This window comes from Schistocerca nitens, chromosome 4, assembly GCF_023898315.1.
Source record: "Schistocerca nitens isolate TAMUIC-IGC-003100 chromosome 4, iqSchNite1.1, whole genome shotgun sequence".
NCBI classification, from domain to species: Eukaryota; Metazoa; Arthropoda; class Insecta; order Orthoptera; family Acrididae; genus Schistocerca; species Schistocerca nitens.
Genome location: NC_064617.1, coordinates 707,270,744 through 707,559,101, shown reverse-complemented (window position 1 = coordinate 707,559,101; position 288,358 = coordinate 707,270,744). Strand labels below are relative to the sequence as shown.

The 288,358-nt window shown below is 40.7% G+C and overlaps 1 protein-coding gene across 1 annotated transcript; it reads left to right on the top strand.

The window, feature by feature from the left end:
- The first annotated feature begins 78,587 nt into the window (after positions 1 to 78,587).
- On the top strand, positions 78,588 to 258,845 carry LOC126252527 (uncharacterized). The gene is made up of 12 exons (XM_049953423.1): positions 78,588 to 78,885; positions 111,594 to 111,793; positions 113,177 to 113,356; positions 127,929 to 128,246; positions 130,499 to 130,675; positions 185,384 to 185,563; positions 192,020 to 192,337; positions 193,484 to 193,799; positions 208,329 to 208,456; positions 236,400 to 236,614; positions 254,847 to 254,937; positions 258,699 to 258,845. Exons 1-12 carry the CDS (start codon positions 78,588 to 78,590, stop codon positions 258,843 to 258,845), a joined length of 2,568 nt encoding a protein of 855 aa, XP_049809380.1.
- The last annotated feature ends 29,513 nt before the right edge of the window (positions 258,846 to 288,358 follow it).

Below are 288,358 nucleotides of genomic sequence, written 5' to 3'. Positions count from 1 at the left end.
CAGCAGAGATAAATGTCGCTTCCGTTCTTTGTGATGGTGAAGTACCTCTCCTTTCTTCGCCTTCTCTTTTAATGAAGCTAACAGACTGATAAATTTTCGCATTTGGCATAGATTTTAATTATTTCTAGATGAACTCTACTGCTAGTAATAATGTTAACTAACTTTATCTGAAACTTAATAAACAACTTCATCAGCACACATACGATTATCATCATTCCTCTACAGCGGTGAAAACTTTCGTAACATCTCAAGGCTTCCCCCACCATGAATTTCACACTTGTTAAAAAGGTCCTTCCATTCTTCTGTTTCATGTGGTGTTGTCACTCCTGCTACTACAAGGCAAATTGCAGAATGGAAATGGGTCAGTCAGCTTTCTCTCGTAAATTTAGCAAGTCTGTAACAAAATCAATTTCTTCGATATGACGTGAGCACATGCCATCGTGTACAACGCTAACATCTCCTTTTCTGCTGCATTTAGGATGCCAAATCCTTTGCGAACTTGCATCTGGAGTGAAAGTCTACTTCAGTCCATTTTGTATTACGACCTTTAGTGTTACACCCAACAACATAATGACATTACTTATACACCTTAAATAAAAACCGTTTTACTTGTTTAAGTACTCACTGACAAGATGTTTGTAAACGAAAAGGATAACACTTACGAAGTCACCGAGCCTCCAACACACGTGAGCGCCAAGAGTTTCTCAGTGACATCCTGCGCATTTCAGCAAAACCGCGTTTGCTTCAGCGCGCTGCTGACTGCTCCCTCCTAGGTACACACAGAAATAGCCGCTTCACTGTACCGTAGTGCCTCCAGCGAAGCCAAATAAAAATGGTGCCGTCCATCTCCGCTTTATCGATGCGCTACGCCATTTTGTTTTGCCACCTCTGACGGCGTACTATGGTACTGGAGCGCGGGGATTTAGATGTGCACCATGACCGCAGATATTTACCTGCAAACAAACAAAAAATTCATTGAGTCACTTTATCTTTTCGGAGTGACACATAGGCTCTCATGACTACTGCTCATACTAGACTAAGTCGTCATTATGCCCACTTCCTACTCGGTGTTTTATGGCCTACGCACGCGCTTTCGCCCAGCCTTGTACGTGACTGTTCTGGGGTATAATTAGATTGTGTAAAAGTAGCTAGATATGTAACCCTACTTTAACACAAGCTGATGATGCCCCAAAGAGGTGAAAAGTCTTACTGATATTAAAAAACTTTGCAAACCAAGACGGTTTTTATTATGAAATAATTAAATAATTAAAAGCCCGTTGCTGTAACACCCTGACACAATGGAATGGAACACTTTTTATCACATGTTCCATGCTAAAAGACCTCCTTCTGTTTCAAGATTCATGGAGCACGAACGACTAAGTATGGTACAACCTCTCACATATTATACAGTGTGCTCCCTGCCGCCGTTGGATAACCAGCTGCAGCAGCAAGTCGTATACTCCTAGCTCACTCATTTGTTACATAGTTTAATTCGTAATTTCTTTGCGTGTTTTTGGTACTTGCATTGTTTAATTCGTAAATTTCGGGCGTATTATAGTATTTGAGAGTTGTAGCATCGCGTTTTAGTACCTGAATAGCGTAAAATCGCGTAGTCTCCTTCCACCGACGAGCAGTGTGTCAGCAGTGCGCAAGTAGCAGCATTACTGCATTTACTAGGAAATCTTGTATTTTAATAACCGTTTAAATTTTGTCGATTTGTTTGCGCTCTCTGTAGATTAGTTCAGACATTCTTTGCACAACAGCTTTTGCATGGATAGGGACTGCAACTGCTGTGTTCGGATGCAGGCTGAGTTGGCATCCCTTCGCTCCCAGCTTCAGGCAGTGTTGGCTTCAGTCACACAGCTTGAGGCTGTTGCCAATGGGCATCACTGTGGGGGTCCGGATGGGGGTTTGTCGGGGACGGCCAGCTCGTCCCACGCATACCCCGATCGGACTACGACTGTGGTTGCCCGGGATACTGCCCACATTGAGGCTGATCCCTCACCTGTGGTAGAGTGGGAGGTCGTCTCAAAGTGTGGCAGGGGGCGAAAGACATTCCGGAGGGCTGAACGGAAGGCCTCTCCAGTTTGTCTGACGAACCGGTTTCAGGCTCTGTCTCAGGCTGATACTGGTCTTTGGCCTGACATGGCTGCTTGTCCTGTTCCAGAGGTTGCCCCTCAGTCTGCAAGATCCGGGCGGTCGCAGAGGGTGGGCTTACTGGTAGTTGGGAGCTCCAACGTCAGGCGCGTAATGGGGCCCCTTAGGGAAATGGCAGCAAGAGAGGGGAAGAAAACCAATGTGCACTCCGTGTGCATACCGGAGGGAGTCATTCCAGATGTGGAAAGGGTCCTTCCGGATGCCATGAAGGGTACAGGGTGCATCCATCTGCAGGTGGTCGCTCATGTCGGCACCAATGATGTGTGTCGCTATGGATCGGAGGAAATCCTCTCTGGCTTCCGGCGGCTATCTGATTTGGTGAAGACTGCCAGTCTCGCTAGCAGTATGAAAGCAGAGCTCACCATCTGCAGCATCGTCGACAGGACTGACTGCGGACCTTCGGTACAGACCCGAGTGGAGGGTCTGAATCAGAGGCTGAGACGGTTCTGCGACCATGTGGGCTGCAGATTCCTCGACTTGCGCCATAGGGTGGTGGGGTTTCGGGTTCCGCTGGATAGGTCAGGAGTCCACTACACGCAACAAGCGGCTACACGGGTAGCAGGGGTTGTGTGGCATGGGCTGGGCGGTTTTTTAGGTTAGATGGCCTTGGGCAAGTACAGAAAGGGCAACAGCCTCAACAGGTGCGGGGCAAATTCAGGACATGCGGGGACCAAACAGCAATCGGTATTGTAATTGCCAACTGTCGAAGCTGCTTTGGTAAAGTACCGGAACTTCAAGCGCTGATAGAAAGCACCGAAGCTGAAATCGTTATAGGTACAGAAAGCTGGCTGAAGCCAAAGATAAATTCTGCCGAAATTTTTACAAAGGTAAAGACGGTGTTTAGAAAGGATAGATTGCATGCAACCGGTGGTGGAGTGTTCGTCGCTGTTAGTAGTAGTTTATCCTGTAGTGAAGTAGAAGTGGATAGTTCCTGTGAATTATGATGGGTGGAGGTTACACTCAACAACCGAGCTAGGTTAATAATTGGCTCCTTTTACCGACCTCCCGACTCAGCAGCATTAGTGGCAGAACAACTGAGAGAAAATCTGGAATACATTTCACATAAATTTTCTCAGCATGTTATAGTCTTAGGTGGAGATTTCAATTTACCAGATATAGACTGGGACGCTCAGATGTTTAGGACGGGTGGTAGGGACAGAGCATCGAGTGACATTATACTGAGTGCACTATCCGAAAATTACCTCGAGTAATTAAACAGAGAACCGACTCGTGGAGATAACATCTTGGACCTACTGATAACAAACAGACCCGAACTTTTCGACTCTGTATGTGCAGAACAGGGAATCAGTGATCATAAGGCCGTTGCAGCATCCCTGAATATGGAAGTTAATAGGAATATAAAAAAAGGGAGGAAGGTTTACTTGTTTAGCAAGAGTAATAGAAGGCAGATTTCAGACTAACTAACAAATCAAAACGAAAATTTCTGTTCCGACACTGACAATGTTGACTGTTTATGGAAAAAGTTCAAGGCAATCGTAAAATGCGTTTTAGACAGGTACGTGCCGAGTAAAACTGTGAGGGACGGGAAAAACCCACCGTGGTACAACAACAAAGTTAGGAAACTACTGCGAAAGCAAAGAGAGCTTCACTCCAAGTTTAAACGCAGCCAAAACCTCTCAGACAAACAGAAGCTAAACGATGTCAAAGTTAGCGTAAGGAGGGCTATGCGTGAAGCGTTCAGTGAATTCGAAAGTAAAATTCTATGTACCGACTTGACAGAAAATCCTAGGAAGTTCTGGTCTTACGTTAAATCAGTAAGTGGCTCGAAACAGCATATCCAGACACTCCGGGATGATGATGGCATTGAAACAGAGGATGACACGCGTAAAGCTGAAATACTAAACACCTTTTTCCAAAGCTGTTTCACAGAGGAAGACCGCACTGCAGTTCCTTCTCTAAATCCTCACACAAACGAAAAAATGGCTGACATCAAAGTAAGTGTCCAAGGAATAGAAAAGCAACTGGAATCACTCAACAGAGGAAAGTCCACTGGACCTGACGGGATACGAATTCGATTCTACACAGAGTACGCGAAAGAACTTGCCCCCCTTCTAACAGCCGTGTACCGCAAGTCTCTAGAGGAACGGAGGGTTCCAAATGATTGGAAAAGAGCACAGGTAGTCCCAGTTTTCAAGAAGGGTCGTCGAGCAGATGCGCAAAATTATAGACCTATATCTCTGACGTCGATCTGTTGTATAATTTTAGAACATGTTTTTTACTCGAGTATCATGTCGTTTTTGGAAACCCGGAATCTACTATGTAGGAATCAACATGGATTCCGGAAACAGCGATCGTGTGAGACCCAACTCGCTTTATTTGTTCATGACACCCAGAAAATATTAGATACAGGCTCCCAGGTAGATGCTATTTTTCTTGACTTCCGGAAGGCGTTCGATACAGTTCCGCACTGTCGCCTGATAAACAAAGTAAGAGCTGTGTGGCTGGATTGAAGAGTTTTTAGCAAACAGAACACAGCATGTTGTTATCAATGGAGAGACGTCTACAGACGTTAAAGTAACCTCTGGCGTGCCACAGGGGAGTGTTATGGGACCATTGCTTTTCACAATATATATAAATGACCTAGTAGATAGTGTCGGAAGTTCCATGCGGCTTTTCGCGGATGATGCTGTAGTAGACAGAGAAGTTGCAGCATTAGAAAATTGTAGCGAAATGCAGGAAGATCTGCAGCGGATAGGCACTTGGTGCAGGGAGTGGCAACTGTCCCTTAACATAGACAAATGTAATGTATTGCGAATACATAGAAAGAATGATCCTTTATTGTATGATTATATGATAGCGGAACAAACACTGGTAGCAGTTACTTCTGTAAAATATCTGGGAGTATGCGTGCGGAACGATTTGAAGTGGAATGATCATATAAAATTAATTGTTGGTAAGGCGGGTGCCAGGTTGAGATTCATTGGGAGAGTGCTTAGAAAATGTAGTCCATCAACAAAGGAGGTGGCTTACAAAACACTCGTTCGACCTATACTTGAGTATTGCTCATCGGTGTGGGATCCGTACCAGATCGGGTTGACGGAGGAGATAAAGAAGATCCAAAGAAGAGCGGCGCGTTTCGTCACAGGGTTATTTGGTAACCGTGATAGCGTTACGGAGATGTTTAATAAACTCAAGTGGCAGACTCTGCAAGAGAGGCGCTCTGCATCGCGGTGTAGCTTGCTCGCCAGGTTTCGAGAGGGTGCGTTTCTGGATGAGGTATCGAATATATTGCTTCCCCCTACTTATACCTCCCGAGGAGATCACGAATGTAAAATTAGAGAGATTAGAGCGCGCACGGAGGCTTTCAGACAGTCGTTCTTCCCGCGAACCATACGCGACTGGAACCGGAAATGGAGGTAATGACAGTGGCACGTAAAGTGACCTCCGCCACACACCGTTGGGTGGCTTGCGGAGTATAAATGTAGATGTAGATGTAGATGTAGATGTAAAAGTTCAAAAAATATACAGCATTTTACTCACCAGAAAATTATGTACCTGAAGACTTAGAAATATATTCCAATAGCTTTAATATATTATACAGCAGTTAATTGTGTAGAACGCGAAATATTTACAAATGCTATGCAAGGTACATCATGATGTTGAACAACAAGATAATAATAACTGTAGAAAATGGCGGAAACTCCTTACGGCGGTCTCTATACGCATTCCTTCATGTGACTAGACTAGAGTAGGCACTGTGTCTTCCTAGGCTGGCTATCCTCTAGGTGCAACAAACACTCTTCTCTATTAATGTTTGCTGAACATAGAACTGGTGTCGTCAACGTATTCAAAAGAGGAAAGACCATGGATGATGTATCCCATACCGTACTTCTTCGGAAAGAATAGACATGTTTATCAATTGCAAGCAGAAAGACCTGTTGACGATGTTAGCATTTCTTCCACAACTGCACGGGGTGCTCTATAACAAACTTAGCAATGTATGATCCCAAGAATGGAGTTACGTTAGAAACAGCAGTCAATACTGAGAAATTATTTTCCTTGAATTTATGCTTTCTATTCTCTTGTAAACAAATTTAATATATATGAGAAATGGTACTGACTACATCTCTACTAGTTAAAACATTAAAGTCGTATATATGTACTTATAGTGTCACAAAGCGTAGTGCATCAGTATTAACAGCACTTGAAACAAACGTTCTTATTGTCACTTAAAAACAGGTAGTACTTTCTTAAAATTATTGTGTTCTTATTTACCTTAGCATTCTTCGCAGTGAGGTGAGCAGCACAATTCCGTGGTTTCAAAATAACTTCTCAACGTTTTGATCACGAATAACTAATGTACAAACCAGGTACATCACTTTTCCTTGTTCTATGAAATTTGAAATTTGTCACTTAGATCATTTGACATTTCAGCTATCTATATGTAACATATGTCACTCGTGATGTAGCATTATTGAAATGTCTGTATTTTCTTTCACAAGCACCGACTAAATTAGCACAACAGAAAATCAAAGTGCAATAACAACATCATTTGTACAAATAAACCCCAGCCAAGAGCAACTTCTTATTGTATTACATTTAAGTAATAACATTAGGCCAACCTTTATGTGACCTACATCTTTTTCTAGCAATATTCTGTAAACTGTTCAGTGGAACATTTAATTTACAATTAATTAGACACAGAACCAATACGGGAAACGAGTAAGGAAATTGGTTCTTTTGTCCTTGTACAGGGAGTGAGTGGTATAATTCCAGATATTTCTGTTGGTAACGGGGGACGATGTATTGAACAACGTAACATCAAAATCTACTGCATTTGCAGCCAAATGATTGTAGTTACTAGGAACAGTACGTTATTAGGTTGGTCAGTACCTCTAAGTACATGTGGCAAGAACAAGTCATTAACGTTTATTTTCCCCTGCACAGCAGGTCAGGTGTTGAAGTGTGGATACGTGAACGCAAAACGGTTACTCTATGCTGATAGACATAGCCCACTTAGTGGTGCAGTTACGACCATTCAGAAAACATCAGGTCGCAACGTTTGTGATGTGTTTATGGGAAGACTGTTCAATGCAGAGAAAAATCAACCAACACACTGATGTGTAGATATTAAGATTTCACAAATTCAGGCACCACTTACACCTGTTACACCCTGTATATGGCCCTTGCCTATTTTCTTTAGTATTTGTTGTTACAATATTCTCTTCTGGCTCTCAGACTGGCTGTATGTTTCGTCGTCTTTTTTCTTGAGGACCACCCCCTACCCATCACAGTGCTCCGCTACCATAGCATTGTTTGCAACAGCTTATATAGATGCACGACTACCTGTGGGAATTGCCACTTGCTGCCTCTCAGCTACAGTCCTGCTTATTTACTGTGCCCCTCATGAACCCATAAAACGCATCCAGGTTTAATATTATTTGGAATGAAATAATGAAAATGCATATAATGTCTGACTTGTTGTGATGGAAACCGTCAAATACCGAAAGAAAAATAAATCTTCAGCCGTTATATTCCACAAGGAAACGCTGCTTCATCTCGTGATTATGCTATCCTACTGGGTAAAATATTGCTGAATTGAATTTGCACCATCAGATGTGCTTCAGGTTTCCACTGGCTACTTTAGCGTGCATTTCATAGCAAATAAAATATGGTTAGAGTTAGTGAATTGCAGAAAAGGTACGAAATTAACAAAAGTGAATGTCGATAATTTGATGAAACCAGAAATAGTTAAGAGCTTCAAAGGAAGCATTAAGCAACGTCTAACTGAAACATGGAAAAGGAATACCATATGAGATTAATAGGTCGCCTTGAGAGATAGAAAACTAGACAGACAGATGAGACCTTGCATAGATCCTTAGATACGGCGGCTAAAATGCCAACCCATCCACCCATACTCAGGTTTCCCTGATATCTCTAAAACACTTAAGACAAATGTCGGTATGGTTCCTCTGAGAAGACGCGGTGGATATGCTTCCTCAGACAATGTTTCTGTTTCGTCTCTATGTGTTAATCTCAAGAAACCTTGTACTTACATTCAAGTTTCGCCATTTCCAAGCGCTAAATACTGTGCACACAAGTGTTACCTGGTAACTGTTGTGCATTTGACATGATTTTATCGATCCACTATACGAGGCATCAACAGCAAATTATGAAATACATCCACATGCGTCTTGGAAAGCTGTGGCTAAGGGGATCGTGAGCAAAATTATATTAATCAGAGGACTTCTGTAGGATACAGGAATAATGTGCTCGTACCGAGGTCACCAGAGACATCAAATTCGCTTGGATAACGTTCACAGTTCCTTAATGTTTTCAGTCTGGTCTCAATGTTATGTCTCTTTTTGGAAGTAGTAAAGACATTATCTAGTCAAAAACAGTTTATTAAATTCCAAACAGGATTCGAACAGGGAATACAGTGTCGACATTTGGTGCGGCAACACATATTTACAGTCTACAGGTATTTCCTTGTGGAAGGCTGTTATTTGTTGCTAAGTTGTAAGCAGACTTAACATCAATAACTCACACCAGAATGATGTGCTGCAAAATACTTGTTTCATAGAGAGGTCGCTTCTGGTTCGTAACAAATCGAATGGCATGATATTAGGCCTACTAGTTGTCATAGTCCTATCTCAACAACTTCAGTTCCATTTCAGTACCGAAGCTGCAGCACCACGCAGACGGCACTTAGCAAACATCATATGAGCATGAAGTGTGATACTGGTATATGCTTCATAACGCAACTGACTGGAAATTCACAGCAACTGCACAAAGTAGGCACGAGTAATGCCACCTGCGCTCTGTATACAAGGTTTTTCATTCAGAAATTGCGTTTGAATTTGGTTTGTAATTGAAAAAAAATCGAGTAATGTCTTCCGCAGAAGTAGATACATCTACCTGCACATATCGAGAATCGGCACCTTAAGGATTGTTGCGTATCGAGATTGCGATTTGCCATTTTGCGATATTACTGTCCGCTTTGGACAGAACTAAATTACTGTCATGTGAGCGATGGGTTCAGGAGGGCCACAGTCAACGCCATGTAAAGTTTTACAGGCTCCGCACCCGAGAAGGCATATTGCTCCCGCGACGCTCCCGTATCGTGCAGCCATGTCACATACCTTGAGTGAAGAGATGGGCTTGTTTGCGGCGAGGCAAGAATTCAAGACGCCGCAGAATAGAAAGTGTACAGAACAGTAACTCAGCTGAAATTCAGGTGGCAAAATTGGTGTGCGAAACCTGCCATACTGGAAACGAGTAAACAGCCGTGTTTGCAGCCAAAGGCGAACGGATAACATTCGTTAATTTTAGTTATTGTGCACTTTAGCTCCCCTTCTTACGTTTAAATAAACGGATGCTTGATGTAATGTTGAAGTTAGAATTATAACATATCGAGCGGTCCCCACAAAGCGGCTTATAGCAGTATATAAGAAAAATGAGTTTTGCGATTTGTTGCTGTAAACAATAAAAGCTAATTAAACTGTAAAAATACTGTATGGAAATGAAACAAAAGCTATACCTACTCCATAAGTTTGTTTTTCGATAGAGGTTCTCCTTTACCTTTAAGAATTTGAGAACCCTTGTTTCGCATTCGCTCGTCAATTTCAGTGCTGTATGTTTTATCACTCAGTCGACTGTGAACAAAGTAATTGGCTTATGAAAAAGGTTTGTTTTTTATCTTTTAGTTTCGTATCACACCTTGATGATGAAGTGTCATTTTTCAATATGGGCCATAGCTGCTGTGATTTGCAGTGATACTTTACGTTTGGTTCATTTTAGGTGACACGTTACTGTATACCAAATATAGCTAACGTATGTTAGTTGTTGTAAAGTTGGGAGGGAAGCCACATCTCATTACAGTATAGAGAAAATAGATATGACAGTACCGTATTTTATTTGAGTGCGCTGGCGCCGAAGGCGCTGCTTTAGCACGCCACGCGCAGACAATCTGCAGCTCACAACGGGACCCCACCTACCCGTCCAAATTTATAGCATATGAAGGGCTTGGTCACAAATGAAAAGTGACAGAAGGGTAAGATCAGGTGGTCAGGCGTTTAAAAGAAAAAAAATTCTTGGCGTGGCTCGGGAGAGACATGAGCCGTTTACAAGCATTGGCTGGTACAATGGAAAGACTGCAGAACAGGAAGCCGAGGGTCGCGGTTTGGAGTCCGTCGCTGTAAGCTATTTCATTTTTATGTTTTCAGTTTGTACAACACTCACTGAAAAATAAACAGAAATAGTGTTTAATACCTTAATACTTTCATAAACGACGTGAAAGGGAAATGCAAACAAAAATTTGGGATTGGACACAATTTTCGAGGAAGCAATTGTAAGCCGCACACGAGAACTGAGTATATAAAATGTGATCTTTTCATTATTTTCCTGTTGGTAATATACACTTGCTGGGTTGATATTTATCTAAAAACAGGAAAAGCAGTAATTTTCTCGGTACCTAAGCTTTATTTACAGGTTGAAAGCATGAATGAAAATTCCAGCATCGACGCAAACACTGAAACTGCTGCAGAGTGTTCAGTAACAGCTGTTTCTCTTGGACGTGAATTTATCAGTTCACAGTCCCAGAAAAGAGAAATTAAGGTATAAAATAAAACTGCAGTAAGGAAGAAACCGATATTTAAAAAACAAAGTAGCTTCATTGTCGTTTTCCTTAGCGTTTTCTTTCGTGAAAGTTTTCATTTAGTTCTGTTTGCTATGAATGTTCATTTCTAGCCGTAATAGTAAGCAGCTATCCTTTCGCGTTTAGTCGTTTGCAGTATGTCGTCGAGCGCAGCGCTTGGCTGCTTACAAATCAAATGAGCGGCCCTCTGTTTTCCTTTCTGTATGTTCTTTATTCCGTGACTGCGCCCTCTACGCTTCGCTTTGTCAGCTCAGCAGTTACTGTTGCGGTTTCCCTTTCCGGGCAGCAACAAGGGACGCAGAAGTGGCGCTACGTTGCTTTATCAGACGAATCACGATTTTTGAGTGTAGTATCACTATGGAAGATTCTAAAATTGGAAGCTCCGAGGAGGAATGACGTTGACAAGCAGCTCCTGACGTAATGTTATGGGATGCCATGGGTTACACAACGCTATCACGTAGCCGGTAATTTGGACGACGTTTATGGCATAGCAAGGCCAGCGGCTGTGCTGCATCATCGAGACCTGCTTGATGACGTTATGTGAAACAGGATAACACACGACCACATATTGCTATTTCTGTTCTGATCTACCTCCATGCGGAAGATATTCTAAGTTGAATGTTGCCTTGGATAGCACGTTTTGAAGGTCTTTCACCCACTGAAGTATCTGGTTATCAGACACAGACTTAAAGCAGCGTGGAATGAAATACCTGTATCCCTAATCCAAGCTCAGTGAATTGACGCCCATCTGGGTTAGAGATATTGTCGCTGGTGTTTGTATTAAAGTTCTCACTCTACAGATTCCCAAACTACTTACAGATTTAATGAAGTATTGTTCCATCTTTATTGTATACTGTAACATCACGTATCTGCCAATACGCAGTTTACGAACTAGAGTACGACACTCCGGTGTTGTTCTCCAACTGATTAGACTTCTTTTGAGCATGTGTCCAAAGGTGATTTAATGTATTGTTGGAAGTGAGCTGTCGTGTAAAATCTGGAATTCTAAAAGTTTGCTGATTTGATAAAATCGTTATAAATTAGATACGAATGATAATTGCGACTGCATCTGAGGAATATCTGAGACTATCTAGCTGTTTAACGTGAAAGGGTAACTACCACATTTTTTTTATTTCACGTACCGTGATGCGCATCGGAACATAACTGTGGTAGCAGTCCTGGGCCTAAGCACTGTTAGTACTTTTCTTAGAGACTTTTTATTAACCGTGAAAGAGTTTTGTCCATTTTGAGGTTTCCCTAAGACGGATAATGCTTACCATATTCTAATGTAGAATCGTATCTTTGCTAGGACAACTTCCGATGTGTCTATTATGAGCAGTCGATTTTCATTCTGAGTTGCAGCTTACGACGAACTGTAAAAGTGAGACGTCGGGCAGTACAATATTAAATTCGCCGAGCTGCTGTAATCCAATACCAGAATGGTGAGAAAATCAGTAAGAACACTGCTACATATAACAAACACTACATAGTTAAAACATTGATACTGCAATTAAATTCTTGATAACAGATAACCTCATACAGATTAAAATATTTTTTGTGATATATACAAAGTGGCGCTCATTACGTAAAATTTGTTTTATTCCTATACTTATTGCTGTTATAATTATAACTGCCAGTTTTATGAAATTTTTTATTTCTCGTAATACTACTTTCGCGTCTGTGGAAATGTACCAATATGACTATACAATTGTATAAACAAAAGCGGTAAGTTCCTGCTACTTAGGTAATCTATGACACTCCGATAAACTGAAACCTGTTCGTCGAAAGCTACTTTTTCAGTTCTGCTGTCACGAACAAGATATTGCTCTCTTCTCTGCTAAATATGACTTGCCTAGGAACTCGTATGACTCGTTGTACCTCCACAGCGGCAGCAGTACATTGTGTTGATATGAGCTGTCAGGTGCGAGGGACAGTAATCAGTTACTTACCACTCAACCAGTAAAAGAAAGGAAATTGGCATTATTTAAGACAGAACTTGTTGTTGTTGTTGTTGTGGTCTTCAGTCCTGAGACTGGTTTGATGCAGCTCTCCATGCTACTCTATCCTGTGCAAGCTTCTTCATCTCCCAGTACCTACTGCAACCTACATCCTTCTGAATCTGCTTAGTGTATTCATCTCTTGGTCTCCCTCTACGATTTTTACCCTCCACGCTGCCCTCCAATGCTAAATTTGTGATCCCTTGATGCCTCAAAACATGTCCTACCAACCGATCCCTTCTTCTAGTCAAGTTGTGCCACAAACTTCTCTTCTCCCCAATCCTATTCAATACCTCCTCATTAGTTACGTGATCTACCCACCTTATCTTCAGCATTCTTCTGTAGCACCACATTTCGAAAGCTTCTATTCTCTTCTTGTCCAAACTGGTTATCGTCCATGTTTCACTTCCATATATGGCTACACTCCATACAAATACTTTCAGGAACGACTTCCTGACACTTAAATCTATACTCGATGTTAACAAATTTCTCTTCTTCAGAAACGATTTCCTTGCCATTGCCAGTCTACATTTTATATCCTCTCTACTTCGACCATCATCAGTTATTTTACTCCCTAAATAGCAAAACTCCTTTACTACTTTAAGTGTCTCATTTCCTAATCTAATTCCCTCAGTATCATCCAATTTAATTCGACTACATTCCATTATCCTCGTTTTGCTTTTGTTGATGTTCATCTTATATCCTCCTTTCAAGACACTGTCCATTCCGTTCAACTGCTCTTCCAAGTCATTTGCTGTCTCTGACAGAATTACAATGTCATCGGCGAACCTCAAAGTTTTTACTTCTTCTCCATGAATTTTAATACCTACTCCGAATTTTTCTTTTGTTTCCTTTACTGCTTGCTCAATATACAGATTGAATAACATCGGAGAGAGGCTACAACCCTGTCTCACTCCTTTCCCAACCACTGCTTCCCTTTCATGCCCCTCGACTCTTATAACTGCCATCTGGTTTCTGTACAAATTGTAAATAGCCTTTCGCTCCCTGTATTTTACCCCTGCCACATTCAGAATTTGAAAGAGAGTATTCCAGTTAACGTTGTCAAAAGCTTTCTCTAAGTCAACAAATGCTAGAAACGTAGGTTTGCCTTTTCTTAATCTTTCTTCTAAGATAAGTCGTAAGGTTAGTATTGCCTCACGTGTTCCAACATTTCTACGGAATCCAAACTGATCTTCCCCGAGGTCCGCTTCTACCAGTTTTTCCATTCGTCTGTAAAGAATTCGCGTTAGTATTTTGCAGCTGTGACTTATTAAACTGATAGTTCGGTAATTTTCACATCTGTCAACACCTGCTTTCTTTGGTATTGGAATTATTATATTCTTCTTGAAGTCTGAGGGTATTTCGCCTGTCTCATACACCTTGCTCACCAGATGGTAGAGTTTTGTCAGGACTGGCTCTCCCAAGGCCGTCAGTAGTTCTGATGGAATGTTGTCTCTTCCCGGGGCCTTGTTTCGACTCAGGTCTTTCAGTGCTCTGTCAAACTCTTCACACAATATCTTATCTCCCATTTCGTCTTCATCTACACCCTCTTCCATTTCCATAATACTGTCCTCAAGTACATCGCCCTTGTATAAACCCTCTATATACTCATTCCACCTTTCTGTCTTCCCTTCTTTGCTTAGAACTGGGTTGCCATCTGAGCTCTTGATATTCATACAAGTGGTTCTCTTCTCTCCAAAGGTCTCTTTAATTTTCCTGTAGGCAGTATCTATCTTACCCCTAGTGAGACAAGCCTCTACATCCTTACATTTGTCCTCTAGCCATCCCTGCTTAGCCATTTTGCACTTTCTGTCGATCGAATTTTTCAGACGTTTGTATTCCCTTTTGCCTGCTTCATTTACTGCATTTTTATATTTTCTCTTTTCATCAATTAAATTCAATGTTTCTTCTGTTACCCAAGGATTTCTATTAGCCCTCGTCTTTTTACCTACTTGATCCTCTGCTGCCTTCACTACTTCATCCCTCAGAGCTACCCATTCTTCTTCTACTGTATTTCTTTCCCCCATTCCTGTCAATTGTTCCCTTATGCTCTCCCTGAAACTCTCTACAACCTCTGGTTCTTTCAGTTTATCCAGGTCCCATCTCCTTAAATTCCCACCTTTTTGCAGTTTCTTCAGTTTCAATCTGCAGTTCATAACTTATTGTACCTAAAAATATATAATCATTACGATAAGGAAAGGATTTCACAGAAAAGTGTTTTTCTCTCTTGCTGAAAGGCTTGGTATTACATTAAATATTTTCACTGAGCTTCGGACAATACATGTTAGCCTGTCTTGGACGTTCTAAATACTGCATTTTAAGTAATTTTGTAAATATCGAAATATATTGTAGAAACTAAGCTGTAATTACCACTATTATGGGCAAAAGACCTAACGAACTGTTGTACGAAATTTTATTCCATTTGGTGTATGGGAAAGGCGCCACTTAACTTCTAATGTTGTAGTTAATATTCCATCGCCTCTAAGGTGGTGACACCTGTCGGCTCGAGATGCAGGTTGACTCACACAAAAGAATATCTCTCATGGTTAACGCATGTCTCATAGCATGTATGCAGATACATTCTTGTGCTGTATGGGTGATGTATCGCGCTACTCCACTGTTCTCCTTGTTGAAAGACTCCATCAAAGCCACGTTTTGATGCTGCGTAGTTTGTTAATGACTTTCATCGCGTTGTGATCAGTGACTCACCTTCGTGTCATTGTCATCACCGCCGGATACATGTAATGATTTAAAACTCACCATTATATGGTTGCGGATTTCAGACTGCATACATTGCGTGTCACCAATTCGGAGTATCAGTCTGTCCTTAGCTGCTCTGCACTTCGAAATATTGTGCCAGAGTTTGTGTTTGCCTAGCTCTTAATTCGAAGCCAAACGTAAATGTTCAAGATTCATGGTCGGAAAAATCAATTTGGAAAACAGAATCTAAGGATAGGTCGCTTGTGGTTCAACTCGCTGTTGCCGCTCTTCGCTCTTCGCCACAAACTAACTGCGTGGGCGGCTCACATGACTTGCAGCTGCCGCAAGACACCTGTTACAGAAGCAGTGGGCAGCGTCATCAGACCTCGAGCAGATACAGCACGTGAATAGCTCTAGTAGCAAACTTTTCCTGCCCCTATGGTAGGACTTAGGATTCTGAGAGGCGGCCAATTTTACTGCCTCCGACGAATTACTCGGACTTTATCCCTGTAACGGCCAGACACTGGTAGTGCTTTATGTCAAAACCGCATTTTATCTTAAGATCCATCAAGCAAACAATAGTCTGTCTTCTGAGGTGTAGTCGCTTTGGATCTCGGAGTTATTGCGTAGTGTTGAGTGCGGTCGTGCTAATCCATCGCATGACACTCGTGGGACTGAAGCCAACTTGAGGAGCTGTATCTTGGAAAGATAAACTGCAGTCTCTATATGCGACGATCCGGTCGCTGTCGAATTCCGACACATGAAGGCAGACATTTCTCCTTCTCAGCCGGCCGCTGTGGCCAAGAGGTTCTAGTCGAGGAACCGCGCTGGTGCTGCGGTCGCAGGTTTGAATCTTGCCTGGGGCATAGATGTGTGTGATGTCCTTAGGTTAGTTAGGTTTAAGTAGTTCTGATGACCTCAGATGTTAAGTCACACAGTGCTTAGAGCCATCTGAACCATTTCTCCTTCTTATACAAGGCATTTCATGGTCTTCCCACTAACGCTTCATATTCAAGTGCGGCTTCGGAATAAGAAATACAGTTGCACTGTGTTTCCTTATATAGAGAATGAACATGGCGTTCCTCCAACCTTCTTGTGAGGTTGTGCTGCTATCCAAGCGTGTAGTACCACTGGTGGCTGATGTGTAAGAGCACACGAGCTCGCGAACACCATAACTTTTGACACCTTGCGAATTTGTTGGTTATTTTTCTTTGAATGCTGTGAAACGTAGTGTGTTGCGCTAATCTGAAATGCACAGCACTAAAACTACCTCACTATGCTACATCGCTACTTCTCCAGACTTCGTGAAACTTGGTATGCAGGTCGCAGGTACACCTTCAGATGTGCACGTTTTAAGAAGCTCTCGCACATGTGCAACTGGTGTGACGCGATTGACTTATGGGTCAATTAGAAACGGATCTGAGAAACAATGTGCGCGGTGCACGGCGTGCACAGCTACAAGCCCTTAGGCCCTACCGCACTGGGACGACGCGGTAGGTCTGCTTTCCGCTGTGCTGGCGGCGCTCAGGTCTGGCGGTACAAGACGCCAGCAGAGACGCCAGAGGAATGCCTTCAGTCTCCGCTCAGTAGAAGAGCAGCAAGCTTTGTGTCCAAGTTCGAAATAAAAAGGGAATGTAGAAAAAGAAGTACTGTGAGCATCTATTCATTGCTGATCGTGACTTCAATGGGTTATTTAACACATTTTACAATGATTTAAGAAATTACAGTGCTTAATTTTTCAGTATCCTGGGAATGTCATTCTGTTCATTCGACGAGATGATGGGGATCTCCCGAGATTAACTGTCGAAAAGTTACACCATTTTAAGGAAAGTAATCTCTTCATGGGAAAATATTTTCGTGACCTGTGTATTGGGCAGTTAATTATTTGCTGTCTGCATTAATATACACAGTTTTAGCTGTATCTGTAAAGGATACATAGAAGTGCTTATTTGAAAAGTACGTTATTATAAACTGAAATTAAATTTACAAATGTCTTACAAAAGAAATCGGAAACCTCTCTCCTTTCTTTACGTATGTTTTTTCTTAAGATAATTCTAGCGTGTCTCATGTATCCGACCCATTCTCATCACTTGCTGCAGCAGGAGATGTAGCTGTGCTATTTTGGTCTGGAGATAGGTTTTGAGGAAAACTTACATAGGTCGGAGTGTAAACGTGCTTTGCCTGTGATTCAAGGTTCTTGAGGTTGGAGTGGAGCATTAGGAACAGGCTATGAGAAAATTGATAATCGATAATTTCCACGCTCTCCAGCTAGGCAGAAAACAGAAAAATGCGTTATTATGAGTAATTTCACCGTGATTGTAATGTGGAAAGCCTTATTCTTCGAATAGAACATCATTTATGACTTTTTCTTCCATTTCACGTTTTGAATAGTTTTGAGATGGAGTGTCCCAAGTTGCATCTCGCAGAGGCGCCAGGCCTCATGTCAGGATCTCGTCGTGACCGCTGTGCCAACTACAAGTTTACGTCAGTTACGCCAGGTGGCAGGATACTGCAGCAGACTTTCATCTATTCACTCAGTATTAGAATGCGCATTAGTATATGTTATTGTTATACTGACAGAAAAATTTGTTTTGTGGAGTTCTGAATGCGACATGGTTTGTTATGTTTAATCCATTTGAGCCGCTAAAAATCACAAAGAACATCATAGTCGATTCTGGGACGGTAACATTTGTTAATGCTTCTGAATCCTGTTGATCTTATGGTGGGTCAGGATTACCTGTGATGTAGAGCCCACACTGTAGCTACGAACATTCACGAAAAGCTGTCTGCTGCTTTCTGTGATATTCGCTTATATGTGGGATCGAAGACAGTGTGCTTTTGGCCCTAATGGTTCCCAGTGCCCAATTTTAACTGTAGTTAAATGACAAATTTAATTACTTCCATAAACGGCAATTTGTGTTTGGAGTTTGCTGTTTACTGTGCAGGAATCGACTTTTGTGCGCAGTATTAACATGAACTCTGTTGAAGCTGTTGTAAGTGCTAAGAGGAAAGAAAATCATCAATAAAAGTTAGCCATAAAGGAACTGGGCTCACCCAGACCATCTCGGTTGACTGAAAAAGTGTCGAAATCAAATAAACGTGATTACAAGGCAACACTTAAAAGGGAGTATCTAATAAGCATTAGTTGTTGTGCGGGTGCAACGTAACAATGTTTGATTTTCCATCACGAAGTTAATTGGTTAATAATACTTCTCTTAGGGATACTGGTCTGGAGCCGGCATCTCGTGGTCGTGCGGTAGCGTTCTCGCTTCCCACGCCCGGGTTCCCGGGTTCGATTCCCGGCGGGGTCAGGGATTTTCTCTGCCTCGTGATGGCTGGGTGTTGTGTGCTGTCCTTAGGTTAGTTAGGTTTAAGTAGTTCTAAGTTCTAGGGGACTTATGACCACAGCAGTTGAGTCCCATAGTGCTCAGAGCCATTTGAACCATTTGATACTGGTCGTTGGTCCGAAAAACAAAGGACGAAAACTCGCATTTGCGCAAAAATGCGAAACGGAAAGTAGCCAAGGCTTTAATATTATTTCGTTGTTTCCATGAACTGTACTTAATTATGTACAAAACAGCAAAATTCCACATAAAAAATTCATTCTTTTTTCAGAGAATACATATCATTATTATTACAGGTAGTGGCTGTAGTTGTATAAATATGTTGTATGTTAGTAAGCGTAACTGTTGTAAGTAGATGCTATTAATTTCACACTCTCATATTTATCTGAATCCAAAAATTTGTGACCACCCACAATATATGCTAACTAGCCACCATTCTGTAGTACACAAAATGCCAGTTTGACGTCTGTCACGTGCCACTTTCAAAGACGTAATTTTAACAGGCAGCAGCCTAAATGCTGAACTTCCTGCTACGTAGGTTAACTACGATATTGTGATAAATAGAAGCAGGTTCGGTGACTAATATTTTCCATTCTGCTGTCACAAGACCACTTATTAGTTCCTTCTCTGTTTCTTATCTTTAACTAGGAACGAGTGTAACTTGTAGCACCTGCACAAAACGAAGCGCAACATTCATCTCCTTGCCATGATAAGATATCAGGCACTAGTGGCAGCCAAGGAATTACACTCTGTCTTTCCTTCCCCCCCCCCCCCCCCATACCCAACCCATGGCCAAGGCCAAAACGCTGGTACAGTGTCTTGCAGCATGGCAAGTATTGTGTACGTCACACTTTCACGGCCGACACAAGCATTTACAGCTCTTTTTGTTTCAAACCTAAATGAAATGAAATGAAAATCGAAAAAAAAAAAAACACTGTGGCGTAGCATCTGTATGACATTGATACAAATTGCTGCACTTGCTGAAAGCTGCGGAAATTTGACAGGTGTTTCCTAGACGTCGTCCCGAACAGAAACAGCAAAATGTAGTGACATTTCTTTGGAAAAGCTTAGCGTCGCAGCTTCTACCAAGGACACCAGTACCTCTTGCAGAAATACCAGATACCGGAAACAAATTTGGCGGGGAAGAAAGATTTAAATCCGCGCAAAACCATCAACGACACGTATACGATCTGTGGTGTCACCGCCAGACACCACACTTGCTAGGTGGTAGCTTAAATCGGCCGCGGTCCATTAGTACATGTCGGACCCGCGTGTCGCCACTGTGTGATCGCAGACCGAGCGCCACCACACGGCAGGTCTCGAGAGACGTACGAGAACTCGCCCCAGTTGTACGACGACGTTGCTAGCGACTACACGGACGAAGCCATTTCTCTCATTTGCCGACAGACAGTTAAAATAGCCTTTAGCTAAGTTAATGGCTACGACTTAGCAAGGCGCCATTAGCCTTAGATAGCTTGTATATAAAGAGTCACTTGTATCGCCACAATCTCCAGATGTCTCATCAAGAACGATGTATACAAGGACGGATTAAAAGTTAAGTAGTCCAGAAGCTACGTACTTTTCTTTATCACATTCATAACTTATCCTGTTTCAGACCTCACTCCATCCTTCGTGAGTTAGCGCGTGCATCTTGGCCGCCTCTTTCAATTAGTGTACGTAGTGTTGGCAAGTCTGCCGACACTACACGATCAACAATGACTCCTTAGATGCGCTAAAAACGACAGGAGCGTGAGGTAAGATGGTTCTTTCTATTGTTTTGAATGAACACAAAGATAAAAGGCCGTGGGTGAAAGTAAGTCGGACTGGATGCTGGTGAACGTCTGCACAATGTGTTGTAACCGACAGCGGAAGCTTAAATGTGGTGCAAAATCTGCCCAGTTGATAGCATACTGCTTTCAAGATAATATGGTAGTTTCCATGTATCACCTTTCCTGTACGCCCGTATTGAACCATTCTTCTGGTAGACGTAGGAGCCAACGTGTTCCTGTATCAATAACCCCCCATCATCCACATACTGCATCCCACAGAGTGCATTCTACACGGGGCCAAACACATGGAAGACAGAAGGGGGAGATCCAAGCTGTGGACTGGATGAGGAAGAGCGGTCCAAAGAAGTTCTGTGAGCTCGTCTCGGTTGCGCAGACTTAGGTGAGTTTTTGTGTTGTCGTGAAGAAGGAGAAGGTCGTTTGCATTTTTGAGGCGACCAGCACCCTGAAGGAGTCACAGCTCTGTGTGGCTAGCCGGCATGCAGGATGTCGGACAGGTTAACGCAACAACTCAACCTGCTTTTGTTCACCGTCAGGTCTCTGTAGACATTCTGCAAGCACCCATGAATATTTACGGTGCTTCTGTTTTCTAGTAAAAGAAACTCAATGCCACCTCTCTTCTTGGAACGCACATCCGTTGCAGTTGCCAGTCTGAAGGCTACATCTCACCGCCACCTTCAGAATCTTGTGAAACTATAGTCGCTGAAGCGGGAATATTCCATGATGTATCGTAACAAATTTCGCATTTTCCCTACCGAAATTGCCGTTACTGGCCGAGAAATAAAATGAATTGCATTCCTTATTGAACGACTCTCATAGATCATGCTAAGCAGTGTTGGTAGCTCCTTTTATGTCAAATACGGTGGCTGGAGAAAACATCGTCAGATTTCCTGCAATTCACTGAATTGGGCTTACCCGACAAACTATTAGTTATTCCTTTCAAACAGTATAAAGTCGCACTGGTGTGCAGTAGATTATGTAGAACCATGCTCAGGCGGTCACGTGATTCTAAACTTTGGCTGTAGGTCATGAGAGTTAGGAGGTGTGTGTGTGTGTATGTGTGTATGTGTGTGTGTGTGTGTGTGTGTGGTAGTCGGTTGTATAGCAATAGCACTCGACGTGGATGCATGGCAGAATGGCAGAATGGTATATGTATTTTTAGACTTGAACTTTACCATACTGCGAATGAAACGGTCTGATATTTTGGTACATCGACGCCGACAATCCAACAAATCTGCAAGAAGTGGTGTATCATTTGCAATCTCGAAAATGGTGTAAGTATAATGTATTATAATCCAAGGTCCTATGTAACTTTTTTTAGATTACAGAAAATTACGGTACCTCCTTATTTTCAGACTTGCTTATGTTTGTTTGCAGATAAGCAGAATATGATTCATATTTCTGGATATTTATACAAGGCTTTGCAGTGTGGCGAAGATATTCCGCACATAGAGCGAGTGAGTTTATATATCGGTATTTAAATACGTCACCGGACTATGTTACAAAAATTAGACTTCCTACAAATACCATAAAAACCTAAAATGTAATTTAGTTTTCAATTCAATTTATAAAGTTTAAATATTCTCACTAATGATAATTTTATTATATTACTCTTACTTATGAAAACTTGTTCCTTAATTTTTGGTTAACGTACCAACATATAATGCGATGATTTTTTTTTTTACAACCACTAACTTACAGTTCCGTAAATATCTTTTACTTCTACAATATTTTAAGAATATTTTGATGTATGAAACAAATTAATTAACATGGATGTGTATAACTTCTATTTTGAATCCAGAATGTTGTAGAAGCTCCAGGAAAATTATCTGTTTCATATATGCTGTAAACTGGCGCCGAAGCCGCCAACAGTTGCTCACTATAGTCGACTCGACGTAAGTTGATCCCTAACAGCTATTAGTGCTGCTGCCAACTTGGGAACTGCTGGTGCCGGAAACAAAAGAGTTCCGGCAAAACAGACGCGAAGCCATATAGGTGTTCACAAAATCACGCTACGTGATTGTTTGACGTGAAATAGCCGCCCCTAGTCCACTGCCACTGTCAGGGTGCTTATTACGCCGACGTTTTTGCACCTGTGATGCACACTCAACATTTTCTGATTCGAGTGTCGTATAACAAAGTGTTATTATGCACAAAGTTTTTATTACGAAAACGTAACTTCATTTCACGCCGAAAGCATAAGTGATGTGTTTATTGGATTTGACGTTATGGAAATCAAAAGTGGATAAGTCAAAATTAAAGAGTTGCACTTCAGTCTCGTTGGAAAACAACCAGGGACCATTATTCATTTCCATTAAGGTTATCTTCGAATCAAGAGCCTCCGACACAGACGACAACTGCCAGATGTGTGAAAGATCTATTTTCATTACAAAGTGTTCCTCTTAACTACTTACTAAAACTACAGCTGTGGCAGCAGCAGACGCTGAAAGCAATTTGGACTAATACACTTCGTCACAGTGTTAAAGGGTACATTATAAGTGGTTGTTATAATATCTTAACCGTCATAAACGCAGTGTAACGCATTGTCCAAGATAGTCGGTTTAAAACCTCACTGTAATTGTTGCTGTCAATTAATGCAAGCCATCTTGATGATTCCGAGCGAACATCGCAATGGGAACTGCACGCAGTAGGCATTTGGAGTCTTGTTTCTCGCAAAAGGCTGAAGTATGTTTTCACTAAATCAGACAACTCAGAAAGTGGACGGTAGGTGACTGGACACACGAATTGTGACCGGACGTTGATGCAAGGTGTCGAGCGCACCGACTGCCCAATGAAGATTGAAACCCGCTGGGCCATAAGTGTAAAGTTCCGGCCATTTCTAGATGTGCTGTTCACAAGGGATGGCGAAAACCTGGGACACAGCGTGTATCGAAAACTGAAACACACGGACCGATACCTGCACAAACTATCAAACTACCACCCGAGCCAGAAAAGAGGTATGATTAACACGCTCGTATCGCGAGCAGGACGAATATGTGAGCCGCAGCTCCTCAGACGCAAAATGCAACACCTGGAAAGTGTTCTGAGGAGCAAGGGATACCCCACAAATTATATTAGAAGTGTAACAGAGCGAAACACTTGGCGAAGTAAGGAATCAAAAAAAGAAATGTCGCGTACGGCCTTTCTGCCATACATTCCCAGAGAGACGGACAAACTCGGCCGTATATTTCGCAAACAAGGCGTAAAGACTATTTTCAAACCGACAAGGAAGATCAAAGAGTGTCTTAGATCGGCAAAGGAGAAAAGAGACCCACTTGCAATGTCGGGAATATACCGTATACCATGCACATGCGGAAAAGTTTATGTCGGAATGACTGGACGATCAATCAAGACCAGGATAAAATAACATAAGCGACATTGCAGGTTGGGGCAGGTGGAGAAATCGGCCGTGGCAGAGCATGAACTGAGTGAGACCGACCACGTAATAAAATTCGCCGACACGGAAGTTCTGGCTGTAGAGAAGCACTATCACATGCGCTTGTTCAGAGAAGCTGTAGAAATACAAAAACACATGAACAGTTTCAACGAGACAGAGGAAAGCCTTAAGGTAAACGGATCCTGGATTCCCGTACTGCAGCGAACGACCGTCGCAGGTAGAAAGTGGAGGACGGCACCAGAAATTACCGCGGAGAAGCCCTCGGACGTTGGCTACAGTTCACCACTGGCAATGGAGGGTGAAGCTTTGACAATGCCAGCCACTCGTGCTGGCGAAACGTCAGAAAAATCACTAGATTAACATCGGCCAAAGGACCCGTGACAGAAGCCACTAGGCAGTTTGTCAACAAGTGGCCACGAAAGCCTTAACAATTTTGTACTAAGAAAATAATCTGGTATACTGTGCGATTCCACAGCTAAATGTGTTTTTCTTCAATATTTTAAACGCATTAAGCTTTATTTTCTTTTGTAGGAATTTCCAACTATTTGAGGAGCTTCATTATTGTTACTATCTTCCTCAGAGTTCTCACCAATATGGATAAGTGTTTTAAGAAGAGCTTTTTCGTTTAGCCAAGTGCTAGCGCCAGTGAAGGTTTCGAATGGCGAATATGATTCTGGGACAGAGGAGGAGAAAAGAGGACCTATAAAAAAAGAGTTTAGTTGGCAATTTCAAATTCAATTGTTCGGTATTGAATTCCCATTAGGTCCTATGCTTTATTATTCTTTCAGCTGTGGAAAACATTTGGGGAAAATTATTACCTATAAATATAATGGATCGGAAAGCACGTTAAACTGTGTCTCTTCAGTAGTCGGCCGAATGAGTCATTTCAGACGTCAGGTACAGGTAAGATGTTTTACCATCAATACCTTGTCTAGTACAGCACAATGGTGTGCAGTCCACTTGAACTGTTGTAGATACCTTTATTACTGTTTCTTTTTGTAATCAAGTTGATGTGCCGTGGTACATGGCTCCTTCATTAACACAATACACTGGTTATACAAAACACAAAACTCGAAACAGTTAACAAGCTTGAGACATGAAAATGATCATTCTAGTCAGCAGGAGGCAAATCGTATAAAGAATATCGCGTGGTAGGTCTACATCTTTTATACTTTACGTCTGGTTGCATAATACCGTAGAACGAAGAAGTAAATAAAATGTCATGTGACTTGGGCCTCCCGTCTTGTTGACCGTTCGCCGGGTGCAAGTGTTTCTATTTTATGCCAATTTGGCGACTTGCGCGTCGAGGGGGATGAAATGATAATGATTTCGACAACGCAACACCTAGTCACTGAGCGGAGAAAATATCTGGCCCAGCCGAAAATAGAACCCGGACCCGTAGGATTAACAATCTGTCGCGCTAACCACTCAGCTACAGGCGGCGGACGATGAAGAAGTGTAACAATTTGGAAGCTTACGTATCGATCGCAAATTTCATTTTTCATCTTAAACTTTAGTTACTCTGTCAATTTTTGTATGTATGAATTCTTAGAATTTGTCTAAGACGATAAGAAGTTAATCATAATGAGACTGAAACGTTGGTTCTGGTACAAGTTGGGACCGGAGGGGTCCATCTGGGAAAACGATTTTAGGCAGAAGAAATGGCAACTGAACTCTGCGCATGACAAATCTTAATCTCAGCTAACTTTTTCGGAAAGCCTTTGAATAGAAGGTATACATGGAAGTTGCTAGAGGGTTAGAAGAAATATGGGATTGACTATTTTTTGGTGAAGAATAGAGGACAGTAAGAGCTATCCATGTACTGACATTGACCGTAAACTAGTAGCAATGAAATCCCAGTGGCCATTCAAAACCTCAAAGGCATAATCTGCAACTTTAGAAACGAGATAAGCTCGAGAAACCAAAATCTCAGACTACCTTAGAATACGTGACGAAAGGTATAATAACGATGTAAGTAGTTACTAGTGAAGAGGACCGTAGAAATTGTTTTCAAAAGATATAATAAATGTAGCAAATATAGAATCAAGAAACTGCCAGCCATTGATAAAAGACGAATGAAGAATAAAACCTAAAATTTGTAACACCTACAGTAACAACTTCCTCGGAAATGGATTTACTCGAAAAAGTATGAAATCTAAGAAAGAACGGATGTAGATAAGATGTTAAGAGAGAGATTATTAACTGAAAACGGGTAACGTAGATGCTGCATACCAACTTTAAAACAATCTCTTTAAGGAGAAATGCGCAAGAGTTTAGGGACGGAAAAATTAATCAACAAATGAAATAAACGATAATACGAACGGACAGAAACGATGCCCAAGAAAACTTTATATGGGGTGTCTCACGAAAGACGCCAGGGAGCGGTCCGCAAGTCGCGCGGCGCGTTTGCCTGCTGTTGCCGTTGTGTCTGTCGGTAGTCGCTTTGCAAAGTTTTCGGACACCAATACTTCGCGCATCCCCCCTACGCTATGCGACTGAGTGAACTGGTGTTTCCTTTTGAGTTTTTTCGGCTTTCGCTGCCCGTATGTCGCTGGGCCCTTTCCTCGGACAGAAACACCTCGTGCATTTCTTCTACACTGTCCAATTGAGTGTTCGTATGTTTTGTTTTGAGTTTCCTGTAGAGTTTATATTCGCTACGGTATACACGAAGGATGAACGAATGTTTCTTGGGTTGTACTGAGCAAAAGCAGAATCATATATTGAATGTCGGCTTGAATTCATCCGAAAATTTCCCAGTGTGCATGTTCCCTATGATTCAACGATTCGCAGATTAGTGAAGAAATTTCAAGATACTGGACCTGTGTTTCACAAACAAGACTTTGAGAACTTAGTATTATAACCGAAAATAAATTAGACGAGATAGGGGAGACGTGGAAAGAACTCCGAGAAAATCTCTGCGCCGTTTGGCATTTGTAACAGCTGTGTCAAGAGCATCTGTGCACAGAGCTGTGCACAAACTGAAACTGGACCCATACGAAATAACGGCAGTGCGTCAAATGCGGTACACAGATGCCGTTGCTCGACATCGTTATTGCAACTGGTTGTTACAATCTCTGCACAAAAGGGGAGTTGATCCTGAGATACTTCATTTTCCTGATGAAGCATGGCTGCATTTTTCAGAGTACGTAAATTCCCAAAAATCGACGCTGGAGTTCTTAAAATGCTCATTAATACATCAACAACCTCCGCTTGATGTCAAAACAGGTGTGTGATGTGCAATTACTGCTAGACGAATTATTGAACAGATCATTTGCACGAATCAGATCTAAATACGTGTGATTTTTATCTTTGCAGAATGTTAAAAGACAAGGTGTATGCAACCGGTCCCCTCATGCTCGAAGAGTTGGAAGACAGGGTTCGGCTAGTCATTTTCCAGATTTCGGCAATCGAAATTTGTCGAGTGTTTGCTAATGTGTTCAGAAGATGTCAGGCCGCTCTTACCACAGGCAGACATCATTTTGAGCACCTACTGTAAATAAAGGTAAGCTTCAGTTAATAATATAGAAACGTTGTTTATGTTTAACTCAGAGGAAAAGTGCGTGCAGCCGATTACCGGCAGAAAATTACTACCCTAGGAATATACTACAAGCCCCTACGTATTGTTGACGTAGAGATTTCGAGGATAAGATTGGAATAATTACTTCACCCACAGAGGCATTCAAACAATTATTCTTCCCGCGCTATGTAGGTCACTGTAAAGGGAAGAAACCCTAACAACTGGTACAATGGGATGTACCCCTGCATGCACCTCTCGGTGGTTTGTAGAGTGTAGATGTAGATTCAGTTTTCGAGAATCGCGCGGTGGCGGTCGGCGGATGCGATGGTGGCGGCCGGTAGCCGTGCCGTGCGACGTACGGACTCCTCCGAAGCGTCTTTCGTGAGTCACCCTGTAGTTGACCAGCAGCAATTTGACCACTTAAAAATGGCGACACTCTTCAAGATGATGATAGGGGATATTCAGTCCTGATACCACCTTTTAAAAAAGCCTTGGACAAACGTCGTGTATATGCCCAGGTATTGGTGAGACACAGTGGAACGCTTCGTCCACCAGAGGAATATTCATGCAACTGGGGAATTTTCATCAGATCTTGAAGTGAATGTAATCGTTACACATCCGATAAAAGCAAGATCAGATACATTTAAATTTGCCGCACATTTTATCTTGTATGGCGAGCATAAGAAAACAATAGCAAATTTCGAACAAATGGAAGGTAGAACTGAAAGTATATTAAAAGAGGACGAGCTTAGGTTTAAGAGACGCAAGATGGTAAAGGAGGGCTATTTTAGAAAATAAGTAAGAAAATATATATTGCGATAGTAGGTTTCATGAAAGATTTTGATAATATCGAACGGAAAGAAATTTTTGTTGGGTTCTCAGCAGATGGGACTTCTAAATCGTCCTGTCTGTGGGAATAAACTTAAGCTGTTACGGCAAACGTAATATAAGAAGTCAAAATCAGGAATCTGATATGACAGGGTAAGTAATTATAACCACTCATATTTAGTTTGTGTATCGCAATGGCAGTTACGTAAATGAGGAATTATTTCTCTGTGTGATTGGTTTGCCATGGTGAGAAAATCGGAATGATACGATTCACTGACGACGGAGCTGTATTAGACGAAGGAAAATAGAGTCTCACGGCAGCTAATGACTGTAACATGCCTGCAAACAATACGGAAACGAAGGTAACGATTGGCTAAGGTGATGGACTTCATGGATCGGTAAAATTTAATCTTTGTCGAAAGACCTTTTGGAAAGGGGGACAAATTTTACCAGCTTGGAAATAGAGTAGACAAGGAAAGAACATGCCTGAAAGATACAGTAAATAGGAGTGCATATGGGGAAAGTGATTTCCACCTAAATAGACTGCTGCTAACGTAGAGTCCAGAGGAAGGTTTAAGGTATATTTATTCGAGGACTCTGTATGGGTGAGAAAAGTGAACAGTGAGAAAGAAGTGAAATAACTGGAAGCCTTTGAAGTACTGTCAAAGTGATGGATTTACTGAGTTAGGAGAGAATAGACTCTGCAACAGATCAACGAAAAAAATTCTTTAGTAAAAAAATAATATTGTGAAGTTCTCTGTGAGGCGGACGAATAGTGTGTTGTGAGAGAAGAAGAAATGAATATTGATTTGCGAGAAACAAGAGATCCAGAGTAGCGAAAATCAAATGGTTCAATTGGCTCTGAGTACTATCGGACATACCATCTGAGGTCATTGGACCCCTAGACTTAAATCTACTTAAACCTAACTAACCTAAGGACATCACACACATCCATGCCACACAGGATTCTAACCTGCGACCGTAGCAGCAGTGCGGTTCTGGACTGAAGCCCCTAGAACCGCTCGGTCACAGCGGCTGGCCCAGAGTAGAGAAAGAGCTTTCGCAGACTTCTGACCTTTTGGAACCACTGTGGGAACGCGCGAAAAAGAAAAAAAAACTTCTATTTAAGTTTCTGTGTAGAATGTATCTGACCGCAGACATACTTATGACTTTGAAACAAGTACAGCCACACAATCTTGGAGTTAGCAAATGTGACAGTTATTTCACAGTCACTTTGGCAGCTCACGCATCCAAGTTGTGGACAAGAATAACAAACAGGAATTCGGAAAAGAGACTAAATGATTTGTTAAGTGACCATCAGTTCGGTTTTTGACAAGGTAAAGGCAGTAAGGAGACAGTTGTGTAGTTGCATTCGATGATGGAGACAAGATTTCACGAAAACGCTCGACATCTTAGGATTTGCCCTTCTAGAAAAGTCGTTTGACAATGGGAAATGTTGTAAGATCTATCAAATTTTTGGAAAAACTGATACAATCTATCGCGAAAGACGGGTAATGTACAACAAGTGCAAGAACCAAGAGGAAACAGAGACAGTCTACGATTATACAGCACGCAAGGCAGTGATACAGCCTTTCTCTTCTCTTCGCAACTACAACATCGAGACAGAGATGAAAATAAAAGGATGGAGTGGAACTAAAGTTCAGTGAAATAACAATAACGTTCGCTGATTGTATCGCTACACTCAGTGAAAGCCAGAAAAACTGCACGACCTGTTGAACGCTATAAAAATTCCAATGAGCACAGATTATCGATTGAGAATAAATCGAAGAAAGTTTAAAATAATAAAGAATATCAGAAAACCATTACGCATTGTCGGTGTTACCTATAAAAAATATTAATTTACTGAAATGTGACCGTGAAGACGTCTGACTACGACACCAATTTATAATAAAATTTAATTTAGCAGCGTAAAACTATTCGACTTCTGTTATCGCGTTCTAATAAATGGTAATAGAATGAAACAAAACCGCTGTGACGAAAGGTAGGTTGAAATGGAGATGCTATCGATGTGTAACACTGCATCATCGGACAATATAATAATCTAATGATGTAGTGACTAAAATAATAATTCCTACTATGGTGCATACACGTTGAAATACTGTTCAAGGATTAATGAAAATAACTGCTCATACAAATAAAATGTATTACTGAATTAAACGATTTACTGCAATGATTTTGGCCGGCCGCGGTGGTCTAGCGGTTCTGGCGCTGCAGTCCGGAACCGCGGGACTGCTACGGTCGCAGGTTCGAATCCTGCTTCGGGCATGGGTGTGTGTGATGTCCTTAGGTTAGTTAGGTTTAAGTAGTTCTAAGTTCTAGGGGACTTATGACCTAAGATGTTGAGTCCCATAGTGCTCAGAGCCATTTTTTTTGCAATGATTTTAACAGCACACTTAATAAAACTTTATACTGCAGTCCAAAATAATTACTAATGAAAGGTTCTGAAAGTAAGAGGTAAAAGAAATAATTAGCTTATGCCGGTCTTGTTTCGAAAGTCTCAGAATGTGAACGCAAAATGTTACTCAGAAACTGCACTTTACAAATAACTACCACTTACCTGGACAACTGCTGTGGCATTGCTGTTCAGCAGCACACAAATAATTTCCATATCCGCCTTTGTTCCTTTTACAGCAATGGTATGTTAATTATTATCACATAGTGGCACATTTCCTCTTTAAGTACCTCCAAATAAAGGCAAGTTATAAATACTGATTATCACAGGATGTTCACAGTTTCACACTGAGCACGCGATATTGCCACAACGAACAGGCTGCCAATGACTACTATTCTCATCGTTGTTACGATGAAGAAGATCTCTACCTAACGAATGAAACTCTTCTACAAGTATAATAAATACTTTACATGCCTTTTAATGTCTGTTGCATTTTTTAGTATATTTTAACTTTTGAAATAACTATTTACACAAACTATATTATCCATCAGATTTGTCATGCTACTAATACTTCTTACGCTTGCTTAACAATGGCGCATACTTTGAAATATCCCGTATCGGATTATGAATTAAAATTGATAAATTTGCAAATAAAAACAATTCTTTGCGTTTATGTTTCACAAGTGAGTGACTTTAGCTGTATGTTACATTCTTCACATAAGTGTATCGTTTCAAAATGAGGTTAGCAATACACTGAACAAAAAAACTGGTGACTACGTAGTGGACGAAGTGAAGGAATTCTGCTACCTTGGAAGCAAATTAATGAGAGACGGGCAAAACAAGAAGGAAAAACACAGTAGAAATGAACAAGCAAAGATGGCTTTTCTCGCTTTAAGAAGTTTACTAGCATCAGTTATACATATTTATATACGATGAAGATATTTCTGATAATGTACATCTGAAGCAAAGTAAATCTTAAACTGTAAGAGAATCGAAATAGAACAGAATCAAAGTGTACAGTGTTACAGAAGGATGCTAAAAATATTGTGGTGAGAAATATTACGAGAACCATTCGAAGAAAGAATTATGTTGAGAGACCTAACGAGAAGAAGGGACTGGATTATAAAACGCTTGTTAACACATTACGGAACAACTACATTGATACTAAAGGAATACGTTGAGGGCAAACACTCAAGGGGAAGAATGATATTGTAGCTTATCGAATAGAGTCTTTAGACATGTGGTGTAAGTTCTGCTCTGACACGACGCGGTTGATACAAGAGAGAATGCTGGTGCGTGTCATATCAAAGCACTCAGAAGACTCATGGTAGAAAGTAGCCACTGAATACTTCTTAAGACTCCAGCAGATCATTCCTTTGGTGGCACTCGTGCATTTAGTGGATAGATTTGTACTGTTAACGGACTGTTGTCATGTTCTCTTATTGATCTATCAAACAGCCGAAATAGTTTGCCGTGTCTACCAATAAGGCTGCAAAGTTCTCTGAAGGTGTTAACTATGAACTTGAACAGAGTCGTCCGTCCGCCTCTCATTGCAGTGTACTGCACCAGAAGAGAGACTGGCATCGTAAGTGACCTGTAGAGCGTGGATTGGCTGTTCTGTGGCGTGGAGCATCATTTGGATGTATAACAGACACATACATGGTGTTTCAAAAATGACCGGTATATTTGAAACGGCAATAAAAACTAAACGAGCAGCGATAGAAATACACCGTTTGTTGCAATATGCTTGGGACAACAGTACATTTTCAGGCGGACAAACTTTCGAAATTACAGTAGTTACAATTTTCAACAACAAATGGCGCTGCAAGTGATGTGAAAGATATAGAAGACAACGCAGTCTGTGGGTGCGCCATTCTGTACGTCGTCTTTCTGCTGTAAGCGTGTGCTGTTCACAACGTGCAAGTGTGCTGTAGACAACATGGTTTATTCCTTAGAACAGAGGATTTTTCTGGTGTTGGGATTCCACCGCCTAGAACACAGTGTTGTTGCAACAAGACGAAGTTTCCAACGGAGGTTTAATGTAACCAAAGGACCGAAAAGCGATACAATAAAGGATCTGTTTGAAAAATTTCAACGGACTGGGAACGTGACGGATGAACGTGCTGGAAAGGTAGGGCGACCGCGTACGGCAACCACAGAGGGCAACGCGCAGCTAGTGCAGCAGGTGATCCGACAGCGGCCTCGGGTTTCCGTTCGCCGTGTTGCAGCTGCGGTCCAAATGACGCCAACGTCCACGTATCGTCTCATGCGCCAGAGTTTACACCTCTATCCATACAAAATTCAAACGCGACAACCCCTCAGCGCCGCTACCATTGCTGCACGAGAGACATTCGCTAACGATATAGTGCACAGGCTTGATGACGGCGATATGCATGTGGGCAGCATTTGGTTTACTGACGAAGCTTATTTTTACCTGGAAGGCTTCGTCAATAAACAGAACTGGCGCATATGGGGAACCGAAAAGCCCCATGTTGCAGTCCCATCGTCCCTGCATCCTCAAAAAGTACTGGTCTGGGCCGCCATGTCTTCCAAAGGAATCATTGGCCCATTTTTCAGATCCGAAACGATTACTGCATCACGCTATCTGGACATTCTTCGTGAATTTGTGGCGGTACAAACTGCCTTAGACGACACTGCGAACACCTCGTGGTTTATGCAAGATGGTGCCCGGCCACATCGCACGGCCGACGTCTTTAATTTCCTGAATGAATATTTCGATGATCGTGTGATTGCTTTGGGCTATCCGAAACATACAGGAGGCGGCGTGGATTGGCCTCCATATTCGCCAGACATGAACCCATGTGACTTCTTTCTGTGGGGACACTTGAAAGACCAGGTGTACCGCCAGAATCCAGAAACAATTGAACAGCTGAAGCAGTACATCTCATCAGCATGTGAAGCCATTCCGCCGGACACGTTGTCAAAGGTTTCGGGTAATTTCATTCAGAGACTACGCCATATTATTGCTACGCATGGTGGATATGTGGAAAATATCGTACTATAGAGTTTCCCAGACCGCAGCGCCATCTGTTGTTGACAATTGTAACTACTGTAATTTCGAAAGTTTGTCTGCCTGAAAATGTACTGTTGTACCAAGCATATTGCAACAAACGGTGTATTTCTATTGCTGCTCGTTTAGTTTTTATTGCCGTTTCAAATATACCGGTCATTTTTGAAACACCCTGTACATGGATGCTGTAACGGTGGACGAAAGCAGCGCATTTGGAGTACGGTGTTCAGCTTGCCTCACTGAGCACCCATCGTGGCGGCTTTGTGTCTGTATGGTAGTTGAATCCACATCGAGGAGGGGTCACCAGAGTGCAAATCGTCGAGAACTACTCATTTAACAGTTCTGAAAGAGTATATTGAGCGCCGACAACTGTTTCACTTGCTCAGTCTCTTCTCAGGACTAACGGCCCTGAATCAGCGCCACTTCCCTCGATTACCAGGGTTCCGTAGCATATGGTGAATGTTAATAAGACAAACGTTTCGTCTAGATTAGGGGACAGAAGAGGGAACATATTTTAAATGTAGCATGCAACTGCTGTGAAGGTGCTGTTGAGAGGGAGAAGTGAGGGGTTATCTCCAGCTAACAAATGTTTCGCCTCAACAGTCATCATCCCCATTGGAACGTAGCGAATTTTGAGGCTGGGTATTTTTGTTTATAGATTTGTATCATACTTACGATACGGGATCTTAAATCAAAATCTCTGTGACAGACAACGCTTCACCGCCACACCGCGCGGTGGTCGCTGAAGTATACTCAGATTTTACAGTTACTGAGACGGTGAAAACTGTGTTTCTGGGGTGCTCACCATCTGCCACCACCCAGGAGTCACGTGTCGTTTATCGAATTCCACGGAATCGTTGAGAGTGACACCTTTGAGAGAAATTAAACAATGAAGAATGAGTTGCACAGTTCGTATCTACCTCTATTGTTCCCTCAGCTGCAAGGCAGAAACATGTTTCTGACAGAGTTACAAGATATTCTAAATCTTGCTGACCTTGCACACGTTGATAATTTCCTACCTGTTGCATTTCCCACTGAAACGCACCTATATAAAACGTCTGCAGTCGTCGTAGCATCACACGTTGCGGTAGACCGTCCTAAGGTAAGTGTAGTGCCTCACGCATTCGAAGTGTATTAGTTACTGTGGCACTTTTTCAGAATCTAATGATTACAATGCATTGCAGTTTGATTTCTTAATGTTTCACATCTGAAACACCTGGGACACTTTCTTGTGGTAATACCTGTCTTAAAAAGCCGGTGGTAGCACCTATGAATTAGTAACGAGAAAGAAAGCTTAGGCGTAAAATTGTGATCTATATTTTGCGCTAGCCCTTACTTTTTGGAGTAATATTTGACACAGAATGAATACTAGTAGTCGACGTTGATACGTGTGTGACTGGCTGGCTCCGGTATGAAATTACGTGGTGACACAATTAATTGTTCATAGATGACTTCAAACTGACACAATGTTTCTTCTTTTCTGTAGCCGGGTGCTTACTTCAAGAAGCACCAATTATTGACCATCTGTTTCCCTCAAAGTAAAATAAAACTACCTTTTTTTTTATATATGCACTGCCGAGCATTTAAAATACATTTATCTACTAAGAGACAATCATTCTTAATGTTTTCTTGTTCAAAATGGTTGTCCTTTCACTTCAGTAGACAGTATGCAGATGCAGGACACCTGCTCAGTAGACACTGATAGTTCAGTGAAGTCGCGACGTCCCACGACCGACGAATTCAATAAAATGACGCCTAGCGTGTCTGGGGAACATCTGGGAAAGTGCAGATATTTCTATTGGATACTGAGGAGGGTGTACTGAACAGCATTCCATCAGTATTTACCACATCTGCAGATTAATAATTATGGCTTTTACAGGCTGCTCGTTTTTACGCTGGGTAGCACATGCGGCAAGCCCTTAATGCTGATTTTTTCCTGGGCAGAGGTCAGGTGTTGTAATGAGGGCACGTGTATGCATAACTGTTATTCTATACTGAGAGTGATAGTCCACCCTGTGGTGCAGTTACAATCATGCAGAAAACTTGTGATAGTAAAGAATGCGACATGCTTGAGGAAAAACTGTTTGACGCAGAAAAGAAGCAACCACGGCACTGATTCAAGTATATTAAGGTGAAACACACACACACACACACACACAAACACACACACACACACACACAATTCCAACCTAGAACCTGGAAATGCCAGTCTATTTATATATTCCAGTGTCCTCTGAGTCTGTCTCCTGTTCCCTCTTCTTTCTGTCTATCTCCCCATCCGCCCCTCTCTCTGTACAACTCTCCCCTGCCCTCTGTTTGCCCATCTCGTCCTCCCCCATTCTATACCCATCACTCCGTTATCATCTCCATCCCAGAACGAGGTTCATGGTTTTTATTAGCACAGTGTATCTTTCTATGTAGTAAGTAATACATGTAACAAGTTTGGTTGTAGTGGATCAGATAGGCATACATCCTACATCCCCTGCTGATAATCGAGCATATTGCACAAATATACTATATCTGATTCTCTAGGGTTTTACACTATACTTCTCCAGAGAGGATGTTACATTTATCTGTGATATTCACTTTTGTAGGTTCATCTCACGTCACGAAACTCGGTGACAAAATTATTGGCTCGCCGCACTACTCATTCTCGTCATCTGGGTGACACAGTGAACAACACAACCAACGGACAAACTGCACTTCATACTTTTAAACGGCTCAGAGGCAACAAAATAGAAGATATGAATACGAACACGTCATTTGCGAACAGCTTTACGTCGCACTTTCTTGTTTACGCCGGCACCGCAAGTAGAAAGCAGTATTTTTGTACAAATAAAAATTCATGTAACTAACAAATTTTGCTGAAATTGCTCGAGGGGGTCCTGATATATGCTTGAGTTTAACTTTCTGTTCATTGCAAGCCATTTGGGATGTAGGTGGATCTTAAACTCTCAGTTAGCAAATGAAAGATTTTGATAGAGAACAAACAATGTATTGACCTTAATAGTGTTCAAAAGTCATAATATATATAGCAGTTCATGACATCCAGTCTTACAAATTTACTGTCTCTGATGGACACACGTCCAGATCATCCGCTCTCGAAGCTCCGCCATTTTTCGCCCCACATCCACCACTACTGGCGGCTCACCTCCAACTGTGCAACGCTACGCGCTGTTAACAGCCAACTGCCTAACACTACAATAGCAAATTCCAACAATGCAAGACTGCACACACCACAGTCAGTGATTTTCATATAGAGCGCTACATGGCGTTACCAACATAAAAACCTAAACAGCCTACGTAGCTATTACAATGCATTCGTAATTACTGTCTAAATATGTTCCCCAGGGTTCTAGACTGAATAGTTAATTTTAAAACATAGTTGTGTGATAACAGTTTCTAAGTGTGACAAACAGTACTTGTAACGTGAGGTGAAAAATTTTATAGCAAAAACTAAGTTAAAAAACAGGTTATCTCTCAATAAACGGTTTTACACGTGAAATGTGGTGCAATCCTTTACTCTTCCTAGTACGCAGAGTTTCAACTTCAACGCAATTATCATGTGGTATACGTCGGTAAAGAATACTGGAATTTTTCTCAAGGTTAGCATCTATGTTACTTTTCTCTGAGCCAGCCGGCGCACGTGGCTACCTGCGGTGCGAGTCATTGTCTGTCTCTTTGTTGGCGCGCGTCATTATTGGGATTAGGAGACCTAGCGTCTACAAATTCACCTTGTCGAGAGGGCCCTGCCCTGTTTGAATCCCGCCAGTTCTGATGAAATTCAGGTCTGTGGTTACGATTATGTCGTCTGTCGTCATGTCGGTAGATTCCATAGTTCCTTTCTTGTCGGTCACGTAGTGGAGAATTTCTCCCTGAATCGTAACTCCGCGCTGAACTGTTGCGTCTGAAATTATGCTATCTCCCTTGATAATAACTGTTTTGGTTCCCATATTGTCTGTTTCTATGGTTATCTCTGTCATATTCATTATTACGGAAATGCGATCTTTCTGTGTAACTATTTATTGTTCTGCCAACGGTTGTCATACGGGTGGTATCCGTTTTTGTCACGATTTGCGTTGTAAGAATAGCCTTGTCGTACCCAGTTATTATTTCTTTCATGGTGGAATTGTGATGGATGTGACCTGTAATTGTTGTGCTCGCCAAGTGTAACCTCCCCACAAAATAAAATAAATAATATGAATATGATTCTAATTTAGTTTAACCTCAAAACAGAAAATTTCTAAACCTGTCAACAGTAAAAAATATAATTATGTCGCTCACATTCAGTGTGGCGTCCCAACAAAATAATTTCCGTAACCTGGTAATAATACAATGTTACAAACCTCTCAATTAAATTGTCGCTCACTTATAATTTTTCAATAATTGACTGTGAATTTAACCTGGTAAATTTTGGTCGTCAGCAGTGCTGCGTCATGGCCCTGGAAGATCATTCTGAATAAAAAGGTCCGCAGCTCGTGGTCGTGCGGTAGCGTTCTCGCTTCCCGCGCCAGGGTTCCCGGGTTCGATTCCCGGCGGGGTCAGGGATTTTCTCTGCCTCGTGATGACTGGGTGTTGTGTGCTGTCCTTAGGTTAGTTAGGTTTAAGTAGTTCTAAGTTCTAGGGGACTTATGACCACAGCAGCTGAGTCCCATAGTGCTCAGAGCCATTTGAACCATTTGAATAAAAAGAGAAAAATTCTTACCTCAATGAAGTCGCCGGATAACGCATATATATCTGCTCTTACAATAAATTTTTCTGGCACAGCCCTGTGCAATGCTGGCCGATAGATTTGTCATTTATGTAAGGGAGACAACTGATTTTTCTTTTTGCAATAATCGGGATGATCATGGATTGGAGAAATTAGTAAATTCTTTAAATTGAAATGAATGGTTGTTAAAAATTACTTTATATGAGAAATATTATTATTAGGATATTTTTAAAACATTTAGATGGGACTTGAGATAACATTACTACATATGCGCGAGGCTGCTTTTTACCTTATACAATAATACTCAGGCTCCGGCATCGCTGCTGCGCGACCGGCCCAGCCAACACGATACACCAGACCAGACCAGAGCAGACTGCAGACTAGCAACAACTTACTGCTACAGCTACACAGTTCCTACTGCAGTCAACACTGCTGTCTGCTCAGAGACGTTGCATATCGCAGGCAGCGCATGAGCAATACATTGAAATTACGTCTGCTCGGACCTCTTACATGGTGTTGCGTATTAATTTGATTCTGATTTTGTTTGAATATCCTAATTTGTTCGTACTCTTCTGTGTCATTAAAGACTACCGGTCTTGTGTCATTCAGATTATCATCTACCTTCGTAGATAAATTATTTAGCTGATCCGAAAGTTCGACTACTTTCTCTGATAATGAACTAATTTCCTCCATGTGTCTTTCTGAACCAATTTTCGGAGTATCTACTGTGTCCTGTAAGTTTTCCTGAGTTTTTGCAAGTAGCGTAACCGAATCGGTAGATGCAACTGAGTCAATTTTAGCCCGCAAGGTCTCATGATTTTCATGAACAATAGTTTGCAGTTCTTTTATGTCTGCTTCGTGATTCTGTAATGCATTTTCATGACGCGAAAAAATAGGCTGAAAATGCTCACAAATTTGTCTTTTTACGTCATTACAGACTTTTTGACATTTAGATTCGATTTTAAGTAACTCAGCAGTTAAATCTTCACGTGTTTGTTCAAGCGTGGTGCATAACTTTTGAAGCTGTTGTTGTGATTTTGTTCCATTGCGTCTAACTTTTGAATCTTTTGTCCGATTTGTTGTATTAATTGTAATAACAATGCACTGGTGTCTGAAACATGTTCCTCAGTGCTTTTCGGCAGTGAATTTGCACCGGCAACATTCACATTTTGACAAGCAGAAAATGTGTCTTGACTTCTTTGAGAAAACGGTGAGGACCCAAAACCTGAATCTACAGTATTTGCGAAATTGTGTCCTGTCATTTCGGATTCCTCAGGCGAGCTGTTGCCGACCGATCGATCGATAATGCTTCCCTGTTCACTAATTGTTTCACTATCCACACTACTATTTGCAGCCCGCTCCATTTCCCTATGCACAATTACCAGATTACTGGTTTGAACATTAGTTAATTCATTACACGGTGGCGCTAACACACTGCTTTCGTCTTCACTGTCATTTCTCAGTTTACTTTGGAGCCTAGTATTACGTTTTTCACACGCCGTTATTGTCACAATATTTCACTCGACAACACAGAAAAGCACAATTTGAAGAGCAAAATAAGAAAACACATTAACATAGAATTGAAAATAACATCTTGTTGATTGCAAGCGCAGCTGCGAAATACTTGGTGCAAATCTACATGCATGCCACAACTGTTCTACTGTATAACAATGAAAAACTACAACTACAAATGAAATTCTCTCTATAATTACGCGCTAGCAATAAACAATAGTTACACTAATTACAGAAACTACAAGAAAAAATCGGAAGATTCCAGTGAGGTATCCTCGGCTAAGGGTCGACATATGAAACGTCCCCTTTGAAAAAATTAATGAATTACTGTGCTGATAAACGTCTTACATTATATGCTTTTCAAACAGCTGAGCAAAACTGAACGTACTCAGACATTACTCGCTTTACTTATTCTGATCAACGTTAAACTGACACAAAATATTTTTAGCACAACGCAATCTGACTTTCAATAATCCCTACAAAAGAATGGCCCTGACTAACATTAAACTCTACCTTTCACAAATCACTTACCTCACAAAAATCTTCGTTACTCGAACTACTGCAATACAGCGAGCGCCACTACTGCCAGCTAAATGAAAGATTCAAACTACTGAAGGCACTAACTACTGATAGGCATAGTTAGCAAATGAAAGATTTTGATATAGAACAAACAATATATTTACCTTAATAGTGTTCAAAAGTCATAATATATATAGCAGTTCATGACATCCAGTCTTACAAATTTACTGTCTCTTGTGGACACACGTCCATATCATCCACTCTCAAAGCTCCGCCATTTCTCTCCCCACTGCTGGCGGCTCACCTCCAACTGCGCAACGCTACGCGCTGTTAACAGCCAACTGCCCAACACTACAATAGCAAATTCCAACAATGCAAACCAGCCACAGGCTGCACACACTACAGTCAGTGATTTTCATATAGAGCGCTACATGGCGTTACCAACATAAAAACCTAAACAGCCTACTTACAATGTGTTAAAAATGTGACGTTAGGCATGACAAGGAGAAAAAGTTTAGAGACGGTTTGAAATTATGTTTGAAGTTTGTTGGAAGTCTGTAAGTGCTCTCATTATCAAGCACTTACTGGTGATAGTGTTGGGCATGTTGCGCTCCGCCTTAAGAAAAGGTAATTTTTGAAGCATCTGGTTGTTTGTGACGTATCTCGTGAACTATGCGTCGTATAATTATTTAATTTTACTCCACGAAGAGCTTAAATGTAGTGTGTGGCAGACTATTTCATTTTCATCATTTTGTGCTGCTGGTCGCGGCTGGTGACGCTCACCACAAGTCAAGCCACGCCACGAGGCACGGCGGTCGAGTCAGAGCGGCCCACAGGGCCGGCAAGGCGTCCCCAGTGACGAGGAGCAAGGGCGCTTCCGAGGAGCTGAAGCTGGTCACCATCAAGGCCGCCAAAGAGCTCGAATACGACTTCGGAGACGATGGGTCGTTGGAAAAGGAACTGAAAGCCACCGGACGCTACGATCCTAAAACGGTGGTTGGATACGACGTAACAAGTAAGAATCCCAGCTAGAAATACATTTTTCATGTTCCCTGTTATTACATATTTGTTATCGCATGACGCTGATCAATTCAAGCAGGTGACATAAAGTCAGTAAAATCAGTAGCTTTGCCGTCGTTATTCCTACAGAACGGGGCAAGATGAAGGTGACAAGAGAGTGACGATTGCCGGTGCCTGCCACAATAGGTTAAGGAATGAAAATGGTTACAGTTCATGTGAACAACTATAGAACGAGATCCTTATCACAGCTACGTAAATTTTCGATGTACTAGTTTATTAGTTTGCTCCCAGATCATGTGAGGTGCGTTATTTAGGATATGATATACTGGGAGTGAGATATGGTACGTATGTAGCGTAACATATCAGTGTGTCACATCTAAAACGTGTGTAACAATTTGTAGAAATATAAAAATAAATGACCACTTAAGACCAGTTGTAAACAAAGTAGGCCGTAGATTTCTGTTCATTGTCAGATATCTGAAAAATGCAGCCACTCGAGAAGATTGCATACAGATCTTCCGAGTGACCATTCGTAGACTGTTGCTCTAGTGTCCCGCACCTATACCAAAGACAGCAAAGAGGTGGTGGTGACCACGTAAAATGAAGGGCATTTGGGATGATCAAGGGTTTGTTTGTGTCACAGAAGAGGGTCACGAAGATACTGAAAAAAGAGATATGGAGGATGTTTGTAGACAGACGCAAGCTATCCACTGAATACCTGTTTATATTCACGAAACAGTCTAAATCTGTAATCAAGACATGTGTCACAGCCCGCCACGTATCGGTCTCAAGGGGACTGCTAGGACAAAATGTAGTTCCATAATGTCTTTCTGGAGGTGTAACCGTTTCATATATTAGAAACTACAGACATGTTGGATAGTGTTGTGGGCAACCTTCTGCGTTATTAATGTGTGTGGCAGGTACGGTGTCTAGAAAGAATGGGCACTAGTTTGCACGAAGAAGATAAGGATTCAATGGTATAAGATATGCAACAAAAGGGTAGTTGGAGCTCATAGACAAAGAAGAATTCATCATGCTAGTAAAGAGTAATGGCAGAAACTATTTCTACTGAAATTTACACTACTACGATCATGCCATTCATTGTCAGAGGAACTCACATAATCTGACGAGAGTCATTATGGTGCGAGTGACCTGCATCGGATTCTTCTCTAGCGTAAGTGTGGAAAACGCTTTATCGACTGGAAATCCCTGTGAAGTTCTAAGGTTCTCGAATGCAAATATAATGCTCTGAAAACTTACGGGAAAAATATTTTCCGCGTGAACCAACTTCATTGTTACAGAACATGTTTACTTATAAATCTAACATAAATTTAACTAAACTCACGTTTGAAGCTGTTCTCACTTGTATTCAGGATCATTAAGCTGCCGAGGGAATCATCTAGAATCAGCAACCTATATTATTTTATTGTAACATACTGACCTCTGAAATTACTCCCTATTAAAGAAATAGATGAAATGCATATTTATGGAAGGGTAAAGCCGGCCGAAGTGGCCGTGCGGTTAAAGGCGCTGCAGTCTGGAACCGCAAGACCGCCACGGTCGCAGGTTCGAATCCTGCCTCGGGCATGGATGTTTGTGATGTCCTTAGGTTACTTAGGTTTGAGTAGTTCTAAGTTCTAGGGGACTTATGACCACAGCAGTTTAGTCGCATAGTGCTCAGAGCCATTTGAACCATTTGGAACGGTAAACAGATCATCGATTACACACTACAGAGATACGAAGAAAACTGCTTGAAAAGTATTCCATCGTATTGTTGTATGTTGATGATGCAAATATTTCTAAATACACGGTTTTATTTTTTATTTGTTAACATTTCTGTGTAAACTGATTGAGACTGACAGAGTAAGCCCAATTCATGTATGCCAAAGTGTAGGAGCCCTGAAGCAATGAGTTCACGACGTCATCTAGAGCTATACATGAAGCGAGAAGCACAAGCAGGTAGCAAGAGAAAATTACGTTAGCTAGTAGTTTTCTATGGGAAAATTCAGTATCGTATGGCGCCCTTATGGTTGTGCTGCTCTAGCAGTGAGTCTCAAGGCTATTTAGATGTCCTATTATAAAACACAACACGAACTGCCTATGTTCGTCGTGTCGCAGTGGACGATCACCAGCGTAACCGCATTTTCGTGACTACCCCTCTTGTCCGTCGCGGCATCCCGGTGACGCTGAGCACCATCCCCTATGACGGAGAGCAGAGTCCCCGCCTGAAGCCCTACCCCAACCTGGAAATCCACCACACCACGGAGGACTCCATCACCGACTACAACACCCAGCTGGTGGACGTCATCAGAACGACGGTAAGACTCACATGGAATGTACATTCATACTCCGCACACACGCAGTCTCTGTGCTGAACTGTTCTTGGCGTGTTTATCCTTATCTCGGTTTCTCTGTTCTTTTCCACCCTTCTCTATATTCTTCCTTCATTATCTTTTCTGACTGACTTATTATCTCCCCTTCTTCCAGAGAAAAAGAACAATTTAGTAGTCAATAAGCGTTTCTAGTGCTTCTGCCCTCTCTTGTTAGAATTTAGTTCATTTGACAGTAACGTTACAGTGTGGAAATTTTTTTTTTTTTGATAATATTGAAAATGGTTCAATGATTATGATAATTCTTCTAACTATTTTCTTATTTTTATGTCTCATAAGAAGGCTGTGTATATATCTAGTTACATACATATCGATATATCACCTCCAAAGAAACCTGGTTGCAGTTAAAAAGATAAACAATTGGTCAACCATTTCCTCGATAATGGAATAATCTTGAGGATGGGCCAATCTATTCGTTATTGCTTCACAGCTTCTGCTGTCGTGTATGATCTTGAATATATTTTAGGACACTTTAAATTCTAATACTACAGAAAATAACTACTTCTTACTTTTGCTATTGCTTTAATTCGTATTTCACCTTAAAATGAACGTCGTTTTAAAATCGATCTCATGGTGAATAGGGGTAGCATTCGTTTAATAAATGGCAAACATTTTCGCTATTTCAGTTACACTCAGTAAATTATCAAAACTCGTCTTTGTCATTGTTTCTTCTCTGATTTTTATTACGATTACTGAAATTGAAGAATTACCAACTAAGGACCAGGTATACCAAACTGCAGAGTGAATAATGTTTTCCTCAGTACGGCAATCCACGATTCTCGTACAGACGTCTATCTCCATCACTTTCAGCTGTGAGTTCTTTCACTGACCGTCTGTTTCAGAAAACATGGGTTGATCATGATACGCTATACGCCCTCGACAACGGTGCTTTGGACCTGATAACGAGTACCAAATATGCGTGTCCACCCAAAATTGTCATCTTCGACCTGCGGACTGATGAGGTCACCAACTCCATAGTAATCCAGAACGCAGCCTGAAACTCATTTTACTCCTATTTGTGGGTGAGTATTTATTCGAAAAGGCAGTACATTTGTAAATAATCTGCGTTTTATGCCTGAGAATTTACTATAAAATTAAGAAAGTTTTGCGACGCACTAATAATGTCCGCTTGCTGACTAGTAGTCTTATTCTCCACTTCAAGAATTATACACCTCATCCAACCAAAACACATATTTTCCACCGGTTTCCTGTATTTCTTCTCCCATTAGATTTGTATCTAATGATCGTGAGAGATAATCTTTAATTACTCATTCTGCTGACGATTTCATTTCATTAACGAATAAGCAGCTGTTATTTCATTTCTAGTATCATTATTCGTAATTATGACCATCCTAGTACATTTATTTACTGACCTATGACTCATTTTCGTTCAATAATGTAGGGACAGGCACGGTCTTATAAATTTTTAATCGCGTCTGTTTCCGTGTTTTGCTGTTCAGGCACTCGTTTTCAGTTCCAGTTTATTTGACAGTGCTGCTACGTTCTTCTTCCCAGCGCGCATATTGTATGGAATGTCCCCCGCTTTCCAACAAAATCGTAATGCTGATATTACAAGAACGTCAACATTTTATAAATGTAGCACAGACGTATAGTTGTCTCTCTAAAGTTGTAGAGGATCAGCCTTACAAGTTGTAGAATTATAGGTCTCCCTTGTCAATTCTTACTTGTTTGTGATGTTCCCCTAGTCTACAGAACCCTGTGATATTATACGGAAACTCTGAAAAAATTGTTGGCATTTGAAGAGGCAGCAATACGAATATTATTTCTTACAATATTTGGGTTAGTACGGAAACCAGGCAGTGTAGCTGTTTTACGCTTATTTACCGGAAGCATATCATCTTGGTTGTTTCTGATTTCTTCATTTAAAAAAATTAATAACCGAAATGTATACATTCTCAGCTCATGAACACTTGGTGCATGTACTCGTGAGATTGTTTGCAGTTTGTAAATTCACTGTGGAGGAGGGAGGGTAAATACTGACAACACTTATTGGCCCATAAAAGGATTAAATGACCAGGGCAAGAATCCACTCTGATACTCAAGAAGTGACTATATGGTGTGAAGTTGGGGGATGAGGAGCGGGCTAAAGATGGTTTAATTCGTTTTCCTTACATAAATTATTATCTTGCAGTTGGGGGCTTTGTTCCCTAAGGCCATGCAAGTCACCAACATTCACCTACACCCACCAAAAGTCAGCGCTGTTACAGTTGTAGGAGCCGCCAACTGTAATGGCTGACAGACACATCACTATCAAGGGTTACCCAGAATACTTGATTAGACACTGATATTGAAATAAAAGGTAAATATAGTTTTTGGGATTTTTGAAGGTGGAATCACATTGTTTTATCAAAAGAGATTTGTGGGTATTTCTCTGTTATTTATATAAGTTGTTATGCCAGTCAACTGAGAGTCGTCTAACCCTAGCACTGTCGCTTTTCTGGAAGACGGATGAGCAGTGTGTTAAAGGACATACACAGGCATGAGTTTGTGTTCTGGTGGACGCGTGCCCAGATGGTTGCCTGACGGCCTACAGCTCCGACACCAGAGGCAACGTACTGTCGGTGACGGACCTCTCCACTGGAGCCTCCAAACACCCGCAGAGCCAGTACTTCCACCCCAAGCCCGGCTTCTTCTTCACGAAGGTGGGAGGTCCAGCCTACTGGTTACCGGACGGCATCGATGGAGTGACCGCCGATGACAGCTGCGATGGCAAACTCTACTTCCAGGCGTTCGCCAGCAACATCCAGGGCGTTGTCGACAAGCAGGTCATCCGAGATGCATGCGACGGGGATGTTTTGGACATCAAGACGCAGGTAACGTCACATGTTTTCCTCTGTCACACACAGTTTGTGAAACACTTCCACACGGAGCGAATACTTTTGCTGATGCAATGCCCATATTCTAGCAAAGGTGTACTTCTGTTTCTGCGAACCACAGAGAAATACATTTCTTCATTCAGTTTATCGGACTATTCCTACTGCAACCGCTTGTCGTCAGACGCGTTTTGCACAAGTCTTTGGCTGCGAAATTTAACTTTATAATCTATGAGAAGGTTATTTAGTGAACGAAAGTTCACCAACGCCTAGTTACAGGAAGCTGCCCACATTGTATGCTTAGTAAGGAAGTTAATTTTGCATCATGTACACGTTGTGACCTTTGGCATTCCCAATATTTGGGTGTGGGTAAGAGCATATTTGTGTTGTGTTCAGTTTAAAGCCCATTACGGCTGCGAGATTTTAAGAATTTCCATTGTCCAAGGGAAAACCACGGTGTCATTCGAGACATTTAAAAAGAAATCCTTATAGGCGTATACGAGTAAGGACGTAAATTCTGCTCTGCATATACACCTTCAAATGGAGGTTCTCTAAATTTACCCAGCGATTGTTCTCGTATTTCTACCAGGATTCCCATTCAGTATTCCTAGCATTTCTGTTACACTCTAATGAGACCTACTCCAAATGTTACGATCGCATCATGGCGTCTCTGAAATCTCGCTTGATGTCTGCTCTCAAGCTGACCTCCTAACGACTCCCAAAGCAGGGACGTTACTGCATATTTAGTCGCAGTAGGGTCTTGTATGCGATTTACTTTACTAAAACACTGCATTTCCGTAGATCCTTTCCAATAGATTTGTCTTCCATCTGCCTCATCTAATATTGGAATAGCGTAATCGCCCCTACCGATACTGCTTCCTAGAATTAATACTAAATACTTTTAAGATGTGACTTGCTCTTGCTATTCACCACTAATCCTGTAATCAGATTCTATCGCGTTATTCTTGTTTCTTATAGGCACTGAAAGACTGCCTGCCACTAGTTACACCAAGTGGAAATTTTGTCGAAGTGTTTCTGCTATTTATTACAATAGTCCAACGATCACGCTTCATGAGTACAAAGGTATCCTCTGTGTATAATCCTATAAAGTTGCTGATCCTCTCCGTTAAATTTTTGACGCGCTTTCATGTGCTTGAATCACAACCGAAGTTACTTGCTTTTCCATGGGACATTCACCTTCGTGCATATGTACTGGATTATGTTGAAGAAACATTCATTCAGGCAGTCATACATTTGAGAAAATATTCATTACGGTCACGGAAAATGTGGTGTAACCAAACATGTCACATACACTAGCGTTGCTAGATATTACTAAAGAAATTCCGAAGTGTATGGAGCAAGTAAAACTTGTTTTGTTATCTATTCGTAATTTTCTGATCGAGACTGGTGGATCTGTTTCAGGTTGATCTGCCAGGAGAAATACCAGGGCAGAGCGGAGCAATAGCGGTGGATCAAAACGGACAGTTGCTATTCTTCCCCGTGCTAGATGAACTGGCTATCTACTTTTGGGATACGAGCAAGCCTCACGACCCGAAGAACTTCCGCTTGAAGGTTCAAAATGATGAACATCTACAGTATATCAGCAGCATAAACATAGACACCAAAACAGAAAGATTATATGTAACGAGCGATCGATTAACGTCATATCTATCAAATACCACTAGCTGCTCTGAAGACAACTTCCGGATTCTGTATATTGACATAAACAACGTAGAATGTTAGTTCTATGTGTAACAGATTTTGTTTTGTAATTTCGAAGGAACTTGGTGTCTCGGCAAGATCCATCAAATGTAATTACCACTGTATGATTTATTGAAAAGAATGAAATATAGAGACTGCAAAAATTTAAGTGGAAATTACAATCACTCGCGATAATCAATTTAAATATTATTTCTTACAATTACACTAAAGCACACATGACTTTAAACTGGAATAAATGTACATTTACGTTATTTTACTCTCTTTCATCACAAAGGAAGGAAGAACGACCAAGATTTCTAGTTCAGCCGTCATCGGCTGTGTCCCTTTATGACGGCCGTCCCATCATTTGACTGAAGAAACTTTGGGAAATTGCAGAAAATCAAAATATCGGTGGCAGGCTAAGGATCTGAACCGTTATCCTCGCGGATGGGAGCCTTTTGTGCTAAGAAAAGTAAGTGGGACACTATGTATGGCTGGTATCACACCTAGGAAATGAAGGTAGCTAAAACCATTTCTCATAGATCATCGACACGATTTATGGCAATATGATGTTGAACCAGTCGGATTACAACGCATTTTATAATTTTTCAGTAGCACGAACTGAACGCTTTGCCCTAAGCCATTACATGTATTTCTTGTGAAACAGTTGTAACAAAATAGATAAACCTCCTTTCCCTTCCATACAACTGATGCCGCTGGGATACTACAGTTTTATAGAAGAAGTACTCAGAAGGAGTAACATTAGCACATATTTAAAATTTGTTTTAAAAATTTTAATACAACTTTTTTGTTTAAGTTATCACAGATTTTCGTGACTACATGTTGAATTCAGTACTGTGATCAACTAACAGACTTAGTGACGAATACGATAATGTTATTTCTTTTTTGTGTCGCACCTGCAGGTATTATTGAATTTTTTCAAATTTTATTGGATTTCCTTTGAGGAGATTCGCAAGGATATATGCACGTGGTACTGTAAAATTCGCGAAAATGTATAGCAGTCTACTGTTTGTGCGAAGGTCTCTGAAAAAAATATACGCTGTGGCAGCCTCCAGGACGTGGAACGTGGTTCATCATATCTGACGACTAGAATACCTATAACAGGTCCTGGTGGATCTACATCTACAGCTATACAAATACTCCACAAGCCATCGTACGCTGCGTGGCTGATGGTACCCTGTACCACTACTGGTCATTTCCTTTCCTGTTCCACTCTCAAATAGAGCGACGAAATATGCCTCCGCATGTGCCCTAATTTCTCGAATCTTATATTCGTGGTCCTTGCGGGCAACGTATGTTGGCGGCAAGGAAATCGTGTGGCAGTCAAAATCAAGTGACAGTTCTCTTAATTTTTTCAAAAGTGTTTCTCGAAAGGAACGTCGCCTTGCCTCCAGTGATTCCCATGTGAGTTCCCAAAGCATCTACGTAACACTTAAGTGTTGTTCGGACCTACCGGCAAGAAATATAGCTACCGAACTAAATTTCTTCGATGTCTTCCTTCAATCCGACCTGTTACGGATCCCAATCACTCGAGAAGTGCTCAAAACGTGCTATATGCGGCCCCCCCTTATAGGTGAACCACTCTTTCCAAAATTCCCCAAATAAAACAGATTGTATCATTCGCCTTCCTTATCATAGTTCTCAAATGCTCTTGCCACTACATATCGCTTCGCAACGTTACGCCCAGGTAATTAAACGACTTCACTGCGTCAAGAATGACTCTAGCAATACTGTATCCGAACATTATAGGTTTGTTCTTCCTACTCATCTGCGTTAATTTACATTTTTCCACATTTAGAGGTAGTTGCCATTCGTCACACCAGCTAGAAATATTTTTCCAAGTCATCTTTTATCTTCCTACAGTTATTCAACTTCGACACCTTACCGCACGTCACAATATCAGGAAACAACCGCAGATTGCTGCCCACTCTGTCCACCAAATCATTTATGTTTGTTGAGAACAACAGCGGTACTATCACACTCCCCTGGGGGACTCCTCACGATACCCTTGTCTCTGATGAGCACTCACCTTCGTAGACTACATACTGGGTTCTATTATTATTATTATTATTCGAGCCACTCACATATTTGTGAACTTATTCTGTATCCTCGCATCTTCGGTAACAAGCTGCAGTGGGACACCGCGTCAAATGCTTTCCGGAAATCTGTACATGTGGAATCTACCTGTTGCACTTAATCCATAATTCGCAGTGTATCATGTGATAAAATGGCAAGCTGAGTGTCTAACGTGCGATACAAGTTACGATAACAAAGTTGCCGTGTTACAACCTTGAAGTTTCTAATTTTTATTTTTAATACATCCCGTTCTAATTTTACACACGATTGGCTTTTTAGACTCAAAATTCCCACCCATCTCCATTCATTCATTAAAGGTAAGCGAAATGTCAGTACTAGTATAACGAAAAATGCACAGCTGATTACAACTAAAGACGCTGAAGGGATCTGTAGCATCTTTCAAATGTTTTTGATGCAGAAGTCAGTACTGTGCCATACATACATTCGCAGAGTGAGATGAGAGACTGAAGCGTCAGCACCATCACCGTGGTAAGCTGTTACGTCAAACGCGTGCGTCTTATGCCTATTGCGCTCTTAAAATCATGATAACGTTAAACTTTAAAATTCACTTGATACAGAACGAGTTGAATTATTAGAACAGAATGAAGCTTCGCGCCATCTCCATACACAACACTGGTCTGAAGAATGCTATGCTTGACAAGGTGAACATTGATTTGAAAAGGATACAACGTTAATTGAGAATTTCTGTGAAAAACCGAACAGCTTAACCAGTTCATATCTTAATACACGACTCAGGGAAGTGGGATGGTCTTTGTCTCAGTTCTAAGCAAATTAACTCGCTGATAACAGGTGTTCTAACAAATTGGTCTCAAAATGATTCTCTTCATATATAATGACATTATTCAAAATGTTTACACTCTTCGCTTTCCAATATGTACATCATACCCATCCTTGTTGCCGTTTACAATAAGTCTTTCATAATCTAACAGATGCAATCACATGTCAACACAGTGCTATTCAATACGTCCGTCACCTACAACACTTTAACTAAAAATGTGTAAGGCGTATGCTTCGCTGGCGATGGGCGAGGCATGACAGAATCTCTGACCAGAGAGTAGTTTATTGTTAGTTGTTGCTTGTCGCGAGTCTGCGCGAGTCTGCAGTAGTAGTCTGTCGTAGTCAGTCGACAGTAGTAGTCGGTCGGCTTTAGTAGCGTGTGGACAGTAGTAGTCTGCGCGAGTCGACAGTGGTAGTCAGTCGGATACAGTCGGCTTTAGTAGCGAGTGGACGGTTGTAGTCTGCGGGAGTCGGCATGCGTCGGCTGTGTGCTCTGCTCGCGACTCTGGTCAGGACTCTGGAGGATGAGTATTGTTGTAGAAGGTAAAGAAGCAGCCTTGCGCATATTTAGTAATGTATGTTAATTGTAATTAATTTTGTTCAGAAAAAAATGCCCCAATAATAATTTTTATAATGTAAAGTAATTCTTTTAAAGAAAAGCGTTCATTTCAATTTAAAGAATTTTTCCAATGCAATACCATTGCTTCCAAGAATTGCTGTTAGGAGGTTACATTTGGTTCATGGTTCATTATTTAATTAATATTATTGTGTGGGTTTTTGGTCAATTTTCATTTATTAATTTTTGTGTGGGGAGTTTACACATGGCTCCATTTCAAATTTTCATTTATTAATTTTTGCGGGGAGGTTACACTTGGCGACATCTGGCCAGGATCGTATTTCTTTGTGAATCTTCTGATAGGTAGTCATATATCTGCTCTTATTTACTTAAATGTAATTAGCATTTAGCGCAACGCATTTACTAATTTGTCACTCTTTCTTCTACAGATCATCGGCAATTTGTTGCTCTTTGTTATAATTGTGTTTGTTGCATTTTGCATTGTCTTTGTTTCATTTGTGAATAATTTTGATTTGTATAAAAATGCCGCGAAAAACTGTTAATAGTACATCGCGATGTATAATGAGTGAAATAGCCGACTCAAATAACTTCACCGATAGTACTTGCGACACTCAGGGTCTTAATGACAGTCCTCTATTTACAGACAATCAGTGTGTACTGACCACTAATGTTGATTTTGATCCTAGTGATGAACAAATGAATTCAATTGTGTCCTCTGTTAATTTGACGACAACTGATGACGCGGGACGTTCTGTTACAATGAACGCTGCCCAGCTTGACACACCCGGTTTGCAAGATTTACGTAACGAACAGAAAAATTTTTCTAACGAAAATGAACAGTCTAATCAGAGTAAGACAGATTTATTTAATTCCGAGGTAGTGACTAACAGTGCACATCCGATTAGCAAACATTTTCAAGAATCACAGAATGTCCAAATGGATACACAAAACGTGACAATTGCAGATACACCATCACACAGCACAGAAAATAGAGTTGTTAATTTTAGCTTGGATCAAATTATGGCAATATTGCTACAACAGAATGAAAATTCCAAACAACAGAATGAAAGACAAAACAACTTTAACAAACAACTTAAAGAAAATTTCAAACAACTTGTGAACAGAACAAACAACTTAATGAAAATTCCATACAACAGAATGAAAAACTACACTCCTGGAAATGGAAAAAAGAACACATTGACACCGGTGTGTCAGACCCACCATACTTGCTCCGGACACTGCGAGAGGGCTGTACAAGCAATGATCACACGCACGGCACAGCGGACACACCAGGAACCGCGGTGTTGGCCGTCGAATGGCGCTAGCTGCGCAGCATTTGTGCACCGCCGCCGTCAGTGTCAGCCAGTTTGCCGTGGCATACGGAGCTCCATCGCAGTCTTTAACACTGGTAGCATGCCGCGACAGCGTGGACGTGAACCGTATGTGCAGTTGACGGACTTTGAGCGAGGGCGTATAGTGGGCATGCGGGAGGCCGGGTGGACGTACCGCCGAATTGCTCAGCACGTGGGGCGTGAGGTCTCCACAGTACATCGATGTTGTCGCCAGTGGTCGGCGGAAGGTGCACGTGCCCGTCGACCTGGGACCGGACCGCAGCGACACACGGATGCACGCCAAGACCGTAGGATCCTACGCAGTGCCGTAAGGGACCGCACCGCCACTTCCCAGCAAATTAGGGACACTGTTGCTCCTGGGGTATTGGCGAGGACCATTCGCAACCGTCTCCATGAAGCTGGGCTACGGTCCCGCACACCGTTAGGCCGTCTTCCGCTCACGCCCCAACATCGTGCAGCCCGCCTCCAGTGGTGTCGCGACAGGCGTGAATGGAGGGACGAATGGAGACGTGTCGTCTTCAGCGATGAGAGTCGCTTCTGCCTTGGTGCCAATGATGGTCGTATGCGTGTTTGGCGCCGTGCAGGTGAGCGCCACAATCAGGACTGCATACGACCGAGGCACACAGGGCCAACACCCGGCATCATGGTGTGGGGAGCGATCTCCTACACTGGCCGTACACCACTGGTGATCGTCGAGGGGACACTGAATAGTGCACGGTACATCCAAACCGTCATCGAACCCATCGTTCTACCATTCCTAGACCGGCAAGGGAACTTGCTGTTCCAACAGGACAATGCACGTCCGCATGTATCCCGTGCCACCCAACGTGCTCTAGAAGGTGTGAGTCAACTACCCTGACCAGCAAGATCTCCGGATCTGTCCCCCATTGAGCATGTTTGGGACTGGATGAAGCGTCGTCTCACGCGGTCTGCACGTCCACCGCGAACGCTGGTCCAACTGAGGCGCCAGGTGGAAATGGCATAGCAAGCCGTTCCACAGGACTACATCCAGCATCTCTACGATCGTCTCCATGGGAGAATAGCAGCCTGCATTGCTGCGAAAGGTGGATATACACTGTACTAGTGCCGACATTGTGCATGCTCTGTTGCCTGTGTCTATGTGCCTGTGGTTCTGTCAGTGTGATCATGTGATGTATCTGACCCCAGGAATGTGTCAATAAAGTTTCCCCTTCCTGGGACAATGAATTCTCGGTGTTCTTATTTCAATTTCCAGGAGTGTAGATAACAATTTCAAACAACTTAATGAAAAATATGATAAATGAAAAATTAGACAGCAATTCCAGACAGCTTAGTGAACAGATTACAGCCGTTGCCGCGCAGTGCCATGATACTAAGGAACAATTACGTGTGGAAATTGAGGCTTGTGCTAGGAAAAGTAGTGAAGAAATTAGATCTGTTGCTCAAGAATTAAGGGATATGCAAACAGCTTAACAGAATCACTTAGAGACGAAATTAGTGCAGTCGGTAAACAATGCTCTGAAAATACAACACAGTTACGCGAGGAGTTTAAATTAATGACAGCAGAACTTTCGCGCACACTGGATGCAAAAGTAGACGCGAAATTCGACCAACAAAACAGTCAAATTGACAAACGTTTTAATCACCACCTACAAAACAGTGAAACGCGTTTCCGTAAATTTATACAGGAACAGAATAAAGTAAAGCGACAAATTATGGAAACAATTACCGCACAGAGACAGGAAGATAAACACAAATTGTGTACGAAAGCAAAAACATACGTAGACAACAATATTGCTACTGTATCAGACGAAATTAATACCATCAAACAGTTGAACACCGTATTGCGTGATGAAATTTCCGATCTAAAATCAAAAACAGATACACACACAGTATACTTTCAGACAGTGACAGACAGACTCGAACAATTAGAACTAACACAGGATTCCGATGTCATCAAAGCTGACGTTAAAAAATTGAATGAAACCACACGTAAAATACAAAAACAAATTAATGCTTTTGACACTAAAAACGATGATCAGGTAAAACTACTGACTGAAAAATATGATGAATTGGCCAGTCGTATTGACGTTATTGAAAGTACTAATGACAGCAAATCAGACGATACTTCACCGATTTCGTTTAATCAAACACCTGAATGCCAAAATTTACAGCAGACGATCAGTGAGATAGATTCGTCTAATAATACATTGCGTAGAAAATTGTCAACTTTACAACAAGAAGTGACAGAGATAAAAAATATTTCAGTTAATAACACGTCATAGCATACGGCACATTCCGAACATTTCTCACACTCACACAGCCAGTATAATTTAGGTAATTTACAGAGAGTACGTGACTTAGATTCCGAACAGTCGCAGACAAATAGATTCTCGTACAATCCTGAACCTGTTCATATGTACAGAGACGATAATTTTGATTACAAGCATTTTCTATCCGTGAGAAAATTTAAAGTATTTAAAAATGACAGAACACAGATTCACCCGTTGGATTGGATACATTAATTTAGCTTTGCTATTCCACCGACTTGGCCTGTAACGCACAAACTTGAATTTATTTGCAGTTGTTTGGAAGGCGAACCGGCAACTCTTATGAGACGGATCACGAGGCAATGCTATTCAGTAGAAGAATTTCAGAATGCTTTTCTGTCAGCGTATTAGTCGAAGACGACACAGCGTGGAATGAAGGATCAATTAATTAGTTTACCAAATTATGAGAACTCAAATTTTTCCACTGTCACGCAATTTTTTGAACACATGGTCCAACAAAACCAGTACTTAAGTGAACCATACAGTGAATCTGCACTTATTCAATTATGTATTTCTAAATTGCCACGATCATTAAGAGTGTCACTTTTAACGGGTGAGCAAAAAGAAAATATTTCGGCATTCAGAGATCTGTTACAGCTTTTGGAAGCGCAGCAATCGGATTACTCCTTTATAAACAAAAATTTTTCATATAATAACCAAGGTCAACAAACATACAGCAATTACGATCAGCCACGCAATTTCAATAGCAAAGCTAACAGACGCTTCAGGAACGAAAACTACGAGAACTTTAATAACAGACAAAATTTTAATTATCAGTATCGTCAAAATTATCAGCAACAGGAACCACGTTTTAGTAACAATAGAGGTTTTTCCCAACAACAGCAACAAAACCAACCGGTTAGCATACCTAACCAACAATGTAGTGCACAAGGTCAACCAAGCTTTAATGTTTCGCCGCGTACGCGTATAGCGTCGGCCCCAACAAATAGTAACGCACAGCAACAAGAAAATCAGTACGTACAGAAAACACACTATTTCAATTCCTATCGCAATGCACCGTGTAGAAATGACTATCATGACAGACGTAAAAGTAATGAGCACAATTTTCAGCGTACATTTAATAACAGTAGGTCTTATCAGCAGCAAGAACATCAGCAACAACATATTATCATGAATGAACCAGACAGTAGGTATCATCCAGAGCGTAATATGTCTGGAAGAAATAACAGAACAGTTCAAATAGTCGAAATGCCACAGCATCCTCCTGAAAATAATAACACGTCAGATAGAATTTGACTAGATACTGTACAGGTCGCATCTTCCAGCAACACAAGCACTACTTTTGACACGCAGAATGTTGTTCACGAAAATGTTATTACTTTTGACGGCATCCGAGACTCTTTTGCAGGGAAGACCAGTTATTCAAAAAACCGTTTCACACCCTGTCATCGAAGTTAAAATTGGATCATCGAAATTTTCAGCAGTAATCGATTCTGGATCACCTATGTCAGTTATAAATGAAGAAACTTTCAACGAGTGTAACAAAGAGAATACCTATCCTACGTTACCATTAGGCAAAACGAAAGTAAAAGGAGCAGTATCTAGTAAAGGAGTAGATGTAAAATTACAGACACATTAATCATTTTGTATTGCAGGTCATACATTTCACTCAAATTTTTGGATTATTCCCTTATTGACGACAGACATTATTTTAGGTACGAATTTTCTGGTACAACACGATGCCATTATTGACTTTCAAAATTCCTATTTAATGTTGAAGGATGAAAATGTACAACTAGCTTTAGAATTTCAGCACTCTTTATCTGCGGAAGAACAAACAATTAATCGTACAGAAGTCAATTGCGCATCACGTAACATAGACTGTAATTCCACATTGTTCACAGATACGTACGTACACAACTATAATACTCCAGACGAAGCCGAATATGACGTTATACAGACGATTTCTGATAAAGTTAAACAGAGCAGTGCAAATACAGACGACGAACGCACGCAACTACACAAAATTCTTTTACAGCAAGCTCCAGTTTTTGACAACGTTCCTGGTACTATGTCCGGTTTTATGTATGAATTTCAAGTTAAACAGCACGACACATTTAAAGCCCAGCATTATCCCATTCCGTATATTCATAGAGAACAGGTTAAGAAGGAATTGCAAGCTATGCTTGACCAGGGAATTATTGAACCAGCAGTTAGTCCGTACATAAACCCGCTCCATATTGTTAAGAAAAAAGATGGTTCACTTCGCCTCGTACTTGATTCCCGTCACATCAATGACATAATTATTAATGAAACAGATCGCCCACAGACACTAGAAGAACTTCTACAGAAATTTCATGGTACTGCTATTTATTCCACATTAGATTTTAAATCGGGATTTTGGCAAATTCAGCTCCATCCGAACTGCAGAAAGTACACAGCATTTCTCTGTTTTGGTGACTGTTATCAATTTTGTAAATTACCGTTCGGTTTAACTATTTCTTCAGCAGCTTTTATTCGCGGTTTGAACATAATACTTCCGACAGAACTTAAAGACAGAATCACAACGTATGTAGACGACATTCTTATTGCAGAAGCTAACTGGTCTGAACACAATCTGATTCTTGAACGACTGTTGCAAACTTTTCATGCACAAGGACTCACAGTTATCTCAGTAAATCGCACTTTGGCAAAACTTCTATAAAATTTCTTGGACATGTAATTTCAGCAAAGGGCATTACGCCTGACCCGGAAAAACTTCAAGCTTTACGTGACATTACTGTTCCTACGACGAAGAAACAACTACGCAGTTTTTTGGGTTTAATTAACTTTTTTCGTAAATTTATTCATTACTCTGCTTTAGACACCCCTAGATTATGTCAATTGACAGGTAAAAACACTATTTGGTCTTGGGATAGGCAAGCACATTCTGAATTTGTGAACCTGAAAGAAGCTTTGGTGAATGCACCACTTTTATCGAGCCCAGATCTTACTAGAAATTTTTCTATTGCCACCGACTGTTCCAACACCGCTTTAGGCGTACATATTTTTCAGGAAATTGAAGAAGATGGTTGTACAGTAATTAAAAATATCACCTTTGCGAGTCGCGTTCTGTCACATGCTGAACGTAATTATTCTGTTACAGAACTTGAAACATTATGTGTTGTATGGGCTTTTACCACATTTAGGCATTTTCTTTATGGAAGACACACTACAGTTTTTACTTTCCGCTAAATTTACACACGACATATTAAGTAGATGGAAACTTGATTTGCAGGAATTTAATTTTACAATTGTTCACGTTCCCGGCACACAAAATGTTATAGCAGACGCACTATCCCGTTCTCTCAGCAACAATCAGCAAGACATCGCAACCAACTTCTGCAAAGCAAATTTCAGCGTCATGTACATTCAATAAGTTTCATTTGAAAATTTTATTTCGTCGTCATTACAAGACATAGCACAAGAGCAGAGTAAAGACAACGTGTGGAAAGAGTTTAACACCTTTGGCAAGATAGGAATAATGTTACCATTAGAAACTATTACACTATACGCAATGACATTCTGTTTCGCCGCTCTCATCCTTACAGCAACAATTGGTTATTATGCATTCCTAACGAACTTGTTAACAAATTAATCTGGTATACTCATTTAAGTTATGCACATTACGGAGCCAGAAAATGTTTTCTTATACTGAGACAGAACTGTTATTTTACCAACAAGGAGAAACGTATTCGACGAGTTTTAGCATCATGTAAAATCTGCCAGAAAGCTAAATCAGACACGACTTCACATATTCCTCCATTACATCCCATTGTACCTGTTAAATTGAGACATATGGCCGCTGTAGACATTTTTGGTCGGATTCCCAGAACTAATAGAGGTTTTTGCTACATCTTTGTCGCTGTTGAACTCACTTCAAAATTTGTTACCTTCACTCCGTTACGCAAAGCTACTGCTAAAACTGTTTCGAAAGCATTTATAAAACATTTTCTATTTCATGTAGGGCATGTGTTGAAAGTAATTTCCGACAATGGACCACAGTTTCGATCTGCTATATGGACACGTATGTTACGAGCTAGAAAGATTTCTCCGATCTACGAGGGCAGTTCAATAAGTAATGCAACACATTTTTTTTCTCGGCCAATTTTGGTTGAAAAAACCGGAAATTTCTTGTTGAATATTTTCAAACATTCCCGCTTCGTCTCGTATAGTTTCATTGACTTCCGACAGGTGGCAGCGCTGTACGGAGCTGTTAAAATGGCGTCTGTAACGGATGTGCGTTGCAAACAACGGGTAGTGATCGAGTTTCTTTTGGCGGAAAACCAGGGCATCTCAGATATTCATAGGCGCTTGCAGAATGTCTACGGTGATCTGGCAGTGGACAAAAGCACGGTGAGTCGTTGGGCAAAGCGTGTGTCATCATCGCCGCAAGGTCAAGCAAGACTGTCTGATCTCCCGCGTGCGGGCCGGCCGTGCACAGCTGTGACTCCTGCAATGGCGGAGCGTGCGAACACACGCGTTCGAGATAATCAACGGATCACCATCAAACAACTCAGTGTTCAACTTGACATCTCTGTTGGTAGTGCTGTCAAAATTGTTCACCAGTTGGGATATTCAAAGGTTTGTTCCCGCTGGGTCCCTCGTTGTCTAACCGAACACCATAAAGAGCAAAGGAGAACCATCTGTGCGGAATTGCTTGCTCGTCATGTGGCTGAGGGTGACAATTTCTTGTCAAAGATTGTTACAGGCGATGAAACATGGGTTCATCACTTCGAACCTGAAACAAAACGGCAATCAATGGAGTGGCGCCACACCCACTCCCCTACCAAGAAAAAGTTTAAAGCCATACCCTCAGCCGGTAAAGTCATGGTTACAGTCTTCTGGGACGCTGAAGGGGTTATTCTGTTCGATGTCGTTCCCCATGGTCAAACGATCAACTCTGAAGTGTATTGTACTACTCTTCAGAAATTGAAGAAACGACTTCAGCGTGTTCGTAGGCACAAAAATCTGAACGTACTTCTCCTTCTTCATGACAACGCAAGACCTCACACAAGTCTTCGCACCCGAGAGGAGCTCACCAAACTTCAGTGGACTGTTCTTCCTCATGCACCCTACAGCCCCGATCTCGCACCGTCGGATTTCCATATGTTTGGCCCAACGAAGCACGCAAACCGTGGGAGGCACTACGTGGATGATGAAGAAGTTATTGATCCAGTACGACGTTGGCTCCGACATCGACCAGTGGAATGGTACCGTGCAGGCATACAGGCCCTCATTTCAAGGTGGCGTAAGGCCGTAGCATTGAATGGAGATTACGTTGAAAAACAGTGTTGTGTAGCTAAAAGATTGGGGAATAACCTGGTGTATTTCAATGCTGAATAAAACAACCCTTGTTTCAGAAAAAAAATGTGTTGCATTACTTATCGAACTGCCCTCGTATATATCCAGGTACCATGCTTCTTCGAACCCTTGTGAACGATTAATGAAAGAAATTGGTAAACTGTGTAGAATATACTGCCATAAAAGACATATTGATTGGGACACATACATACTCTCATTCCAGGATGTAATTAATTCCATACTAAATGAATCTACTGTGCTATATCCGTCTGTTATACTGAAAAATGTTGAACCACCTAACAAAATTAAAGAATTAGTAACCTTTCCTACATCTCGTCGACTTCGACACCATGAAATAATTGACATTGCGCTGAACAACATCAAACGTGTCGCAGAGCGCCGGAGAAGACAGCAAAAACAGGTTTGTATACGCCGTGACTTTCACATTGGACAGAAGATATTAGTACGTACACACTATTTATCCAGTAGAGGAAAAGGTAGGTGCAGTAAATTTGAACTTATATACGCAGGTCCATATCGGATTCGCAGCATTCCTCACCCCTATGTAGTACACGTCGAAACTTTGAGAACCAGAAAAACCAGAGGGAACCACCACATATCCAACATCAAACCTTTCATTGAATGAACATACTTTATGATTTACCACACTGTAATGGCATTTCCTAATTTGTGTGACCACTTATGCAATTATATTCACATGAACACTTACTGATGATTATCGCATTTTTTCTTGGCAAGTGCCCTGAAAGGTAAGGTTAGCAGGTCGCTCTTCTTGTCGTTACACCTCGGACTGTGCATATTTTCCATTTTTCATGTATGTATGATTATTTTCCTGTTTTGTTTGTATGCACTATGAAATAGTTAAGATGTAACAAACACCAGTTGACTTTAACATTTTGCCTTATGATAGCTAAACATCGTGACTATTTTTCATTTTTTTTTTTTTTTTTGCTGCTACATTGTGATACACTGTGTACATTTTTGCTTCTGAACACTGTCGATGTTTTTGACATACTACGTTTTCTGTCGTGCTATGCTGTATGCTCAATTATGTTATTATAAACCAGTTTTTATCTAATGGGTATATGAATTACATACAAGACATTAATCTTTGTTCATCATTTTCAGAAAGAAATAATGTGTAAACGAAATAAATTAAACAGAAATGGGAATTTCACCTTCGGAATGAACGAAAGGGGATGCAATACCTCGTGATGAAGAGTAAATGGATCAGAATTAACAAGCATTAACAAGAATATACTATACACATCGTAGAACAGCAGTCTCAACTATTTTTTCCTTTCAGAATACGAGGCGATTGATGCAGGCTGTCCTTAGTTTTAGTGATGAAATATGCTAGAAATAAGGAATAGTTGTATAATGAATAATGAAGTGGCTGTTTTGCAGATGATAATGAATGGTGATGAGTAATGATGAAGAATATGCTACTATGGATAATGAAGTTTTTCTTTTCAGGTGATGATAATAATGGAGTTACGATAATATAGATAATGAAATTTATCTTTGCAGATGAAAATAATGATGAAGTTTATATATTTGCTGTTAGTTAAGAGATACTATGTAGTTATTTAAGTATTTGTTGCAGTTCGTTTTGACACTATGTCTTATATCGCTTATATCGCAAATGTTTGATGTTGGATATGTGGTGGTTCCCTTTGGTTTTTCTGGTTCTCAAAGTTTCGACGTGTACTACATTGGGGTGAGGAATGACTGAAGGTTTTGGAAACGACAGCTAGAGAACATATATATTTTTATACACATTTCACTACCTGTTAATTCGAAGTTCACTGCTTTTCAGCATAATATGCGTTTCTTCTTTCCGTTTCATAATCCATTTTGTATATTTTGCAGGAGATATTATTCACGAAATTAATGTGCTATAAGCAGTTGTTTATTAAGCCTATGTCGTTTATGAATGTGATCACATATACTCTACTTGTTTCATAACCTTGCTACAGCTGACTCATGACGAATGACGTTACACATCTTCATTTGCAGCAATAACTCAAAAGGAAACAAAGGAATTACCAGTCCCAAATAATGCTACTAGTTTAAGAGAGTTCTGAGTAATACTGATCAGCTGTGAATAGTATGTCACTTCAATAATGACTTCTAAATAATGCATAAGAAAAAAATTCTTTGTAACTGGCCAATGAATGCCACTGTTTATTGTAATAAGATGACCTATGATGCCAATGATTACTATAATTAGACTAATTATGTATAAATGCTATGCCAATAATTAACTCATTTTGAATGATGACTTCTGAAGAATACAAAAAAAAAATGCTTTGCAACTGGCCAATGTATGCCACTGATTATTGTAATAAGATGGCCTATGATGCCAATGATTACTATAATTAGATTAATTATGTATAAATGCTATGTCAATAATTAACTCATTTTGAATGATGAATTCTGAACAATGCATACAAAAAAAATGCTTTGTAACTGGCCAATGAATGCCATTGATTATTGTAATAAGATGACCTATGATGCCAATGATTACAATAATTAAGTGAATTATGTTAATACTATGCCATTCATTAGCTTCTGTTTTGAATGATGACTTCTGATGGTTTGTAACTGGGCAATGAGTGCCAATAATTACTATATTCAGATAATTTATGAACATTCTTCTGTAATACTACATACATGGTACAGAAATGTTCATTAACTGGGCGATGAGTGCCACCAATTACTCAAATCAGTTGTTAGACTAGTGTAATTCTCAATGAAGACTACTATGTGACTTAATGTCCTTCACCTTCTGACCTAATTACCAGAAATTACTGCAATATCCATTTGTCCCTTCTATCCTCATGATCATGGAGCACTATATTTGGTTTTTGCACTAATTCTACGTTGGTCTACTTTACAAGAACATGGTGTTGACACGACATGCTGTCCACCACCTTGAGCGATGGAGATATTATTATGGTCCCACTGTTTGGTGTACCTAGTGTACTTCCAAAATGATAGCATGGAATGTTATTACGACATTTCAGTGTCTTGGCTACACTGATTAATACTTCAAGGAAAAGAACTTCAGATTGTCTCACTTGGTGTTGTGCTTATGTAGAAAGATATGGACTTTCAGTGCAGCTGCGTGCAAACTAAAGTGCTACAACCATGACGCAATCCTTCCCATTCCTTTCCTAAAATGATAAAGACATATACAGTGCGTGTGCACTTCATTTCATTTGTTAACAAGATCAGTTGTCCTAAAAATACTAAAGACTTCTATAGAGCGTGTCTTACTTTACTTCACTCCTTGATATGTTTATTTGTTGTAAAAAATGCTAGAGAGTTTTACAGTGCATGTGCACTTTCGTCATTTTGTTAACATGATTTGTATTCATTGCATATACGTTTTGTGATTTGTTGATATGTTCTGAACTACAGTGAGTGTGCACTTTTGTCATTTCTCAATATGAGTTGTACTCATTACGTATACATTTTGTGATTCCCAGATATGTTCTGTATTACAGTGCGTGTGCACTTTCGTCAATTTGTTAAGATGATTTATATTCATTGCATATACGTTTTGTGATTTGTTGATATGTTCTGAACTACAGTGCGTGTGCACTTTTGTCATTTCTCAATATGAGTTGTACTCATTACGTATACATTTTGTGATTCCCAGATATGTTCTGTCTTAAAGTGCGTGTGCACTTTCGTCATTTTGTTAACATGATTTGTATTCATTGCATATACATTTTTGTGATTTGCTGATATGTTCTGAACTTCAGTGCGTGAGCACTTTTGTCATTTCTCAATATGAGTTGTACTCATTACGTATAATTTTGTGATTCCCAGATATGTTCTGTATTACAGTGCGTGTGCACTTTCGTCATTTTGTTAACATGATTTGTATTCATTGCATATACATTTTTTATGATTTGCTGATATGTTCTGAACTTCAGTGCGTGAGCACTTTTGTCATTTGTCAATATGATTTGTATTCATTATGTTTATTTGTTGTAAAAATATTAGAGAGTTTTACAGTGTGTGTGCACTTTATGCCATTTGTACTCATTACGTATACATTTTGTGATTCCCAGATATGTTTTGTACTACAGTGCGTGTGCACTTTCGTCATTTTGTTAACATGATTTGTATTCATTGCACATACATTTTGTGATTTGCTGATATATTCTGAACTACAGTGCGTGTGCACTTTATGTCATTTCATTTGTACTCATTGTGTATACATTTTGTATTTGCTTGATATGTTCTGTACTCAGTGCGTGTGCACTATATTTTATTTCATGTTCTGCACCTATATACATGTATATATTCTGTGATTGTAAAGTTAGCAAATTAAGAAAAATTTGTTGCTCATGGCAAGTCCAATTGACTCACCATCTCTGCCAAATTTTTGCCCCCCAGTGGAGGGTTATGTAAGGCGTATGCTTCGCCGGCGATGGGCGAGGCATGACAGAATCTCTGACCAGAGAGTAGTTTATTGTTAGTTGTTGCTTGTCGCGAGTCTGCGCTTGTCTGCGTGAGTCTGCAGTAGTAGTCTGTCGTAGTCAGTCGACAGTAGTAGTCGGTCGGCTTTAGTAGCGAGTGGACAGTAGTAGTCTGCGCGAGTCGACAGTGGTAGTCAGTCGGATACAGTCGGCTTTAGTAGCGAGTGGACGGTTGTAGTCTGCGGGAGTCGGCGTGCGTCGGCTGTGTGCTCTGCTCGCGACTCTGGTCAGGACTCTGGAGGATGAGTATTGTTGTAGAAGGTAAAGAAGCAGCCTTGCTCATATTTAGTAATGTATGTTAACTGTAACTAATTTTGTTCAGAAAAAAATGCCCCAATAATAATTTTTATAATGTAAAGTAACTCTTTTAAAGAAAAGCATTCATTTCAATTTAAAGAATTTTTCCAATGCATTACCATTGCTTCCAAGAATCAAAAAAAAAAAAAAAAAAAAAAAAAAGAAATACGCCAGCATTGCACAAACCTGTGTCGAAGAATGTATAATTAAGAGCAGACATGTTTGCAGTTTTATTGAGGTAAGAATTTTTGCTTTTTTATTCAGAATACAGGGCCGAGGGTCAGCGCTGCTGTCCTTATAAAATTTACCAGATATTATTATTTCTGTTAGGAGGTTACATTTGGTTCATGGTTCATTATTTAATTAATATTATTGTGTGTGTTTTTGGTCAATTTTCAATTATTAATTTTTGTGTGGGGAGTTTACACATGGCTCCATTTCAAATTTTCATTTAATAATTTTGGCTGGGAGGCTACACTTGGCGACATCCGGCCAGGATCGTATTTCTTTGTGAATCTTCTGATAGGTAGTCATATATCTGCTCTTATTTACTTAAATGTAATTAGCATTTAGCGCAACGCATTTACTAATTTTGCGGGGAGGTTACAAATGTATCAGACTGCACAGAGGCAAAGACTGTGCTACAGCAAGACCAAAGATCGTTTAACAGTAACTTTCTCAATGTCTGACTTGCATATCGATAACTTACCAAAATCGGAATGACACACTCACTTAACATATCCTCTACCTTCCCTGAGTTGAATTTTGTACTACGGTCATTTCAGAGAGGAATAAGATGAGAACCAAATTCTGAACATTAAGGATAGAAACATATAAAATACAAATACAAAGAGAAAAATCACTGTAGAAGAATACGCATTAAAGAACAATAAATGAAAAGATATTTACAAAATTCAGTAACATGTGAATGATTTAAAAAACAGAACTGACCACACTTGGTTATTATGTTTCATGATGTCTATGAGAAAGTTTTGCACAGAGCTATTTTTATAATTTGTACGTCAAATTTTGTACTGCAGTAAGTAGTATTGCTGATCTACACCGTTTTTGTAGCACAAGAAAGTAGTCTAGTGCCTATATCACATTTCTGAAGAATATCACATATGACAGTAGTAATTCGCACGATGAACGTAGGTAGAAGAGTGTTCTTGTCACAAACGATCAAACTTTCTTTACCTCACTGGAAAAATATCACTGTTCTGGACGTTGTGTGGAGGCAGACTCAGTGAGACTAAGGACAGTTTTCAGCTGACAACGCCACACACGCACAAAAATTAAAATATGTGAGGTAGTATCTGTCTGAAGCAGACTAGATATTCATAACTCCAAAGCCATCATGTAGTAACGAAGAATTCCTTACAAGAATCTGTTAAAGCTTGCCTTGGTGAAGTATGCAACGTTTGGCACAGAATATTTCAGTGTATAATCAATAGACATACATCTTCTCTCCTGGAGAATGTCAATCGTTTGTGGTGATTGGTAAATCAGTTACAATTTTTTACATTATTGTTATGACATCGTTTCATTCTTATGTCATGTTTATTTGTTAGACAAAGACACAGCAGATTAATTTTATAGAATTCAGTAGAAGTTAAGTTTGGGGTGCATGTAGCTACAGGAAAAACTGTTGTATCAAATGACGTTACCTTCATTCACTATTGTTATCTAGCGAAATCTTTCCAAAAACTTACCTTTTACGCTTATAAACACGAAATGCATCCACATGGGGGGTTAAATTGACTGTTAAAAGAAACAATGTCCCTATGCCGAAACACTTACTCACTCACTCTTTCTCCACATTAATCATTGCCCCATCCTATTACAGTACGCATCATCTCGTGTACCTAACCAACATAAATCTCATTATTCTACTAGAACATTAATCACATTCGCTACCCTCATCTCAATTTACATTTTAAATAACAGTTTCCTGTTCTGTTTTCGTCCACTTATTTCCCATACGCAACACCTCATACCTATGATTGTAAATTACAGTTCAGTAAATACAACTTCACTATCTCGCAATACATCCTGAAAACTTCTTATCAAAATAGCTGTTACTCTTCATTGCAGTCAACAATATTACCATCGTAATAATCCGTATATCTCATTAAAAGTGAGTACAAACCAAAATATTTTTCAAATGAACAATATATTTTTGATAACCTTTGTATCCTCTCAGAGGTGGTTTAGGAAAAGTATGTCGATGTTTATTTTGTTAGAAATTATTTGTTGTTATTCGGATTGTAGATGATATTTCGAAGTTGGTAGTATTTCGTTTAGCGTCGTGACAGCAAATCGCTCGATTCTTGCGCGATAAATGAAGTCCGTTGTGCGAAGAAAGTTAACCAATTCCTGTCAAAAGTTGCCTGCCACGCGACGGGAGTCGTTCTGAGAGTGCAGTAGTACATATTGATCATCGCTAACTATTGCTGCACGCTGTTACGCGAGAAATATTTTCGAAATAAGTGACATGTTGTTACATCACCTGAGTACAACATTAATAAATAGAGTTATACTACATATTGTTTCGTATGCGAACTATGACGAATTCCCCTGCTCTTGAATGTACGAATTATTTCAATTTCTACAACGTTATGATACGAGTCATTGATGACAAAGCAGCATTCGCCTAAGAAAAAAGCGTCTCGTGCTATATGATGGCTACCATACGCGCATAAACAATAAGCAAACTAAGGCAACGGTGAGCTAAGGTTGGGACTTCCTAGGATGGCTAAATTTTAATCTTTGTCTAAAGACCCTTTGAAAAAAATGGACAAACTTTGCTGGTTTGGAAATACAATAGACAAAGAAGGAAAATGCCTGCAGTATACAGTAAATGGCATTGTAGAAGGGGAAAGTGACTTCTACATAAATAAACTGCTGCTAACATAGAGCCCAGAGAAAGGCTCAAAGTATGTATGGACGATAGCTCTGTATGGGTGGGAAAACTGAACAGTGAGGAGGACAGAAATGTAATAATTGTAAGCCTTTGAAGTATGGTCAAAATGCTGGGTTAATTGAGTTAGGAGAGCAGAGATTCTGCAATGAATCAACGAGAAAAAGATACTTAGTAAACAACGTACGAGTGGAGCAGAGAGATCAGATGGGTGGAAAGATTACTTTGGGGTCCTCTATGATGAGGGCGAATAGAATGTTGTCGTCCTAGAAGAAAAAATGAACATCAATTTGAACGAAATAAGGGATCCGGAGTAGAGACAGAGCTTCAGCTGATTTCTGACTTTCTATAATGATTGTGAGGACGATTGAAGTTAGAGTGTATAATGCATGAGATTGGAGGCATCACAAGATTTTTGAAAGAGCACCATACGCAAGATCCAGTTAGTAGTATAGACACACAAATGTGTCATATTTCTCACAGTCACTTTGGCAGCTCATGCTTCCAAGCTGTGGACAAAACTGACGAACAGAAATGTGGAAAGTGTTGTCAGATGACGATCAATTCGCTCATAGAAAAAGTAATGACAATAAGCAGGCAGTTCTATCGTTGTACTTGATAATGGAGACAAGACTTATGAAAACTGTCAAGAGACATTTTAGAATTGGACATTCAGGAAAAGTCATTTGATAGCGGAAAATGTTGCAAGATTTATCAAATTCCAGAAAAAAATTCGTGTAGTATGTAGCCATGGACAGCTATCGTACAACATGTAAAAGGAGCAAGACGGAACGAAGAGAAACGATCTACGATTATATAGCAAGCAAAGTATTTATATAGCATTTCTATTCTGTTTTTCAGCCACTATATTGAGACTATGGTGGAAATAAAAGGAACAATTGGAATCATTTCAACAATAATGTTTGCTGATGACATCGCTATGTTCAGTGAAAGAGACAAACTTGGAATTGTTTTAGATAAGCTAAATCATTGTGGTTTGAGTGGGGCAGTGCACAAATGGTTTAATTCATACTTAACTGGAAGAATGCAGAAAGTTGAAATGAGTGGTTCATGTAATGTTAAAACAACAGCTTTTTCCTCAAACTGGGAGGCTATCAAGTACAGGGTCCCACAGGATTCGGTCCTAGGTCCTTTACTGTTCTTGATATACATTAATGACTTACCATTCCACATTGATGAAGATGTAAAGTTAGTTCTTTTTGCTGATGATACAAGTATAGTAATAACATCCAAAAACCAAGAACTAAGTGATGTAATTGTAAATGGTGTTTTTCACAAAATTAGTAAGTGGTTCTCAGCAAACGGACTCTCTTTAAATTTTGATAAAACACAGTATATACAGTTCCGTACAGTAAATGGCAAAACTCCGGTAATAAATATAGACTTTGAACAGAAGCTGTAGCTAAGGTAGAATTTTCAAAATTTTTAGGTGTGTCCATTGATGAGAGGTTAAACTGGAAGCAACACATTGATGGTCTGCTGAAACCTCTGAGTTCAGCTACGTATGCTAGTAAGGTTATTGCAAATTTTGGTGATAAGAATCTCAGTAAATTAGCTTACTATGCCTACTTTCATTCACTGCTTTCGTATGGCTTCATATTCTGGGGTAATTCATCGTTGAGTAGAAAAGCATTCATTGCTCAAAAACGTGTAATCAGAATAATTGCTGGAGCCCACCCACGGTCATCCTGCAGACATCTATTTAAGGATCTAGGGATCCTCACAGTAGCCTCACAGTATAAATATTCACTTATGAAATTTGTTGTTAGTAATCCAACCCAGTTCAAAAGTAATAGCAGTGTGCATAGCTATAACACCAGGAGAAAGGATGATCTTCACTATGCAGGGTTAATTCTGACTTTGGCACAGAAAGGGGTAAATTATGCTACCACAAAAGTCTTTGGTCACCTACCAAACAGCATCAAAAGCCTGACAGATAGCCAACTAACATTTAAAAATAAATTAAAACAATTTCTAGATGACAACTCCTTCTACTCATTGGCTGAATTTTTAGATATAAATTAAGGGAAAAAAAGCTTAAACATTAGTGTCATGCAAGATTTTGAGTAATGTAATATCTTGTACAGACATCTTTTATTAACCTCACACGTTCCACATCATTACGAAGTGTCGTATTCATGATCTATGGAACAAGTATTAATCTAATCTAATCTAATCTAATGTTCCTTTCTTTTCATAGGTCTTTCGCTGCGTAATGAGATTAATGATAATCCTAACAAGACTTTATGTAGGGGACGAAGTGGAGAAATTCTGCTACCTTGGAAGGAAAGTAATGAAAGACGGACAAGACAGAAAGGATAGACAATATAGAAATGAATGGACAATGTTGGCATTTCTCGCTTAAAGAAGTCTTTCAGTATAAAAAAAATGTTTTAATACGAGGAAGGTATTTCTGAGAATATATATCTGGAGCCAAGTAAATCTTAGGCAGTGGGAGAACCGGAATGGAAAAAAATCAAGGTGTACGGTTTTACAAAATAATGCTAACAACTCTTGTGGTCAGATATAATACGAAATAAGGATGTTTTCTGGAAAATAATCCGAGCAAAGTAATGTGTGGAGAAACCTAACTAGAAGAAGTGACGTGTGTTACTATATGACAGAACAACTACAATGCTATTAATGGAAGACGTTTAGGCAAAAATGTCAACGGGAAGAATGGCATTTAGCGTATCCAATACACAATCAAAGATATGGGGTGTAAGTGATGCTCTGACTCGACGAGACTGGTACAGAAGAGTATTTTTGTGCAGGACACATCAAAGCAGTCACAAGATTGATGGTAGAAAGCAGCCACTGAGCACTTCTTATCTCTCCAAGAAGTCATTTCGTTTTTCACAAAAGCACTTTCAGTAGATCGATTCAAGGTGTTCACGGACTGTTGTCATAATATCTTCATGCTCTATCAAAGATATCGAAACAGCTGGCCAAGTCCACCCGCAACGTTGCGAAATTTTGTGTAGTTGTTCAGCTCCGAACTTAAGCAGAATCGGCCATCTATCTCAAATCGCAGTGTGCTGCACAAGAAAGGAGACTGGCTTCATACGTGACCTGAGGACTGTGGATTGGCTGTACCAGTCGGGTGGTACATCGTGTTCGATGTGTCACGGGCCCAAAACTGGACACTCTAACGGTGCTCAAAAGCAGCGTATTTGGCGTACGGTATTCAGTTTACCTTACAGAGCACCTGTCGTGGCGACTTTATTTCGGGAACAGGTGTGTGTGGTGGGTGAATCCAGACCGAGAAGGGGTCACCAGAGCGCAAATCATCGAGAACTTCCCATTTAGTAGTGTCTGCAAGAGCATAGTGAGAGCTGACTACCGTTTCACTGCTGAAGTTTTCATAAGCCCCCTTTCAGGACACATCAATTTTTATTAACAGCTGTTGGCTTGATCCTTAGGTTCCCATAGCCGGTGTGTGTTAATAAGAGAAATTTTTGGCCTATATTAGGGGACAGGCAGTGTAAACCTATTTCTAATGTAGAGTGTAATTACTATTAACGTGTTGGCGAGAGAGACAATTCAGGGGTTATTTCAGCTAACAAGTTATTCGCCTCAACAGCCATCATTCCCATCGGAACACAGCACTTTTTGAGGCTTGGTATTTTTACTGAGATTTATACCATGCTTATGATCTAGGACCTTAAACTAAAATCCCTATGATAGACAACGATCCACAGCTACGCCGCACAGCGGTCGCTGAGCGGTGCTTAGATTTTACGGTCATGGAGGACTGTCTACTCTCCCCGGACCCTAACACATGAACCGCGGGTTCGCCAGAGCTTCCTGGAGTGCCTCGAACCCAGGAGTCACGTGGAGTTTCTAGTATGACATGCAAGCCTCGAGAACATCCCTTTGGGGAGCAATTAAACGATGCAAAATGAGTAATGCCAAGTTATCGACGTAGTTCGTATCTACTTCTGTTGTTTCCTTAATTACAACGTAGAAACATGTTCCTGACGGAGTTACAAGACATTATAAATCACACTGACATTGCACAAGTTGATAACTTGAAACAGGTTTCATTAACTATTGCAATGCGCATATATATAGTCCCCATGGACGTAGTCGCCGCATGATACGTTCCTGTAAACATTGGTAAGGTAAGCGTTGTGCCTCATGCAATGGTAGTGTATTAGTTACTATGATCATTTTCCATATTCTAATGGTGAGAGTACAATGGAGTTGGCACTCGTAACGCTTCAGATCGAAAGAACAAAGATATGTATTTATTTGAGACAGCTTTCTAGCAGTAATATCTGTGTAAAAAGCGCGTGATAACACCTTCAAATTAGTAATGACAAAGAACGCTTCTGCGTAGAATGTAGACACGTGAATTTGCGGTGGTCCCTACTTCCTGGCGTCGCATTTGACACTCAATGAATACTAGTAGTCGACATTGATGCTTGTACGATTGAATTGCGCTGGTATGAAATGTCGTGGTGAAACAATTAATTGTTCGTAGGAGACTTCAGACCGACACATTGATTCTTCTCTGCTGTATCTCGATACTTACTTCCGTAAGTACCCGTTATTGACTACCTACATTCCTTAAAGTAAAGGAAACTGACGTTGTTTTTGTGGCCAAGCCATGGTTTGGCAGTTTCCCAGACACGTAATTTATTTAAATATAAAATTAGCGTTAGTGAGTGACGTCGAGGAATGGACACAAGAAGGCAGAAAGGAATATATACACGGTGTCTGAAAGTCTTTGCGATAAACGTGCAGTGGTGATAGATCACATCATGGAGAACAGTTTCTGTTAGAGAGAACACTTATTGCGTATAAGAGAGTTCTCTGCAAGGCCTGAAAGCGGGTAGGCCCAGCTTCTGAAATACCTTTCTCTGCTTAGAGACAATCATTCTTAATGTTTTCAAAGTCTATCATTCATTTCAGTAGATTGTATGCTGATGCAGCACACCTGTTTAGTAGATCCTGATACTTGTATGAAATATTGGCGTATCAGGAACGACGAAGTCAATAAAATGATGCTAGTGTCGCTGGAAAGCATCAGAGAACGTTTTGTCTCAGACAAAAGTTGTTCTCCAAGATTCGATCTACCATCTCTAGAAGTCTATCGCAAAACTTTGCGATATCATTTTTGTGCAGAGTGTAACGGGTGTCTAATGATAGTTCCATTGGTTACTCAGGATGGTGAACTGAACATCATGACATGAGTATTTGCGTCATTTGCATACTAATAATAATAGTAATAATAGCAGTTATAAGCTTTTTTTACGCTGGGTAGCACATGCGGCAAGCCCTTAATGCTTATTTTTCCCTGGACAGCAGGTCAGGTGTTGAAATGAGGGCACATGTATGCCTACTTGTTATTCTGTACTGAGAGTGATAGTCCTCCCTGTGGCGCAGTTACAATCGTGCAGAAAACTTGCGCTAGTAAAGCATGCGACATGTTTGAGGAAAAACTGTTTGACACAGAGAAGAAGCAGCCAACACACTGATTCGACTACATGTTATGGTACAACACATACACACATAAACATGTAGACGTACCAGCTGAGAAACCTGGAATTCCCTGTGTATTTATGTATTCAAATGTTCTCTGAGACCATCTCCTGCTCCCTCCTCTTTCTATCTCCCAGTTACCCGTCTCTCCGTATACTTCTCACTTCTCCTGTGTCTGCCCATCTTGTTCTTCCCCCATCCACATTCATCACCCCGTTATCACCTCAATCCCAATATGAGGGTCGTGGCTTCTATTCGCACAGTACTTTTTTCCGTATAGTACGTGATACATGTACCAAGTCTAGTTGAAATCGATGAGATAAGAATACATACTACATCTCCTGCTGACATAAGAGAATATTGCACACATATACTATGTCTCACTCTCCGCTGTTTCACACCACATGATTATAAGGAGGATGTTAAATTTATATGTGGTATTCAGTCGTGTGGTTTCATCTTACATCACGAAACACGTTGACAAAATTATTGGCTCGCTACAGTACGCATTTTTGAGATTTGATTGACACATTGAATAACACTAGAAACATAAAAATTGGACTCGACACTTTTAACTGTATTTGGCTGCCTTAGAGGCCTTCCCCAAGGCAACCAAATACAGGGAATAAATACAAATATGCCGTTTACGAACATTTTTACGTCATATCTAGTGGCAGTGGGCTGCCTTACTCCCACAGTATTTTTTGGTCAAATGGTTCAAATAGCTCTGAGCACTATGGGACTTAACTGCTGTGGTCATCAGTCCCCTAGAACTTAGAACTACTTAAACCTAACTAACCTAAGGACATCACACACATCCATGCCCGAGGCAGGGTTCGTACGTGCGACCGTAGCGGTCACGCGGCTCCAGACTGTAGCACCTAGAACCCCACATCCACTCCGGCCGGCTTTTTTGGTCAAATGAAGCACTATGTACCTAACAGACTGTGCTTAAATTGCTCCACGTGATCCTGAGTTATGCTTTAGTGTCACTTTCCTTTCATTGCAAACCCTATGGGATGTAGGTGGCTCTTAACCCCTTAGTGCTTCTTTCCAGGTAGTTAGCACTAGTAAACCGTCGATTTTCTAAAGAATCAAATTCCCCTCTATAAAACAGTTTATGATTACTTTAGAAAAGAAAAACTGACGTTAAGCATCTGAGCGAGAAACAGTTTAGAAAGAGTTTGAAATTAGTTTTGAAGTTTGATAGCTATGTCTAAGTGCTCTCATTCTCGGACACTGAATTGGGATAGTCCATGTAATTTGGGCCCCATCTTAAGAAAACGTAGTTTCTCACGATTCCCAATGGGATTATTGGAAACCATTAATATTCAATTGAATGGAAGGATTATAAATGACAAGACACAATTAGCAAATGTATTTAATAATCATTTCTTAAACATAGTAGAAACCATGGGAAGCAACAGTTCACGAGAAAGATCACAACACTATGTTGAAGAAGTAACTCTCATAAATTACATCATATCAATGTACCACCAACTTCTATTTCTGAAATTAAGAGGCTCAAACATTCTCTCAATAATAAAAGCTCTTCTGGTTTTGATGGAGTTTCCAATAGAGTACTACAGATTAGTTCCCATATAATAAGTACGGTATTGTCCGAAATGTGTAATGTATCATAAACTCAAGCTATTTTTCCAGAGAGACTAAAATATGCCGTTTTAAACCCATATTTAAGAAAGGTGATAAGAGAGACGTCAGTAACTACCGACCTATTTCTCTGCTGACAACATTTTCCGAACTTTTTGAGAAGGTGATGTATTGTAGAATAGTATCTCACCTTGGCAACAATAATATCCTCAGCAGATCACAGTTTGGGTTTCAAAAGGGTTGCTCTACGGAGAATGCCATTTACATGTTCACACACCAGATATTACAAGAACAGACACCACATATAGATGTGTAGCTCCGATAGGTATTTTCTGTGATCCATCAAAGGCATTTGATCGTGTGAATCATAATATACTCCTAGATAAATTGAAGTTTTATGGGACTGATGGTATAGCCAACCAACTGATCATGCTATACCTAACCAAAATAATGCCGAAAATTGTACAGAGTAGTGATTCAACCAACAGAATCCAGGGACATAACTCTGACTGGGGAGAAATCACATATGGGGTTCCCCAAGGCTCAATCTGTTTCTCATATATGTAAATTATCTACCATCTAATGCAAAATCACTAGAATTAGTTCTTTTTGCAGATGACACCAGTATTGTAATCACTCCCAGTATACATACAGTAATGGAAGAAATTGTGAACAAAGTCCTCAAAAGTATCATTGACTAGTTTTCTGCTAATGGTCTCACCCTGAATTTTACAAAGACACATAGTATTAAGTTCTGCACCTCTAGGTTTACTGCACTAGTGATAAGTGTAACACATGTTGATGAAATAATACGTAGGGTGGAAACTTCTAAATTCTTGGGTTTCCATATTGAATTGAATTTATATTGGAAAAAACACAATTGGAACTCATAAAAAAACTTAGTTCAGCCAAGTTTGCACTTGGAATCATAGCAAATTTTAGGGAGAGGGAAATCAGTAAGTTGACATAATTTGTTTATTTTCATTCAGTAATGTCATATGGAATAATGTGGAATAATGTTCTTGGGTAACTCTTCTTTAAGAAAGGTGGTCTTCACTGCCCGGAAACGTGCTGTAAGAACAATATGTGGTGCTCACCCGCAATCATCTTGAAGACACCTGTTTTAAGGAGTTGGACATTTTGACTACAGCTTCACAGCGTATTTATTGCCTCATCAAGTTTGTTGTAAATACTCCACTACAGTTCAGAAGGAACAAGGAGGTAAATAATTACAATGCTAGAAGGAAAATAACATTCATTCCTCAACATTAAGGTTGTCTTTAGCACAGAAAGGGGTGCACAACGCTGCAACAAAATTTTTTGACCACTTACCCAGTGATATAAAATGTCTAACAGACAGCAATGTAAAATTTGAAATTAAATTGAAAAAGTTTCTTCTTGGCAACTCCTTCTATTCTGTAAAAGAATTTCTATGTTTGTAATGTGGAAAAGACGGTGGGTAGGAATTGCTAACTCAATCTTTATATCTTGTTTTCATTTCGCGAAGAAAGTATGTGGTGATGTTTTGAGTAGAAATAGCTGTACAAAGTAATCTGCTATATGAATATAAAATGACGCATTCCACATCAGAGGATTTATCGTACAAAGTGATCCATGGATCATGAAAGTAAATAACTCAATGTTTATGACGTCATATCTGTTAACCATATGTCATACAATGATACAGTTTTAAGGAATGAGCAGCGTTAATGTGTAAGGATAGACGTTTTTCCTCTGATCATTTTGTTTCCAAAGCAAGGCAAATCAATCTTCAATATGCTATACTGACCACTTCAAATCACATGAAGGCCAAGAGAAGTGGATGTACACCGACCTTGGCCTGTAAATGTATGGTGAAGGTTTCAGAAATGCCATCATTGGTAGCTTCTTTATTTACGAATCTGCAGTTACCAACAGATAACCTACCACTGTTACTGAAAGACATTCCATTGTATCTAAGGCAATTCAGATGGTACCTACACTACGAATGTCCCCCTCCACCACCCCTGTAACTGAATAGATAATTAGAATCCTTCTTAACAGAACAGTTGGAACTGGCTGGATCGGTCGTTCGGTTATAAAAACTAGATTTAACACCTGCAGACTTCTACTGACAAAGGAAGTTGAAACGTCAGATCAGTGAAACATCGACGACTTTCGAAGACAGGAAATGCCGTGATGTGACAAGTGTTACCGTTTCGCCGGAATCGCTGTGGAATATCTATTAGTGCTAAAGATCGAAATTTTGATTGCATGATGTGGGTGTCATAATAGTAAACACACGAACCGTGTTGGAGATACGTGTTTGCTTTTATCTAGTACAGCAGTGGCAGCTCTTCTCCTGAAGGAGAGACAGTGGGTGGCTGCGCCATTGTCTTATTAGTGTTCGATCAAGGTCCTCACTTCTTATAACGCTGGAGTTTTCTTCGAGGCTTTTTGTACTTTCTTCGAGATAATTATAGTTCCATAAAAAAGAAAGTTGGTGAGACAGTTTGTCAGATACAAATGCTAACAATAACTTGCATACGCCAGAAAATATGCCAAATTTCCCGCAGTAGCTCAGCGAAAAACAAAAGACAATACATTTACTCGGAAAACTATTGCTGGCACTTGTTAAAGAAACATTTGTCAAGACTGCTTCACGTTATCTGTAATGAACACTACAATGAGTGCATAGCGTCGGCCTGCACACAGACACGAAAGTCAACAATAAATATATTATGCATGCCCCTAGAACTGATGCCAATACGTCACACCTACAGAGGTCTGTATTCCTCGTTTCCACCTAGTTAATTTAAAAAATATGCCCAAACAGGTACGAGATGAGACCTCACGCGTCGACGTTTGCAGTGCTGGTGGTGCTGCTGGTCGTGGATGGTGACGCTGACCACAAGTCAAGCCACGTCCCGAGGCACGGCGGTCATGTCAGAGCTGCTCACTGGACCGGCAAGATCTCCCCAGTGACGAGGGGCAAGAGCACTTGCGAAGAGCCGCTACTGGTCACTATCAAGGCCACCAAATGGATCGAATTCGACTTTGGAGACGATGGGACGCTGGAGAAGGAAATGATAGCCAAGGGACTCTACGATCCTAGAATGGTCGGCGAGTATGACTTGACAAGTAAGAGTTCCAGATAAAAACAGAATTCTCATATTTCTAATCTTTACGTATTTGTTATCGCATGGTGCTGATCACCGGCCGGAGTGGCCGAGTGGTTCTTAGCGCTTCAGTCTGGAATGGCGCGACCGCTACGGTCGCAGGTTCGAATCCCGCCTCGGGCATGAATGTTTGTAATGTCCTTAGGTTAGTTAGGTTTACGTAGTTCTAACTTCTAGGGGACTGATGACCTCAGATGTTAAGCCTCATACTGCTCAGAGCCATTTGAATCATTTTATGGTGATGATCATTTTCACGCAGGTGAAAAAAACACTTAAAATCAGTAATTAACATACAAAGGGTGGTATAGTAGGGGAATTAAGAAGGAGGATATCGATAATGACGACTGTGAGATATGATCAATTAGGTTTAGAAATATGATTACAGTTCATGTGAAGAATTACAGATTGAGCATCTAATTAGAGTGATGGTAAATTTTCCGTTTCTTAGAATGAGTAAATGTTTGCTGCACCAATCTTAGGAGGTGCGTTATTTAGAATATGATATATTGCAAATTGAGGTATGGCATGTATGTTGCAGAACATATCAGTGAGTCGCAACTGGTACCAGTCAACATTTCTAAATACCTGTGCGTAATAGTTTGAGAGGATATAAAATTAATTTATCTCATAAACTTTGACATAAACAAAGTATGTGGTAGACTGCTGTTCAGTGCTCAGATACTTGAAAAACGCAGTCACTCTAAAAAGAAGATTCCTTACAAAACAATCTTGCAACCCTTCGTAGAATGTTGCTCTAGTGTGTCGGAATTACGCCAAAGAGAGCCCACAGGCGATGTCGGTCACATAAAATGAAGATAATGTGGAATGGTCTACGGCTTGTTTGAGTTACAGAAGAGTGTAACGATAATGTTGTAGAACCTGATACGAAATATGCTTCAAGACCGACAGAAACTGTATCCTGAATTATTGTTGTTGTTGTGATCTTCAGTCCAAAGACTGATTTGATGAAGCTCTCCGTGCTATCCTGTGCAGGCCTCTTCACCTCTGAGTAACTACTGCAACCTACATGGTTCTGAAGCAGCTTAATGTATTCATCTCTTGGTCTCCCTAGATGATATTTTCTCCCCACGCTTCCCTCCAGTACTAAATTGGTGATCCCTTGATCCCTGGGAATGTGTGCCTCCAGCCAATCCCTTCTAGTCAGGTTGTGCCACAAATTGCTCTTCTCCCCAATTATGTTCAGTACCCCCTGATTAGTTACACGATCAACTCACCTAATCTTCAGCATTCTTCTGTGACACCACATTTCAAAAGCATCTATTCTCCTCTTGTCTAAACTGTTGTGGTGAACTCAGAATTCTATGCTGCCGTCGGACATGAAATGACAAGTAGATCACGAATGAGATCGCCCCGCGTTGTGCGCCATAAAATGTAGTGAACTAAGATTTCTTCTTTGCTTCGTTGCTTTCGGACATGAAATGGCGTGTAGATGACTATTGAGATTGCCCCGAGTTGGGCAAAATAAAGGATTCTGAATTAAGGGATTCATCTACGAATGTAAAAGACTGCTTTTATGATCAAGTGATGAAAGAAATGTATTTATTTCTGTGCTGTTTACACAAACCAAAACAAAATTACAAATCTTAGGACCGATTTCACTGGGCGTGGACACAAATTAGTCATTAAGAGGAACAAGTGTGGGATAAATCGTCTCACCATCATTCGTTATCATTCAATGTGTACTGTTGTCATCGGCAGGCACTGCATCGGTATGGCGCGCCGCCTCAGAGCTGTATCGCGCAAGTTGTCTGCCATCAGTAGGGGCCAAGGAGAGCATCACCCCACATTGTAGGCCGCCTATATCAGGGGTAAGTTTACATTCAGGGGCAACCCTATTGTTCTCTTTTGATTTACAGGTCCTTACCCTATTGTTCTGCTAAGAAGATTGTAACCCACTAGGGATAATCCTTCTCTTCAATAGACAGGTCCTTAACCTATGATTCTGCTAAATGGATTATGACTCCCTGGAGATAATCTGTTCTTCCGAGAAACCTCCCCTTATCTCTACTCCTCCCCCTCCTCCTGCCAACGCTTCATAAAATATCCAACCCTTCCCATTCCCACTCACTGACACAGGTACACTTTCAGGCCTGAGTTATTCGAATAGTCTCCTGTCACTCTATGAATTTGATTGACTACATAATTAAATTGATAAATTAATTATCCCCCACCCCTGTGGTAAACCACCAACATTGGCCTCCCCTCTACCTCTTGCCCCCCCCCCCCCTTCCCATGACCTGGAAAATGGCAGCTCTGTGCCGGAGAGGAACGGATCTCACAATTGGGAATTCAATTACATAGCACAGGAAAATTGTTTATTTATCAAATTAAATACACAGGGGCAGGATTTTAATTTTATTTAGTGGAAAGAGCTCGCATCCAGCAACTACGTGTCGTAATTACATAATTACACAGCCGGTCGCTGTGGACGGACGGTTCTAGGCGCTTCAGTCCGGAATTGCGCTACTGCTACAGTCGAAGGTTCGAATCCTGCCTCGGGAATGGATGTGTGTGATGTACTTAGGTTAGTTAGGTTTAAGTAGTTCTATGTCTAGGGGTAGCGTCTTTGATTCATAATCAAAATCGTCTTCGGTCCCGGGTTCGATCCCCGCCACTGCCTAAATTTTGATAAATAATCAGCATTGGCGGCCGAAGACCTCCGGCATAAGAAGTCAGCCTCATTCTGCCAACGGCCTTGTCAAAGAGGGCGGAGGAGCGGATAGAGGTTCAGGCCACTCTCTTGTCCTAGGGGTGGGAAATTGCCCCTAAAGGCGGAAGAATCAGCAATGATCAACGACATGAGGATGCAGAAGGCAATGGAAACCACTGCATTAGAGACACGTAACGTGTATCCACAGGACATGTAGCCTGTATTTGAAGAAGTGTCTTGATGATCTCTCCATTGGCAAAAGTTCCGGAATAGTCCCCCATTCGGATCTCCGGGAGGGGACTGCCAAGGGGGAGGTTACATGAGAAAAAGATTGAATAATCAACGAAAGGATAAAGTTCTACGAGTCGTGGCGTGGAATGTCAGAAGCTTGAACGTGGTGAGGAAACTAGAAAATCTGAAAAGGGAAATGCAAAGGCTCAATCTAGATATAGTAGGGGTCAGTGAAGTGAAGTGGAAGGAAGACAAGGATTTCTGGTCAGATGAGTATCGGGTAATATCAACAGCAGCAGAAAATGGTATAACAGGTGTAGGATTCGTTATGAATAGGAAGGTAGGGCAGAGGGTGTGTTACTGTGAACAGTTCAGTGACGGGGTTGTTCTAATCAGAATCGACAGCAGACCAACACCGACAACGATAGTTCAGGTATACATGACGATGTCGCAAGCTGAAGATGAACAGATAGAGAAAGTGTATGAGGATATTGAAAGGGTAATGCAGTATGTAAAGGGGGACGAAAATCTAATAGTCATGGGCGACTGGAATGCAGTTGTAGGGGAATGAGTAGAAGAAAAGGTTGCAGGAAAATATGGGCTTCGGACAAGGAATGAAAGAGGAGAAAGACTAATTGAATTCTGTAACAAGTTTCAGTTAGTAATAGCGGATACCCTGTTCAAGAATCACAAGAGGAAGTGGTATACTTGGAAAAGGCAGGGAGATACGGGAAGATTTCAATTAGATTACATCATGGTCAGACAGAGATTCCGAAATCAGATACTGGATTGTAAGGCGTACCCAGGAGCAGATATAGACTCAGATCACAATATAGTAGTGATGAAGAGTAGGCTGAAGTTCAAGACATTAGTCAGGAAGAATCAATACACAATGAAGTGGGATACGGAAGTACTAACGAATGTCGAGATACGTTTGAAGTTCTCTAACGCTATAGATACAGCACTAAGGAATAGCGCAGTAGGAAGTACAGTTGAAGAGGAACGGACATCTCTAAAAAGGGCCATCACAGAAGTTGGGAAGGAAAACATAGGTACAAAGAAGGTAGCTGCGAAGAAACCATGGGTAACAGAAGAAATACTTCAGTTGATTGATGAAAGGAGGAAGTATAAACATGTTCCGGGAAAATCAGGATTACAGAAATACAAGTCGCTGAGGAATGAAATAAATAGGAAGTGCAGGGAAGCTAAGACGAAATGGCTGCAGGAAAAATGTGAAGACATCGAAAAAGATATGATTGTCGGAAGGACAGACTCAGCATACAGGAAAGTCAAAACAACCTTTGGTGACATTAAAAGCAACGGTGGTAACATTAAGAGTGCAACGGGAATTCCACTGTTAAATGCAGAGGAGAGAGCAGATAGGTGGAAAGAATTCATTGAAAGCCTCTATGAGGGTGAAGATTTCTCTGGTGTGATAGAAGAAGTAACAGGAGTCGATTTAGAAGAGATAGGGGATCCAGTATTAGAATCGGAATTTAAAAGAGCTTTGGAGGACTTACGGTCAAAGAAGGCAGAAGGGATGGATAACATTCCATCAGAATTTCTAAAATCATTGGGGGAAGTGGCAACAAAACGACTATTCACGTTGGTGTGTAGAATATATGAGTCTGGCGATATACCATCTGACTTTCGGAAAAGCATAATCCACACAATTCCGAAGACGGCAAGAGCTGACAAGTGCGAGAAATATCGCACAATCAGCTTAACAGCTCATGCATCGAAGCTGCTTACTAGAGTAATATACAGAAGAATGGAAAAGAAAATTGAGAATGCGCTAGGTGACGATCAGTTTGCCTTTAGGAAAAGTAAAGGGACCAGAGAGGCAATTCTGACGTTACGGCTAATAATGGAAGAAAGGCTAAAGAAAAATCTAGACACTTTCATAGGACTTGTCGACCTGGAAAAAGCGTTCGACAGTATAAAATGGGTCAAGATGTTCGAGATTCTGAAAAAAGTAGGGGTAAGCTATAGGGAGAGACGGGTCATATACAATATGTACAACAACTAAGAGGGAATAATAAGAGTGGACGATCAAGAACGAAGTGCTCGTATTAAAAAGGGTGTAAGACAAGGCTGTATCCTTTCGCCCCTACTCTTCAATCTGTACATCGAGGAAGCAATGATGGAAATAAAAGAAAGGTTCAGGAGTGGAATTAAAATACAAGGTGAAAGGATATCAATGATACGATTCGCTGATGACATTGCTATCCTGAGTGAAAGTGAAGAAGAATTAAATGATCTGCTGAACGAAATGAACAGTCTAATGAGTACACAGTATGGTTTGAGAGTAAATCTGAGAAAGACGAAGGTAATGAGAAGCAGTAGAAATGAAAACAGCGAGAAACGTAACATCAGGATTGATGGTCACGAAGTCAATGAAGTTAAGGAATTCTGCTACCTAGGCAGTAAAATAACCAATGACGGACGGAGCAAGGAGGACATCAAAAGTAGACTCGCTATGGCATGATGACCTCATATGTTAAGTGCCATAGTGCTTAGAGTCATTTGAACCTTAATTACATTGCTGTACATTGGGGGTGTCGTCTTATTGGAAAATTTTCGTGTGTGCACTCACCTTGATATGCAGGGATTGACAGAGCTACTGCACAGGTCAACCATCAGAGGACGTTCCCTCCCTACCATACTTCCCCTCCCCATCCCCCCATCCCGGCCCCCAAAGAAAAAAATTGGTAGGAAAAAGACTGTCTCTGTGCTGGAGAGGAAGGATCTTATGACAGGAAATTCAAATCAGAGTTAACAATTTATTGATACATCCTCCTTATTCAATCAGTTCGCCTGAGACAGGGATAATAACTGTAATCGCCAGTGAATGGAATGAAGTGTGGTATAGTAGCCACCGTGTTGGGTCTCTCGCATGTGTGTGTGTATTGTCAGGGCGCCGCCTCAAAGGTCAAAATAGCCCAACTTCCTAACTACAGATCACGTTACTAAATGCCACTGACGCGGACGAGATATCAGCCTCCTTTGGTCTCGCCTCCCCCAAACAAAACATCAAGTGGCCGCATTCGGTTGATTGGCAAATTCCACACTCACTTACTGTCTCTGTCCCTGTGTAAACCAGCGTTTCCAAACACGAACATGGGAAGTAATGACATTTCAGTCACAAATAGATCGTATTGCTAAATATATCCGCAACAATGTTTGTGAACACAAACACCCTCCTTCACCAATAAACATAACCTGGTGAAAAAATAATCTTGACGATCATCAAAACTCGCGATTACGAAGCGCGCCGTCTGCCGACTGCAGGGTAGCCCAATCCACCTGCAAGAGAGAGACTCACACATGCACTAGCCATGACGGCCCGTACCAAACGCATGCGTACACGCAGTACAACTATTGGAAACAATAAATTTATCAATCAGGAATTCGAAGTCGCGATTGAGTTTTAAAAGCACTATGGACTACCTAAATTCGTTCTCTCCGCTACACTCCAAAGAAGGGAGGAAGGTTCTACTGCATGATAGAACAGAGACAACAGAAAATAACGCTGCAATGCATTGAGAAGCACTAAAAATGTGACACAGTAAAACCACGATCCAAACCATAGTAGTAGTAGTTGGCATGGCTAGATGTCGGGGATCGCTATCAGTCGGGAATTTGGCGTCGCGTCTAGGTTTCTGAAGTACTATAGAATTCCTAAAGTCTACTGCAATGTATTCAGAAGCGCTAAACACAAAACACTCAAACCACGACCCAGTAAGTAGCAGTAGCTGTCGTGGGTGGATGTCAGAGATCACTGAAACGCTCACACATCCCGCGCACTCACTTCCCAGATGTACACACACAGAGCGCCAGTCCATTCGTACATCGCCAGCGCCGACGTTTAGGCGCCGGAGGAAACTACAGCCGCGGCCGGAGCCGCATTCGTAAATGCGCGTGTACGCCACAATGCACCACGCCCCGGTATGGAGGACATGATTGGAGAGGTACACTATGCGATCAAACGTATCCGGACAGGTGACTGAGAATGACTTACAAGTCTGTGGCGCCCTCCATTGGTAATGATGGAATGCAGTACGGTGTTGGGCCACACTTAGCTTTGATGACAGCTTCCACTCTCACAGGCATAAGTTCAATCAGGTGATGGAAGGTTTCTTGGGGAATGCTAGCCCATTCTTTACGGGGTGCTGCACTGAGGAGAGGTATCGGCGTCGGTTGGTGAGGCCTATCACGAAGTCGCCGTTTCAAAACATCCCAAAGGTGTTCTGTAGGATTCAGCTCAAGACACTGTGCAGGCCAGGGATATTATTTTCGTGTAATCACTCCACCACAGGTCGTGAAATACGAACAGGTGCTCGATCGTGTTGAAAGATGCAATTGCCATCCCCGAATTGCTCTTCAACAGTGGGAAGCAAGAAGATGCTTAAAACATCAATGTAGCCTGTGCCGTGATAGTGCCACGCAAAACAACAAGGGGTGCAAACCCACTCCATAAAAAACACGACCACTTTATAACACCACCGCCTCAGAATTTTACTGTTGGCGCTACACACGCTGGCTGATGATGTTCACCGGGGATTCGCCATACCCATACCCTGCCATCGGATCACCAAATTGTGTACCGTGATTCGTCACTCTACACAACGTTTTTCCACTGTTCAATCGTCCAGTGTTTACGCTCCTTACACCAAGCGAGGCGTCGTTTGGCATTTACTGGCGTGATTTGTGGCTTATGAGCATCCACTCGACCATGAAATCAAGTTTTCTCACCTCTCGCCTAACTGTCATAGTACTTGCAGTGGATCCTCATGCAGTTTGGAATTCCTGTGTGATTGTCTGGACACATGTCTGCCTATTAATGACTCTCTTCAACTGTTGGCGGTCTCTGTCAGTTAACATATGAGGCCGGCCTGTACGCTTTTGTGTTGTACGTGTCCCTTCAAGTTCCCACTTCACTATCACAGCCGGCCGGAGTGGCCGTGCAGTTCTAGGCGCTACAGTCTGGAGCCGGGCGACCGCTACGGTCGCAGGTTCGAATCCTGCCTCGGGCATGGATGTGTGTGATGTCCTTAGGTTAGTTAGGTTTAATTATTTCTATGTTCTAGTCGACTGATGACCTCAGAAGTTAAGTCGCGTAGTGCTCAGAGCCATTTGAACCACTATCACATCGGAAACAGTGGACCTAGGGAAGTTTAGGAGTGTGAAAATCTCGCGTACAGACGAATGGCACAAGTGACCGCGTTCGAAGTCCGTGAGTTCCACGGAGCACCCCATTCTGCACTCACACGATGTGTAATGACTACTGAGGTCGCTGAGATGGAGTACCTGGCAGTAGGTGGCATCATAATGGACCTAATATGAAAAACGTATGCTTATGGGGCTGTCCGGATACTTTTGATCACATAGTATAGGTATTTGGATGTTATCAATACGTCCAGCGTAATCATAGATCTTTTAAAATCTTCTCTCACGCAACAGACACACACATTCCCCTCTGTTGCGCTGACCCAGCATACAAGTCATTTCGACCGCCCTTGCTGCCGTGGGCAAGATCAGACAGGTTGGCGCATTCATTGTACCCGGTCCAGGCTGAGCTAATGCGTTACTTCCGGTGTGCACTGTGAAACAAGCAGCTGCAGCTTGGACATATAAACTGGTTGCAAACAATTTTAGCCCATCATAGGCCCACCAGTTTAAAAAATATACTTTACCCAATGCGAGGCAGCGATGTTGTTGAGCATACCCTCGATTTTCTATAGCAAAATGTAGAGTTCAGCCTTTTATACGAGCTATTTTCGAAGACAGAAGAAATCATACCATACACACATTTTCACATTGCTGAAGTATCGCTACGTGTTGTGAAATTCCTTGTCAGGACTATGGCGTAGCCGTCCGCTGTGGCCTAGCGGTTCTAGGCGCTTCAGTCCGGAACCACGCTGCTGCTACGGTTGCAGGTTCGAATCCTGCCTCGACCATAGATGTGTGTGATGTCCTTAGGTTAGTTAGGTTTAAGTAGTTCTAAGTATAATGGACTGATGACCTCAGATCTTAAGTCCCATAGTGCTTAGAGCCATTTGAACCATTTGACTATGGCCTAGGCTATATTCCCTCTAAGTATTCTCTCATCGGATAGAAAATTATCTTTTCTTACCTGCCATGTCCTGCACCACAGGACTAGAATATCAAGCTTATTTTTAGCTCATGATGAAGTGATAAGATGTACCGCTGTCACAGGATGCCTCCTCACTTTCAGGCTCTCTCTTAAGGTAACAGCACAGAGAAGTTGTAAATATAAGGTTTATACTACCCATCACGTTATAAATTGGCTAGTACACCTGATTTTATTCCGATGGTCGTCTCTCCTTGTGTAGGCGAGTGATTCAAATATCGTTAAAATGTATCGTCCCAACGAAACAAACGGCAAGTCAAGAATCATATCTGTGGTGCCCTAGCCATCGCCTCCACCCGCTAGGCGGCATATTACTGATATCAAACCGATAATCTATTTAATTATTAAATAATAATTGATGATGAGAGTCACTTCGCCTGGCGAGAAATTTTTCTTTTTCAATAGTCGGATTACATTCATCAGGTAGTTGAAATGGGAATCCCTAGAGGAAAGACGGTGTTCTTTTCCGCGAACACTATTGAGAACCGACGTTAGAAACTGACCACACAAGATTCCACCGCCGGCAACATACATTTCGCATAAGAACCGCGCAATAAACGGCTGTGTCACCGTCACCCTACATAAAAAGCAGTCTTTGTTCTCCAAGCACTCACGAGAGTCGCTGATAGTGTTATGCTTTCTGGTAGAAATGCTGTCTGCGATTTGGAATCAAGTCTCTCAATTCAACCACATACCTGCGTTGGTTTCTATGGAGATGTCTTTCAGTGATTACAGCCACTAGTGAATGATATTCGAGTCAGCCTCATATCTCGAAACGAGTCGCCTTTTTTGAACCTGTGTGCTACAGTAAAACTCCAACGTGGTTTTTAGGCAGCCCTTATGCATCTTGCCACTGTTCCTCAGTCTCTGCCCTGCATTCCCTGCAGCTTTGTGAATGTGGTCGTTTCAATTTATGTCGGACCTGAGCAGAAGTCGGATAGCGCTGTATCTACCACCTCCTTCATCCCATGTAGAAACAGATTGAGCTGAGTTAATGCGACAGGAACGTGTTATCGTAGCTTCACCAATAGCGTACGATGTGTAAGACCAACGCCAAACGAAGCTCCCATCTGCTACATGAGGTAGTAGTAGAAAAAAGACAGTACAGGTACAGGAAGGAGGATGAGTATTTTGCTATCGCATTCCGGCGCATCTCCGTATTACGTGCAGGTACTGCAGTCTGAAGGAGATCTGCGTCCCTCAGGGTGCATTCACATCTGGCTCCTGAACATTCTTTATATTGTCGTTATTTTTAGTCATCCAACAGACGATAAAAAAACTACGAACTGTAATGTAATCCAGCAGAGAAGTCGATAGGATTTTACCATGGCTCTGTCTTCTGATACATAAATCTAAAACAAATACTGTCTGCGTGCTGGGATCGAGCATATGTGCTGATACCCATTAAATATACCGGTATTGATCCACTAAGTGATCGAAATCGCCTGCAAAGGCGAGTGAAAGTGTCATCACCTGTACTATAGGGGGACCATGTCCCACAGACTATCAGTCGCAAGAGAGGCTCCCTCTTTTATTGTTTGATACATTGTTTTCTTCCTGCTATAAAATGTCCAAGAGCTTTGTACATGGCTAAGAATTTTCTTTTCTCCACCACTACTTCGAGGTCGGTGTCTGGTTCTAAACTGGCATTAACACGTTTCAAGCATTGGCTAAGACCGAAAACTAGACATCATACAGTGTAAATCTTGTTGCTGGTGCTCTCAGTACACACACACACACACACACACAGAGGGTTGATTTTAAGTAAAAGACAGTCGCAACATATTGAAACTGGAAGAGTTTTGCGGCATTGTGGAGCGTCAACGAACAGCTGCCTGAATGTAATTGATGGCCCCTATACTTAAACTCATCTTTCACAGCGACGGGGTAGCAGGCGGCTCAGTGTTCCATTTCAATTGATTTGTCTTATTGCAGTCATGTGTGTGATCACTGTCTCAGTGCTAGCCATCCTCAGAAGTTGTCATCCCTCGACCAAGAATCTCTCTTCATCTCAAACTGGTGATGTCAGTCAATCAATATGTGGTAATCAGGCGCTTGCTAGTGGACAGATGGGATGGAAGACACCGTCGATGTTCTGTAATGAAAATTATAGTTGGTAGTGTGACCAATTGGAGCAATTTTACCAGTTTTTCCGTAATTTAAAACACCGACCAATGATGCTGCTGAAAGCTTACCAATTTCTGCATCATCACTAAACCGCTCCTCCACCACTTTGCGAGTACCACGTACTAGATTGCGAATGTGGATAGATGACTGTGCAGTACGTTTATTCCTTGTTAATTCTCGAACGTAAACACCAAAGTATACCAAGCAGCAATGTACATATTTTCTAGCACTTCGATCACAGTGCGAAATTTAAGATTACGATTGCCCTTCTTTCCCTGTATGAATGTGAGTCACATTGGCATTCTCGCATTCTTAGGATAATCGCCGATTTAATTTGCAGCTGACCGGAGGTAGACCGCTAAATTCCACGTCTCGTGAAGGAGCAGAGCAAGCTCAGACCATTACTGCAGTTTCGCACCTTTCTCACTCACAGCACCCATCCAAGTGCAAAAAATCTCTCCAGATGCGCGCATGTCTAGGAGGTTAGCGTCCGTTATCGGTGTGTAGCAGATATTTAAGTGTTATGATGATATAGCAAACGGTTAAGAAAAACCAACATGTGGTTTCTGCATGATGGAGTTCCAGACAGAAGAAGCTTGAAGCATTTTGCGTAAATTTATTGCGACCAGTTCTGAAATATTGTTCTAGTGTATGAGGTCAGTACCAAGAAGGGACTGGTAAGAGACAACATAAAGAGGTGCATTCTTAAGGCTACACGATTTAGCACTTAAAACACGCAATAACGATAAAGTGATGCAGCTTTCGACCTATTAGTCATGCGGATTGCAATGCTGTTAATATCCAGTGTAAGAAATGTATCCCCAGCATATGACATACATTCGATACTATGGTGACAAACTGCAAAGTGATACAACTACTACCTTGCACACCAAAGCACACATCAATTCTTTGTAACACAAAACTACATAGGTTTCCAGAGGTGTATGACTTGCCCTCTCCCCAGTGATCCACTTGCATGCACTTCGGATAGGACGAACATGAAAAGTATAGTAACAGTCATTTCGTACCTTTATGAAAATAATGACTCGATTTACATCCAAAGTGTGGCAGAGAAATGGGCTACTTCACATACATCCCCGCTAGTTAGAGGAGGGTACTGAAACAGGTTTCCATCGTTGGACATGTTTCATTACATTTGAGTTGGAAGTTCTCTGATTACTGTGGTCTGGAGAGGTTTGCTGTTAATGCTCGCAGGCAGATAGTGCTCTAAGTCGCACATAGAACACACAGTTGCACACGAGTCGATAGCAAGTTACACCACCCAGCTGATGTACCCCAGGAGAACAAAGGAAAAAATGGTTAAATACTTGATAAACGACCTGCAGCAACATCCCACTCTCTCCCCCTCAACTGATCACTCCATCTACATCCTGTCGTCCGTTAACGCAGATCCATGAAAATTTAGAGGGAGATGGATCTCTTTCCCAGAAAAACATCAAAAATTTCAATCGACTTGCATGTACATTTCCTCAACAGACACACAGTTCAATGTTGGCATACAGCAACGGCTTGTTAGCTAACGCCGCTAGGCTGTGACTGGCGGCGAATACAGAAAAGCACATTGTAAATAGTGATTGTTAGTGTTTAAAACACCTAAATAGTCCTGTAAATGGTCAAAAATGCATTCCATTCTGCAGGTGTATACTTCAGTTACCCCAACCGGTAATACAACGCTCTTTAGCTAAGAACACTTCATAAAAATTTATAGCCGGCCGATGTGGCCGTGCGGTTAAAGGCGCTGCAGTCTCGAACCGCAAGACCGCTACGGTCGCAGGTTCGAATCCTGCCTCGGGCATGGATGTTTGTGATGTCCTTAGGTTAGTTAGGTTTAACTAGTTCTAAGTTCTAGGGGACTAATGACCTCAGCAGTTGAGTCCCATAGTGCTCAGAGCCATTTGAACCATTTGAACCATAAAAATTTATAAACCGATTGCCGATAATTTTGGCATCACACTTGGGCTTGTGATCCGATGCATATAAACTTATTACTCTAGATTTGGTGGTCATCCATATTAAGCATTCTTTTCTGACTGACTTAACACTGTCGACGAAGAATGACTGTTTCCCTGGTCCCCTCTCCTTCCATGTCAGAATTCTCGTATTCCTCTTGCTCTCACATACTTGCTCCCATGTACAAGAATTGGCCTGCGCCAAGCGGAATACTTGCAAGCACTCCCTAAATGTCCCCACATTTCGGAGTACTTTTCCTCAGTTTATACGTATTTCTGTCTTTTTTTAAAATTTTATCGATTTAATATCACTTTTACCCATGCGATCATGACATCACTTCTCGTTCCATATTATTAAATAGCATGTAAATGCAGTACAATTACCAACACCTAGCGCATATGCACAATTGTTTATGGTCGGACAGTATAGTATAGCACTGCACTCGAATCCATCTAGTTACCTCAAACAACATATTCTACAGTTGCAGCATGTTTGCTATGTTTTACAATACCTGTATCCTCCCAAACAGCAGAGAATGATGAGTAAGAGAGATTCAACCCCCACAAACTGAATTGTTTATGAACAAACAATATACCTTCTGGTGTGTAATTGAATTTCCTGTCGTGAGATCATCACTCCTCAGCATTGAGCATTGCCAGGGAGGGGGGTGGCGGGGGAGAGAGGGCAGTGTTGGGATGGGGTCTACCAGAGGGGTATGTGTTAATTAATTGACCAATTTAATTAAGTAGTCAACCAAATTCATAGAGTGAGAGGAGGCTTTTCGAGAAACTCAGACCTGAAAGTGTACCTGTATCAGCAAGAGGGGTGGAGCGTAGGAGGTTTCCTGAGGGATTGGGAGGAGGAGGCAGAGGGTAGGTGGTGGGAGGAGGTTTCTCAGAAGGATAGATTATCCCCAGGGAGTTATTATCCACTTATCAGAACAATAGGTCAGGGACCTCTCAACCAAAAGGAAGGATTATCCCCAGGGGGTCAAGATCCTCTTACAAGACCAGAGGTCGATGATCTGTCTACAGAGAACAATAGGTTTGCCCCTGAATGTACGCTGGCCCCTTATTTAGGAAACATGAAATGTGGGGTGATGCTCTCCTTGTCCCCCTACTGCCTTCATTATTAATAGCGGCTTTGCAGAGAGGACCAGATAAGATCTCCATGTTGTCTACCCTGTTGTTGGTTGTGTGGCCGAAGTTGTGGTATCATGGTGTTGGAAGGCAGATGCTAGAGGCAGATGGAAGAAACCTCATGTCCTCTTACTTCGGCGCCATCTCGCCAACTTCCATCTACTCCTCATCCACCTCCCACCTCCTCTTCAAAATTTTCTTCCTTTCAGCTTTGTCAATGACAGACAAAATTTTCAAAGCAGCCATTGAGAGATCGCCGTTTCATTGACACGCCCCTCTGTGTAGGATGGAAATTTCCTATCTGTCGTGGGCAGGAGTGTGCCTTGGGTATTGACATCCTTCTCATGTTTTTACATTCTTACGATGTTTTTCTGCATTTCAAAGCTATTGTGAGATAGCAGCTACACAAGACTTATTTATAACCGCTGTCTTTGCATCAGTCCTAGACAGACTGATGTTTGGGCTTCGACTCAAAGTATGTTGGCGTTCGTGATTTATAACGAAATTCCTTAATGTCGAGAAAAACATCTTCTTAAGAACACTGACTTCTTACACATCCCTTCTTGTGAGAATTCTCCGCACTTTGTCTACACTTCTCCATGTGCCCTTCGGGTGCTGGAATTCTAGGCACACTGCTGTTTTCTACAGCAGGTAAAATGACTGCTGCCAGGAGAACACACATGCTTTCGCATGTACATTCTTGACGTTCCGTCCTAATGGCTGCAGGTGTCCATCAGTTCTCAGCACACTTTCTTTATCCTTCTGACTCTTCTTACCATGTCCCTTCGTGTGTGAGGAGAGAGCGTTTGCCTGGCTTCCCACGGTGTGCCTGCAGAATGGCTGCGGTGGTCCCTTCTCGGACACTCGCCACAAAGTGTCTGGCTCCCTCCTCCTCCACGGCTGCTGGCGCTGCGAGTTGGCGAAAGTGGCCACTGCCGGAGTTATCACACATCTTCTTGTCATGACTATCGAGCTTCTCATACGGAAGGTTGAAAGTCATGGCACAGTGGCGCATCTACGTTCATTTGGACCATCGCACACACAGTTCAAAAATGAAACAAAAATCTTCACTCCCTAACAGTAATACTAACACTTCAAACATTAACGAGGGATTCTGTGGGGATATTACGTTTTCAGTTGTGCACTAGTGTGTCAAGTTCATTTAACTATTTACATATACAGTTGCCTTTAATAAATAGATACCATACGTATACAAATAAATAAAGATCCTTACAAGTAAACCGCCATGAATGACACACTGAATGTGATGATAACGTCACGGATGTACAAAAGACAAGAGATGCACAAATAAAAGGCTATCAGAACAAGTAAACAATACACGAGGAACACCGATACCAATGGACACAAGGAACATGATGATAGCGTCACAGATATACATAAGATGCACGCAAAATAAATATGTGTTCAAGATGTATGTAAATCGTAAACTAACCACTCGCAATAGTGATGTTCATCACGTAACAGATGGGAATACTATATATCTGTAGGATACAGAATTAAGACATGGGAAACAACAGCGCACTTCACACCACAATAATGTTTATAAGACAGTTATATGTCAGAAATGCCAACATGGGAAACACACGTGACACTTGGAATTAAGGTAAGTTACATAAAAGTTGACCGTAAGTAGTGTTGGTCATCAAAGAGCTGTATAGAACGGATACAAAATGGGCGTCAGGTCAAACATCTGGTCACACAAAACAATAACTTTTTCGATGACATGCTTCATTGGACTGATATGGGCCATGCCAGATAGGATGGCATGGTTAGCACCTTCACGTTCTCTTAACTTATAAGACACACAAAAATTAGATTTGTACCTGCTCTTCTACCACAGAACCCACAATTAATATGTATAATGTAGGCATCACTGATCTTTGGGAGGCCTCCTACTCATTTACTTGGCTGCACTGTGTCAGCTGTGCTAGCCGCATGGGTGGACTCGTATGTCAACAAAAATATTGTTCGTTTACCAAACTTTGTATACCCTTAACTTTAACATGCTTTTATTTTATTAACGAATTTCAACAGCGTCAGCTGTGAGAGCTGTGCAAACGACCTCGAATGTCAGTCATCTAAAAACGAATCTTTCGTGTTCCTAACTTTGTACAAACGCTAGATGTTAACCACTCCTTAAATTATAACGTGCAAAATAATCCTAACATGTTTCAATCAACGTTTCATGCACTGCTTTGCAAACACAAAATATCTTCTCAAGCAACTGCAAGAAACCTTTAGTGCACCTCTGTGTCCTACAGCAGAAATCTCGTCAAATGTTGGTGCATGTCTGGTTTTCACCTTTCGCTCTAGAGTCTTACACTGAACACCTCGCATGGTAATACGATACAGCATGGATCCATCACACTGCATTACATTAAAAAACACAAACAAACAAAAATTGAAAGCCATGAAAATTGCCGTGCGCTAGCGCGAGCTCAATGATAAACCCCCGCGCTACGGGAAGTGTGATAGTGTCAAATGCGGGCGGCTCCTCTCAGTCTTGGGCTGCGCGTTGCGACGGCGCTCGGATCCCATACACACACGCACGCAACCGTCATATCACTTCTCCACCAGGGTCTTTATAGGACAGGTCTGGTCACGCTGCAATGCCCCTTTGCGATCGCGGCCATTTTGGGTCCAGCCTATTACGCGACTGTACCATATGGTTTTTGTATGGGTATAGTATTTCTCGCTAGAAAGTCTGTGTGTTTAGAAATTGATCGCTGTGCTGCACCGAATTGTAGCAGCAATTCGTCTAAAGGGATCACAATATTCAGGTTTCCTACAGATAACGATCGGAGAACTAAATGGTTACAGAACCGTAGGAGAAACAAATGAAAGCCAACAACACATTCCAAGTTGTGTGAGGTAAATAAATTACCGAAAGAATTACAGCTGGAATATCGTATGTTTTCTATATAATTTATATGTTTGCAATTTTTTTAAAGCTTCACTTTGAGGATTCATAGTTCGAGTTAAAGAGAGCTCATGGAAGAAGACTACTAAAATCGAATACCATTCCAACGAAATTTGACGTCCCAAATCCACCCATACTAGTTTCTTCCAAACGGAAACATTCAAAGGCAAGGGCAGTGACTAAATAAGATATCAATGAAGGTGAGATACTCATCAACGTTTTTCAGTTTTCATATGTAACCATGTTTCCGACAAAATGCAGTTGTTTATTTTAGATTTATGAACGTAACCTTCCAATCTGTGATCAGTTACCATTACCTGTGTAACCTGAAATGATGCTTGTTTATGAGGGGACCAAATTAGTGGCGAGCAAATTGTGCCCGGAATTAAATTGTAGACGCACGTAAACGTATATGAAGCATTTCTGTTTAAAACTCTGCTTTGGGACTACTGCAGTTTCTGTTGATTCTCAGCACTGTGTAATGTGGTCAGTGAAACCTTTCATATTAAGAATAAATCGTAAATTGGAAGATAGCAATTGTTGCACTTGACACACTGTGTTATGCCAGTAGTGTAGCTGCAAATGTAATGTAGGGATTAGGGAACTTGGTTTCATAATTGAGGGCATGCCTGTGTTTGTTTAATGGCGCAGTGCTGGTGAGACGGTTACTGAAAAGGCTGTTTCAACTTTTCTCTTTATTTCAACGTTTTCAGCTGTGAAATAATGGAGTTTCGTGATTATACACTCCTGGAAATTGAAATAAGAACACCGTGAATTCATTGTCCCAGGAAGGGGAAACTTTATTGACACATTCCTGGGGTCAGATACATCACATGATCACACTGACAGAACCACAGGCACATAGACACAGGCAACAGAGCATGCACAATGTCGGCACTAGTACAGTGTATATCCACCTTTCGCAGCAATGCAGGCTGCTATTCTCCCATGGAGACGATCGTAGAGATGCTGGATGTAGTCCTGTGGAACGGCTTGCCATGCCATTTCCACCTGGCGCCTCAGTTGGACCAGCGTTCGTGCTGGACGTGCAGACCGCGTGAGACGACGCTTCATCCAGTCCCAAACATGCTCAATGGGGGACAGATCCGGAGATCTTGCTGGCCAGGGTAGTTGACGTACACCTTCTAGAGCACGTTGGGTGGCACGGGATACATGCGGACGTGCATTGTCCTGTTGGAACAGCAAGTTCCCTTGCCGGTCTAGGAATGGTAGAACGATGGGTTCGATGACGGTTTGGATGTACCGTGCACTATTCAGTGTCCCCTCGACGATCACCAGTGGTGTACGGCCAGTGTTGGAGATCGCTCCCCACACCATGATGCCGGGTGTTGGCCCTGTGTGCCTCGGTCGTATGCAGTCCTGATTGTGGCGCTCACCTGCACGGCGCCAAACACGCATACGACCATCATTGGCACCAAGGCAGAAGCGACTCTCATCGCTGAAGACGACACGTTTCCATTCGTCCCTCCAGTCACGCCTGTCGCGACACCACTGGAGGCGGGCTGCACGATGTTGGGGCGTGAGCGGAAGACGGCCTAACGGTGTGCGGGACCGTAGCCCAGCTTCATGGAGACGGTTGCGAATGGTCCTCGCCGATACCCCAGGAGCAACAGTGTCCCTAATTTGCTGTGAAGTGGCGGTGCGGTCCCCTACGGCACTGCGTAGGATCCTACGGTCTTGGCGTGCATCCGTGCGTCGCTGCGGTCCGGTCCCAGGTCGACGGGCACGTGCACCTTCCGCCGACCACTGGCGACAACATCGATGTACTGTGGAGACCTCACGCCCCACGTGTTGAGCAATTCGGCGGTACGTCCACCCGGCCTCCCGCATGCCCACTATACGCCCTCGCTCAAAGTCCGTCAACTGCACATACGGTTCACGTTCACGCTGTCGCGGCATGCTACCAGTGTTAAAGACTGCGATGGAGCTCCGTATGCCACGGCAAACTGGCTGACACTGACGGCGGCGGTGCACAAATGCTGCGCAGCTAGCGCCATTCGACGGCCAACACCGCGGTTCCTGGTGTGTCCGCTGTGTCGTGCGTGTGATCATTGCTTGTACAGCCCTCTCGCAGTGTCCGGAGCAAGTATGGTGGGTCTGACACACAGGTGTCAATATGTTCTTTTTTCCATTTCCAGGAGTGTATTTGCAGCCACTGAAGCGTTTGAGAAAGAAACACATGAACAGAAACAGGAAGCATGCAGTATAGATGAAGATACTGTTGCAAACTTGCAGTTGCAAAACAAGAGACTGAAAGCAGGTGTGAGTTTTTATAGTATGTCACTTTTATCACTAATAATATCCACTAGCGTGAAATGTGTTATAATAATTACCATTTACTTATGTTTTGATGGTAGGCCCATATAAAATATACTTCTCCCTTTATAGATGAAGAAAATGAAAGAGAAGATGGCTTCAGTGGAGAGCAAGCATAGCACATTTTTACACCCAGACCAAATAAAGTACTTGGAAAGAGTTTCTGAATCAAACTCTTACAAATGGTCAAACAAAACAATACGATTTCCTCTAAAAGTGAGCCGGCCGGTGTGGCCGTGCGGTTAAAGGCGCTTCAGTCTGGAACCGCGTGACCGCTACGGTCGCAGGTTCGAATCCTGCCTCGGGCATGGGTGTGTGTGATGTCCTTAGGTTAGTTAGGTTTAATTAGTTCTAAGTTCTAGGCGACTGATGACCACAGAAGTTAAGTCGCATAGTGCTCAGAGCCATTTGAACCTCTAAAAGTGAAATGTGCTGATGGTACAAAGGGTTATGAATATGTGGTGAGCACCAAGTATCCACTGCCATCAGCAAGGACCCTGAGGAGGGGGACTGGAGCCTGCAGATTTGCACCTGGCATTCAGCATGATATTATTCAGTGGTTAGGTGTGAAGTTGCAGTCTGAAGATGTGCAAGGAAAACCATGTGTACTTTAATTGGATGAAATGTCCCTTAGCCCATTTGTTGAATGTTACGAAGGTTTAAAAAGATATATAGGGTTCGTTTAACAATGCACTGGAAGCAGGTAGTGGCATATTTTTTAACTGGGAACTCTACAAACCCAAAGAAACTTTGGAACACCCTCAAGAAGGCAACTGAATGTTTGCATACTCAAGGTGTAATAGTGAAGTGTATTTAAAGTGACATGGGTGGTAGCAATGTTGACGTGTGGGGAATTCTAGGAATTCATTCAATTTGTAGCCCGGTGAACTGAAAAATTAAGCACCTAGGCTTGCCTGATGAGAGCTTATATTTTGCTTCAGATGTTTCCCGCATTTTAAAGAACATTAGAAATTGTTGTCACAAAACATAAGATTATGTGGGACCACAGTAAAAGAAAATACTCTGAGTCACAGCACAGTTTCACTGAAGTGTGTAGAATCTTTAGTCAGACTTCAAGGGGAGGGTGGACCTGTACTTGTTTCAAGTTCGTCAGCTACAGAGATTAATCCGAGTACGTTTGAAAAGATGAGAGTTTCAGTGGTTAGAAACTTGTTGAATCATAATGTGGCTTCAGCTTTACAGTTTGCTGCATTAGCAGGGTTTCTTTCAAAACAGTTTCAAAAACAAGCTGGTTTATAAGTAATGGTAATAAGTGGTATGAAATAATGGTAAATAGAAATATAGTAGAATCACTCTGTAAGAACAATGCAGATAGGATGACGCATTTGAGGTAGATGCTGAAGTGGTTCACAACATTGAGTTTCAGCAGCAAGAAGCAGTGGAAACAAATTCAAGCTGGACTTCAGCTGTCTACTATAACTGCTCTGGGATTGTTTAAGGAACTATCTTCCAAGCAGTTAACTGACCATCTCCTAACTAGTAGGCTGACCACAGACACTGTGGAAAATTTATTTTGGCAAGTTAGTGAAACTGGTGATATTCATCCCACACCAGTAAAACTGACGTGTAATCAGTATGATAAGCATTGGACAGTTTTCACATGTATCACAGTCATCATCATATGAAGTGGATGATGATGAGTACTACATCGACTTTTTTTTCCAAAGCAAAACAGCCAGAGACTGAGACTGAGAGTCTCAAGCCTCAGACCACGTTTACATTAACACCGTTCAGCTAGGAGCATTGTATTACTTGTCTGGGCGGGTAGTACATAAAGTTATCACAACTTCAAATTCAGTTACATGTGACAGATGTATTAAATCAATATATTCTTCCACAACCTTCAGGGAACTTTCTCTATGAGTGGACATCAACAGTGAATCAAGGGGCACTGATGCATCCAACAGAGGCTGCATTTAATGTTATACCCCACGGTGAAGAGATCATCCAAAAATGCAGTTACGAACTGTTGATGTATGAAAATGTGCCTCACCATTTTCTTACAGTGTGTCTCAGTTGTATTGAATGCGTCTGTGGTTCTTTTTGTCCTGAGCCTGATGTAGTGGAATTGCTTTTGAAGACTTTTTTCTCTGTGGGACTATACATTTTTGCCAAAGATTTAGACATGTGTTTCACTAGTAAATCAGAAGTCTATTTCAGTAAAAGTTCGTGTATGCAAACGAGTCCTAATGTTCAGAAATAATGTTTTGCTACTGTAAGTAGACGGTTACGTTTTACCCGATCATTTCCCTTCTTGTGCTAAGCAAACCATCAAGAGATCTCATATTTTGTTTGTAGGAGTTGCCTCCAGAAAATTGATTTGTTTTATCTGTTTCTTAAGTCAGCATGTTTCTAGTACACTTACTCTGGCTGAAACATAGCCAGAGAAGTTACTGCTTTTCAGTAACCTAATGGTTTTTGCAATATCTCTCAGTTGGCTGGAAAAACTGATTTCTTCTGTTGGATTAGGTAATGCCTGTCAAAGAAAATCCCCTGGGTCTGCTTTTGATGGTCCATTTTTGTCATTGTTTTTTCTAAAATGTTCTGGCACAAGCTACTTTGATCCTAGATGTTAGCTACCTTTAATCCGTCCTTTCACTGAAGTTGTCTCTGACTTGTTGTAGAGGGGATCTGTGTTCATAATAATGTAAAAATAATTTTGAAGAGATAACTGTATTTCTCATGTATTGTGTGAACTTGATAAACTATTCACTGTTGAGAATACTGCACAAGTAACTAATAATTAATCTGATGTCTTGGTTTATTGGAATTATGAATGATGTGCACTCTTAGACAACATAATAGTTTGCCATAACTAATGGGTTTTTATCTAATCAGCTGGTAAAACTACAAGTGTCACACAGCATCACTTACATTACTGATTTCTAGGAAATAGGAAATGTAAATCTTATAAGACAGTGTTATTTGGGATTGTGTGTAAATAAGCCTTCTGTGTAAATCTGAATTTACAAAAAGATCTTCCAGTTTTAGCAAGCACATCATACTAATTATCCTCATTTATCAAAATAAATATTTGTAAATTATTGGAATTTTCCTCATTATTAACCCTTTCTTAATCGTGACCCATCTGTCAGTTGCAATAGTCGTTTGGTTTGGAGCAGTGAAACCAAAATTCTTAGAGGCATGCTGGTTATACAGAATGTGACCATATTCAGTCTCACTATAATACTGGTATGTATGACTTTTGGCTAAAGGTACAATTAGTAAATTGTATTACATTCGAAGGAATTAACAATATGATTTCCCCAAAGGTATGTGGGGAACATATAGCTGTGTGATATGCTTTAAATAGTCTGTTATTGTTCGCTGCCTTCCAATCAATGAAGCACATTATTATTAATAAAAAAATCTCTGAGGGGTGTTGTCGGTGGAATGGAATGCCTAGTGAGCTTTTCTGGCCAGATTTGTTTCGCCTGCTAGCTTTGTTTTTAATCAGTTTCTTGGTTTTAGGCGCATGAAACGGGTCAGCTTTGCAGGTAATGAGTTACTAGTGATTTTCTCGTGATGCATTACACAGCTTCTCCGACTCGTTTGTGCACTCAGAATACTGTGCTGACATAAATGTCATAAATGCTAAATAAAAATCTCTATTTTTAATATTTTCAAAACTAATCGTTAGCAAATGGTGCCGTTTTCATATTCACATGCCAACACAACTCCCTCTGTACAAAGATAGCACCAGTAATAATGCACAACATATGTAACTATTCGTCCAGTGACTTCTGTAGCAGACGTGACAGTCACGGCTTGATTGTGATAATGCTGTATCAGGTATCCTTGTCAAGTGCTTACATTGAGCAGGTACAAACATTTATGAAGGCATACCGTTTTACTCAAACGAAATGAGCAATATTGGTCTTACGAATAGTCAGCATTTTATTTTTAAACTCAAATATATAATTTCTGTCACAAAAGACAGATAAACTGTTTTCGGAACGATAATAATCTCCGAAAGCAACCGCTGTGTGCTCTGGCGACATAACACTGTGTCATCGGCTCTAGCCCCAATATGGCGGCTCCATGAGGAACACTGGTGTCCAGACCTTCTCTATGTAGACCTTGCTCTCCCCATTCACCTAAGTGTCCAACAGTCCAGACACACACAAAAATAACTGTCCACGCTCAGTAAATGCGTATTGATTATTATAACAGAAAAGCTATTCACAAAATACATCGTGTTGTTAACAGATGCCTATAATTTTCCACACCGCTACTGCTGTACAGTACTCTACTGAATCACGTATGCTCCTACGCCTCGCACTTGTCATCATAAATTGCGTAGGCATTCGGTGCTACTACCTGTCGCACCGAGTATGGGCCCTCGTAGAAGCGTAAGAACTTTTCTATCTTCTTCTTTTCGGCATCCAACGGCCTATGCATTATTACGAGGATGCGGGCCCCATCTAGTAAGTCTTCGTCCTTTTTTCCTGATCCCTTTCCATTCTTTTCGTCGCCTTGTCCATCATGAATTCTCGGGCTCGATTGACGCGTTGCTGGTGTGTCTCTGCCTCTCCTTCTCTCGGAGGTATAAGAATACTGTCAGCCACGGCCTTCTACGGTTTCTGGAACTGGAGGTCTATTGATCTTCATACTACACTGTAACGCACAGCTTTATTGAAGAACCTTTGTATCATTGGCAGGTACTGTATCGAGGCACTGTGTCAGATACCAATATCGTAAAGAACACTCCCAGCTGGCGCACGTATCGTTCTGTTATGCAGGATTGGATTGAGGGTTCTAAGTGAGGAGAATATCACTCTGATCCCTTCCTTTTCTAGTTCTGCCTTCCATCTCGGAGATGTCAAAATTGTAGCATAGTCTGAGAGGACTCTCTTGGGCCTACCACACGTGAGCACATAATCTTCCGTCAAGAATTTTACACAGATTGTCGTTGTGGTTCGATTTGTAGCCTAAAGCCAGACGTGCTTAGTAAATGCGTCCACAACAACGAAAATAAACTGCCGCCCGAACTGTCCCTTCGGCAGAGAGCCGAAATGATAAACGCACGCCAGGTCATTTCGTGCTTCCTGTGTGAAGGAATGCGTTTCACCTCGCAAAATCACGTTCGGATGTTTTGCTTTCCGTTTGAGAAGGGCATGTTCCCGCTCCTAGGCAATTGACGCATACAATTTCGTACCTCCGCAGTGGCCGAGGTGCTCGTGATAGTGTTCGATTAAATCTTCCAAAAGAGCGTCAGGGAGCCAAATTTTCCATCTTCGTTATTTCACATTCCACCAGGAACATACCCTCCTCTCGATCGCGCACAATGGAGCACTATTTCTATTTCGCACATCCTCTCCACCAACGTCGTGCATCAGAAAGTCGTTTACTTTCCGTATTTCTGCCTGTTGGTCTTGTGGTGTGGCTCACTCCTGTACTTTCGGATGTACGCCTGTTCCCATTGTTGTAACATTGCCATTATGAGTTCATTATTGTATTGCGCGACATTTTCGTCGCCGTACTCTCGCGAAGGATTCCGGCTTAACCAGTCAGCAAATTTGTTGCGTTTACCCCGCAATGAGCAGTTTCCAGATCGAGTTTCTGAATCTCCAGGGTCCAACGTATCAATCTGTTACTCGTGTATCTGACGGTTCTTAGAAACGTTGGATAATGTTGGTTTGTATATAATCGAGTTTTCCGGGCGCGCAGGTAACTTCTAAATTGTTTCGTCGCATAGACGATGACCAGCATTTCTAGATCTGAGTAAAATACCGTGTTTCTACATCCAGTAGCTTCCGGCTACTTGTCGTCACAATTTACACATTCGCATCCTTGTCTTCCCGTTGTAGACATTCCCCAATGCCTTGTGCATTTGCGTGTATGAAGAGTTGGAAAGATGCTGTAAAGCCAGGATGAGCCAAACAAAGTTGACAATCTGCCCTTTGTAAATTTGCACTTCTCATGACGGATACTTTCCGGCGACAACTCGAACCCGAGATATACCACCTTTTTTGCGCACAGGTTCGCTTTTTCAGGCGTGAGCGTCACGCCATACCTCTGAGGTACCGCCTGCGGCTGTTTTGTGTGGCACATATATTCTTAAGATGTTGCAGACACGACAATTATGTCGTCGATGTAGGCAACACAAAATTCCTTCATCTCTGGTGTGATTATACCGTTTAGGGCCGTCACAAAAGGCGAACTTGAGTCCTTAAGTCCTAACGATACTCGCTTGTACACGTAATGTTCCCCTCGGAATACGACGGCAATGTATTTTCTACAGGATGGATCGAGCTCAGCTTCACTGAAACCGGCTGTAATGTCGAAGGTTGTCAGCCAAATATTTCCGGAGAACTGGCACAGTATGTCCTGGATAGGTTCACAGCGTTGTTCCCTCTGCCTCAATGTGATCATTTAACACCCTTGCATCGAGGCAACAACAGACCGATCTGTCTTCCTTATGCAGAAATTGTAAGCGGATTCACATTTTCTGACGCGGCCCGCGATATGACTCCCGCTGCCTCCATCGCCTGTATCGCTTCCCTGGTAGGTTTTCTACATCTACATCGTCGTGGATACCTTGTGAATCGCATTTAAATGCCTGTCAGAGTGTTCATCGAACCACCTTCACAATAATTCTCTGTTATTCCAAGCTCGTACAGCGCTCGGAAAAAGTGAACACTTATGTATCTCCGCGCGAGCTCTGATTTCCCTGATTTTATTATGATGATTGTTTCTCCCTTTGTAGGTGGGCGCCAACGAAATATTTTCGCAATCGGAGGAGAAAGTTGGTGATTGAAATTTCGTGAGAAGATTCCGCCGCAACGAAAAACGCATTTGTTTTAATGAAGTCCACCCAAACCCTGTATCATTTCAGTGACACTGCCTCCCCTATTTCGCGATAATGCAAAACGTGCTGCCCTTCTTTGAAGGTTCTAGATGTACTCAGTCAGTCCTATCTGGTAAGGATGCCAGGCCGTGCAGCACTATTGTAAAGGAGGAGGGACAAGTTTAGAGTAGGAAGTCTGCTTAGTAGATCTGTTACATTTTCTAAGAGTCCTGCCAATAAAACGCTGTCTTTGGTTAAACTTCGCCACAATATATTTTGTTTTCCTTCCAATTTAAGTTGTTCGTAATTGTAATTTTTGGTATTTAGTTGAATTTACGACCTTTAGGTTTGACTGATTAATAGTATAACCGAAGTTTCACGGAGTCCTTTTAGCACTCATGTGGATGACCTCACACTTTTCGTTCTTTAGGTTCAGTTGCAAATTTTTCGCACCATACAGATATCTTTTCTACATCGTTTTGCAATTACTTTTAATCTTCTGACGACTTTACTAGTCGATAAATGACAGCATCATCTGCAAACAGTCTAAGATGGCTGCTCAGATTGTGTCCTCAATCATTTATACTAATAAGTAATATTGTAATAAGTTTGTAGTTAAGGAATGTGACACAGCCCGCCACATATTAGTCTCACAGGGACCGCGACGACAAAGGCTACAACAAAAAAAGACTTTCTGGGTTTGTAACCGCACCATTTGTGGTAAACCTTAATAGGTTTTGATATTTGTAACAGGTATGGTAACCAGAAAGATTGTGTAATTGATTACAATAGTACAATATATGCAATAAGGGAGTCGCAGGTAATAGACAATAAAGAGCTCATCATACCAGTAAAATAATAACGGCAGAACTACTTCTGCCGAAGTTTACACTGCAATGATCATGCCCATGTGTGTGAAGTTCTAACGTTTATGAAAGAACTACGTGAATACAAATGTATTGTCCTGAAGACATACAGGGGATATAATTTTCGGCGTGAAACTAACATCATTTTCATAGAATATGTTTGCTTATAAATATGAACAAACTCAGGTTTGAACCTATTATAGCATGTATTCAGGATCATTATGATCCAGAGTGAAAGATCTCGATCAGCCTTCTTTGTTATTTTATTGTAACATAATCATGAACCATGGACCTTGCCGTTGGTGGGGATGCTTGCGTGCCTCAGCAATATAGATGGCCGTAACGTAGGTACAACCCCAACGGAGGGGTATCTGTTGTGTAACAGTTGTGTTACTAAATGTAACTGGGTTTTCTCTTTTGATGCTAGTCAATTGTCAGGATGAGCATTCTAAAGCATTATGTCAGGGTGAAAATAATAGATAAATTAATTTTTCTCTCTTAACAACATGTGGGCAGGGTGGGTTCTTCCTTAGCTCGGGTATGAGGTAGAATGAAACAGCATTTTTACATAACTTTTATTGAAAGTTTCGTACAACTGTATCTTACTCGATGTTCTGGCTCGGAGAGCGGCAGCTGTGTCGTTTGCGAAGTCTTCTGCTGCGGCAGCGGCGGCGGCGGCGGCGGCGGCGGCGGCGGCGGCGTCTGATTACGCGTGGCAGTGTGTATCTCGTGTCGCCGTCTCGCCCAGCTGACTGGAGACGCGCAGCGCGAGGTGGCCCGTTTAATTATTGCGAGCGAAGTCGTGCATTGGATGGTGATACCTTGAATGTGGCGTCCCAGTGTTTCTCTTCTCTAAGCGGCCGCGTGTGTTGTGCGTCGGCCAGCGGAGCGGCGCGGCGGGGGAAGGCCAGTGTCTCGGACTCGAACCACGGACTCCCGCTTGCAAGTCTTCGGCTGTCAGGTCTTCATCCCAGCTCACAGGTGACTGCTGAGGTGAGGCCGTCTCCTTCCCGTCCTCACGAGTCAACCGGGTACGTAAAAATCAGACTTCAAATACCTTGTAACTTCTGTCTTCTGGCGCCGCGGCTGCTGCTTGCTATTCCATTACAGCGGCGGACTTGGTTCGTCTGTGCATGATGCAGACTCTTCTTGCATGACGGTTTCCAGCACCGAAACTGACTGAAAACTACTGCTACGCTTCTTCACTTCTTCGTCTTCTTCGTCTCTCGTCTCCGTCTTCGTCTCCGTCTCCCTCTCCGTCTCCGTCTCCGACTCCGTCTGTCTGGCCCACTGCGTCTCGCGTATTTATTCACTTCAATTTACTGGAGGTGAACGACTTTACGGTCATTGCCTCTTCTGTCACGTTGAGAAGCTCCTCGAAGAATCTTCTTAACGTCGGTCATTGGCTCTTGGAATGTAGGCGAGGGCCTTTGATCCCATGTGACGACTGAGAAACACGTGAGCCGGTCATTGCCTCTTCTGTCACGTTGAAAAGCTTCTCGAAGAATCTTCTTAACGTCGGTCATTGGCTCTTGGGATGTAGGCGAGGGCCTTTGTTCACATACGACAACTGAGAAACACGTGAGCCGGTAGGGCGATGCCCTGACGGCTGAATCGACAGCACCCGCTTATGTGGAACTTGCTGACTTCACGGTCATTGTCTCTTTTGTTCTGCTGTTTTGCCCGCTGTTTGCCAGTATGTAACTCTCTAAACTAAACCAAGTTTTTCATTTATATTCTAATTTCTAGTTCACTTTGATTTCACTAACTTTTTTACTTAAGTACCACTCAACAATTGAGAGGCCAGACAAACGTGTGGTTCCTGAAGAGGGGCAGCAGCCTTTCAGTAGTTGCAGGGGCAACAGTCTGGATGATTGACTGATCTGGCCTTGTAACACTAACCAAAACAGCCTTGCTGTGCTAGTACTGCGAACGGCTGAAAGCAAGGGGAAACTACAGCTGTAATTTTTCCCGAGGGCATGCAACTTTACTGTATGGTTAAATGATGATTGCGTCCTCTTGGGTAAAATATTCCGGAGGTAAAATAGTCCCCCATTCGGATCTCCGGGCGGGGACTACTCAGGAGGACATCATTATCAGGAGAAAAAACTGGCGTTCTGCGGATCGGAGCGTGGAATGTCAGATCCCTTAATCGGGAAGGTAGATTAGAAAATTTAAAAACGGAAATGGATCAGTTAAAGTTACATATAGTGGGAATTAGTGAAGTTCGGTGGCAGGAGGAACAAGACTTCTGGCTAGGTGAATACAGGGTTATAAATACAAAATCAAATAGGGGTAATGCAAGAGTAGGTTTAATGAATAAAAAAATAGGAGTGTGGCTAAGCTACTACAAACAGCATAGTGAACGCATTATTGTGGCAAAGATAGACACGAAACCCACGCCTACTACAGTAGTACAAGTGTATATGCCAACTAGCTCTGCAGATGATGAAGAAATGGATGAAATGTATGATGAGATAAAAGAAATTATTCAGGTAGGGAAGGAAGATGAAAATTTAATAGTCATTGGTGACTGGAATTCGAGAGTAGGAAAAGGGAGAGAAGCAAACATAGTAGGTGAATATGGATTGGGGTTAAGAAATGAAACAGGAAGCCGCCTGGCAAAATTTTGCACAGAGCGTAAGTTAATCATAGCTAACACCTGGTTCAAGAATCATGAAAGAAGGTTGTATACATGGAAGAAGCCTGAAGATACTAGTAGGTATCAGATAGATTATATAATGGTAAGACAGAGATTTAGGAAACAGGTTTTAAATTGTAGGACATTTCCAGGGGCATATGTGGACTCTGACCACAATCTATTGGTTACAACTGTAGATTGAAACTGAAGAAACTGCAAAAAGGTGGGAATTTAAAGAGATGGGACCTGGATAAACTGACTAAATCAGAGGCTGTAGAGAGTTTCAGGGGGAGCGTAAGGGAACAACTGACATGAATAGGGGAAAGAAATACAGTAGAAGAAGAATGAGTAGCTCTGAGGGATTAAATAGTGAAGGTAGCATAGGATCAAGTAGGTAAAAGACGAGGGCTAGTTGAAATCCTTGGGTAACAGAAGAAATATTGAATTTAATTGATGAAAGGAGAAAATATAAAAATACAGTAAATGAAGCAGGCAAAAAGGAGTACAAACGTCTCAAAAATGAGATTGACAGGAAGTGCAAAATGGCTAAGCAGGGATGGCTAGAGGACAAATGTAAGGATGTAGAGGCTTATCTCACTAGGGGTAAGACAGATACTGCCTACAGGAAAATTAATGAGACTTTTGGAGAAAAGAGAACCACTTGCATGAATATGAAGAGCTCAGATGGAAACCCAGTTCTAAGCAAAGAAGGGAAAGCAGAAAGTACAAGGAGTATATAGAGGGTCTATACAAGGGCCATGTTCTTAAGAATAATATTATAGAAATGGAAGAGAATGTAGATGAAGATGAAATGGGAGGTATGATACTTCGTGAAGAGTTTGACAGAGCACCGAAAGACCAAAGTCGAAACAAGGCCCCGGCAGTAGACAACATTCCATTATAACTACTGACAACCTTGGGAGAGCCAGGCCTAACAAAACTCTACCATCTAGTGAGCAAGATGTATGAGACAGGCGAAATACCCTCAGACTTCAAGAAGAATATAATAATTCCAATCCCAAAGAAAGCATGTGTTGACAGATGTGAAAATTACCGAACTATCAGTTTAATAAGTCACGGCTGCAAAATACTAACATGAATTCTTTACAGACGAATGGAAAAACTGGTAGAAGCCGACCTCGGGGAAGATCAGTTTGGATTCCGTAGAAATGTTGGAACACGAGAGGCAATACTGACCCTACGACCTATCTAAGTAGAAAGATTAAGGAAAGGCAAACCTACGTTTCTAGTATTTGTAGACTTAGAGAAAGCTTTTGACAATTTTGACAGGAATACTCTCTTTCAAATTCTAAAGGTAGCAGGGGTAAAATACAGTGAGCGAAAGGTTATTTACAATTTGTACAGAAACCAGATGGCAGTTGTAAGAGTCGAGAGGCATGAAAGGGGAGTAGTGGTTGGGAAGGGAGTGAGACAGGGTTGTAGCCTCTCCCCGATGTTATTCAATCTATATATTGACCATGAGTAAAGGAAACAAAAGAAAAATTCGGAGTGGGTATTAAAGTCCATGGAGAAGAAATAAAAATTTTGAGGTTCGCTGATGACATTGTAATTCTGTCAGAGACAGAAAAGGACCTGGAAGAACAGCTCAACGAAATGGACATGGTCTTGAAAGGAGAATATAAGATGAACATAAACAAAAGCAAAACGAGGATAATGGAATGTAGACGAATTAAGTCGGGTGACGCTGAGGGAATTATATAAGAAAATGAGACACTTAAAGTAGTAAAGAAGTTTTGCTATTTGGGGAGCAAAATAGCTGATGATGGTCGAAGTAGAGAAGATATAAAATCTAGACTGGCAATGGCAAGGAATGCGTTTCTGAAGAAGAGAATTTTGTTAACATCGAGTATTGATTTAAGTGTCAGGAAGTCGTTTCTGAAAGTATTCGTATGGAGTGTAGCCATGTATGGAAGTGGAACATGAACGATAAATCGTTTAGACAAGAAGAGAATAGAAGCTTCCGAAATGTGGTGCTACAGAAGAATGCTGAAGATTAGATGGGTCTATCACATAACTAATGAGGAGTTATTGAGTAGGATTGGGGAGAAGAGGAATTTGTGGCACAACTTGACCAGAAGAAGGGACCGGTTTGTAGGACATGTTCTGAGGCATCAAGGGATCACAAATTTGGCATTGGAGGGCATCGTGGAGGGTAAAAATCGTAGAGGGAGACCAAGAGACGAATACACTAAGCAGATTCAGAGGGACGTAGGTTGCAGTAAGTACTGGGAGAAGAAGAAGCTTTCCCAGGGTAGGGTAGCATGGAGAGCTGCATAAAACCACTCTCAAGACTGAAGACCATAACAACAACAACATAATCAGATTAGACAATACCACCAAAGAAGGAAGAAGAAAAATGCACAGTTATGATAAACATATCTTCTATTACAAACCTCGGTGATATGGACAATACCCATTGTAAAATATTCCATCGTATTGTTGTTTGTTACTGTTACATATATTTCTGGTTTCGAAATACATGGATTTATAATTTATTTGTAAACATTTCTGAATAAATTGATTAAGACTAATACAGTATGTTTAATTCAAGTATGCAAAAGTAATGCAGCCTACAATAGTAATCTAAAGTTAGAGATAAAAGGAGAAACACAAGCAGTTAGTAGGACAGAATTACTTTAGCAGTGAATTCAGTAACTTATGATGCGCTTGTGGTCATGTTGCACTTGCAGTGAATACCATGTTTACTTCGATACCTTGTTATAAAACACAAAACCACTTGCTATCTTCGTCTTGCCGCAGTGGATAATCACCAGCGTAACCGCATGTTTGTCACGACGCCTCTTGCCCGTCGCGGCATCCCGGTGACGCTGAGCACCATCCCCTATGACGGAGAGCAGAGTCCGCTCCTGAAGCCCTACCCCAACCTGGAAATCCACCACACCACGGAGGACTCCATCACCGACTGCAACACCCAGCTGGTGGACGTCATCAGAATAACGGTGAGTCTCCTGTGGCATGTATATACGTACTCCGTACGCGAGTAGTCTGTGTGCTGAAATTTTCTTGGCGTTTCATCCTGATCTCGTTCTCTTTGCGTAATTATTCCATTCTCTATGATCTACCTTCATCATCTCTCCTGTCTGACTTTTATCATTTCTCTTTCTTTCCGGAACAAAGCACTAGTACTCAATAAATGATTCTAGTGCTTCTGTCCTATCTTGTTGTTAGTGTTCAGTTCTTTTTAATGTAACGTTACAGTGTGGAAAACTCTTCTCTCGTAATATTAATTGAAAATGTTCCTTTGATAATGATAATTTTGTAGCTATTTTCCTTCTTTTATTATTCATAATAAGACTATATGCATCGCTAGTTATATACATATTGACATATGACCTCCAATGTAACGTGGCTGCATATGAAGTGCGGGGCCATAATTTCACTAAGTAAAAAGGATGTGTAAATAAATAAATAAGTAATAACCATTACCCTACGTGACCTTGTATTCAGGATATTCTAGTCTACTCGTTATTCCTTCACAGCTTCGGCTGTCATGTATGATCCTGAATATATTCCACCACATTTTAACTTCTACTATTGCAAAAGTTCAACTTCTTCTTAGATTTGTCGTTGGTTTCGTATCTGACTTTAATATGAATTTTGTTTCAAAGGTCTCATTGTAACTAAAGGTTCACATTCCTTTCAGAAGTGTGACATTTTCACTGTCCCAGTGTCCGCCCCCGGTAGCTGAGTGGAAGCCGGCACTGTTGCTCAGCGTGTTCGGTCAGAGGGTTAACTGCCGCCTGTAATAAAAATCTGAGTCAACGGCTCAAGGCTGAACTGGAACGCGTGTCTTGCGACATCCGCACCGAACAAATGCAACGAACAGTATCGAATAAAATGAGGTCAAAGACAAAAAAAATAAATAATAAAGTTGTGAGCGCGACAGAATGTCAATCCTAAGGGCCCTCGTTCCATTCCCGGCTGGGTCAGAGATTTTCTCCGCTCAGGGATTGGGTGTTGTGTCATTATTTCGTCCCCATCGACGCGCAAGTCGCCGCAGTAGCGTCAAATCGAAAGACTTGCACCTGGCGAACGATCTACCCGACGCGAGGCCCCTGGCACACCACATTTACATTTACTGTCCCAGTTTCAGTCAATAACTTATTAAAAACTCTTCTCGTCACTCATTCTTCTCTCATTTTTGTTACATTAAACTGTAGACAGCAAACTGGATAGGCCGTAAGGACTTATCAGATAAGAACCGCGATACTAAGTTGCAAAGTGAGTAATCTTTTCCTCAGTGCAGTAATTCACGATTGTCGTACAGATATCTGTCGTCGACAGTTTAAGTTGTGAGTTCTTTCACTGACCTTCTGTTTCAGAAAACATGGGCTGATGATGATACTCTGTACGCCCTCGACACCGGTGTTTTGGATCTGACAACGAAGCCCAAAAACGTGTGTCCACCCAAAATTGTCATTTTCGACCTACGGACTGATGAGGTCATCAATTCCATAGCAATTCACAACGCAGCCTGCAACTCATTGTACACCTATTTGTGGGTAAGTATTTATTCGAAAAGAGAATATATTTGTAAATAATCTTCGTTTCCTGCCTGATAATTTATTTTTAAATTAAGATACTCTTGCGATACGCTAACAATGTCCACTTCCTGACTTGTAGTCTTCTTTTCCACTCCAAGCGTGGTACATTTTCATCTTGCCAATACACGTCTTTTCCACGGGTTTCCTTCACTTCTTCACCCCTTAGATTTCTAGCTAATGATTATGATAGATAATCTTTAGCTAAACATCCTGCTGATGTTTCGATTCCAGATGTTATTTCATTCCGAATATCATTATTCTAAATTATGTCCGTTCTACTACACTCTTATAGTGACCCATGAATTATTTCCTTTCAATAAAATAGGCACTGCCCGGATCTTATAAAATTTTAATCCTTTCTTTCCGTGTTTTGTTCTTAGGCACCACTTTACAGCTCCACATATATTTGAGAGTGCTGCTAGTTTCTTCTTACCATCGTGCATTTTCTATGGACCAGATCTTCCCAGTATACTTAGGTAGTGTAATATCTTTACATTTACTTTCCCCAGGACACGCTATAGAATAAAACATCTATTATGTATACCTATAAATTAATTTTGTATCTGCTAGTATTATCATTGTTATTACTGTCATTGATATTAGCATTATCATTATTAGTGACAGCTACATTAGTAGAAGTAGAAGAACTGTCAGTAGTAACTGAAACACGTATGTTGTGCGGCAGCGATGCTGAGACATTGTAGAATCTCTGACCAGAGCAGTTGCGCTCGACTCGCAGTAGCGAGCAGTCAGTCAGTCTGCAGTAGTCAGTCCTCAGTAGTGCTTGGAGTCGGTTGCTAGCAGTAGCGGAGAGCAGTCGGCGGGCGTCGGCATCGCAATGGTCTAGATTCAGGACGAGGTATAATTTATTTAAATAAATAATCATGCAGCTTTGCGCTCATCAGATAATGTAACGAACAGTCATTGTAATTTAACTTTCAAAAATCGCCCCCAATAATAATTTTGATTTAAAAGCAATTTTAGAGACAATCATTCAAATTTCCTTCCATTTCCTTTTAACAAAGATTTTTAAAAGGTACTTCCAATGCTTTTCATGCAAGCGCCAGAGAACAATAAGAGCAGAATTTTGACATGCAGTTTCACTAAGGTAAGAAATTTATTCTCGTTTCGCACAGGGCAAACACCGACTTTTCGGTTGAATTGAGTTTAGGTTATCATTACAGTTTCATTATCATGGGATCAGCGTTCATTATTTAATGGGAACTTGTACTTGAGTCAGATAGCGAGCTTTCATTTAATTGTCTTTGCCGTTAATATTCTTGTGGGGAGTTTATACTTAGCTATGGCACCATTTCTAATAAATATTGTTTTTAAAATTTCTGTGGGAGTTCACACTTAGCTGTGGCTCCATTACTAATAAATATAGTTATATTTTTAGAATGTGTTGTGGGGAGGTTACACTTGGCGACACCCGGTCCAGGATCGTATTTCGTAGAGAATCTTTTGAAAAACAGTCAGATATCTGCTCTTATTTCTTAGATATAATTAGGATTTGGCGCAACGCTTTTACTAATCTTGTGACTTTCTTTCTACAGGTCAACGGCAATTCGTTGCTCTGTTGTATTTGTGTGTTGCTTTTGCATTGTGCTTATTTGTTTTGTGATTAATTGTGACTATTGTGAAAATGCCGCGAAAGACTGTGAATAGTGTATCGCGAGGTATTGTGAATGAAGTTACCGACTCAAACAATTTTACCGATAGGACTGGTGACACGCAGTGTAATGATGACAATGCTGTGTTCACTAACAGTCAGTGCGTTCCAATCGCGAATGACGACTTTTACCTTAATGATGAACAAACGAACTCGGTTATGTCTTCTGTTGATTTGACGACAATCAATGACGCGGGACGCTCTATTGTAATGAGCGCTGCCCAGCCTAACACAACCGGTTTACTAAATTCACGTGACGAACAGACAAATTTGTCTAATGAAAATGATCAGTGTACGGAAAGTACGCCGGACTTATTTAATTCCGAAATAATGTCTAACAGTGTACATCTGACTGACAAACCTTCTTGTAAATCGCAAAATAACCAAATGGTTACAGAAAGCGAAACGATTCCAGATCCACCATTAATCAGCACAGAGAATAGAAATGTTAATTTTGGCTCAGATCAAATTATGGCACTATTGCTGCAACGAATTAACCAAATTATTGAAAAACAAGACAACAATGATGTAAATCTCAAACAACTTAGTGAACAGGCTAAACAACAGAATGAAAAATTAGATAACAATTCCAGACAGTTAAATGAAAAATTGGATAACAATTGCAGACAGTTAAGTGAACAAATTAGGGCCGTTGCCGCACAATGTCATGACACTAAGGAACAGTTACGCGAGGAAATTGAGGCTTGTTCACGAAAAAGTAGCGAAGAAATTAAGTCTGTTGCTCAGGAATTAAGGGAATTGCAAACAGCTGCAACAGAAACACTTAGAGCGGAAATCAGTACAGTCGCTAAACAATGCTCTGAAAAAGCTACACAATTACGCGACGAGTTTAAAGCAATGACGGTAGAACTTTCGCGCACAATGGATGAAAAGATTGACGCAAAATTCGAACAACAGAACACACAAATTAACGAACGTCTTAGTCTTCACATAGAAAACAGTAATACGCGTTTTCGTAAATTTATTGATGATCAAAATAAAGTAAAACGCCAGGTAATGGAAACAATCACTGCACAGAGACAAGAAGACAAACGTAAAATGTTTGCGAAGGCAAAAACGTATGTAGACAATAATATTGCCACAGTTTCGGACAAAATTAATACCATCGAACAGTCGAACACAGAATTACGTGACGAAATTTCTGATCTGAAATCGAAAACAGACACATACATAACAGATTTTCAAACAGTGACCGATAGACTCGAACAATTAGAACTAACACAGGATTCCGATGTCGTGAAAGCTGATGTTAAAAAACTGAACGAAACTACACGTAAATTGCAAAACCAGATTAATGCCAATGACACTAAAACCGATGATCAGGTAAAAATACTGACTGAAAAATGTGATGAATTGGCCAGTCGTATTGACGTCATCGAAACTACTAATGACAATAAATCAGACGATACTTCACCGGTTGCATTTAATCAAACACCGGAATTTCAAAATTTACAGCAGACAATTAATGAGATTGATTCGTCTAATAACACATTGCGTCGAAAACTGTCAAGTTTACAGCAAGAAGTAACAGAGATGAAAAACACTTCAGTTAATAACACAGCACAGCAGACACCACTTTTCGAACATTTGCCAGACTCGCGCAACGCGTATAATTTGGGTAATCTACAGAGAGTGCGGGACTTGGATTCCGAACAATCACAGTTCAACAGATTCTCTTACAACCATGAACCTGTTTCATCACACAGAGACGACAATTTCGATTACAAACATTTTCTGTCAGTGAGAAAGTTTAAAGTGTTTAAAAACGACAGAACACAGATTCACCCGCTAGATTGGATACAACAGTTTAGCTTTGCTTTTCCACCGACTTGGCCTGTAACGCATAAACTTGAATTTATTTGCAGCTTTTTGGAAGGCGAACCGGCAACTCGTATGAGGCCGATCGCGAGGCAATGTTATTCAGTGGAAGAGTTTCAGAATGCGTTTCTATCTGCGTATTGGTCAAAAACGACACAGCGCGGAATTAAAGATCAGTTAATTAGCTTACCAAATTATGAGAACTCTAATTTTCCGAGTGTGACGCAATTTTTTGAGCACATGGTGCAACAGAACCAGTACCTAAGTGAACCGTATAGTGAATCTGCACTTATTCAATTATGTATCTCTAAATTACCACGGTCATTAAGAGTGTCACTCTTAACAGGTCAACAAAAAGAAAATATTTCGGCATTCAGGGATCTGCTGCAGCTTTTAGAAGTGCAGCAATCAGATTATTCTTTCGTAAACAAAAATTTTTCGTATAGTAATCAAAGTCAACAAACTTACAGTAATTACGATCAGGGACGTAATTTCAACAGGAAAAGTAACAGACACTTTAGGAACGACAACCACCAGAACTTTAATAACAGGCAAAATTCTCATTATCAATATCATCAAAATATTCAGCAACAGGAACCACCTTTTGGTAACAATAGACGTTTTCCACCACAACAGCATGAAAGTCAACCGGTTAACATGCCTAACCAACAATGGAATGCACAAGGTCAACCAGGCTTTAATGTTTCGCCGCGTGCACGTATAGTCCCTGATACAACAAATGGTAACGCACGGCAGCAAAGAAATAACTACGTACAGAGAAGACAGTTTTTCAATTCCAATCGCAATGCACCGTATAGGAATGACTATTACGATAGACGTAAAAATAATGACGATAGCTTTCAGCGTACATCTAACAACAGTCGGTCATACCAACAGCAAGATTATCCACAAGAACCTATTCTCATGAATGAACCCGACAGTAGGTATCATCCAGAGCGTAATACGTCTGGAAGAAGTAATAGGACAGTTCAAATTGTAGAAATGCCACAACATCCTCGTGATGATAGTAATAACACGTCAGATAGAATCTGACTAGATACTGTACAGGACGCATCTTCCAATAATACAAGCACTACTTTTAACACGCAGAATGTTGTTCATGAAAATGTAATTACTTTTGACGACATCAGAGACACACTTTTGCAGGAAAGACCAGTTGTTCAGAAAATTATTTCACATCCTGTCATCGAAATTAAAATAGGTTCATCGAAATTTTCAGCAGTAATTGATTCTGGCTCACCTATGTCAGTCATTAATGAGGAAACTTTCAACGAGTGTAACAAAGAGAATATTTATCCTACATTTCCTTTAGGCAAAACGAAAGTGAAAGGAGCAGTATCGAGTAAAGGAGTGGATGTGAAATTACAGACGCATTTATCATTTTGTATTGGAGGTCATATTTTTCACTCAAATTTTTGGATTGTTCCTTTATTGACAACAGACGTAATTTTAGGTACTAATTTTCTCGTACAACACGACGCAGTGGTTGATTTCCAAAATTCTTATTTAATGTTAAAAGATGAAAATGTGCAATTAGCTTTAGAATTTCAACATTCACTATCTGCAGAAGAACAAACAATTAACTGCACAGAGGTCATTTCCGCAACACGTAACATAAACTGTAATTCCGCATTGTTCACCGACACGTACGTACATAACTATAACACTCCAGACGAAACTGACTACGATGTAATGCAAATGATTTCTGATAAAGTTAAACAAAGCAGTGCAAATACAGACGACGAACGAACGCAATTACATAAAATTCTTTTACAACAAGCTCCAGTTTTCGACAACATTCCTGGTACTATGTCCGGCTTTATGTACGAATTTCAAGTCAAACAGCACGACACATTTAAAGCAAAGCATTATCCCATTCCATATATCCACAGAGAACAAGTTAAAAAAGAATTGCAGGATATGCTCGATCAAGGAATTATTGAACCAGCAGTTAGCCCGTACATAAACCCGCTGCATATTGTTAAGAAAAAAGATGGCTCACTTCGCCTCGTACTTGATTCACGTCACATTAATGACATTATTATTAATGAAACAGATCGACCACAGACATTAGAAGAACTACTACAGAAATTTCACGGTACAGCTATTTATTCCACATTAGATTTGAAATCGGGATTTTGGCAAATACAACTTCATCCGAATTGCAGAAAGTATACAGCTTTTCTCTGTTTTGGTGACTGTTATCAATTTTGTAAATTACCGTTCGGCCTAACTATTTCTTCTGCTGCTTTTATTCGCGGTTTGAATACAATACTTCCGACAGAACTTAAAGACAGAATTACGACGTACGTAGACGACATTCTTATTGCAGAAGCTAACTGGTCTGAACATAATCTGATTTTAGAACGACTATTGCAAACTTTCCATGCACAAGGACTTACAGTTAACCTCAGTAAATCGCATTTTGGTAAAACTTCTATAAAATTTCTTGGACACGTAATTTCAGCAGAAGGCATTGCGCCTGATCCAGAAAAACTTCAAGCTCTACGTGACATTACTGTTCCTACAACAAAGAAACAATTACGCAGTTTTTTGGGCTTAATTAACTTTTTTCGTAAATTTATTCATCACTCTGCTTTAGACACGCCTAGATTATGCCAATTAACAGGTAAAAACACTATTTGGTCATGGGATAAGCAAGCACACTCTGAATTCGTGAACCTGAAACATGCTTTGTTGAATGCTCCACTTTTATCGCACCCAGACCTTACTAGAAATTTTTCTATTGCCACCGACAGTTCCAACACAGCTTTAGGCGTACACATTTTTCAGGAAATTGAAGAACATGGCTCAATAGTAATTAAAAACATCGCATTTGCAAGCCGCATTTTGTCACCTGCTGAACGAAATTATTCCGTTACTGAACTAGAAACATTATGTGTTGTATGGGCTTTTACGAGATTTCGGCACTTTCTTTATGGCAGACATACCACCGTTTACACAGATCACAGAGCTATACAATTTTTACTTTCAGCTAAATTTACTCACGACAGATTAAGCAGATGGAAACTGTATTTACAGGAATTTAATTTTACGATTGTTCACATTCCCGGTACACAAAATGTTATAGCAGACGCACTTTCTCGTTCTCTCAGCAACAATCAGCAAGACGTAGCAACCAACTTCTGCAAAGCAAATTTCAGCGTCATGTACATTCAACAAGTTGCATTTGAAAATTTTATTTCATCATCATTACAGGACATAGCACGAGAGCAAAGCAAAGACAATGTGTGGAAAGAAATTAAACACCTTTGGCAAGATAAGAATAATGTTACAATTAGAAACCACTACACTGTACGCAATGACATTCTGTTTCGCCGCTCTCATCCAGACAGTAACAATTGGTTATTATGCATTCCTGACGAACTGGTTAACAAATTAATCTGGTACACTCATTTAAGCTACGCACATTATGGAGCAAGAAAATGTTTTCTGATACTGGGACAGAACTGTTATTTTGCCAGCATGGAAAAACGTATACGACGAGTTTTAGCGTCATGTAAAATTTGCCAGAAAGCTAAGTCTGACACCACTTCACACATTCCTCCATTATATCCCATTGTACCTGTTAAATTAAGACATATGGCCGCAGTAGACATTTTTGGTCCAATTCCGAGAACTAATAGAGGTTTTTGCTACATCTTTGTCGCTGTTGAACTCACTTCAAAATTTGTTACCTTCACTCCGTTACGCAAAGCTACTGCTAAAACTGTTTCGAAAGCATTTGTAAAGCATTTCTTATTTCATGTAGGGCATGTGAAGAAAGTAATTTCTGACAATGGATCACAATTTCGTTCTGTCATATGGACACGCATGTTACGAGCTAGAAACATTTCTCCGATTTATATATCCAAGTACCACGCCTCTTCGAACCCTTGTGAACGACTAATGAAAGAAATTGGTAAACTGTGTAGAATATACTGCCACAAAAGACATGTTAATTGGGACACACACGTACACTCATTTCAAGATGTAATTAATTCCATTCCAAATGAATCCACTATGCTACCTCCGTCTGTTATACTGAAAAACGTTGAACCACCAAACAAAATCAAAGAATTAGTAACATTTCCTACATCTCGTCGATTACGACACCACGAAATAATTGACATTGCGCTGAACAACATCAAACGTGCCGCAGAGCGCCGGAGAAGACAGCAAAAACAGGTTTGTAGACACCGAGATTTTCACGTTGGACAGAAGATATTAGTACGTACACACTATTTATCCAGCAAATTAAAAGGTAAGTGCAGTAAATTTGAACTTCTATACGCAGGTCCATATCGGATTCGCAGCATTCCTCACCCCAATGTTGTACACGTCGAAACTCTGAGAACCAGAAAATCGAAAGGCAACCATCATGTGTCAAACATTAAACCCTTTATCGAATGAAACCACTTTACGATGTAACATGCTATGAGGCCGTTTACACATTTTATGACCACTTATGCAATTATATTCACATGACTAATTACTGATGATTATCGTATTTTTTCTTGGCATGTGCCCGGCAAGGTAAGGTTAGCAGGTCGCTTTTCTTGTCGTTACACATCAGACCGTGCATATTTTCCAGATGAACTTACACATTTTGTGACCACTTATGCAATTACATTTATGTGACTACCTATTGATGATTATCGTATTTTTTCTTGGCAAGTGCCCGGCAAGGTAAGGTTAGCAGGTCGCTCTTCTTGTCGTTACACACTAGACCGTGCATTTTTTCAGATGAACTTACGCATTTTATGAATAATTATGCAATTCTCTATAATGACGCATTAATTTTATCAAATTCTCTCTCCATTGAAGTCTTTAATTATCGCATCTATTAACTACACTACATATAAGCTGAACACAACGAATGTCACATTTTGTCTTTCTTATGTATGTACGATTGTTTTTATGTTTTGTTTGTATGCACTGTGAACTAGTTAAGGTATAACACACACCATTTGACTTTGACATTTTGCCTTGTGATATCTCAACATCATGACTGTTTTACATTTTCCTTTTTTGCTGCTGCATTACGATATTCTCTGTACACTTTTTGCCTTTAAACACTGTCTGTGTTTTGAGATATTACGTTTTCTGTCATGTTATGTTGTATGCTTAATTGAGTCACCATTAACCAGTCACTATTTAATGGGTATATGATTTAAATGCAAGACATTAATCTTTGTTCATCAATTTCAGAAATAAATGATGCGTACAGGAAATGAATTAAACAGAAGTGGGAATTTCACCTATGGAATAAACGAAAGAAGATGCAATAAGCTAATGAGGACGAGTAAATGGATCAGAATTAACAAGCATTAACCAGAATATATTATACACATCGCAGAATAGCAGTCTTAACTAATTTTTTCTTTCAGAATACAAAGCGATTGATGCAAGCTGTCAGACAGAACTACACATTTTAGTTTTAAGTGATGAAATATGCTAGGGATTAGGAATAGTTGTGTGATGAATAATGAAATGATTTTTGCAGATGATAATGAATGCTGATAATGAACAATGATGAAGAATATGGTACTATGAATAATGAAGTTTTTGTTTACAGGTGATGATAATGATGGAGTTATGATGATATGAATAATGAAGTTTTTCTTTACAGATGAGGATAATGTTGAAGTTATGTATTTATGCTATGTAGTTATTTAAGTATTTGTTGCAGTTTACTTTGACAGCAGGTGTTATATTGCGTAGTAGGATGACTGAAGGTTTTGGAAAGGACAGCTATGGAACACATTTTTTATACACATTTCACTACCTGTTAATTCGAAGTTCACTACTTTTCAGCATAGTCTGCGTTTCTTCTTTCAGTTCAATAATCCATTTTGTATTTTTCTTTCAGGAGAAGCTTTTTATGATAGTTACTAAACTTGTTACTTATTATACCTGTTCTAGTACTTGCATTTTTCTTACCCACTTGTGTCTATCATTTATAAATGTGATAACCTTGCTACAGCTGACTCATGACGAATGACGTTACACAATCTTTTCATTTATAGGAACAACCTAGAAGCAATTTTTTCTCTTATTTCTTCTTGCTTTCCCTTATAATTACCCAAAGCAATGCATTGCTAGCAGAAAAAACAAAATGTATTAACAGTCCCAGATAATGTCACTAGTTTATGATAATTCTGAATAACACTGATCAGCTCTGAATAGTATGTCACTTGAATAATGACTTCTTAATGATACCAAAACATAATTGCCACTATCTATTGTAATGAGAGTACTTATTATGCCCATGCTTATTAATGCTACTAATGTTTTGTACTATTCAGTACTTGCTGGCCACTGAGTGCCCATAATTAATGTAATTACTTATTATGCCCATGATTATTAAGGCTATGACTGTAATTAACTGATTTTTAATAATGATTTCTTAATGATATGAAGAATACTGAATGATGAATAATGTTTTATACTATTCAATACTTGCTGGCCACTGAGTGCCCATAATTAATGTAACTTATAATGCCCATGCTTATTAATGCTACTAATGTTTTGTACTATTCAATACTTGCTGGCCACTGAGTGCCCATAATTAATGTAACTTATAATGCCCATGCTTATTAATGCTACTAATGTTTTGTACTATTCAATACTTGCTGGCCACTGAGTGCCCATAATTAATGTAACTTATAATGCCCATGCTTATTAATGCTACTAATGTTTTGTACTATTCAATACTTGCTGGCCACTGAGTGCCCATAATTAATGTAATTACTTATTATGCCCATGATTATTAAGGCTATGACTGTAATTAACTGATTTTTAATAATGATTTCTTAATGATATGAAGAATACTGAATGATGAATAATGTTTTATACTATTCAATACTTGCTGGCCACTGAGTGCCAATAATTAATGTAACTTAACGTTTTGTTAGTGTTTTCAATGATGACTTCCCATATTAATACTGAATGATGATAAATATTTTGTACTAATCGAAAGTTGCTAGGCCACTGAGTGTTAATAGTTACTTGTAAATATGTCATTTGAATGAGGAAAAATGTTTTGTAATACTCAATACTTGATGGCGATTGATTACCACTCTTGTCTTTAAATTAATTAATGAACATTTTTCTGTAATACTACATTCATGGTACAGAAATGTTCAATGACTAGAGTATGGATACCGCAAACTACTTATGTAATCACTAATCAAGACTTGTGTGTTAGTTAATGTCCTTCACCTTCTGACCTAACTACCTGAAATTATTGTAACATCCATTTGTCTTGTCCATCCTCATTATCATGGAGCACTATATTTGGTTTTTGCACTAATTCTACGTTGGTGTGCCGCCTCTTAAAAGCGTGGTGTTGACACGACATGCTGTCCACCACTGTAGGCGAAGAAACTACTTATGTAATCACTAATCAAGACTTTGTTATGGAGCACTGTGTGCCGCCTCTTAAGAGCGTGGTGTTGACACGACATGCTGTCCACCACCGTAAGCGATGAAGACGTTATTCTGGTCCCACTGTTTGGTGTACCTGGTATACTGCCAAATGATAGTATGGAATACTACTACGACGTTTCACTGTCTTGATAAGCTGATAAATACTTCTGGGAACGGAACTGCAGATTGTATCACTTAGTTGTGATTCTGTGGAAAGATATGGACTTTCAGTGCAGCTATGTGCAAACTAAAGTGCTACAACCATGATGCAATCCTTCCTTTCCTATCCTAATAGTGAAAATCATTTTTTACTAACACCATTTATGTTCATGGCATATACATTTTTTCTCGATTTGTTGAACTCTAGTGCGAGTACACTTGTGTCACTTGTCGACATGATTTTTGCCATTTGTTGTCAAAATACTAAAGACATTTTCGATTTGTTTTGAAGTGCAGTATGTGTGCACTCTTGTCATCTATATTGTATATACTTTTTGTGATTTGATGATTTTTTCTACTCTTGCGTTTATTTGTTATAAAAATGTTCAAAAGTTTTCAGTGCATGTGCACTTATGTGAATATGTTTTCAACTGAACTACAGTGCCTGTGCACTCTTCTCAATTTTCGATATGATTTGTGTTCATTCTGTATACCTTTTATGATTTATGTCATTTGTTACTCTTGTATATACATTTCGTCTTTTACTGATATGTTCTCCACTGCAGTGCATGTGCACTCATGACACTTGTCAACATGATTTTTTTTTTTTTTGCCTGTTATGAAACTGCTAAAGAATTTTTTAGTGTGTGTACACTTTGTTATCTGTCAAATAATTTGTATATACATCTTTCCTGATTTGTTTTGTACTTATATTTTGTCTTGTCTGTAATGTTTTGTAATCGGTGCATGCGCACAACATTTAATTCATGTGATACATCTAAATATTTTGTAAATGTTAATTAATTAAAAGAAAAATTTGTTACGATGGCAAGTCCAAATGACTCACCATCGCTGCCAAATTTTTGCCCCCCCAGTGGAGGGTTATGAAACACGTATGTTGTGCGGCAGCGATGCTGAGACATTGTAGAATCTCTGACCAGAGCAGTTGCGCTCGACTCGCAGTAGCGAGCAGTCAGTCAGTCTGCAGTAGTCAGTCCTCAGTAGTGCTTGGAGTCGGTTGCTAGCAGTAGCGGAGAGCAGTCGGCGGGCGTCGGCATCGCAATGGTCTAGATTCAGGACGAGGTATAATTTATTTAAATAAATAATCATGCAGCTTTGCGCTCATCAGATAATGTAACGAACAGTCATTGTAATTTAACTTTCAAAAATCGCCCCCAATAATAATTTTGATTTAAAAGCAATTTTAGAGACAATCATTCAAATTTCCTTCCATTTCCTTTTAACAAAGATTTTTAAAAGGTACTTCCAATGCTTTTCATGCAAGCGCCAGAGAACAATAAGAGCAGAATTTTGACATGCAGTTTCACTAAGGTAAGAAATTTATTCTCGTTTCGCACAGGGCAAACACCGACTTTTCGGTTGAATTGAGTTTAGGTTATCATTACAGTTTCATTATCATGGGATCAGCGTTCATTATTTAATGGGAACTTGTACTTGAGTCAGATAGCGAGCTTTCATTTAATTGTCTTTGCCGTTAATATTCTTGTGGGGAGTTTATACTTAGCTATGGCACCATTTCTAATAAATATTGTTTTTAAAATTTCTGTGGGAGTTCACACTTAGCTGTGGCTCCATTACTAATAAATATAGTTATATTTTTAGAATGTGTTGTGGGGAGGTTACATAACTTCATTAGTTTGTAGTCAGTATTATTTATTCACATTATCTTATATAGGTTCAAACCATTTTATTACTTTTTGTCATATTCAAATTATTATTTCTTACATAACTGTGATATAAAAAATGTTCTGTACATGTGAAACCTTGGTCTGATGTAAGAGACGGCCTGATGGCTGTAATCTGATCAAGTTAAATAAATGAACTAATAAATAAATAAATATAGCAGATACTCAGTCCTGTTTTCTATAACTGACATGACTGTGATGGCAGCCACGGACATTTTGGTTTTATGGTTCTGAATGATATGCAATTCAAGACAGTGATAAACCCGACGAGCACGGTCAGTCACAAAGTTGTCTCTTCGAGGTTGTGGAGGACCCGACTTGCAGGTTCTGGAATTGTGGGTTTCTCTTATCCCGCCTTACCAGTCTGTGATGATTCCACAGTTTACAGCATCCGGTGATATTATAAACAAACTCTCGAAGAAGTTGTTGGCACACGAAAAGGAATGAATACGAGCATTATTCTTTACAGCACAGCACAGCACTTGGATGACTTCAGCAAGCAAACAGTGTAGCCCTTTTATTCTTGTTACTGAAACATTCTCATCTCGGTTGTTTCTGATTACCTTCATTCGAAATAATTTAATAACCTAGTTGTACACATCGTCAAGTCCTGAACACGTGATGCATATGTACATGACATGTCGTCCGTAATTTGTTAATCCACTGTCGATGTGGGACGGTAAACACTGAGGGGCCCATAAAAGTATTACTTTTGCTGGGCAAGAATTCACTCCGATAGCCAAGAGTTTTTGTTGTTGTTGTTGTTGTTGTTTTAGGGCGCACAACTACAGTGGTCATTAGCGCCCAGGCTAAAATATGAATGCTCTGCGAGGCGCAAGGTTAAACCAGCAACTAAAAAGGACAACACTATAAAACGCACATTAACAGGCAAGGGATTAAAAGAAAACAGCATAATCAAATGTCCTTAGGTTTGTCAAGTGGATGAAACGAAGAACGCGAGCAGCTGCTCCTGGGACATCCGCTGAAATTTAATCATGTAAACTAACCAAAAGGCACAGGCGTTACAGTTTTAGCAGTCACCGATTGTGAGTGCTGACAGACATATTACTGTAAAGGTTTACTTACATTACTCGCCTAGAACATGTCTACCCTTACAGCCACACAACCAAGTCCACCTTGCGCGCTACAGACACCATTTTGGCGTTCCTCGTAATTCAGGCTGAGTTCTCCACAAGATACTGCACAATGGATCAGTGTACTGTGGAACATGAATAGGCAGGGGTACAGGTCCATGAATTAACCCCCCGTCAAACTATGATTGCTGACTGCCACCTAAAACATTTGTAAATTACTGTCATCATTAAATGTGTTGTCAGACCTAGCTGTATTTCAGAAAAAAAAAAATTAAACTTGGGAATGAAACGAAATGAAACTGAACCCCTTTCATGTACTTCTTTTAATTGTTCGTTTTTTTTGTTTTGTACAAGACAGTACTTTATTGTCAGAGTAGTCTTGTCTTGATAAGACATCGACATTGAAATGATAGACAAATACAGTTTTTGGATATGTTTGATAATGCAGTTATATTGTTTTATTGGAAGGGATTTGCAGTTCTTTTCTGTTTATTTATATAAATTGTTATGCCAATAATTGACAGTTGTTAACGTAAGGACAGTTGTTCACTTAGAACATAGATGACCGGTGTGTTAAAGAGCATACATAGATATGAGTTTGTATTCAGGTGGACGCATGTCCAGAAGACAGCTTGACGGCCTACAGCTCTGACACGAGAGGCAACTTACTGTCGGTGACGGACCTCGCCACTGGAGCCTCCAAACACCTGCAGAGCCAGTACTTCCACCCCAAGCCCGGCTTCTTCTTCCCGAAGGCGGGAGGTCCTGCCTACTACATGCCGGACGGCATCAATGGAGCGACGGCCGACGAGAGCTGCGATGGGAAACTCTACTTCCAGGCGTTCGCCAGCAACATCCAGGGCGTTGTCGACAAGCAGGTCATCCGAGATGCACGCGACGGGGATGTTTTGGACATCAAGACGCAGGTAACGTCACATGTGTTCCACTATCACACAATATGTGAAATACTTCAGTGCAGAGTGAATATTTGTACTTACGTGATACCCAGATTCTGGCGTATGTATCATGCAGTTTCTGTAAACATCAGTGAAAAATACTACAAAGGGCAGGTGCAAAACAACGCAAGTCGACTACACTAAGTTTCACACAATGTATTTCATGGGCGACTGCTTTCCATTTGTCACAACAGGGAATATAGTCAGACTGTAGAGCCATTCTTGTTAATTGTTGTAGGTCAGGTTGTTATTTCTGTAACTGTATCTGTAAAAATCTATTTAACTAAGATAGATTCACTTTCATGCAGCGTTACTCCAAACGTGCTTAGGACTGGGCATTTCTTCAAAATTTACAGTTCACTGGCGTGATAAAAAAACTATTTTTTTCCTTGGTTATCACTAAGAGAATGACATATTACAATTTGATTCATAATAAAAACGAAGAAATCATGGTTTCTTTGAGCACTCAGCAAAGACTCAATTCTTTCATTCAACGTATCGTACGATTCATAGATGAGCTGGCTATTGCTAGACGTAGTTTGTCAAGTACTGGTCTACCAAATTTCCCATAAAAATCTCTGAGAAAGTTATTTAGTAAACAAAAGTACTCCTGCGCCCAGTTACAAGAAACTGCCCTCGTTGTGTGCTTGCTGTAGAAGTTAACTTCCTTTCATGCACACGTTATGACATTTCAGTGTAAACGAAAGTACCCAGACACCTACTTACAAGAAACTGTCCTCGCAGGATGTTTTCTGTGGAAGTAGAGTTTCCAAGATCTACGTGCTGCTAATATGCACCGTCATGTGAATCATTTTATTTGTCGTTCTCCACCCTTAGGAATGGGGCTATTACAGACCTTTGTTTTACTTTATTTTCATTCTCCACCTGTAGCAGTGGAGCGGTTCGGTTTATATAATTACCAGACAAGCGGATAGCGGGGTAAACGTAAGATCCCAGTTAGGAGATAAAGCAGGTCGTCTTATATTCAGCTTGAGGCTTACTACGGCAGCGAGAATGTAGGCAATGTGATCGCGCATGGGAAAGCCATGATGCTATTCGCGATATTTAAAAAAAGACTTATAGGTGAGTCAGGACATTTTTACTTTGCATATATGCCTTCGAATGGAGGTTCTCTAAATTTACCGAACAGCTGTTCTCGTACACCACGTCGTCTTCCTTCCAGGTCTCCCATTCCAGTTCCACAGTATATCTGTTTCAGTTTTATGTTGCCCATACCGGACTGTTTCGATCCCAACATCAAGTCTCTGAATTCTCGCTTTCTCTCCGTTCTCAAGCTCATTTCGTAAAAACTCCAGAATCTGGACTGTTACTCTAGATTTAGTCAGAATATCGTCTTGTATGCGATTTCCTTTACTAATGAATTGCACTTTCCTACAATCTTTGCAACAAATTTTTCTGCTATTCGCCTCACCTATTACTGAAATTTTGTAACCGTCCGCATTCATACCGCTTGTTAGTATTACCACTAAAAACTTTTAAGAAGTGACCTGTTGCAGATATTCACCACTAGTTTTGTAATCAGATACTATCACGTTATTTCTCTCTGTTACAGGCGTAGAGATATTGCCACTCATTACACCTAGTGGAAACTCTGCCAAAGTGTTTCTACTACTTATAAGAATCGTCGAAAGATGACATTTTGTTGAGAATAACAGCATCGTCAGCTGCTTATCCCATCTGCTAAATCTCTTAGGAACTTTCGCTTGCTTGAAGCACATCCGAATTTACTTGCGTGTCTGTGGGACGTCCACCGTCCTGTGCAATGCATTGCACACTATTTAAGAAATATTCATTCAGCCAATTACGCATTTGAGAAAATACCCTTTACGATAGTGGAAAATGTAATGTAACCAAATATGTCGCAAATAGTAATGTTGGTTGATTGCTTGGTATTACTTAAGAAATTCTGAATTGTGTGGAACAACCGGCCGGTGTGGCCGAGCGGTTCTAGGCGCTACAGTCTGGAACCGAGCGATCGCTACGGTCGCAGGTTCGAATCCTGCCTCGGGCATGGATGTGTGTGATGTCCTTAGGTTAATTAGGTTTAAGTAGTTCTAAGTTCTACGGGACTGATGACCGCAGCAGTTAAGTCCCAAAGTGCTCAGAGCCATTTAAACCCTTTTTTTTGTGTGTGGAACAGATAGAGTTTGTTCTGCTATCTCTTCGCAACGTTCTTATCGGGAATGGTGTATCTGTTTCAGGTTGATCTGCCAGGAGAATTACCTGGGCAGAGTGGAGTAATGGCAGTGGATCCGAAGGGGCAGTTGCTATTCTTCCCTGTGCTGGATGAACTGGCCATCTACTGTTGGAACACAAGCAAGCCTCACGACCGCAAGAACTTCCGCTTGGTCGTTGAAGATGATGAACATCTACTTTTCGTCAGCAGCATCAAGATAGACACCAAAGCACAAATATTATATATAATGAGCGATCGAGTAACGTCCTATCTATCAAACACCACCAGCTGTTCTGAAGACAACTATCAGATTTTGTACATTGACATAGAGGATATAGAATGTTAGTTTTACGTACCACAGATATTGTTTTGTGAATTCGAGGAACTTGGTGCCTCGGCAAGATTCAACTTATGCCAATACCAATATATGAAATACTGAAAAGAATTAAATATAGAATCGGCAAATAATTTAAGTTGACCTTATTTCGTCCACTGTTAAAACTCACAATAACGCATATTAAAATTTATTACTTTGTGACATAGTAAATGAGAATTACAATCACAAAGTAACGTCAGTTTAAATATTAACCGTTACATTTACACTTAAACAGAAAAAATATGGGGATGGAACATACGTACTTTTACAATATTACATTCTCATCCAACAAAAAGAAATGAAGGAAAGCTATAATCTCTAGTGTGATCGACACTAAGGCCATTAAGGATGGAGTACAAACTTGAACAGGGGAGGAAGTGGCTTCACAAGGACGATCACCTCCTTTGCAACTTAGCAATACCACATAAAATAAAAATCTCAGTGGCAGGGTGGACATTTTAACCATTATCCTCAGGAATGGGAGCCTTTTGTGCTAACCTCTGTGGAGTCTCTTTTGTCTCTAAATACATGTCCGTTAATAAAACATAAACGATAAACAATATCTGCTATCTCACTAAAAATTGTTCAAATGGCTCTGAGCACTTTGGGACGTAACTTCTGAGGTTATCAGTCCCCTAGAACTTAGAACTTAGAACTACTTAAACCTAACTAACCTAAGGACATCACACACATCCATGCCCGAGGAAGGATTCGCACCTGCGACCGTAGCGGTCAGGGGGTTCCAAACTGTAGCGCCTAGAACCGCTCGGCCACTCCGGCCGGCGATATCTCACTAAACAAATGAAGTTAGTTCATTCCTTGTTTCAGAGCTCACCGACACGGCTTTCTATGATATGATGTTGAACCAAACTGTTCACAGGCCAATTAAGTATTAGAGAATGGATTTTTTTTAAAGTGGATGTCAGGACTTTACCAATTAAATGTATTGCTTGTGAAACTAGTGTTATAAACCAGGTAATCCCTTTTTTCCTTCGATACAGCTGATGCCGCTAAGAAGTTCCCTTTTATTTTTTTAGAAGAAGTACCCAGAAGAAGCAAAACCAGCACACAATTAAAATTTGCTTTGACAAATTTAATACACCTTACGTTTCTGTTCAGATTATCGAAGGTTTTTTTGTGGCTTCATGTTAAACACATATTCTTGTATTGCAAATGTATTACTGCAATTTTTCAAAATGTGATGGATTTCTTTTGACCAGTTTCGGAAGGGTATATGTACGTAGTGCTATATAATTCGTGGAAATGTATGACACTGTTTCTGAGGACACCTCTGGAATAACGTATGCTGTGGCAACCCTGCAGGAAAGGGAATGCGATTCAGCATATCTCACGACTCAACCACCGTCCATAGGTCATGATGTCTCTAGTAACTTGTCATTACGAAATTTTCCCAGCTCCCACCCTGCCATTTTCAGTTCTTATTTTTAATGTATTCCATTCTAACGTTATTTTGTGCTACACATGAATGGCCTTTTACACTCGGGCTTCACATGCGTCTTCATTCATTCACGACTGACAACCGAAATAACAGTAGTGTTGAAACGAAAAATGGATAGCTGATTACAGTGAAAGACACTGAAGGTTGTTCCAGCAGTTTTCAATTGGTTTTCAAGAAGGTTCCAATGCTGTGCTACACATAATTTCGGAGACCGAGACGAGAGACCATCAGCACCATCTCCTTCAGGGTGAGCTATTAGTTCAAACACATGACGTCTCCTGCCTATTGCACTCTTAAATTCATGATAACGTTAAACAAAGAACGAGGTGAATTATACTACTTACTGTTCTTTAAGGTAATATGTCCTCACTGTATGTGACTCTTCACAGTGGAGCTTTGCTAAAATACCTACTTGATCATGGTAAACGTTAGCTCATAAGGCAATTTAAGTAAGAACATTTACGATTTAAAATCTAATGAGGCGTTGTATAGGAAAATGTGTTGGCACGAATTTCGGGACTTCCTGTGTGTTGTGATGGTTGAACTGCTTCATGCAAGTGTAATTTCTCACTTTTCGCAGTCGAAGCATTCCTCAATAATAGATACCTGAGAAATGTTTACGATAATTATTAAAAAGTCGAAATGCGGAGATAAAACAAGATATATATTTGCACCTTTGCAAAAGAAGAACTTGTATGAAGAGAATTTAGTTATATAAAAATATCAATATTTTCTCTCAATTTCTAAGTATTCAAACTCAAAAAATTCGAATTTATGTTAGCATTGCTTTTGATTCCACAGACCTGCTAAGAAATTGATATTTAGGTTAGCTTTGCTTTCGGTTCCATAGACCTAAGAAATATGTGCTGGGATTAGGAGGAGTTCGCCGCTCACAAATCATTTAAGTTTCCTTTAGACTGAGCTTTATTATTTTCATATCTGTTGCGAAGTTAACGAACAAATTTTTTCATGGAAAAAAGTTGCCTTTTTGGACCAAAGCGAGTGACTTAACTTATTTCTGGTACAGATTTCATGAACTGAGCACTTGGTTTGAAAAAGAGAAATACTGTTTATGATGAATATTATTAAAGTATAAATGTACTGGGAAGCAGCAGCGGACATACTAGGTTCCTTCAGTACAACTTGCTGGGTGTTCTTGAATTCACACAACAAATAACTCATAATATACGCTTTTGAATGTAGAGTACTTTTGGTTAGCTTAATGACTTACCTCAAGAAAGTATCCCCTATCACATTATGGAATGAAAAGGAGCGATATATGCAACATTATTTAGTTTTATATCACCTGGATACACCAGCTTCCCCACTGCAAAAGAAAGTAAAAAATTTGTTTCGGTGCTTGAGCAGTTGTGTGATGTGCACTCCCAGTTGAATTCGTTATGAAGTTGTAATCCCAAAAGCTTAGCACTGTCAGCCTCTTCTAACTGCTTGTCATAGTTTAGGAATATACTGAAGGAGGGGGGACTTCTTACAACTTGTGAACTGCATATATAGCATTTTTTTTTTTTCAAAATGTAGTGACAAAAAATTGATTAGTATCCATTTATTAAAGGTAACGACAACTGCAGTAAATGATGTTTCTAAATTTATACTTGACTTGCTATTTAGCTGCAAGCAAAGTAAACCTGAATTCCTGTGATATTATTGATGATACGTCATTGATTTACCACTAAAAATATGATGGAAGCGTTTGGGACACCACTTGTAATTAGTTCTCAGTTGGACGATGCCTGTTAGCTTAAACCACGTCCTTTTACTGTCGACACGCTAAGTTTCCTGTCAGGGAGATACGATTTGAAGCGTATTGTTGATCTCTTATGACATTAGAGTATTCCTTTTTACCTTTGTGGACACTGTCATTTACGCAGTCAAATGCCTTTGACAGATCACAGAATAAACCAATAGCTTGTAATTTATTGTCTAAAGAATTAAGCACATTCTTTATGTATGTGTTAGTAGCCTTCACAGGATCAGAACTTTGTGGAAATCAAAACTGTTGGCAGTATATTATTTTAAGTCAGACTGTTAAGAAGTCCATTGCACATTACCATTTTTAGGACTTTGTAATATGTAGCAAAAGTGAAATTGGATGAAGATTTGACACTATTTTTTCACTTACTTTCTTCTACAAAAGATTAAATTGAAAAGATTCACTCATTCAAGGTACGTGCCACTGAAAAACGGCTGATTAAACAAATAACTTAATATGTCACTAGACTCAGAAGAAAACTCTTTAATTCATTTTGTTGATACTTAGGGATAATCATAAAAATATTTTGATTTTGAAGATATTTTGGTGAACATTACTTAACGCATTTGTTATGGCTGGTCTGAGATATTTCTGAAAATATATTTCCAGAAACAGTTATGACATGCTTTTATCTCACTGTGTACATCACTTCGAGGAGTTTCCTAAAATCGCAATTTTTGTCTTACTGACTACCTGCCTAATCTCAGATTTAGTAAATTTCGTAGCTTGAACAGTATTAACAAGTAACAAAAGAAAGTGCAGGCTATGATCTGAGAGGTCATTGACTTTTGAACATTTCTGGAAGGTGACTGTTAACAGCCGTAAAGAAATGAATAAAATGTATGTTTGACCATCAGCTGCTATTTCATTTAAAGCCCACATATCTACCAGTTTCAACCATGTGCGATCTTCACATGTCAGGATTGAAACAGATTAAGCCACAACATCACATCTGTCATTACGTAAATAATGGCCACATGTCATGTGCAGAACATGTCACGAATTAGAATGTACCAAACAGAACTTTTAAAGGCAAAGATGCTAATAGGATGTGTGAAAATAGTAGTACTACTGTTCCGGCTGTAATTTGCGTCTGACACTATAAGCTGTTTTTGTTGGCTCACATACAGGGTGTGGAAACTCCCTGATTCAAAACGCAATAAAACCCATTTTATGAGTCACATTTCTTTAGTAATGTGGGGAAATTCAACCGTGTCCCTCGCCGAAAATCGTTTGTAACATGGGTCACAATGTTCAGAGAAACCGCAAGTACGACAAGACGAAGAACGGGAGTCCCTCGGCCCATCAGATCACATAAAGCATTGAGACAGTGAGAGCTTCAATCTTGCAGTCACGACGGAGACTGTGCTTGGTCTTTCTCATCATTCAGTGAGGCGAATTCTTCACGATGACCTTCATCACCATCCGTTCAAGTTAGCGATTGTTCAAGCACCCTCCGAATGCGACTTCAGGCCTCGGAGGAACGCATGTGATGCACTTCCCGCGAACGCTCCTGAGGATGCAACTGTTTTTTTCAGTGATGAAGATCATTTTCACTTGACTGGATGCGTCAACGAACAGAACATGTGCTACTGGACCGACACTAATCCCCGAGCATTTCATCACAGGCCTCTGCAGTAATTTAAAGTCACGGTGTGGTGCGCAAGTCCCTCACCTGCGATTGTAGGACTCTCGTTGCTTTGTTGGTCCCTGATTTTCTTTTTTGAGGAAAATGGACTTAGGGAACCTTAGGCTCCAACAGGATGGTGTAACCGCTCACACTTCAAGTGCATCAATGGTTGTTTTGAGACAATTCTTCCGAGAGCGCCTCATCTCAGTAAGGGGCGATTTGGCGGGGTCCGTCCGCTCCCAGATTTGGCCTCTTGCAATTTTTTCTTGTGTGTGTAGGGTGGGGGGGGGGCGAGGGGGGACTTTTCAATTTCGCGTTCATGTCAATCGTCCAAGAATCACACAAGACCGGAAAGCCAACGTCCCGGCACATACTGGGGAGGTGTCACCTATCGGATAAGATTTTCAAAAAAAAGTAAAACAAAACATTAAATATGTACCTACATTACTCAGAAAGAAAACAAAATACTGATTCAGAAAATAGATTTTATTGCGTTTCAAAGTCAGGAAGTTATTTTGCAATACCCTGTATAAGGGCTGCCAAAAGTAAAATCTTCAAACGTTGCTGTTGTTGTTGTTGTGGTCTTCAGTCCTGAAACTGGTTTGATGCAGCTCTCCATGCTAATCTATCCTGTGCAGGCTTCTTCATCTCCCAGTACCTACTGCATCCTACATCCTTCTGAATTTCCTTAGTGTATTCATCTCTTGGTCTCCCTCTACGACTTTTACCCTCCACGCTGCCCTCCAACGCTAAATTTGTTATCCCTTGATGCCTCAAGACATGACCTACAAACCGATCCCTTCTTCTAGTCAAGTTGTGCCACAAACTTCTCTTCTCCCCAATACTATTCAATACATCATTACTTACGTGATCTACCCACCTAATCTTCAACAATCATCTGTAGCACCACATTTCGATACTTTCTATTCTCTTCTTGTCCAAACAATTTATTGTCCATGTTTCACTTCCATACATGGCTACACTCCATACAAATACTTTTAGAAACGACTTCCTGACACTTAAATCTATACTCGATGTTAACAAATTTCTCTTCTTCAGAAACGCTTTCCTTGCCATTGCCAGTCTACATTTAACATCCTCTCTACTACGACCATCATCAGTTATTTTGCTCCCCAAATAACAAAACTCCTTTACTACTTTAAGTGTCTCATTTCCTAATCCAAGCCGGTCGCGGTGGTCTAGCGGTTCTGGCGCTGCAGTCCGGAACCGCGGGACTGCTACGGTCGCAGGTTCGAATCCTGCCTCGGGCATGGGTGTGTGTGATGTCCTTAGGGTAGTTAGGTTTAAGTAGTTCTAAGTTCTAGGGGACTTATGACCTAAGATGTTGAGTCCCATAGTGCTCAGAGCCATTTGAACCATTTGAGCCTAATCTAATTCCCTCAGCGTCACCCGACTTAATTCGACTACATTCCATTATCCTCGTTTTGCTTTTCTTGATGTTCATCTTATATCCTTCTTTCAAGACACTGTCCATTCCGTTCAACTGCTCTTCCAAGTCCTTTGCTGTCTCTGACAGAATTACAATGTCATCGGCGAACCTCAAAGTTTTTATTTCTTCTCCATGGATTTTAATACCTACTCCGAATTTTTCTTTTGTTTCCTTTACTGCTTGCTCAATATACAGATTGAATGACATCAGGGAGAGGCTACAACCCTGTCTCACTCCCTTCCCAACCACTGCTTCCCTTTCATGCCCCTCGACTCTTATAACTGCCATCTGGTTTCTGTACAAATTGTCAATAGCCTTTCGCTCACTGTATTTTACCCCTGCTACCTTTAGAATTTGAAATAGAGTATTCCAGTCAACATTGTCAAAAGCTTTCTCTAAGTCTACAAATACTAGAAACGTAGGTTTGCCTTTTCTTAATATTTCTTCTAAGACAGGTCGTAAGGTCAGTATTGCCTCACGTGTTGCAACATTTCTACGGAATCCAAACTGATCTTCCCTGAGGTCGGCTTCTACCAGTTTTTCCATTCGTCTGTAAAGAATTCGCGTTCGTATTTTGCAGCTGTGACTTATTAAACTGATAGTTCGGTAATTTTCACATCTGTCAACACGTGCTTTCTTTGGGATTGGAATTATTATATTCTTCTTGCAGTCTGAGGGTATTTCGCCTGTCTCGTACATCTTGCTCACCAGATGGTAGAGTTTTGTCAGGACTGGCTCTCCAAGGCCGTCAGTAGTTAGTAATGGAATGTTGTCTACTCCTGGGCCTTGTTTCGACTCAGGTCTTTCAGTGCTCTGTCAAACTCTTCACGCAGTATCGTATCTCCCATTTCATCTTCATCTACATCCTCTTCCATTACCTTAATATTGTCCTCAAGTACATCGCCCTTGTATAGACCCTCTATATACTCCTTCCACCTTTCTGCTTTCCCCTCTTTGCTTAGAACTGGGTTTCCATCTGAGCTCTTGATATTCATACAAATGGTTCTCTTTTCTCCAAAGGTCTCTTTAATTTTCCTGTAGGCTGTATCTATCTTACCCCTTAGCCTCTACATCCTTACATTTGTCCTCTAGCCATGCCTGCTTAGCCATTTTGCACTTCCTGTCAATCTCATTTTTGAGACGTTTGTATTCCTTTTTCCCTGCTTCATTTACTGCATTTTTATATTTTCTCCTTTCATCAATTAAATTCAATATTTCTTCTGTTACCCAAGGATTTCTACTACCCGTCGTCTTTTTACGTACTTGATCCTCTGCTGCCTTCACTACTTCATCCCTCAGAGCTACCCATTCTTCTTCTACTGTATTTCTTTCCCCCATTCCTTTCAATTGTTCCCTTATGCTGTCCCTGAAACACTGTACAACCTCTGGTTTACTCAGTTTGTCCAGGTCCAATATCCTTAAATTCCCACCTTTTTGCAATTTCTTCAGTTTTAATCTACAGTTCATAACCAATAGATTGTGGTCAGAGTCCATATCTGCCCCTGGAAATGACTTACAATTTAAAACCTGGTTCCTAAATTTCTGTCTTACCATTATATAATCTAACTGATACCTTTTAGTATCTCCAGGATTCCTCCATGTATACAACCTTCTTTTATGATTCTTGAACCAAGTGTTAGCTATGATTAAGTTGTGCTCTGTGCAAAATTCTACCAGACGGCTTCCTCTTTCATTTCTTATCCCCAATCCATATTCACCTACTATGTTCCCTGCTCTCCCTTTTCCTACTGTCCAATTCCAGTCACCCATGACTAATTAATTTTCGTCTCCCTTCACTACCTGAATAATTTCTTTTATCTCATCATACATTTCTTCAGTTTCTTCGTCATCTGCAGAGCTAGTTGGCATATAAACTTGTACTACTGTAGTGGGCATGGGCTTCGTGTCTATCTTGGCCACTATAATTCGTTCACTATACTGTTTGTAGTAGCTTACCCGCACTCCTATTTTTTTATTCTTTATTAAAGCTACTCCTGCATTACCCCTATTTGATTTAGTATTTATAACCCTGTATTCACCTGACCAGAAGTCTTGTTCCTCCTGCCACCTAAGTTCACTAATTCTGAGTAGTCCCCGCCCGGAGATCCGAATGGGGGACTATTTTACCTCCGGAATATTTTACCCAAGTGGCCACCATCATCATTTAACCATAGAGTAAAGCTGCATGCCCTCGGCAAAAATTACGGCTGTAGTTTCCCCTTGCTTTCAGCCGTTCGCAGTACCACAACAGCAAGGCCGTTTTGGTTAGTGTTACAAGGCCAGATCAGTCAATCATCCAGACTGTTGCCCCTGCAACTACAGAAAAGGCTGCTGCCCCTCTTTAGGAACCACACGTTTGTCTGGCCTCTCAGCAGATACCCCTCCGTTGTGGTTGCACCTACGGTATGTCTATCTGTATCGTTGAGGCACGCAAGCCTCCCCACCAACGGCAAGGTCCATGGTTCATGAGTGGAGGTCAAACGTTGCATAGAACAAATATATGATTTAATATTATTACGTAATTAGATAGTTTTGAATGAAATGACATGAAAATGTTGATTATCGGAGCAATCATATGGTAAGAAATATCATTAATCTAAGGTAGAAAATTAGTTTTAGGCTCTAAATGCACATAATTTTCCTCTAAAAAGTACATTTATTTTCTTAGCAAGTGGACATAACTAATTTGATGAAATTGTTTAAGTACTGAATAATGTGTCTTGATAATAAAATTTTCCTTTAAAGTGTGTCTAGTGATAAGTGAGTTACGATATTGTGAGTATGGAGGATTAATTTTGGATAGAATTTCATTATGTATCATGCAGGGACGGAAATTTTTCAGTAGGCATACATTTTATTCTAAATGTTATTTTGGGTGATTTAGCTTCTTCGGTTGTCAGAATTGCAAACGTACAGGATATTCTGAAGCGCATTTTATAATTACTTAATCGAGTTACAAAAGGATGTTTCTTCGAAGAGTCGATCTCAATCTGTTGTTGAAAGGAGGAAATACGCTACAGTTAGAAATTCACTTTGAGTGACTCTGGCGCGAGACACATTCCAATTTATATCCGACAACCATTCTGTGCTTAGGTGGTTGCAATACGATGTTTTCAGACTGTTGCCTAGCTTGTTATTGTTCTTTACATGTAAGTAAAGTGGTGGGAGTGATCAGGAGACATTCAGGTACTGTAATTTTTGTAGTGTCAACTGTGGTTCAATACTTTTCACAGTCACTGGAAACACCATACCTGTACACTATTCCTTGTTAAAAAAGAAATAGTGTACTCTTTCCAGTGAACTGAGAGTTTAAAGCGGTAGGTTTGTGTATTATTCTGTAGGTGCAGAAGTTTTGAACGTCAATGCGCATCGTGAAATTTTGTAGGAGCAAGTTTATTTCTCTCTTAATCCATCACAATATTTTAAGACTGATTATACTTTCCACCTATTTAGGATGCGGGCGAGGTCACCCAGACGATAGTTTTTGAGGGGGGTGGGGTGGCAAAGGTGCGGGAGCTGCGGTAGGTGTTGCTAAACGTGGGGGGAAGGAGTACTTTTAATGTTTTGGAAGCTGAATGGCGACTTTTAAGTAGTCCTAAAATGGTTACAGGTCCGATCCTGTTAAGAACCTGCGTATCTGAATAATTTGATCGAAAGAGAAACAGGTGGGAACGTTATAGTTTTTGCTTTCACTGTGAGGTAGGTGAGAGGTGGCACGGATCCCCGTAGCCTCCGGGTCTACTTTGAGGAGTGAATTACTTTGCATTTCTCCTTAATAAGTGGTAGTTACCAGCCTCTGCACTAGCTTTACTGCGTATTTTACCGAATACGTTGTCATTCCAGACAACAGACACAAATCTGAAACTGCAACTTACAGAGTCAGCTATATCATTCATGTATGTCATAAAGAGGGTCCAATTACACAACGCTGGGACACTACATACACGAGTATTGAGTCACCATCTGTAGACGGTAGTTATCAACCACATCATGGAGGACACCGGCTGCATCAACTACAACGCTCTCAAGTAGCAGGCCAAACGCAGGAACTCACGCTGCGTTGCTGCTAATCAGCCTTAAGGTTGCATACCTCAGAAAAAGAAGATTCGCGGAAGACCCTCCTTCCACGACAGATGCAGTAATTCTCTGACCACTTGTACTAAAGAACCGAACTACCGAAGTAAGCAAAAGGAAAGTGGAAACCAAATCGATGAATGGACTTGTTAACAGAGGTTTCACGTAACATCAGACGATCGCATCACGTAAACACTCAGTGTGAGTGGAAACTGTGAAATGTCATTGTTAATGAGTGACAACTATGAAACGACACTATTAGTCAGTGAAAACTGTGGAACTACATTATAAATCAGAGATATAAAACCGTGAATCCATTTTGTTATTGTTACAACATGCAATTGCACCATTTCGGAACTCAAATTTCTACGTAAATTATTACCGGTCTTCCGCAGCCTCTAAAAGTAAACTTAGGGCTTAACGTCTTGTAGGCAATAAGGCTAGTAGAGCTGGAGCACAACCTCGGATTATGGGACGGTGTGGAAATAAATCTGCCATGTACGTCTCATAGGAACCACGCGGCATTTGCCTTAAGGGGTTTAACGTAACCACAGAAATATTAGATATGGATGTTCTAAATGAGATTTCAAACGTCGTCCTCCCTACTGCAGGTAGGCCATCTCGCCTGCAACGACTTCTACGAGCGAGTGACACTGATGGTGGAACAGGGCCTCTGTAATGCTCGCATCAGTCGAGGCGGCATACAGTCACAACGCCCTACTGGTCGAGCAAACCATCGGCAATAGACTTTGCTCATACGTAAGAAAACAAACTTTTATACTTATTGGTCCGATGGCTAAATGGTCCTCTCTTCAAAATTGTAAACGCAATAAGATCTCTTTTGTTTTGTTGGAATTTCAGATATTTCAGACGATTCTTTTTGTTACTGTCTTTCTCGGAGTATTTACCAGTACGGGTAAACTTCTTGAGGAGAGCTTGTCTGCTTAGTCGATAACTAATGCCGATGAAGGCTTTGAACAGTTAGTATGATGTCGGGACGGAGGACGAGGAAATATGGCGAGAAGAAAAAAGATGGTTGGCAGACTTCAAATCCAAATGTCTGGCATTTAATTCATTGTAGGTACTACGATTCTTGCTTCTTTCATGTCCGGAAAACATTTATGGGAAGTTATTTCCAAGAAATACAATAATTCGTAATCCATACGAAACTGTGTTCCTTGAGCAGTTGGCAGGTAAGTAATTTCAAAGGTCACTTAAAGGCCCCAGCTTACCACCTTCAGTACCTCATCTAGTACACCAGTACGGTGTTGAATTGATGCATATGGTTGTAGACACATTTATTGACATTTATTTTTGTTATAGCCGTGGTACACGACTCGTTTATTAATCAAAATACACTGGATGTACGGAACACAAGTACAATCTTCGAAACACTTAACAATTTGAGGTATGCCTCAGCATGAGGCAACTCGTATCTTGCACATCACGTGGTAGGTTTGCATCGCTGATACTATACGTGGAAGGAAAAACTACAACAATTTGGAAACTTATCCATCGACAACAGCTTTCATATATCGGTATACCCTTAGTTTTTCCGACAACTTTTACTTGTCCTAATTTTAAGATGTGTCGAAGATGTAAAGAATTAAATTATAATGAGAGACTCGAATTTTGTTGTTGGTCGATGGATGGGACGGAGGGGTCGGTCTGAGAATGCTAATTTAGGCAAAGGAAGGGCAATTTGAATTTTGCGTACCAGCCTAGTTGGTCGTCGCAAACACGTTTTGAAAACCCTTTGAATAAGAGGTATACATGGAAGGTGCCAGAGGATGAAAGAAGATATCAGACCGAATATATTTTGGTAAAATATGGAGGACTGATATAGCTATCCTTGTGGTGACATTGACGGCGACCATCACCTGGGTGATAATGAAATCCCAGCGGCCATCGTAGATCTCAAAGAATAAATCTGAAACTTAAGAGACAATATCAGCTGAAGAAACCAAATCCTCAGACTACCTTCGAAAACATGACACAAAAGGTATAATAAACCCCCCAAGCAGCTATTGGTGAAGAGAACCGAAGTACTCCTTTAAAACGAGATGTAGTAAATGTAGCAGGTAATGAGATAGGGTTATCAAAATCACACAAGAACCAGTAGTGGATAAAAGACGAGATGAATTAAGAAGAAACAACAACTTACTCAGAAATAAATATAACTGAAAACGTATGAAAACCAAATGGTTCAAATGGCTCTGAGCACTATGGGACTTAACATCTATGGTCATCAGTCCCCTAGAACTTAGAACTACTTAAACCTAACTAACCTAAGGACATCACACAACACCCAGCCATCACGAGGCAGAGAAAATCCCTGACCCCGCCGGGAATCGAACCCGGGAACCCGGACGTGGGAAGCGAGAACGCTACCGCACGACCACGAGATGCGGGCTATGAAAACCAAGAAAGTACCGATGTAGATAAGATTATACGAAGAAAATACTAAACAGGAACTTGTTAACGTAGAGGCTGTACCAACTTATAAATAATCTCTTTCGGGTGTAATGACGAAGAATCACATAAGTTAGGGATGGAAAAAGTAATCACGTAATGAAATAAGCGATAACACGAGGTGACAGAAACGACATCTAGGAAAGCTTTATATTAACCGAACGAAATCTGACCAGTTAGAAATGATGGCCTGTTCAAGATGATGAAATGGGACATTCAATCCTTACATCACACTTTCAAAGAAACCTTGCACAAACGTAGAAGTATATTTGCTCAGGTATTGGTGCGACACAGTGGAACTCTTCGTGCATTAGTGCAACCCCGTTAGTATAGTTTACAATCAAGAGAAACAGAATAAGAAGTCAAAATCAGGAATCTGAAACGCCACAGTAACCGTTCGCGGCTGCTGCGGCCAAGCGTCCTGGCTGTCGGCAACGGGGCAGAGGGTACAGTGCACCTAGCCGGCGGGCGGCTGACTTAGTCGGAAGGCCGGTGCAAGGCACGGTCAGTGTCGGCTAACCGCAAGATCCAGCGGGCATAGAAGCACTCTTCGACAGCACTCTTTATTAAATTACTATCACAAAGTACGGCGACAGTGGTGTAGTTTCTGATAACAATAGAGAGGGCTTCAAAACTAACTCACGTTTCCTTTTATAAGCTCATACAGGGCTAAAAAACGTTACGGAAAATGATAAGAACTTGTTCATTTTTCATTGACAAATACTGTGAACTGAGATCTACACTACCAATATAAGAGGGTATAACCTATTAAAATTTTATTAACAACGGATAAATAAATTTCAAGATACACACTTTTGAAGTAAGCTGTTCCTAGCGCAATGCTCAAAACTCCTTCTGTTCCGCGTGGCAGGACGCGTTGCTGAGAACCCGCACATCCTTTTACTGCACTGTTCATTTTTCAAACATGTGATCTGTTAATTCTGTACGATAATTCATCCACTCATATTATATATGTTTGTGTCTTTTTCCTTATGCAGATTTCTGAAAAAAGTTGCATCTGATAGATGAACTTGTAATTAGGAAGGACATAGGAACGTTTGAATTCTGTTGTGGTTGCCGACATTACACAGAGGAGCAGGTAATAACTACGTTGGCAGGAATGTACGCATGCAGCTGAATGGGCGTTAAATCTGCGAACAGGCACGAAATGGTTAATTAGTGAATTAAAATGGTGATGAAGTAAGTGAGGGATTATTTCGATGTGAGACTGGTTTGTCTTTGACAGAAAATCGTAATGAAACGGTTTGCTGATGACAAAGCAGCATTAGCCGAAATAGAAAAGTGAAAGTAAGGTAACGTAACAAGGACTGCGCAAGGGAAAAGCGGTTATTAAAAAATGAAACCCATGCTAACGCGGAAAAATATAAACCTTTAACGCATAGAAAAGTTTTAGGAAAAGCTATGCTTAGGACAGGACTCTATATGGTTGCGTAAAGTAAGCAGTGAGGAGTACATACATGAAAGAATTGGAAGAGAACATAAAATAATCATTTAAGAGGAGTAGAAGAGGATTTCCGACCTATAACACGAGAGACTTCTACAACTCATTTAAAATTAGAATCAAAGGACACCAAACACAAACTCAGTGTTTCAGAAAAAGGTTGAACTGGCACAAAACAATAAAGGAATGGCGAGACATTGGCAAAGTCCACAACTGAACTACTGTACTGTGCTGAACTGGCAGAGAGATACTCAAGGTGTTAAGAGATCAAAAAATATTGTACGTCTAAAGCGGAAGGCGCAATGGAGATCGACAGACACTTCATGAAAGAAAACAAAAAAGTCTTGAATAGCAGGAAAATATGGAATTGTAGATGAAGTGTTAAGGGAGCTGGACCGAATACCATCAGGGAACTAATAACATGCGACACATATGGAATACCAAAGTAATACCTAAAGACTGGAAGTGCCCAGCTATACACCCTCTACATCAGAAGGGGTATATGATCGATGTCATCAGCTACAGGGGGATACGTTTACTGTTCATCACACACACAAAATTCTGTCACAGTGACTATTATGTAGGACACAGAACCAGCTGGAAAACTAGATAGAAGAATACCAAGCAGCGTTCAGGCCGGGAAGATCATGTGCTGAACAAATACCCAACTTAAAAACCGTCTTCAGATATCAAGCGATGAGAAACACAGAGACCGTGTGCAGCTTTGTAAATTTGAAGAAGGCATACGACTCTACAAACAGACCATCACATATCCCAGAATTGGAGGATGGGGACTCTGGAGAAGGGAGTGATCATTATTAGACACTAGTAAACTCAAACCTGGAATTATACTCACAGGAGCTAACAGAATCCTTCTTCATTAGGAGTGAGACTGGGCGATAGTATTTGACGACTGTTGTTCAGTATTCCATTAGATAAAGTTATCAGACAACGGGAAAAAGAACTGATGATACCTGGACTTTGTAAACCAATCAAGCTGGGAAGGAAAGCCAAAGGACAAGTTATTGGCTGACTGGTATTCGCTGATGATATTACAATACTCACGGATAACACGGAAACTGAAGTAAAGCAAATCGAGGTCGTGAAACAGAGGCTGAAAAAGATCTCCTTCGAGGAAACAGAACACATATGAAACCAAAAGATGTACCAAAAAAGATTATGAGAAAATATGGTGAGCTCATGAGATTTCACGAATTCAAGTATCCTGAGGAGATGATATAGGCAAATGGGATAGAGTTAGAACCACACTCATAAGATGAATATAGCATTTTTGAAGACTGGAAACATCTACAATATATAATTCCTGTCACGTAGCACGAAATTGGGAAATTACAACACTATTATCAAGCCAGAAACCTTACGCGAATCAGAAATGTGGGCCAGGGATCGAAAGGGTGAACTAGGAAATATGAAGAAACCAGAGAGAAGAATCAGCAGAAGAATTCTAGGGACCAGTGAGAGATAAGATAGGTACAGATTGCCCAGTAGACAAGAGGAAGGACAGGTAAGTAATATACCGCATGACGTGAAGAAACGTCGACTGAAATTTTACGGGCACGACAAGAGAATGCCGGACGCTTGACAAACTAAGTACATCATGGAGTACACAGCAAACATTCAGTGCACGAAGTCAGAAAAGCCCTGAAGGATGGTAGCATGACATACAGAAATATACAAGACAGACAAACATTCAGCCACGAAGTACTCATGTAGAAAGAGAGCTAAGAGGTCAAAAAATTCGAGGATGTTCGGTACAAAGGTAGAAAATGCATAATGAGAAGGTGAAAGAAATGTGGCGCCAGAGAAAATCTCGGATCAAATTGACACTTCGCGTCCTCTTCCAGCGCCTTATCAGTCAATACCCAAGTAGTCCCACACACAGGGAATGAGTTTGTGGGGGTATGGGAGGCAGATAAAGGATTTAAGCCAGAGCCATTTATTTCTCAGAATTTCGAACATCTTGCACCATTTTACATTGAGGAACGCTTTTTCCAGGTCGACAAATCCTATGAATGTGGCTTGAGTTTTCTTTAGTCTTGCTTCCTTTATCAACCGCAACGTCAGAATTACCTCTCTGGTACCTTTACCTTTCCTAAAGCCAAACTGATCGTCATCTGACACCTCCTTAATTTTCTTCTCCATTCTTCTGCATATTATTCTTGTCAGTAACATGGATGAAAGAACTGTTAAGCCGATTGTGCGATAATTCTCGCACTTGTCAGCTCTTACAGTCTTCGGAATTCTGTGGATGATCTTTTTTCCGAAAGTCAGATGTTATGTCGCGAGACACACATTCTACACACCAACATTAACAGTCGTTTTGTTGCCACTTCTCGCAATAATTTTAAAAATTCTGATGGATTGTTGTCTATCCCTTCTGGCTTATTTGATCTTAAGACCTAAAATGTTCTCTTAAATTCTGTTTCTAATACTGGATCCCCTATCTCTTCTAATTCGACTCCTGTTACTTCTTCTATCACATAAGACAGATCTTCCCCTGATACAGGCCTACAATGTACTCTTTCCACCTATCCGATCTCTTCTCTGCATTTAGCAGCGGAATTTCAGTTATGCTCTTCAGGTGATAGCTATTGCTTATAATTTCACCGAACGTTATTTTGACTTTCCTATATTCTGAGTCAGTCCTTCCAACAATCATTTATTTCTCGATTTCTTCACATTTTTTGCAGCCATTTCGTCTTAGCTTCCCTGCTCTTCCTAATTATTTAATTCGCCAGCAACATGTATTTCAGTATTCCTGACCGAGCGGTTCTAGGCACTTCAGTCTGGAACCGCGCCACCGCTACGGTCGCAGGTTCGAATCCTGCCTCGGGCATGGAGTTGTGTGATGTCCTTAGGTTAGTCAGGTTTAAGTAGTTCTAAGTTGTAGGGGACTGATGACCTCAGATGTTAAGTCCCATAGTGCTCAGAGCCATTTGAACCATTTTGTATTCCTGAATTTCCCTGAGCATTTTTGTACGTCCTTATTTCATTGATCAAGTAAAGCATTTCTTCTGCTACTCATGGTTTCTTCGCAGTTACCTTCTTTGTACCTATGTTTTTCTTTCCAACGTCTGTGATTGCCCTTTTTAGAAATATTCATTCCTCTTCAGCTGTAATGGCTACTGAGCTATTACTTATTGCTGTATCTATAGCCTTAGAGAACTTCAAGCATATCTCGTCATTCCTTAGTAAATTCGGTATCCCACCTCTTTGCATATTGATTCTTCCTGACTAATCTGTTTAACTTCAACCTATTCTTCATCACTACTACAAAATGATCTGAGCTTATATCTGCTCCTGGGTATGCCTTACAATCTAGTATCTGATCTCGGAATCTCTGTCTGACCATGAAGTAATCTAGTGGAAAACTTCCCGTATCAAATGGTTCAAATGGCTCTGAGCACTATGCGACTTTTCTTAGGCCATCAGTCCCCTAGAACTTAGAACTACTTAATCCTAACTAACCTAAGGACATCACACACATCCATGCCCGAGGTAGGAATCGAAGCTGCGACCGTAGCGGTCGCGCGGTTCCAGACTGTAGTGCCTAGAACCGCTCGGCCACCCAGGCCGGCCTTCCCGTATCACCCGGACTTTTGCAAGTAAACCTCCTCCTCTTGGGATGATTGAACAGAATATTCGCTATTACTGGCTGACATTTATTGCAGAACTCAATCTTCCTCCTCTCTCATTCTTGTTCCAAGCCCATTTTCTTCGGTAACCTTTTGTTCTACTCCTTCCCCTACAATTGCATTCCTATCCCACATGACTATTAGATATCGTATTACCCTTTCAATATCCTCATATACTTCCTCTATCTCTTCATCTTCAGCTTGCGACATCGGCATGTATACCTGAACTATCGTTGTCGATGTAGGTTTACTGTCGATTCTGATAAGAACAAACATATCGCTGAACTGTTCGAAGAAACATACTCTCTACCCTACCATCCTATTCATAAGGAACCCTACTCCCGTTATTTAATTTTCTGCTGCTGCTGATATTACTCTATACTCATCTGACCAGAAATCGTTGACTTCTTTCCATTTCACTTTATTGAGCCCTACTACGTCTAGAATGAGGCTTTGTATTTTCCTTTTCAGATTTTGTAGCTTCTCTACCACACTCAGACTTCTGACATTCTACGCCCAGACTCGTAGAACGTTTACCCTTTCGTTGGTTATTAAATCTTTTCCGCATGGTCACCTCCCCCTTGGCAGTCCCCTCCCGGAGGTGGTAATGGGGGACTCCTTATGAAGTGCCACATGTGTATCGACTTTGATAATATAGCTGTTAACAATAATAATAATAATAATAATAATCCCCGTGGAGGCCCGGGAAAAGAATAGGCGTCCGGTATGTTCTGCCAGTCGTAAAAGGCGACGAAAAGAACAAACCACTTTAGGGCTAACCCCCCCCCCCCCTTTTAGTGTGATTAGTTGGTTCAGGACAGAACTAAAGAAGCCTCGGACAAGCGCCGTCATGGTCGGGGACGACGCTTGAACCCTATGCCCGCCCACAATGGTAACGACACTGCTAGCCAACTGGAAAATGATTTAAATCCAAATAGAGGTGTTTTGCAGGATATGCTTCCAGCAACCACCCTAGAAGGAAAACAAAGACAGAGGATGAGATGGTCAGATGAAGTTAATCGACACCTCATGTTCTGTTATTACCAAGCAACAAACCTAGGAACCAACACAACTGGATACAGATCACAAGTATACACAACATTTATTACCAGATACCCAGAATTAAAATTTTTAACAGAACAACGACTAGCTGATCAGATCCGTGTAATAATAAAAAATAACAGGATACCCCAGTCAGAATTAGAAAACATCAAACAACAAGTACAACAAATACTGGAACAAAATAATGTGCAATCAGGAGAAGAAGAAAATACAGTAATGGACTCAAACATCCCAGAGCAAACAAACAAAGAACAACACGCACCAATTAAACAATCAGAGGAAAACGAAATCGTAAGACAGCCACCAGAACAAGCACAAATAGAACACGAAGTGACACAGATGTTAGATATAGAAGAAAAATTTCAGCTAACATATATAGAATACAAAGACACAAATACAGACATTAGACCATTCTTGCATAGACCACCAAATAACCCACAAGTTGAAACAACAATAAAAACTACCAACACAATCATACACAACAAAATAAATGAAAACACAACTATGGAAGAATTACAACTACTGGTTTATATAGGAGCACTCACTACACTTAATACACACACTAGGCAGAGATCAGAACCAACCAACACACAGAAGAAACCCACAAAACCAGCATGGCAACACAGGTTACAGATCAAAATAGAAAAACTGAGAAAAGACATCGGACAGCTAACACAATTTATAAGAAATGAAATCTCAGAAAAAAAAACGAAAAAGGTTAGGTAAATTCTCACAACAAGAAGCGACAGAGCAATTAGACAAAAAGAAGCAGAAATTACAAGCATTAGCCAAACGACTCAGAAGATACAAAAAAAGTGAAAATAGAAGGAAACAAAACCAAACATTCAACACAAACCAAAAGAAATTTTACCAGACAATAGATAACACACACATTAAAATAAACAATCCACCAAACATAACAGACATGGAACACTTCTGGAGCAACATATGGTCAAACCCGGTACAACATAACAGGCATGCACGGTGGATACAAGCAGAAACAGACACATACAAGATGATACCACAAATGCCTGAAGTGATAATTTTGCAACATGAAGTCACCCAACCAATTAATTCTACTCACAATTGGAAAGCCCCTGGAAATGATAAAATAGCCAATTTCTGGTTAAAGAAGTTCACCTCAACACATTCACATCTAACTAAATTATTTAACAGTTACATTGCAGACCCATACACATTCCCTGATACACTTACACATGGAATAACTTATCTGAAACCTAAAGATCAAGCAGACACAGCGAACCCAGCTAAATATCGCCCCATAACATGCCTACCAACAATATACAAAATATTAACTTCAATCATTAAACAGAAATTAATGACACATACAACACAGAACAAAATTATAAATGAAGAACAAAAAGGCTGTTGCAAAGGAGCACGAGGATGTAAAGAGCAACTGATAATAGATGCAGAGGTGACATATCAAGCTAAAACTAAACAAAGGTCGCTACACTACGCATACATTGATTACCAAAAAGCTTTTGATAGTGTACCCCACTCATGGTTACTACAAATGTTGGAAATATACAAAGTAGATCCTAAATTGATACAGTTCCTAAACATAGTAATGAAAAATTGGAAAACCACACTTAATATCCAAACAAATTCAAATAATATCACATCACAGCCAATACAGATTAAGCGTGGAATATACCAAGGAGACTCATTAAGTCCTTTCTGGTTCTGCCTCGCTCTGAACCCACTATCCAACATGCTAAATAATACAAATTATGGATACAATATTACTGGAACATACCGACACAAAATCACACATTTGCTATACATGGATGATCTAAAACTACTGGCAGCAACAAATCAACAACTCAACCAATTACTAAAGATAACAGAAGTATTCAGCAATGATATAAGTATGGCTTTTGGAACAGACAAATGTAAGAAAAATAGCATAGTCAAGGGAAAACACACTAAACAAGAAGATTACATATTGGATAACCACAGCGACTGCATAGAAGCGATGGAAAAAACGGATGCCTATAAATATCTAGGATACAGACAAAAAATAGGAATAGATAATACAAATATTAAAGAAGAACTAAAAGAAAAATATAGACAAAGACTAACAAAAATACTGAAAACAGAATTGACAGCAAGAAACAAGACAAAAGCTATAAATACTTATGCCATACCAATATTGATCTACTCATTTGCAGTAGTGAAATGGAGTAACACAGACCTAGAAGCACTCAATACACTTACACGATCACAATGCCACAAATATAGAATACATCACATACATTCAGCAACAGAAAGATTCACATTAAGCAGAAAGGAAGGAGGAAGGGGATTTATCGACATAAAAAACCTACATTATGGACAGGTAGACAATTTAAGAAAATTCTTTCTAGAACGAGCAGAAACTAGCAAAATACACAAAGCAATCACTCATATAAATACATCGGCTACACCACTGTAATTTCATAACCACTTCTACAACCCTTTAGATCACATAACATCAACAGATACGAAGAAAGTAAATTGGAAAAAGAAAACACTTCATGGCAAGCACCCGTATCATCTAACTCAGCCACACATCGATCAAGACGCATCCAACACATGGCTAAGAAAAGGCAATATATACAGTGAGACAGAAGGATTCATGATTGCAATACAGGATCAAACAATAAACACCAGGTATTACAGCAAGCATATTATTAAAGATCCCAATACCACAACAGATAAATGCAGACTTTGTAAACAACAAATAGAAACAGTAGATCACATCACAAGCGGATGTACAATACTAGCAAATACAGAATACCCCAGAAGACATGACAATGTCGCAAAAATAATACATCAACAGCTTGCCTTACAACATAAACTTTTAAAACAACAAGTTCCTACATACAAGTATGTACCACAAAATGTACTGGAGAATGATGAATACAAATTATACTGGAACAGAACCATTATGACAGATAAAACAACGCCACATAACAAACCTGACATCATACTCACCAATAAAAAGAAGAAATTAACACAACTAATCGAAATATCCATACCCAATACAACAAATATATAAAAGAAAACAGGAGAAAAAATTGAAAAATACATCCAACTGGCTGAGGAAGTCAAAGACATGTGGCATCAGGATAAAGTTGACATCATACCAATTATACTATCAACTACAGGAGTCATACCACACAATATCCACCAGTACATCAATGCAATATAACACATACCGTACAGTTAATAGGAAGTGACGCTTGATCAAGGTCCGCGTCACTTTCCATTCTTAGCCAGACTTAACGTATGAGAAAGTAAAGAAATAATAATAATAAATAGTATTAGTGTAGGACAGCTTCTTCAAGAATCGACATGGGTCGGCGCCCGCTCACTACAACCGTCCACTCGCTACTGCTACTGCCGACTGAGTGCAACTCGCAACTGACAACTCGCAGCTACCGACTGACTACTACTGCAGACAGAGTGCAACGGAACACTCGCGCGGTCAAGCGCAGACTAGCAACGATAAATAACTCTCTGGTCAGAGATTCTGTCATGCCTCGCCATCGCTGGTACTGAATACATATGAAACGTACGCGTTTCAAGCAGAAAGGTGGAAGGAGTATATAGATGGTCTATACAACGGCGATGTACTTGAGGACAATATTGTGGAAATGGAAGAGGGTGTGGATAAAGATGAAATGGGAGATACGATACTGCGTGAAGAGTTTAACAGAGCACTGAAAGACCTGAGTCGAAGCAAGGCCCCCGGAGTAGACAACATTCCATTGGAACTACTGACAGCCTTGGGAGAGCCAGTCCTGACAAAACTCTACCATCTGCTGAGCAAGATGTATGAGACAGGCGAAATACCCTCAGACTTCAAGAAGAATATAATAATTCCAATCCCAAAGGAAGCATGTGTTGACAGATGTGAAAATTACCGAACAATCAGTTTAATAAGCCACAGCTGCAAAATACTAACGCCAATTCTTTACAGAGGAATGGAAAAAGTGGTAGAAGCCGACCTCGGGGAAGATCAGTTTGGATTCCGTAGAAATACTGGAACACTTGAGGCAATACTGACCTTACGACTTATCTTAGAAGAAAGATTAGGGAAAGGCAAACCTACGTTTCTAGCATTTCTAGACTTAGAGAAAGCTTTTGACAATGTTGACTGGAATACTCTCTTTCAAATTCTAAAGGTGGCAGGGGTAAAATACAGGGAGCGAAAGGCTATTTACAATTTATACAGATACCAGATGGCAGTTACAAGAGTCGAGGGACATGAAAGGGAAGCAGTTGTTGGGAAGGGAGTAAGACAGGGTTGTAGCCTCTCCCCGATGTCATTAACTCTGTATATTGAGCAAGCAGTAAAGGAAACAAAAGAAAAATTCGGAGTAGGTATTAAAATCCATGGAGAAGAAATAAAAACTTTGAGGTTCGCCGATGACATTGTAATTCTGTCAGAGACAGCAAAGGACTTGGAAGAGCAGTTGAATGGAATGGATACCGTCTTGAAAGAAGGATATAAGATGAACACCAACAAAAGCAAAACAAGGATAATGGAATGTCTTCGAATTAAGTCGGGTGATGCTGAGGGAATTAGATTAGGAAATGAGACACTTAAAGTAGTAAAGGAATTTTGCTATTTGGGGAGCAAAATAACTGATGATGGTCGAAGTAGAGAGGATATTAAATGTAGACTGGCAATGGCAAGGAAAGCGTTTCTGAAGAAGAGAAATTTGTTAACATCGAGTATAGATTTAAGTGTCAGGAAGTCATTTCTGAAAGTATTTGTATTATGGAGTGTAGCCATGTATGGAAGTGAAACATGGACGATAAATAGTTTGGACAAGAAGAGAATAGAAGCTTTCGAAATGTGGTGCTACAGAAGAATGCTGAAGATTAGATGGGTAGATCACATAACTAATGAGGAAGTACTGAATAGGATTGGGGAGAAGTTTGTGGCACAACTTGACCAGAAGAAGGGATCGGTTGGTAGGACATGTTCTGAGGCATCAAAGGATCCCAAATTTAGTATTTGAGGGCAGCGTGGAGGGTAAATATCGTAGAGGGAGACCAAGAGATGAATACACTAAGCAGATTCAGAAGGATGTAGCATGGAGAGCTGCATCAAACGAGTCTCAGGACTGAAGACCACAACAACAACGAAATATTCCACCGAGTGTGTGGCAAAGGCGTCACTTAACTTATAATAGTATATTTAATATTTCATCGCCTGTAAAGTGGTGACACCTGTAGGTTGGAGTTGCAAGCAGGCTCACGAGAGACAACATCCCTCATTAGAATTAAATATTAATACCTTCAGCTGCTGACGGGCGTTAATATATATCAACGGGGACTCGAATCCGGGATCTCCTGCTTACATGGCAGACGCTCTATCTATCTGAGCCACCGAGAGCACAGGGGATAGTGCGACTGCAGGGACTATCTCGCGCACGCCTCCCGCGAGATCCACATTCTCATCTTATATGTCCACACATTACATTGCCGACCGGTGTGGCCCAGTGGTTCTACGCGCGTTAGTCTGGAACCGCGCGACCGCTACGGTCGCAGGTTCGAATCCTGCCTAGGGAATGGATGTGTGTGATGTCCTTAGGTTAGTTAGGTTTAAGTAGTTCTGAGTTCTTGGGGACTGATGACTTCACATGTTAAGTCCCATTTGAACCATCATTACTACATTCGTAGTGTCCCTACCCAACACACTCATTGCTCGTGGAAGATATTCTTACCAAGTCCCGTAAGAGTTTGGGTAGTATGTGTGCATCCGCACAGAAGAAAGTCATGGCCGGTATTGCCAGAACTATATACTTATATGGATATGGTGTCTGTCCGAAATAACAAACACCATATCCATATAACATCCGTCATGGTTAACGCATATCTCTTAGCTCGAATGCAGCCAAGTTCCAGTTCTGTCTGAACGATGTATGGTGCTAGTCCATGATCCTCCCTGCCGAAATATTCCATAAAAGACAAGTTTTGGTGTTGCATTATTTGTTGATGACTTTCATTGCACCGCGTCCAATCACTCACTTTCGTGCCAATATTACCGCTGGATGTACATAATGATTGAAAATGGTGTTGTGTCTTCCGTAGAGCGAGGTGCCAACGCGAAGGTGGTGCCTCACGACGGAAACGTAGTCGCTGCCAGCAGAAACGGCGAAAAAAACACTGTGTCGTACACTCGTCCAGAACAGTTTCCACACGCCACCGTATCAGTTCGCTCACATACGTCTGAGCGCAATGGCATTTTATGGGCAGAGTTCACTGCGAGAAGAGACCAGGATCTTCTTCTGCATCAAGAGATGCATTAATGACATTGAAAGTAATAAACACTCAAGGTATTCCTGTGAACATGGATTGTTACAAAGTTCATTATTTCATCTTGCTTAAGTATTAATAAAGTGATCTGATATTTTGTATGTATAGTATCATTTCGGCCACTCCAGGTGTGAAGCTGAAAGCCCACCACTCTATCAACGAATGTTATTTAGTCCGGTACAGCAAAACCGTCCGGTATATGTTCCTGGATTTCAGATTGCCTTTATAATACCTTGGGCATCCACAATGCGGGAGATCAATCACTCCTTAGGTCCTCTATATTTCTGAAAAGGCCCACCGAAAGGGAACTTGCATTAGCCTAGCTCTTAAATCGATGCTAGATATCAACACTCGCAATTCACTGTCGGAAGAATCCGTTTGGAAAGTTCAATCTAACGATCTGTCGCCTGATGTTTGTCTCCATGATGCAGAATGAGAATACTTACTCATAGAAGTGCGACAATCTCCCCGCCCAGCTCTGCGCTACAAACTGACTGCGGGGACATCTCATGTGAGGCACAGGTGCCGCAAACCACCTGTTACAGAAGCATGATGCAGTTTCATCAGACCACGGGCAGATAAAAAACCCGAATAACTTTAACTTCCACCAGCCACTTTCACATCAAGTTGTGTTGACAGTTCCTGCAGATAGTGGGACTTAGGATTCCGCCAGGTTAAGCTCAATCACCGCCGTCCAGTTGCAATGTTTTATGTGAAACCTATACTTGAGCTTAAGATCCTCCATGGCCAACTTAATAATATGTCTATGCTCTGGGATCTAGTTACTTGGGAGCGGTGAGTTTTTGTCTGGCGTAGAGCACGGCCCTTCTAATGCATCGTTTACATATTCACATGATAGTCATGGTACTGAAACTAACTTGTTAAGCAGTATCGTGGAAAGATAAACAGCAGTCTCCATAAGTGACGATCCAATCGCTGTTGAGTTTCGACACATGAAGGCAGACATTGCTTCTTCTCTCACGAGGTATAACACGGTCTTCCCACTAGCAATTAATTTTGAAATGCGGCTTCGGAATAAGAAACCCGCTCTGTAAAATTACTGGTTATACAGAACTAAGATGGCGTTTCTCGAACCTACTTGTGTGGCTGTGCTGCTAATCATTTGCATATGGAAGCATGTAGAACATTTCATGCCATTTTGACTTTTATTTTTAACAGCCAGTAGCCTATATGCGGCAACTTCCTGCTAACCGGTTATATAAGTTATACTGAGAAATCGAAACAGGTCCGGCGACAGCAATATTTTCCATTCTGCTGTCACATGACCAGGTATTATTCCTTCGCTGTTGCTTATCTTTAACTGGGAACTGGTGTAACTTATAGCACCTTCACAGCGAAGTGCGATCTTTCCTTTGTGTTGAACCCCCACCCCATTATTTTCAAGGCCCCAGCTCTACTACAGGGCCTTGCAGCATGGAAACATATTACAGTTTCACTGCCGCAGCAAGCATTTATAGCTCTTTCTCTCTGCAGCCTAAATGAAATAAAATGAAAAACAAACCTACAACGTAGCACGTAATGATATTGACACAAAGGACTCCAGTTGTTATGAGATGCGAAAATGTGATGATTGTTTCCTAGAGGCGGTCCCGAACAGGAACTGCGAAATGGGGGCATTTCTTTGTAAATGCTTATTCTCACATCTTCTGCGAATTACGCCCGTACCTCTAGCATAAATGTCAGATACATGTGGTAACTTTGGCGGAGAAGAAAGATTTACGTCCCCACAAAACCGTAAACCATTCGTGTACGTTCCTGCACCGGCTTCTTAGGTGTGCTAAAAACGATAGAAGCGTGTGGCAAAACTCTTCAATGGAGTCAGTGGGTGAAAGTAAGTCGGACTGGATACTGGAGAACTTATACACAAAGGTGCGCAGAATGACAGCGGAAGCTTACAAGTGGTGCAAAACCTTCCGAGCTCGTAAGCACACACCTCTCAAGGCAATATGGTAATTTTCATGTATCAGCTTTCCTGTATGCCCACATGGCAACACCCTTCCGACAGACGTCGTGCCAAGGTGGTCCGACATCGACAACATCCCCCCCCCCCCAACGCCACTCCTTCCTGTGGAGTGGATTATTCACTGGACCAACAGATGAGGGACAGAAGGTGCGAGATAAAGGCTGTACAATGAACGAGGAAGAACAGTGCAGAGAAGTTACGTGAGCTCCTGTCGGGTGCGCAGACCAATGTGAGGTTTTGCGTTGTCATGAAAAAGTAAAAGTTCGTTTGCACTTTCGTGGGGACGAGGGCGCTAAAGTCCAACACTGCAGGCGTTACAGCTGTGTGCGGCCAGCCGGCACGTGGGAGATGTTTGAGAGATCTTCTAGCGATGATGTCAGATACCTTTCCCAACCACTCACGGTGCTTTTGTTCATTTTCACGTCTCCGCAGGTACTCTGCTAGCACCTATTAATATATGCGATGCTCTTGTTTTCTACCAAATCTGCTTGGAACGTACATCCGTTACAGACGCCATTTTGAAGGGTACATATAGCACCGCCACCTTTCAGCGCTTCATGGAACTATAGTGACTGAAGCGGGAATATTCCACAATCTCCCACAAGAAATTCCGCATTTTGCAACCGAAACCAGCCGAGAAAAAAAAAAAGAGATGCCTCACTTATTGAACGCCCATCATAGATTGAGCTACGCGGCGTAGGTAGTTACATTTATGTCAAATACAGTGGCCCGAGGACAGGTATTCAGATTCCCTACTGATCACCGACTTAGACTTACCCGACGAACTATTAGCAATTCCCTTAAAACAGAATAATGGACGCAATGGTGCGTAGTAGACTATGTAGAGCGTTCCCTAGTAAGATGGAGCGACGTGCATGCATGACAGAATGGCAGAGTGGTACATAATTTTAGAATTGCCCTTTACAATATTGCGAATAAAACTGTCAGATACTTTGGTATATCAACGCAGACCACCCAACAAGTCTACAAGGAGTGATGTATCATTTGCAGTTATGAAAATGGTTTAAGTACAGTGTATTATCATCCAAGATTCTATGCAATTTTTAGATCACAGAAACTTACGATACCTCCTTATTTTTCGGCGTGGTTATATCTGTTTTCTAATACAAAGACTCTGGTTCATGTGTTTGGATTATTTTGATTGTTGTAATATTACACAGCTACGAAGTTATATTACAAAATTGCGACCGGAAGTCGTTCAGTGGCGATTTGGCGGTATTTTTCGCACCATCACTTGCACCGGCTCTTTGAGGTTACCGTGAACATGATTACGTTGTTTATTACATACATTAAGTACATTAATTACATCCATATTACTACATACATTACATACACAATGTGAGATGAGTTAAATACGCCAGTGTACTATGTTATGACGTCAGTCTTCCTATAAATACCACAAAAAACCCAAAACACAACTTCGTTTCCAAATCTATTTCAAAAAGTCAAAATACTATCACATATGAAAAAATGTTACTTAAATTTTGGTAAATGCACTAACATATAATGTGATGGTTGTATGACATAACTCAAGATTCTTAATTTCCCAAAACAACTAAATTGCTAGTTTCGTGAATATCCTTTACCTCAATATTAATAAAAAAGTATATCCATGTGTGAAACACATTAATTAACATGGGTGCGTGTAACTTCTACTTTGAATCACAGAAAGTTGTGGAAGCGACAAGTACGTTGTCTGTTTCATTTATACCGTAAATTGGCGCCAAAACCACGAAGAGTTCCTTATAACAGTCGAGTCGGCGTAAGTTGATCCGTAACAGCTGGCACTGCTGTTGCCAGTTTTCAACTGGAAAGTAGGAACGGCTGCAGGCTGGAACAATAGAAAGTTCCGGCAACATTGAGTCGTTGCCATAGACGTGTTCACATAATCGCGTTACGTGATTTGTTGAGGTAATGTAGCCGCACCCAGCCCACGGCCAATGTCAGGAAGCTTCTTAAACTGAAGGTTGTGCAACTGTGCTGTTCACTCGTTTTTCTCATAATAGTGTGGTATAACGAAGAGTTATCACGCACTAAGTTTTAGTTACGAAAAATGAAACCTCATATCACGACGATTAGACTATATGGGAACGAAAAGTGGGCGGATGAGAATTAAAGCTTTGCACCGCAGTGTCATAGGGAAAACAGCCTGAGACGATTATACATTTTCATTAAGGTTATCATCGAAAGAAAAGCCTTTAACACTAACGCCAACTGCAAGCCAAGGAAAAGATCTATTTGTATTTCAAAGTATTCCTCTCAAATGCTTAGTAAAACTACTGCTATAGCAGTGGTAGACATTGAAAGTAATTTGGATATACTTCAGCACAGTGTTAAAGGGAACTCTATAAGTGGCCCTGAAAGTATTTTAACCGACAACGACCGTTGTCGAGCTTGACACATTATCAAAGACACTCGGTTTCAAACCCCACAGTAATTTTTACTGTCAACGACTACAAGTTTGGCTCATCGTTAGCGAGCGAAACTTGCAACGGAAACCGCATGCAGTGGACAGGTGGAGTCGTGTACCTCGCAAAAGGCCGTTGCCTGCATCAGTATGTTTTGTATAAATCAAGCAAGACAAACTGGACAGTATCTGAAGGGAGTAACGTGATCACCTTGTTTATTTCAACATTCTCAGTGACCCTCTGCCGCCCTTCGTGCTACAACTTCATACTAAGTGTCTCGTGGATACTGTCATGCCCTTCAAGTATGAGACGCTCTAGAAACGGAGAGGCTAAGGAAACGTGTTTATCTACCCACAAGTATAACTGCTACTTGGTGCATACTGCATGCGTTCGGCAACTTAGTGGCCATCCTTTTACTTTCACGAATTATTCAACTACCTTCTGTTGATATTTTCATTTCGATTAAATGTTACCAATGGTTGTCACTTAACGACTGACACAGTGAATTATGTCATACTCCTGAAGATCTTTCTACCTAACAGCTAGAAGTCTACACCTGTGTTCGCATAAGTTGCTGGTTTGACTAACGATCAGGCATCCTATGGCACCTCAAGTGGCCTGTAATATCACATGTTTTTAATCTGGTAAAAATTATCTGGGTCTACATGGAACAGTGTGTTAAAGTTAAAGTAACTTACTCAACTTCCGATGAATTCGCTAGCTGTTTGAGATGTAATGGGTTGTCTCAGATGGATATATGTTATACTGTAAGAAATTTGTGTCCTTCTTGGCCGAATTGAGGTCATTATGAAGAACAACAACAATATTTGAAATTGAGTCCGCCTTGATGCAAAACACATTGTTATTTTGCAGTGAACACATAGTGGGTAGTGGGGCGATCACTCTGTTATAGAAATGATTCAAAAGCCAAGATCGCTTCAATACTGTTTACTGGATAACGGGTTTCAACACACTAAAGGTGCCGTCATCGGATCTGTGAAGATATAACATGACAGGTTTGAGGGAGGGCGTACATGAGTTATACGATATAAATTACTATTAGTACAGTACCACACACCTGAATGTAGATTAACATTTATAAACCATTTGGATAGAACGATACATTAGCCAAACCAGCTGATATGAAATCATTGTCACAAAAAAAAAAAAAAAAACTGCTCTCATGGCCATTCTTTTCCATAATATACATAACCCCCCCCAACATGAACCATGGACCTTGCTGTTGGTGGGGAGGCTTGCGTGCCTCAGCGATACAGATAGCCGTACCGTAGGTGCAACCACAACGGAGGGGTATCTGTTGAGAGGCCAGACAAACGTGTGGTTCCTGAAGAGGGGCAGCAGCCTTTTCAGTAGTTGCAAGGGCAACAGTCTGGATGATTGACTGATCCGGCCTTGTAACAATAACCAAAACGGCCTTGCTGTGCTGGTACTGCGAACGGCTGAAAGCAAGGGGAAACTACAGTCGTAATTTTTCCCGAGGACATGCAGCTTTACTGTATGATTAAATGATGATGGCGTCCTCTTGGGTAAAATATTCCGGAGGTAAAATAGTCCCCCATTCGGATCTCCGGGCGGGGACTACTCAAGAGGACGTCGTTATCAGGAGAAAGAAAACTGGCATTCTACGGATCGGAGCGTGGAATGTCAGATCCCTTAATCGGGCAGGTAGGTTAGAAAATTTTAAAAGGGAAATGGATAGGTTAAAGTTAGATATAGTGGGAATTAGTGAAGTTCGGTGGCAGGAGGAACAAGACTTTTGGTCAGGTGATTACAGGGTTATAAATACAAAATCAAATAGGGGTAATGCAGGAGTAGCTTTAATAATGAATAAAAAAATAGGAGTACGGGTTAGCTACTACAAACAGCATAGTGAACGCATTATTGTGGCCAAGATAGACACAAAACCCATGTCTACTACAGTAGTACAAGTTTATATGCCAACTAGCTCTGCAGATGACGAAGAAATTGAAGAAATGTATGATGAAATAAAAGAAATTATTCAGATAGTGAAGGGAGACGAAAATTTAATAGTCATGGGTGACTGGAATTCGAGTGTAGGAAAAGGGGGAGAAGGAAACATAGTAGGTGAATATGGATTGGGGCTAAGAAATGAAAGAGGAAGCCGCCTGAGAATTATGCACAGAGCATAACTTGGTTTAAGAATCATGAATGAAGGTTGTATACATGGAAGAACACTGGAGATACTAAAAGGTATCAGATAGATTATATAATGGTAAGACAGAGATTTAGGAACCTGGTTTTAAATTGTAAGACATTTTCAGGGGCAGATGTGGACTCTGACCACAATCTATTGGTTATGACCTGTAGATTAAAACTGAAGAAACTGCAAAAAGGTGGGAATTTAAGGAGATGGGACCTGGATAAACTGAAAGAACCAGAGGTTGTACAGAGTTTCAGGGAGAGCATAAGGGAACAATTGACAGGAATGGGGGAAAGAAATACAGTAGGAGAAGAATGGGTAGGTTTGAGGGATGAAGTAGTGAAGGCAGCAGAGGATCAAGTAGGTAAAAAGACGAGGGCTAATAGAAATCCTTGGGTAACCGAAGAAATATTGAATTTAATTGATGAAAGGAGAAAATATAAAAATGCAGTAAATGAAGCAGGCAAAAAGGAATAAAAACTTCTCAAAAATGAGATCGACAGGAAGTGCAAAATGGCTAAGCAGGGATGGCTAGAGGACTAATGTAAGGATGTAGAGGCTTATCTCACTAGGGGTAAGATAGATACAGCCTACAGGAAAATTAAAGAGACCTTTGGATATAAGAGAACGACTTGTATGAATATCAAGAGCTCACATGAAAACCCAGTTCTAAGCAAGGAAGGGAAAGCAGAAAGGTGGAAGGAGTATATAGAGGGTCTATACAAGGGCGATGTACTTGAGGACAATATTATGGAAATGGAAGAGGATGTAGATGAAGATGAAATGGGAGATACGATACTGCGTGAAGAGTTTGACAGAGCACTGAAAGACCTGAGTCGAAGCAAGGCCCCCGGAGTAGACAACATTCCATTGGAACTACTGACGGCCTTGGGAGAGCCAGTCCTGACAAAACTCTACCATCTGCTGAGCAAGATGTATGAGACAGGCGAAATACCCTCAGACTTCAAGAAGAATATAATAATTCCAATCCCAAAGAAAGCATGTGTTGACAGATGTGAAAATTACCGAACCATCAGTTTAATAAGTCACAGCTGCAAAATACTAACACGAATTCTTTACAGACGAATGGAAAAACTAATAGAAGCCAACCTCGGGGAAGATCAGTTTGGATTCCGTAGAAACACTGGAACACGTGAGGCAATACTGACCTTACGACTTATCTTAGAAGAAAGATTAAGGAAAGGCAAACCTACGTTTCTAGCATTTGTAGACTTAGAGAAAGCTTTTGACAATGTTGACTGGAATACTCTCTTTCAAATTCTAAAGGTGGCAGGGGTAAAATACAGGGAGCGAAAGGCTATTTACAATTTTTACAGAAACCAGATGGCAGTTATAAGAGTCGAGGGACATGAAAGGGAAGCAGTGGTTGGGAAGGGAGTAAGACAGGCTTGTAGCCTCTCCCCGATGTTATTCAATCTGTATATTGAGCAAGCAGTAAAGGAAACAAAGGAAAAATTCGGAGTAGGTATTAAGGTCCATGGAGGAGAAATAAAAATTTTGAGGCTCGCTGATGACATTGTAATTCTGTCAGAGACAGAAAAGGATCTGGGAGAACAGCTCAACGAAATGGACACGGTCTTGAAAGGAGAATATAAGATTAACATAAACAATAGCAAAACGAGGATAATGGAATGTAGTCGAATTAAGTCGGGTGATGCTGAGGGAATTAGATTAGGAAATGAGACACTTAAAGTAGTAAAGGAGTTTTGCTATTTGGGGAGCAAAATAACTGATGATGGTCGAAGTAGAGAGGATATTAAATGTAGACTGGCAATGGAAAGTAAAGCGTTTCTGAAGAAGAGAAATTTGTTAACATCGAGTATAGATTTAAGTGTCAGGAAGTCATTGCTGAAAGTATTTGTATGGAGTGTAGCCATGTATGGAAGTGAAACATGGACGATAAATAGTTTGGACAAGAAGAGAATAGAAGCTTTCGAAATGGGGTGCTACAGAAGAATGCTGAAGATTAGATGGGTAGATCACATAACTAATGAGGAAGTACTGAATAGGATTGGGGAGAGGTTTGTGGCACAACTTGACCAGAAGACGGGATCGGTTGGTAGGACATGTTCTGAGGCATCAAGGGATCACCAATTTAGTATTGTAGGGCAGCGTGGAGGGTAAAAATCGTAGAGGGAGACCAAGAGATGAATACACTAAGTAGATTCAGAAGGATGTAGGTTGCAGTAGGTACTGGGAGATGAAGAAGCTTGCACAGGATAGAGTAGCATGGAGAGCTGCATCAAACCAGTCTCAGGACTGCAGACACAACAACAACAACAACATAAAACCCAAGTCACAAGATAACACTATTTGGTACATGACCGTTGCTCGACTAACAACGTTCGGCATCATACTGCCCTATTCCGCGCAGGTGCACCTGCTGCAATTCTGGTGGCTCACAACCGGTCACTAGACAGCGTTGTCCAAACAGTGCACACACAGTCCCACGGTATAACCACTCATTACTGCTACAAAACAACTTAACTATTACATGCCTATGCAAAGAACACTTTCGCATACACTTACTGTACATGCTATGCATGCTACGCATACTATATGTACTATACATTCTATAAAGTACGGGCGTAGAGTAAAAACATCTGAAGCAAAGGCATTATCCATATTAGCGCCATACAGAACTACATTGTAATTTACCTGTATTCATATATGGAAGTCAGGAATTTACACATAGTAAGCTGTTCATAACACAACTTAGATACAATGTGACGAGTGATAAAAACCTATATGCTGGGCTTTACCTGTCTGGGCACTGCAGTGTTAGGTATTGTAACAGTAAAAAAGTACTAACGTGCTGTAGAAGGCTCACCATCTATACACTCATTACGAACATAGTACGGACCGACTATGAAAACCTGCATAGGCACATGAAATGAAGGAAGGCCAGGTGAGAAACAAACCAAGGGGGCACGGGAACAGGGGCGAAAAACAGACATGCGTACCCAGATGCACAGCCACTACACCTGCGCTCCCACCGGCATGGAACTCGTTCCGTCCATTCAACTCACCGAACGGGAACTAATGGAATACCATATTATTAAGATACCGAGAAAAGCCCATTCTGGCCGGCCATGCACAAATATATCTGTAGAATATAGCAACGTGCCGCAGACACATTTGGCGGGTAATGGTAATCATCAAGCACAGATTTACTGGCGAGGTTAACCGACTATACGTCAGGCCTCATAACAAGCATTTACAACGCGCTGCAAAAGACATTACCAGTAAATGACATTAGCAGTATTCTATAAGTGGTTTTCCAAGCATAACAGGTAAACAACAACCAACACAGTGTGTGAATTGGTCGCACACGATCTCTAGAACACTGCATCAAATATGTCAAAAAAATTATGGTCCGCCGATTCTAACTGGTCGTTCAACAATTTCCTTGGAAACTTCTATCTATTTTCGTAAATTTCGATGTTTTTCAAAACGTTAAGTTTGCTTCCTTTAGGTGCTTTATGCAAGATTTTCATACCATGTTGCATATTATGAATTTTATGGTTCGAGTCCCGCAGATGGTCACCCAAAGTGGACTTATGGTGGGCACTCCTGTGCTCACGAAAGCACGCAAAAAACGAGCTCCCTGTTTGCCCCACATAAAAGCTTTCACACCCACCACATTGTAATCTGTATACCCCTGTGTTTCTTAATTTATCAATGCTGGCTTCAATCGTGTGTCTAAGTTTGGAGCGCAAACTAGTTTTCGTGCTAAATGCCAGGACCACGCCGGACCTACGAAACTATCGGTCTATTTTGCAGACAATGGGCCTTGATATGTCATTGGAACATACTTTTTACCCCTACTATTGTTAGATGGCCATTCCTTCTTATCCGAGCCTTCTTTTAATTTTTGTATACAACCTGTCCACCATGGCCGCATCGTAACCATTGCTACAGGCTCTATGCTTCAGAACATCTATCTCTTGCCTAACGCTGCTCCGTTGCAACGACAGCTTTAAGAGTCTATGTATCATCGAGAAAAAATAGTTTTTATACTTAGATGGATGGTAGGATTGCGCATGGATAACAAGGTCTGTAGCTATTGGTTTCCTGTAAATGCTAAATGTATGACAGCCGGCTGCTTTAGTAATAGTGAGGTCTAAGTAGTTAATACTATTACTACTTTCAACTTCCACTCTAAATATGATCTGCTTATGCATAGCATTCAGCGCATTTAAATAATCATTGATGTTTTCTATCTCCTATCACGAGGGTGTGTGGTAATATACTAATAGTAATGTATATAGTGTAACTCATGTACGCCCTCCCGCAAACCTGTCATGTTATATCTTCACACATCCGATGATGGCACCTTTAGTGTGTTGAAACCGGTTATCTAGTAAACAGTATTTAAGCGATCTTGGCATCTGAATTATTTCTAAAACCTTGCAATTTGTCTACTTGTTTATTTTCACAAACTAGTTTCGGCGACAGATGTAATATTCTTGATCATAAACGAAGTTTTATTTTCCTGTGTATAGCATCACTACATATCATCCAAGGAACCTGCAGATGACATGATCTTCGCTGAGAAAAAACGGCAACAGAAAAAGAGTACACAAAATATGTCGCAAACAGCGGCAATAATTCGCAAAAACATGCTGTAACATAGAATAAAAAAGATTTGAAAAAAAGGAACACTTATGATGGTGATATTTGTCGTCGAAACTAGCTTGGGAAAATAAACAAAGTAAAAGAATAACAAGGTGTTTGGCATCAAGGCGGACTCAATTTCTAATATTTTAGTTTTCTGTATAAACACGTGACCAAAAGAAGAGTTCCAAAATGAAGTTATTGTCATTATGTAGGCTAGAGACTCTGTTACACGTTATTAACAGGTTGGTTCCTGGGGGCTGTGATGAGAGCGGCCAGTGCTGTTATTTTTGCCATTTGTTGGAGAAATCGATAGTCGTATTAAATTGATAACATGATGTAACAGAATCGAAACCTTAAAGATGCATTTATTTGTAAATCTGATAACACAGGTTAATCTTATATCTGTACAAATGTATATAAAAGAAAATCACTTTCCCCGTGTGTGAAATATCGCTTGAGGACGGTTTGGCCGATTTTGTTGATTTTTGTTGTTGTGTTCGTTATTGTCAGGAAAAGGTTTGTATAAAAGGAAAATTTGGGGAAGTCTAACAGCAAATTCTGAAATTAACATCAGTTTCCGCATCTATGAATTAACATCAGGTAAGAACTGCTCGATAGATTTGTTTGATGTTTGTTTTTGTTGCATTCATAACTATCAGAACAAGGTTTGTATGAAAGAAAATTTTGAGAAAATCTAATTGAAAAGTCAGAAGTTAACATCAGTTGCCGCATGTATGGAATATCATTAGTTAACTATGGCTCGATGGATTTGGTTGGTTTTTGTCTTTGAAATTTTGTGTACGTCAATAACTGTAGATGGCAATGCTATTTTCGGAATGAAAAAGTAAATAAAAAAATTATTGCCATCTGTGTGATAGTTCAGCTGTCACATGTTTCCATAACGAAAAAATCAAGAGTAGTTACCGAAAATCTCGAAATGTCCTTGACCAATTTACTTTCAATATTTCTACACAATACTCTAATTAACATTCAGACGGAAATTGACAATAGAGAAAGGGGAGAAGGAGATAGACAGAGAGAAGGAGGAGGAGGTTATGCACAGCAATATGGACGAGGAGGCGTCCGTGGAGAGAGGAGGGATGAGATGATGGGCAAATAGAGAGGGAAGATATTTAGGATGTCTCTTAAATTCCTATACGTACTTGGCAGTTTGCAAAGCGCTGTCGTGTTCGCTAGTTTCTCATAAACAGAAATAAAACAGACAATTAACATAAGATTCCATTTTCACAAATCTTTATTATTTTTTCTCACTTCAAATTTAGTTCGAAATTGTAACAATATTTGAATTGCCAGTGTCATTCTGCAATTTATTCTGTATAACAACCTGACAATATTTGTAAAATATATCATTTATCGTGTATTAACCTATTTCGATGTGAAATACTGATTTGTTATAAGATCAATGAACTGCTACTTCTTACAGCTTTGTTCCTCATAAAGTCAGTAGATGTTAACTAGCTGTCAGAGTAGTAGTTGTTATGAATTAGTAGCTCAAAAGAATTGAATATACTAGAACGGGACCGAGCGCGGTGGCGCAGTGGTTAGCACACTGGACTCGCATTCGGGAGGACGACGGTTCAATCCCGTCTCCAGCCATCCTGATTTAGGTTTTCCGTGATTCCCCTAAATCGCTTCAGGCAAATGCCGGGATGGTTCCTTTCAAAGGGCACGGCCGATTTCCTTCCCAATCCTTCCCTAACCCGAGCATGAGCTCCGTCTCTAATGACCTCGTTGTCGACGGGACGTTAAACAGTAACCACCACCACCACTAGAACGGAGGCAGAATTTGTAACATTGTAATGAAGTATCACATGATGAAAATAAAAGCAATGCTGAAGAAACAGAAAGTAGGAATGTTTAAGTCCTAAGAGCAAATACGATCGTACCGCCCAGACAATTATTGTTTTACAGAACCATGTTTTCACCGGCTCATATTTTCGACGAAGAGCCACAAGAACCAGATGAGTGTTTCGTTTTAAGTACTCGTATTATTGAGAGTTTACTTCCAAAATGGCTGCACAGACTTAAACCTCATTACATTTAAAAAGTGCACGTGAATAACTGGTGAATTTCAGAATTAATGGAGAGGCGTCCGTTACAGGGTGACCAGCTTTTTAGTCGGTGTACCTAGGTTCACGGCAAAGTCGATACTGCGTAGACTCACTGGAGGAGGACAGTTAACTGTATTGACTGCGCACGTCCTGGATTTCTCTCAGCGGTTGTTCTAATCTCCAAAAATTCTTGCAGGGCAAACCAATTGGTCCAAAAATTGGAGTCTCTCTGATCTTACACGATCGTTGCACTACATAATTTTGCACAGAAGAGTCAAAAGCGTGCATGAGACGACTGACTATTGTTAGATTCATTAATCCCATAGGCAAAGTTTTCTACTATTTGACGCTTCTTGAGGTGAATAACTTGGCTACATTATGAGGTAGTTAATAGCCTTTTCTGAAGTTTTACTGCATCTAACCGAATAGATTAACGTTATAGACAACAGATATGAATACCTGAGATTGCAGCTAATACTATCGACTATATAACTCATGTATGTCACGAACAGTAAGGATTCTTCTACACAGTGCTGCGGCGCTCCATATATTGCTTCACTATATGTTGACGGAAGACATAAACAATCTCATAGACGATACCATGTGTATCACCTATACTGCTCTCAAGAGGTAGGCCGAAGGCGCTGCCGTTAACCAACCTTACGGATGGAGACCCAAAAGGAAAGAGAACTGAAGACGACTCTCCTTCTGCGACAGATGCAGGTACATTATGACCACTTCTACTGAGATTTACCAATTACAGAACTGAACCACCGAAGAAAGCAAATGGGAGTTGGTGACAGAATAGATAGACTTGTTAACGGAAGACACGACGTAACAGCTGGCGATCGCATCAGGTAAACACACAGTGTGAGTGTAACTATGAAAAATAATTAGTAATGAGTGAAAGAGTGGAGCCGGCCGCGGCGGATGAGCGGTTCTAGGCGCTACAGTCTGGAACCGCGCGACCCCTCCGTACCACCCATAGACCAATAACAAAATTCGAGTCTCTCATTATAATTAAATTTTTATCGTCTTCGACACATCGTAAGAATTAGGACAAATAAAAGTTGTCGGAAAAACTAAGGGTATGCCCATATATGAAAGCTGTTGTCGATGGCTAAGTAGCCGGCCAGTGTGGCCGAGCGCTTCTATGCGTTTCAGTCTGGAACCGCGTGACCGCTACGGTCGCAGGTTCGAATCCTGCCTCGGGTATGGATGCGTGTGATGTCCTTAGGTAAGTTAGGTTTAAGTAGTTCTAAGTCTAGGGGTCTGATGACCTCAGATGTTAAGTCCCATAGTGCTTAGAGCCATTTGAACCATTTGAAAGAATAGAGGGGCAGGAAAGGGAAGGAAAGGATGATAAGGGAGTGAGTTATTTATTCTGTACTTCCAGCAAGCAGTGAAGGAAACAAAAGTCCAAGGAGAAGAAACAAAATCTTTGAAGTATGTCAAAGACAGCAAAGGGCGGATGAACGGAATAGACAGTGTCTTGAAAGAAGGATATAAGATGAAGATTAAGAAAAGCAAAACGCGAATAAGAAAATGTATTCGAATTTAATCAGGTGATGCTGAGGTAAGTAGATTATAAAATAGGACGTTTAAATAGTAGATGAGTTTTGATACTTGAGCAGCAAAATACCTGATGATGGTCAATGTAAAGATGATGTAAAATGTAGACTGGCGATGGCAAGAAAAGCGTTTCTGAAGAAGAGTAATCTGTTAAAAGTGAGTACAGATTTACACGGAAGGAGGACCTTTCTGAAAGTATTTGTACACAGTATTGGCATGCATGGAAGTGAAAGATGGACGATAAACAGTTTAGACAAGAAGAGAATAGAAGCTTTCGAAATATGGCGCTACAGAAGAATTCTGGAGATCATGCACGTAATGAGGAGGTGCCGAGTAGAACTGGTGAGAAAAGAAAATTGTGGCACAGCCTGACAGGAAGAAGGGATCGGTTGTAGGACACTTTCTGTGACATCAAGGGATCACAAACTGAGTATTGGAGGGAAGCGTGGGTGGTAAAGATCGTAGAGGGAAAGAGATGCATACACTAAGCCGATTCAGAAGGATATGAACTGCAGTAGCTACACGGAGACGAAGAGGCTTGCACAGGATAGAGTAGCATGGAGTGCTGCAACAACTTGTCACTGGTCTAAAGACCACAATAGCAACAATAAAGAGTGAAAACTACGAAACATTACTATCAGGCTATCAGTTAGTGTGAACTATGGAGCGACATTGCTAATAAGACACCTACAACAGTGAATCGAATTGTTTTTAACGTCCAATCGTACCATTTCCGAACTCTGAGTATATTCCTGCATAACTTGTTATATGTCTTCCGCAAATTCTTGATGTAAATTTATAGTTTAACGTTTTGTGGACCACGAGGTTGAGGCGGAGCATAACCTAGGATTAGGGAAAGATGAGGAAATAAATTGCCCATGTCCTTCTCATAGGAAATATGCGGTTCGAGGTAACCACAAGAAACGTAGAAGGATGCTACTGCTGCACTAGTCGGACGACTCATTGTCAGTACCCTTTTTAATTACGTGAAAAATAAACTTGTATGTTGTATGGTTCGCTGGATAATTCGCTATCTCTTCAAGATCTTCAATAGAATAAGCTCTGTTTCCTTTTTTTGGAATTTCAGTTATTTCACAAGATTCGTTCTCGTTACCATCTTCCTAGGATTACTCACCAATATGGATACATTTCTTTATAAGAATGCATCCCTTCAGCCAGAAAATAACGCCGGTGAAGGTTTCTAACAGTGTAAATGTTTTCGGTACAGAGCACGAGGAACGAGGGCAAGTAATAAAGCGGATAGTTGACAGATTTCTAATCCAGATGTCTGGATGTTAATGTCCATCAAGTCATAAGATTTTTTATTCTTTCACCTTTGGAAACAATTGTGGCAAATTATTTACTGTAAAATAGTTGTGAATCCACGTTAAACGTCGATAGTTGGCTGAGCAAATCATTCTAAAGGTCAGGTAAAGGAAAGAGGTTTCCACCCTTAATAACTTGGCTAGCGCAGCGCTATGTTGTTCAATCCACCTGTATTGCTATTTTCTTTTGTGATATAGTTGAGTCGTGGTACACGGCTTCTTTATTGAGCACCATCCACTGGTTACACAGAACTCAACTGCAATACTGGAAACACTTAACAAGCTTGAGATACCAAATTGATAATTATGTAACTGTCTACCCGAGTGTGCCCCTTTAGCATGAGGCAGATCGTATGGTGTATATTGCGTGGCAGATCCGCTGCGTTGAAACTGTACGTCAATTGCATAAAATCGTAGAACGAAGGAGTGTGACAACCTGGAAGCTTTGCCATCGACTGCAGATTTTATTATTCAGCTTACACACTAGTTACTCTGTCAGTTTTTCTTTGTATGAATTTTTAAATGATCTGTAAGAGGATAAAAATTTAATCACAATGAGTCTCTGGAATGTTGTTATAGGTCAATGTTGGAAATTAGGGGATCACTCTAGGGAAACGAATTTAGACAAACGAGAAGTCAACTGAACTTAGCGCACGAAAAAAACTTAGTCTTATGTAACGCTTTCCGAAAACCCTTTAAATAGGGTGTTTACATTGAATATGTTAGAGGATGAAAGAAGATATTGGATTGTCTATCTTTTGGTAAAATATAGAGTACAGAAAGATTTATCCATGTGTTGACATTGAAAGTGTTCGTAACTTAGTAGTAATGAAATCCCAGTGACCATTCAAGACCTCAAAGAAATCATCTGCTTCTTTACAAACAAGATAATTTGAAGAAACCAAAATCTCATATTACCTTAGAATACGTGACGAAACGTATAATAACACCGTCAGCAATTGTTGGTGTGGAGAACCGTGGGAAACGCTTTAAAAAATATAGTAAATGTAGCAGATAAAGAACCAAGCAAGTGCCAGCTGAAGATAAACTACGAATTAAGAAGACTAGATGGAAACCCTAAAAATTTAATTCCTACAACAACAATTTCCTCGGAAACGAGTGTAACCGAAAAAGTATGAAAACTAAGAAAGAATGCACTTAGGTGAAACGTTAAGAGATAAATACGAAACTGAAACAGGGTAAGGTGGATGCTGCCTACCAACATATAAATAATTTCTCAGGGATTAATGAGCAAAGATCGTAGAGTTTAGAGATGGAAAAAGTAATCAGATAATGAAATAAAAGATAATAAGAGCTGACAGAAACTGTACTTAAGAAATATTTGCATCTGAATAGCAGAAATTTGGCAATTAAAATGGCGTCACTGTTCAAGATGGTGATGGAGGGTATTCATTCATTGTATCAGAATTTAAAAAAAAAGCCTGACACAAGCGTGGAACTATATATGTCCAGTTATTGATGAGACACAGTGGTACACTTCGTGCATCAGAGCAAGCTCGTTTGGGAATTTCCATCAGGTTTTGAAGTGATTGTAACTGTTACACGTCCAATGAAAGCAAGAATGTATACATATAAAATTACCTTACATTTTATCTTGAATGGTGGGCGTAAAAATACAATATCAAATTTTGGATAAATCGAAGGGAGAACTGAAAGTAGATTGACAGAGGAATAGCTTAGTTTTAAGAGAAGTAAAGGAACTCGAGAAGTAAACTTACCACTCCGGTTGATAAAAGAACGCTTTTTTAGAAAAAATGAGGAAACATCTATTACATCAGTAGATTTTAAGAAGGATCTTAATAATACGGAAGAGAGTCTCTCTTTGCCGTTCGTGCGGGCCGCATTTGCCTCGTACTGATGCAGGAAATTTGAAAGAATGGGGCACTTCTTCTTTACCTTCCGCTCCCCATATTATTGACGATATTCTCTGAATAGTAAATTTTTACTAGTAGCAGTGGTGATGCCTATGATGTATTAACATTCTGCATCTGAAGATGACACTAAGCAGGCAGTTCTGTCGTTGTGCTTGACAATGGAGACTAACTTACGAAAACTCTCGATAGATGTTTTAGGATTTGGAGTTTTGGCAAAGTCGTTTGATAACGGAAAATACTGCAAGATGTAGCAACTCCTCGGAAAAAATTCGAGTAGTGTGGTAGTAAAAAACAGGAAGCGTGCAATATGTACGAGAACCAAGAGGGAAAAACGAGGAAACGAGATACGATTTACTATTATAAAGCACGCAAGGCGTGGATATAGCCATTTTCTCCTGCTCTTCAACTACTGCATCGAGTCAATGGTGGAAATAAAAGGAAGGATAGGAATTTAAATTCAGTGAAATAATTTCAACAATAATGTTCGCTGAAAATATCGCTATGTTCAGTGAAAGTGAGAAAATTGCATGGCCTGTTGAATGCAGTGAACAGTCCAATGAGCACAGAATATGGATTGAGAATAAACGGAAAAAAGGTTACACTGATGAAGAGTATCAGAAACCAATGCAGCACTGGATCATATAACAACATTATAACGTAATGACTACATAATCATTCATACTATCATGCACACACACTGAAATACTGTTCAAGAATTAATCAAAACAATTATTTACACAGATAGAATAGTGCAGTTACTAAACTGATTCATTGACTGTGGTGATTCAAACAGTAATGAAACTTTATTCTTCAATGCCAAAATAGTTTGTAATGGAAAGTTGTGGAAATAACTGATGAAAGATATAATTTGTTTATACAGGTGTTAATTCAATAGTCTCATAATGTGAACGCAAAATGTTTGTGAGAAACTGCACTTTACAAATAATTATCTCCTATATGGACTGTTACTGTGACATCGCTGTTCATTGGGAGATAAATAAATCCCTCTTTGTTCCTTTTACAGTCATGTTACGTTAATTACTACATAGTGGTACATGTGTTTTTGTAGTATCTCCATATAAAAGCAAGCCATTAATATCCCCCCCAAACATGTTTCGTCGATCATCATAGAATGCTCACAGTTGCACACAGGGCACATGCCATTGGCACAACGAACAGGCTGTCAAACAGTACTACTCTCAACGTTATTACGATAAAGGAGGTGTCTGCCTAAGTAGTGCACCTCTAGCACAAGTTTAATAACTGCTTTACATACTTTTTTTTCCTTTTAACACACGCTGTACTTTTCAGTATAGTTCAACTTTTGAAATAACTGTTTGCGCCAAGTGCTCAGATAGGAATGACAATATTTCTGCAGACAGTTATGCTATTAATACTGGTTACGATTACAGCTCAATGGCGCATACTGTGAAATACCTCAGACTGAATTATGAATTGAAATTAATATACTCGCAAATAAAAACTATTCTGTGCTTTTAAGTTTCACAAATGAGTGACTTTACGCGTATGTTCGTTTCTTGATATAAGTGTGTCGTTGCAAAGTGAGATTAATGATAAAATTAGAACAAGTAGAAATGAACGGACAATGAGGGCATTTTTCGCTTCAAGAAATCCCTTAGTATCAGATATATGTTTTAATACGAGGAAGATATTTCTGAAGTAGTATATCTTGAGCCAAGTAAATGTTAGACTGTGGGAGGACCGGAGTAGAAGAGAATAAAAGTGTATGCTGTTACAAAAGTATACCGAAAATTTTGTGGTCAGAAATAATACGCAATAAGGATGTTTTCCGGAGAATCATCCGAAGAAAGTAATATGTGGATAAATCGAAGTAGAAGAAGAGACTGGGTTATTGGACGTGTGTTAACATGTGACGGAATAAAAATAATGGTACTAAGAAAGACGGTGAGGGCAAACAGTAAAGGGAAAGAATGACTTTGCAGTATATCCAATACCCAGTCAAAGACTTTGGAAGTAAGTACTGCTCTGGAACGACGAGGTCGATACAGGTGAGAAAGTGTTTTGGGCCACATCAAAGCAGCCAGAAGAATGATGGTAGAAAGCAGCCACTGAGCACTTCTCATCTCTCCAACAAATCATTCCGTTTTTCATAATCGTACTTTTAACAGATCGATTCATGGTGTTCATGGACTGCTGTCATAAACTCTTCTTGTACTATCAAATAACCGGAAGTAGTTAGCCGTATCTACCTGTAGGGTTGTTAAATTCTCCGCAGTTGTTAAAGTATGAACTTAAGCAGAGTCGCCCATCTACCTCTCATTGCAGTGTGTTGCACCTAGAGAGAGACCCTAAACTGGACACTCTAACAGGTGCTCAAATGCAGCGTATTTGGCTTACGGTGGTCAATATGTCTTACTGAGTATCCATCGTGGCGGCTTTATTTCAGGAACTGGTCTGTCTGATAAGTGAATCCAGATCTAAAAGGGGTACCAGAATGGAAATCATCCAGAAATTTCTGCAAGAGCTTATTGAATGCCTACTAATGTTTGACTGCTGCAGCTGGTGCTCAGCCGCCTCTCAAGACACCGCTATTTTTATCCACGGCTCTTGGCTCGATCCCTAGTGTCCCATAGCGTATGGTGTGTGTTAATAAGAGATATGTTTGGTCTACATTAGCGTACTGGTTGATGGAACCTATTTTTAATGTTGGCGAGAGAGACAAGGAAGAGGTTATTTCCAGCTATCAAATGTTTCGCTTCAACAGCCATCATCCGCACCAGAACGTAGTGCATTTTGAGGCTGGCTATTTTTGTTTGTAGGTTTGTGTCATACTTAGGATACGGAAACGGAAGACTGGCTGCACTCCCCACACCCTTGGCCATGAAGAGCGGGTTCGCCAGACAAGTAGCCAACCAACGAATACTGGGCTTCCTAGCGTGCTCGCCATCTGACACCAACCCAGGAGACACGTGGAGAGTATTGTATGACACGGAAGCATCGAGAATATCACCTTGGAGAAAAAGTAAACGATAAAAATGAATAGTGCCAAGTTATCGACACCGTATCTACTTCTTTTGTTTCCTTAGCTGCAGCATAGAAACATGTTGCCGACAGACTCACAAGACACTCTAAATCATACTGTCATTGCTCAAGTTGATAACTCGTAAACGGCTGCATTTACTGTGCCTATATATAGCTTGCACAGACGCAGTCACTGCATCATACGTTCCTGTACACCGACGTAGGGTAAGTGTAGAGTCTGACGCAGTCGAAGTGTATCAGTTATTGTGGTCATTTTACAGATTCCAATAGTCACAATACGTTGTGTTTGGCTCTCATAACTTTTCAGATAGAAAAGATCTGATATATGTATTTATTTGAGACGACTTTCTTGCCGTAACCTCTGTGTTAAAACACCTACGAATTAGTGATAACAAAGAACGCTTGAATATGCGCTAGTTCTCGCTTTCTAGCGGACCACTTGACATTCAATGAATACTAGTCGTCGAAATTAATACTTGTATGACTGACTTGCTCTGGTATGAAACGTCGTGGTGAAACAATTAATTGCTCATAGAAGACTTCACACCGACACATCGTTTCTTCTTTCCTGTATCTAGGTGCTTACTTCCGAAAGGAGACGTTATTGACTACCTACTTACCTTAAAGAAAAACGTACTAACTTTCTTTTTCTGCCCAAAGCATGGATTGGCGGTTTCCCAAGCAAGTAATTTATTTAAATATAAAATTAGCGTGAGTGAGTGATGTCAAGGAATGGACACAAGACGGCGGAAAAGAATATATACACGCTGTCTGAATATCTTTGCGACAAACGTGCAATGGTGATAGATCACGTCAAGGAGAACAATTTCTGTTAGAGAACACTTGTGCCTAAAAAAGAGTCCTCTGCACTGCTGGAAAGCGGGTAGACCGAGCTTCTGAAATACGTTTCTCTGCTTAGAGAATATCATTTTTAATGTTTTCTAACTCCCTCTGTCATTCAGTTCAGTAGGTAGTATGCAGATGCAGTACACCTGCTTAGTAGATCCCGAAACAAATTCGTCGTCTCAGGATCGACCAGTTCAATAAAATGACTCTAGCGTTGCTGGGAAACATCAGAGAACATTTTGTTCTAAACAAAAGTCGTTTCCCATGCCATGATGTATCACCTCTAGGCGTCTATCGCAAAAATTTGCACCACCATATATGTACAGGCTGTGGTGGGTGTAAGTAGCATAATATTTTTTAATTGTTTTTGAGGATGGTGAAGTAAACATCATTACATCAGTATTTAAGTCATTTCTAGACTAATAATAATAGCAGTTATAAGTTGCATGTTTTTACGTTGGGTAGTACTTGCAGCAAGCCATTAATGCTTGTTTTTCCTCGGACAGTAATCCAAGTGTTGAAATGTGGACACGTTTTTGCTTCATGGTTACTCTTTACTGACAGCAGTAGTCTACCTAGTGATGGAGTCATGATCGTACAATAAACTTCAGCTAGTAAAGTATGCGACTTGTTTGAGGAAAAACTGCTTGACGCAGAGAAGAAGCAATCAAGACACTGATTCGTGTACATGTTAAGGTGCAAAACACACACACACACACACACACACACACACACACACACACACACAAACAAACACGCACCAGCTGAGAAACCTGGAATTGCCTGTGTAAATATTTATTGCAATGTTCTCTGAGTCCATCTCCTGCTTCCTCCTCTCTCTGTCTATGACCGCATCCACCCCTGACTCTGTACATCTCTCCCCTGCCCTCTGCTTTCCCATCATGTCCTCCCCATTTCTCTATCCGTCAGCCCGTCATCATATCCACACCAGTACGATGTTCATGGTTTTCATTACGACAGTATTTCTTTCCATGAACTAAGTAATACATATACCAAGTTTTGTTTAAGTCGATGAGATAAGCATACATTCTACATCTACTGCTGACATACGAGTACATTGCACACATATACTATATCTGATTCTCTGCTGTTTTGCAACATATGACTCCAGAGAGAATGTTAAATTTACCTGTGGTATTCAGTCGTGTGCCTTCCTCTTACGTCATGAAACACGGTGACAAAATTATTGTCTCGCTGCAGTAGACATTCACGCAATCTGCCTGACACGCCGAACAATATAAGAAAGGGACAAATTACACTTCGCACTTTTAAAACGCCTCCGAGACATTCAGATACATGGAATAAATAAAAACAGGCTGTGTACGAACATTTTTACGTTACACCTATTTTCCGTGTGCAGTCTTACTCCCACAGTATTTTTGGACACATAAAACCTCATGTACCTAACGAACTCTGTTTAAATTGCTCCACTTGATCCTGAATTATTCTTCACTCTCACCTTCTTTTCAATGCAAAGCCTGTAGGATGCAGGTGGCTCTTCCTTCCAGTGCTTCTTTCCAGATAGTTAGTACTAAGTAAAGTATCAATAATTTAAAGAATTGAATTCGACTCTGTAAAATAGCTTCAAACTTTTGAATACTTTATAATTGAATTAATGTGTTAAATATTTGACCCCAAGGATTAAAGGGAGAAAAAAAATTAGAGAAGGTTAGAAATTACGGTTGAAGTTTGTCGGAAGTCTCTAAGCGCACTCATTCTCAAACATTGAATGGGGATAGTTTGGGTAGTTTACGCTCCGTTTTAAGAAAACGTAGTTTTTCACGATTTTCAATGTTTATGTCATCATATGTGCTAACCATGTGTCGTACAATGATTAATTTTAAGGCATGAACAGCATAAATGCGTAAGCGATTGACGTTTTTCGTCTCATCATTTTGTTTCTAAAGCATGGCAAATCAATCGTCAGTATGCTATACTAACTAGTTCAAAGTACATGAAGGCCAAGCGAAGTGGATCTACAACGACTTTGGCCCGTAAATGTGTGGCGGGGCTTTCAGGAATGCCATCATTGGTTGCTTTTTTATTCACGAAGCTCCAGTTCCCAACAGATAGCGTACCACTGTTATTGAAAGACATCCCACTGTTTCCAAGGCTGTAGATCTGGTACTTACACGACGAACATCCCCCTCTTCCACCCCCATAACTGAAGAGAAAATTACAGTCTTCCTTAACAGAAAAGTCGGAGCTGGCTGGATCGGTCATTCGGTTATAAGAACTAGATTTACCACTTGCGGACTTCTCTTGAGAAAAGAAATTGAAAGATGAGATTAGTGAAACATAGACGACTCCCGAAGACAGAAAATGCTGTGATGTGACAGGTGCTACTGTTTGAGAAATGTTCACAAGTGTGTGAATTCCTAAGGGACCAAACTGCTGAGGTCATCGGTCCCTGGTCATACACACTACTTAAGCTACCATGCTAAGAACAAGACACACACCCATGCCCGAGGGAGGACTCGAACCTCCGGCGGGAGGGGCCGTACAAACAGTGACATGGCGCCTCTAACGGCGCGGCCACTCTCTCCACGACTCTTATTGTTTTGCCGGAATCGCTAAGGAGTACATATTAGTGCTAAAGATCGAAATTTTGAATGCATGATGTGGGTGTCATAATAATAAAGACACGAACTTATTGGAGCTACGTGTTTGCTTTTATCAAGTACAGCAATGGCACCTCTTCTCCTGACAGTGGGACAGTGGTTTGCTGTGCCATTCTCTTAGTACCGTTTGATCAAGGTCCACACGTGTTATGATGCTTTCTTCGAAGGATCTTTGTAATTTTTTTGAGAAAATTATAGTTCCATAAAAACAACGTTGGTGAGATCGTTTGACAGCTACAAACGCTAACAATAACTTGTAAACGTCAGAAAATAAGCCACATTTCCCGCTGTAACTTAGCAGAAAACGAAAGACGATATATTTACTCGGTAAACTGTCACTGGTATTTGTTGAAGGATTATTTGTGAAGACTGCTTCATGTGATCTATAATGAACACTACAGTGAGCGAATAGTTTAGACCTGAACACACACATGAAAACAACACAAATTCTATGTCACATCTACACAGGCCTTTATTCCTTGTTTCCAATTAGTTACTTTAGATATGATACTGAATAACATTTAAAAAGAATGCCCTAACAGGTACGAGATGGGACCTCGCGTGTCGACGTTTGCGTTGCTGGTGCTGCTGCTGGTTGCGGCTGGTGACGCTCACCACAAGCCAAGCCACGCCACGAGGCACGGCGGTCGAGTCAGAGCGGCTCACAGGGCCGGCAAGGCGTCCCCAGTAGCGAGGAGTAAGGGCGCTTCCGAGGAGTCGGTGCTGGTCACCATCAAGGACATCAAAGAGATCATATTCGACTTCGGAGACGATGGGACACTGGAGAAGGAAATGATAGCCACTGGGCGCTACGACCCTAAGATGGTCCGGGGCTATCACTTTACGAGTAAGAATTCTATTCAGGAACACAATTCTCATATTTCTAATCATTACGTATTTGTTACCACATTGTCCTGTTCATGTTCAAGTAGGTCACAAGAAGACATTAAATCTGTAATTTCGTCATTCTATTTCCTACAAACAGTAGTAGAAAAACTGAAGAAGAAGAAGGATATCGCAAAGTGACCACAGATCTGCCAAATTATTTTTAGCAGTATGATTACACTTCATGTGAACAAGCACAGAATGAACGTCTAATGGTAGTGACGGTAAATTTTCCTTTTACTAGTGAGAATGAATACTATGTTTCCTGCCCCGATCATGAGAGGTGCGTTGTTTAGAATATCATATATGGCAAACACAGATACGGCAAGTATGTAGCTGAGTATATCAGTGAGTCACAACTGGGACCAGTCACAATTTTTAAATACCTGTGTAAAAATTTGTGGGGATGTAAGACTAGATGATCACATAAACTTAGATGTAAACAAAGTAGGTGACAAACTTCTGTTCCTTGGTCAGATACTCGACAAACGGAGTCACTCTACATAGAAGATTCATTACAAAACATTCGTATGACTCCTGTTAGAACGTTGCTCTAGTGTGTTGGGCTCATGCCAAAGAGAGCCATGAGGTGATATTGACCAGTAAAACAATGGAGTTCTGGAACGGACGATGATTTGTTTGAGTCACAGAAGAGCGTAAAGAAAATGTTGAAAAACCTGATATGGAATTTTCTTGAAGACAGACAGAAGCTATCTCCTGAATACTTTTCCACATTCATAAAGCAGTAATAAATCTGTAGTCAATGCGAGTGTCACACCTCGCCACATATCGGTCTCATAGGGAGCGAGACGACAAAAAAAAACAAAAAAAAAAAAAAAAAAAAAACTGCTCCATTTGTGGTAAAGTGCCAACATTTCGGCTGCTATTTTGGGCAACCTTGCGAGCTGTTTATATTTGTAAAGGGTGTGGTATCTAGAAAGGATGTGCAATTGATTACTGAGGAATGGTTCAAACGGTTCAAATCGCTCTGAGCACTATAGGACTTAACATCTGAGGTCATCAGTCCCCTAGAACTTAGAACTACTTAAACCTAACTAACCTAAGTACATCACACACATCCATGCCCGAGGCAGGATTCGAACCTGCGACCGTAGCATCAGCGCGGTTCCGGACTAAAGCACCTGGAACCGCACGATCAAAGCAGCCGGCTACTGAGGAATATAAGGTTAAAGATAAAGATGTAGTAGTGTAAGATATGCAGCAAGGACGTCATGGACGAAGAACAGTTCGTCATAGTGGTAAAAGAATAATGGCAGGAACTACTTCTACCGAAGTTTAAACTGCTATGATTTTAATTCTCAGAGGAACTTGAGAGAGCTTACATGAATTGTTATCGTAACAGTAACTTGAAACGATTTCTTCCCTAGCGTGAGAGTGGATAATGCATTATCGACTGGAAATGTCTGTGAAGCTCTAACATTTACGAAAGAACTAGGTGTTTGCAAATGTATTGCTCTGGAGACTTCCGTAGGATATAATTTTCGGCGTGAAACTAACATCATTGTCATAGGACAGATTAGTCAGGTTTGATCCTGTTCTCACATGTATTCAGGATCATTATGATCGAAAGTGAAAGATTTCGATCAGCCTTCCTTGTTATTTTTATTGTAACATAATCAGATTAGACAATACCACCGACGAAATATGTAGGAAAAATGCACAGTTATGGCAAAAATATCTTCTATTATAAACTACCGTGATATGGACAATATCATTCGTTGCTTATACGTATATTTCTGGTTTCGAAATACATGATTCTTTATTTATTTGTAAACATTTCTGTATAAATTGATTCATGCTAACACACTATGTCTAATTCATGTACGCAGAAGTAAAGCAGCCCACAGTCGTAACCTAGAATTAGAGGTAAAAGGAGAATCAAAAGCAGGCAGTAGGACAGATTTACTTTAGCTAGTACTCTGCTGTGGGTGAGTTCAGTATCGTATGATGCCCTTATGGTCATGTTGCACTTGCAGTAAATCCTATGTTTATTTCGATAACTGGTTATAAAACACAACATGAACTGCCTATGTTCGTCGTGTCGCAGTGGACGATCACCAGCGTAACCGCATATTTATGACGACGCCTCTTGCCCGTCGCGGCATCCCGGTGACGCTGAGCACCATCCCCTATGACGGAGAGCAGAGTCCGCGTCTGAAGCCCTACCCCAACCTGGAAATCCACCACACCACCGAGGACTCCATCACCGACTGCAACACCCAGCTGGTGGACGTCATCAGAATAACAGTGAGTCTCCTGTGGCATGTACATACGTACTCAGTACGCGAGTAGTCTGTGTGCTGAAATTTTCTTGGCGTTTCATACTGATCTCGTTCTGTTTGCATTATTATTCCATTCTCTATGATCTACCTTCATCATCTTTCCTGTCTGACTTTTATCATTTCTCTTTCTTTCCGGAACAAAGCGCTAGTACTCAATAAATGATTCTAGTGCTTCTGTTCTATCATGTTGTTAGTGTTCAGTTCATTTTAATGTAACGTTACAGTGTGGAAAACTCATTTCTCGTAATATTAATTGAAAATGTTCCATTGATAATGATAATTTTGTAACTATTTTCCTTCTTTTATTATTCATAATCAGACTATATGCATCGCTAGTTATATACATATTGACATATGACCTCCAATGTAACGTGGCTGCATATGAAATGCGGGGTCATAATTTAACTAAGTAAAAAGGATGTGAAAATAAATAAATAAGTAATAACCATTACCCTCCGTGACGTAGTATTCAGGATATTCCAGTGTACTCGTTATTCCTTCACTGCTTCGGCTGTCATGCATGATCTTGAATATATTCTACGACATTTTAACTTCTAGTGTTGCAAAAGTTCAACTTCTTCTTAGATTTGCCTTTGCTTTCGTTTGTATTTTACTTTAATATGAATTTTGTTTCGAAGTTCTCATTGTAAATAGAGGTTCACATTCCTTTCAGAAGTGTCTGACATTTTCACTATCCCAGTGTCCGCCCCAGGTAGCTGTGTGGAAGCCGGCACGGTACCTCAGCGTGTTCGGACAGAGAATTAGCTGCCGCCTGTAATAAAAAACGGCTCAAGACTGAACTGGAACGCGTGTATTGGGACATCCGCATTGAACAAATGCAACGAACAGTATCGAATAAAATGAGATCAAAGCCAAAAAAAAAAAAAACAGAATAGAAGTGATTAGCACGAAATTATGTCAATCGTAAGGGCCCGGGTTCGGTTCCCGGCTGAGTCGGAGATTTTCTCCGCTCAGGGACTGGGTGTTGTGTTGTCCTAATCATCATCATTTCATCCCCATCGACCGCAAGTCGCCGCAGTGGCGTCAAATTTAAAGACTTTCACCCGGCGAACGGTCTACCCGACGGGAGGCCCTTGTCACACATTTACATTTACTGTCCCAGTTTCATTCAATAACTTGTAAAAACTCTTCTCCGTCATAGTTTCTTGTCTCATTTTTGTTACATTACTTAAATTGTAGACAGCAAACTGGATAAGCCGTAAAGACTTATCAGATAAGAACCGCGATTCTCAGTTGCGAAGTGAGTAAACTTTTCCTCAGTGCAGTAATCCACGATTCTCGTACAGACATCTGTCGTCGACAGTTTCAGCTGTGAGTTCTTACACTGAACGTCTGTTTCAGAAAACATGGGCTGATGATGATACGCTATACGCCCTCGATAACGGTGCTTTGGACCTGACAACGAGTCCCAAAAATGTGTGTCCACCAAAAATTGTCATCTTCGACCTGAGGACTGATGAGGTCATCAACTCCATAGTCATCCAGAACACAGCCTGCAACGCATTGTACACTTATTTGTGGGTAAGTATTTATTCAAAAAGGCAGTATATTTGTAAATAATCTTCGTTTCATGCCTGAGAATTTATTATAAAACTAAGATGGTCTTGCTATACGCTAATAATATCCGCTTGATGACTAGTAGTCTTCTTCTCCACTTCAAGCGTTATACATATCATCTTGCCAAACCACATTTATTCCACGGATTTCCTCTACTTCTTCTCCCTTTGGATTTGTATCTAATGATTATGAGAGGTAATCTTTAATTACACATCCTGCTGATTTGTTCATTCCATCACCTAATAAGAAGATGTTATTTCATTTCTAATGTCATTATTCTTAATTACGACCATTTTAGTACATCCTTTTACTGACTCATGCCTCATTCCCATTCAATAAAGTAGGGACAGCCACGGTATTACAAAATTTTAATCGTGCCTGGTTAACTTATTTTGTTTTTTAGGTACGTGTTTACAGTTCCATATATATTTGTGAGTGCTGCTAATTTCTTTTACTAGCGCGCACATACTATGGAATGTACCCTTCGTACCCTTCTTCCCAACAAAAAAACGTAGTGCTGATATTACAAAAGCGGCTACATTTTATAAATTCAGCAGTAATTCCTTATACGCCCCGAGGCTTTCCACTATATAGTTGACTCGCTAAGGCATTTCTGTCCACGGCCAGCTAAAAGACTACCTGACTACAATCAACCAACTAGACGAGTACCAACCAGGTTGCCGTAAGCATTGCAGCACATCTTTGCCTTATTAAATGTAAGAGATGATACGAAGCTTATCACGGATGTACAAGAGGCGCCTATCATGTTCTTCTTAGACGTCAGTAAAATCTTTAACATCGTCGAAATCGATATTTTACTTTCCAAACTAAGCAGCATAAATTTCTGGAAAAGTGCAGTGTAATTGTTTCGCTCATACATTACGTCTCGCCAGCAGAGCATTATGTCCGCCACCGTAAAGTTACAATAGAGGTAGGTAGTATCAAGGTATCCCCCAGGGTTCCGTATTAGATCTTTACTCTTTTCGTTTTCTCCTACTGCAAATACCACACGTACGCTGATGACCTACAGTTGCATCTAAGTAAAAAGCCAATAATCTTGAAGAAAGCTATCAAGAGTTCTCCACACCGACCTGTGTGCACTGTCAAAATGGGTGCAGAATATAAGATTACAGCAGAACCAATTTAAAAAAAAAAGGAAGAAAGGGAAAAAAAAGCGAGTAGGGTACTGGTTGGTCTTTCTACACTGATTCGCCGGGAATATCGCGAGCCCCTAGCGTGTTTAACCCTAAATGGTACACATATCAACCAACATCTCTCTGAGCCCTACAAAAATATAGAAAGTTCTTTCCTTCTATCATGGCTGCTGGCAAGTGCAGAGTTTTTCATAACCTCTGTCTTGTCTACAGTCTTATCAACGTACACTGTCCCTCATACTTCTCCTCCATCTTAATGCTGATATCTAAAGAACACGGCAGAAACAGCTGTTCCCATCAGCGCAAAATCCTTTTTGTCGCACTACATCGTCCGGCCGCATTGTCAATTTCTTTTCAGTAGCAGGAACGCAATACTGGAATAAACTCCTGCGTTATTTAGAGATCTGAATAACGTCACCAGCTTCAGAAGACATTTAATCATGTTTCTCCTAAGCAACAATAATGAGTATCATTGTCCCCGTTGCACTGCACCTTCTTTATATATCCTTATTCCAACCTTAGCTAGTGTAGTCTCCTTACAGTTCCTTTCCACAGAACTCGCTATATCAGAAAAAAGTTTGTTTAGTATACTTATAAATTATGTTTGTTCGCTACTATTATTATTGATATTGTTGTCATTATTATTAGTATTATCATTACTTGTGACAGCGGCAGGAGTAGTAGCAGGAGAACTGTCAGCAATAACATCATTAGTTTACAGGTAGTACTATTTATTCACATTGTCATTAAGGATACTCAAACCTTTTAATACTGTTTGACGTATTGAGAATGTTATCTTTTAGATAACTATGATGTTAACAGGTACTGTACAAGTGAAAACTTGGTCAGATTACGAGATGGCCTGATGGCCCTAATGAAATAAGGGTACTCGTAAATAAATAAATAAAGAAGCAAATAAGTATATATAGCAGCTACTCAGTCCAATTCTTCCATAACTGACGTGACTGTGATGGCAACCATGGGAATTTCGTCACATAGTTCCGAATGATATGCAGTTAAAAACAATAATGAACCCGACAAGCAAGCACAGATGCAACGTTGTCTACGTAAGGTTGTAGAATTAGAGGTCTCCCTTAGCCCCTCTCACATGTCTGTGATGTTTCGATAGCCTACAGCATCCGGTGATAGGATACGGTAACTTTGGATTAGTGGCTGGCATACGAAAAGGAGCAATACGAGTATTACTCCTTACGGCGTTAGGGATAGTACCGTAACTCATCAGTGTGGCTCCTTTATGCTTGCTCACTTCTTGGTTGTTTCTGATTTCCTTCATTCTACAAAATTTATAGCCGATTTGTATATGTCCTCAAGTCATAAACACTTGGTGACTATTGCGGCGCGCGTGCTCACGTGTTTGTGTGTGTGTGTGTCGGCTCGATGGGGATGGTTGTTCAGGTCTGGTGGACACAGGTCAACGTCAATCGATCGCGACAACTCCGATCTGTAACTGTTGAAACAAACTCCTCGCTTTGTTTGGCTAGTTTCAGATGCTATCTCCCTTTAACAGATATCCGCGTATCGATGGAGCAGCACGCCGGAATGTATAAGCGGCCCTCGCTTACAATTGAAGCAATGGTGTTCGAAGGATGTCTGTCTTCTTCACTGCCACACACAGTGACTGCACCACTCGGTACTGCAACAACTCCCTTTACCTGAAACAATAAACCAAATATCCTTCGCGTGTTCGCGACCGGCTTATAAGCTTACGAGAAATTTGATAACAGTAGTTCTCTATGCCCAGTTTGCAAATGAATGTTCAAAAGTAGATAATATGATTTCTCGAATTATAAGTTGCACCATTCAAGCCGATGCCACATTATAGTCTTGTGAGGATGTTGATTTGTGAAGTATTATAGCGTCGTTAAGGCGTCGCTATGGTGCTAATTTAACAACTCCTACGTCGTAAATCCAGAGATAAGGTATTCTCTAAACAACGTACAGAATGCGTCGTATTTCGATGTAAACTTACCGTTCCCTATTAATACTGTCACTAAATCACCTTTTACTTCGGCGTTCTCTCAAGAAATAATCATTTCACGGTTATACAGTAATGTTCCATTAAATAATATAGCCGACACCAAGCATTAACGTTTATTGAACTTCAAAATTATTTAACCATTGCACTTGAAAACACGCCGATCTGTCATTCAGGGAATTGAAGCTATTTCCATCAGCAAACGTCGTACCTGTGAATTCTTCGTGATCGCGTGTAGAAGTTTACTACTCAAGGCTATTTGTATTATGTCGGGGGTTGGTATGCTGCTACACACTTCAATGTTCATGAATGTCACAGCTCACGACGGTTAAGTCCAAGAATTGATTAAGTATCTCGCGACTTATTTTTCCTTCACGTATAATAACTGTTCCGTTGTCTGGCTAAATGGTAACTGTTATCTTACACCTGTTCAGAATTCTGACTAGTGAGTCAAGACGATACTGGAAAAGATTTAAAACTCCAGATCGGACTGAAAGAATCTAGTAGCGGTCAATAGGCGTACTGTTATCGCAACGTCTACAAGAGAGAGAATTAACATCTCCATCGAAGTTATACATCGTAGTCGCAGCGAACTTACAGCTCGATGTGGCTACAACTCTCTTCTTGGATAAATGTTATCTCTGATCATTTTGTCTTGTCTGGGTGTTAATCTTCGTAAGACATATATTTTGAATTCTTTATTTACAGTTTCATGCTTCGTATCATCTGATAGTCCTTCATTTAGTTCTTTCCTTGTAATAAACGTTGTTAGTCACATAGTATTTCTGTTGGTCAAACTTTTAATAGTGTTAATACTTCGTTGTCAGTAGCTCCCGTCAAGGTCAGAATAACTATTTGTTTTTATATCTTTTGCTACCAAAGGGACGTCATTAGGGAATCTAGATCTGGGGTGTTATACTTTGGGCCGGCCGAAGTGGCCGCGCGGTTCTGGCGCTGCAGTCTGGAACCGCGAGACCGCTACGGTCGCAGGTTCGAATCCTGCCTCGGGCATGGATGTGTGTGATGTCCTTAGGTTAGTTAGGTTTAACTAGTTCTAAGTTCTAGGGGACTAATGACCTCAGCAGTTGAGTCCCATAGTGCTCAGAGCCATTTGAACCATTTTTTTGTTATACTTTGTACTCATCAGATTGTACGCAGTTTGCCAATTCACTGTTGAGATGAGAGGGTAAACACTGACAACACTTATGAGCACATAAAAGGATTATATGTGCGGGGCAGGAGTCCACTCTGATGCTCAAGAAGTGAATATATGGTGTGAAGTTGGGGGTTGAGGAGCAGGCTAAGGGAGGTTCACTTTGTTTCTCTTACACATTCTGTATATCGCAGCTGGGGATTGTGTTCCCTAAGGCCACGAAAATTCAACAGCATTCACCCAAAGTCAACAAAAGGCAGCGGTGTTACAGTTCTAGGAGTCACCAATTGTGAGTGCTGACAGGTGCATTACTATCAAGGGTTATCCATATTACTGGCCGAGTACAAATCTGCCCTTATAATCACACTAACATAGTCCACCTTGCGTGCACTCCATGGAAGAGCTGCCTCAGAATTTTGTCTCTGTCTGTCACCTGAAACATTTGTACACTACCGCCATCATGAGATCAGTTCTCAGGTCAAGTAGAATTTTGAAACGAATAAACCGTAATACAACTGAGCCCCTTTTCATGTTATGCTTTTAACTATTTTTTTATCTACATCTACATGGATTCTCTGCAAATCACATTTAAGTGCCTGGCAGAGAGTTTATCCAACCACCTTCACAATTCTCTGTTATTCCAATCTCGTACAGCGCGCGGAAAGAATGAACACCTATATCTTTCCATACGAGCTCTGATTTCCCTTATTTTATCATAGCAATCGTTCCTCCCTATGTAGGCCAGTGTCCACAAAATATTTTCGCATTCTGAGGAGAAAACTGGTAATTGGAATTTCGTGAGAAGATTCCATCCGAACGAAAAACGCCTTTCTTTTAATGATGTCCAGCCCAAATCCTGTATCATTTCTGTGACACTCTCTCCCATATTTCGGCATAATACAAAACGTACTGCCTTTCTTTTAACATTTTGGATGTACTCCGTCAGTCCTCGCAGCAGTATTCTAAAAGAGGACGGACAAGCATAGTGTAGGCAGTCTCCTTAGTAGGTCTGTTACATTTTCTAAGTTTCCTGCCAATAAAACGCAGTCTTTGGTTAGCCTTCCCCCAAATTTTCTATGTGTTCCTTCCAATTTAAGTTGTTCGTAAGTGTAATACCTAGGTATTTAGTTGAATTTACAGCTTTTAGATTAGACTGATTTATCGTGTAACTGAAGTTTAACGAGTTCCTTTTAGCACTAATGTGCATACCCTCACACGTTTCGTTATTTAGGGTCAACTGCCACTTTTCGCATCATTCAGATATCTTTTCTAAATCGTTTTGTAGTTTGTTTTGATCTTCTGATGACATTATTAGTCGATAAACGACAGCGTCATATGCAAACTACCGAATGTGGCTGCTCAGATTGTCTCCAAAATCGTTTATACAGATAAGGAACATCAAAGAGCCTATAACACTACCTTTGGGAACGCCAGGAATCACTTGTTTTACTCGATAACTTTACGCCAATTCCTCTCTCTCAGGAAATCACAAATCCAGTCACATAACTGAGACGGTATTCCATAAGCACGCAATTTCACTACGAGCAGCTTGTGTGGTAGAGTGTCAAAAGCCATATGGAAATCTAGAAATACGGAATCGATCTGAAATCCCTTGTCAGTGGCACTCAACACTTCTCCTGAATAAAGAGCTAGTTGTGTTTCACAGGAACGATGTTTTCTAAACTCATGTTGAGTGTGTGTCAATAGATCGATTTCTTCGAGGTAATTCATAATGTTCGAACACAACATATGCTCCAAAATCCTGCTGCATATCGACGTTAACGATATGGACAAGAAGATACTTTATTGTCAGGGTAGTTAAGAGGGTAGAGGTGTAGTTGACAGAACTGGGATTCACAGACCCCAATAGTCGGTCTGGATTACACATCGACATTCAAGTGAAAGACAGATATACTTGTTTTTTTTTTTTTTTTTTTAAACGCTTGATGGTGCAGTCACATTGTTTTATTGAAAGGGATTTGCAGTTCTTTTTTATTATTTTTTTCAAGCTGTTATGCCAGTCAACAGAGAGTTCTCTATCCTAAGCACTATGTTTCCCTTAAAACACGGATGAGCAGTGTGTTAAAGGACATACACATACATGAGTTTGTGTTCAGGTGGACGCGTGCCCGGATGGTTGCCTGACGGCCTACAGCTCCGACACCAGAGGCAACGTACTGTCGGTGACGGACCTCTCCACTGGAGCCTCCAAACACCTGCAGAGCCAGTACTTCCACCCCAAGCCCGGCTTCTTCTTCACTAAGGCGGGAGGTCCAGCCTACTACATGCCGGACGGCATCAATGGAGCGACGGCCGATGAGAGCTGCGATGGCAAACTCTACTTCCAGGCGTTCGCCAGCAACATCCAGGGCGTTGTCGACAAGCAGGTCATCCGAGATGCATGCGACGGGGATATTTTGGACATCAAGACGCAGGTAACGTCACATGTTCAGCTCTGTCACACGGTACGTGGAGTACTTCCGCACGCAGCGAATTTGTATTTTTCTATCAGTTTTATCGAACTATTCCTCCTGCAAGCGGCTGCCGCTAGAGGCAGATTATAAGGTTCTCTCCAACGAAGCTTGACTCTTGTCTGTGAGTATAGTTTTATCGAACCATTCTTCCTGCAAGCGGCTGCCGATGGAGGCATGTGAGTAGGTTGATTACTATTCCGTATTTTGTTCAGCTTGTAGCATATTTCACTTGCGAGACCGTGGGAGTTGTCATTGTCTAAGAGAGTGCCTTGGTGATACTCGCAACATTTAAAAAAAAGTCTTATACTCAAATATGAGTAACATCGTCAGCTGGAGGTTCTCTAAATTTACATAACGGTGGTTCTCGTCTTTCTGTCTGGATCCCCCTTTTCAGTTCCCCAGTATTTCTGTTACACTTCCATGAGACCTTCACAAACTATTACGATCCTATCATTGCGTCTCTGAATTCTCGCTTGATGTCTTTTTCTCAAGCTGAAATCCTAGCGGCTCACAAAGCTGGACCATTACTCTAGATTTTGTCGCGGTAGGGTATTGTAAGCGATTGACTTCACTAAAACGCTGCATTTTCGTGCAACCTTTCCAACAAATTTGTCTTTTATTCGCGTCATCTATGTAATACTGCAAGAGTGTAATCTAGATATTCACCACTAATCTTGTAATCAGATACTATCGCGCTATTCCTGTCTGTTCTAGGCACTGAAGGACTGCCACTCGTTACATCAAGTATATATTTTGTCGAAATGTTTCTGTCTCCAACGTCGGCACTTCGATGAGTTCAACAGCATCATCAATATACCATGTTATAAAGTTGCTGATCTTCTCTGATAAATTTTTTACCCTCTTTCGTTCGCTTGAAGTGCATCTGAAATTAATTGCTTTCGTATGGGACATTCACTGTCCTGTAGCATGTACTGGAGTCTATTTAAGAAATGTTCATCTAGTGAGTCATACATCTGAGAAAATACTCTTTACGATCGTGGAAAATGTGGCGTAACCAAAAATGTCACAAATAGTAGTGTTGCTTGCTATTACTTAAGAAATTCGGTAATGTATGGTGCAGGTAGAAGACTGATGTATGTGTTTCAGGTTGATCTGCCAGGAGAAATATCTGGGCCGAGCGGAGTAATAGCGGTGGATCCGAAGGGACAGTTGCTATTCTTCCCTGTGCTAGATGAACTGGCCATCTACTGCTGGAATACGAGCAAGCCTCACGACCAAAAGAACTTCCGATTGATCATTAAAGACGATGAAAATCTACAGTTTGTCAGCAGCATCAACATAGACCATGAAAAACAAGGACTATATATAATGAGCGATCGATTAACATCCTATCTATCAAATACCACCAACTGCTCTGATGACAACTTCCAGATTTTGTATATTGACATCAAGAATATAGAATGTTAGTTCTATGTGTAACAGATTTTGTTTTGTGATTTCGAAGGAACTTGGTGCCTCGGCAAGATCCATCGGATGTAATTACCACTGTATGATATATTGAAAGGAATGAAATACAGAGACTGCAAAAACTTAAGTCGAACCTAATTTTTTCAGGTTTAAGATGCAGAATAACGCATATTAAAATTTATTGTTTTGTGACAGAGAAAGTGAAAATTAAATCACGCACAATCATCAATTTAAATATTAATCCCTACATTTACACTGAAACACAGATAGTTTAAAACTGGAATATATAGACATTTAAATATCTTCTCTTCCATCAGAAAGAAAGGAAGCAAAGCAGGGTGTTCCATTCCTGTCGACATCAACTGTGTTCTTTCATACCGGCCATCCCATCATTTGCATAAAGAAACTTTGGGAAATTACAGAAAATCAAAATGTGATTGGCAGGCTAGGGATCTGAACTGATGTCTTAGCGAATGGGATCCTTTTGTGCTAAGAAAAATAGCTGGGCATTAAGAATGGCTGGTATCTCACCTAGGAAATGAAGTTAGTTAATTCCATTCGTCATAGATCATCGACACGATTTATGTCGATACGATGTTGAACCAGTCGGTTTACAACGCATTTTAGAATTTCCAGTAGCGCAAACTGTACGTTTTGCCCTAAGCCATTATATGTATGTCTTGTGAAATCGTCGTAAGAAAAGAGGTAATCTTCTTTTCCTTCGATTCAACTGATGCCGCTACAACGTTACACTTTTATTTTATAGAAGAAGTACTCATAGGGGGTAACATTAGCAGATATTTAAAACTTGCTTTGACAAAATATAATACAGTGTACGTTTTTGTTTAAATTGTTACATATTTTTGTGGCTGCGTGTTGCATGCAGTACTGTGATCAACTAACAGCGTTAGTGACGAGTATGATGGCGTTATTTCTTTTTGTGTTGCATTTGTTGGTATTATTGCATTTTTTTCAAGTTGTGGTTGATTTCCTTTGACAAGATTTGCAAGCGTATGTGTGTGTGGTATTTTAAAATTTGCGAAAGTGTATGACAGTCTACTGTCCGTGAGAGCATCTCTGATTTTTTTTTTTTTTTTTTTTTTTTTTTTTTGTGGCAGCCTTCAGGAAGAGGAAAGTAGCTTAGCATGTCTCACGACTCAAACACCGATAACAGGTCCTAGTGTGTCTACATACCCATCAAGCAACTGTACGGTGTGTGGGGGATGGTACCCTATACGACTACTAGTCATTTCCTTTCCTGTTCCTCTCGCAAATACAGCGTATGAGCCCTAATTTCTCGAATCTCATATTCGTGGTCCTTGCGAGCATTGAATGTTGGTAGCAGTGGAATCGTGTGGCAGTCAGCATCGAATGCGAGTTCTCTAAATTTACTCAACAGTATTTCTTGGAAGGAACGTCGTTTTCTCTCCAGTGATTCCCACTTGAATTCCCAAAACATCTTCGTAACACTTACGTGTTGTTCGAACCTACCGGTAACAATATAACTGTCCACCTCTGAAATGCTTCGATGGCTTCTTTGAGTCTGACCTGTTACGGATCCCAAACACTCAAAACGTCCCATACACGGTCTCCTTTACAGGTCAACCACTCTTACCTAAAATTCTTCAAATAAACTAAAGTCGACCATTCGCCTTCCCTGTCACACTTCTCACATGCTCGTTCCATTTCATATCGCTTTGCAACGCTACACACAAGTAATTAAACGACTTCACTGTGTCAAGGAGGACGCTAGCAAATACTGTATCCGAGCATTATAGGTTTGTTCTTTGAACTTATCCGCGTTAACTTACATTTTTCCACATTTAGAGCTAGTTGCCATTCATCACACAATCTAGAAATTTTTTAAAAGTCGTCTTGTATCTCCCTACAGTTATTCAACATTGACACGTTTACCATACGCCACATCATCATCAGCAAACAACTGCAGATTGCTACCCACCCTGCCCGCCAAATCGTTTATGTATATAGAAAAAAAAAGCGGCCCTTTCACACTTCTCTGGGGCATTCCTGACGATATCCTTGTTTCTGATTAACACTCGCCACCGAAGACAACATACTGGGTTCTATTACATAGACATCCTCAGGCCATTCAAATGTCTGTAAACTTATTCTACGTGCGCGCACCTTCGTCAGCCTGCAGTGGGCCACCGTGTCAAATGGTTTCCAGAAATCTATAAATATGGAATCTTCCTGTTGCCCTTCAACCATAGTTGGCAATATGTCATGTAAGAAAGGGGCAAGCTGAGTTTCTCACTAGCGATGCTTGTTAAGATCACAAAGTTGACGGGTTCCAGATGATTACAATGAAAGACGCTGAAGGTATTTGCAGCAATGTTCAGTTGTTTTTGAAGAAGAGCTCAGCAGTGTGCTATACTGACCTTCATAGAGTGAGATGAGAGACTGAAGCATCAGCACAATCACCTTGGTAAGCCGTTAGGTCAAGCATGTGACCGTCTCATGCCTATTGCGCTCTTAAAATCATTAAAACGTTAAACTACAAGATCCACTTGACACAGAACGAGTTGAATTACGTTACTTAGTGTTCTTTAGGATAGTTTGTCATCACTCTATGTGGCTCCTCACAGTGGATCTTTGACAAAACATGAACTTTATCAAGGTAAACTATAGCTCATAAAGAAATTTCACAAGGGATATTCATCATTTGATATCTAATGGAGGGTTTTATAGGAAAAAACTTCCTGTATATTGTGATCATTGAATTGCTACATGCAGGTGTTACTTCCCACTTAATGAAGTGAAGTCTCCTTCTGAATAGGTACATGAGAAAACTTTATCATAAGATACTAATAACTCTAAATGCAGAAATAAAACAAGATACTGATCTGCATCTTCTTTTAAGAAAAGCAATTGTATGAAAAGATTTTAGTTGCATAAAAGGCTGAATAATAGTTCTCCCCATTTCAAATTTTCGCGAGTATGCACACTCAAGAAACTGAATTTAGATTAGATTTAATTTAGGTTCCATAGATCCCCTGAGATATATGCCTTTATACTAGAAGGAGTTTGCCTCAAAAATCCTTAAGTTTCTGTTACACTGAACATTGTTATTAATAACTAAACTTTTATATCTGCCGGGAGGTTAAAGAAAATATCTGTTCCTGAATAATACACATCTCCAGACCAAAGCAAGTGACATTAATCTCTGTGAATGCTAACTTATTTCTAGTCTAGATTTCTGGTTCAAAAATGGTTCAAATGGCTCTGAGCACTATGGGACTTAACTTCTGAGGTCATCAGTCCCCTAGAACTTAGAACTACTTAAACCTAACCAACCTAAGGACATCACACACATCCATGTCCGAGGCAGGATTCGAACCTGCGACCGTAGCGGTCGCGCAGTTCCAGACTGTAGCGCCTAGAACCGCTCGACCACCTCGGCCGGCTAGATTTCATGAAATGAGTTTTCAGCTTAAAAGAGATATATTGTTTATGACAATAATTATTAAAGTATAAATATACAGGGAAGAAGCAGATAGTACCTTAAGTTCCTTGAACATGCCATGCTGGACATTCTTTAGTTCACACAACAAATAATTCATAATACACACTTTTGAATGTGGAATACTTTAGCATGGCTTGATGAGGTACCTCAACGAATTATTCCCTATAACATTATTGAATGAAGAGAAGCGAGGTATGCTACATTAGTTATTTTCATGTCATGTACATTTAACAGCATCCTCACTGCTAAAAAAGGATTTGTTTAGGTGCTTCAGCGGTTGTGTGATACGCTCCTCCCATTTGAATTGATTATGAAGTTGTAAGCTCCCCATTATATTTCTCTGTACGATATTTAACCCAACTTTACCTCCAACTCTGCAAAAGTCTGTGTATTACCAAAAGCATGTATCCAGGAACTGTCATAAAACATAAATTGGTATGCTAACAGTTGCTGGAACAGAACCTAATTTAAACTGAACTGGTGTCAACATAACTCATCTTTATATTAAGTGTGCAACTGAAGTAAACCAATCATCTGGTAGTAATCAATCATTTATTTCGGGTCTCGACAACGTTGTGGCAGATTTCTCGAAAGTGCAATAGCAAACAGTAAGTAGGCAGCATCTAAACTACTTTTCTACATCTAAATAAATACTCAAACCGTTGCCTATCAAATGGTGCAATGTGGTAATGTGTAATGATAAATCTTTAAGCAGTGGATGTGGAGAGTTATTATTTCTATGAAATGATATTCCAAAATAACGATTTTAGAATCAATAATGATTTCAAAAGGACAGAGTAAAGCTTTCTGTGATCTTCAGACATAACGTAGGCCAGAACAGTACTATGCTTAGCAAACTGAACAATGATTTGAAAAGGTTACAATGTTAACAAACAATTTCTATTAAAAAAAAACAAACAGCTTGACCAGTTGATATCTTAATGCATGACTCAGGGAAGTGGGGTGGTCTTCCTCTCAGCTCTGAACCAGTTATATAGCTGACAGTAGTTGTTATAACAAATTAGCTGCACAGTGCTGCAGTCTTACCTCAGATTTCTTCTCTTAAAAAATAATAACATTATTCAAAAAGTACGTTCTCTCCTTTTCCGAAAAGGCACATCATATTCATCCTTATTTTCCTTTACAATAAATCTTTCTTCAAGTAACAGACACAATCACAAGTCAATACAGCACTACTTAATACATACATTACATAATACATTTCTACTAAATATGTATCAAACTGCACGCAGGCAAAGGCTACTGTGCCACAACAAGACCAAAGATTTCTTAACAGTAAAATAATTTGCTCTCTCTCTGATGTGCACATAGATACCTTACAAAAATCAGAATGACCTATTCAACTTACATATCCTTCATTTTCCCTGAGTCTTATTTTGTACAAGTTAATTTCAGATAGGAACAAGATGAGGACAAGATTCTGAAGATTAAGGATAGGAAAATACAAAACGCAAACTCAAAGAGAAATATCTCTGTAGAAGAATATGTGTTAATGAACATATAAAAGTATTTACAAGATTCAATAACATGTGAATGATTTAATCAATACAGTTCACAACACAAGGATATTATGTTTCATGTCCATTAGAACGTTCTGCAAGGGCTATTTTGAAAGTCTGTACACATTTTTGCTGTATTAAGTAGTATTGGTGATCTACTGGTGATCTAGACTGTTTTTGTAGCACAGGGAAGTAGGGAAGTGTATGTCACATTTTTCTTAAATGCTTTTATTTATCAGCCAAAATAATTTCATGTACATTTCAAAGTATTACGACCAGCGTTGCACACCGTTGAGCTTGAAGCTAGTATATTTTATTCTTCTTCATGAGAGACCAGAAAATATAGAAATCCTCCTTTGCTCCTTTAGGGGTAAGACATTATTTATTTGTTATGTGCACAGGGATCAAAGTTATCAGTTTTGACAGGGCCAAAGAATTAAGTGCCTAAGGGGCTGAATGTATTTTGCTGTGACTGAATTTCTTTACTGTTATTGGGAACTGAGTTGCCCAATCAGTTCGTATAAAGTTTTTGCTACCAGTAATGCAGAGTAAGTACACCTCTTGCAATTTCCACACTCTACACGATAACTCCAGGTATGTATGCAATATCAGTTCACAGTCATTCAGTGTATTACAAAGAAGAAATAGTTTTAGAAAAGATAGTAAGTAAAATCAGTTACACAAAATCTTAAATCACCCATTCATTCAATAATTATTTAAAGACGGCTACAAAGTTTATGTAAGAAAGTAATCGATAATCGGCACACAACACAAAATTTCACATATTCATCACAGAATTTCAGATGACTTGGCTGGAAAAGACGTACAGCGTTAGTAAAATTAGCGCAGAGATACTATTTCTTTCGAGAAATCCATCTCTTCCTTATTACGTATTACAATAAAAATCATCAAACTCCCCTGACAGACAGGATCCATCCACATATGTAGGCTCCCTACTATATGTTCCTTTATGAAATTTAACGTAGCTTTACCTCTCATTCTATAAAAAGTCTGCGTATTACCAAAACCACGTACCCACAAACTGTTACAAACCTTAAACTCGTACGCTAACCTTTGACTGAACAGAACCTAATTTGAAATGAACTGATTTCAGTACAACTTGTATATATATTAAATACGCAACTGAAGAGAAACAGTTATCTGTCACTAGTCAAAATTTCCACATACTTCGCGTCTCGACAATGCTGTTGCAGATTTCTCAAAAACACAACAGCTAAAAGGAAGCAGACAGCGTCTAAGTTAGTTTTCTTTGTCTCAATAAATATTCAAATTAAAACTTCCTGGCAGACTAAAACTGTATGCCGAACCGAGACTAGAGCTCGGGACCTTTGCCTTTCGCGGGCAAGTGCTCTACCGACTGAGGTATCCAAGCACGACTCGCGACCCATCCTCAGAACTTCAGTTCTGCCAGTACCTCTTCTCCTCTTCCGGGAGTACTTGTTGTGCAAGGTTCGCAGAAGAGATTCTGTGAAGTGTGGAAACTAGGCGACGAGCTGTTGGCAGACCTGAGGCTGTGAGGACGGGTCGCGACTTGTGCTCGGGTACCTCGGTCGGCAGAGCACTTGCCCGCGAAAGGCAAAGGTCCCGAGTCAGAATCTCGTCCCAGTACACAGTTTTAATCTGATAGCAAATTTCATATCAGCGCACACTCCATTGCAGAGTGAAAATCTCATTCTGGAATATTCAAAATGTTCCCTACTACATGGTGCATGTAATAATTCGCAATGATAAACGTTTAAGGAGTGGAATGGGGAGAGTAACTAATCCTATGAAATGATATTTCAAAATAACGATTTTAGAATGAAGTTTGTATTCAAAAGGACAGAGTAAAGCTTTGCGTGATCTTCACACATTATGTTGATCTGAACAACGCTGTGTTTAACCAAGTGGACAATAATTTGGAAAGGGTATAATGTTAACATACATTTTCTGCAAAAAACCAAACAGCTTAATCAGTTGATATCTTAATGCATGACTCAGGGAAGTTCGGTGGTCTTTGTATCAGCTCTGAGCAAGTTATCTAGCTGACAAGAATTGTTCTAATAAATTAGCTGCGCTCTGCTGCAGTCGTACCTCAAACTTCTTCAGGAAGATGATTGGCTCTTCGGCCAATCAAAGCAGAGGTCCTTAACGCAATTTCGGCGCAAGATATGATTTTGCGATTTGGTCTGAGGGAGCCCTTGCCTGGCTCTAGTGACCCGAGGCCGTCTATCCTGGAGCACTGATAATTTTTTTGTTAACATCATATTATATTGGTAGTATGGGTTATGGTATTAATTCCTAAAAGACTGTGACTAGATATCGATGCCGTTTACGGAAATTTCGAGTCTTTTTAGTTCGAATTGAAGCAGTCTTTTGATTGCTATAAATTCAGCATGGCATGTTCCGACAGTGGCAAATAGTATTCAATAGCATGTCCCAAAACGTTTTGCAGAACTCCATAGCGAAATTATTCGTTGTGGCTGCTTTGGGTTTGGACCTTGCAATCTAACGGCCTTTAGCGGCACACTCTGTAGCATACACTAGAACGTCTCATTCACCTTGCGGTGACTTTTTCTGCATTACATGAACTTTCCATGAAGCTACGAGTAATTGTTTTTATTCTGGAAAACTGTAATCGAAACCAGTCGGACTACGGGTGTCGGTACAAAGTCTTTTGGTGTCGGGTTTTGCTAACTACTAAACAAGCGAAGTAAGTTAAATCAGCTTCGTTTCAAAGCTGACCTCAATTTACACATGGAGTATCTGTGGCTCGAATACACTCTCTTTGCTCTACGAACGTTCACTTTAAACTATCAGTTCTCGTTTACAGTTGCACAGTACACCACGCAGAATTAGTTATTCGAAATTAAGTCCATTTTATAGAGAAAAAGCAGAATTTGCACAGTCCTCATTTATGGAAGTCCGTTAATATTTTCCGACACTCCACAGTTACTTGAAATTCAATATTTTTTTAAAATGCTGAATGCAAACACGCCAGATCATGACAAGATCCGAGCACTGACTCCTCATGAACTGCTTATAGCACTCGTGGAAGCCCTACTATAGAGCGTGAAAATACTGTCTTCTTATTGGGTGCCCGCAGCTCGTGGTCGTGCGGTAGCATTCTCGCTTCCCGCGCCCGGGTTCCCGGGTTCGATTCCCGGCGGGGTCAGGGATTTTCTCTGCCTCGTGATGGCTGGGTGTTGTGTGATGTCCTTAGGTTAGTTAGGTTTAAGTAGTTCTAAGTTCTAGGGGACTGATGACCATAGATGTCAAGTCCCATAGTGCTCAGAGCCATTTGAACCATTTTTTTTCTTATTGGGTGAACCCAAATGCAGCCAGTCTGCTTTCGAGATTCGTCTTCACCCTGCGTTATCAATTTTGAACCTGTTACTTTATCAAGGGGCTTTAGACCAATTGTATCACAAAATTATTTGCAAATAAACAAATAAACTCAGTTAATCACCTCGTTAAATGACTGAACTAATTAAATACGCTTCTTGTTTCTCCAGGACCGTAAACTGCCACCTCATTACACGAAGTTTCTCTACATATGTAACTGATCCACACTATACAGATCCATTTGCCCACGCTGTCACAGTCAGGTACTTACAATTTCAAGTATGCATATGTCACATACATACCACACTTCTTCGTTCATTCACTAAAGTAGTAAAACAGATGAAACTGACATTATTTAATATATAACATAATGTAAATGAAAATAGGAAAATTATTACAAAAAGTATTTTACAGAAAAGCGTTTTTCTCTGTGACTGTACGGTTAGATATCTCATTACACACCTCCACTCATCTTTAGCCAGTACATGTGAACTTGTCAGGAAATTTCTAATTCGTTGACGTTCTAGAATGTGTGTTTTAAGAAATTTGTAAATGTCCAAAAGTGTTGTGCAGGCCAAGGTTAAATTAAAGTTGTTTTATTCCACTGCGTGTATCGTAAAAGTCCACTTAACTTATAATAATGTATTTACTCTTTCATCGCCTGTAAGGTGGTGACTCAACCTATAGGCTGGAGATGCGCGTTGGCTCAAACGATACAACATCCGACATGGTTAACGGACGTCTCTCAGAACATATGCAGCTAAGTTCTGGTTCTATGTGAACGATGATGGTGCTACGCCATGGGACCCTTGTTGAAAGATTACATGAAATCGACATTTTTGTGTTGCATAACTTGTTGATGAGTTTCATCGCATCGCGACCAGTCACTCTCTTTCGTGTGAATATTACCGCGGCATACATGTAATGATTGAAAACTGTGCGATGTCATCCGAAGAGCGAGGTGCCAAGGCGAGGTAGGTATTTCGCGACGGAACCACAATAAACATGATCACTGGCAGAAGCAACGGCGCAAATGAGGCTATGGCGTAGACACGCCCAGAGGCTGCATACGCCACACACTCAGCTCGCTTACTTACGTCTGACGAGGGGACAGTACGTACTTCTCCACACCGATTTGATTCCTGTTCATAGGGTGTGCAGATCATGGCTAGGATTTGTAAAAAGGAAGGCGCAACTCTCAACTGTTTTCGAGAAAATTGAGTTTGAATATTTTAAGCATGCATATGTCCTAGTGTCTGTTCGCTACCAGCGACGCAATCCGTAGCCGAGCGAATAAACAATGAGCGAAGAAACACTTCAATATCTTGGAGGACTCTGGATCGAATCTCGCTCCTGCCACTGTTTCTTCATCTTTTTTTCGTTTTTTATAACTGTGCAAATTATAAGTACCTAAGAAATCATTTATTGTTGGATTCATATATCATTATCATAATCTTCACCTTGAAAATTCGAGTTTTGTTCTAACGTCTTGGTAGAGCTTTATCAGTATAACCGTGTTCCTGCAGGCACATTTCGGCCCACCATGAGCCCAGTGTCCCAGTAATCCTGCAGTTAGTTTTGTTCCACCGGAAACATTTTCATGTTCACAAACAGCTTTCTGTTGATTAAGGTAGTAACGGAGCGCCGCTTACAGACACGAAGAATACTTCAAATCGTACGGTAGCTTCCGAAGTAATTACGTATCAACGCTCCAACGTGTCCGATTTTACGAGTCAATGTATTGATGTGCCTGGTATTTCGACAGCACGAGAACTTGAACCTCATTGTGATGCCGAATCGCTTCACGGTGAAGCTCTAAAACTACTATTAAAAACGACACTTATGTACAGTTCCGCAATATTACAAGATTAGGGTCGTCAGCCAAGCTGGAGAGCATGCAGGACGGAGTTCGGTCACTCGTCGTAGAAGGGTAGTTTCACCTCTCAAAAGGGTAAAAGGTTTGAAAATATGAGAAGATCATATAAAACAAGGTGGAAGAAGCCATGAGCAACTTAAAACAGTTGATTCGTGGACCTATGATTGTTTCATAGAATCTCGAGAATGTAACCGGCAAGTGACTACGAGAAACCTGCAGCACTGGGCTCTTGCAGCTGCTATACAGTTTCCTGATTTAAATTTTCAAGCTTCTGGCTAGTGGGACGTCTTCTTCAAACGAAGATATCAGGCTCGTCAGAGAGATGTCACCAGATTTGAGATCCAAAACGCTTATCTTCAGTAGGTTCTTGATGCAGCAGCAAATTTCCAAATGCACATTCGAGCGCTCATAGCAAAATACGACAAGTATTTTGTTATTAACATTGATCAAACGGGTATTACACACAAAATTACCTCATTCACTTACATCAATCGCGGTAGTATTTTTATAGACCAAATGGTGCTAATTTGTGGATGTTTGTTCTAGGATGCCAACGTCAATCAATTTATAACCGAACTCGCGTCGAACGCGGAAAAAAAGTGGTACTTGTGCAGTGAAACGATATGCGCAAGGTGACACATTCGTATACCGCACAGTATGTTGTCACCTTCTCTGAGAAACGGCTACCAACGATATTCGTTTGCGTGCAAGAGACCACTGGGTCATTTGGACCAATGATGAGAAAAGAAACTGACGAATACGCACACAAACACAGAAACGTTGCAGTAACATCTCCAATGTCTGGCAGACGCACAATAGTATCATACAGGAAATTTTTAATTGACATCTTGATGCCATACCTGAGAGGGAGGGCAAACGAAACTGGTTTTGTACGAGGAAATTTTTCAAGATAGAGAGGGTTTGCCAACGGACGGTGTTAAAGTAATTCCTCCACAATGTACTCTGTAAATGCAGACCTGCGACTTTTTTTTATAGGTAGGTGAAAAACGTTATAAAGCGACTACAGAATTGTTCCTACATTATGGAACACAATAGAGAGATAGTTTCACGAGAATCCTGCACAAAAATTCAATAAATCATACACCATCTGTACTTGCACCAATATTCGGTGACATGATCAGATATGTGTAGTATGCCACGAAATCGTGTGATGTCCGAGAACCGTTTATGAACAGAAACCAAGTTTGTTTTGCAATAGAGACATTGAAAAAACCGTGCTCATGCAAGAAATCTTCGTTCATTGTATGTGCTGTGCATCACAAGAATTAATGTTTTAGTTGTTTTTACGATCAGTAACATCCTGATTCGTGCCGTGCTCAATTTGTGTCACAAATGTAGGTACGGTAATGTCAAGAAAAAGACTATACTGATTTGATTCAAAATAGTCGTGTATCCTTCATTATTTCCAATGTCGTCATAAAGACATTTTGGTTTCGTACTTCTCAGGATAAATGTTATGCAAATAATAAATGGTTCATTAAATATTGATAATCTGGAAATCAATAACATATCTGTTGTTAGTGTTACGTTTGAATAAAAAAGAAGTACTTGCAGCGAGGCTCGATCCAAAGACATTGCGTTTCTGAAACTGAGCACTTAATGAATTGGCTGCCGATTTCTTGCCCGATAGCGACACACAACAGTATAAACACGCATGCCTAGAACCTTCCAACTCTATTTTCTTGAAAACTGTTGAGAGCTGCGCCTTCTTCTGTACGTAAGCTGAAGTATTAGACATGCTCTGCACACCCTGTCGACATGAATCAAGTCGGTGAGGGCAAGTACGGACGGTCCCCTTGTGAGCCCAGTGCCTCCGAGCCCAGTCAGCAACCACAGCCGAAGACGACAGCGTCGTCTATGACCAGAGTCAACAGTGCGACACTTGTATTAGACAAAACTCTGCATTGAAGTTTATCGCCATTTGTACTCAGTGAGAGGAAAAAATGGTTCAAATGGCTCCGAGCACTATGGGACTTAACTTCTGTGGTCATCAGTCCCCTAGAACTTAGAACTACTTAAACCTAACTAACCTAAGGACATCATACACATCCATGCCCGAGGCAGGATTCGAACCTGCGACCGTAGCGATCACGCGGTTCCAGACTGAAGCGCCTTTAACCGCACGGCCACACCGGCCGGCAGTGAGAGGACACTAGTATCTTGTACTGTATCAAATGATGCATTAATGTTCAGTGACAGTAACTAATACTCATGGTATCCCTGTGAACATGTTTTTTTGGTCATAAGTTTAAATTTTAATAAAATGATCTTATATTTTGTATGTTGTAGTATCGTCTCGACCCACTCCAGGTGTGAAGCTAAAAACCCACCACTGGACCAGTGTCGTTTCGTTCGATACGACAAACTGTACAAAAGTTTCTGGATTTCGGATTGCATTTATAAGGTTAAACCTTGCGTATCCACAATTCGGGGTATCAATCTGTCGTTAGGCCCTTTATATTTAAGAAGATGGCAAGTCAAACAGATATTGCGTTTCCCTAGCTATTAATTCAAGGCCAGACGCCAACGTTCACAATTCATGGTCGGAAGATTCCATTTGGAAAATGAATCTGATGCTCATTTCCATGTCGGCGAATGAGAACACCTAACAACAGCAGCAACCTCTCCGCCACGCTCTGCGACACAAACTGGCTGCGGAGACGGCTCACGTGATACGCAGATGACGCAAGCCACATGTTACAGAAGCACAGGGCCAGACTCATCAGACCATGAGCAGGTACAGAACCCGAACAGCTCGAGCGGATAACGCTTTTACCACACAACTTCGCACATACAGTGACGACGGTTGCTCCGGGTCGCAAGACTTAGAGGCTAAAAATTTTATTGCCACCAGGAAGCCGATCGAACTTGATATCTGTGGCGGCCGGCCACTGGCATTGTTTTATATAAAAACGGTACTCGAGCTTAAGATTCTTCACGGCCTAGCAAACAGTATGTCTACCCTCTGGGGTGAAATCGCTTGGGACCCTTAAGTTACTCCATAGCGTCGAGCATGGCCCTGCTAATCCATCCACTACGTATTCACATGAGGTCATGGGACTGAAAACAACGTGAGAAGCAGTTTCTTTAGGTTGTCATCCGCTCACCGTCGAGTTCCGAGTCACGAAGGCAGACATTTCTCCGTACACAAAGCGTAACACGGACGCTTCACCAACAATTAACATTCAAATGCGCTTCGGAATAAGAAACCCGCTGCATAAAATTTTCTTATATACAAAATTAAGATTGCGTTACTCCAGCCTACTTGTGTGGTTGCGCTGAAATGCTAATCATTTACATATCCAAGCGTCTAATACCCATCATAGCGGTTTGCCGTCTGCCGCATGACACTTTCATGATGTTGCAATTCAAACAGGCTAAACGCCGGCCGCGGTGGTCTAGTGGTTCTAGGCGCTCAGTCCGGAACCGCGCGACTGCTACGGTCGCAGGTTCGAATCCTGCCTCGGGCATGGATGTGTGTGATGTCCTTAGGTTAGTTCGGTTTAAGTAGTTCTAAGTTCTAGGGGACTGATGACCACAGATGTTAAGTCCCATAGCGCTCAGAGCCAAACAGGCTAAACGCGGAAACTTCCTGCTAGATAGGTTGACTGCAATATTCTGATAAATCGAAGCTGGTCAGGGCGACAGCAATATTTTCCATTCTGCTGTCACAAGACCAGTCATTACTTCCTTATCTGTTGCTTACGTTTCATTACGAACTGGTGTAACTTGTAGCTCCTTCACAACGAAGTGAGGGGTTTCCTTTCGTTGATATGATACCAGGTACTAGTAGCAGCTAACCAATGACATGCTGCCCTTTTCCGCCACCCCCCCCCCCTCCTCATTATTTTCAACACCTCAGCTCTCAAGTTCTGGGTTTTGCAGTGTGACAAGTGTCGTATCTTTTTTTTTGTTTTGTTTTTTTACCTCCACCGCCGCAGCAACCATTACAGAACTCATTTTGTTTGAATCTTAAATTAAATAAAATGGAAAAACTACGGCATAGCATCTATGTGATATTTAATAAGGAGTGCTGCAATAGTTGCGAGATGTAAAAATGTGACGAGGGTTTCCTAGACGTGGTCCCGAACAGGAACTGGAAAATGTGCTCGCATTTCTTTCCAAAAGCTTCATGTCACATCTTTTACGGACTACGCCAGTACCTCTTGGAGAAATTTCAGATACCTGCGACAAATTGGGCGGTTAAGAAGAAAGGTTTACGTCCCCACAAAACCATCAACGATTCGTACACATTCAAACAGTGACTTCATACCGCAGGTGTGCTAAAAATCAGAGGAGCGTGTGTCAAGATGGTTCTTTCGACTCTTGAAAGGAGCCTCCCAGAAGAAAGGCTGTGGATCAAAGGAAGTCGTCTTGGATACCGAAGGACGTCAACAGACAGTGAAGTAAGTGGGAACCGACAACGGAAGTTTACACGTGTTGCAAAATCTGCCGAGATCATAGCTTACACGTTTCTAGATAATATGGCTGTCTTTGAAAATTAGTAGTACTGTAAATACCACAAGAAACCTAAATTACAGCTTTGTTTTCAATTTTATTTTATAAAGCCAAATACTGTCACTTATGAAAAATTTTAATTAATTTTTGGTATTTACCAACGTACAATGTGCTTATTATATAACATAAGTCAACGTCTATGTTTTGAAAAACAACAAATTTTCTTTTTCATAAACATCTTTTATCTCCACAATAAATTTAAAATATTTTCATTTGTGGAACATATTAACTAACATTGATCTGTACTAACTTTCAAAGGCGGAAATGTGTGTAACTTCTATTTTGAATCACAGGAAGTCTTGGAAACTTCGACAACATTATCTGTTCATAAGTTACCAGCAATTGCTTACTAGTCTTTCGACCGTACTCCTATGCTGTACACTGAAGACTCTTTGATTTGTGTGTGGCATAATAAAGAGTTATTACCCAAAAAGATTTTGTTACAAAAAATGTAACTGCATATCACATAAAAAAAGTTTGTGATGTGGTTACTGGATTTGACCATATGGAAATAAAAAGTGGATAAGTGAAACTTAACGGGTTACACTTCAGTCTCAACGGAAAAATATCTCTGGACAATCACAAGTTTTCGCTAAGGGGGTACGTTCATGAAAAACTCACACTATTTAAAAGACGCAGAAAATCTACAATTGTGAAGTATGACAATGAAATTCTGTACCATGCTTTACATGACATTAACACATTTATTGTTAAGTTCTTTGGATTATATACGTGTAACATCTTTATGGAATCTAAAAATTCTAAAAAAAGTATCGTTTTCTCAGAAACCATTCAAGAGATTTCTACAGAATTTTCTATGTTTAATCTCTTTGAATATGGTAAGCTTCTCTCATGAGGATGTCTTAATACATAGAGTAGGAGTATTTTAATAATTTTAATTATAATTATGTAACTATAAAATAAAATTCATACAAAATTCCAAGAGCTTTGCTCCATATCTCAGATTACACTCCGAATTAAAAAAAAATACGTTCGTGACCATATTTACTGTGGTAATAAAAATAAATGCACATAAGTCCATAACGCTAACCTTCATGGATGCTGAGAAAAAGGTAAATAACGTTCAAAAAACAATAGTTTCAGGAAATTCAATTTAAAGTTCAAACTAACGTTTTTCTTGTGTCATCTCTTCAGAAGGACTTAGATTTGTACTCACGGTCGTCTTTCACTTCAAGGTTTCTCTTCTGGTTTCTTGTGTTCTGCTATTTTGCTCAAGATTTTTTGAGTGAAATTTCCTAAGGCCCATTCTCTCTAATACCTTCACCATCAAAACGTTCCCTTCAATAAACGCTACAGTTGCATAGTCAGTCGCAATTCTGATAACTGTAGCAGATTCAAATGTGGATTTAGGGTCTCGTTTCTATACGAGTCAATTGAGAGACTGTAACTGTTTGTAAGATATTGATGAGGGTCAAAGATTATCTGTAAAACCAAGCAGTGTAAATCACAGCTTTCTAGCTGCTGCCTGTGCAACTTTGCTTGAAAGTATGAACGGATTCGTTGTTCACCGGGCTAGTATTGAATTTCTGCTTGAAAAAAGTGGACGTAGCAGGACATCTACATCTACATCTGCATGGTTACTCTGCAATTCACACTTAAGTGCCTGGCAGAGGGTTCATCGAGCCATTTTCATACTACTTCTTTACCATTCCACTCACGAATGGCGCGTGGGAAAAACGAACACCTAAATCTTTCCGTTCGACCTCTGATTTCTCTTATTTTATTATGATGATCATTTCTCCCTACGTAGGTGGGTGTCAACAAAATATTTTCGCATTCGGAAGAGAAAGTTGGTGATTGAAATTTCGTAAATAGATCTCGCCGCAAAGAACACCGCCTTTTTTCAGTTACTGCCACCCCAACTCGCGTATCATATCAGTGACACTCTCACCCCTATTGCGCGGTAACACGAAAAGAGCTGCCCTTCTTTGCACTTTTTCGATGTCCCCCGTATATCCTACCTGGTAATGATCCCATACCGCACAGCAATATTCCAGCAGAGGACGGACAAGTGTAATGTAGGCTGCCTCTTTAATGTGTTTGTGGCATCTTCTAAGTGTTCGGCCAAAAAAACGCAGTCTTTGTTTCGCCTTCCCCACAATATTATCTATGTGGTCTTTTCAATTTAAGTTGCTCGTAATTGTAATTCCTAGGTATTTAGTCGAATTGACAGCCCTTAGATTCGTGCGATTTATCGTATACTCAAAATTCACCGGGTTTCTTTTAATACCCATGTGGATGACCTCGCACTTTCCTTTGTTTAGTGCTAATTGCCACTTTTCGCACCATACAGAAATTCCTACTAGATCATTTTGTAATTGGAATTGATCGTCTGATGATTTTACTAGACGGCAAATTACAGCGTCATCTGCAAACAGTCTAAGGAGGCTGCTTAGATGATCACCTAGATCATCTATATAAATCAGGAACAGCAGAGGGCCTGTGACACTACCTTGCAGAACGCCAGATGTCACTTCTGTTCTGCTCGATGATTTACCGTCTATCACTACGAACTGTGACCTCTCTGAGAGTAAATCACGAATCCAGTCACACAACTGACACGATACTCCATATGCACGCAATTTGATTAATAGTCCTTTGTCAGGAACGGTATCAAAAGCCTTCAGAAAATCTAGGAATATGCAATCGATCTCCGATCCATTGTTGACAGCACTCATTACTTCGTGGTAATAAAGAATTGTGTCTGCATACTGTGTTGCACAGAACGATATTTTCTGAATGCGTGTTGGTTATGTATCAATAAGTCATTTTCTTCAAGGTGATTCATAATGTTCGATTACAGTATATGCTCCGAAATCCTACTGCAAATTGAGGTCAGTGTTATGGGTTCCTAATTCAGTGGGTTACTCCTATTTCCTTTCTTCAATATTGGTGTGACCTGCGCTACTTTCCAGTCTTTAGGAACAGACCTATCGTCAAGTGAGCGGTTGTATATGATTGCTAAGAAAGGCGCTACTGTGTCTGCATACTCTGAAAGGAACCTGGTTGGTATACCATCTGGACCGGAAGACTTGCCTTTCTTAAGTGATTTGAGTTGTTTCGCAACTCCTAAGATATCTACTTTTATGTCACTCATGCTAACAGCTGCTCAGGTTTCGAATTCTGGAATATTTATTTCGTCTTCTTTCGGGATGGAATTACGGAAAACTGTATTTAGCAACTCCGCTTTAGTGGCACCATCATCGGTAACATTTCCATCGCTATCGCGCAGCGACGGTATTTACTGTTTTTGCCACTGGTGTACTTTGCGTACGACCAGAATCTCTTTGGGTTTTCTACCATATTTTGAGACAATATTTCATTATGGAAGCTATTAAAAGCATCTCTCATTTACATCTGCACTAAATTTCGAGCTTCCGTGAAACTTAGCCAGTCTCGGGGATTTTGCGTTCTTCTGAATTTCGCATACTTTTTCCGTTGCTTCTGCAACAGTGTTCAGACGTGTTTCGTGTACCATGGTGGATCAGCCCCGTCTCTTATTAATTTATGCGGTTTGAATCTATCAATCGCTGTCGATACTGTATCTTTGAATTTGAGCCATATCTGGTCTACGCTTTCATAATTGATTTGAAGGAATGAAGACTCTCTCTTAGGAATGCATCAAGCGAATTTTTATCTGCTGTTTTAAATAGATATATTTTGCGTTTATTTTTAGTGGTTTTGGTTGATAAGGTTTTGAGCCTCGCTACAGTGACCTTGTGTTCACTAATCCCTGTATCCGTCATGACGCTCTCTATTAGATCAGGATTATTTGTGGCTAAGAGGTCGGTTTTTCGCAACCATTTACAATTCATGTGAGTTCATGAACTAATTGTTCAAAGTAATTCTCAGAGAAGGCATTTAGTACAATTTCGGAAGATGTTTTCTGTCTTCCACCGGCTTTGAACATGTATTTTCTCCAACAAATCGAGGGTAGATTTAAGCTACATCAATTATAACTATATGAGTGGGGTACTTATTTGTAATGAGATTCAAATTTTCTTTGAAGCGTTCAGGTATTATATCATCTGAGTCGGGGAGTCGGTAGAAGGAGCCAATTATTATTTTGGTGCGGCTGTTGAGTATAACCTCTACCCATGGTAAGCAGGAACATCTCGTCGAACATTAGAATATTTCTCAGGCACTTTTGATGCGATTTCATTATTGAACTTTGGGATCTATTTTGTACGAGCTCTACTAATAAATAAAAAATAAAAAGTGACATTTTTGGTCAGTTTTATGAACATTCCCCTTGAAGGTTATGCTCGAAACAAGAACCTTGGACGCTGACGTCAACTGCAAGATACGTAACAGGTTTGTTTTCCCTATAAGGTTTCCCTCGTAACTGTTTACTACAACTGTTGCTGTAGCAGTGGTAGACATTGAAAAAAAATTTCGATTGATTTACTTCAACACATTATTAAGGGGGCGTGGTCGTAAATTTAGCCTAAGCCACAAGGACGACAGACGACTGTAACGCATTATCGAAGAGAGGTACTGAGGGTAGAAACCTCTTGCGTGTGCTAATGCTTGCCCCAAGTCTGTAACAACTACTATCCAATGACAGCTGTTTAACAACTATTGCCTTGTAAAAGGACAAAAATAAAAGAGGTCTTGCACTGAAGAACGAAAGAAACTGGCACAGCTGGCTAATATCGTGTAGGGCCCCCGTGAGCACGCAGAAGTGCCGCAACACGACGTGGCATGGACTCGAGTAATGTCTGAAGTAGTGCTGGAGGGAACTGACACCATGAATCCTGCAGGGCTGTCCATAAATCCCTAAGAGTACTAGGGGCGCGATCTCTTCTGAACAGCACGCTGCAAGGCATCCAAGACACGCTCAATGATGATCATCCCTGGCGAGTTTGGTGTCCAGCGGCAGTGTCTAATCCCAGAAGAGGGTTCCTGGTGCCTCTCTCGCAGGATCTTTTTCTGGCCGCAGCGATGTCGGAGATTTGATGTTTTAACGGTTTCCTGATAATCACAGTACACTCGTGAGTTGGTCGTACGGGAAAATCCCCACTTCATCGCTACCTCGGAGATGTTGTGTGCCATCGCTCGTGAGCCGACTATAACACCACGGTCAAACTCAGTTAAATGTTGATAAAGCGCTATTGAAGCAGCAGTAACCGATCTTACAACTGCGCCAGACACTTGTTGTCTTATATAGGCATTGTCGATTGCAGCGCAGTATTCTGCCTGTTTAAGTATCTCTGAATACACATGTCTATACCAGTTTCTTTGGCGCTTCAGTGCATAATACATCAATATTTTACGCCTCAAGAGATTGATACGCAACTAATTATTTCATTCACAAATGTTGTCAAATTATTGCACTGGACAAATAACAGACTGACACTTATAATTTCAAATATTATTACAATTTCTAAGCAAATTTGAAGTATGAAAAATTAATAAACTTTCCTGAGAAATTAATCTTATGTTAGTTCCATGTTTTACTTCTGTTTATAAAAAATATAAAAATAAGTTGTGTTACCAGAATTATAAATAAATACAAAGTTACAATTCTGATTCTGTACGATCGTGTCATCAATTTAATGCGAGTATCGTATTCTCCAGTCCGTAACAAAAGTAGGGCCACTGACTTGCTCCATTACACCTCCCAGGAGCTATCACGTTAATAACATGTAACGCCATCTCTAGTCTTCATAAAGCGGACCAGACGAAGCACCATAGCGTGTCTCTGTGTTCCTTAGATCAGCAACATATGAGGTCAGCCATGTGAACACGGTTCTGGGCTTCCTGAGAGACTGGTGTCCACCAGATACTCATCACGAAGTTGCATAACAAAGGGTAGCAGAGGGTCACTGAGAATGTTGAAATAAACATCGTGATCATATTCACGGTGACCTCATTGAGTTAGTCCAAGTGATGGTACCAAAAACACCCCAAAATAATCACAGAACCACTTCCGATCTGAACTTTACACTCGCCGCACTCTGGGTTTAACTCATCATTGGGACCTAGGTGCGATCGACGCTTCGCACCATCGTCGAATCACACTTCATACCTCCAGTCACATGCTGTCCAGTTTCTGTGTCGTTTGATTCACTGAAAACATACCGCTGTGAGCAATGGCTTTTTTGCATTGAACACGACATCAAAGGTGTACTGCGTGCTGCTCCCATTGAAGCGTTCGCCCGGAAACATTGAGATTAAGCTGCAGTCACTGACAGCAGCAATATCTTTGGCGTTTAAAACCGATTCTCTTCGATAATGCGTTACAGTCGTCTGTCGTCCTTGTGGCTTAGGCTAAATTTACGACCACGCCCCCTTAATAATGTGTTGAAGTAAATCAGTCGAAATTTTTTTTCAATGTCTACCACTGCTACAGCAACAGTTGTAGTAAACAGTTACGAGGGAAACTTTATAGGGAAAATAGACCTGTTACGTATCTATGATGTTTAAGACACCCGTGTTGCTGTAGACATCCTTACTACTATTTTGTTTTATAATATAGTTGATCAGTCGTGGTACACGTCTCCTATATTAAGCAACGTACACTGGTTACACAGAACACACGTCTCGAAACACTTAACAAGCTTGAAATACCAAACTCATCGTTATAAAGTTGTCTTCCCGAGTGTCCCCAGTCAGCATGACGTAATCCCTTGATACTAAACGGTTGGTTCCATGATACCGTACAACGAAGACCTGTTACAATTTAGAAGCTATTTCAGAAGAGTACAGCTTTCATATTTTAGTTTACTCATTAGTTACTCCGACAACTTTTATTTGTATGAATTCTTAAAATATGTCTAAGCGTACAAGAATATAATCATAATGAACACTGGTTAGGATCGGAGGTGTCGATCTAGAAAAACGAATTTGGACAAAAGAAAGGGCAACTTCACTTTGCGCAAGACAAAACTTAGCCACAGGAAACTTAGAAGAACGTTAGAATAGGAGGTACACTTGGAAGACACCAGAGAATGAAAGAAGATATCGAATTGATCACCTTTCGTATAATATACAGACAGAAAGGGTTATTCATGTGTTAACACTGACAGTGGCAATAACCTAGTGCCAATGAAACCCCAGTGGTCATTCCCGACATCAAAGAAGTCATCTGCGAATTTAGAAACACGATAAGTTGAATAAACAAAAATTTCAGATCACCTTAGACTATGTGACGTAAGGTATAAAAGACTGCAAGTAGTTAATGGTGTAGAGAACCGTAAGAATTGCTTTAACAACAATTGCAGCAGCAAGTTATTCGGAAATCAATTTAATTGAAACCGTATGAAAACTCAGAAAGAACTGATGTAGGTAAGATGTTAAGTGATAAATAGGTAACTGAAACAGGGTAACATAGATGATGCAACCAACTTATATGCATCTCTTTAGGGAGCAATGACAAAAGAACACAGCCATTAGTATAGAAAAATAGTCGGATAGTGAAATAAACAATAAACACGAACGATACTTAGGAAAGCTCTACAGCTGGCCAGTAGAAATCTCACCACTTTAAATGGCGACACTGTTCAAGACGATGATAAGGGATATTCAGTCCTCGTTTAATAATTTCACAAAACCGTAGCAGATATTGGTCACACACAGCAAAACTTTTCGTACAGCGCAGGAAGCTTGTTAGAACGGTTTATGCCCTTGGAGAATAGCTTCCGATAAAAGCAAGATCGGATTTGTATAAAATTACCGCACACTCCACCTTGTATGGCGAGCATAAGAAAACAATGGTAAATTTTGGACAAATGGAAGGGAGCACTGAAAGCTCGGCTTTAAGACCCGTAAGGGAACTCGAGAAGTTAATTTAACACTCGGGGTATTTTACAAAAACCAAGAACTCGTGTATTGCATTAGTAGATTTTAAAACGTGTTTTGAAAAGATGGACTGGAATAAAAATTTTTTATCAATTACTGGGACTTCTAAATCATCTTATCCATTTGAATTAGACTGAAGTAGTCACGACAAACGTAATGACAGAGAGATCGAAATCAGGGATCTGATACGGCAATGGCAATGGAAATTCAGGAAGTGGGGGATTAGTTCAGTGTGCAGCGGTTCAGTGCGGGGAGAAAATCGGAATGACACGATTTTCTGATGACAAAGCACCATTCATCGTAAGAAAATAGTGTCTCGTGCTAGATGATAAGCCCATAAAGAATGAGGAAACTAAGGTTACGGTGAGCTAAAGTGGACTTTCTGGGTGACTAAACGTTAATTCTCTTCAAAAAACTCTTTGAACTGGTGGACAAATTCTAGTAGCTCTGAAACAGAATAGAGAAACCAGGAACATGCTTGAAAGACACGGTAATAATGACTGTGCAAGGGGAAAGTGATTTGTACCAAAAGAAACTGCTGCTAACGTAGAGTCCAGAGAAAGGCTCAAAGTATGTTTACAGGAGGCTGCTTACAAAAAAATGGCTCTGAGCAATATGGGACTTAACATCTGAGGTCTCCAATCCCCTAGAACTTAGAACTACTTAAACCTAACTAACCTAAGGACCTCACACACATCCATGCCCGAGGCAGGATTCTAACCTGCGACCGTAGCGGTCGCGCGGTTCCAGACTGAAGGGCCTAGAACCGCTCGGCCACTCTGGCCGGCGGCTGTTTAAAGGTGGCGTCTGTATGGGTGTCAAAATTAAACAGTGAGAAAGACAGAAATGAAATAATTGGAAGCCCCTGAAGCATGGTAAAAGCGATGGTCTAACTGAGATAGAAGAGAGGAGATTCTGCAACGAATCAACGAGGAAAAATTTTTAATAAAAACATACGAATTAGAGAAGAGAATCACATGGGTAGAAAGAGTACTTTGAGGGCATCTATGAGGAGGAGGAGAAGTATGTTGTCGCTATATAAGAAAATATGAATCCCGATTTGTAGGAAATACGGGAGGAGCAGAGAAAGAGATTTGACAGACTTCGGAATTCTACAATCATTGTGGGAACTCGCAGCAAAACGATAACTTAAATTTGCGTGTGGAATGTATGAGACTGGACGCATACATATCACTTTCCAAAGAACGACGTTAGCTCGATCCCGAAGATAGCAGGAGCACATATAATCACTTTGGCAGCTCATGCATCCAAGTGTTGGACAAGAATAACAAAGACAAATGTTGGAACGAGGATAAATGATCTGTCAGATGATGACCGGTTCGGTTTTGTGAAAAGTTGAAGGCAGTGGAGAGATAGTTCTGTCGTTGCTGTTCATGATGGAGACATGACAGGAAAACACAAGACCCCTTAGGTTCGTCGCTCTAGGAAAGTTGTTTGATAACGGAAAATGCTGCAAGATACATAAAATTCAAGACAAAAATGGGCACTGTATATCGGGAAAAATGGGTAACGAGCGACAAGTACAATAACCACGAGGGAACAGAGAGAAACAGAGAACTATTGAAAAATGAGCAGGAGAAGGATTTAGTCTTTTTCCTCTGCTTCTGAACTGCTACATTGAGAGGTGATGGCGTAAATAAAAAAAATGTGGCATCAACATTCAGAGTGAAATAATATTAATGATAACATTCGTTGATGATATCGCTGTCATAAGTGATAATGACGAAACCTGGACGACCTGTTGAATGGAATGAAGAGTCCACTGAGCGCAGAATATGGATTGAGAATTAAGTTGAAGAAGTGTATCAGAAATCATAATGTGGCCGTCGGAGTTTACTGTAAAATGTGTTAATTTATTGAAAATTTGACGATGAAGACATTGGATTACGCGACACCGGTTTACAATAAACCGGGATAAAATTATTCGAGTTTTATTATCACCTGCTGACAATTGATAATGACAATGAAACAAAATCTCTGTGGCAAATGGAAGGCTGTCCTGGAGTAGCTAATGATGTGTAACACTGCATCACTGGACCACATAATAACCTGATAATGTAATAACTACGACAATCATTCATACTGTCACATACGCACCATGAAATACTATTCGAGGATTAATCGAAACAACTACTCATATAGAGAAAATAGTGCAGGTACTAAAGTGAATGATTTACTGTATTGGCTGCAACAGTACATTCGTAATTAAAATTTATACTTGAGGGCTAAACTACATTGACGGAAAAAAATGGCAACACCAAAAAATAATTAATGTAGAGTAATGAAATTTAGTAATACATTTGTCTAAAAAACATATTTGAGTTATTAACATTGTAAGCTCAGAGGTTAATGGAAGCGCGAGGTAAGGCATTGCAAGGTGAAATGCTGGTAGATTAATAACGAGTGTAACTGCCAGATTACTGAATGCAAGCATGCTAACGTGCATGAATTGTGTTTTGCAGGTGCAGGACGTGAGTTTGTGGCATGGAGTTCCGTGCCTGCTGCACTTGGTGAGTCAGTACAGGGGCGGTTAATGATGGTTGTGGATGACGCTGGTATTGTCTACCGATCATGTCCCAAGTGCTCAACCGGAGACAGTTCATCAGGCCAAGGCATCATATCGACACTCGGTGGAGCGTATTGGGTTAGAACATCGGTTTATGGGTAAACGTTATACTGTTGACAAACACCCCTGGAATGCTGTTCATGAATTTCAGCACAACAGGTCGAATCATCAGAATGACTTACAAATTTTCAGTCTCGGTGGGTGGGGTAAGCACGATAGTCCACCTGCCATGATATGAAATCACGCCCCAGACCCTAACTACAAGTCAGGACCCAGTGCTTGTAGCAAGCAGATGGGTTGGTTACAGGCCCGCAGCTGGCCACCTTTTATCCACAACACAGCCATTATTGGCACCAAGGCAGTACCAGCTTTCCTCAGAAAAACACAACAGACATGTGGAAGTTCGGGTCTCGTCGTGCTCGCATCGCCTAATGATAACGCTATTGTTTGCGATGAACTGGAAGTCCGGGTTCGAGCCCCAGTCCGGCACCAATTTTCATTGTAGTCACTCAATTAACAGATGATAGTTTCCCTATTCGTAACTGCGAATACTTTTAATCTATTTCATAACAGCTTTAGTCGCCACATTCTCTGTTCCTTTGGACATAGTGCATGTTCAAATGGTTCTAAGCACTGTTGTTGTTGTGGTCTTCAGTCCTGAGACTGGTTTGATGCAGCTCTCCATGCTACTCTATCCTGTGCAAGCTTCTTCATCTCCCAGTACCTACTGCAACCTACATCCTTCTGAATCTGCTTAGTGTATTCATCTCTTGGCCTCCCTCTACGATTTTTACCCTCCCCGCTGCCCTCCAATGCTAAATTTGTGATCCCTTGATGCCTCAAAACATGTCCTACCAACCGATCCCTTCTTCTAGTCAAGTTGTGCCACAAACTTCTCTTCTCCCCAATCCTATTCAATACCTCCTCATTAGTTATGTGATCTACCCACCTTATCTTCAGCATTCTTCTGTAGCACCACATTTCGAAAGCTTCTATTCTCTTCTTGTCCAAACTGGTTATCGTCCATGTTTCACTTCCATACATGGCTACACTCCATACAAATACTTTCAGAAACGGCTTCCTGACACTTAAATCTATACTCGATGTTAACAAATTTCTCTTCTTCAGAAACGCTTTCCTTGCCATTGCCAGTCTACATTTTATATCCTCTCTACTTCGACCATCATCAGTTATTTTACTCCCTAAATAGCAAAACTCCTTTACTACTTTAAGTGTCTCATTTCCTAATCTAATTCCCTCAGCATCACCCGATTTAATATGACTACATTCCATTATCCTCGTTTTGTTTTTGTTGATGTTCATCTTATATCCTCCTTTCAAGACACTGTCCATTCCGTTCAACTGCTCTTCCAAGTCCTTTGCTGTCTCTGACAGAATTACAATGTCATCGAAGAACCTCAAAGTTTTTACTTCTTCTCCATGAATTTTAATACCTACTCCGAATTTTTCTTTTGTTTCCTTTACTGCTTGCTCGATATACAGATTGAATAACATCGGGGAGAGGCTACAACCCTGTCTCACTCCTTTCCCAACCACTGCTTCCCTTTCATGCCCCTCGACTCTTATAACTGCCATCTGGTTTCTGTACAAATTGTAAATAGCCTTTCGCTCCCTGTATTTTACTCCTGCCACCTTCAGAATTTGAAAGAGAGTATTCCAGTCAACATTGTCAAAAGCTTTCTCTAAGTCTACAAATGCTAGAAACGTAGGTTTGCCTTTTCTTAATCTTTCTTCTAAGATAAGTCGTAAGGTTAGTATTGCCTCACGTGTTCCAACATTTCTACGGAATCCAAACTGATCTTCCCCGAGGTCCGCTTCTACCAGTTTTTCCATTCGTCTGTAAAGAATTCGCGTCAGTATTTTGCAGCTGTGACTTATTAAACTGATAGTTCGGTAATTTTCACATCTGTCAACACCTGCTTTCTTTGGTATTGGAATTATTATATTCTTCTTGAAGTCTGTGGGTATTTCGCCTGTCTCATACATCTTGCTCACCAGATGGTAGAGTTTTGTCATGACTGGCTCTCCCAAGGCCATCAGTAGTTCTAATGGAATGTTGTCTACTCCCGGGGCCTTGTTTCGACTCAGGTCTTTCAGTGCTCTGTCAAACTCTTCACGCAGTATCTTATCTCCCATTTCATCTTCATCTACATCCTCTTCCATTTCCATAATACTGTCCTCAAGTACATCGCCCTTGTATAAACCCTCTATATACTCCTTCCACCTTTCTGCCTTCCCTTCTTTGCTTAGAACTGGGTTGCCATCTGAGCTCTTGATATTCATACAAGTGGTTCTCTTCTCTCCAAAGGTCTCTTTAATTTTCCTGTAGGCAGTATCTATCTTACCCCTAGTGAGACAAGCCTCTACATCCTTACATTTGTCCTCTAGCCATCCCTGCTTAGCCATTTTGCACTTTCTGTCGATCTCATTTTTGAGACGTTTGTATTCCCTTTTGCCTGCTTCATTTACTGCATTTTTATATTTTCTCCTTTCATCAATTAAATTCAATATTTCTTCTGTTACCCAAGGATTTCTATTAGCCCTCGTCTTTTTACCTACTTGATCCTCTGCTGCCTTCACTACTTCATCCCTCAGAGCTACCCATTCTTTTTCTACTGTATTTCTTTCCCCCATTCCTGTCAATTGTTCCCTTATGCTCTCCCTGAAACTCTCTACAACCTCTGGTTCTTTCAGTTTATCCAGGCCCCATCTCATTAAATTCCCACCTTTTTGCAGTTTCTTCAGTTTCAATCTGCAGTTCATAACCAATAGATTGTGGTCAGAATCCACATCTGCCCCTGGAAATGTCTTACAATTTAAAACCTGGTTCCTAAATCTCTGTCTTACCATTATATAATCTATCTGATACCTATTAGTATCTCCAGGATTCTTCCAGGTATACAACCTTCTTTTATGATTCTTGAACCAAGTGTTAGCTATGATTAAGTTATGCTCTGTGCAAAATTCTACAAGGCGGCTTCCTCTTTCATTTCTTCCCCCCAATCCATATTCACCTACTATGTTTCCTTCTCTCCCTTTTCCTACTGACGAATTCCAGTCACCCATGACTATTAAATTTTCGTCTCCCTTCACTATCTGAATAATTTCTTTTATCTCGTCATACATTTCATCAATTTCTTCATCATCTGCAGAGCTAGTTGGCATATAAACTTGTACTACTGTAGTAGGCATGGGCTTTGTGTCTATCTTGGCCACAATAATGCGTTCACTATGCTGTTTGTAGTAGCTAACCCGCACTCCTATTTTTTTATTCATTATTAAACCTACTCCTGCATTACCCCTATTTGATTTTGTATTTATAACCCTGTAATCACCTGACCAAAAGTCTTGTTCCTCCTGCCACCGAACTTCACTAATTCCCACTATATCTAACTTTAACGTATCCATTTCCCTTTTTAAATTTTCTAACCTACCTGCCCGATTAAGGGATCTGACATTCCACGCTCCGATCCGTAGAATGCCAGTTTTCTTTCTCCTGATAACGACGTCCTCTTGAGTAGTCCCCGCCCGGAGATCCGAATGGGGGACTATTTTACCTCCGGAATATTTTACCCAATAGGACGCCATCATGATTTAATCATACAGTAAAGCTGCATGTCCTCGGGAAAAATTACGGCTGTAGTTTCCCCTTGCTTTCAGCCGTTCGCAGTACCAGCACAGCAAGGCCGTTTTGGTTAATGTTACAAGGCCAGATCAGTCAATCTTCCAGACTGTTGCCCCTGCAACTACTGAAAAGGCTGCTGCCCCTCTCCAGGAACCACACGTTTGTCTGGCCTCTCAACAGATACCCCTCCGTTGTGGTTGCACCTACGGTACGGCCATCTGTATCGCTGAGGCACGCAAGCCTCCCCACCAACGGCAAGGTCCATGGTTCGTGGGGGAAGTTTTAAGCACTATGAGACTTAATATCTGAGGTTATCAGCTCCCTAGACTTAGAACTACTTAAACCTAACTAACCTAATCACAGACATCCATGCCGGAGGCGCGGTTCCGGACTGAGCGCCTAGAACCTCTCGGTCACAGCGGCCGGCGCATCCATGTTTGAAGGAACTTTGCATCGTTTTTCAGAATAACACAAGGACTCCAGTTCAAAATGGTTCAAGTGGCTCTGAGCACTATGGAACATAACTTCTGAGGTCATCAGTCCCCTAGAACTTAGAACTACTTAAACCTAACTAACCTAAGGACATCACACACATCCATGCCCGAGGCAGGATTCGAACCTGCGACCGTAGCGGTCGCGCGGTTCCAGACTGCAGCGCCTGGAACCGCTCGGCCACTCTGGCCGGCAGCACTCCAGTATCGTATCGATCTTTCGTTAGCGTCGACAACTCCTTCCTGGTGTTGAGATTTTTCCCTGTCAGTGTAGTTTGTGTTGTAAGGTTGTGAAAATAAATGGTAAAAGATATTAGATCTTTATACTGATTTTAAGTCAACAGTCTTGCAATGTAAATGTAAAATGTTACTGAGAAATTGCACTTAACAAGTAATCACCACTTAGCTGGAACTTTTTATGACATCGCAGTTCAGTGGCAGAAAAAAATGTTCATCTCCTTTCTCGTACCTTTTGGAGTCATTTTACGTCAAGTATTACGTAGTGACACATCTTTTCTTGTAGTATCTCCATATAAGGCCATGTTATAAATATTCCTTCATAAGTATTTCAGCGGTCATCATAGGATGTTCCCAGGTGCACACCGAGTACACACCATTGCCGCAAAGAACAGGTTGCCACAGACTACTACTCTCAGAGTCGGTACGAAAAAGCCAGTCTATGTGTAAATAGTGTAGCTCTTGTACAAGTACAATAAATGTTTTACCTACCATGCTTCCTTTTGACATACGCTCTACTTTTTTGTGAAATAATGGATGCAGCATATAATATTCGCCACCAATAATAAAGGGCTGTGATGGGAATGGCAATATTTATGCAGACGGTTTCTCCTGTTACTTATTGGTGGCGCCATTGGTTACTGATATAGAACGGTGGCTTATACTTTGAAATATTTCAGACTGTATTATGAACTGAAATTAATAAACTTCCAAATAAAGACTATTGTGTGCATTTATGTTTCGCAGCTGAGTGCGTTTATGTGTACGTTACTGTCTTGATACAAGAGTGGGGTAGCAAAATTATATAAGCGATAAACTTAACATTAAAATTGGTGACGTAATGGACGAAGTGAAGGAATTCTGCTACCTTGGACGCAAAATAATGAAAGACGAACAAGACAAGATGGATGTACAAAGCCGATATGCACAGGAAAAGATGTCGTCTCTTGCTTCAAGAAGTCTGCTAGCATCAAATATATGTTTTCATACGAGGAAGGTAATTCTGAGAATGCACATCTGGAGCACGGCGTTTTGTGGAAGTACATCTTTACTAGGTGAGAACCGACCAGAAGAGAATCCAAGTGTATGGTGTTACAGAAAGATGACAATTTTGTGATCAGTAATAATACAACGTAAGGATGTTTTCTGGAGAATCATCCGAGGAAAGAAATGTTTGGAGAAACCTAAGTAGAAGATGAAGCCGGATTATAGGACGTGTGTTAACATATCACGAAATAGGCCGGCCGCTGGTGGCCGAGCGGTTCTGGCGCTACACTCTGGAACCGCGCGACCGCTACGGGCGCAGGTTCGAATCCTGCCTCGGGCATGGATGTGTGTGTTGTCCTTAGGTTTAAGTAGTTCTAAGTTCTACGGGACTTATAACCTCAGCAGTTGAGTCCCATAGTGCTCAGAGCCATTTTTTATCACGAAATAACTTCCATGCTACTAAAGGAAGACGTGGATGGCAGGCACTCAAGGGGAAGAACGACTTCGTTTATCCAACATATAATCGAAGATATGGGGTATAAGTGCTACACTGACACGACGAGGTCGGTACATTAGAGAATGTTTGGGGCCGACCGCAGTGACCGAGCGGTTCTAGGCGCTTCAGTCTGGAATCGCGCGACCGTTATTGTCGCAGGTTAGAATCCTGCCTCGGGCATGGATGTGTGTGATGTCCTTACGTTAGTTAGGTTTAAGAGTTGTAAGTCTAGGGGACTGATGACCTCAGATGATAAGTCCCATAGTGCTCAGAGCCATTTGAACCATTTTTTTTTAATGTTTGGGAGGGCCGCATCAAAGTATTCGGTAGACGGTTGATAGAAAGCAGCCACTGAGCACTTTTCAAAAATGTATTTATGGTGCTCACGGACTGTTGACATGATTTTTTCTTACTTTCTCAAATAACTCGAATCATATTGCGGTGTCTAACTGTAAGTTTGTGAACTTCTCTTCAGTTGAAACTTCCTGGCAGATTAAAACTGTGTGCCCGACCGAGACTCGAACTCGGGACCTTTGCCTTTCGCGGGCAAGTGCTCTACCATCTGAGCTACCGAAGCACGACTCACGCCCGGTACTCACAGCTTTACTTCTGCCAGTATCTCGTCTCCTACCTTCCAAACTTTACTTTTCGGTAGCTCAGATGGTAGAGCACTTGCCCACGAAAGGCAAAGGTCCCGAGTTCGAGTCTCGGTCGGGCACACAGTTTTAATCTGCCAGGAAGTTTCATATCAGCGCACACTCCGCTGCAGAGTGAAAATCTCATTCTGGTTTCTCTTCAGTTGTTCATTTATGAACTTAAGCATGCCGCCTACCCATGGTGTGGTGCACTAGGGAAAGATTGGCTTCTTTCTTGACCTCAAGACCGTGAATTGGCTCCATCAGTGGCGTGGAGCAATGTGTTGGAGATATGCAGACCTATACCTGGATGTTGTCACGTTGATCAAAAGCACACATCGTTGTGGCTTTATTTCGGGAACAGGTCTGTGTGGTAGGTGAATCGAGATCGAGAAGGGGTCACTAGAGTGCCAATCATCAGGAATTTCCCACGTAATAGGGTCTCCAAGAGCGCACTGAGAGCCGACTATTATTTCACTATAGAAGTGCGTGCTCAGCCACCTCTCAGAACACATGAATTTCTACCAACAGCTTTTGGCTCGATCCCTAGGGTCCCATGGCATATGGTGTGTGTTAATAAGAGAAATGTGTGATCTGGATTAGCGGGCACGTACAGGGAACTTATTTTTAATATGGCATGCGATTGCCATTAAAGTGTCGGTGGGACAGATAGGTGAGGGATTATTTTCAGATAGGTAATGTTTCGCTTCAACAGCCATCCTCCCCATTGGAACGTAGCAAATTTTGAGGCTGGGTATTTTGTATTGAGTTGTATATTATGTTTACGACCCGGGATCTTAAACTAAACCCCTGTGATAGACAACGATCCGTCACCACGCCGCACGGTGGTCGCTGAGGGATGCTGAGATTTTACGGTTACAGCGGACTGACTGCACCATACAGACTCCAGCCTACGAACCGCGAGTTCGCCAGACCCGTAACCAGCCAACGAAAACTAAGTTTCCTGGGGTGTTCGCCGTCTGGAAATTCCCTCCACCTCCCCCCTCCCCCGCCCCCTCTGCCACCTCCACCTCAGGAGTCACGCGTGTTTTATCGTGTGCCACCAAATCGTCAAGAATATGCACTTGGATAGTAATTATACGACAGTGGCAAGTTATCGGCACAGTTCGTATCTACTTCTGTTGTTTCCAAAGGGCAACGTGGGAACATGTTGCTGACTAAGATACAAGGTACTGTAAACCATTCTGACTTTGCACAAGTTGACAATTTGCAACCGGTTCCATTTGCTAGCGAAATGCGCCTATATATACGTTCCGTAGACCTAAGTACTTTCAGTGCCTCACGCTTCTGAAGAGTATTAGTTATTATGGCCATCTTCTAGACTCTAAAGATGATAATACAATGCAGTTTGCTTGGGAATTGGGGAAATAAAAAGAGGTGTTGACCAACTGTTGCAGGATGAACTAGGGTCACGTTACCAGGTCACAAGATGTTTTAAACCAAGTGCAAGTCTGGGTCACGTGATAGAACATGTAGGTTCGCTTTGCAAAGACTTCACAAAGGAAGACATCGTGGTGATAGTGGGTGGGGCGGACAACAGCATAGATAGGAAAACCAATTATTCAATTGAGAGTGACCTGGTAAAAACAGATTCAGCAACGAGACATACTGGTGTTGGGCTTGTATCAGTTCCGAGGCGCCATGACCAGCGCCATTTAAACTCTTCTGCTAGAAGAGTTAATTTAGAGGTGGAACGGCTGCTTGAATCAGATATGGGGTCTCAGATCAGCGTGGTTCCTGTTGACACTATCAGCAGGTGGGACTACACTAGGCATGGCGTTCACCTCAACAGGAAGGGAAGTGAAAACTGTCTGAGCTAACAGCAAATAACTTAAAGGGGGGACACTGTCACAAGTGGTAAAGTACCAGTGGTTAGAAGTGACAGACCAGCAGTTTTTTTGGGGTAGGAAGGGGAGAAACAAAAGATCTACAGAGACAGGCTGAAAATGAAATTCACATTGATAAAACAGGCAGACAGAAAGCAAATTTTAATTAATACTATTCATGCAGACAGCCTCGGAATGAAACTAGAGATACTCTAAAATTGGCAGGAAAATTAGGTTCATCCAGTTGTAATTCAGCCAGTGCACAAAATCAGTTATCGTTATTGCATCAGAATATCCAACGACTAAGGGGTAACCTTATTGTGTTGCTTATTTGTGTTGAAGAAATAGAGTTGAGCAAACCAGTTGATATAATCTGCCTCTCTGAACACCATGTGACCACTGGTATAGATGTTAAATGTTACAAGATTCAAGTTAGCTTCTTACTTCTACAGAGAAAATATGGAGAAAGGGGGAGTTGCCACATTTTTCAGAAACTTATTTTGGTTTCAGGAATATTGATATTAATAAATTTTTGCTCAGAGCAGCAATTAGAAGCTTGTGCAACAGAAGTAGTATTTAATATTAAGCCCTTTATAATAGTAGGCATATACAGATCACCTGCAGGAAATTTTAACCTCTTGATAAAAAATCTGGAAGCTCTGCTGTCTCAACTCATGATAAAAAAAAGAAATAGTGGTTGCTGGTGATTTTAATGTTTCGTTATTGAAAAGTTCTGTCAGTGAACAATTATTGCAGTCTGTAACACTATCATTCAATTTAGTTCCTACTGTGTACGTTGCTACTAGGGTATATAAATGCTCAGAGACTGCTATTGATAATATCTTTGTTGGCAAATGTAGGGATAAAAGTCATATCACAAAACCAATAGTAAATGGGCTATTTGATCATGACATGCAGCATCTTGTCTTATATGTTGAAACTTTTCAGGATAAAAAATCTATTAAATCTGAGTACAGGAGGGTAATAAATAATTCAAAAATAGAGAAATTCAGGAAATTACTCGAAGACATGAACTGGATAGATGTTTACAATACTTCTGACTAAAATGGAAAATACAAAGTATTCATTAATAAAGTTATCTCCACTTTTGAAAATTGTTTTCCCCTAAAGGTAACTCAAATCACACAGAAGAAAAAAATAATCTGTGGATTACACAAGGAATAATGATATAATGTGGGACATGATCTACTATCTAGGAACAGTTCTGATGTTAGAATTGTAATGTATTACAAATAATACAGTAAAATATTGAAGCAAGTGATCTAGAAATTGAAGCAGCTTTATTATGAGAAAAAGATAATTACATCATTCAATAAAATAAAAACTGTATATGATATAGTAAAGACAGAGACAGGTGGGGCCAAAAAGGAAGAGGTATAGATAGCTCTACAAATAAATGAGACTTTGGTAACAAGTGCATATAGTGTTCCAGACCTCTTAAACAAGTACATTATTTCTATTACTGACTGACAGCTTGCGGTTATCAGGGTCAGTAAATGGTGCAATGGAGTATCTAAGGCCAGTCTTTAAAAATAACTTCAGTGAAATCTAAATGACTCTCATGTCTCCCAAAGAAATAGCGTCCATCATGAAATCCTTGAAATCTAAGTATTCCAGTTAACCAAAGAGTGCTCAAGTGAGTTGAGTCCTATCATAAGTTATTTGTATAATAAATTTATTATCAGGAGAACATTTGCAGACTGGCTAAAATATGCCAAAGTTAAGCCTCTTTAAAAGAAGGGGGATAAAGTGATACCATCAAACTATGGACCAATTTCACTTTTTTCGGCTTCCCCAAAAATATTTGAAAAGGTTGTGTTCAAGTGTCTCCCTAAGCATCTGACTGCAAATAATATATTGTCCAAGTCACAGCTTGGATTTCTTAAGGGTTCTGAAATAGAGAAAGCTTTTTACACTTACATTGAGAGTGTACTTAATTCATTAGATAATAAATTGGAGGCTACTGGCATTTTCTGTGACCTGTCAAAAGCCTTTGATTGTGTGAGCCACAGCATTCTCTGAAGTAAATTAGAATATTACGGTGTCACCAGTAATGCTGCAAAATGCTTAGAGCTTTAGCTATCGAACAGAAGACAAAGGGTGTCGTTGCGAAATACCTGTACAGTAAGCAGTCAGTCTTCATCTAACTAAGTATTAATAATACGTGGTGTTCCTTAAGGTTCCATCTTGGGTTCATTGGTTTTTCTTGCATACATTAATGATCTCTCATCTGTTACATTGCCATATGATAAGTTTGTTTTATTTGCAGATGACACAAACATTGCAATAAGTAGCAAGTCAAGTACAGAGTTAGAAATAACTGCTAATCAAATTTTCGCTGATATTAATAAGTGGTTTAAAGCTAACTCACTGTCATTACACTTTGAGAAGACCCACTATATGCAGTTCAGATTCTGTAAGAGATTGTCTTCCGGTACGTGTATAACATATGAAGACATGCAGATCGAAGAGGTTCACAGTGTTAAATTTCTGGGAATACAACTCAGTAATAAATTCAGTTGGGAAGGACATATCACAGAATTGCTTAAGCTCCTAGACAAGTCTCTATTTTCAGTGAGAATGATGTCAAGTGTAGGAGATGTAAATATTAAAAAAACTTGCATATTTTGCTTAATTTCATTCTATGTTATTTAAGACCATATTGTGGGTCAACTCATCAAACCGAGGAAAATTTTTTAAGCTCCAAAAGCGTGTGATAATAATCAATGGTGGCGTAAATTCCAAGAACATCATGTAGAAACCTGTTCAAGGAACTTTGTATTCTATCTTTATTCCTTAATGAAATTTGTTGCAAGTGATACATCTCTATTTCCAAACCTAGCTCAGTACATAGTATCAATACTAGGAATAAGAAAAATTTACATAAATACCTAAAATTACTTACCTTGGACCAAAAAGGGGTACAATATTTAGGAACACACATTTTCAATAAATTGCCAGCAATCATTACAAACTTGGTTTCATATAAAGCACGGTTTAAACAGGGTTTGATAAACTTCTTGATAGGCAACTCCTTCTACTCTACAGATGAATATCTTAACAGGGACTGTTAAGCCAGCTCAAGTAAAAATGTCTGTTAGATTTCAGTTTTGACAGCACTTGGTCACAACAATTAGGTATTTTGTGTATGATAAATTTATTACTAGTGCATAACAATGTTTCATTCTGACAGCGTGTTAATTCTGTAAATATTAGCTGTTCCAGTTTATCGGATTGTATTCACCTATTTCGACAATCTCGTGACAAATGATCTGAGTAGTAAGTATGATGGTAATCCCAAAGGTAAGGTCTCCTATTTTTTTATAATTACATAGACCTGTTTATTTCTACAATGGTTTATATCAGTTTACAGCTTGAACATTTAGCTATTTTTCTACTCAACCACCATTTCTGTCGATGCATCTTTGTAGACGCTGTAGCAGTTTTTGTATGCCCATGTCATACCAGATCGCCGCCATGCTGTTCAGAAAGTTATGAACCTCTTCTTTCACCTCGTCGTCGGAGCTGAATCGTTTTCCGGCCAAATATTCTTTTAACCTAGGGAACAGGTGATAGTCACTGGGCGCCAAGTCAGGACTGTAGGGTCGGTGGGTGATTATGTTCCACTGAAACAGTTGCAGGAGAGAACTATTTGCCGAGAGATGTGTGGGCGAGCGTTGTCATGGAGAATGTGTACGCCCTTGCTCAACATTCCTCTTCTCCGGTTCTGAACTGCCCATTTGAGATTTTTCACAGTGTCACAGTAGCTGTCAGCGTTAATTGTGGTCCCAGCGATTCAGCTCCGACGACGAGGTGAAAGAAGAGGTTCATAACTTTATGAACATCATGGCGGCGAACTGGTATGACATAGGCATACAAAAACTGCCACAGCGTCTACAAAAATGCATCAACAGATATGATGATATGTCGAAAAATAGTTAAATGTTCAAGCTGTAAAGTGATGTAAACCATTTTAGAAATAAACAAGTCTATGTACTTATAAAAAGATAGGAGACCTTACTTTTGGGATTACCCTCGTATTATATTCAAATGTTTTGCGTTTGTGTGTTATACTTTCTGACATGTTCAACACCAGCGAGAATCATCTCATTTTTTGGGTGTATGGAACGAAAACTGAATCAAATCTAATCTAATCTGAGAGATACGTATCTATTTGAGACGAGTTTCCTGTAGTGTTACCTGTGTTAAAAAGCCGGTGGTAAAAACTAGGAATTAGTGGTGACAAATAACGCTTTTGTGTAAAATTGTGGTACTTCATTTTGCGCTGGATGTGGTTAATGGTGTAACATTTGACACAGAATCAACAATAGTCGTCGACGTTGATACTAGTGTGACTGGCTTACTCCGGTATGAAATGTCGTAGTGAAACAATTAATTGTTCGTGGAAGGCTTCAGACTGACACACTGTTTCTTCTTTTCTGTACACAGGTCCTTATAGTACCCGTTATTTTCTTCCCTCAGAGTAAGATCAACTCACTTTTTTTATTCCCAAGGCATGAATTGGCAGTTTCCTAAGCATGTAACTTATTTAAATAATAAATTAGAGAGAGAGGGCGATCAAGAGACATATGAAGGCAGAAAGGAATACATCCACGGTTTTTCAAAGTCTTTGCAACAAACATTTTCAGGTTATTTATCAAATCATTGGGAGCACTTCCTGTTAGAGACAATATTTTTTGGGTATATGCGAGTCCTCTGTACCTTCTGAAAGCGGGTAGACTGAGCTTATAGACAATCCTTCTTAAAGTTTTATTATATAGAATCACGCTATCCATTCACTGTAGTAGACAGCATGCGGAGGAGACACACCTGCTTAGTAGGCACTGATAGGTCGGTGAAATCGCGTCGTCCCAGGACTGACGAAATCTAAAACAGGACGTCTAGAGGTGCTGGGTAGCGTGACGAAACAGTTTGTCCTAAACAAAAGTTGTTCCTCATGACGAGATTTAACAATCTTGGGCATCGTAAAGAAACTTTGCAGCATTTACTCCAGTCTTCTCTTAGTCCATTTGCTCCTCCCTCCTGTCTTCGTCTATTTACCTCTGCCCCCTGTCTCTGCATCTCTCTATCTACCCCCTCCCCCCTCTCTATCCATCACCCCCACCAAAATATACCCACAAAATCTCTTTGCAGGTAGTGAGTAATGCATGTACCAAGTTTGGCTGAATTCGATTCGATACTCATAATTTCTACATCTTCTCCTGACATGTATTACACATATATATAATGTCTGAGTCTCTTCGTTTTACACCACACGACTCTCGAGAGGATGTTAAACTTACCTGTGGTGTTCAGTCGTGTGGCTTGATCTTACATCACGAGACACGATGAAAAAATAATTGTCTCCCTCAGTATTCATTCTTGCGATCTAGTTGACACACAAAACGACGAAAGGAAGGCACAAATTGCATTGCATACGTTTAAAAGTCCTCTAAGGCAACCGCATAATGGGTGTAAATGCTAAGAAGTCTTTTCGGACAGTTTTACGTCGCACCTATGGCAGGGGGAATCTTACTCCCACAGTATTCTTGTAGAAATAAAAACTTACGTGCCTAACAAGTTTGACTGAAATCGCTCCACGTGATCCTGGATTATGCTTCAGTGTCCTCTTCATTGCAAGCCTTGTGGTATGTAGGTGAATCTTTACTCCTCAGTGCCTTTTTCCAAATAGTGAGTAGTAGTAAACCATTGATTCCTTAAGGAATCGATTTCCCCTCTATAAAAGAGCATCGAACTTCTCAGCACTTTAAAAATGAGTTAATGTGTTAAATATTTGACGTTAATCATAAAGCTTCGAAATAGGTCTGAAATTATGTTTGAAGTCTCTATGTGTTCTCATTCTCAAACACTGAATGGGGATAGTCCGGGTAGCTCGCGCTCCGTTTTAAGGAAACGTAGTTCTGCATGCATCTGGTTGTTTATGACGTCATATCTCGTTAACTATGTTTTGTATTTTTATGATGCACAAACAGAGAAAATTTAGTAAGTGACAGATTTTTTCCCTTCTGATGAGCACAGTGTTTCGTTCATGATAGAAAGTGACACGGGCAAAATATTCGGACTAAATCGATCCAGCGATTTAGGAGATGGTGGGCATACATACATATACTTGTTTTTATTCGACACTAAGAAGTTGGGCGTTCTGACTACTTGATGTCTGCTGCAGCAGTAGCAATTTTTCTGGCCAGCGCGCATGTGCAGAGCAGTCAGGGTTATAGTGTGGAGGGGGATAGTGACCCGCGTTCACATTTAGTGATTTTGATGTTTCCTGATTTCCTCTTCGTTTACAGCTCACTCGTCAAATGAAAACAGAACAGATTTCTGTGGCCGGTAGCTATAAAGTGAATTAAAATACATGCATATAATTACGGAAGACTATTATTAGTTTCAGTTTTGTGATTATATTTTATTTCCACATTTTTTGCAGTCATGCATTAATCGCCTTGCACAAAAATTAAGTTTTCTTTGCCTGTGCGCTAAATAAATGTGGCTTTTATTGATGTTTTGCGCAGATGCAGTCAATTTATAAGAAACGAAGCGTTTGATTCCACAGTATTAAATAGTTTTAACTGTTCACTGAATTTCAAGTGTACATTTTCATCTTCTGGCCTGTATCGCTTTATGTCGAAATAAAGAATCAAATATGAGACAATACAATACTGGTAATTCAAGAAAATTTGCTTCCAGAAAAGCGCACTGAAAAGCTTAACATCAGGTTAGTACCTACTTCATTGTGAATCTGGACATGTGAATGTGTCCTATAAGCCGAATTAGGCATTTCAGTATGGTTTACGAAATTCCCACGCCCTTCGAGTAACCTCTGATGTCCTATTTCTTTTATGACGTAATGTAAGACTTGTTAATGCTATTATGTGTACGTCGCAGTAACGCCTATTTTTTGGCTCTCTGGCATCTGCTGAAACGAACCCATGTCTAAGAGGTAGCGGTAAAGTACTGCGAATGGTTTTTCAGACAGTGTTATTTTAAAAGAAAATATTCTTTTAGGGAAGGTGGGTTCCGCTGTCGCACAATATGTGAAACACATGTAGACAGAGAGATTTTTTCTACTCATGTGATGCCCAGTTTCTGGCATATATACCCTTCTGTTTCTGTGAACCTCAGTGAAATATACGATAAAGGCCAGTTACAAAATAAGTCAACTGGATTGTACTAAGTTCTACACAACGAGTGTCGGGCAATTGCGTTCCCATAATCGCAACAGTCTCTATTGACAGAGTATGGAGCCTTTTATGTGGATTATAGAAAGTAAGGTTGTTACTGCTGTCACAGGGTCTACAAAAATCTAATTAACTAGGATAAATTCACGTTTATGCAAAGTTATTCCACTCGTGTTTACCAATGGAAGTTTCGTGAAAGTTTACAGTTCTCCTGCGATCCATGGCATGAAAGCAAAACTAATTTTGCCCTTGGTTATCACTAAGAGAATGACAAATTACAGTCTGATTCATAACACAAAGCGAAGGAATCGTTGGTTGTTTTGAGCACTCAATAAAGACTGAATTTTTTCATTCAACTTATCATACGATCCCTCGTGCTACCAGCTATCGCTAGATGCGTTTTGTCAAGTTTTTGCCTACGAAATTTAACACTATAATCTATGAGAAAGCTATTTAGCAAACGTAAATATTCCAGTGACTAGTTACAAGACACTGTTGTCGTTATTCGCTTACGGTTGAAGTTAACATGTTATGACATTCCATTGTAATCAGAAGTGCCCAGGCCTCTTGTTACAAAAAACTATCCTCATAGTATTCTTTCTGTAGAAGTGGAGTTCCCATTACCAACGCAGTATTCCTGTGCACCAACACGTGAATGATTTTATTTTTCATTCTCCATACCTAGCAGTGGATCAGGATGTTAGAGGTCTGGTTTTCGTTTTATTTTCAATGTCCACCTCTAGGATTGCAGCGGTTGGTTTCAGGCAATTACCAGACGAGCTGATACTGGAGTAAATGGAGGATCCCAGTTGGAACTAGGAGCAAATTCGTCATATTCAGCTTGAAGCGTCTTACAGCTGCGAGATTGTGGGAAGTTTCATCGTCCAAGGGAAAGCTATGATATTATTCGTGACAATTAAAGAAAGACATATATATCAATAAGGACATAATTTCTACTCTACATATACACCATCGAATGGCGGTTCTCTAAATTTAACCAACAGTTGTTCTCATGGACAACATCGTCTTTCTTTCAGGATTTCCATTTGAGTTCTAAAAGTATTTCTATTACACTTCCATGTGGTGTACACCGGGCTGTTACAATCCCAACATCGCGTGTCTGAATTCTTGCCTATTCTCTGTTCACAAGCTTGCTGCGTAAGGGCTCTAAAAGCTGGACCATTACTCTAGATTTAGTCGAAGTAGCGTCATGTATGTGTGTTCCTGCATTTTCGTAGAACCTTTTCTACAGATTTGCCCTCCATTCGCCTCACTTATCACTGAAACTGCGTAATTCGTCCGTATTATTACCGCTTCTTAGTACTACCACTAAAGACAATTAAGATGTGATTTGCTCTAGTTACTAACCTCTAATCTTATAATCAGATACGATCGCGTTATTTCTCTCTGCCATAGGCATTGAAATACTGACAATCATTGCACCAAATGGAAATGTTGTCAAAGTATTGCTGTTATTTATTACAATGGTCCAACGATGGTCGTTTGATGAGTGCAACAGCATTATCAGTGTATGAACTTACAAAGCTGCTGATGCTCTCTGATAAATGTTTTGACATGCTTTAGCTTGCTTGAAGTACATCAGAAGTTACTTGCGTTTCTGTGGGGCATTCGCCATCCTGTGCAATGTACTGGATTCTGCTGATGAAATATTCATTCCACCAGTCACAAATTTGAGAAAATATCCTTTACGATGGCGGAAACTGTGGTGTGATCAAAACTGTCACACTAATAGTAGTGTTGCTTACGATTACTATACGTATTCGGAAATGAGTGGAACAGGTACTGCTTTATCTGTTATCTGTTCGTAGCTTTCTGATTAAGACTGGTATATGTGTTTCAGGGTGATCTGCCAGGAGAATTGCCTGGGCAGGGTGGAGCAATGACAGTGGATCCGAAGGGGCAGTTGCTATTCTTCCCCGTGTTAGATGAACTGGCCATCTACTGCTGGAATACGAGCAAGCCTCACGACCCAAGGAACTTCCGCATGATATTTCAAGACGATGAACGTCTACAATTTGTCAGCAGCATCAAAATAGATCCCAATACACAAGGATTGTATGTAATGAGCGATCGATTGACATCCTATCTATCAAATACCACAAACTTTTCTGAAGACAACTATCATATTTTGTATGGTGACATAAGTAATATAGAATGTTAGTTCTGTGTACCACAGATTTTGTTTGTGAACTCCCAGAATTATGGTGCCTCAGCAAGATCCAACGAAAGTAATTACCACAGTATGAAATACTGAAAATAATTAAATATAGAATCTCGACAAATTTAAGTCGAACTTACTTCGTTCCCTCTTAAACATCAGCATAATGCATATTACAATTCATTACTTTGTGACATTAAAAAAAAAAAGGAACTAAAATTACTCGCTATCATCAGGTTACATATTAACTCTTATATTTCCACACAAACATATGTGATTTGAAAATGTTACACATGCATATTTATGTTATTTCAATCTCATCCGACTTCGACAACGCTGGGAAAGCTAGGATTTCTAGTTTCGTCAACGGTAAAGCCGCTAAGCATGGCGTACAACCTCAGGCAGGGGAAGAACATCTGTCTTGTCCTTTCATAACAGCCATCCGATCATTTGCCTAAAGCAACTTATGGAAATCACAGAAAATAAAAATCTCGATGGTAAGGTGGGGATTTAAACCATTATCGTCGTGAATGTAAGCCTTTTGTGCAAACTACTGTATCATCTGTTTTGGTGTCTCAATACATGTCCATTAACAAAACAACAACAAAAGAAATAAGTGGGACACTGTGAATGGCCGGTATCTCAACAAGGAAATGAAGTGCATGCGTCGTAGATCAAGGACACCATTTATCTCGATACGTTGAGGCCTTCTCTTTACAGGGCACGTAAGTGTTATATAAAAGTGCAGTGGTTCTGTTTTCTTAAAAATGAACGTTTTGACCTTAGCCATTACAAGTATTTCTTGTGAAACAAGTGCAACAAAACAAGTATTTCACTTTTCATTCCTTACAACTGAGGCTGCTGTGACGTATCACTTTCATTTTTTAGAGGAAGTTCCCAGAAGGAGTAACATCAATATATATTTAAAATTTGCTTTGACGGATTTAATATGGTTTACGTTTTATTCTAAACATCAAATATTTGTGTGGCTGTATATCTAACACAATGTTATCATCAACTGACAGCCTTAGTGATAAGTATGATAATATAATTTCTTCCCTCGTTGCATCTATAGGTATTCCTTCACTTTTTCTAACTGTGGAGAATTTCTTTTGACTAGTTTCCCTAGGGCACATGAACATTTGTTCTAAAATTTGCGAAAATGTATGACAGTTTACAGTTTATGGAAACACTCTGAAAAATATATGCTGTATAAATCCTGCACGAAGGGGAACGTGGTTCAGCATATATTTTGGTTCGAACACCATGCATAGATCCTGGTACATCTAATGTGCTAGTTACGACTACCAAAGTTGCCAAGTTCCAATCTTGTCATTTACAATTCTTGTTTTAATGTATTCCTTTCTAATTTTATTCTGCACGACACTTGAATGGGACTTTCAGACTCAACCCCCCCTCCCCCCCCTCCCATTCATGACAGATGACAGGGTATTTGCAGCAGTTTCCAATTGCTTTTCAAGAAGGTACCAATACTGCAGTACACATGTTTTTGTAGATTGAGATGAGAGTCTGAATCATCAGCACTACCTCCTCGAGGGTCAGCTTTTATTTCAAACATGTGACCATCTCCTTCCTGTAGCACAATTAAAATCATGGTAATGTTAAACTTTTAAGCCCTTTGACAAAGAACGAGGTGAATTATATTACCTAATTTTCTTTATGATAATTTGTCCTCATTGTATGTGGCTCTTTACAGTGATGCTTTGCCAAACTATGTGTTTCATCAAGATAAACGTTAGCTCATAAAACAATTTCACAAAGAATATTTAAAATATAAGTATTTAAAATATTTTTCCTTCTGAATGATAGCTCAGAAAAGTTTGCCATAAGATACTAATAAGTTTAAATGCGTAACAAAGACAAGATACTTATTTGCATTTCTTCAAAAGAAGCAATTGTGTGAACCGAGTTTAGCTATATAAAGGCACAAAAATTATTCTCCCAATTTCAAATATTCATGAGTATTCACACCCAAGAACTTGGAATTTATATTAGATTTACTTTTTGGATCTGAAGATCTGCTAAGGAATTCGTTGTTGGATTACAAGGAGTTCGCCTCTAATATATCATTAAAGTTTTCCTTAGACTGAAATTTATTGTTAATGGCTAAACCTTTTTCTATCTGCTGGGAAGTTTATGAAAATGTTGGTTTCTGAATAACAGACATCTCACTGGACTAAAGCAAGTGACTTTAATCTCTAGGGAAGTTAACTTTTTTCTAGTATTGGTTTCATGAACTTAACGCTTGGTTTGAAAATGAGATACATTACTTATGAGCAATATTTTAAAGTGTGAATATACTGGGTAACAATAATTGGTATCCTAATTTCCTTGAATGTGCCACGCTGGACGTTCTTGAGTGCATGCAACAAATAATTTATAAGACACACTCTTCAATGGGGCAATTGTTTAGCTTCACTTAATGAAATTATCCTCTATGGCTTAATGGAATGAAAAGAAGCGAGGTATGACACATTTCTTATTTTTATGTCACCTATGTGTACCAGCGTCCACAATGCTAAAAATTATTTGTTTAGGTGCTTTAGTAGTGGTGTGACATGCTCCTCCCATTTGAATTTATTATGAAGTTGTAGTCTCAAAAGTTTAATGCTGTTAGCCTCGTCTCCATGTCAATAATATTGTAGGAATATACTGGTTGTGGGTGGGGGAGACGGTTGTTCTTACATGTTTTGAGCTTAATATAGAATGTTGTTTGAACATGTAGTGACACAAAATCGACTAGGAGCCATTCATTAAGCATAATAATAGTAGCAACCAATGACGTTTCTAAATTTTATAACTGACTTCCTCTTTACTTGCAAACAAAATATACTAGGCATCGAAAGCTGTTAGAGATGACAGGCCATTGGTTTAGCCCAAAAAAGTAAGATGGAACACCATGGGACACCTCATGTGATTAGTTCTCAGCTGTTTATGCCTGAGAGCTTAATACAGGTCTCTTGGCTGTTCACATCACAAGTTTCCTGTCAGGAAGTCGCGATATGAAGCATTTCGTGGATTTCTTGTGGCACAAAAGTATCCCTGTTTTTTTGAATAGGCACTGTAGTTTACACAGTGAGCTGCTTTTGAAAAGTCACAGAATACACCAACAGCCTGTAATTTATTGCGCAAAGATTTAAGTACATTTTTGCTGTATGCGTAAGTGGCCTTCACATTAACGGAACCCTGTATAAATCCAGGCTGTAACGTAGACAATATAAGCTGATGTTCAAAATTAAAGCAACAAATTGCTATTTCCCCATCTTAGGTCTAATTCACGATATAATTAGACGAACTGTCAACAGATGTCCATAAGATCGTGTTCTGCACGGATGATGGCATTTTAGTCAATAGACAACCACGCCTACTATAACGTCAGGGCAACTGTCAAATGCGGTAGTGTTTGCCGGGTAGTCCCATTTCCAACAATTCCTGTGTTCACAGTCATAGACGGTATGGTATGGCACAGAAAAAACGGGTGGTATATTGTCTGCAGCAGAGGGCTATAGGAAGAATGGAAGCAAAAGAGTCGAAAACAGATGTGGTCCGATGGCTTAATGTGAATCGTTCTGTTGTTTTGTTGGATGTGACGTCAGTTTACAGAGATCGAACCTGTATATCGAAGACCAGTGCCGGGTCGACCACTCGTGACATCAGAAAGGGAGGACCTTTATTTGGTTGTAAGTACACGACGGTACGACCTCAATATTGCACGACAACTGGCACCTGACTTCCCAGCATCCACTAATGCTGTATTGAGCCAAACAGTGCACACAAGTCTTCGACAGATTGTCGTTTACTGCCGGATATCTGCTGCATTCATACCTCTGACGTATCTTCACTGAAGGGAACGTCTAGAGAGGAGTCGTGAGCATGCCACATGGACGGACAAACAGTGGGCAAATATTCTTTTCACACATGGATCCAGATTTGATTTGGAGAGTGATTCTCGACGGATTCGTATCTGGAGGGAACGTGGAACGATTTCGGGGCCGATAACGAGGAGGATCCCTAATGGTTTGGGCAGGAATTATCTCGAGTATTTGAACACTCTTCATGAGACTGCACAGATGACACAGCAAGGTTTAACTGCTATCATGTATTGTGGCGAAATCTTGGGAGCTCATGTGTGGTTGTTGCGAGGTGCTGTGGACCCAGAATTCGTACTGACGGACTATAATGCCTGACCTAACAGAACAAGTGTGTTTGATGTTTCCTTGAAAGTGGAAAGTATTGCACGAACGGCGTGGCCTGCTCGCTCTCCCGACTTGAATCCCGCAAGACATGTCTGGGATGCACTAGCGAGATGGCTTCCATCACATCAGCATCCACCAAGACTTGTGAGCAGCGCTGCAGGAAAAGTGGGCGCCATTGCCCTAACAGGAGATTGATGACATCATTCACAGCATGTCCGGTCTTTGTCAGGCTTTTATTGCTGCCAAAGGTGATCACACCCCATACCGAGCGTATTAACCAGTTGTTGGAATGTGTGTACAAATCCGTTAACTTGGGAAAAAGCGAAGAACATTTTTGTCTACCGTTACTCATGTTGCAGTTGTTTATACTCTTTATTCATTAGATTTTTTCCACTTTATTATCACCTGTTTACATTGTTTTTTTAGCAAAATAAATGCAACCTTGAAAAATTTGCGTTTGTTGCTCTAATTCTTGATGTCAGTGTATTATTTGAAGTCAGACAGGTAAGAAGTCAACTGCATATTACCTTTCTGGGATTTTCTAATATGTAGGCAAAAATAAGTTGGATGGAAACTTGACAATACTTTTTTTCAACTACTTACTTACATTAAGGGTTAAGTTGAAAAAAATTCACTCATTCAGAATGTGCCACTCACAAAATGACTGACAACACTAACAAGTTAATATATTACGGAATTCAGAACAAAACTCTTGTATTAACTCTGCTGATGCTTTATGATAATCACTAATTTATTTTGATTCTAAATATTCATCGTGGACGTTATTTCTATTGTTATAGCGAGCACTATATTCAGATTGTTGAAGTTATTATTAATGGCTGGTCTCAGATATTCTTGACATTATTATCTTTCCAGAAACAATTAGGGGAAGCTTTTTAAGGACATTATTAATAAAACTTAAGTGTCTAAGTCATATCACCAACACTGTTTACAGCACTCCAGTGCATGTCTTCAAGGACTTTCCTGACATAAACGATTTTATGCTTACTAACCATATTCCTAAGCGACTTAGCAGATTTTGTAACTTGATGAGCATTAACACACAACAAAAGGAATTGTAGGCCATGATCTGAGAAGCCATTGGCTCAAATGGTTCTGAGCGCTATAGGACTTAACTTCTGAGGTCATCAGTCCCCTACAACTTAGAACTACATAACCTAACTGTAGCGTATAGAACCGCTCGGCCACTCCGGCCGGCGAGAAGCCATTCACTTTTGGTTTTTTAATATTGTTTTCTTCATCAGAACGTTCTATAATGATATTGTCATTGGCTGAGCAATTAGCTAGCGTAAATTGTGAAATTTTCAGTAGGAATGCACGATGTTACTGACTGAAATATATGCTTACTGTAGGAGTTTTTAGTAAAGTCTATAGTATACTCACCAACAACCCTTATTTATTCGTGATTACTGTTACATAAGCCAACAGAACTTCAAGTTGATTTATGAACAAGTAAAACTAGCTGCAGGTGCTTGGCATATCTTTGCTATTACAAATGATTTATTATGAAAATCTACCTGTTCCCCATTTTTTCATGTCCTGAACTGACAATATTCACTAAGTACTGGTGCATTAACTGTTTGTGTTATTCTATTTATAGTATAGAACTGAATGTACTGTATCATGAGTTCATTTGGAAAATTACTGTTGTTACTAATTCTTAGACAAACATTACTGAAAATTTCTTCCGTTCCTGTCACTGACAAGATTAAGAACAGGAAAATTTGATGCTGCATCTACGTCTACGTAGATACTCCGCAAGCCACCATACAGTCCGTTGCGGAGGGTACCTTGTACTCATACTTGTTATTTCCTTTCCTGTTCCAGTCGCAAGAAGAGCGAGGGAAACACGACTATCTATATGCCTCCATATGAGCCCTAATTTCTCACAGCTTATCTTTGTGGTCCTTACGAGCATTGTATGGTTGGTTGGTTGGTTTGGGGTATAAAGGGACCAAACTACAGGGCATCAGTCCCTTCGCACTGTCTGTGTGTGGCAGTACAATCGTTCAGCAGCCAGCTTCAGTTGCCGGCTCTCTAAGTTTTCTCAATAGGATTTCTCGAAAAGAACGTCAATTTCCCTCCAGGGATTCCTATTTGAGTTCCCAAAGCATCTCCATAACGCTTACTACCATTACTGTAAGCTTTAATTGATGTTGTGTGGAGTAAAAAAGTCACTAAACTGAACACAGTGAGATTAATTCATTACGTTTCCTTAATTTCAAAATATCTCCCTCAAACAACCTTTAAAAGAATTACTCCATTTAGTCCATTTTACGTATGTTGTTCAAAATTATTTGCTTGAAGTATTACTGAATCCATAAAATTGAAACTTTCCTTAAAGAATGTCATGATGTACACGATGAAAAAGCTTTGACAAGATGATGATATAACGACTGTACAGATTAAAAAAATACATGCAGGTTATCTTTTAAAACATTTCATTTTAGTCTAGTGTATATCCAAATAAGATGTTAATATGTAAATTTTGTATATTTAAATATGAAGCTACTGCTGAGTACTTTTCCAGCGCAGATAACTTGGAAAATGATACCCCTCAGGAAAATCAATGGACTTATATAATGTTTCATGTGATTTTTTACGATAAGCACATACCTGTATAACAAAGGCATATATCCTTCCTTGTGGAAAAAGGCTTACGAATTTGGTTCAAGATTACTTCTTCACTGCACAAGCATTCATTTTTGTGAACTCCATTTGTCACATCATTTTAACAACAGATGTCAGTGCTATCTGGCAACGGAAATTATGTAGGAATAATTTTCCAGTACATCTCCTTCCTCCTACAATGAACTACCTGACCCTACCTTTAATTTACGTTAAAAAATGAGAATTAAAAATATTGGCATTTTGTGATTTATCATTCACCATATAGTTAGTCAATAAAATTGTGGAGCTGTCTTGTGCACTAACTCATTTTGCATAGAAACAGAATTCTTATATTGTTACCATTTACATCTGCCATAATGTGCACATTTTCTTTTGTTAATATGTTGTGGGAACTTTTATATAATGCAAGCAATAGAGGATCTTCACACGTTTTGGTAGCTCTATATACTTTCTCCAGCGATTTACATCTTTTAAATCCATACAGCTATGTATAATTAGTCATTTGTTTTTAATGATGTTTCTGGATAACATTTAAGGAAACTTCATTTCAAAAATGGACTCATATATAATCAAATTATACACTCTGTTTGAATGCATCATTCCAATGTACCTCTGTCTTTTAAAATTTAACACCTTGGTGTAAGTAATTATCAAATACATGTTGATGTTTGAGAATTATATGGTGCTACATTGTTCATTTCCTATGGTTGTAACTTGTGGCCATTTACTGCACTTTGTTCAGTCAGGTCACACCTGAAGAACTGTTGCCAATGAGACACAAAGTCACAATATATTCCTATAATAAGTTAACAATTCGGCACAGGACACATATTTTAATAGCTGAATGATACTTCTTGGATATTTTTATATGCCAGTGCTTTTGAAGAAATCTACTTAAAAAACTACATTGCTGCTATATTTCTAACACATAGAATAATAAGCATCTTGATCCCATGAATAACAAAAAGTTCCAAAGTAGTTACCGGAATACTGTTACATAACTGTAATATACATCTTATTCAGTTACAAAACACAATTATATGTTACTAGATGAGCAAACAACACGGAAAGTTCATTTAACTGTAGTCGTTAACGTTTTCGATTGGAATCAGGAACTACAACATATTAAAAATTTTCAAATTTTTCTCTCTTCATTAATGAAGATAGAGTGAGAAATTGAAAATTTTTTCTCACTGTTCGTGCAGATGGTTGTTGTCTTGCAAACGTCCCCATCTGTTGACTCAGGGATCGAGACGTGGCTGCACGATCCGTTACAGCCATGCGGATAAGATGCCTGTCATCTCGACTGCTGGTGACACGAGGCCGTTGGGATCCAGCACGGCGTTCCGTATTACCCTCCTGAATCTACCGATTCTATATTCTGCTAACAGTCATTGGATCTCGTCCGACGCGAGCACCAATGTCGCGATACGATAAACCGCAATCGCGATAGGCTACAATCCGACCTTCATCAAAGTCGGAAACGTGATGGTACGCATTTCTCCTCCTTACACGAGGTATCACAACAACATTTCACCAGGCAACGCCGGTCAACTGCTGTTTGTGTATGAGAAATCGGTTGTAAACTTTCCATATGTCAGCACGTTGTGGGGGTCGCCACCGCCGCCAACCTTGTGTGAATGCCCTGAAAATCTAATCATTTGCACATCACAGCAGCCGGCCGAAGTGGCCGTGCGGTTAAAGGCGCTGCAGTCTGGAACCGCAAGACCGCTACGGTCGCAGGTTCGAATCCTGCCTCGGGCATGGATGTTTGTGATGTCCTTAGGTTAGTTAGGTTTAACTAGTTCTAAGTTCTAGGGGACTAATGACCTCAGCAGTTGAGTCCCATAGTGCTCAGAGCCATTTGAACATCACAGCATCTCCTTCCTGTCAGTTAAATTTGGCGTCTGTAGCACGTCGTCTTCGTAGTGTTGCAATTTCAATGGGCAGCAGTGTATTAGTGTATATGCATGAATGGAAATTTTAATCCATCAATAACTGGTTTAGTATTGTGAAGTATGCCATTTCGACTTTTCCAGCTTCTGTTGTCTGTGACGCAGCCAGCTCAAGTGGAGCAAGGTAATCAAGAAAATATTATTAAAATTACGTATTAGATGATGAAAATAGTGTTACACAAAATTCGGAAAGTTTCATTTGTATTAACTGCAGTGAGCAAACGTACGACTTCTTGGAGGAGAACAAATTATGACTTCAACTTACCTTTTAATCCGTACTAAATTCTACACTTTGGGTTTCGTTGAATTAGCGTGACGGCCTTACGTGGACAGCTTCTGAACTCACAACTCAAGTCCACTAAGTTCACATATTTTCTCCTTTTTATCTCACTCATTTCTTCCCTTTCTCTCCCTACCTCTCTGTCTGAGTTACATTCACCACTAAAACAGTAAACCCGGATAGGTACTTAATGAAGAAATGTGGTTAGTTATTTAGAAATATGTTTGGTAAATTGTAATATTTGGTCATTATGGTTAACACTTCTTCCAGGTTTGTTTTGAGGAGTATTTATAAATTCGATAACAATCCGCGATCGTTTTATTGCAATTACAGCAGATATTAAATTCGAGCGTGAATATCAAGAAGGAAAGTTAATGTCATTATTAATTTAGGCTAGGTAGAAATTAAGTGAGCGAAATTGGATCCTCACTTTTTTTCTTTTCCATATCAATACAATCAGTACTGTGCACTGCTGAGAAACTTAGGAGAAGAGAGAAGTCTGAAATAAGCACAGACCTGAAGTAAGGCAATGGCCAAAGACGCGAGCTCGGTTGCGCTAAACCGAGACGAAATGTTCAGAACTTGTTTCAGTTTTTCGTGGTGTTAGTGACAACAAAAGATGAATTTCATATCTGCGGTTTGCATCAGATACTGTCAGTTGTTTTTGTTGGTCATATACAGAGTGCAGCTACATAACTTCCTGATTTCAAAACGCACAAAGACGCGAGCTCGGTTGCGCTAAACCGAGACGAAATGTTCAGAACTTGTTTCAGTTTTTCGTGGTGTTAGTGACAACAAAAGATGAATTTCATATCTGCGGTTTGCATCAGATACTGTCAGTTGTTTTTGTTGGTCATATACAGAGTGCAGCTACATAACTTCCTGATTTCAAAACGCAATAAAAGCCATTTTATGAATCAGATTTTTTTTGTTTATTTTAATAATATAGGTTCATTTGACCAAGTCGCGGACTGGAAATCACTTGCTACACTCGTCCATATGTACATGCAAACCGCGAGTGCGACAAGCGACGGATTAGATTCCCTGGGACCATCAGATGACGTGAGAACATCCAGATAGTGATACCTTCGGTCCTGCAGTCCCCACGGCGATCTGCATGCAGAGCTACGTCTGCTCTTGGAATTTCCGACCGTTCAGTGAGGCAAATTCATCACGATGATCTTCATTATCATCCGAAAAAAATGGCGACTCTGCAGGAACTCTCCGAACGCTATCCCAGTTCTAGGAGAAACGCATGTGATGCACCTTTCGAAAACGTTACTGAGTACATGATTCTTTTCATCAGTGATGAAGCCCATTTTAGCTTGACTGGATGTGTCAGCAAAGAAAACATGCGCCATTGGGCCGAAACCGATCCCTGAGCATTGCTTCAGAGGTCTCTGCCGTCATTTAAAGTCACAGAGTGGTATGGAGTTCCCTCAGCTGCGATTTTGACTACAGTTATTTTTAAGAAACTGAAGTTAAACTGACAGTGAATCAGAACGCTGTGTTATTTTACACGTGTTGATGAACTGGACTTTTTGGATATTTGCTTCAACAGGGCGGCCCTACAGTTCACACTTCAACTGCATCAACGGCTATTTCGAGGCAATACTTCCCAGAGCGCGATTAGGACTGGCCACTCCTCTCCCCCTATCTGGTCCCTTGCGATTATTTTAGGGGAGGGGGGGAGGGAGGGATTTTTAAATTCCGCATTCATGTCAACCGTTCAAACACCCACAAGACCGGAACGCCAACATTCGGGCAGATTTTGGCAATATACGCCTTGCTATGCTGGCAAGGGTCGGATAAGCTCCAGAAATTTGTTTGTTCAGTGCATGGGCAATGGGAGGCGTCACGTATAGAACATGACATTTAAAATTGTGTAAAATAAAACTTTATATATACACCTACGTTACTAAACAGTAAAACAAAATTCTGATTCATGAATGGGCTGCGTTTCGAAATCAGGAAGCTATGTCCTCGCACCCTGTATAAGGGAGGCCAACAGTGAAATATTCACAAGTTGCATGAAAGAGGTACATGATTTAGTGTTTTTATGTACTTGGATGATTTTGAATGAAACAACTCCTAAATATTGATCTATTAGAGCAATCAGACAAGAAGTATCATGAACATAAGACGAAAAGTAGTTTTCGGCTGAAAATGCTAATAAGTTTTGACTAAAAAGTTATATTTATTTTCTTAGCAAGTGGACTAAGCTGATTCGATGAAACTGTTTAAGAACTTAGTAATGTATGCTGGTAATTAATTTTTTCACAAAAGTGTGCTCAGTGGAAAGTGCGTGTTGATATTGTGGTTGTTGTTGTTGTGGTCTTCAGTCCTGAGACTGGTTTGATGCAGCTCTCCATGCTACTCTATCCTGTGCAAGCTTCTTCATCTCCCAGTACCTACTGCAACCTACATCCTTCTGAATCTGCTTAGTGTATCCATCTCTTGGTCTCCCTCTACGATTTTTACCCTCCACGCTGCCCTCCAATGCTAAATTTGTGATCCCTTGATGCCTCAAAACATGTCCTACCAACCGATCCCTTCTTCTAGTCAAGTTGTGCCACAAACTTCTCTTCTCCCCAATCCTATTCAATACCTCCTCATTAGTTACGTGATCTACCCACCTTATAGAGGACTAACTTTGGATACCTGTTATGCAGGAAGGGAAATTTTCCAATATATTGTATTCTAAATGTAATTGTATGTTATTTTACGTGATTTAGGTTCTTCAGTTGTAGAACTGCAAACGTAATGATGTTTTGAGGCGCAACTCATCATTACTCACTGGAGACTCAAAGGGTGTTTCCTTATAGAGCAGACCAGAACCTGTTCTTGAAAGGAAGAAATCTGCTATAGTTAGAAATCCAAATCGAGAGGCTGTGGCGTGAGATACATTTCACTGTGCGTCTGACAACCACTCTGCGCTTAGGTGGTAGCAATAAGACTGTTTTTCGACGTCTGCGTCGCTCTTTACTGGTAAGTAAAAGAAGTGATGACGAAGTGTGCTGGGAAGGCAAGTTTTGTAGCGTAAGCTGCGGTTCAAGACTATTTCACGGTTACAGAAAACAGGGTGCCCGTGGTAAGTTTGTGGTTAAAAAGAAAATTAGCACTGTTTCCAAAAAATGATAATTTAAGGCGGTAGTTTAGTATACGAAGCTGTAGGTACAGTTTTTAATGTGGATGAGTACCGCGTAATTTTGTAGGGACAAGTTTATTTCTCTCTTAAGCCATCACGGTGCTTTAGGACTGCCTCTTCCGGATACGGGCAGGAGCACCCTGACGACAGACGATAATTTGTAGGGAGAGGTGGGGGACAGTACTTGAGGATATAGAGTATTTTCAACGTTATGGGAGATGAATGGCTACCCTGTTAAGAACATGCGTAACACCGACATAAAAATCATTTTCTTGAGAGAAAAACAGCTGACTACACTATATTTTTTCCTTTCGCTGAGAGCTACGATGAGGGGGGTGGTGGGCGCCGACCACCGTTGCCCCAAGTATGAGTATCCTTGTATATAAGTTTTTTTCGTGAAGGGAATAACGTTGCATTAACCCAGATTAAGGTGTAGTTACCAGCCTTTGCTCCTGTCTTACTGCGTGTTTAACCGAATAGATCACCATCGCAGACAACATCTCTGAAAATCTGCGTTGCAATTAATTCTATCAGCTATGTCATTGATGTATGTCGTGAAGATCAAAGGTCCTATTACATAACACTGGGGTACTCCACATATTACTTCATGCTGTGGATGTATGACATAAACCAGCTGTACCGCTCTCTGGATACAGGTCAAAGACACAAAAGCACGGCGTGTTGGTGCTAACCAGCCATAAGGTTGAAGATCTCAGAACAAGAAGAAGATTCGTACATGGCTCTCCTTCCACGATAGATGAACGACTGCTGCTACCACTTGTACTGCAGTGCCGAACCATCTGAGTAAGCAAATGGGAAGTGACGACAGAATCAATAAATGAACTTTTTAACAGAGGACGTCACGTAACATCAGACGATCGAATCACATAAACATTTGATGTGAGTGAAAACTACAGAAAGTAATTGTTAATGAGAGATAACTGTGAAACATCACTATTTGTCAATGAAATATATGGGATTACGTTATTAATGTATAAATTTTTGTCTTCCACAACTTCTAGAAGTAAACTTAGGGTTTAACGTCTGGTGAACAGCGAGGTTACTAGAAACGCTGAACATCCTTGGATTGGGAGACGATGTGAAAATAAGTATGTCATGTACTTCTCATAGGACCGATGCTGCATTTGCCTGAAGACGTTTAAAGTAACCACAAAAAACTTAAATATGCACCGTCTAGATGTTTCTTTTGTTGGAATTTCCCGCTATTTCATAAGATTCATTTTTATTACTTTATTTACCAATATGGATCAACTTCTTGAGAAGAGCTTTTCTGTTTAGCCAATAGCTAATGCCGATAAAGGCTTTGAACACTGACTCTGCTGTCGGGACAGAGGAGGAGGAAACTAAAAGGATAGTTGACAGACTTCAAATCCAAATGACCTGGACTGAATTCTGTGTAGGTACTACGACTTTTGCTTCTTTCACCTCCGGAAAACATACATGGAAAATTATTTCCGACAAATATAGAGGTGCGGACTGCACATTAAACTCTGTCCTTTCTGCAGTTGGCTGGGTAAGTCGTTTCAAAGGCCCGTTGAAGGCAAGTGCTTACCATCTTCAATATCTTGGGTAGTACACCACTATTATGCTGAATCCAAGCATTTTGTTGTTATTAATATTTAGTTTTACTGTTGAGTCGTCGTATACGACTCATTTATTATACACAATACACTGGTTATACAGAACACAAGTACAATACTGGAAACAGCTAACAAGCTTGAGGTATCAAACTGATCATTGCATAATTGTTTCCCCGCGGTCAGCATATGTCATTATGTGTCCCGTATGCTGTGTGGTAGGTTTGCATCGTTGATACCAACGTCTGGCTCTCGAGCAAGGCGGCGCAGTGGTTAGCACACTGGACTCGCATTCGGGAGGACGACGGTTCGATCCCGCGTCCGGCCATCCTGATTTAGGTTTTCCGTCACTTTCCTAAGTCGGTTCAGGGAAATGCCGGGATGGTTCCTCTTAAAGGGCAAGGCCACTTCCTTCCCCATCCTTCCCTAATCCAATGAGATCGATGACCTTGCTGTTTGGTCTCCTCCACCAAATCAACATAAATCAACAGCTGACTCCATAGTATCGTAGAAAGAAGAACTGTAACAATCTAGAATTTAACGCTCGTGTACTGCTTTCATATATCGCCATACCTTAGTTATTCAGCCAATTTTAACTTGTATGGTTTCTTAAGATACGTCGAAGATGATAGGAATTTAATCATAATGATAATCTGGAATGTTGTTATAGGTGAAGTTTGGGGTAGAGGTATCGCTCTGGGAAAAAGAATCCAGACAAAAGAAAGGACAACTGAATTTTGCGCACGAAAGAAGTTAGTCGTAGTCAACACTTTTTGAATACCCTTTCAATTGGAGGAGCACATGGAAGACGCTAGAGAATAAGAGAAGGTACGGGGCTGAATATCTTTTGGTAAAATGTAGAGGTCAGAAAGAGTTATCAATGAGCTTACATTGACAGTGACCTGTGTAATCCCAGTGGCCATTCGAGACCTCACAGAAATCGTCTTGAGCTTTAAAAACAAAATAACTGAAGTATCCCAACTCTCAGACCATGTCATAATACGTCAACAAAATTACAATAATACTTCCAGTACTTATTGGTAAAGAGAAATGCAAGAATTGCTTTAAAAAGGTGAATTAGCATATAAAGACTCGCGCAAGCGCCAGCCATGGATAACAGACGAATTAAGAAGAAAAGAAGGGAACCTAAAAATGTAATACAATTTTGTCATATGATGACATGGTTGGAGACCGTGGCTGTTACTTGAAACCAAATGTCGATGGTGGTGAGATAGTAACCAGTCACAAATTTATTTTACGTTCCTTTATTCAAAAGTTACCATTACCGGTTTCGAAACATTACAATTCATCGTCAGAGAGCTTTCATGCTTTCGTTAGGACATGTGATACGTTTTTTATTTATTAGTTGTCCTAAAATATAAATGATACATAATTATAAGAATTCCACGCAGATGGTTGTGTTACAGATTTGCATTGGGATGTGACTTACGTGAAATGTCGGTCTGGAGTATTTGTTCTCAAATTTTTCGTCCAACAAATGATGTTCATAGGTATCACCATATTCTTATCGTTGCACACATAAATTTGTATCATTGAGCGCTTTAGATATGTCATAGAACACTTTTTTAACGTGCATCACGTTTTGATAGCTAAAAAGTGTTTACAAGTACACGAGTGTCAAAGATGCTATGATACATCGTAACACTATAAAGTTGTTCCATAAAGGAATACATATTCGCTTATGCAACTGAAACATATTTCACACTAATACAGAGAGACATTGATTTTGTGAATATTAGAGCGAATACACTTACATTATAAAGATGTTCCATGTCAAAATTTTTTTTGTATGTATAAGACAGTTAATTATTTAATTACATTTACCATCATGATAATTCTTAGTAACATATAAATTTGCTGCTTGATCTGCCGATAGGTGCAGGAATATTATTTGCTTTATAGGGTGGAAAATAATTTTTGAAAATTTTTCAGGAAAGGAGTGATAGCTAACTCAGCTTGTTCATTAAGGATAAAGTCTGGGGTGCTGTTTTTTTGTGTGTGTGTGTGTATTTTTATTTCTTGTAATATATTCATAGTGGCTCTTTTGATGCTAGATGTAAAATTTTTAAGTTCTTCTCAATGTTTCTCACTGAATGGTTTTCTTCAGCAATATGGGCTACAAATGCAGATTTTCTCAACTTGCCAAGCCTTAAAGCATCAATGTGTTCTTAGTATCTAATTTCAAAGCGTCTGCCTGTCTTTCCAATGTAGAATTTCGGGCATGTATCACATCTGAGATTTATATTCCTGATTTACTGTAAGGATTCTCGGAGGTATTTACACCATGGATTACTTTCTGTTGTAATTTAATAATTGTGGAAAAGCTGACTTTGATATTTTTCTTTTTAAATAAGTTTCCTATTTCGTATGATAGTGGGCTATGTATGGGAGAGCAGCATATTTAGGTTTGGCTTCTGAGGAACACTGATTTGTTTTGGAGTGCATGTTATGTGGATTGCTATTAAGTGGACCCATGGTATTTGCTTGCATTTTGTTGTGGAGTTTTTCTTTTATTATGGGTTTATATCAACTATTATGAGCAACTGTTTTAATTATATTGATTTCACTTTGTTGGTCTGCATCACTCATTGGTACTTTTTTAATTCAGTGTACCATGGTTCTGAAATATGCCTCTTTTTGATAGGGGTGGCAAGATGAGTTGTCAATACTGACATCTGTGGTGGTAGGTTTTCTGTAAATACTAATCTGATGTTTATGATTACTACTGTATGTCTGTATGTCAAAGGAGTTAATGCTTTTATTTGTTTCATGTTCGTATTTTTGTGGATCTTGCTTAGATCTGCTGCTGATGTACCCATTTCATTGTTTGTACCACCAAAAAGCAAGATTGCATCATCAAAATATCTTCTGCAGTAGATTATTTTGTTTAAGATGTGCTGGTTCGTTGAGAGGAATTTTGTTCTATTTGGTTGATGAAAATATCAGTCAATATTCCAGCTAAGCTACTTCCTATTGCGAAACTATCATGTTGTTGGTAGATCTTGTTATTGAAGCTAAAGTAATTATGCTCTAGAATGAGTGTAAGTATTTCTATGAGTTCACAGATCTCCGCAATACTAATTCTCTTATATTTAAGCAGATTCTTTCTTATAATGTTAAAATCTCTTTGACAGGGATGTTCGTATATAGGTTGATATGTCTAGTGATGCTAATTTAGCTGTTGGTGGGATGTGGATGTCTTTAAATAAGCTTATGAGTTCATGTGTGTTACGTATGGTGTAGTTCTGTTCAAATGTAGAGAATTATGTAATGAGGTCTTTTAGTTTACGGCATATGAAGTATGCAGGGCTATCTCTCAAGTTAACAATCGGGTGAATGGGACAATCTTCTTTTGAACCTTTGGCTGTGCAAGCTGGCGCTGAGGGAGTCAGTGTTATACAGTTACATACTTTATATCTGTTCAGTAAAACGTTGCAGTTTTGTAGTTGCTTACAGAGTTTGGTTCGGAATTTTGATTGTAGGATCTGACTTTATTTCAGTAATATTGTTGCTATGGAATAATTGTAAGGTTTTCTCTATGTATTCTCTTTCATGAATTACGATTAAAGAATTCCTTCGTCCGCCTTTACTATGAGTGCTTTACTATCAGTTAGTTTGCTGTTAATATTTTGCACATCTTTAAGTTTAGTGCAAGAAATAAGATACCCATATTTGAAACCAGCAACATGTTAGAAATACTTGGGATGGAACAGTTTCTGTGTAATTAACAAAAATGTAATCAGCATGGTTTATTCATAGCATTTCGAGGATATTTCTTTAGACATAGAAATATTGTGGTTTAATAGCTATCATATTCAATGCATTTAATTTTTAACTACCAGATGATGTTAATTTTTGTAAATGTCGATAAATTATGTAACTGTAATTTGCGAATTTACTGTATGTAACAATGCACTAAATGCTATAAAAATTACGTCAGGAGAATAAGAGAGGGACTAGGACGGCTAGTAAAACATAAAATTTCGACGGGGACACTGTAACGTAATAAATAGTACACCTGAAACAACAACTGCTTTTATTCGGTTATTGAGAACCATGCAGATGTCCAACCTACTCTCCCTTAACAAACTTCAAGGAAGCAGGATATGCAATGATGCATCAACAGCATCAAGATAAAGGTAATTTAATTATTCTTCTGAAGATGCTGAGTTACACCTAGGAATTTGCAATAACTTCCATTTCACCTGACGTTAATACTAGTACAAGTTGGTTAACTTTCAATTTACTTTCTTTTTAGGTCAAAACTTCTAATATTTTTCTTACTCAGAATAGCAGGTGTACTACTACATGGTGGTGCGAGCTGGGAAAGTGATTTTATTCGGCTAAAAGTACTAAAGTTCATTTCTGAGTTTCAGTTTGACAAGTTTTAACATCAAGATTGAAAGAGAACTTCTTATGGAAAGCAAAATTCTTGACAGGACGCTGGAATCATTTGAAACTAAAAAATTTCGTGAATGTGAAAACTGAACAGCGGAATTGAGGTAACCAGTGGCTACAATCAACATGAACATCGAAACTACGGAGGTATTCCAATTAAAGTTATTTCATCTTCTATCCGACGTCGTAGTCAGTAGATCGTGTGAAAAACCTTGTTTGTGGAGTTGAGGTTGGGATGTTTGGGGGAGAAGACCAGACAGCGAGGTCATCGGTCTCATCGGATTAATGAAGGACGGCGAAGGAAGTCGGCCGTGCCCTTTCAAGGGAACCACCCCGGCATTTTCCCGGAGCGATTTATGGAAATCACGGAAAACCTACATCAGGATGGCCGGACGCGGGATCGAACCGTCGTCCTCCCGAATGCGGGTCCATTTTGCTAACCACTGCACCACCTCGCTCGGTGTTTGTGGAGTGTTTCCTTGCTGTATGGTTTATTTTTTATGTTTTTTGTGAGAAACATTTTCATGATATGTGTCGAAAGCAGGGACAACATTGGAGAGATGAAGGAGCTTGAAAATTTGACACAAGATAATGTTCTGGACGATATTAGTAATGTACAATCATAAGAAAAACGAACAGGGGGAGACTCAGACAGCATTTGTTCAGCGTTTCTGGGTTCAGTCAGGAGAAGGTGGTTGGCTGTAGTAATAGCACTTTTATAGGCTTGCGTGACTCCGCGAAGCTACAGAGCTGGAGTGGGATAAAATTTTGTAATTATAGTGAAAAACTTAAAAAAACAGAATGAGAAATTACACAAGAGTTGGATCAACAAGGGAAAGAAACTGATCAGTTACATAAAAATTTGGAGAGGCACGATCAGGCAGTAAAATGCATTAGGAGAGATCTAGACAATGTCAAGATTCAGGCAGAGAAAACATCACAGGCCACTGAGGAATTGGAAATAGAATTATATGATTTTAAAACACCTATACACAGAGAGCATAGTAAATTTGAAACTCATATTACTTCTGTAGAAAACAAAACTGAAAAACCTTAAGAGAAACTGATTAGGGGGAGGGTTACTATCTTTAGCCCGAAAAAGGCTTGTTCTTTGGGCTTTTTTTTTTCACTGGGTGTGTTACAGATATCAATGTCAACGTTGGTCAAAATGTTTATTGATATTTCTTCCACAAAGTGGAATTTTTGTCGGAGAGCAAAGGCAGAAGTGCCGTCGGAACGAAACAAAATTTCGATGTAGACTTCCACGCGCGGTATGTCACAGGTCAGCCGGCTCGTCTGAAATCAAAACTGAGTTGACGCTAGCGAAGTATATAAGATTCTTTAGGAGTTGTACCTCGCTTACGTTATTTGGACCATAGGAAACAAAATGGCCACCATTTGAAAAAATGGGGATTTTTTCATCGATTTTTCGCCAAGTAAAAATATTTGTAGTTGATGGATCGGAATAAAAGTGGTACAACTCCTAGACAATTTAGTTACCTTCGTCCGTTCAGTAGATTTGAAGTTGCCACACCGCGCGATAATGAGAAAGTCATTTCGAGAAAAACGCGTTTGAAGTTTTGGCTACATATAAATGCAATATTATACAACTAACGTTCAATCTGCTATTCCGGGTCCATAAACTACTTCTTCCTCTTCCTCGCAGAGGGCGTTCTGCTCGATCTGGGCCATCCTGGGCTAATCCATAGCCGCTCGCACGGCCGGTGACAAGCGGTTTTCTGCCGCTTGAATCCGGTGGTCGTCCGAATACTTGGCGAACTGCTTCGAATAGAGCCCCAGGAAGACGTCCATTGTTGTCATGGTCTTCAGAATTGCTGAATACCCTTCGTTGAAGCTGCTCTCTGCCAGGAAAATCGCAATCTCCACAGTCTTTGCACCAGAATGCAAACGCTTGGGGGCTGAGTTCCAAACACACACGTTCAAACTTTCATTTGAATTTTGTTTGTTTCGTCCCAAGCACCGGTGCAAGTCCTCCGATTTCAGGCAGGTGTAACCAACATTTGCGTATTCAGAAAAACCGTGTCAGGGGTGGATTCCAAACGTTTTTATGGATCCAAAAATGTAATTTTAAAAAAATAGATTTTTTTGAACCAACAGATAGTAAACCTCGCCTTAAAGGAATTGAGCACACTGGAGCTCAAAAATTGTAAATTTCTGGATTAAAACTGAAAGCGACAGGTTCATTTTAAACTTGAGTGAAATCAGTAGAATATGTAAAGCAGAATTATCGGATGTAAGAGGTGATGTTATTTCATGTGTTAGTAATACTTCAAAGGATATTGGGAAAAGCAGATGAAGCTGAGGAAAATGTTGCAACTAGAAATTTTTTAGTGACAATGGTATTACTAGGAGCAGCATAAACACAAGGAGTTAAATGGGGAAACAAAATTCGTCCAGCGGGCTTCATTTGGCAATGTAACGGTAATTTTACTAACAGTAACTAAAATTACCGCATATTTCATCTTGTACGGCTAACTTATGAGAAAAACAGTAAATTAAAAATGTAAGCACTGCTCAAGACGAAGATAGGAGACATTCAGTCCTCACATCACAATTTCAAAAAAACTTTGCACAAACTTTTAGCCCAGGTATTGGTGAGATACAGTGGAAGTCTTCGTGCAGCAGGACACGTGTGTTTGTAAAGTTTATGCGGTTGAGGAATTTCCATCCGATTCTGAAATGAATGTGTTTTTTATATTTCCGATAAAAGCAAGATCGGGTATACATAAAATTACCGCACATATTATCTTGTGTTTCTAAGAAGACAGTACTGAATTTTGGACAAATCGAGAGGTGAACTGAAAGTAGATTAACAGAGGACCAGCTTTGCTTTAACCCTAGGACGCCCAAGCCTTTTTCTCTAACTTGGATGCCTAAGGGGGGAGGGAGGGGTCGGCGAGCCTACAGGTATTAAATAAGTTTACTGACGAAAAATTACAACTTCCAAAATGGTTTATGTATTTTAACTAAGGCAGCGGCTTATAAATGTTGTTAATTGTTATAAATATTGGATTGAGTGAATAAAAAATTGACACATTACAATACAAAATACGGATGTGTTCATATGCAATAGACTACTCTGAATCTTCAACTTCAAGGCAAGAGACACACTTCACAATTTTTTCTGAATGTGTGTTACACGCATGTTTATGACACTGTCCACAATACTGTTTTGGTTTACTTAGATTGTTGTACTTTTGCTTCTTTGTTTTAGGTTCTCTTACACAAATATGGCACCGACCTTTCCCTGCAGGAGGCTGACGTGCTTCTGTTGTCACTTCTTTGATTTTCTTTTGTAGAATAGTCTCCATTAATTGAACAATTTGGTTAGATAACCCTCTTGCATTGGCACTTCTTTCTTCTACCTGCAATTTCACTATTTCCATCCCAGCTTGCAGAAGATAAAGTTTCCGTTTGTTGTGTTTCTTTTCATTCCATCTTGGATGTTGCTGGATGAATATGGTGGTTGCATTGATAGCACAAATGTCGATGAGAGAGTAATATGCAGATAGAGGCCATGTCTTTGTTCCCCACTTACACGTGTACATACTCGCCATTTTATCAATGGCATCAATTCCACCTTTAGTGGAATTATAATATGCATTTATCTCGGTTTTATTCTTCTCTCCTCCAACAGTGCCTTTATCTTGGTGCATTGTTGACAACATCAGTAAGTTTTTACTCTATGTAGGACACCAAAGTTACTGGAGGCCTACCTGTTGATGGGTCTGTGAACAAGAACATTGATGAATATAGCTCTCGATTTGACGTGTTCTTCATTGAGTCTGGAATATGCTTCCTGTTTGACTGGAGAGTTCCTACTGTAGTAACTTTGTAGCCTTGGTATGATTCTTTCGCCAAATCCACCGATGTTTAGTATCGGTCTGTAGTAATATTTCGACCAGTATTTTTCACAGTTGCTACCAGACGTTTGACGACAGCTGCATAGGGTTCCATATTCAAGATGTATCTGTCAGTTGCATCGGACATCATGGGTATAAGGATGCCATACTTGCCCGTTTTATCCTTCATAAATACTTTGAAGGGCAGCGCCCTCTAAACAAGCTGAGCATCTCATCAATGGTGAGGTGGACCCCTGGTTTATACAGTAGTGGAAACCTATCATTGACTTTGTTGAAAACATCATGGATTGCTGTGAACTTGTCTGCTTCCCTTCATAGCTGGCGGGTACTTTTGTCATCAAACCTTATGATTGCAATAAGTTCCTTGAAACGTTCTCTTTCCATAATACCGTTGTAAACTGGCCGACCCATTAGGTCTGACCAAATATCGTGTATACTGACAGAATTGTCCTTTTTGCCCCCATAAGTATCAGGAATCCTATAAAGGCATACTATTCTTTCTCATTATTCAAAGTAACATTTCGCTTAACTGCCTGTTCATTTGAATGTTTTACTATAACATCCATGATGTCAGGCGTAAGAAGTAACTTCAAGGCTTCTCCAGGTGAATGGCAAACACCAGCTGGAGTTACTCCTGCCTGCTCTCTTACTATATTAGCAACAGATCTCCGAGGAACTCTAGGCTGTGTGGTTACGTACCTTCTTCCAGACTTGGCCACAATAACATCCTGATGGTCACTGTCTGAAGCTGCGCTATCTTCATCTTCTCTAACATCCACATCACTTTCCTGATCTGAATCATACTCCATAGCACCATCCTCATATTCACTTTCACTCCTCAAGTCAGAATCTTCATCTAAAATTTCATTCAGAACTCTTTCTGAAGTCGAGTCACGTATTCTTTTAGTCATTTCTAGGTCTGGGTGTGAACAGTAGAGAACTGCACTAGCTCACTGCAAGTTTACAAGATAAATAACAGCTGACTGACAGCAACAATCACTTCCTCTGAAAGTAAACCGGTTGTTGTTAATATAAAGAATACCAACCAACAAGAAACTAACTTGCGTTGTTGCAGAGATGGGAAATACGAAATCCTACTAAGGTAAATTTTCTATAGCATAGAAGCCTAAGGGGGGTGGGGGGTTTGCGGACCCATAATAAATTTATTTATTTTTTCTTTCAAAGCAGGAATTTTCTATAAAATATTTTGACACTAACGTTTCATAAAATAGCCAACAAACAATAACTCAAAGGGAATATGTAGTGTGAAAGTTACTTGGGAAAAAGCAGGGGACATAAAAAAGAATGTGTGTTCAACGAATCCCCCCCGCCTTAGGCGTCCTAGGGTTAAGAGATGTGGGGGAACTCGAGAAGGCAATGTAGCATCCCAGTTGATAAAAGAGGGCTAGCTAGGGACAAATTAGAAAACATATATTGCATTAGTAAATTTCGAGACGGGACTCGATAATATTGAATGGAACGAATATTAAAGTACTCAGTTAGCAACTTCTGGTATTCCTAAATCATTGTACCTACATGTAGTAGGTTGGTCACTCACGAGAAACAGAATGATATATGAGGTCCAAATCAGGAATCTGATACGGAAGGTAGGTACCTATAACCGTTCATAATCAACCCTTTCGCAGCAGCTGCTGGGGCCAAGCGTCCTGCCTGTCCCGCCAGCTTCCGGGGCGGAATTTTTCAGTACCGCGTGCCCAGCCGGCGGGCGGCTGACTCAGCCGGAAAGGCCGCTGCAACCCACGGTCACTGTCGGCTGACTGCACGATCCAGCACGCATACAAGCACTCTTCAATAATGCTCTTTATAAAATCAGTATCACGCTGTACGACCACAGTAGTTCGGTTTCCGATAACCATGAAAGACAGCTGCAGAACGAACGCACGCTTTCTGTTTTAAGTTTATTCTGTGCTAAGGAAAAGCTGCTTCAGAAAAATGGTATGAGCTTGTTTAATTTTAATGGGAAAATTCTGTAAATTGATATTCATGGTATTTAATTTCCATTGGGTTAAGGTGGCAACAAACTAATAAAATTTTTACTAACGCCAGACAAGTACGTTTCAAGATATATACTTTTAAACTGAGCAGGTCCTAGAACAACGACCAAAACTCTTACTGTCTTCCGATCCGCGTGGTAGCTACCGTTGCTGACGACCTGTATGTGCTTCTACTGCACTGTTAACTTTTTGCAACATCTAATAAGTCAGTTCTGTAGGATAATTCATGCCCTTCAGATCATATACGTTTGTGTCCTTTTTCTTGTGTAGATTACAAAATCGAATTGCATCTGTTAGATGAAGCTGTAAGCATAAAAGGCCCAGAAGCAAGTAAATGCTCTGCTGTTTCCGTACGTTAAAAAAAGAGAAGAAAATATAAGCTTTGGCAGGTATGTAACGTATGGGCATTCTACCTGTAGGGTTATATGTGTGCCCAAAGCCACGAAAAAATGTATTTGTGTACTGGAATGGTGATGAACAAGTGAGGAGTTATTTCGATGTGCGACTCGTTTGTCATGGACAGAAAGTCAGAAGGACGCGATTTGCTGTTACAAACAAGTATTCGCCTAAAGATAAGTGTATCTCGTGCTAGCTGATGGCTATAATATGCACATAAGGAATAAGTAAGTAAGGTAACATTGAGAGAGGGAGACGGATTTCCTGGATGGGTAAATGTTAATCTTGGTCAAAAGACCATCTGAAAAGATGGCCTAATTCTATCTCAGAATCAGAATAGACAAAGAATAAACGTGCCAGAAAGATACAGTCACAATGGTTGCGCAAGGTGAACGTGATTTCTACAAAAATAAACTGCTGCTAACATGGAGAAATATAAAGCTTTAATCTAGAGAAATATTCATGAAATTCTATGTTTAGAGCAGAACTCTGTATGAGTGTGAAAACAGAATAGTAAAGAATACATGAATGAAACTACTGGAAGCCTCTGAAGAATGATCAAGGCAGTGGGTTAAGAGAGTTACGAAGAAGAGATTCTGCGAAGAATCGAGGAGAAAAAAATCTTTAATAAAAACTTTTGAATGAGAAGGGAGATCGCATTGGTGGAAATAGCACTTTGAGGGTCTCTATGAGGAGATGGAACAGCATGTTGGCATGACAGAAGAAAAAATGAATATTAGTCGAAGTAGGCGACAAAATGTTAGAGAAGGATTTTGACGAAGCTTTGGAAAACTTGACAATGGAGACAAGGCTTACGAAACTTCGAACCATCTTAGGGTTCGCAGTTTCAGGAAAATCGTTTAACAGCGGATAATGTTGCGGCACTCATAAATTCTCGATTAAAATGGGTACAGAGTACGGGGAAAGGCAGGTAACGTAGAACATGTAAAACAATTAAGTGGGAACCAACAGAAAAGATTTACAATTAAAACCTATGCAAGGCAAGGATATAGTCTTTCTCCTCTACTTTTCAGCCACTCCATCGAGAGGCAATGGTGGGAACAAAAGGAAAGAAGGATTAAAATTCAGTGGCATAATATCAACGATAACTCTTTCAGATTATATCACTATCCTCAGTGAAAGTTAGGAAAACTGGAGGACTTCTTGAATGGAATAAATAGCCCGATGGGCACTGCCTTGGATTGAGAATAAACCGAAGAGAAATTAAAGGACTGAAGGTTATCAGAAATTGCAACACGGTCGTCAGCATTTACCATAAAAGATGTTAATTTATGGGAAATATGAGCGCGAAGACATCGGAATATCCGATGAAACGTAACAGCTCATTCCTCATGCGATTCGAAGACCTACTTTATCTTTCAATCGACACTAAAACTCATTCGTGTTGCTTAATTAACTGTTGTATCAGTAGGTTGGACCCATGTAGGTAATTTCACCATTTGAATAACGAAATATAATTTTCAATAACAGTAAATTTAAGCACTCGTCAGTATTACATCCATCCTTTGCTAGGAACACGAAGAATCAGTTGGTCTAATTACTATTAGAACTCTTCATTACGAACAACCAAATAATAAAAGTGACTCAAAAAGTACTGTTTTCCTGGGCATATACAAAAATCATTCGAATAAAAAAAAAGTCAAAACTACACTCATGCTCATAAATTAAGGATAATTGCAGAATGTGGTGCCACACAACTTGGCACTACTCAGAACTGGCGCTAATTGCGTAGTCACATAGGGAACACACACGACACAGATCTGTAAGTCCACGGTATTGGTGATAAATTGAGAAAACCGTCCCGGAACACATGCGCTACAAAACGCCACTATTTCCTGCTTATGTACCCCGACATCAATATGGGATATGATCACCGTGCACAAGTACACAGGCCGCACAACGGGTTGGCATACTCTGGATCAGGTGGTTGAGCAGCTGCTGGTGTATAGCCTCTCATTTCTGCACCAGTGCCTGTCGGAGCTCCTGAACTGTCGTAGGGTTTTGAAAACGTGCAGCGATACGTCGACCGAGAGCATCCGAGACGTGCTCGATGGGGTTTAGGTCTGGAGAACAGGCAGGCCACTCAATTCGCCTGATATCTTCTGTTTCAAGGTACTCCTCCACGATGGCAGCTCGTGGGGCCGCGCGTTATCATCCATCAGGAGGAAGGTGGGACCCAATGCACCCCTGAAAAGGCGGACATACTGGTGCAAAATGACGACCCGATACACCTGACCTGTTGCAGTTCCTCTGTCAAAGAAATGCAGGGGTTTACGTGCACCAATCATAATCCCACCCCACACCATCAATCCACGATCTCCGTACTGGTCCCTTTCAAGGACATTAAGGGGCTGGTATCTGGTTCCTGGTTCACGCCAGATGAAAACCCGGCGAGAATCACTGTTCAGACTATACCTGGACTCGTCCGTGAACATAACCTGGGACCACTGTTCCCATGACCATGTACTGTATCTTGACACCAGGCTTTACTGGCTTTACTGAGACCAAGGGTCAGTGGAATGCACCTTGCAGGTCACCGGGCGAATAAACCATGTCTGTTCAGTCGTCTGTACAGTGTGTGTCTGGAGACAACTGTTCCAGTAGCTGCCATAAGGTCCCGACCAAGGCTACCTGCAGTACTCCGTGGCCGTCTGCGGGCACTCATGGTGACATATCGGTCTTCTTGTGATGTTGTGTACTGTGGACGTCCCGAATTGTAGAGCCTGGACATGTTTCCTGTCTGCTGGAATCGTTGCCATAATCTTGAGATCACACTTTGTGGCATGCGGAGGGCCCGTGCTACGACCTGCTGTGTTTGACCAGCCTCCAGTCACCCTAGTATTCTACCCTCATAACATCATCAATATGTGTTCTTTGCCGGCCGAAGTGGCCGTGCGGTTAAAGGCGCTGCAGTCTGGAACCGCAAGACCGCTACGGTCGCAGGTTCGAATCCTGCCTCGGGCATGGATGTTTGTGATGTCCTTAGGTTAGTTAGGTTTAACTAGTTCTAAGTTCTAGGGGACTAATGACCTTAGAAGTTGAGTCCCATAGTGCTCAGAGCCATTTTTTTGTGTTCTTTGAGCCATTTTCAAAACACAGTCACCATTAGCAGGTCCGAAAACGTCTGCACACTTACCCGCTGCAACGTACTCTGACATGCATCAACAAACCTCTGCATATGTGTACTGCTGACAGCGCCACCGTGCGACGACCGTAGGTCAAATGCACCGCATGGTCATACCCCGAGGTGATTTAAACCCGCAAGCCGCACTATAGCGTTGTATCAGCATTATCCTTAATTTATGAGGATGAGTCTACTATGTTATTTGAGATACGTGCATGAACAACGTACTGTCGAAAGAGCAAAATCTCGTGTTGTAGATGGTTCCCGCTAGGTAACAGTACTGTGCGCCCACTTCATTTCTAGTAAAAATGGTGTCGGGACAACAGAAAGCGCTTTGTGTTCTACGTTTTGTATAGTGCGGCCATAGTTATGGCGTGGATCCTCCTACAGCACACAGCATTAGACGATTTCATGAACAATTCCGAGAAACAGATTGTTTGTGTAGAGCCAAATCGCCGGCCGGTCCCTAGTGTCTGACACAGAGGTCGTACGCATGTAACACAGTTCCACAAGGAGTCCGCAGAAATCTGTTTGCCGTACAGCTCGACAGCTCAACATGACCCCGATGACCGTCTGTCGTACATTGCGTCGACGTTTACACATGAAACCAAACAAAGTTTAACTACTGCAAGGTCTTCGTGAAGGTGACCAACAACAACGTGTGGAGTTCTGTAATTTCATTCTTCGCAATATGGAGGATGAGAGTTTTCTTCCACACTTAGTGTTCAGTAACAAGGCAACATTCCATTTACAAGGAAAGGTGAACCGCCATAATGTGAGAATATGGGGAACGGAACAGCTACGTGAAGTTTTGCTAGATGAGGGAGACTCCCCAAATTTAATGTGTTTTATGTAGTGTCACGGGGAAAGGGGTATGGTCCATTTTTCTTTGCCGACAACATTGTTACAGGAAGCACATATATCGGTATGCTTGAGAACTTTCTTATGACACAGTTGGAGATTCATTCAAACGACTTCATTTACCAGCAGGGTGGGCACCACCACGCTGGCATCTGGAAGTGCGGGAATTTTAAATCAAAGGGTTACTGAACGAAAGATCGGTCGCACTGGACAAAATGATTCACCATTTCATTACTGGCCTGCAAGTTCACCAGACTTGACTGTATGTGATCATTTTTGCGGGGGTCTATAAAAGACTCTGTTTATCTGCTTCTGTTACCAACAACAATGAATGAAGAGAGCCAACGTGTAGACATGTGCCAATTCAGATGGTTCTTTTTTATACACCCTGTATTTGAAACGAGTAACAGCTCTGCTTAATGTACTGTCAGTTTTCTATACAACTGCTGATCACAACAGCACCTAATTACTTAGTAATTACTGAAACTCATAAAATGAAATCTTATTGACTCTGTTAACAAGGCGATTATTTGGATTGTTGTAACTTATATTGAAATTCTGTTCACACAAAAAATAATGTTCGCAATTGTGATGTAGTAGTTCGTGTGTAATTAACAAAACTGTTATCAGCATTGGTTACTCAAAGCATCTCGACGATATTTCATTAAAAACAGAACAGCTGTGGTTGAGCTGGCACCACATTCGATGCATTTCATTTCTAACTAGCGGATGATGTTAATTTTTGTAAGTGCCGATTCCTTTTGTAATTGTGATTATAGAATTTAGAAATTGGTATAAAAACTATGTATAAAAAGGATAAGAGAGGGACCTGCGGCGTTCAATAAGATGTAAGATTTCGAAGAGGACTCTGGGACGTAATAATATTAAATCTGAAGCGACTGCCTCCACATGATCTTTGAGAACCACACAGTTCACTGGTCAATTTTCACTTAGCAAACATCCAGGGAAGAGCACCTGCAGCGACGCATCAAGAGCATCAAGATGAAGGTAAGTTTACATCGTTAATTATTGTTCTGAAGATTCTGCGTTACACCCGTATATTTGCAAAAACTTCCATTTCATCTGACATTGACGGTACGGCGAGTTGGTTAACATTCACTTTGAGAATATTCCTTTTACCCGCAGAGTTACAGTTGCACCGCAACACGGTGGTACAAGCTGGGGTGGTGACGTAATTCGGGTCGAAGTGAGATAGTTAATTTTTGAGTTCTACGTGGATCAGTTTTAACATCAAGACTGAAAGACAACTTTATATGGAAACCAAAATTCTGCAGTGGATGCTGATGTCATTTGAAATTAAAAAATTACTTGGACGAGCAACTGGACTGTGGAATTTGAGAACAAGTTTCTACAATCAACTCGAACATCGCAACAACCGAGGTTACCAACCACGCTTACTTCATCTTTTCTTCAAAGTTGTAAAGGTCATGTGAAGAAAGCACTAAAAAGCACTAGCAAAGACCTAAATAACATCAAGATTCAGGTGGAGAAAACTCCTGAAACAACTGAGGAATTAGTAGACGAATTAAATGATTATAAAACACATATAAACACAAAGCATAATAAATTTGAAACAAGTCTTTGTTCTATAGAAAACAAAACTGAATACATATTTTAAATACTATTTAAGTGTATCGGGCGTATATCAAAATGCTTCAAAGGGAGCATCGAACATATACAAATACGGGAGACATGACATTAGAATGGCTTGTTTTACTGACGAGATTTTGGTACACGCGAAAAAAGGAAGCCACACTTCTTAAGAGAAATTGCATAGAGAACATAAAAACTGTCTTTCAGGGAAAGAGCTACGAACATTCATCAAATGCCTACACTATGTGATCAAAAGTTTTGGGCACCTAGCTGAAAATGACTTAAAAGTTCGTGGCGCCCGACATCGGTAATGCTAGAACTCACTATGGTGTTGGCCTACCCTTCGCCTTGATGACAGCTTCCACTCTCACAGGCATACGTTCAACCAGGTGCCGGACGGTTTCTTGGGGAATGGCAGCTCATTCTTCACTGCTGCACTGAGGAGAGGTATCGATGTCGGTCGGTGAGGCCTGGTACGAAGTCGACGTTCCAAAACATCCCAGAGGTGTTCTATAGGATTCAGGTAAGAACTCTGTGCAGGACAGTCCATTAGAGTGATGTTATTGTCGTGTAACCACTCCGCCAAAGGCAGTGCATTATAAACAGATGCTCGATCGTGTTGAAAGATGCAGTCACCATCCCCAAATTGCTCTTCAACGGTGGGAAACAAGAAGGTGCTTAAAAATCAATTTACGCCTGTACTTTGATAGTGCCACGCAAAACAATCGGTGCAGGCCCCCTCCATGAGAAATACGATCACTCCAGAACACCACCGCCTCCGAATTTTATTGGTGTCACCACACAAGTTGGCAGGTGACGTTCACGGGGCATTCACCATACCCACGCTCTGTCATCGTATCGTCACATTGTGTACCGTAATTCGTCACTCCACAAACGTTGTTCGACTGTTCAGTCGTCCAATGTTTTTGCGCTCCTTACACAAAGCGAGGCGTCTTTTGGCATTTACCGGCGTGATGTGTACCTTAGAAGCAGCCGCTCGACCATGAAATCCAAGTTTTCTCACCTCTCGCCTAACTGTTATAGGACCTGCAGTGGATCTGATGCATTTTGGAATTTCTGTGTGATGGTCTGGATAGATGTCTGCCTATTACACACTACGACCCTCTTCAACCGTCGGCGGTCTCTGTCAGTCAACAGACGTAGTCGGTCGGTACGCTATTGTGCTGAACGTGTCCCTTGACGTTTCCACTTCACCATCACATCGGAAACAGTGGACCTTTCGGTGTTTAGGAGTGTGGAAATCTCGCGTACAGACGCATCACACGACACCCAGTCACCTAACCACGTACGAAGTCCGTGAGTTCGGCGGAGCGCCCCATTCTGCTCTCTCACGATGTGTAATGGCTACTGAGGTCGCTGATATGGAGTACCTGGCAGTAGATGGCAACACAATGCACCTAATATATAAGACGTATGGTTTTTGGGGTGTCCCGTTACTTTTGATCACATAGTGTAATGTCCATTATGTTCTGACCACGCAGATCAAACTAACAAAAAACAGGGAGCACAGAGGCGAAAAAGTACTAATTCTTCCTGTACTCCGTGAATCAAAGGGAAAGAAAGGTTAACATATGGTAAAATAAAATGTACCCCCGAAATGCACTACGTAAAAGATTTCAACAGGATAGACATAAATGTTAATTTATGCACAGCCACAGCGTACGGAGGAGAACGTCAGCTTCTGTACTGAAAACTTTTCCATTTTCGCAGGACCCTGTCTCACCGAATTTTTACGAGGTTAGAGCAACAATTGCGACAAACCGCAAAGATCACAGACGACACAGCAAATAGAGGTGCTCCACTGAGCCAGTGCAGTATCAGCTTTGAGGTGAAGGCACTTCATCGAATCCAAAGGAACTTGAATACGATTTCTCTGGTCTTTGCCCAAGATATTCATGCAGCTGCCAACACTGTGTAGTATTCTCAATGTGAACACCACTACTACCTACGATGGCCTATGCTATGAGCTCGGCAGATGTTTTGCACTACCTCCTGTCCTTGGTTCCTGCACCACTGTGGGAATATTTTCCATCATCCATATCGACTTAGTTTCACACATGTCCTTTCATCTGCCAAAATGTTTTGAACACTCAAAAGAGGAGCATTTGAGATGTAGTAGAACAACGTTCTCGCGATTCCACTTACTTATAATTCCAAATATTCATAAGTCACATAGTATCAAACTTGTTCCTTGTTCACGCAAGCAGTAAAATAAATGAAATTGTCCTTATTTAAACAAAAACGTATTGTACATGGAAATGTAAGAGCATTACGGAAAGTAAAGGATTTCACAGAAAAGTATTTTTCTTTGTTACTGAAAGGCTAGATATTTAATTAAACATCTTCACTGACCGTCGGCTAATACATGTGATCATGTGGGAAAATTAATAATTCTTGAATTTTCTAATTTCTGTATTTCCAGTAATTTCGTAATCTCCGAATGTATTGAAGAAAGTAAGCTGAAATTAAACCTGTTATGAGCAGTCGACCAAGCAAACTGTTGTATAAAATTTTATTCCATCTGGTGCACGGCTAAGGTGTCAATTTATTATAGTGTATTTCATATTTCATCGCCCATGACGTGCTGACACCTGTCGGCTTGAGCTGCAGGTTGGCTGATGCGAAAAAATATCTGTCATGGTTAACGCATGTCTTGTAGCTCGTATTCAGTTAACTTCTGGTTCTATATGGACGATGCATGGCACTATGCCACAGTTAATTGGTGAAAGATTCCATAAAAGCCAGATTTGCTGCCGTATAATTTGTTACTGACTTTCAGTATGTGTTGACCAGTCACATACCTTAGTGCCCTTGTTACCGCTGTGTGCATACAATGACTTAAAACGCGACTGATGACCTCAGAAGTTAAGTCGCATAGTGCTCAGAACCATTTGAACCATTTGACTTAAAACTGTCCATTATACGGATTCTGATTCCATATTGCCTTTGTAAGATAATACCTTGCATATACACACTTCGCGATATCAGTCTGCCCTCAGCTCCTCTATATTGCTGAAGATGGCAATTGAAAGAGAGCTGGCGTTCGTCTAGCTCTTAATTCGAAGCCGGATATAAACGTTCACGATTAGTGGTGGGAAGCATCCGTTTGGAAAACCGAATCCAATGGTATGTCGTCTGATGTTCATCTCGACGTTGCCGAATGAGAATAGTTAACTATAGCAACAACCTCTCTACCTCGCTCTGCGGCACAAAATGACAGCGGGGACGGCTCACGCGGTATTCAGCTGCCGCAAACCGCACACTACCGAAGCAGTGGGCATCATCATCAGACCATGAGCAGGTACGACACCAGAACAGCTCGGCTGGAAAACAATTCCTCCAGATAACATCGCATCGTGTAGGCTGACCGTTGCTGCACGTGGTACGACTTGGGGTTCTGGGAAGCGGTCAAGTATATTGCCTCCGGTAAACTACTAGGACTTTATGACTGTGGTGGCCATCCACTGGCAGTGTTTTATGTCAAACTGTACATGACCTTAAGATACTTCATGCTTAATCAAACAAAGTGTCTGTGGTCTAGTCGCTTGGGACCGTTGAGTTACTGCATAGCGTCGAGTATGGTCCTGCTAATTCATGTATTCGCATGGTAGTCGTGGGACTGCAACCAAAGTGAGAAGCAGTATCACAGAACGATTAACTGCAGCCTCAATTGGCGACGATCCGTTCGCTGTCAAATTCCGACACTTGAAGGCTGACAGTTGTCCTCACACGAGATATAACACGTTCTCCCCGCTAACGGTCTGCGTTCGAATGCGTCTTCGGAATGAGAAACCCGCAGCTTAATATTTCCTTATATATAAACGAATATAGCGTTACTCCAATCTACTTGTGGGGTTGTGCTGCTAAACATCTGCATATCCAAGCGTGTATTACACATCACGCAACTTTTCTGACGTTGCAATTTTAACAGCCAGCAGGCTAAGTGTAGCAACTTCGTGCTACATACAGTGTGTAAACTTTTAGATGGCAGACGTCTCCCTAGTCCTGAATCGGTAGAAGTCGGTAAACGTTGGTAGGCTTCGGAAGGCACGCAGTTTCGACTGCTGCCACCATTACGTAGCTGACTGTATTGTACAAGGTAGCCATTGTCGTCTGCTTCGTTATTGTTTTGCGCTGTACTGTTCTGCGTGTTTTTATTGTGCAGTTGTGCTAAATATTATCAAAATGAGTGAAGAGGCAGTTGCTGGCCCATCTCGGGAGTCGCTAACAACCCCTACGGTAGGCCTACGGTTAGAAGGAAACCAGTATTACGTAGCGATGCTCGCAAAATTATATTGCGTGTGATTGAATGCTGCGAAAGGGAAAGGGAGCAGAAAAAACTGCTTCACCCCATTTACATATCTTCAGTGAGAGCCGCTACATACACAGGACAAAGCATGCGTAGCACTGGAAGATTCGAACAGTTTTCCAAGAATCATCCTCGCGTATCACCGCAAACGCCGTCCGCAGCTCGTGGTCGTGCGGTAGCGTTCTCGCTTCCCGCGCACGGTGTCCCGGGTTCGATTCCCGGCGGGGCCAGGGATTTGCTCTGCCTCGTGATGACTGGGTGTTGTGTGTCTTTCATCATCATTTCATCCCCATCGCAAGTCGCCGAAGTGGCGTCAACTCGAAAGACTTACACCAGGCGAACGGTCTACCTGACAGGGGGCCGTAGCCACACGGCATTTCCATTTTTACCACAAACGCCTGGCAAGAAAAGATGAGTTTCCATTTCAGATATTTTGTTCGCTATCACTTTGAAGGAGCCCCCTATTTCGACCGAATTACCTTATATTTCATTTTTCCTTGCTACCGTATTGCTTTGTATGGAAACACCACTGGTTACTGTATTATTTCGAAACACATTCATATTACATTTCCAAATTTAAAAAAAATACATGCAGTGCAGAAGGCATTTTCTTATAAATCTTTCTCTCTCTTTTAACTTAGGAAAAGAAGTGGAGAAATCGAAGTAATGACCGATGATTTCAACCAGCGTGTCATTCGCGACACGATAGCGGAATTTTATTCAGTGCGGAAGATTGTGCCGAGCCTGCGAACACTGTTTCCAGTTTTGCGCGACAAAATAGGCTGGAAGTGGAGTATTGTCTCGCTGAGAAAAGTACTTTTTTCTTTGGGATTCATATGGCGTAAGGTGGAAAACAAGAGGAATGTGTTGTTAGAACGTCCAGACATTAGGCACTGGCGATCTCGTTTCATTGTTGACATGAAGAACTTCAGGGAAGCAGGCAGGGAAATATTTTATCTCGATGAATGGTGGATCGATAATAACTTAACGTTTAATAAATGTTGGCAGAGGAAGGGTGACTTACGTGAAGAGAGTGTCGTTGGTGTCACTACATGGGGGAGCGCATAGTAGACAAACATACATACATTCATTTATATATATACACTCCTGGAAATGGAAAAAAGAACACATTGACACCGGTGTGTCAGACCCACCATACTTGCTCCGGACACTGCGAGAGGGCTGTACAAGCAATGATCACACGCACGGCACAGCGGACACACCAGGAACCGCGGTGTTGGCCGTCGAATGGCGCTAGCTGCGCAGCATTTGTGCACCGCCACCGTCAGTGTCAGCCAGTTTGCCGTGGCATACGGGGCTCCATCGCAGTCTTTAACACTGGTAGCATGCCGCGACAGCGTGGACGTGAACCATATGTGCAGTTGACGGACTTTGAGCGAGGGCGTATAGTGGGCATGCGGGAGGCCGGGTGGACGTACCGCCGAATTGCTCAACACGTGGGGCGTGAAGTCTCCACAGTACATCGATGTTGTCGCCAGTGGTCGGCGGAAGGTGCACGTGCCCGTCGACCTGGGACCGGACCGCAGCGACGCACGGATGCACGCCAAGACCGTAGGATCCTACGCAGTGCCGTAGGGGACCGCACCGCCACTTCCCAGCAAATTAGGGACACTGTTGCTCCTGGGGTATCGGCGAGGACCATTCGCAACCGTCTCCATGAAGCTGGGCTACAGTCCCGCACACCATTAGGCCGTCTTCCGCTCACGCCCCAACATCGTGCAGCCCGCCTCCAGTGGTGTCGCGACAGGCGTGAATGCAGGGACGAATGGAGACATGTCGTCTTCAGCGATGAGAGTCGCTTCTGCCTTGGTGCCAATGATGGTCGTATGCGTGTTTGGCGCCGTGCAGGTGAGCGCCACAATCAGGACTGCATACGACCGAGGCACACAGGGCCAACACCCGGCATCATGGTGTGGGGAGCGATCTCCTACACTGGCCGTACACCACTGGTGATCGTCGAGGGGACACTGAATAGTGCACGGTACATCCAAACCGTCATCGAACCCATCGTTCTACCATTCCTAGACCGGCAAGGGAACTTGCTGTTCCAACAGGACAATGCACGTCCGCATGTATCCCGTGCCACCCAACGTGCTCTAGAAGGTGTAAGTCAACTACCCTGGCCAGCAAGATCTCCGGATCTGTCCCCCATTGAGCATGTTTGGGACTGGATGAAGCGTCGTCTCACGCGGTCTGCACGTCCAGCACGAACGCTGGTCCAACTGAGGCGCCAGGTGGAAATGGCATGGCAAGCCGTTCCACAGGACTACATCCAGCATCTCTACGATCGTCTCCATGGGAGAATAGCAGCCTGCATTGCTGCGAAAGGTGGATATACACTGTACTAGTGCCGACATTGTGCATGCTCTGTTGCTTGTGTCTATGTGCCTGTGGTTCTGTCAGTGTGATCATGTGATGTATCTGACCCCAGGAATGTGTCAATAAAGTTTCCCCTTCCTGGGACAATGAATTCACGGTGTTCTTATTTCAATTTCCAGGAGTGTATATATATATATATATATATATATATATATATATATAGATTTTAATGTGCATTACGATTTCAGTTTCGTTTACGAACAACATTTAAAGCGAGTTTTACTTCCAAGCCCTTCGTTTGCTTTCGTGTAAGTATGACGCGCAATTTGTAGTGCCAGCACTGCAACTCGTAGGCGTGCCTTGTCCCCCCCCCCCTCCTCCCAACGGCTCCTCTCCCCTCGCCAGCCAGTGCTTGCTTCCTCCTCTCCCCGCACTCCCCTCACAACTCTGCCGGCTTACAGTTAACACACTGTAGGTTTCCTGCGACATTCTGATAAATCGAAGCAGGTCCGGCGACAACAATATTTTCTGTTCCGCTGTCACACCACCACAATCTCTGATACTTATCTCTAACTAGAAACAAGTGTAGACTGTAGGACCTTCACAGCGAAGTGAACTGATATTATATCACGCGCTAGCACCAACCGAGCAATTACTGGCTGCCTTCCCCAGTCCCCTCCCCCGGCCACGATATTTTCAAGGCCTGAACTCAAGTGCTGGGTTTTGCAGTATGGCAAAAAGTATTTACAGCTTTTTTTGTTTCCAACCTAAATGAAACAAAATGAAAGAACTGTGGCGTAGCATGTACGAGGGCGGTTCAGAAAGTAACCTTCGATTGGTCACAGTGCGGGTTGTGGGGGGAGTAGCGACGCCATCTGTGCGTTCACGCACTCAACAGGTCAGTCGGCATCAAGCCGTGGTCGAGTGAACGTCGTACCTGCGGTAGTTTAGTTTTTGTGGCAATTTGAATTGTGTGCTGCAATAGAAAACCCCGCCAAATGTGAAGTGCGTGCTGTCATAAGGTTTTTTACAGCCAAAGGATATTCTGCAGCAGCTATTCATCGTGAGCTTTGTGCCGTGTACGGACCAAGAGTTATGAGTGAAGGAGTTGTCCGTGAATGGGTACGTTTATTTAAAAGTGGACGAGAAAACGTTCATGATGAAGAGAGGAGTGGTAGACCATCATTGGTGACTGACGAACTCGTTCCGACAGTTGATGCAAAAGTTCGTGAAAATCGACGTTTCTCAATGTCGGAGTTGTCTACTGGTTTTCCACAGATTTCTAAGACTCTCTTGTACGAGATAGTGACAGCAAGATTGGGTTACCGTAAGTTCTGTGCACGATGGGTGCCCAAAATTCTTACCGACCACCACAAAACTCAAAGAATGGCCTCTGCATTAGACTTTCTGTCACGTTATGAGGACGAAGGAGAACCTTTGTTAAACAGAATCGTGACTGGTGACGAAACCTGGATTAAGTACGTGAACCCTGAGACAAAAGAACAATCAAAGATGTGGGCACATTCAAATTCGCCTACCAAATCAAGAAAAGCCTCGCAAGATTTTTCTGCCAGAAAACTGATGGCAACGGTGTTTTGGGATGCCAAAGGGGTGTTGTTGGTTGAATTCATGGAACGTGGTACGACCATTAATCAAGACGTGTACTGTGAAACAATAAAAAAGTTACGACGGGCTATACAGAACAAACGCCGTGGTATGCTGACTTCCGGTATCGTTTTTTTTGCACGATAACGCCCGTCCTCACTCTGCTCGCAGAACAACGGCCCTTCTTGAGTCCTTCAAGTGGGACGTTATCAACCATCCACCTTACAGCCCAGACCTGGCGCCAAGTGATTATCACCTCTTCATGCATTTGAAGAAATGGCTCAGGTCACAGCGGTTTGATGACGACGAAGAGCTCAAAGATGCGGTCACAGGCTGGCTCCAGGCACAAGCGGGTGATTTTTATGCAGAAGGAATTTCAAAGCTTGTGAAGAGATACGATAAGTGCCTCAATCGCTATGGAGACTATGTAGAAAAATAGTGCAAAGATGTAGTTGTAAGATGTATATATTAAAATATTTTTATTTAACTTGGTGTATTTTTTTAAATCAACTGGAGGTTACTTTCTGAACGGCCCTCGTATATGATAGTGGTACAGAATACTATAGTTGTTGTGAGATGCGAAAATATGAGGAGCGTTTCCTAGAGATGGTCCCGAACAGGAACTGTAAAATGCAATGGCATTTCATATACGCTAAGACTTAGTGATACGTCTTTTACGAGCTACACCAGTACCTCTTGCAGAAATATCAGAAACCTGCGACAAATTGGGCGAACAAGGAAGGTTTAAGTCCCCACAAAACTATCAAAGATTCGTACACGTTAATACAATGACTTCGTAGGTGTGCTAAAAACAACATGAGTGTGTGGCGATGTGGTTCATTCTGCTCTTGAAAGGGGCCTCCCAGATGAGAGGAATGTTTTACTACTTCAGTACTGGAGAAAGTCTACACTCAGTGGTGTAGGAACCGACAACGGAGACTTACTAATGGTTCAAATGACTCTGAGCACTATTGGGCTTAACATGTGAGTTCATCAGTCCCCTACAACTTAGAACTACTTAAACCTAACTAACCTAAGGACATCACAGGCATCCATGCCCGAGGCAGGATTCGAACCTGCGACCTTAGCAGTCACGCGGTACCCGACTGAAGTCCCTAGAACCGATCGGCCACAGCGGCCGGTGGAGACTAACAAGTGACGCAAATTCTGCAAAGCTCATAGCATATATGTTCCTAGGTATAAGGGACTTCATGTAGATTTCGCTACATAGATTTATCCTTTACCGTAATGTGAATGAAACTGCCCGATACTTTGGTATATCAACAAGATGTTATGAAACTTTCGTTTTAGATTAAAGGACGTTATGATACTTCTTTATTTCCAAACACCGTTACATCTACACTCCTGGAAATGGAAAAAAGAACACATTGACACCGGTGTGTCAGACCCACCATACTTGCTCCGGACACTGCGAGAGGACTGTACAAGCAATGATCACACGCACGGCACAGCGGACACACCAGGAACCGCGGTGTTGGCCGTCGAATGGCGCTAGCTGCGCAGCATTTGTGCACCGCCGCCGTCAGTGTCAGCCAGTTTGCCGTGGCATACGGAGCTCCATCGCAGTCTTTAACACTGGTAGCATGCCGCGACAGCGTGGACGTGAACCGTATGTGCAGTTGACGGACTTTGAGCGAGGGCGTATAGTGGGCATGCGGGAGGCCGGGTGGACGTACGGCCGAGTTGCTCAACACGTGGGGCGTGAGGTCTCCACAGTACATCGATGTTGTCGCCAGTGGTCGGCGGAAGGTGCACGTGCCCGTCGACCTGGGACCGGACCGCAGCGACGCACGGATGCACGCCAAGACCGTAGGATCCTACGCAGTGCCGCAGGGGACCGCACCGCCACTTCCCAGCAAATTAGGGACACTGTTGCTCCTGGGGTATCGGCGAGGACCATTCGCAACCGTCTCCATGAAGCTGGGCTACGGTCCCGCACACCGTTAGGCCGTCTTCCGCTCACGCCCCAACATCGTGCAGCCCGCCTCCAGTGGTGTCGCGACAGGCGTGAATGGAGGGACGAATGGAGACGTGTCGTCTTCAGCGATGAGAGTCGCTTCTGCCTTGGTGCCAATGATGGTCGTATGCGTGTTTGGCGCCGTACAGGTGAGTGCCACAATCAGGACTGCATACGACCGAGGCACACAGGGCCAACACCCGGCATCATGGTGTGGGGAGCGATCTCCTACACTGGCCGTACACCACTGGTGATCGTCGAGGGGACACTGAATAGTGCACGGTACATCCAAACCGTCATCGAACCCATCGTTCTACCATTCCTAGACCGGCAAGGGAACTTGCTGTTCCAACAGGACAATGCACGTCCGCATGTATCCCGTGCCACCCAACGTGCTCTAGAAGGTGTAAGTCAACTACCCTGGCCAGCAAGATCTCCGGATCTGTCCCCCATTGAGCATGTTTGGGACTGGATGAAGCGTCGTCTCACGCGGTCTGCACGTCCAGCACGAACGCTGGTCCAACTGAGGCGCCAGGTGGAAATGGCATGGCAAGCCGTTCCACAGGACTACATCCAGCATCTCTACGATCGTCTCCATGGGAGAATAGCAGCCTGCATTGCTGCGAAAGGTGGATATACACTGTACTAGTGCCGACATTGTGCATGCTCTGTTGCCTGTGTCTATGTGCCTGTGGTTCTGTCAGTGTGATCATGTGATGTATCTGACCCCAGGAATGTGTCAATAAAGTTTCCCCTTCCTGGGACAATGAATTCACGGTGTTCTTATTTCAATTTCCAGGAGTGTATTATTGGAAGTACATTTTCCGAACACCGTTACATCTATTATTGGAAGTACAGTTTCTGATTAATGTTTTTTGGATATTTATTAAATGTTCTATAGTCTGGCAAAGTTATTCCACGTAAGGTTAGATGAGTTTATTTATCGATATTTAAATACCTCACCGGACTGCACTATGAAAATAGGCCTACCTATAAATACCAAAATATAAGCTGAAACACAATTTTGTATTCAATATTAAAGTCAAACTATCATCATTTACGAAAAATGGTTTCTTAATTTTTCGTTAATTTACCAACATGTAATGTGTTGATTTTAAGACACAACTCAACAGCTGTATTTTTGGAAACCAATCGATTTGTAGTTTCATAAACATATTTTACCTCCATAATAATTTCAAGATATTTTCATGTGTGGAAAACATTAACTAACATGAATTTATACTTAATTGCATTGGCATAAATTTGTACAATATCTGTTTTGAACCATGGAGAATGATGAAAGCTTCAACAAATATATCAGTGTCATAATTGTATACTGTAAATTTGCGCCCAAGCCACCGGCAGTTGCTTACTAGTGTTTCGACTGCGCGCCTCCGCTGTACATTCCCGAATCTTTGATTTGGTAGTGTTATAACAAAGTTATTACACATTAAGTTTTTATTATTCAAAATGTAACTTCGTTTCACATGAAAAATATTAATGACGTGTTTACCGAATTTAACGATGTGGAAATCAAAAGTGGATAAGTCAAAATTTAAGCGTTGCACATCAGTCTTACTGGAAAAACAACCAGGGACTTTTGAACACTTTCATTAAAGCTATCCTCGAAACAAGTACCCCGGACACTAACGCCAACTGCAAGATAAGTAAAAGATCTAATTTCATTGTAAAGTATTCCTCTTAACTGCGTACTGAAATTGTTGCTGTGGCTATTTGGACTATAATATACTTTGGACTATGGTATGTAATATGCTTCAACACAGTGTTACGAGGTACTTACTAAGTGGTCGTTAAAATATCCTAACCGACGAGGACCGTAGACGAGTGTAAGTCATTGTCAAAGACAGCCGGCTTCAAACCTCTCAGGAAATGTTGCTGTTAATGATTGCGAGTCTATCTCAAAGTTTCCGAGCGAACGTTGAAACGTGAAGTGCACTAACTAGACATTAGGAGTCGTGTGCCCGCAAAAGGCTATTGCGCACAGCAGTGTGTTTTCAATGAAACAAACATCACAGGAACAGGGCAGAGCTGAATGGAGGAACGAGTTGCGACGGGACGGTGACGCGTGGTGTCGAGTGTACCGACCGCCCAATGGCGGTTGAAATCCACAGTCCGCTGAGTATAGGCCTAACGTTCTGGCCAGAAGTGGTTCAGGGGTGATTTGGGGGTGTCTCTCGTACCATCACTTGCACCAACTCCTTCAGGTTAACCATGAACATGATCACGATTTTTATTTCAACACTCTCAGAGACCCTCTGTCGCCCTTTGCGCTAGAACTTCAGCTTCAGCGTGTGGCGAACACTGTTAGGCACTTCAAGTGCGAGAGGCTATAGAAACAGATTCGCTAAAGAAATATGCTCTACTTTCCGCAGGTGTAATTGAGACTTGGCAACTTTCTAGAGGTATTCGGCAATTTTGTGAGCATCGGTTTACTTCCACGAGTGGTTCAGAAATGTTTTGCTTTGTTCAGTTGATATTTTCCTTCCGATTCATGTTCTCAATGATTGTCACTTAATGGTTGACACACTGAGTTACTAGGAATAATCTCATCTCTTTTGACAAGAAGTCTAAAACTGTTGCACCTCGACTGGCCCGCAATATCTCGTGGAAATTATTTGGATCTACATGGAATAGTGGGTGAAACTTGGTAATTTCCGAGGAATTTGGTAGCTCTTTGGGGTCTGTTGTTTCAGTTGGATACGGCATCCCCGAATAAAATTGTGTCCTTCTTGGCCGAAATGAACTCGTTACGAAGGGTACAGACAATGTTACACGTTATTAGCGGGGTGGCTCCTGGGGCCTGTAATGGGACTGGTCATATGACATGCATACATAACACAATATATATATATCAGTTACCGCTTGTATGAAAGACCATCACCTGGGAACGACTTGAGCGATTTCGGTGGGAAAGAAAATTTTTGGAAAGCCTAACGGAGAAGTCGGCAGTTAACACCAATTTCTGCATGTATGAACTGCCATCAATTAAGAATGGTGCGATGGAGTTGGTTGATTTGTGTCTTTCTTGTGTTCGCAGTTGTGAGAAGGAGATTTGTTCGAAAGAAAACTTGGAAAATCTACCGGAAAAGTCGGAAATTAAAATCAGTTTCGGAAGATCATCACTTGAGAACAGCTCTACCGTTTTTTTTATTATTATTTTTTGTGTTCGTAAACGTGATATGATAACGTATTTGGTATGACAAACGAAATAAAAATACTTATATATGCATCTACACACACACACACACACACACACACACACACACACACACACAGGTTATCGGAAATCTCGATAAGTTCTTCACTGACCAAAAATTTTTATGTGTCACTCTACTGAACGTCCAGACGGACATAGGCTTTATATTTTTGTAATATATAAATACATATATGTGTTATATATTAGGGGGACAGAGGGGGGAAGGAGGACATGGACAGAGGGAGGGGCAGGAGGAGATACACGGAGGGAGATGGGGGATGCGTAGCTACTCAAAGTGGGGATCAAGGAATTTACGATGTATACGCAATTCCAATACATCTTTAGCAGCGGCGAAGCATTGCCGACTTCGCTAGTTTTTCATAACAGAAACAAAAAGTGTAATCAACATAGCATTTATTTTTCACAAAACTTTATTATTTTTTCATACTTCAAATTTCATTCGAAATTGTATTAATACTTAAAATTGTCAGTGTCATTCCATAATTTGCACTGTTCATAATTACATATGATATACATACGTAACATACATATGACTTACATGTGACTTCCGAAAGAACAGCACCCACACAGTTTCGAAGATAGTAAGGGTAGATGCAGTCAATTTGACAGCACAGGCATTAAAGTTGTGGACATAATTTTTTTTTAAGGTAAAGGCAGTAAAGTGGCAGTTCTTGAAGATGGAGACCAGAATTACGGATATTCTTGACAAAGAATTCGTCGTTCTGGGAAAGCCGTTTGAAAACGGAAAATGCTGCAAGATTTATGATGTTCTCTGGAAGAAAATAGTATAGCATATAGGGAAAGACGTGTAAAGTGCAAAAGGTACAAGAACCAAGAAGGAACAAAGAGAACGAAGCAATGATTAAAAATGGAGAAAGGCGTGGATGTATTCCTTCTCCTCTGCCTTTGAACCGCTGCGTCGCGAGGCAATGGTGGAAATACAAGACAGGAGCGCAATCAAATTCGTACTGAGATAATATCAGTGATAAGATACGGTGATCATACCGTTCTCCCAAGTGAAAGCGAGGAAAACTGCACGCTTGTTGAGTGGAATGAACAGTCTAATCAACGCGGAATATGGATTGGGAATAAACCGACGAAAGATTAGGTTAATGAAGAGTATCAGAAACCATACCGCGGCAGTCGGGGTTTACTATGAAAGTTGTTAATTTATTGAAAATATAACCGTGAAGACATAGATTACCCGACAGGAATTTAAAAGAGAGTTTCAATTCGCAGGATAAAACTATTCGACCCTCACGAGCACGTACTGACAACAGATGATGAGAACTAAACAGAATCGGTGTGACCAATGTAAGTTTGCGAAGGAGCAGCTAACGATTATAACACTGTATCACTGGATCACATAACTGTGTAGTAACGTAATAACTGTCATAATCATTTACACTATCACGGACGTACATTTAAATAATATTCAATGATTAATCAAAATAACATCGCATACCGACAAAATGGTGCAGTCATGAATGATTTACTGTATTGGTTGCAACAGAACATTCGTAATTAAAGTTTATTCTTGAGTGTCAAAATACACTGACAGGAAGAAAATCGCAACGCCAAGAAATAATGGATGTCCTGTAAGGAAATTTCAGGGATACATTTGTCCAGGTAACATACTTGATAGATTAACATTGTAAGATCACCAGTTAATGTAAGCAATTAAAAATGTGAAATTCTGGTACATTAATAACCGTGGAACATCCAGAGCGTGGAACGCAAGAATGAAAAGTGCGCGAATTGTGTTGTACAGATGCCGGATGTCAGTTTGTGGCACTGAGTTGCGTGCCTGTTGCACTTGGTCAGTAGGTACAGGGACGGTTAATGCTGTTAGTGGATGAAGCTGCAGGTGTCGTCCGATGATATCCGATAAGTGTCCGATTGGACACAGATCTGGTGATCGAGCTGGCCAAGGCAACGTGCCGACACTCTGTAGAGAAAGTTGGGTTACAAATATGGTATGTGGGTGAGCGTTATCCTGTTGAAAAACACCTCCCCACCAAACCCAGGAATGTTGTTCGTGAATGGCAGCACAACAGGTCGAAGCATTCAGGGTGGCCGAGCGGAGTGGTCGCCCAGTTTGAGGCGCCAGAGGTTCGAGTCACACGGTTTGAGGCGCCGGAGGTTCGCGTCCTCCCTCGGGCATGGGTGTGTGTGCTGTTCTTAGCATAAGTTAGTTTAACTAATGTATGAGTCTAGGGACCGCTGACCTCAACAGTTGAGTCCCTTAGAAATTCAAACACATTTGAACATTTTGAACACTGAGGGTGCTTGGGATAGCCACGAGAGTGTTCCTCCTATAATACGAAATCGCGCCACAGATCAAGTCTCCAGTTGTAGGTCCAATGTGTCTAGCACGCAGACAGTTTGGTTGGTGGTGCTCAACTGGCCTCCTTCTAACCAACATACAGCCATCACGGGCGCTTAGGCAGAACCTGTTTTCATCAGAAACACACAGATCTTTACCCTTCTCTCCACTGGCCACTTTCTCGACACTAGTGGAGTCGCAAATGGCGGTGTTGTGGTGTCAGTGGAATGCACGCCACAGAGAGTCTAGTTCGGAGCTGTCTTTGAAGTAAACTATTTATAACAGTTCGTTGTGTCACTTTGGTGCCAACTGTTGCCTGCTTCTGCAGTGCAGTACGATGCATACGCCGAACGCAATGGTCTTGCCTATTGGTAGTGCCCTCCGGAGCCCAGTCTTCTTGCGACAGTACATTCTCGTCACAATCGCAGCCAGCGGTCAAGTACTGTGGCTATATCCCTGGCAAGTCTTTCTGCAGTATCGCTGAAGTAACATCCAGCTTCTCGCAGCCCTACTACAAGACACCTTTCGAACTCAGTGAGGTGGTGACAAATAGTGTCTTTGTCGCATTAAAGACATTCTTAACCACCATCTACCTGCCACGTCCAATATCAAAGGTAACCTATGCTCACGACCATTATAGCATATATTTAAACATTACACGCTTAATTGCATTCTCATAGTGCGAGTACTAGAGCGACTCTTATGTGACTGGCGCGAAATTTGTACAGACAGTATCTTTAAGATGAAAAAACAGGCCTGCCGACTTTCGTTTATGTCGCACAGCTCTTTCTTAATCTTGCGATTTTTTTCCTTCAGTGCAATTTTAAATGAAGGTCTGTGAAAATAACTGATAAAAGAAACTTCTATTTTTATAGTGATTTTGATTCTGTAGGCTCATGATGTCAACGCAAAATGTTACTTAGAAACTGCACTTTGCAAGCAATTATCACTTATCTGGACTGTTGCTGTGACATCGCAGTTCAGTGTCACAAAAAAATCATATTCTTCTTCGCTGGTTTTACAGACATGTTACGTTAGTTATTACATAGTGCTACACCTATTCTTACATTCTGTCCATATACCAGTAAAGCCACTTTATAAATATTCCACCATATGGATTTCAGCAATCATCACAGGATGTTCGCAGCTCCACATCGAGCACATGCAATTGTCACAAAGAACAGATGGCCACAGACTACTATCCGTAAAGTTGTTACGACAAAGCAAGTCTCTGCTTAACTAGTGCAGCTCTCGTATAATTACAATAAACGCTTTACGTACTTTGTTTCCCTTAACATACATTCCACTCTCCTAGTTAGCTTAACTTTGGAAACAAATGATCACACAAAAAATATTATCCACAAATATTAAGAGCTCAGACAGGAATGACAATATTTATGCAAACAGTTTCCTATATTACTAACAAATGTCTTTACGATTTGTAAGTAGGCCTTTTACGTTTTTATGTTGGTGAGGCCACGTAGTGCCCTGCAGGAAAATCGCTGCCTGCGCTGTGTGCAGTCTGTGGCGGGCTGGATTCATTGCTGGAAAATTCGCTTGTGTAGTGTTGGACAGTTGGAGGAGAACAGTCCGTAGCGTTGGGCAGTTGGATGTGAACCGCCAGCAGTGGTGGATGTGCGGAGAGAGATGCCAGAGTTTTTAGAGGTTACTATGAGCGGACAATCCGGACGTGTGTCCGTCAGAAAATGGAAAATTGTTTAATTGGACGTCACAAAATTATATATAATGACTTTTGAACGCTATTAAGATAAATACATTGTTTGTTCTCTATCAAAATAATTCATTTGCTATCGATGCCTATGAGTAGTTAGTGCTTTCAGTAGTCAGAAACTTTTATCTAGGAGGCAATATTAGAGCTTGCTCTGTTGCAGTAGTTCGGGTCACGAAGATTTTTGTGAGGTAAGTGATTCATGAAAGGTATAAGTAATTGTTAGTGAGGGCCATTCTTTTGTAGGGAATATTGAAAGTCAGACTGCGTTGCGCTAAAATATTGTGTGTCAGTTTATTGATGATCAGAATAAGTAAATAGCTTTGCTCAGCTGTTTGAAAATCAAATAACGTAAGAGTTTTTCCCGCACTGTTATTCTTTACATACAAAGGGGAAGTTTCACATTCTTACAGAACAATGGAGTATACTCTGAATTACCCCAGATCGGACTGTGAATTGAGATTAACAAACTCACAAATAAAAATTATTCTGTGCTTTTGTGTTTCGCAAAAGAGCCACGGTAGGTAAATGTTCTATCTTCACATAACAGTGTCGTTACAAAATGAGATTAGCGATAAAATCGACATAAAAACTGGCGACGACGTAGTGGAGGAAGTGAGGGAATTCTTCTTCCTTGGAAGCAAACTAAAAGACTAACTAGGGAAGGAGGTTACATGAAGTCGAAATGCACAGCCAAGGATGGCAGTTCTCTCCTTCAAGGAATCTATTAGCGTCAAATATATATTTTAATACGAGGAAAAAATTTCTGAGATTGTACATCTGGAGCAAGGCATTGTGTGGAAGTAAATCTTAGATGGTGGGAGAATGGAATAGAACAGAATCCAAGCGTATGGTGTTACAGAAGGAAGCTAAGAATTTCGTTGTCACGGATAAAAGCAAGTAAGAATGTTATCTGGAGAGTCGCCAAGGAAAGAAATGTATAGAGGAACCCAACCAGAAGAAGAGTCTGGATTATAGGATGTGTTAACACGTCACGGAGTAACTGTTAGGTAATAAAGGAAGACGTAGAGGGAAAATACTCAAGGGGAGGAATGACATCGTAATATATCCAGTATACAATGGCAGACTTGGGATGTAAGTCTACTCTGCGGAAACAAGGTTGGTACAGGAGGGGAAGTTTGTGTGGGTCGCATAAAAACAGTCAGAAGACTGATGGTAGGTAGGAGTCACTGAGCACTTCTGATCTCTCCAACAAATCGTCCCGTTGGTCACAAACGTACTTTTAGTAGAGAGATTTATAGTGTTCACGAATTGTTGTCATGAACTCTTCTTGCTCGAAAACATTTTGCTGTGTCTAACTGTAAGTTTGACTTTAAGACCGTGCCTTGGCTGTATCAGTGGCGTGGTGCATCGTGTTTATATCACAGACCCATACCTGCATGCTCTAACGGTGTCCAAAAGCACCGCATCTGGCGCTCGGTGTTCAGTTTGACATACTGAGCACCCATCGTGGTGGCTTTATTTCGGGAACAGATCGGTATGGTAGATCAAGAAGGGGTCACCAGAGTGCTACTCATCGAGGACTTCCCATTTAATACTGTCAGCAAGAGAATATTGAGAACCGACTATTGTATCACGTGCTCAGCCTTCTCTCAGAACAAATGGATTTTTATCAGCGGCGCTTGACTTGATCCCTAGGTTCCCAGATCGCACGGCGTGTGTTAATACGTAAGAGAACTGTTTGGCATAGATTATGGGCCAAGTAGAGGGAATATATTGTAAACGCAGCATGTGACTGCTGTTGAAGTGCTGATGAGAGAAGTGAGGGAGTATTTCCAGCTAACGAAAGTTCCGTCTCCACAGCCATCCTCTCCATCGGAATGTAGCAAATTTTGGGGTCTATGTGTTTTTATTGAATTTTGTGCCGTACTTACGATCCAGGATCGTAAATCAAATTTCCCGTGATAGCGCCACACAGCACGGTGGTCGCTGAGAAGTGTTCAGATCTGACGGTTACAGAGAACTGGCTGCACCCAGTAGACCCCAAGCCATGAACCGCGGGTTCGCCAGACGAAAACTGAGCTTCCTGGGGTGCTCGCCATCTGGTGATCTAGCAATGTCCTCCCCCCCCCCCTCACCCCTGCCCCCTCCCCTCCAAATGGGAGGCACGTGTGGTTTTCTCGTATGCCATGGAAGCGTGAAGGATATCCCCTTGGAGAGAAACTAAACCATGAAAAATGAGTAAGGCCAAGTTATCAACACAGTTCCTATCTACTTACGTCAGTATTTAGAGCAGTTTAGAAACATGTTGCTTACACAGCTACAAGATATTCCTAATCATACCGATTTGGCATGAGTTGATAACTTGTAACCGGTTGCATTTATTACTGAAATGCACATATATATAGCTTCCTTAGACGTAGTCCTTGCGTCATACTTTCCGGTAGACCTAGGTCAGGTAAGTGTAGAATCCGAAGCAATCTGTGTGTTAGTTACTATGGTCATTTTACAGATTCTAATTGTGACAGTACATTGGAGTTGACACTCTTAACGTTTCAGACGAAAGGCCAGAGATGTGTGTTTATTTCTGACGAATTTCTTGCAGTAATATCTGTGTTGAAGAGCGGTTGGTAATATCTACGGGCTAGTAATGACAAAGAACTATTCTGCGTAAAAGGTAGACACTTGAATTTGCGCTGGCCCTTACTTTCTGGCCTACCAATTGACACACAATAAATATATTAGTAGTCGACATTAGTGCTTGTACGACTGACTTGCTCTGGTATGAAATGTCTTGGTGAAACAATCAATTGGTCGTAGAAGACTTCAGACGCCACATTGCTCCTGATTTCCTGTATCTAGATGCTTACTTCCGTAAGTGTACTTATTACGGCAGCTCTCCAGACTGTGGTGTTGGCAGCAGTTACTTTCTTAACGTTTCAACTGGAAAACACCTGAAATATGTGTCTGTGTGCGAGGACGTTCTCGCAGTAATACCTTTGTTAAAAAGCGGGTAGTAACTCTTATCCATTAGTAGGGAAGAAACAACGCTCTTGCTTGAAAATCTGACACTTAAATTTGCACTGGGCTTTGCTTTCTGGAGTAACATCTGACAGAGAATGAATACTAGTCATTGATAGGTATACGACTGGTTTGCTCTGGTATGAAATTTCTTGGTAGAAGAATCAATTGTTCATAGAAGACTTGAGATTGACACAGTTACTTAACAGGCACCCTTTATTAACTACCCACGTTTCTCAAAATAAGCAGGAAGACGGTGCTTCTAAAATACCTTTCTCCGCTTAGACAAAATCATTTTTAAGATTTTCTTGTTCAAAATCACTTTAGCCATTAACTGCAGTAGATAATATACAGATGCAGTACACCTGCTTGGTAAATACTGACAGCTCGATGATATCGCGTCATCCCAGGACCGACGGATTCTATAAAACGACGTCTAGAACCGCTGGAAAGCGCCGCGGAACAGCTACAAGACAGAAGAACTGTGCCCCATGACGTGGTCAATCATTCATAGACGTCTGTTGTAACACATTGAACACCAGATATTTCTATTGGTGATTGAGGATGATGTAATGAACACAATTAGATCAATATTTACGTAATTCCCCGACCAGTAATTATACGTATTACAAGTCGTATGATTTTAGGTTTGGTAGTATCTGCAGCAAGAGCAAGCGATTGACCCTTATTTTCACTGGACTGTTACTCAGGTGTTGGAAGTGCAGACACGGGTACACAAAACTCAAAACGGTTATTATATATTGACAGGGGCAGTCCATGCAGTGGTGCAGTTACGATGGTGCAGAAGACTTCAAGTAGTAAATTACGCGACGCTTTTGCCGAAAAACTATTTCACACAGAGAAGAAACAACTAACATATTGTGTACATGTTACATTGCCATCTTATATTATACAAGACTGTATTATAT

Coding starts and splice junctions, on each gene's coding strand:
- LOC126252527 (XM_049953423.1), top strand. CDS start 78,588: ATGAGACCTCACGCGTCGACGTTTGCAGTGCTGGTGGTGCTGCTGGTC. Junction 111,794..113,176: donor TGGACGTCATCAGAATAACG/GTGAGTCTCCTG, acceptor CTTCTGTTTCAG/AAAACATGGGCTGATGATGA. Junction 192,338..193,483: donor TTTTGGACATCAAGACGCAG/GTAACGTCACAT, acceptor TATGTGTTTCAG/GTTGATCTGCCAGGAGAAAT.